This window comes from Grus americana, chromosome 4 (assembly GCF_028858705.1).
Source record: "Grus americana isolate bGruAme1 chromosome 4, bGruAme1.mat, whole genome shotgun sequence".
Lineage (NCBI taxonomy): Eukaryota > Metazoa > Chordata > Aves > Gruiformes > Gruidae > Grus > Grus americana.
In genome coordinates this window covers 41,498,950-41,732,642 of record NC_072855.1, presented here as the reverse complement: position 1 = coordinate 41,732,642, position 233,693 = coordinate 41,498,950, and the positions used below count along the sequence as shown (strand labels likewise).

Here is a 233,693-nt window from a genome sequence, read left to right as displayed (position 1 = left end):
GAAAACCAGTTATACTTTTATAAACACTTAGGGGACGGCAGGAACTTTTTACCCCGGCCCACCTCATGGCTTTGGTACCACAGCTAAGTGCTTCCAAAGAATTCTTCTGAACATCGTTTACAAAATACCCCAAGGCCTAAACTGCAAGGATGCAAAACAGGCATATACAATGGCCTTTAAAATAAAATGCTACTGACATCAGATGTCTATGTTGTTTATGATAATATGATTATCATAAGAGGCTCAAATGTGATTTTCTTATTTCTGACATCAGACAGCAAAAGGTGATTTGCCAGTACAGAAACTATTTCCATTGGTGTATTTCCTACCCGCTCTTTTACCTACTTTATAAAACCCTCCTGTCTAAAAGGGAAATTTCATGTTTCCCTGCTTAGGATAGGTTTTGAGGAGACTATGGAGACTCTTTTGAAAACTCATTAATTAGGGGAGCAGCTCCAGACTTCTGAAATATAGCCTTTTTATCCCTTACCTTTGGCTTTAGGGAATTAGCTGAATTCATACAAGTGACATGACTGGAGAGAACCTCATGTAATGAAGGGCTCTTTAATCCGATAGATTATTCTGGTGGGTTTTCCATCATTTTAAGCCTTAAACCCAAGATAGGATTTCGTTCTCAGAGATAATGAAAATGCGTGGCCTTCATTGTAAAGCTGATGATGATCTCCTCTGGCTTTGAAACTCATGAGTCACTGGGATTCTTGTTCACAGCAAACACCACTTGCAAACGTGACTGATATCCACAGCGTTCAATCCCTGAATCATCTGTGCATGTTGCTTTCTAAAAGTCCTCTCTGTGGTGATCTATTTTGTGGGAACTAATTTAACATCTAAGGGTTATCGCAAAATTGCTAGGGAGAGAATTAAACGTGGCCATAGAAGATTGCCATTGTAATCAGCTTCATAAAAATACTATCGCTGAGTAACCTAATTCATCTTGAGAGTAAAAATAAAAAGTTCATAAAGGTATCCAAGAGAAAAGTTTAAACAGAGCAACACAAAGTAGTTAGTTTCCTGATAAATATGTCTAGTTCCTAATTTATATGACTGGTAATAAATAACAGTAACGAGATAGCAAGGAATAAGAAAGATAAAAAATAGGAAACATTTTATTATGCCAATTAGGAATAATACTCTTACTTATTTGGTATAACTGCTGTTACTTGAAGATATAGGCAATATTGTATTCCTGATAGTTACCCATCTCCCAGAGATACATCTCCCAGAGTCAGTGCTGGTCCCCTATAGTGATACTGGCTGCTTTAAATGAAAAAATGTTTGGGTCAGACTTGCCACCAGCCAGACATTAATTACAGATGAGATTAAGTATGATGTGACCTACAAGAAATGCAGAGAATAATGTAAAAGCAAACTCGGTCATCAAATTAATAAAAGATAAACAAAATGGTGGCAATTGTAAGAAAATAAATAGGCCAGAATCACTGGCTTTGATTATTGAAAAAAATACGTTACCTGGGGGGCCTGTGGAGAGTATGATTAGAGAGATCCCTAAAAAGAGACGGAAGGCCAGATGAAAAAAAAATACACTGAGATGCAAAAGTGTGGGTTAAGCACTTGGGGTGGAAAAGGTATGAAAAAAATTGGATACTGTAAGAATCATGGGTATTCTCTTTTGGTTTAGATTTGTGATAAAGTATTTCTTTTCTTATGTATTTCTAAAGGGCCTTTTGCTATTTTTCCTTCATGTTTGTGGGATACCTAAAATATTTACAGTTTCACTGGCTATGCCCTTACAAAGACAGTAACTCAGTCTTTCTCAGAGATGCAGGAAGCAGCTTATTTGCTTATTAAATAATGTCTTCCAAGTTCTTGGAACTGTGCTGAAAATGGTATTTTACATAATCTACCAGGAGGGTTTTCAGGCTGGCGTCACAAGCAGGATCTGGTTAGAAATTCCAGCGTGCAACATGCGGAAGAAAAAATCCCGAGCCAGGCCAATGGTATTCTACCTCTGTTAATGCCTGATTTTTTTTTAAGGAAAATGCAGGAAAATCTTTTTAATCTTTTGAACCTTTTAGACTCAAAGTTCATTATTAGCCAAATGAAGAGAAAGATACAGTTCAAAGTTCTATGCAAATCAAGAAACCAAAATACCTTCATGTTAATTTTTTCCAGGTCACATAATGGCAAATTCACTTGCTATATCAATCCAGATCTAATTTCATGTAAGTTGAAAATAAAAATAAAATAAAATTTTGAAGGTGTTCTCCAAATTCTGTACAGCTAGTGAGGAATCTTCTAGCAGCAGATTGGTTAACACATTTCTGGGATATTCATTCCTGAAAAGAATCAGCAAGGCCCTTCTCCCATAGGGATATCCCAGCTTTGCAGGACTACACAATAGCTTCCACAGCCATTATGAGAAAAGTGAGGTACCAGTATTCCTGGGAGCAATGCTGGAAGAATGAAAATGTATGTTTCTTTGTATTCGCAGAGTGCTTTTCATTCAGAATGATTACAGTTCAAACACTGCAATCATTCTGTTCCCATCTAAGACACACCCTACAGTGGGCTGCTCAAAAACTTTTATTAAATAATAAAGAAAACAAAACAGATTAGGGCATGCACCAGCACAGCTCAGTGGAGTTCTTTTAAGTATTTACCCCAGTGTATCACAATCCAGATTGTAAAGGCGGAACTGAAAGTACCGCAGATCTGTAGGATGCAAGGTTTTAACACACAAGATTGCACACAGAGCAAACGATTTTTAAATGATGAAGTTTAAAATGAAACTTGCCTTCAGAATTTAGGGGACTACCCCCAAAAGTAAACCAAGTATTTTTCACAAAAATGCTATAAATTCTTGGACATCACCACTGATGCTCAGGGACTGACATTCAATTAGATGAAATAATTTTCTGCATGCTCACAGTTTAACATAAGAACTGTCATATTGTATATACACATACATTCTCTCTTCTAATGAATTCCCCATAGAAATCTTTTTTCCTCAATAATTCATTAATCACAGCTGTGCAGAAAGGCTCTCGTTTGGAAGTAAAGGGGGATATTTTCCTTCAGATCAATGACCTGTGTGGACCTAAAATTTGTAAATGTATTTTATGCAGAAGTTCAGGAATTATGTTGGAGTTGTTATAGTTAATATTTCCAGTCTTCCAGGGAAGAACTGCTCCCCCTTGCTACATCTGTACAACTCTCAAAGCAAAAGTGGGATGCATTGTATGATGAGTCTTAATGCGTGCAACAACAGGTGCACACATGAAGTGTGTAGGATGGGTTGTGATTTATGTCTCTTGTACAGCAGAATTGTTCGTGTCATGTACAGTGGCTATTTGCCCAGAATTTCTAGGTGTTTTTTGTTAGCCAAAAGCTTGAAAACCCGGTGGAACCGAAGTGTAGGTACAACAGAAAGGGCAATTAATTGCCGCTCAGAAATAAGTCTGGAGACCCAGCCTGCCCGGAGCTGCCCACATCAGGCAGCTCCCTACAGCACTGCTGTAAGCTCTTCTACAGCTGCCCCTGCCTAGGGCCAGAGGATGTGCTACCACACCGAGCCCTTTCCTTCCCTGTGTCCTCTCCTCCCCAACGGTAGATTGCCTCACTTGCATCAGATGGCTTAAACCCAGCTATGAGTGAGAAAGGTTATTTGCTTTTGGATGGATCAAACAGAAAGGGAAAACCAAAACTTTCGTTTGGCACATAATTTCTATGTGAACCTGTTGTGTGGCCTTTTCCTTTTGTCTCTAAGTGGCTTCCTCCAGGAACATTTAATCACAGTGAATGCTCTCTCCCAGGAGACCAGTGTGCTTTCAGAGGTTCAGGGAAACAGTGTGTGCATATAAGATTTCACTCCCGTTGTTCAATTTGCATTGTTCAGGATATTAATTTAATTTTAGATGCCTCACCAGAGTCAGGGAAAAAAACCAAACTCTCTATAAATTAAATTAGCTGATAGCAAAAGCATCTAATGTGCAGCAAATGGAATTGCATTTTGCTTACATTCAACTAAATTAACATTCAGACCTCTGAAAGTTAAGAGGTGTATTATTCAACACATCACCAATATAAAGCTTGCTTAATAATGATATTTTGATTATGTTTTTCTAATTCAGGTCTGGCTGAATGACAATATGACAATAGTATTTGACAATGACAATAGTATTTCCCGAGAGCTAAAATCCGTCTTCAATCACATTTACATTTATTCTTCTGTATAAATATATTATTCTAATTAAACAGACACACCAGTTCATTCTGTTGTATAAAATTATTTTCTAAATTGAACTCAAGATAAAAATTGCTTTACTGATGATAGCAAAGTCAGAGCTTTCAAAATTTCTACATGTGGTTAGGAAACTGAGTTGAAACGTGAAAACTTGGTGTCAAGCAGCATTGCACGGAGGACACTGCTAGTTTAGACCCCCCCGTTAGCACCATCAGTGTCAAAAATGACAGGTTTGTCTTCAAAGACACTGTTGGTGCCCTGAGAGCCACTTGGGGACTGTGGGCTCTCCCCATGCTATGTCACCTCATGGGTCCTGGCTGCCCAAGGCCAGCCCAACTCCATGGCAGGGCTGACCCCATCCACTGCATCAGCTTGCCTGCTTGCCCACTGGCAGCGGCCCCGCTCCTGCTGCTGACAAGGAGGATTGGAGGGGGAACCTGAAGATGTGGGTTGGGCTGCAGATGACGTGTGGTGGGACAACAGACCCAGCCTGCTGTTTGCAGAAGGCAGGCTGGAGTGACAGACAAGTTGGGACCATACCAAGTACCTGGAATGGGTGTGAGAGGAAAGGTGTCATGTACTGATATCAAATTGGAGAAAATTAGTCTGAAAATCATGTGGGTTTGACTACAAGTCACAGTAATCTGGGAAGAGGGGAAAGGATTGAGCTTGGATATGCTGCTCAAGAAGCTGCAAAGTGCAGAGATGGCTTGGATGCGTGACTAAATTAAAAGGCTTGAGAAAAAAGGTGATCCTGGACTGAAGGCACTGGAATGATCCTGATGATAGGAGAGATGCCGGGAAAGGCACACATCTGTGCTAGTTCGTTACGACACATGGTATTTATAACTAGGGGGAAAAGAGGAAATGGAAATTACTAAAACAATGACTCTTGTGAAACTTCCAGTTAAGCAAAGTTGTGCCTGACCCATATTTGCTTGGGTTACCTGAGCTGCTAAAGGACCGGCTGGATCCTGGAATGTGTATTTTTACTTTGAAATTCTGAACACTTGCACATGATGAAACACCCATGTGCTATTGGTGGAAAACTACAGCACTTTCAACCAAGCAGTAAATAAAAGTTCAGTCACTAAGCAAAACAGGAAGCCTTGGAGATCTGTACAGTTAAAACTTTCTGAAGGTTTTGTACATGTTGCCACGTATCAGATGTTTGGGATGATAATAACCAAGGGACTAGAGATCAAAACATTTCTTTATTTTTTCATTTTGCTTGCTTTGTACATCTGGCAGTGTCAGGGTATTAATAGTCCATTCCGCTACATCCCCTGATCAGTTACTTAATGCTCACTGTTCAAAACCACGTCTGATTAACAGAGAGCAGAGAGCAGTTCTGTTAGCACATCCACATGCCTTTGCAAACCAGACATTTTCTAACACAGCTACAGAATAATTATCCACAGACTTAAGTGAAAGCCAGCAACCAGAAAACCTTTTACAAATTAGAGAATGAGCCGCAAAACCCACACAAATTGCAAGGGACCTTTGGCCAAATAGTTTTATTTGTAATCATAGCCTAATTTTGCTGGATCAGTTTCCATTTTTTTAACGTCCTTACATCAGTTTTATCTGTCAAAACTTTAGTAAAACTAAATACTGATCTTCAAATCTTCAAAACCAGATGCCATACAGCAGAACAAGAAGGAGGGTGACACACAAAACCAATTCCAACATAAGGTGTTGGAGGAATGTATCAGTTTGGATTAAGTAATAATGCTTAAGACCACCTCAGGTGCAACTTCCTAAGTAACTGATTTCTCTGTTTCCCAACACAAATGGAAAACAAAAACAAGGAAAAAAAAGAATTAAAATCTAACAAAAGCATGGATTTGATGGGAAATAGAACATTCTTGTTTTGAGTATTTTAAATGTTTCTGAATTCGAATGAATTCAGTAATGCAATGTCCTGTCAAAAAAAATAAGTAAATTGTTTTTCAATCTGTCATTTTTGCTTTTTTAGCTGAAATGATCTAAGGAAACATCCACTGTATTGTGCTTGCTTTTAAAGTGTTCTGATGAAATCCAAATATTAGTAAATATTTTCTGGAGATGATTTTGATTGCTGCAAGAGGTCTATTTAGCTTTTTCACAAAGCTTCTTTTATAAGGTCAGCCAGTCTCTTGAAGGCCTGCAATGACACAAATACGGTTCACGTTTATATTCCAGCATTGCTTAAATAGGCAACACATGAAACCTGTAAAGCTACTAAAAACCTACCCTAACCATATACAAACTCAGTATTTTATACTGCGAAATTCTGCTGATATTCTGTTTTCCTTTTACAACAACGTGTATGGGCTCTGACTGGACAAAGCTTTCACTTCTCTGACAGAAAATAAAAGGCAGACAGACAAATACATATATTGATGTTCAAAGGTTATTCAGAGTTCAGATGCAACTAAGCAGTTGTACTGTTAATACAAGTAGTGATCCCTTTTAACTTAATATAAGGGCCTACAGGCTCCAAAGGTGAAAGAAAAGGAAGAACAGTTGAGTGGGGAAGCATATAAAAGATACCATTTGATTGTCAATAGTGTGGTTATGAATTACTTTTACAAAGAAGAAGGAAGAAATGGAAGAAATACAGAAGAAGAAATAGAAAGGCAACAGAAGCGCTTATCTGTTATGATCCTTTGTGGCTGAATGAAAGTACAGCTACAAATACTGAGCTGTTTCAAGCACCTGAATCAAACAAATATTAAATCTGCACAAATAAATGTGTCCTATCTTTCTTCCCACTGATTATACAGATACAGCCTAATAACATCCAAAATGTTCCTAAAATACATAGAAGATTAGTATCTGAGAAATGAAATGCAACATATATGTAAATTGTATAAAAGAAAAACAATAATCTTTCTTATAAAGAAGTGGCAACACACACACAAAAGAAAGCAGGTAATTCAATCTCAGGAATGTAAAGTCTGGACAGTAAAAGATACGTGATGCCTGCTAATGCTAAAACAAATAGCAAAACTTAACTTGACTTCAGTAAAGCCTTTATGAATAATATCTGGGAGGATTAGGTGTGAGATGCTATAAGATACACAGAAAAATTTCAAGTGGTCCTAAAAATCTGGTACCTTTCAGGTAATTTGGATATGAGTACCTTGCCTAAGAAACAGCTAATGCTGTTTCAAAAGTACTGCTTAATCACCAAGTACTAAAAAAACTACACTAGCATTCAAGAAAACACATAAGGAGAAGTAAAAATAAGGGAGCATTATTACGTGAGAAACTGACTTGATAAGAACGTAAAAAAAATCTCACTTACCAGATCCATCTGGGCTGGAGAAGACAGAGAGAAGGAGGCTCTGACATAAGAACTAGGCTCTGAACTATTGATATTGAACGCTCCTCCAGGAACGAGTAACACCTAAGAAAAATTGATTAGCCACCCAGTTATCACCACTTCTACAGTTTTGAAACACTATGTTAAATTAAATTTGAGAAGGCTCATTGCTGAAACACTGGTATCAGAACATGGCTTAATATATTTCTTCTCTTCAAAATGAGAAGCCAAAAATACGCAACCTGGAATCAGACTTTTCATAACAAAATCAAAGGGCTCTTTGGTTTTGGTTACCTAGGCTAGTGGGTTACCAGGGCTGGCTTATCATCACAATGTTTAGAAGCACCAGCGAGGTGGGATGTAGTTTACTTGGTACACAGTGCTGGCTCTTATAAACTGCAGAAAGAAAATCTCACTTAATTTCTTTTATCAAAAAGATTTAGTGGACAGACATCATTCATATATGAACATATATTAATATGTTTATAGTATACATGACATTGTACTATGTATTGTAATGGTTTAAATTTAAGTAAGCTCATTAAATACCTACATCTGAATACAGACATGAAAATATTTTATTAGTGAGTCACTATGTGACAATGCCTGACTTGCAGACTCAATGATGGTGCACAGCAAGTTCCCTGCTTTTTTATGTGCGTGCCTATGTGTGGATAGATGTGGTAAATATATTTTATTTTTCCCTTATTTCATTTTAGTATCATAAGCCATTAAACCATAGGTCATACTTCTTTCTGCAAAGCTTTTTCCATGATCAGCTGCTGTGTATCAGAAACACCCTTAATTTTGATCCATAAGAACATGCCAGCAGCAGGAGGGTACCATTCTGCCAAGTCTGGAGAGAGAGAGAGAGAGAGAGAAAAGAAGGGAATCAAGAAAGAAACTTCTGCCCCACCTTTAACTGATACATCATAGATTCAGTGATGTTATGCATTTGTTGCTCCAATGAACAAAAAGGGAATGCAGGCCACAGAGCCAGGATGCCACTTGCCAAATTTAAAGTACTCCTAATCAAATCTGTGTGGGCTTACTGCACTTGTGTTGGTATCCTCAACACTTTTTGTGAAAGTGATTGCTCTGAATTACAGAAGTCCCAAACATTAACAAACTATAGTTGTTGACTACTTTCAGATCAAGTAAACAATCTAAAATAATTTTTCTGATGCAGTTTCTCCGAATATCACATTGGCTATCGATACAATTTAAAGTGTAGCAAAGCACAAAACTGTTTTCCTTTAAGTTACAGTGATTACAGATTTTTCCTCAAAGAAAAGGAGAGCCTAGGAGTTATGAGGAGGATGGGAATGCTTAGAGAAGATTTATGTCTTAAATTATATATGCAAACTTACTGTATACCTTTTGTTTACCTAGAATTATTTATCTCATTTTGGACATATTTTTGAAGAAGCTATTTATTTGACATCTTCTCCAGCTCTTCCTTGACGTATTTAACCATTACGTATCTACAAAATAAAGGTCTTTCATAATACTATAGTACTATAGACCCTATAGTCTTTTACGTGAGTATATTCTCACAATACACTTTAAGGTAGTCCAGTGCTATTATGCCATTTTGATACTTGGGGAATTGAGACAAAGAGGGCCTACCGAGGTCAACAACCCGTAGCTGTTCAGAGCCATGTACAAAAAGAAGAAATACTTCATATATAAAAAAATGGAATTAGCAAGAGTAAGTACATTAATGATTGTGTGGTGTCCAAGTACCCATGTCCCATGGACGTATCATCTAAAGTAGGCAGGCAGTTCTTAAGCTGCTATTGCTGATTCCACTTAGACTGACTAAAAGGAATCACCAACTGTAATCGCATTATTGTTGGTCAAATTCTTTCTATGCTCTGTGATTAACCACAAAAGACGACATTTGAAATTGATTTCTGACAAAAAAATGATTATCACTACTGCTATATCGATTGTTTACATCTTTTTTTAAATTAAGACCACTAAATCTGGTTATTTCATTTCAGACAGAGATTTTAAACACAGAAAGTGTAAGAACATAGTGGAGTGAAATATATGCTCTTTGTAAAACTGCTTTATACAGTAATGTGGTGAGCTTTTTTCTCATCACCATCTCCTTGTCCCACCAGAAAAGCATGAACACAGCAGCACTAGGTAATTTGTCCTAAGCTTAATATTTAATGTCATTGATTTGCTTATAATGCTTATCTGTCACTTCAGTCAAGAGATGAACTTTAGTGATTTTTCTTGAACACAAAGATGATAAATAGCTAGAAAAAAACCTAAGTAATTAGCTGTGTTGCACTCACTGACCTTTTAACCACCTGTCAGCAGCAATGAGCATTGCATCCCGCTGGGTCCTGTAGAACTCCACCACTCTGAAAGTAAATTACCAGTTCAAAGTCATGATCCCATAGCACTTCAGAGTCCATTTGTTTCCAAAGGCAGAAACAAAGCTTTTCTGCTTGAACAATCTAAGTGCATGTCTAATGGAAATACGAGCGTATCCTAGATGAGCACGATAGAGCATACTGTGTGTATAAAACTTTGTATATGTATCAGGGAAGTCTCAAATGCTTCACCATGTCTCCAGCAAAGCACTGATCAACCAGACAGAGGAAATGTCTGTGTGGCTGCCGCTGAAGCTTTATGTACGTCATGGAAACCCTTTATCTATTATAACCATTCTATTATATTAGGGGGTACAAGCCCTGTTAGCAATATTTACCACACAGACATACCATACAAACATACTGAAGAAAATGCAGGACTTCTGCATATGCAAAAGCATAGACTGGATATTTATGCATTTGGGTTGAATTTGTGTAATAGGAAATAATGGAAATATTTCACAAGGTAAAAAGCAAATCATATGATAAACCTGTCATGACTATTTGACAGCTTCCCCATTTCTAAAGTTTTGAACCTATCTATCTCCTTTCACACTCTGAGTAAAACTTGGAAATAATTCAACCTCTTACTGGGGAAAATGACCCTAACCCAAGTTTCAACATGGACAAGTCTTGTGCAGTGGCTTTTGTTGGTATAAAATGAGATAGCTGTGATTCAGCAATGGGAGACATGAGATAAATGGCTGATACAGAGCTCATAAATCAGATGCAAATGTGTTCCCTTCTCTGTAGAGAAACTATACTTAGTAATTTGCATAATTTTACATTTTGATTTTTTTAATACTCTCTGAACCAATAGCTTTGATTTCTGGATCTATTTTATTACTGATACCAAAGCTGATACCAAAGGCTTATATAGTTTTGGGACTCAGCCTATACCAACTGCTACATTTTGCATGAAATGGTAAATCTCACTTATGTAGTTTCTACCACATCACAAATTCTGTTCCAAGTTTTTTGCCTGTTATCATTTTACTTTCATGTTGGAATGAAATTGTGTTAGTGAGAAAAGACTTCCACAAAAACGTAGCTGTTCCAAACAACATGCTAGCTCCTACTCAAAAGCATGATCTAACAAACCTTGATGAACCTTGTCCAAATGAAATCACCTGGAAAAGATTGCAGTCAGCTGTTGGACCTCATCAATAAGTCACCTGACAACAGAGTCTAGGAGTTTATAAAGGGTTGCAGCCACCCTCATTTAACACTATTCTCATTAGAAAAGAGGAAGAACAGTCTTCTGGCTTGAACAAGGATACTTTTTTTTTTGGTCTACAAGAAGGTAAGTGAAGAGATGTATTTAGTGTATATTTTTTGAACTGCTGAAAGTTGAACTAAAGTGTGTTTCAAGTTTCCTTTTTGCTCCTATTTCTTAAAACAAGGCAAAGCCAGGATTGGTGTGTCTCCTTTTTTCTTTTCTTTTTTTTAAATTCTTGTGTTTACAGTGTGGACAACAGGCCGTTGCTCAGGGGACAAAATTGGCTGTTACAGTGAGACGTAAGAACTTTTTCCATGCTTTGCTCATGTTCCTGTTACAGGCCTCTGCAGAGTGTAGCACACTATCCACTGAAGTAGGAAGCTTAGGGTTCTAATGGCATCCAAGCATGGCTTGGATGGGGTTGGAACTAGATGATGTTTGAGGTCCCTTCGAACCCAAACCATTCTGTGATTCTATGATTGGAAATGAAGCACAGATACTCAAGAGAAACTATACTCCCCCAGCATAATAACTGAAAACTAAATGTGCGTCAGTCAGTATGTAAGAACTGCCTTGCTAAGTTAGACCTTAGCCCAGCGCTCTGTCTCCAGGAGTGGTGATAGAGGCAATGTTCAGCAAGTGTATGTGAACCTCACTGCTCTCTGTAGCTTTTTCCATCAGCATCCACAATCATTAGATTAAGGATGTTAGAGGGTGAATCCTTGCTGAGTTAGTGAGGCAAGAACTTCCTTTATAGAAGCTGTGCTGACTTTTTCTCAATAGATGATGTGCTCAGTGATCTTAGCCTTTCCTACAGACTCTGCCACCTGAGCAGGGATGAAAACTTTATTCGTGGACTTGGAGCTCCCAGGATCCTCTTGAGTTCTGTTCAGATGGGAGCTGCATAATGACTGTTCCAGTGGACTGGCAGATTGTCTGTCTGTAGTGGGAGTTTACATGCCCTGACCTCCGTGTCTATGACTTCACACAGAACTCCTTCAGGACTCTTGCACGAATACTGTCAGTCTTGGTGACCTGGCTTATCCAGTTGGCCTAATATTGATGCATCTCCTCTGACTTCTTTACTGCAAAGAATGTTTTGTGTAGGTAACAAGAAGCAGAATAACAGATGATAGGATTCAGCATATGATATGACCCTACCTGTCTATATGCTCCAAGAAACCCTTTTCTCCCCATTGCTGAAGCAGCTGTGATATCATAATCTAAAGAAATAAAACACATAATCAATACCATGTTTTAAACAGGACTGTTCTGCAATCATCAAAAGATATATATCCGGATGATTTATTCAAAATTCCACCCAGGCAAGAAATTGCATGTGGGGTCTCTTGGAGCCCTTTATAAACAGAGGTGGCAACAGCAACAAGCCATTGTAGCCGTGTTACTGCTGTCTCCAAGGATCATGGCAGTGTTTGGAAGCTGGGGCAGGGGGAGGGAAGAATGGATGGAGAGCTAAACATGGTAATTGGGGAGAAAAAGGAAGGTAATGTTATATTGCTTTACCTTCCTGCCCATACCAGCCTCTCTGCTTTAATGCTGCCTCTATGGCGAACTAATGGAGTTGGAAGATGGAAGCCATATTTAGATGTGCTCAATGTCTCCTTTCCTTATTACTAACTGTAACGGGACTGTAGTTGGCAGCCTGCTTTGTAATGTCTGTCGGCTGCCAGTATTGTTCTAATTACAAAGTTGAATGAAAATATAAAAAAAACTTAAGTGCTTCCAATGCACATTTTACACTGAGGTTTTTCAAGTGAACCTACTAGAAAGAGATCCAAAGTATTTTAAATCTTGATTCTTGAAATTAAAAAAAAAAAAAAATCAAGAATTATCAAATTCTTGAAATCTTGAAAAAAGCTGTGCTTTCTGTGCACTGAGACACCCTCTAACTCTGGTTGTAATTTCTATGGTGGTCTCCCTTCTTTTGCCAGAGTTCACAATGTACGTGCTTGTTATAAGCAAAACTGCAAAAGCGCAGAGCTGCTTGATTTTGGTTTCTTAAGACTTCAAGTATGTTATCTTCTCTAAATACAATTCAGTTGGCAGTTTGGTACTTGCCTGTGTGAAAGTGCTGGTGTGCATTGTTGAAACCTGAATGTGTAGAATAACTCTGTCGATAAGAGGCTTGGGACCTGTCAGAAAACCTATTCTTAACCTAGAGGAAAAAAAAAGAAAAAAGTTACTACAGAAATGCAATGTGCTAATACTTTGTGAGTTATGGTTTGACTTATAACTGGGCAAACCTGTAACCATTTCATTGACGTTGTAAGGATCTTTTATGTATTTATCTATATCTTAACACTGCCCTAAGCCTCAGATTTATGCAACTTATGAGCCGAGCACCAAAGTCATGAAATAAAAACATTTAAGGGTTTTTAATGCTTATAGTTGCTCTTAGTTCTGAGACTTCAGGACATATCTCAGTTGTAAGCTTTCCTCTGCAACCATAAAGATTACATGAATCAAAGGGAAGGAAAGATAGGTTTTCACATAATGAAAAGTGATGAATACTCAGGCTTTATGAAAAACAGATGGGAAGTGGCAAACAGCTTTACTCTTTCACTCCCTTTCAGTACTGCAGAATAAATGGAATTTAGACTGATAAACCAGATTCTTATTCGTGCTTCAATGCTTATGACCCATCTTTGCAGACTGGCTGAAGCTCTTCGAAGAAAAATAGAATCAGTAAGCTCATATGTGTCTTTGACAAAGATAAAATTGTATCATGCCTTTTTGCAGTGTCACTTCTGAAAGTGCAATCACGCTTAGTATCATGTTGTCCCCTCCCTTTCTCGGGGATGGGATTATAATACACTAGCTGCCAGTGCAGAATTCATATTACTTTCTTATATCTATTAGAATAATAAACAAAGGCAAGTTAAAAATCAAATACATTGATTTGTGTGAAATGCAAACCAGCCAGCTTAGTTTTACCAGCAGGTGGAAACAGCCTGAAAGAACTGTAAGGCTAGAAAATGAGAGATCAGTATAGCCCTATGAGTAGTTTGTGGAGAATGATGCCATTATTTCTCTTCTGTATTACAAATTCAGGGAGTCTGCAGGAATGGTAAGAGATAGAAGGAGAAATAGGAAAAGAAGATAGAAAAGCTCCTAGAAGTTCCAGGAACAGGGCTATAATCCAGCATCTGTCCTTCTGCCTATATGGTGTCTGCAAGAACAGGCTGCCTGGGGAGAGTGGCTGCACTGTCAGTATCAGAAGAGAAACAAAATTTGGAGTTAAATGACTGCCAAGAGATGACATGAAAAGTGAGCAGACTGAGAAAAGCTGTGGATCCAAAAGTACATTCCAGAAATGGATAGGCATTAGATGAAAAAACACTATGACATGTCTGATCATTTTGTATGAAGTATGTCTTGTGCCTTAACTGAACAGGCAATGCTGAGCAGTCTGAAGCTGGCCTTACCCAGATGAGAGAATTTTAGAGAAAGAGTCAGTCCTGATAACTCGGCCATCCACATCCATTGAGAGGAAAGTTGGTGCCCATGGCTTGGAAGAAAAATAAAAAATAAAATTCAAGGTGCTAGTAAGGATTAGATTGAATTATTTTCTTTACTATGAAGACATAATTAATTTCTTAAAAGATTTTGTTGATAAATATTTTACAGATGCATATTCCAAGGGAAAAAAATGCAGTAACTTGCTGACAAGTGATTGTTTAGGCTAGCTGTCTGAGGTATGAGTACAATATTCTATGAAAGTCATCAAGGAATCAGCCTTGTTATCTTCTGATGCTTAGCCTACTGTTCAGCATAAAGTGTTCAGTTGAAGGTTTGGTATAATGCCATAAATGAGAGAGAAATAATGATTTCACTGCCAAGATTTTTTTTTAATGGAATAAACAGAAAGATGCTGATACTTAACTTCTAAGATGGGGCCCTGTAGTTTTTAGCTTTATCTTAAAGGAAATCAGAAGATATGACTAAATTTGATCTGAGTTCATGCTTTTTCCTTACCAGGAATTCTACTTTTACACCTTTTCTGCTTACACACTCTAACAAAGCTACACAATTCAATGAGTAAGTAAAGCAGTTTTATTGCCTCTTCCCATAAAACCATATTTCAAAATAAAAAATATTGAACTTTAGCTTCTACAATCTCTTACTGCTTTATAAGATCAGCTCTTATTCCTGAAGTTAGGTACTTTTGCAGTCTGCAACTGTAGATCTATATGTGAAGACAGGTCAACACTCAATTGTTACCCATTTGGGGAAAATTTACATGAAGGAGGGAAGCTGCCTGTCAAATAGTATACCATCCTGTGGCATCTGGGAGAACTCTGGTTCTCCAAAAGATGAAGGGGTAAAAAAGGGATACAGTAGACTGGGAGTAGGCAGGCTTCCACTGAACAAAAGAGACTGGGCTGAAAGGAACATTGAGGCTGCTGTTTTCAAGTACTGCTTCAGTGGCATACTTGTTTTGCTCTGGAGGCAAAGTCTGTGCCATTTTCCAACTACTGAAGTAAATTCTGTCCTGTATAAGGCTTGAGGAATTTGAACCAGTGATTAACAGGACTGATGCAATAAAATGCCACAAAGGGGACAACTTAAAGCTGTAAGGCCTAGCAGTCTATGCTACTACCTTGGTAGGACATAAAGGGGCATGCAGGAAGATTCATGGCTCAAACCTTAGTTCTCTCTTGGACCAGAAAAGAAGGTGTTACTAAGGAGTATGGAAGACAAATTACCTTTTCAAACTGAAGAAAGTAGTAAGGGTCATCTTCTATTATGAGGAAATCATATTTTCTTGCAAGCTAAAGAAATGAATAAAAAGTAAAAATTTGTTCAAACATAAAGACACTGGTAAATTCAGTTCTTCCTATACCGTGGGCCTATTACCAGGACCATATTATGATCCTATGGATTGCTCATTCACGATATACAAGGCCCTACCAAGAGAAGCTTTCAAATGCCCAATTTGGACACCAAGCAATTGTAAGAGTAAACATGGTACCTGCAGTACAAGGACACATGTATATAACTGAATGTCTATTCCACGTAGTGTTCAAACTGTGCAGAAAACTTGCAATATTTCTGGTTTGAAGCCCATGGCAAAGATACCAGCCAGCATGGGCTACTACTGCAAAAAAAATTTATCTAATGCATAGTCTGCCTCTGAAGAATTGCCATGAAATAGGTCCTGCCAGAAACAAGTTCTAGGAGGAATGTCTTCTGGACCAATAATGGGCCTAAATGCCACACATGGGGTATCCTCAGCTGAAATGAGACTGACATTTATCCATTTCCACCTACAAGGTTCACAAGGCCCCAGCTACATACCTGGTAAATCTCCTTCTTGCGCTCTGTGGTTAGAGAGTTTCCAGTTGGGTTGCAGCCATTTGGAATAGTGTACAGAAATTTTGGGAGGTGGTGGCTACGATTTTTTACATCTTCTGGGCTCCAAGTAGACAGAATTTCTTTTAGAGCTTTTGGAATAATGCCATGTTGGTCACTAGGAACGTTAATTATGTTACAACCCAAAGGTCTCAGCTGTTGATAGGAAGGACAAAACTGTCATAATCCCATAATTCAAAGGTTTTCCTTTTGACATTGGCACTGTAAAATTTCAGCAATAGAAAGTCCTTCTGACTTCGTAGCTATCACCTCAAACTCTATTTGCTTGTAATTCAAAAGAAAGTTTGCCTGAATTTGCCGTGAAGCTTGTCAAACTTACTGCATTACTCTTATTTGCCCTGTTGAGCCAATAGAGAACAAATGGGTAGCTCCCATGTTTAACTGCTGCTCTTCCGTAGGAAATCACACATGGCTTTCCAAGCAGAAAGGGATTTTGTGGATTTGAACTATTTTCTCTCAGGACTCGTCATGCTCTCACCACAGATAGTAAGTTCAGAACACCTTCACTTCCTACTGACAATTTACACTCTGCTTTACTGGAACTGCCAGAACTATAAGCTACTCCTCACTGACAAAGGGCAAAGAATCTGTTCTCAATAGATATATTCAGCAATACAAGGGAGAATGAAATGATGCTACTGCAATGACATGTTGACAGCAGTATGAAAAAACATAGGTAAAATACTAACAAAAAAGCATGCTGTTTCCCCTCTGTGGAATTTCAATTTGTACCATGTAGTTAGTGCCCTGCATTTTTTAAGTAAAAAAGCAAGTTGCTGCATTGTCAAAATATGTTTGATTAGACAAGATATACTCAACACAGCAAACAAAACCAAAATTTTTTGATGCAAGGAAAACTAGATTGAAATTTTGGTGTATTATCTATCCTAACCCTTCTTACAGTTCTTATGCATTTTGAGCTGACATGTAATTATATACTGATTAAATTGCTTTTCAGAAGTAAACTTAGTTATTTTTCTGTAGTTCTTACTAATTCACATCTTCATACTCATATATGGATGTTTCAGACCTATTCCAATTTTATGCTATTTATAGCTATGGTATAATCAGACCAGGAAATACTTCAGGTGAATGTGCTGACACATTGAAATACCCACTTGTTATAAATTTGTTTCAACCTGACTAGGTTGCGATGGCTTGGCTTTCTGATCCCAAATGTCACCTTAGCCCTTGAATGAACTAGGATTTGGAAAAGGAACTTCTGTCCTGGGAGTAGCTTTTATAGAACTTTTAGTAGAAAAGCTTCTATGAATTAATATTTATCAACTTATCTGGACTAACACTAAAAACTTGATTCTTTGATATGTTTTTACAGTAAATATGGACAGTTTATATACACCTACAGATCAAGTACTAAATTGCTGTTTACTTCAAATCTGATATTCACAGTGTTTTGCAGCTAAAAAAAAATACTTACAGCTGCTAGTGTCCCAGAGTATGTAGGTGCATCCAAAAGGATGTTGTCCCCAGGATTAATGAGCATTTCAAACACCTGTGAGAGAAAAGTCTGTTTTAGAAAGACTGTGCCATGCTTGTACATATACTTCATACCTCTGACTTATTAGTGTGATTAAAAATCTTGATTAGGTATTAGTAATTCCCTAGCCATTTAATTATGCTGTCTGGGAGAAAAGCAATGAACAGATGAAAAATCTGCTTTAGAGCCAAATGAAGCTAGGTAATCAGCTAGAGAATATCATTTTGAAACAGAAAGACAGCGCTCTGTTATATAATAGAAAAAGTGCTTTGGTTACAGAAAGGATCAACTAAGCAGCTGTGAGACTGGACTAGAAAGGGTAATTATTTAAGGAATTCTAACATAATTAGAATTGAGTTATGGTAAAGCAAATAATGCACCTCTGTACTTATTACTGCAGTACTTGAGTAACATTTCATGTTACCTTACAGCATATTTTCTGACAGGCTCTTTGGTTTACCCAAATATTCATGCAGTTCTGACAGATTAGACTGCTGTGCCAGTTTTATTTCAGTTCTGTTATCTTGTATTGATAATACTGAGACATATGTTTAACAAACTACCCTGTATATAGTTATATGGTGGCGTTCAATGCTGAGTATAACTGAACTGATGGAAGAATAAACATCTCTCTGAAACAAATGCTTTTAACATATGGTGCTTTTGGTCTTACTTTACACAAGCCTTCCTGGCTGCCAGTTGTGACACACACTTCCATTCGTCCTTGCTCAGGACTGTAGTTGGCTGTGGGGGGGTTATGTAGATTCCGTTGGAAATCCTTTAGCCAAGACAACAGCTCTGGAATCCTGAAACATGGATAAAATAAGGTGTATCTAACATCTTACATAGGCTGAAGCTAGGCTGTTCCTCTAAATCACTGCCAAATCTAGCACACAGTCCTGAGTCTGATTTCAACTGTCATACAGATACACTTAGATGCTGATTTTGACTGTTTTATCAAATGATGAAAATGAGATAAATGTTTCTTATGGCAAAGCAGAGGAGATAGGCATCTATGGTCCATACACCAAATTATCATACTGAAATCTGGTGTTACTGATTTGCCAAGGATGGAGTAGGGGTGGAGACTGAACAATACCTACTTCTAAGAGTGATCTTGCCACAATCAAATGTGGCAATGACAAAGCTTGCAATACTGCTAGTAATAGGCTGCAGATAATAAGGACTTCTGAAACAGATTTTTAAAAATATTCTTAAGATCTCGTTGTATGTTCACAAATGGCTGGGTTCATTTAAAAATTAAGAACAGTCTTAACTTCATTGTGTGCCTTTGTAGGTACCTAAATATTTTTGCAAACTTGCCACAAGCCTGACTCAGTGCTGGGGAGTTCATGACTACTGAAGTAATTTAATGATATGCAATCTTTGTACTAAAAATGACAATACTACAAATACCTCCAACTACCACAAGTAGTACATAATGCACATAATAGACTTTAATATACGGTACCAAATGAGAGCAAAACAAATACTCCAGAATGTGGAAGCTATTGCAGTGCAGTATCTTTTAATGTGTTGCAAAACACAAAATGATTCCTCCTAGTGATTTGAGATTATCAAAGAGCCAGGAAATGCTCCAGCTTGAGAATTACTACTATTAGGGCTTTTTAAATTACTCATCTGCTCAAAACTTTCCACTTAAACTGAAATGTTAATAGTGAGGCAAACTAAAAGAAGTTAAACCTGGTTTTGTCAAACAGGTTTTACAAACTAGTTTCAAAAACACAGTGGATTAATGCAAAAATAAATGATTTCATGATCCTTGAAATGCAAGCAGCTGTGGCAGATACCCTGCTGAGGCTGAGTACTGGAGAGCTCTCTTCATCAAGTCTTCCTCAATCTCAACAGCAGTTCCATGTCCAATGGCAACAGTAGCCCTCTTAAATGGGAAAACATTAGGGTTTGGTGCCCCTCCAGCCAGAGAGATGAGAGATGGAGGAGATTTCTGCATCAATTCAGCTAGAGTAAAAGGAAAATACTTTGGTTACAATTTGATTATTGCAACACTGATCCTATCCTTTAGTCAGTATATAATAATGGTCCAGAGAAGTTTCATTTTTCACTTTATTTTTTTTAACTGTCATGAATTTAAAAGGGTGACAATTCTTTTTAAACTGACCTTTCCACTTGGATTAAACAGGTGTTGGGGAGGGAGGCAGGACAGACAAAGCAACCCCCTTTATTTTAAAATAAATTATAAATAGCTTTTTCATCTGGACTGCTCTACTATTACAAAAACATTTTCTGTTGCTGTCTTTTAAGTTTAAAGAATTTAAAATGTTAATGATCTTCTGTTTAGACCAACTTGGAATCATTTGCTTTGTTTCTTACTCAGTTTCACTTCAGCTGATATGGCAGTAGTGCAGCTACACTGATAGTTACATCTATGATTAGCTTTTTCATAAGAGAGTGGGAGTGTTTCTGGCAGCCCAATTTTAGTGGCAGAGGCACTGTGCAAATAAGCCGGTATGAAGAAAATTTTAATAGCTCTTGCTTTAAAGTCAGTTTCACAATCATTCAGGCCCAATCTGTGCAGCACAGACTGGACCTTAATCCAGAAAGGGCACTTGATTGCATTAAATCTATAAAGCTCACAATATGGCATTCATGCTGGCTTGACAGTTTTACATCAGATATGAGAGGACATGTGACACCAGACCTGGCTTAAAGCCTCCTGTTAATAAGTTTATTCTCCACTACTTATTAGCAAACTTGAGCATGGGGAGTTAATTCTTATCAGTTCAGCAATATGGGTCATGTCTGTGACTTTTGGTCTGGTAAAGAGAGATTTACTTTGTTATCAAAACTGCAGCCTCAATGTGTGTTGCTGCACAAGGTGTGCTACTTAATATTTGTGTTATGATGCATATCAATGTATCACTTGAAAAAGCATAGAGACTGACTAGAGCAAATTAGTTGACTTAGCTGTACCTGTATGAAGCATTTTAAGTGGAACAGCAAATGCCAACCCCTTACCAAGAGAGGAAATTGACCCCTGAAGGCTTAACTACTGATGTATGTCTCATGGTCTGATTGTGTCAGGTCCCTGTAGGTTTCAACTGAGTAAACAAGTAGGCAGTTAACCTTTTCTATCTGTCACACAGAAGACTATGTAACACAGTAGCCTAAAGATAGTGTTACTACACTTTCCTTTTCTATATTACACTGAGGGTGTGGGCGTACTGAGGAATTTGTGGACAATAACAGGATATAGGAAAGCTAGGTGGAAAGAAACATTATACTGGGACTGAATTTCAAGTCATTAGCAGTTGCTTGTTCCTGGACAATCAGCGTAACAAATTTCAGTAGCAAACTGTGCCAAAAGCCCTGCTTCAGAGGCAGTAGCAGGGATTTTTCAGACACGTGTTGAAGTGACAATACTATGTCTTCTGTATGGATGGGTTTCTGAAATGGTTCAAGGCTTTATTCTTTATACCTGCCTGGCATCTCAACTTGACAAAAGTCAAATGAGTTAACTGGCCTTGCTTGTCAACTTGCAGCATGGTTTTCTTTCAAGCTTTTTCAAGTCTTTAACCATGATACCCCAGCAAAGTCCAGAATGTAGAATGATATCCCTCCAAGAGAACCTTTAAAGAACAGATGTATACTCACTCAGAAGTCTTATTGGAGATGCTTTTCTTGCTGCACTCACGGTGGTGATGAACCGGGAGTAATTCATATCTATGGGGAAAAAGCAATTAGTTGGACATGAAGCTGGAAAAGTGAATAGGAACCCCTGTGCTTTTGTCATGTGCATCTCTTACAAGTAATGCTTCCAATTGGTCATCTCCATAGCTGTGCTCTATTATAAATTAAATGTCAAATTACTTATGTTAAAATCAGTGCTGGAATTTATTTTCCTTTTTGAATTCAGGGAAAAGGCTTCTACTTCATACTCATGGGTTCTGTCACAGCCTCCCAACGACCCTGGCACAGTGAGATTAGGCCAGATGCTGCTGTTCTGATAAAACACAAATAGCAATACAGCTTGGGTCTGGGGAATTTGTTGGTCTGCAGTGAACAGGAAAAAGCCTTTCTCCCCTCCCTTTACTGCCAGCTGTGGAGTTTTAAAAGCAGATTGGACAGATCTTAAACACCCATCAGCTCTCTTTTTAATGAGAATCCAGCTTTATTTAGCTGTATTAAGTACTGCATTTAAAGTGCAAGCCATTTGATGACTGCAAGCCATCATTACATGTTACAATGCTTGTCAAGTTAGAGGGTTTTTTTTAGAAAGGATAATTAAGAATGTCTTTCAAAACGCTTCAGTTGAGCATTCTCCCCCTTCTCCCCGGTGCCCATAGAGATTCAGTGGATAGTGAACCGCAGTCCTCCAGGAAGCCCCAAGGTCTGTTCTCACAGGAAAGCTATCTGCTTCTCCGTAAGGAAAGCACAGGAATCAAATGACGGGAAAGACACCCTGCCATTTTGGCCACTGCTTCCAAGTGTGCTTCTGCTGAATTCATAGAAAATAATCGTACAGCAACACGCATGTGCTGGCAGTTATTAAAAATGATCTGTCGAGCAAGACTGTTTAAAAAACGCCCTCAAGCTTTCTAAAAATAACGTTCTTAACTTTCTTCACCTTCAGGCGCGTTTCCCCCAGCAGAAGCACACCAAGGCCCTGCCGTGGCGGTGCTGGCTACATACAGAGGCTCGCTGCAGCATTTCGGGCATGGCTTCTGCTGTTCCTCCTACCGCCGCCTCCGGCCGGGGACCGCCAGGCTGGCTCCGGCTGTGTTTAACGGCATATCTGAGGCAGCGCCTCGGCCCCCTCCCCGAGGCGATTCCCGAGACACCCCACTGCCGTCCCCCCTTCCCGGAGGGGACACTCTGCGGGGACGGCGCCCTAGGGCCACCCCGAGGGACGCGACCCAACCCGACCGCCTTCCTCCGCTCGCTGCGGTACCCGCTCCGCCGTGGGCCGCGCGGAGGGGACGGTGGCGGCCGTTGGCCGGGCCGCGTGCGCACCTACCGGCAGGACAGCGCGGAGCCGGCGGCGGCGGCCGGAGAGGGCAGCGGCGGCTGCTGGGCATGGGCGGGCCCGCCCGCTCTGTACCCGCGCAGACGGGCCCCGGGGCGGCCTCTGGGCGCCGGGCGGGGCGCTGAGCGGCCCCCGGTGCGGCTTCCTCAGCGCCGCGGGGTGGCCGCGGCGGCAGGCGCCCTAGGCTGCGGGCCGCGGCCGGGCCTGGCCGGTGCAGCTGGCTGCGAGGGGAGCGGGGCCGGCAGCTGGTCTGGTGGCTGCAGGCAGCGCGGCCGTGAAGGCAGCTCGGCTGCGTTTCGCTGAGCGGGTTCGGACGCTGATCCTGTGTAGATTCGTGCAAAGCTCGTAAAACGCACGGCTCCCCCATCGGTTCCTTCTGTGTAATGCCCTAAAATCAAGGGCTGAAGCTCGATAGGTGCGGGGAGAGGGGAGTTAGCCGGGCAGAGGGCACCGAGCTGGGGTACAGCGTGGGCCTGCTGCTAGCGATGGGGCATGCAAAGGGTGGTGGTGGGGAAACCAGAGGAGAATGTGATACCTCTTGTCGTTTTGTTAGGACTAGCGGACCTGGCGTGTTTGGTCAATACATAATTTTTTAAATAAAATTATTAGTTTATAAATTGCAAAAAAAAGGCAGCACTGTGGAGCAGGAGAACTGAACCTGGTGGTGTCTTGCAGATCTCACTAGGGCGGTGATAATGGAGCAATCGGGGGTATAATTTTCTTTATGCTCTAAGCTTTATAAAGCAGCAGCGTAGTCTGTGCTCCCACCACTTGCTGGGGCTTGCTCTTCTGCAACCAAATGGGATGAAGGAACTGGCTTTGGTTAAAGCACAGCAAAAACATTCTATTTTTTCAACTGAACTATGCTTTAATCTACTTTGTCATGCTTTCACTGAAGTTTCTGCTGATAAAAGGGAACAGGATTTAGATTAAAATTTGAAGTGGGATATCTGAAAGTAAATTCCACCCCACCCCCCCCAAGCGGATCAGTGCAAGGAAAAGCAGGATCAATTGTGTTGTGACATGTCCCCTCCTCTCTGAGTGTCACATGCTGTTTGTTAGCTGCTCCTACTTAGAAAGGTCCACAGACAGTATAATTTTCTAGTCATGGCTTTGGACTTCAGGGCTGCCATGGTCCTTGCTTCTGAGTGCAAAATGGAGAGAGTCTAGGTATAAAGTAGTCTGAAAAAACAATGCAAGGGCATGAGGCGTGCTTTGCAACATGTAGGTCTTCCTAGCTAGCTTGGCGGCAGGAGAGTAAAAATGCTGGAAGGGACGAGGACTGGAGCATTTCTAGGCTTTAAATCTGCAAATCACCAGGCTTTAAGGTTCCCAATGCCACATTTTAACTGGCATCTTCCAAAACCTGCTCAAGGCAAAGCTGAGATATAAGAGTGAAATGTCTCCAGAATAAAAGAGGAGGCCCATAGCAAGATACCTTTTTTCTTATTTGGATGACTTTGTGCAATGTTCAGATCTGCTGAAAGGCTCCATAATTAGATGGAGTGTATCCTTCCTAGTTTTCGATGTAGGTGAGGAAGGATTGTTTGCTTTGTTGGTATGTGAATGTTGCTACACTGAAAATGAAATTTGTTACAAACTTTCATAGCCTGAAGAATTTCAAATTTAGTCAATTACCTTATAATAACACGATGTACAGACAAAAATAAAAGTTGGATATATAAATATGAAATAACCTAGAGAATGACAACCTGTAAGAAAACCACCAGGTATATTGACTATGTCCCCAGGCAGCCACAAATGGAGACACACCAAACTTCTGTGGGGAGCTGACTGTTAAAACACCAATTGAATCTGAGCTGGTTTTAGTGTAATCTTGTTTTTTCATTTCCAGGCTCAGCGTTGCAGGTCGTGGCACAGACTGAAGCCTAGAGAAGTCAAAAGAAAGATTTGCATTGACTTCTGTGGGCTTTGGTCTCTTAGCCAATTACAGTGTCATCTTATTGAAACAAATTAAAAAAAAATTAGAAAGTACACAAATGTTTGGATGCTTATCCTCACTGGATTCATATGGCAGATCCGTTTATATTCCTTAGCAACCACAAGTTGAGTACTCTGTTTTCCTACTGTGTAAGAATAGTTATTTCCTTGCTGTCTTTGTGTATTATGTCCACACATAGAACAATAGCTATTTGTTGCAAGTCATAGATAATTCATGAAGCATTGTAAAGCCCACATATGGTTGTTTCTAATGAGAAATATCTTCTGTCATCTTAAAATGTACTCTGCGTCTCCCCAAAATCTCTACACGCTGACATAAGCTAGGTCCAGTTATGTGTTAAAGAAACAACCAACAAACAGAGCAAAAAACCCTAAAGCAATTTGACTTGAGAACAAGGAGATTAGGCAAATAATATTCCTGCACTATTTCCTTCTCCCCTAAAGACTTAAGAAATACCAAAAGAGTATCCTTTTTAAGAGGACCAGGAAGAGAGCAAAGAATTGAGACAGTAAACACCAAAATTCAATCGAGATGCTATTTTTGCAACTGTATCGATTTTAGTGTAAAGTGTAAATAACCTTAAGAAGCTGCAATGTAACCTGGGGTACTATAATTTTTATAGTTTTAAAGCATGTTTATTCTGTAAGATTTGTTGAGTGCCCTATTTGAAGTGATAATTTTGCATCGGTTAAATGTGAGTCTATGAAAAAATATGACGTTGTCTACAGAGGACCCTACCAGAAGGGTTAAAACCTCAGTGGTGGTGGTCTGAGCAATGCCAAGGTTGCCTCTGAGCAGCCCGGTGTGTGGGCTCGCACCGGCCCCCGTTGCCCATAAGATGGCGCATCCGCACTTCGTTTCCAGGTAATGAACGCGAACCCAATAAAAATTTCAGATAAAATCATATTGGCATATTTTATTTGACTGTAATTGCTTCACTGCAGGCAGTTTCTGAAACTCGAAATTAAGAGTCCCATCTGAACAGCCTGGCTATCTGCGTTTCAATTAACGGGTTAAATTTCGGGCAATAATGCTTGTTACTAGTTGGAGACAACAGAATTAAAAAGTGGCACTGTCAAAATAGCCTTCGATGTGAAGGTGGAAATGTTAACATGACGAATTGGAATGGCTGCCCATGAGAAAATCACGTAAGACCAGAAAATGAATAAGTGTGAGATCAGCCATTTTAAACATCAGAAGCAAATTGTCACTGCCAAGGGCTGCCTTCCACAAGAAAAATGCTGACTTTGGCAGTACCTTTGTGTTTGCAGAACACCCTGCATGCAGCAAACAGTCACAGGTGTGCAGTAGCCAGGAAGATCTCAGCAGTGCAGAATAGTTTCAATCTAGGATGTGAACATCCACTGACACAGTTACTGTAAAGATCAGAGGTACCTCTTTTTCCTGTGGGAAGCTAAAACTGCTAGGAGAGTGCTGGCTCTGTGTTTAGAGAGAACTAGTGGAAGAGATGTGAGGTTAGTTGTCCTTTGGCTTGCAGATTACTTGAGTAATTTCCTGACTCTTTGTCTTCAGTGTAAGCTCTTGGGAAACTAACTATTCTTCCTTTGTGTAGTGCCTTTTTCAGTGAGACCCTGATCTTACTGGCCCCTAATCAGAGCTACTGCAAAACAAGCAGAATGCTGTCATTTGCTCCTCTCTCTCTTTTGAAGCAGCTACATAGTAAAACCTGTTTATAGTGTCTTTATCCAGGGTTTTGGAACTTGATGCATCCCAAAAAATGGTTGAGGATTTAGGGAACAGTGAAGAAAGATTCTCAGTTACAAATCCTGCTGCCTATCCAAATAAAATTAAACAGCAGCCTAGGCTTGCACATATACTGTTCATGCTTGTTGACCATGGCAGTGTTCGGAGGATGCTGTTATGTCAGTCTGTTTTCTGCTGGTGCTTGTTTTGTTACTTTTTTTTAAAGGCTGGGTCCTTATTATGCTTCAGAGACTGTCAGATGAAAATAACAGGACATCCATGGTATTCATAATATTCATAGCAGCTGTCAAATGATACTGTCTTAGAGTGAAAGACTTACGGTTCTGCGGAGCGACAGCTGTGGTTTGTATATGCTTGAAGCTTGAAAGGTGGTTTCACCCAGGTATGTAGCAGTCTTATTCTCTGACAACCTTTTTCCTTTTTTTAGTGTACAGGGGCTGTCGTCACTGCTTCCATCTTTACCTTTTTCCAGTCAAGTAGAGAGGAAAGTACGATATCTAGAAAAACAGTTATCTAGATATTTTAGTAAAACTCTAGAAAAGTGACTTTCACAGTAATGTATTCCTCAAAAGCAGTTGCTTGTTCCAGAATGTGTTCCTTTGATAGGATGTCTAAGACAATGAAATGCTTTCCTTAGCCATGCTTCAGACACTCCTGTGCTTAAAAAAAAAAAAAAAAAAAAAGCCAGGAGTGATATTTTTCAGATCACTTTGTCCATGCTATAGAAACTGAAATTGGATGGAGCAAAGATCAATAATGTATCCAGTTAATACACTAACGTATAAATGAAATGAATCATAAGAAATGAAATGACTTCTCCTGACAATCTTGAGATAAATGCTGTTCCATAATACCTCAGTCTTTGTCAATTTGAATTTATATTATAGGCAAACAGTTGCTGGCATGTGAACTTTATTGTGTAAATCCCCCAGGAGGTGGGTACTCACTACTACTTGCAACAGAAGTTACTCCCTGGGCTTAGCCTTTATTACCCATTTTCATTTAGTGCAAGCAAAAGAATTTTTCTCCCCGGCTTTGTATGTTGTTCCGTTCCTAGCAAGGTCACATGTTTTAGTCTGACACAAGAGTGGCATGGAATAAGGAATGATCCTAAAGGCAGAATGAGATCATGGAAAAGTGAAAGTGTTGCTTCATTCTTGTCATTGCCTGGAGAAAAGCTGTTTCTCAGGTGTGGTGACAACTGATACTAGAAACGTGTTGTGTTTCTTTGTGTATTTTGAAGTTTGTCTATTCTATTCAACATGGAATAATTTGCTAGTTTTGCATGTAGTCTTCTTCAAACTGCTGAAGATACCTTCTTGTTGTTAATTCTCGATTAGAATTTGGCCTCTTGTCATGAAAGTAAGTTTATCTTGACTTGGGCATTTATCTACTAAATTTTAATTTCTGGGCCTTGTTTCTATAAACATATAAAATAATTCAGACTATTCCTCTGTATCCTACTGCAAGCCAAACTTTACATTCAGCAGTTGCGATAGAATTATGCTTCTGTTCCATCAGGTTTTGTTCTTCTTAAGAGCTAAGTTTCTTCAGTTCATGTTCAAGTTACATCTGTAGTAAAAGACAATTATGTCACTTCTGAGAACAGACGTCTACATGTTTTATCAGAGCGGGGTATGCATAAGCAAGATCTTCGTATCAATCAGTCATACGGTGGTTATCTGCCTGCAGTCATTGCATGGTTCCAGAGATGATACAGAATTCCTAAAGCAGCCTGAAGCTGCTTCTGTCACTCTGAATATACAGGGAATCTGGGGAGATTGCCTGATGTAGCTTCATCACCTTTGAAGTGTGCAAATTCTCTCCTGTGTTATGTACCCCATAATATCCAGTCTTAGCTTGATATGCTTCACAATTATTGCATGTAACTAGGACTCTTAAAAACCTTGGAAAACTTTTGGAAAAGTGTATTTTGTATTTGTAGAGACATTAAATGGACCAACTCCATCTCCTGCTTAACTTCACTAGTGGCTATTGTTCTAGTATGTTTGTTTTGACATATTGTAGTACTGTGTTTGGCACATCATGCTTACCTTGCTGTTGGCCAATGCCTTTAAGATTCAAACCTAAAACAGATGAGAAGCTTCAGAAGTTGGAGTCTGTCCTTTGATATAAAAAGTTTCTGTAATGTTGACAAGAAGTTAATCTCTAATGAAGGCTGAATGTTCTTCAACATACTTGAAGAAAGAAAGAAAAAAAAAAAGACTAGGCAGGAATGGGGAGAACTGAGAAGGTGAGTGCCATCCATTTATAGGGGTGCTTCAGGGATACTCTTGTGTATTTTTTTTTTTCCTCAGACCATGTGTCATTTTGTCCTCCTTTACTCTCATATTTGAGAACATGCTCAAAGCACTGGGTTTTTCCTCTGCGGACAATTGCTACATGTGGCTGCTCCTTTCCTAATGCAATTTCTAAATGCACCATTCTGATAATGCTAATCTGTTAATTCAGGTTGAAGCGAGGTCTGTTTTAATTATGGCATCTTTTTTTGCTCTGTAATCCTTATTCAGAGAAATGCTGAGCCCTGCAATTCCAAGAGTGAAAAATGTGTTGTTACTCAGATTCTTGGGTTTCTATCCTTGCAGGTGGTCAAGGTGATCCTTTTGCATGAAGTATATTCATGTCTGCCTGAATTCTGCGGTGCTGCAGGATCTTTGGGCATCATCTCAATTTTTTTCTTGTTTTTCCTTTCAGACTCTTCATTCCTCAGTCCCTTGTTTCTCTGTCCTGCTTTCCTGTTGTACCTATAGCTCTGTCATTGGTTCCTTGAACTTCTCATTCTGCTTTTTTTTTTTGTACCGTGTTCTTTTATACTACATGGAACAGCTCCCTAGTTAAAGCAAACCCAGTATCTTCTCTCATTTCAGAGAAGATCCTTAACCAACCTGTTTGGGTTATAACCAGGGTACATTTTGTTGTCTAGATGCTACTTGGTACCACGTGGTGCTTTTTTGGTTTTGTTTTTTTGTTTTGTGTTTTTTAAACTGCACTCTTCCTTAGGCAGTGACAAACTGTTTTGCTGCTGCTATGTCTAATGCTGTAATACACAATGTAACTTTCACAGGACAATCATTATCTGTTGGAATAACAGAACAGATGGAAGCAAAATCGTGACCTCTTCAGGTTTGGTAGATCTGGGAAATGCTCCTTTAGTGGTGACGGATACAGATTGAATAAGGTTATATTAATTCATGATCAAATAATAAAAAGAAAGTTCTAGGAGGGATAGTTTTATCTTGGTTTTAAATAGTACAGTTAGTTTCTTCTGATGTTGAACTCCTCACTCTCACTTTGCAAAACAGCTTTATTCTTGTGTCAAGTGAGTCTTGATTGTGCTATCATTGTTTAATATATTTTGTACTTCAGTGTTTGTGTCCCAGACAAGTTTTTCATCCTTTTTCCTTCTGGCTTATCTGGGGCATGATTCAAAATCCTCAGAGAGACAGCCTCAGCCAAGTTCATTTTTATGATCTTGATTTGTAAAGCACACTAGCTTTCTGTATGTTTTTTTCATACACCACTAAGTTTAAAAAATGATAAACAGTTCTGCAAGCACCAGCAACCCGTGGACTTGTACCTCTCTGTCAGCATATTCAGAGGAAGCAATTGCATTCACAGAAAGAATGATAAAATTGACTGTATCATATAGACTATGAACAGCATTTTAATGGCATTTTAGCATTCATCAAAAGCTCTTAGCTCTGCAGTTGCTTTTGTTTTGCTCCCTGTTTGCATTCATGCTATAAATCACTGCTTTTAAAATGGATTTAGAAAGTGCTTTTCTAACACAGTCAGCAATTAAATTACGAAAGTTAATTCCTGAGGAATTAAGTTATATAAATTAGTTCCATTAATTAGTAAAACTAAGGCAGAGGTTGGTACAAGTAAGATGAACTGTAGAATGATGGAAGTAAACAGAATGCAAGAATATTCACAAGGCAAATTCAATAGATGGCATAATAAAACAGTTTATCGTCATGTATAGAATATGTCTGAATTTCCTTCATTTCTCTGAAGCACTGAGTATAAGTAACTGTTTATACCACCAGGCCATGTCTCTAGGGTAATTCTGGCTAACACCATGTCTGTTGTATCATGGAGCTGGGGGCGAAGACGGAGGGAATAGTCTGTTGCTGATGCTTATAGGTAGATGATCTTGTGCCGCAATATTGCCTATAAATGATTAGCTGTGTTTGTGAGAGTGTCCTTGGGATCCCAGGAATTATGAATCAAAATTCTAAGCCACGTGGGAGTTTAGAGAAGTTCCTTGTTTCTGTGGCATGCAGGAATACTTAGGAGGGATTATCACATGGATGTGAGACTGGTAGTTGGTTGGAAAGACAGATGCATTTTCTGGGATTCCCTGAGGTAGCTGGGGTCAGGATCTGAATGAATATGTTTTTGCTTTTAGGATGGCTGCGTATTGCCCATGCAGGTACTTCAGGCTGTGATTTGCAGTAAATTTTTAGAAAACTGTACTTGTGTTGGCATGCTTACCATGTGCCTAACTTAAACAGATGCCAGTTTTGCTCTGACTTCACCTACCATAGGCAGATGTAGGGATGATAAATACTTAAAAATACTATTTAGAAAACTAGCACCTTACTGAGTGTTTTTGGAATTTGCCCGTGCGTTCTTGGCATCTATCACATTCTACAGTATAGTATATTACCCATGAGTCTTAGGTATTTATGATTTTTTTCAAGTCAGAAGAAAACTGAACTGTCAGACTGAAGGAGCTTTGAAGTTTTCTCCACTTCATGCTGCAAGAAAACCATGATTCCAAAAGGAAAGTATGTGTCTGATTCCTGGCTATCTGTTTATGAGACTGTTTAGATGCTGTGCTGGATATTTGCTGTTGGACCTTAGACTTGTCAAGCTTGGTAAAATATGAAGACTTTTATTCTTTTTGCTATCTTGATTGACAGCGTTGCAGCTTCTAAAGCTACCAGGGTGGAGGTGTGTTAGACATTTTGAGAATTTCTTATCAGATGGCATGCTTGAGCCTTCTCCAGCTGTCAGTCATCTTGATGGTTCTGACTTCTATGACATGAGTCTTGACACTAAAGCATGTAGAGGTGGTGAAATACTCTTGAGAAGGTTCTGTAGCTTAGCTTCATTTTTGGGGAAAGGAAGAATACTATATATACAACGCTGTGAGCCTGTAAGAGTGGAAGGAGTGAGGCTCAAATGGCAGAGGGAGAGTGTCATAGATGAGGAGCCGTAAACATCTTTTAGACATCTGGGTAGTGGCTGACAGTGAGTGGAAATAAATGTGAGTGCTGGAGGTGAGAGGAATATAATGTATGAGATGTTTTTACATTTGTTTCTTCAGTGAGTTCCACTGTCCATGCTTTCAAATATTTTTCTCTCTCAAAATTAAAATTAACAACAGTTTCAAAATAGGAATATTACCATACATTGATCTGTTTGAGAAGACATGGTATAACCTGTCTTCAAACTTGTTTATTTAGATGTTGCTGGAGTTTTCTAAAGGTTTTTTTAATTGCCTACTTGAAACATTGTTTTTACTAAACTTCCTCTGTTAATCCAGCAGTATGATGTCAAGTAAAGTCTTTAATTTGGATAAAGCTGCATCAGAATTTTGGATTTTGTTTTGTACCATATGAAACTAGAAATTTTAACACCCCCCACCCCTTAAATCCCACTTCTTGGTTTGATGGCTCTCCATTCTTTAGTATTAAATTACTACAGAATTTGATATATTTGGAGTTTGCTTGCTCTTAGTAGATATGTGACAAAATCTTTCCCTTTTATCTAATATTTCAGCATGATTCTAGACATTTACAGGTGCTTGGATTTCACAGAGACAACCTGAAAGGCTGACCAGTTCTCGTAATTATTCTTTGTCTCTTGCAGGAGTGATGAGTGTACTCTGTAATTCTGGGACTGCATATAAAGTAAATCTTGCAGAAAGGCCTTGAAATCCATGGGGTATTAAAGTCTGTATGGGCTTAACGAGAGAGTTTAAAGCCTGAAACTGTGCTGCAGAATGCTGGATGGTTCAGAGGGAAGCTGTCCAGCTGAGCGTGCCTGCTTACTTAGCAAAAGTTATTGTATTGAAGCAGAAGTGGGAAAAGTCTTAACTTTACTGGCATATTCCTCAGATCCCCCATGCATCTTTGGTTATTTCCCAATTTACAGAATACCTGGAAGAATGCAGTATTCCATCATAACCTGTATTTTAAAAAACTTTTTGCGTAACTGGTCACTTCAAAAGTTTTTCTTCAGCTTCAAAGGATACCTCTTGAAGCTGTGGAAGGCATAAGCCAATAGGATTTCTACCCCTGCTCTAAGAAACTGATAAGACTAGCCTTGGTGGAAGCAGTTCTTTTAGTGTTCTAATTGCCCTTCCTTAAGGGAGTTTCAGGCAGAAGTTTCTTTCCTCAACCTGCAAATAACAGTTTCAAGGCAGAGAACATTATGGTGCTGAATATTCAGAGAGCTGAGGTCCAATCTGCCCATTTTCTCCCTGTAATTTGTATCTACAGCGTTTCATCCCACTAGAAGAAATTGCAGAAAATGCAAATTCAAGCCTCTTGACTATCTGTATTTCCCACTGTGTAGATGGAAAAGGGTGCTGAGATTTGCATTGGGAGCTAAATTTCAAGCTAAAAATCAGCTGTCACTGGAAGAAGCTGCTTTGAGAATTTGATCTGATAAGTCATGAAGATTTTTGGTTGCTAAATAGTATGCATACAGACTGTGGGAATAATATATTTTTCTAGGTTTGAGAATCGCTTGTAAACTGATTACAGATCTATGAAGGCACTTGCATCAGGGTGAATCAATTTAGAAATGTATTTTGAGCATTTAAGACAAGACTCGCACAACAGTACAGAAAGTGATTTTCCACTATTGCCCTGTGAGTTGTTTATTTCTCTGTTTTTCAGTGTCCCTAGAAGACAGGTCAACTATAATCCTATATATTTTATAAGTCATGTTAGTGTCTCTGCTTTCCACAGAGAAATTCTTATTTGCCTGATTGTCAACTGACTTTTTGCTATCCAGATAGAATCTTGGTTTTACAAGTTCCTGCAAAACTGGCAATAAGCTTTCAATAAATAAAATTGTTAAAATGATGGATTGTTTAATGCCTGTTGCTATGTGGAGAGTCCAATATTATATGAAAGATTTTGAGATTTGAGTAAAGTATAAGAGTATTTTGAAAATTTCCACAAGAGAGGATAAAATCCCTCATCCTGATTGAAATATTGTTTATAACTCATCTTGAAAACTCCTTCCTATCTGCTCTGAAGATATTTTCAACTTTTCCCCTCAAAAATACACCATTGACAAAACTGATGTTCATTTTGTGAAACTTTAACTTTGATATAACTGTCTCTTCTGACAAAGACCCTCTCAAAGTTTTGCCATTTATCTATATTGCATTTGTCTGCCTTATGGGCTGACTTTCCTAGCAATGTCTTGGCTTAGGAAAAGTCACCTAAGAAGCTGTTGTTCTGATGAGGTTTTGGAATTGTCTGAACAGTTTTCCCTTGTCCTTTTATGCTGATACTAACTTTATCTGGTAGTTTAACACAGCTTGAGTAGCATTTCTTTTCATCCCTCTGGACTGGTTTACATTGCTTTCATTCACCAGGTAATTGTTGGATGTACTATGGTCATAGGCATGATATTTGTCAACTCTGACTAGACTGCACTGGAAGTGCTGAGTTTCCAGGTTTGAAGTTCTCTTGCTATTTTATAAATTGTACTGTAGTTCATGCAAGAATAAATTTAAAAGGTCCTGTAAGCTGCTTCATCTTCAGAACTTGTCAGAGTTCTGCAGTGAGGGCCTTATGTCACTCCTCTGCTTAGGAGAGAATGGTGTCTGCAGTAGCTAGAACAACAGAGTACTCCGAGTACAAAATATTAGTTGGAATGCATATGCTAACTTCTTGTTTTGCATTTGTTGTGGTATCTGAAGTACCAACCACTGATGACTATTGATGACAGCGTGCCAGAGGCTGGATGTCAGTTCTTGTGTTCAGGGCATGCTTTGTAATTCATTTTCTATCTAAATGCTTGAGGCCCCCTCCTGTGTTTGAGGTCTTTTGTATAAGACATGAGTAATAATCCTACAAGAATAATCAGAACGTGCCTAAGCTGCAAAAGCTGAACTTCATAGCTGTTTGGACTCCAGTGTTTGCTTCCAATTATAAAGCATAAAATGAGAAGGCTTAGTTTTTAGACTCATGAAATCGGAGTTATTTAACATTGAGTTCTCTCATCCCTGACTTCAGTGAATCAGTGTCGTTCAGTGAATAGAAACCAAATAATTTTAAGGTAATTGTTGAAACAGATTAACATAGGCTTTAGATGCATATAAAAGCTTCCTCCCTACCACCTTATTTTCTTTTCTAGGTTTTTTGTGAACAGTTAAATTTCTGAGGTAGAACTTGCACAAAAATAGTAAATGGAGGAGAAAACATTCTTTTATTATACTTTACATCCAGATCACACTTCTCTTCATGTCATCTGAAGATGCAGCTGTTCTTTCAGAGAGTTGATTCATGTCACCCACAATTAAAATGTCCTTGCTATTTAAAAAATGCTTCTCAGCATGTCTAAAAAGGTTGTTGAAACAATGGCTTGTTCACAGTGAGAGAAAGGCTCTTAATGCTTTATAGAAGACTGATGCAATGACTTGATTAGGAAAATCTGTTTTTATCTGATTTCAGATGAAGTCATATATTTTCTTGTATCTTGACAGTTTAAAACCAGATTTTCCTGATTTGAAGCCAGAGATGGTAAGTTGCACTGTATTTCTGATTGCTGGGTTATACAACATATTTACAAGTACATTCACGCTGATCTCGTTCAACATGGCCATTTCCATAAAACACTACATTTCTTGCACCAAATACATTACTTCACTTGTTATAGGTATTCAGGATTATACAGTCCAAACTTTCTAAACTCCAGATCATTGATTATTGATAGAGAAAGTTGTGTTCTTTCTGATATTACTAAGTCCTTTGAGGAAAGCAACATCATGAGGCTTGTTCTTGCTTACTTAGTAATGGTTGGGCATTTCTGAAATATTGGAAAAAAACCCCAACACTTCTGTTCATTCAAGTTGATGGAAAGACTGAGGTGTCACAACTCTTAACATTGCAATAAAGTATTAGCAACATAATTTTAAACCTCATGCTGCCTTCTGGAATTCGCTATCCCAAATTGGACACGTAGGTATCCTGTACAATGTGTGGGGAGGGTTCTCCTGCTTGTGAGTATGGGATCCTGGTGTACAAACTTCTGGCTAAATGCTTGATGGCTATATTTTTGTCCTTGGTACTTGGTAGGATCCTTATGTTGTAGGACTGCCTAGCTCCAGATTGTGGCAGTGCTTTTTGGCTGTAGTTCAAACCCCACACTTCTCTCCAGGAAGCTGCCTGGCAAGCGGTGGTTGCACCACTTGTGGAATACTGGAGAACAGAATCCCATTCCCTTTCTCAGTGCAAGTTCCTGACTGCAAAGTTACAGATGTTTTGTGACGTGAGGTTTTTCCAGTATGAAGCTGTTCCTCTTGATAGTATAATTGTGTTCACAAGCTGGATGTCTGTTATTGTTTGTGGATGGAGGCTTACGGAGATCCTTGTTTAGTGAAACAAAAGCATGCAGTGAAGCAGAAACTGGAACTCAGCTTGCTGCCCCCTAATCAGTAAGACAGTGGCGCGTGTACTTCTAGGTTTAGGCTCGCAGAAGCTATTATTCCCTTCTGAACTGCAACAGCTTCAGCTGGAGAGTTTTGCATTTTGTAGCAATTGGTAGGTAAGAAAGATGCCTGCAAGCTGGACTGTTGTAGCAGTTGAGTAGCTAGACTACTTGCCAGCCAAACTTCATATGAAGACTTGCATGGTTTTTTGTTTGAACTGTTTTAAAGCATAATTTGCAATTAAAGGTTGTGAATTTCAAGTAGGGGAGGCCATATTTTTTGCAATACAAAAGCAAGATATCCAAATTGCACTGCTAGGTGGGTTTAGGATAAAGGCATCTATTTTGCTTTTTCTATGGTCTGGTGGTGTGAGGAGATTTGTTAATCCTTCCTATATATTTGTAATTACCGCCAGTGTTGTTAAAGGAGAAATAGAAAAAGCCCTCAGGGCTTGTGTGATTTGTTGCAGTTTCAAGATGCTTAAAAATAAAGTTGCACAGTTCTAAGCATTGCTGTGTCTAGGTCCTTTGAAAAGACCAAAGTACGTAAATTCAATTAACACTTGACCCAGAGCACCTATGCCACTTAAGCCTGAAGATTTTTCTCTACTTCGAAAGGGCTAAGCCATTCATCCCTTTCCCATTATCTGTTCTGTGCACAGATGTGCTCAGTGTGATTGTCATCGTATTCCTTAGAGATGTCTGCAAGTGTGTGTGGCAAAGGGTTTATGACATTGATGTGAGTTGTACATGAGGATTTCTAACAGTCGAGTGCTCTTGCTACTCCTTGAATCCCAATGACTCTACCATTTTTATGTTGCCCACGGAAGGAAGTTTATTCCTACAGACACTACTAGTCACCATTTATCTTTTTCCTTCCCTTCTCCATCTTCTGTTTGTTGATAAATACATCATGTGCATGTAGCTTGACCATTTTTTGAGGCAGGCATTGTGATGATAAAATCCCCACCCCAATGAAACTGCCAAGAATTGGGCTAGGATTTCACACTTAACCCAGCATAGATTTTTAATAATATCTGTTACCTTTAGAAGAATATGCATCTCATCTAGGAAGACCTGTTTACATGTCAATCTTTATGCACATTTTCCACAGCTATTTTCTCACCTCATTCAAAACCAAGATGCTCATAGCCTCATTATTTTAAATGTCTGAATAGATCACTACCTTGTCTAACTTGTAATGTGCAATAGCAACAAAAAAAATCCCCATTCATGCAAGCAGTACTCTGAGGCACAATACAGGTTGCTGCAGGCAAAAGGGATTTGCACTGTAGAGGAGTAAATGTGGTATGGCCATAAAAACATGGAGATGTTTCTCCTCCTTCAGAGTGTACTTTCTATAAAATATAAACCAGCCTGAATTTAGTCAGGCTTGTCTCACCATATCCTGCAGTGGCAGTTTCCTGGTCTCCTGTGCTTCATGCCTGTCAAAGATTAAGGAAGGAATGAAGAATCACAGGAGAGACATAAAATCAACATCTAGCAGGACAATTAGCAATCTATTCAGAGCTCATCACTGTACAAATTAAGATCCATTACATTTTTGCTACTATCTTTAATTTAATGAGGGTAGCAGCTGCTCTGCTACTTATAGGAGTCACAATATTACAAGCTACGCAGAGGGGCTTTGTTTATTTTTATCAGCACAAAGAAGGCAGTATATTCAGCAAGTAGTATTTCAGGGGAAAAAACTGCCTGTATTAAGAGAGTCTTCAATTATTCCCCTAGCTCCATATGACTTCCTCCCTTATGTCTTCACTAGTCTTCATTTTTCAAAAACTCATTTTACCATTAAATTATAAGAAAATATTTTTCACAGATAATGGAATTAAAGAGAAGTCAGGGACAAGTCAATAAACCATTATGAGAATCACAAACATAACAATTTCACAAAAATCATGCGTGGCCTGCTCAGAGCTACAGTTGTGTTGCTGTGATTTGAGAAGACTGATGTTTTAGCAGTTATTTTTGGTTTTAGAGGACAGTAACTTAACACTTCCAGTTGATTAAGTCCTGCAAAAGAGGGATTCAGGCTGGTCAGATTGAGTCTAAGGTGACTAGACTTTGTTAATTCTCAGTTGCCTGCAAATAGATGAGTTCCGGTAAAGATTTAAAGTGCTTAAATGCAAGTTTTGTTCTGAATTGACTCATAGAGAAGGAGACACTGTCTCTCCATAAACAAAGCCATGTGAGCATTTGTAAATGCTCCACAAGTGAGTTTTGAAACTTTAAGTTTCAGAGCCTCATGTAGCTTAGTGCTGAGATTCCTAACTTTTGGCATTAAGTGTATCAGTGTTATCAGTGGAATAACACTAATACAGTGTCACTGGGGGAATAGATGGGTTTTAGGGTTTTGATAATATTGGAATTTGACTGGGGATATTTGGATCAAATGGAAACTTTCCTCCAAAGTTTGAGCAGGTCAGAATGAAAAACAAATTACTATGTGAAGTTTACTTCAGTGTTTAATTAATGTGCGGTTAAAGGATTTTTTTGATGCCAGATATTTCTCAATGTGTATTTTATATATATTAAAATATTACATATATGTGTACTTTAAAGGTTAGGGAAGTATGGCACTTTCAAAATGCTGGAACGTTCTTATAAAGGTTTTTATAGTATGAAAATTTCAATGTAACTGACAAGTTTGCAAAACATTTTTTTATATTCTAGTGTCTGTTTTGCTTAAAAGCTTGGGTAATTTATTATTTTACATTGTCTAATGTTTTATTAGGTCTGTGTGTCTCAATCTGTCTTTAGTGTGTATATATAGTGACAGCATAGTGTAGGTATATTTCTATACTGTGAAAGAAAGACATATTCATCTAATATCAACTTATTTCGTTTGTATACATGATTGGTTATAAAACATATCAAATGAGCCACTTCTATCTAACATGAAGGTTGTATAGGACATGACTGAGGAGTGACTTCTTCAAGAAGAGCTGGATCCACAAGCTTAGAATAATAAAAAGAAAGTCCATTTGGCTGGCTGCCGAGAGATGCACTCTGAAATGGGCAGAAATTGTAAAGATAGGAGTTAGAATATTGCATTTGTGTGCCTTAAGACTTTAAGCCTGACACCCCCCGCCCTGTTGCAGGTATTGTTTCTGCTTGGAAAGGTTATAATGAATTATTTGAATTCACTCGTATGAGTAGTTTCTTACCATACAAGAAGGTAACTGCAGGGATTGGCTGAAGCGGAGGGGCTGAGGTCTAGGCTATGGTTTGCATGGTCCACAGAAGCCCAGATGCAGGCTGTCTTGGGCAGATGGTTTGAGGCCAAGAGTTTTGTTGCTTTCCCCTGTTTTGTATACTTCTGTTGAAGTAAACACCCACAAAAGGAGGTGAATTATCAATTCAACATGGGGTTATTAGACAGATTCCTCTGTGGCCTAAAATCCATTTCTTTACTTTACAGACCATAGGCAAAGTCCAGCCTGGAGGGGCAGGTTTGTTGGCCACCATGCTTTTCAGTCCTCATTCCCCTAGTCTCTCACTCTGGGGATGTGGCTGGTTAATACTGGGGTTTTTTATCTGCATGCTTGTGTTTCTTTCCTGTGAAAGGGTGAGGGCAGGAGCAGTGAGGTAGGATCGGAGTGCAGAGAAATACTCCCAGGTCCTACCCTAGGACTGTAGTCAGAAGGAAATGAGTGGTGGGTCTGAAGATCCCAGTATGTGTGAAAACTTGTTATTCAATGTGTAGGAACTCTGTAATTGCAGATGGGACTGTTTAGCATGAAATTAAGATAGCTAATTGAACATACAGAGGTAAAATACTCTGATGCCTATCATAGAGGGAAGAAATTGCTTCAATATTAAATGATAAAATGCATACCTAACTTGAATATAATAGGAATTAAATGTTTTTAACTTGATCAAAACTCAAGTGCTGGGTGCATTTCCACTTGCTTCTCTGCTGCTAAGCAAGTAGGTGTTTTGATAATTTGCTTAACTGTAGCTTTTTAAGTCTAAAATGGGCAATAACACAGACCATCTGACCCCTGGAGTAGCTTCTATCTCCTCTTGAAAATAAGTCTCTTCTGTTCTATACCATTGTCTTGACCATAATAGCACTCGTATTCAGATCATAGTCCTTGTAGCTAATCACGCTATCAAGTGAGTCTTTTCTGTCCCTGAAATTAAAATGCCAGCATAACCCAAGCCCTCTTCTACTTGAATTACAAATAGTTGTTTGATTATCAAGTCTGTCCTTTCTCTTTGGAAATCTTTGGGTTTTTAAATGTGGCTTTATGTTGTGAGACTGCACCTCCTGAAAATCAGACTTGAGGCCTATCCTGAAATTTCTCAAGGCAATTAGTTTACAAAATGTAGAGTAGAGCAACCTTGCAGGAAAAAAGTATATAATAACTTTTGAATTAGTGGCATTCTATTTGCCTGTATAATACATACGGTTCTGTTTATGTATTTTATATTATGATGACACTTGCTTGACCAGGAAAGGACTTCATGCATGGATTTTGCAAGTCTGAGTTCCTCTTGAATTTTTTGAACTCTCCAGAGATAAGAATATCATGTACAAAAAGAAGAATATTGCATATAAAATTTATTTGATGTGACTTAAATATTTTACCTTAAACATGGTTTTCCCTTAAATATTTTTGAAATGCAGGGATTTGCATGTTATCCCTTGTTAATTTTGGTTTTAAGAGAATTGAATCATTAAAAACAGGGAGCTTTGCACTGCACTGTTAATGGGAGGTTTGTAGTTTATAGCAATGGGCTTGCAGGATCAGTAGTCACCCAAGTACTTTTAAATAAGGTCCTAATTACAAATAGAAACATATTGACTATGTGTAGAAACCTTCATCTCTGCTGGAGTAGAACATCAGTGCCTATTCATTTTGCTAGATAACTATCCTCCCACCCTGTCTTTTTATATCAGTGTAATAATAGCAGTGCAGAGAAGGCTCGCATTTCTGGCCAGTGAAATTTGCTAGGGAGTTCCTATCTTTTTAAAGTAGTGAAATTAAGGACAAATTTTACTGAAGAAGCAGCTGTAAAAACACTTTTTCTTGGGTGGTGAGAGAGAGGGCACTAGCTTCAGGCATTTTTGTGCCATTCTCTGAAGGCTGCTTATCTGTACAATGCTGTGTTTACTTTCCTGGAGCTGTGAAGAAAATATCTCTTTCAAAGCGTTTGCAATCTAATGCCCTAACCCTGCTTTGGAATTCAAGGAGCAGAAGGCTGCTGACTTGTTTCTTATCACTTTGGTATGTGTCTGTGTAGATGCCTGTATAGGTTAGGCTTTCCACGCTGATCACAGCGTAAGGTGGGAAGTGGGAAACAGAAGAAATATTACTGCTTTGAAATGTGATGGGGGTTTTTAGCACCGCAAGTAGCATTGTGACTTTTTGCTTCACAGTTCCTCCCAGTAGACAGAGGGTTCAGTTCCCCCTGAAGGTAGGATGGTTCAAAATTAGGTAAATGGATACAAAATTTGTGACAAATTTCACATCATTGTGTGAAGATATCAGTCTTGAGCCTATACTTAATGGTATGTAGTTATCCAGTGACTATAATTGTTGAAATATTGATGCTCCAAGGAGGACCTGCCTGTGACCACATGAAGATTCCATGGTTTTGATCAGCTTTACCAAGCAGCTGACATTATTTAGTCCTCAGAGTGACTACTTAGGAAAAGCTGCACTGTGTGCTTTAAACCAGAAATCCATTTTGTGACTTCTTGTCAAAGACTTGCAGCAAAAATGGCTAGTCTTTTCATTTTATTTCTTGGCATTAAGTAGTTCCAGAAGCTAAGTGTTAGTGAAATCTGCAGTTTATTTCCAATTACAAGAAATAAAAGCTGTGGTCACAGTGGAAAGTAGTAGTTAAACAGGTTAAGCAAAGTTCTCAAAAGAAGAATTGAAATTGGCTGACATACCAGTGGGAGATGTATTTGGTTCTTCACCTTGGACTTACTAGCATTTTCCTGACTTGTAGGTGTATGAGAAGAACATAATAATAATAATAAATTTACATTATATGCCACTGGTATATTTGACTTAGCTGGTTGGAAAGAATTTTTAACCAAAAAAGCAGAAGTCAGTGAAAGATCTTTCTGACATAATATAATTCTGCTACTGTTCTGTAACATTACTTACTCATGCAAGTAAGTCCTACTCAGCTGAAGTATCTTGTCGTGAATTTGGGTAACAGAATTGTGCTTTTAAAAAAAAGTTAATTTGGTGACATTTAAAATGCTATTCCTGTTACGACTAAGGATTTCAGTGATGACACTGTGACACTAGTGATTTCCTTGGTATTTTTGAGTAATGCTATTAACAAAATGTTGACTGAGTCTTTGAATATGATGTGAAAGGTACTGTAACATGCATGGTGAGACTGTGTATATCCCTTATTTGATTTATAGCTTATGTCCCACATATTAGTAACTTTGGCCCTGGAAGGAAAAGTCTGTTTGGCAAGGAGTGGGAAAGATGCTAATTTTTTCCTGTATAACCTTGGAAACCTGCATTTAGGCTGTTGTGACACAGTGTAACTATTTATGCTTAATGTAAAATTATATGTGAATGTTACTTAGTTTTCAGATACCTGACATTCCAGGTAGATTTTAAAGCTTGTCTGTTTTGTTTCAATAAACCTTCTGACCTGCTGCTCTATTAGATTTACCCAAGGGCATATTTGCTGCTGCTTTTCTTCTGTTTCTCCTACATGAACAAACTGGCACAATGTATGAATAACCCCAGCCATGCAGAAATAAAGATAGAGACCTGCTTTGCTCTTTACTCTCTCTCCCCCTGGGCAAATCAGATACTGAGATGCTCACCATAATTTTTATATACCTGTAGGGAAAATGCATGAAGAAATCCTGCTAGAAGGATAACAATTCAAGCATGATAAACCACAGAGAGCCAGACAATTCTTATCCAGTGCCACTTGCTTTGTCCTCCCCATTTTCATTTCTGAAGAAGGGATGAAAGGACTATTCTCCTTCGCATATCACATTAACATTGGGGAAGACGGTGTTGGTGTTGTTTTGCCTTTCAATGTTCTTTGTAAAACAACTGTAAAGTGTAAGCCTATTGGAAAAGAAAGTAACACACCTTCTCTGATGGACTGTGCTTAACAATTGCTTATTACAGGAGCTTTACAGGGAATTGTCTTTACTGATGATAATTCATTTAGTTGTGTGGTACTTATAATGCAGCTCATAAGGAAAAGGGCATGGATTTCATAAGAAGTTTTTGATCTGAGACTTAGAACATCTGACTTAATAGTTCTTGTAACTTCTGTCAGCTATGAGTAGACAGTGCTATTCTTGGGCTAAGTATGTTATCATTGCACAAGTTTTACAGAGGGTCTCTGTAGACATTTAATCATTCATATACATTTTTCTTGATTTTTGCTAAATTATTTACTTCACTGAACTGCCGCAGCAGTAAGTCCCATAAATTTATTTTACAGGACATAAAAATACATCACTCTTTGTATCTTTAATTTTGTCTCACTAATTGAGCTTGTACAATACCCTAGCTGGCCACCATTTACATAGTGAGGGTCAATAGGTTTTCTAGTATTTTCTATTTGTCTGTTGCAGGTGTAGAGTCATTGTTTGGCATCGCTATGGAGCTTAATGAATTTGAAGTAGACATATCTTTTCAGAACAAAGTTTGGTGTAGTTTCCCTTTTGGTAGGCTGAAATTTTACATTGTTATGCTTTGATTTTCTTTCTGGTTACAGTTAGTTTCTAAAATAGCTATATTCCATATATCTTCATAGGTAATCAGTGCATGTTACTGAAATATATTCCAAGATAATATGCATTAATCGTACAGTAAAAATTCTGTCCTAACACAATTTTGGTGTCTATTTTGCAAGCTTACAGAGCTGGAAGCACCATGATATCTGCTTGATATGTGCATGATGAGTGATAAGATTAAACTAGAAAACCCTGTAGCAGATTTAGGGAACTGTCTTGGTTTGAGGCTTAAATCTCAGCATGTGCAATGTGTGTGAATTTCTGTATTTCTATAGATTTATCAAGGTCTATGTATCAGTGTACATGAAGGAAGATATGTGCCAAAACATACACTTGCTTTAAAATGTTGTTTTTGAGGAAATGATCATCAGCCAGAGCTGAGTTGAACAGCAGTATCATATCTCTAATTGTTTTGCCTTTTAAGTTGCTCAGTTTTTACTTATCTGACCACTTATTTAGGATAACATTTGTTGCAAATGGACACCCCCCCCCCAACATTTTATATGCAGATTAGGGAAGATAGAGGCCCAACTGATTAAATTATATTCCAGTTAAGTGATGCTTAAGGGGGCCACACTGGATAAGTCATTTTATAAGCTTTAACTCTTGAATAAGGTGGTTATTCTGGGCAAAAAAACCCCAGGCATACTTCAATATTGATTACAGATTATCCCTTATTTATCTATCCATTAACATCAGTCACTTTGATAGGGGGCACAAATTGAAAGACAGTTCTCTTAAGAGTCTCTATGCAACCAGGCTGTTTTTGGAAGCTTTGCTATATATCATCATCCTGACCTCGTACATATCAGAAGCATAGTATCTGCTAATTACCTATGTTTGGCTTGTGACACACCCAGTACTACCAACGATGTCTGTCATTAGGGATACAAATATCAAGTGATGCATGTTCTGCTCTACATTTGGAGTCCAACTCAGATGGAAATACACATGGAAGCATCAAAAGCATGGCAGAGGTGCATTAACTTGGCACCACTTGTCAGTCAGTTCTGTTGATGGCTCCCTTGTAGTCAGCGCTTCTGGCTTCCAGGCAGTAGTGTTTTTTCTGCTCATTCCCCATTTACAAACCTCTGTCACTGCTACTAAGTGATTCTATGCCTGGGCATCAATTTGTTCTGCAGGGGACATGTGCTGTTGTTCCGCATATTTGTACCAATTCATGCTCGTGTCTGTTGTTTATAGATGTATGTACAGGGGTAGAAGCAGCAGCTGTGTATGTGTTTGTAAAGGGAGTAGGCAAGAAAAGCAACTGAGGTAGACGGATACATATGTGGGGAGTGAGTGATTAGGAAAGAAAAGGTGAGACGACAGTGGAATAAGTCATGGCACACTTGTCCTTGACCTATCAGCTCTTGTCTCTTCAAACTTAAGCAGAGTGATCCAGGGGCCTAGGAGAAATGGCCGTATTACCCAGTCAGTATCCCTGCCAAAGTGCACATGCTTGCTGCAAACATACTTTTAAAACTTTTATCGGTGATAGCCTGAAACATGAAGTAGTTTCACAGTACAATTATTTCACTGATGGAACATCTCATTAAGGAAGTTATTATCAAAATTTCTCTTTTCTGGTCTTCATTTTACTTCTAATCCTTGTGTGCCACACTAGATAGATCTCTTCCTCCTTAGAAGTTACATCTATCAAATATTCATGGATACTCATGCTCGCTCTTCACTGTTAGTTAGCAAAGATCCATGTGTTTAACTCTTAATCTTTCCCCATAAATCAGTTTCTCAGTCTTATTATTCATGCTACTCTTCACAGCCTGGTAGTGAATATTACCAGAGCTGCACACAGCATTTTTCAAGTGGAATCACAGCTAATAGAAGTAATGATTATTGCTTTTCTGCAGTGTGGTTTCATCTCCTGTGATCATCAAGAAGGCTTTATAAACCACTAGTAGCACATCCTTTATTTCAGGTGTTGCTTCCCTCTTTGTCTAGTTGGATTCTTTGGTTTTGTTTCTGTTTAATGTTTGTTTTAACCTCTTAAATCGTAGCAGGAAAAAATTTTTGGCTTTGAGCTGCATCTGTGTAGAAGTGATTTCACTAATAGTGATCCCCAGCCTTCAGCTCTGAGGTGGCATGTTGACTGCAAGATCCTAAGGTGTCCCATACAGCCACAAAGAACTAGCACTTTCACTGTTCCAAATGACATTAAATACTCCCAAATCAACACATTCCTTACCTAGTTTCAAGAGAGAATGCTATTGTTATCAGCTGGGAAAGTTTTCCTGTAGATATTGCAGCTTATGAATGAAAAATGCTATGTTATTGTTTGTTGCTTTTATTATAGTAATGAATTCATGTGTTTTAGAAGAAACACAGGCTTTCAGTGCACTACCTCTAACTCTGTGTTTCTTTTCTTTGTTTTAAATGGGTCATTTTCCTCCTTAAAAGCTTACTATTAAAATGTCTGTAAAATTTGGTTCCATAATAGCCCTATCTTTATCAATACACGTCTGAAAATATGAAGAAATAAGCAATCTGGTTTTTTGCTATTTCTCAGGTAGTTGTATGCCAAAGATGACAGCCACTTCACTAGCAATTTTAATGTGCTCCAGGTGTTCAGAACTGTTGTGACTGTGATAATTTTACATGGCATTATGCTGATACAACTGTCCTTGTATCATTCCACTTTTGGATTGGTACAAATGCTGGTATTTGCAGATACATATTTTAAAAGCAGTCATTCCTGCTTGAGTAACGTTCCAGGGCAAGTAACGAATGACTCCATTTGAAATGCATTGTCAATTTGCTTAGTATGTATTTTGCAGCTGATTGTGCTTTTAACCTTGACATTGTAATGGATAGAAGAACTCCAGGCCATATTCACAGTAGTTCTGTCAGTTAAGATACATCCTCCTCTTTGCACGCTGCTTTTCACTTCTAATGCTCGACAAATATCCTATCATTTTAAATATTTAACAGTTTTCTTTGATAACACTTCACAGTGCACAAAAACTGGTGTTAATGTGTTTTATCTTTCTGTAGGTGTTTTGGTACGTTTGTTGCTAATCGCCAGTTTTTAACAAGGGCAAGGAATAAAATAGTAAAACATTAGGGGCAGAGTGAATCTTTGAGAACTTGTTTCTGGCTTGAACAGGTCAAAATCTCTATAGAAAAGTAGGCAGAAGAGAATGCTTATTTGGTCAAGGAAGAGGTGCATAATCTGAATTGCTGTTGGAATAAAATGCATGTCTTTCTGCAGACCTTGCTGTCAGGAAGGAAAGCTGTTCCTTTTCAGAAATCTCAAATTCTGCGCGTATTAGCAAAGCTAGTGTACCACTAAGAAAAGAGAAAATACTCAAAGAAAAGCCGTAGTGCTGTAGAATGCAGAGTGCTGCTAACTCATAGTGCTCTAGAAATTGTTGAAGTATCACAGAATGATTATTTAATGTTGGGAAGAACTCTGTGGCATGTGTTAGGAGAATTATGAATGGAACAAGGAGGGTGTATTTTTACTTGCTACTCAAGCCTTACATGTACCATATAGTGACAAATTTAACAAGAAAGTACTTTCTGGAGTAAACCACTTCATAACTACAAGAATGGTGTATAGAAATACGCCAGTTTCAGTATCTAGACCATATCAAATAGACACGGTGCCTTTGGGAACTTTTTTCTCATCCAGTATGCAGTCGTCTTCCGAGCTCCACACTTCTGACTCTGAAAGATGTAGTTTGCAGTTCTGTCTTCAGCAGTTTAAACAGAAGGGCTTGGGCCTGACCTTTGAGAGTGATTGCCTTTCTCTTGTCATCTTATGAGTGGGATTGTTGAAGATAGATTCCTTTCAATAAAAAAGGGAAGAGATGACAGGCAGGGGATTCTCAATGTTACAGAATTCTGTGCCTGCCTCTTGCTGTAAAACTTTGACCTTTCAGATCTGCTGCTAAAGCACGGGGTGTGTTTTGTTATTGTTTATCAGATAGCCAACCCACAGCTCACACACTTATTCCACAGCAGGAATATGCACGACGGTGTTTCTATAAGTGCTGGTTCAGTCAGTTCCTTTGAATGTGATGTTAAAGTTCTCAGTTCTGGTTCTTGGCTTCCCTGCAGCTCACAGCTCCAATTGTAAAGAAATTCCTGATCAGCTGTATGCCGAACTAGATTGGTGCAAGTGGCATCTATCAAAGTTTTGGCACTGAATCGCTGGAAAATCTTTATCTTCAAAGTGCACAACTGATGGAGACAAAAGCTGTGTATTTGTCTTGGTGGTCTGTTGCTGTGTTATAGCAAGCCTTGGCTGCAGATCATGTGCGTGCTTGAGATTGAGTATTGATGTGTCAATTTTTTGACATGGGGAAGGCATCTTAGCTTCAGAAGTGATTGCATTGTTTTGATTGAAATAAAAGAAGTAAATAAATCTTTTACCCATTCATACAAGATTGCAAACCTCAACCTGAGCAGTTAAAGTAAGTACAAAGTTATAAGCAACTAAAAAATATCTTATGATTAAAGGAAAAGAAGATCTTAAACACCGTCTTTGTAAGTCTGTTCTGTGTGAAAACAAACTTCAAGCAATAGTCAAGGACACTATTACCTTGGAAGCTGGCAGAGCTTTACCAGAAGCTCATGGCTTGGCAACATGAATGTGTATTGCTGGCGCCTTTCTCTTATGAGATGCTCACACAAATGCTGATAAGCAGTGCTGATTAGGAGACAGGATGGAAGAAGTCTTGTGTAGTGGTGTATAGGTACGGCTGGGATCTAAACTTTCTATCTACTTAATTAAAAAAATAAATCTGTGAAGGGAATAGCTTACTCTGTGTAAATATTCAAGGAGCTGGGATAATCCACTTGCTGACAGTGAATTTGGAAGTTACCACCTGTTAAGAGTACAACAATGCCTAAATACTGCATCCCTTTTTTTCTTGTAAGACATTGAGTCTTTGTAGGAAAACCTTGATTCTTCAGTAGTGTGTGGTGAAGATGAGTAGGAGTTCATCTGGCTGTCTAAATGTGGAAAAACATGGTGGCCTGCTCATTCTTCCTGATCTAGCCTTAGCGTTAAAAGAAATTTGCTTTGCATTGTGAAGCTTGCTGATGTAGAAGAAAAAAAAAGAAATTTAGGCCCAGATGGCATGATGCTAAATAGAGCTGAGTATGAAGTGTGCATGTAAAGAGGCCAATCAGTTTTTGCTGATCCTTTGTAAGTGTAAGGAGGAAGAAAAATATTGGCTTTTCAATTCATCTTCCTTAGAGACCCAGACTGTATGTATGTTATAGCTGAGCAGAAACCTGCATGACCAAAGCCTCTCGCTGCTTTTAGCAAGACAGTTCTGTTGTTAGTTCTCAGATTTCCCATCTCTCTCATGTTTTGAAACTGGCTTGGAAGCTTAAGTTCACAGGTAAACAAAGACCAACCCTCTAAAGATGAGGGAATAAAGATTAGTTGATCTGAAATATAGTAATTGCTCTTGATTTGTTAAAATCTACAGCAAAATTTTTTTCTGTACATTTGAGTAGGTTGGCTACGAATTCAGCTAGAAAGGGACAAATATGTCCAAATTTGTAGTGACACATTTCTAGTCAGAAGATTTGTTTTTGAATAAGAAGTGTTGATGCCCATAAAATAAGGTTTTTATTCCTTGAATCTTTTACAAATTTTAATGTTATTTATTTCTTGCCTTTAAAGTGGGAACACTAGGTGCTTTTCCTGTTTTTATCAGTAATAGTTTCCTTCAAACAAATTGGAAACAAAAACACAAGCAAGCTAAAATATCTCATATGGAGCTAAGTTTGATTTCTTTTATACAGTTTACATTTCAAGATAACTCTAGGTTAGATTCTGGCTTCTGTACATATTAAGGATACAAAACAAAAATCAAGCCTACATTCTTCTTCAGTTACAGGCTGGTCATGTAGCTGTTATTTTGCAGGCTTCTACATGCAGTAGTGCTGTGCATTGGTGCCCTCCACTCTTTGGCGTGAGTTTATAATCTTACATGTCCAAAGCAAGAGCTACAGTTGTTTGTTTTTTTTAATTTGGATAAGAAAGGTGAAAATTCAGACATATGCTTTGATTCTTCTGCAGTAAAATTCTGTCCTTGACTAAGAGGCTTTTTTCTGTATAAACTTTGCTGTATAAACTATATCCTGCTGATTAAAATTGCCCCGAAATATTTTGTATATAAGGTCAATGCTTGTAAAGGTCATTGCTTCTTAATAAGAGGTGTTTTATCTTGACCAGACATGAAAACCCCCACCTTTGCACTGCTTTATCAGAATCTTCTTAGTGTGCCTCTTTTTTTGCTCTCTTTATCGCTCTGGCATGATATGGATCTTTCTGGTGATACATGTGTACATATCCTTGTGCTAGGTATGTGCTATTTTTTCATAGAGTACCTGGCGTCAGGGTGGTTGTGGTCTTGGACTTTGCCTGCCCCCACTCCAAAGAAGGTACCGAATCTCAGTTGATGTCAAACATTTCTTTTAAAGGATGAGAGGAAGAAGCTTCTACACAAATGAAGATGACAAAAAATCTTTCATACATCCTATATATCATATTTTTTTGCTTTATTTAGGGTTTTTAATGTATTTGAAACTAGGAGAAGTAAACAGAAGCAAAAAGGTGAACTTCACAGGATGTCTGTAAACAGGAAGGATTCAAAGAGCTTCTCCATCCATTTCCTTGTCTTAGATCTAGCTGCACCCCTTATATTCACTAAGCTGCATTGTTACAGCATTCTGTAGGTGGCAACCTTTTCAAAAGCACTAGGGAAAAAAAAAAACGTGGGAAAAGGATTTATCCCATGTCTCCCTCTTCAGTAGCCACAAATAGTATCATTGCTTTCTAAGCTTCCTCCAGGCAATAAAGGCCTATGCTAATTCTCACTCAGTAGAAAACCTTTAAAATACCACTGTAATTCTTTTCTTGACTTTGTTACTCAGAATTAATCCCAAAGAAACAACAACAGAACAAAAGGAATAGGCTGAACCTCACACTCCAGTACTCTTTTGAATAAGAAGATAAGCAAAAAGCCAAAAAAGTCTGGTTTTGACTGGTGTAGCATTTGCATCTGGAAAATTCCTTTAGGCCTGGAAACAGGCAATAACCCCTTCTATCACCATTGATTACTTTTTATTAAGAGCAGTCCAAGCAGGCATATATAAGAATTGTTTCCTCCAGCTTTTGAAGTCATGACAGCTGACTTTCACAGGTGTTAATTCAGTTTGCTGTATCATTTAGCATCCTTAACTGTTCTGGTACTTTTCCAGTAACATTTTTTGAGTTAAGTTTTGCTTCCACCCTCCCTCTTCCCCCCCCTTCCCCCCACCAAAAAAAAAAAAAGTGATAGTATTTATGAAATGGCATGTACAATATGTTACCTAGGTTCATTTTGAAACCCACTCAGTCTGCTGTAGGATGGAATATGACTCTAAGGAAATATTCTGTATAATACAGTGGAGAAAAATAGATTTTGTTGTGACCTTTAAGTTGAGCCTTTCTGTTCTGAACCACATTATTTTGCTAAATACAAGGGAACTGGAGCCAGCCTGTGACCTTTTGTTATCATGCAGCTTTGAGAAATGGCAAAAGTCATTCTGATGCTCAGAAGTTCCATTACAGAGATACTGTTTGGGTTTTTAAAAGAAAAAAAAAAAAAACAAACCACCAAACCTTGAAAAGATTCAGAATTTTAGTCCTATACCAGAACAACGTAACCATTTTCAATATTGCCATAAATTAAAGCTGCTTCTACAGAGACAGCAATTTCTGAAGTTAATTGCAATCCGTGTTGTCCTCAGTCCTTTTTGATCCTAGAGGTGCTCAATACCTCTGAGGAATGGATTTTCACCTCATCAGTCCTTTCAAGTAAGGAAGCTGTAGCAGAGAAATGATTAAATGATTTATCCTTAATTTTCTATGGCTTTGTGAATTTGCATTTGTGGCCCCATATCTCTGCTGTCATAAGATAGTTCACTTTCAACTGATGTCTCATTCATAGCTTGCTAATTGAGAGATAAGAATGTCCAGAGGAAGCAGAGGTGTGCTTTATTTTAAATATTGATGTTGCAATTTAATCTTCTTCCTTAATCTTTTTTCCCATTCTGCTGATCAGTGCTAAAGGAGACTGATTTGTTCCTGTCACTGAAAGATGTCTTTGATCTTTACAGCCGGGTTACCACTGAGTGGTGGTGACCTTCCCTGGAGTGCCAGCTCCTGCAAATGTGGCACCCGTTCAAGGTCTCCCCTTCCTCAGGGCTGGAGTGTTGGGGGCTTGCATGCCACTCTATAGTGTTTTGCAAAGCTTTTCTCAGTCACTATGTGTTGGGATAGATTCAGAGCAATAAAAAATATTTTGTCTAGAAGCTACCTGTGACTCAGGATTAACTCTGAAGTGTTCCTTTTGTTTCAGCTAGCAGGCTGCCAAATCAAGCTGCTCCCAGGCTGTGTCTCATGGTTCTCCAGAGCTAAGATACCATCTCCTGGATGATCTTGGCCCTTAGGTGTGTCTTTCTAAAATTAATACTGAAGATTCTTCATGCACATATTGCCCTCACCTCCTTTACCAGAGAGGATTTCACCCTTTGTGCTTCTGACACTTTTGGGTTCTGATCATTGACCTGATTATGAGCATCTCTCTTCTGGCCTGTTTCTTTGGCAGGTGAAGTTGCATTGTAGTAGACAGACACATGCACCTCAAGGAGATGGACCTCAGTTTAGACCTATATCTCTCTATTCACCCTGTGCCAGAGCCTCCTTTTCTGGCAAGAATGGCTTTCTGGATATCATTGAGTTTAAATATATTCTTCCAGGTCATGTATGGATTTAGAATTAGTTGTGCAAACCTGTTAATGAGAACAGGGAATCCAGTCATTACTAGCTCTTTAAAACTACATATAGTGAAAAACAAATGTTTTTGATGATAGTGTTAGAAGCGGAGCTATATTAGCGATTGATGTTCTAAGCAGTATGTTTCAAGTTGCATTCAGACCATGAGAGATGGATTGCTTTATTTTGATGTGGGTGTGCTTTGTAGAAGGAAAGGACTTCAGAAACACTCCTTATCTTTTTAAAGCACAGTCTAAAGACTGAAGTTGTCTGGATAGACATAAGGGTACTGGGAAGTTTGGATCTGGATCCAGTTTGCTACTTGGGCCCACTGCATTGCTTCCAGCAGATGGGCTCTGAGAGTTGGTAGATGAAGATAAATAATGTGCATCCACTGTGTCACTGACAACTGATGCTGTTCTGGTTTTAAGCCTCAGTTCCCTCCATTTACCACTCTAGTTCTTTCATCTCTCTATGCCTTCCTCTTCTGCCCTGGGCTCTTGGGAGGAGTGAAGCACTGCAAATCAGTAGCCAAATACTGGAGGCCCAGCTGAGCTGCTAATCTAGGATCAGGTAGATTGGGGGATTGAAGAAAAACACAACCAAAACACCAAACCAGTTCTAGGCTATTGAGTCTCCTGATACAGTGCTGACTGGGCAAATTCTGAAACATCTTGACCAGCCAGACAGTTCTCCCAGCTAGGGTAAACACAACACTCAAATAAAGCTTGCTTTATAAAGCTTTGTCCTGAAAGTCTCAGAGATGATGGGGCAAGACAGCCTCATAACAGTTGCAAAAGGAGTGTGTTTTCAGTTAACAAAGTGGCTTTACAGTGCTTTTCACTTTCGGGGAAGTGAAGTGGACGGGAAAGGAGCAGTATTAGGAAAGTTGGGAGGTCCTTTACTGTATGGGACAGTGTACTATTAAAGAGGAGGGAAGTAATCTCGAGTCATTAACACTGCATCTGTATTAAGGCAATGGAAATAAGGATAGTGTAAGGGAGAGTAATAGTGAAGTGACAAAGGTGCATGGTGGCTAGGCAATAAAGTAAAATATAAGGGCAGGGTTGCAAATGTAAGTCCTAGTTGGAGCTTTCTGGTTTGCTGGATTAAGGGAGCAATACCTTATTAGAGAATGCATCTGAAACTTGTAGATGTGGGAATACTTTGAGAAGCCTTTCTGGCAAGGCTCACCATCTGTATGATGAAGGAAGAAGGATATTTGGTGTGCTGTGGAGCCAGCTCCCTATTTGTATTGATTTAGACAGAGTTGGCTGGTAGCAATAGGGATGTGTTGCACTTCTACAAAACCTACCAGGCCTCAAACTGTCTGAGTTTTTAGTTCATCAGTTATCAGAGCTGCTTCCGTCTGTGCTCATTTACCAGTTCATTCAATTGAAACATTTTGTGAGGTACCTGTCTACTGATCTGCTTGAATCCATCTGATGTGGAGAGGAGACCTAATTTCTGTTAGTTGCCACTGTTAACTCTAAATGTGGCATTAAAGTTACATGAAATGTCTGTAGTCCTGAAACACATGTGAAAGGCTGGAAAGCTTATTTTCCACTTGTGCCTTTTTTTGTCGTCTTGCTTTCTTGACTACCTTCTTTCCTGTGATGAGGGGAAAAAAACCCTGTTTACATTGTCACAACATTTTGCTTTGGGATTTTGTAAGGTATATTGTTGGAAGGGGGTTAAGGGAGACCCTGAATAGACACCCTGAATAATGAAGGCCTCTCTGCCTAACTGGATTCTTGTCCATAATTTGGAATTTTCATGCTTTTTCATGAGACCATTGGAGGTACAATGTGATCCTATTTCAACACAGGAGGAGATGTATAAATTCCTATCTAGTGGCAGAAGAATACTTACTATAATAATACTACAGAAATTTGGTTTTATAGCTAAAGTATAAATCCAAGAGCTGCAGCTCATATTTCACATAATTAATAATGCCTCACTCTGTTTTCCTTTTGTTTGTTTTAATTTAACACCCAACAGCAAATTGAACTCTGAATTGTTTGTTTAATTTGTGTGAAACAAGTGAGGCAAGGATAAGTCCTGTGTTGACTGAAGGTTAGTTAAAATGCTGGAAAAACACAGACAATACAGGTTCCGCTGCATGTAAGAGCAAAATTTATCTCTGGAACATTTTTAGAAAGGATGTATCATGGCTTAGGTCTAAGACTTCCAGCCCTGTTTGAAAAACTTGGAGAAAATTTCTTTTTCACTTACTATGATTAGGTGAAAGTGCATCTAATCTGACCACTAAAAATGGATATTGGATAAACAGTGATGTTGCTTTTTAGCTTCCTGCCAAAGTTCTCTGTAAATCTAAATTGTTGTCTGCCTTCTGCACATACAGACTTGTTCTGTGCCAGAGCTTCTGTTTTTCTTTAAACCCTAAATATCAACTCATGTTCATTGGTATTTTTGCTTTTATTCATTGTTTCATCCCTGTTGACCCTCTTTGGTTCTTTCAAGACTGTTCCCCTTGTTTGTGATCTGGCAGGAGGATTGTTATGTTCACCCCAGTATCTACTGATGATAGTTACAGCTACATCATGAAAAGATAAAAGGAAACAAATTCCTTTTCCAGCTTACTTCCCTGAATTTAGATATTCTAAGGAGAAATTTACCTATTTGCTGCTGTTAGCTTGATCCAGCTGGCAGCATTGAAATCATGTTGAAATCTCTTATGTACTTTTTTCCTTGAATGATTGTGCCGCAGCTTCCCCATTTATCTAGCATTGTACTTTGCAGACATACCTATTCTCCTAGACTGCTGTAATGAAGATATGGCAGACTCTGTTCAAGACTACTCAGTTTTGGATTTTGTTTCTAAAGTAAACAACTGCCTGGCACTGAAAGGGTTTCCCTGTTTTATCAGAGCAGGCCGTTAATCACCCAGGGACTACCAGGGCTGCTTTTGCTGTTTGTTTGCTCCTGTGCCACTTCCCGTTGTTTGGGTTGTTTCAGCATATTGCATCATCCTGTCCAGAGCTCATGCAGAAATGTTAGCAATTCATCTTAGCATTTTTCCTATGTCAGCTGAGGTTGCAAACCAAACTAACATCATTTTTCAAAATGCCATTTAGGTGGCAAAGAACTGAATCCTGTAGTCCTTACTCAGCCAGGAAAAAAAAAAAGACAAACCTCATGTTTGCTGATTTAACAGTACAGAATCACTTGACTGTCTATAGAGCTATTGTATTCCAAAGTTTGCCACTGATTTTAGTTATTGTTTTCTGCTGATATTAAGAGCAAAGTGTGCTACACTGTAGATTGTTCTTTATATGCTTGTAATATCTAAATGGTAATTTGACATGTAAAATTTTATACGCTTAGGTATAGTTTCCAATTCCACAATTGTCTTGAAAATGTTACAAGCTGCAACACTTTTGATTTATATTAGTGGCAATAAATCCAGTCTTGAGTACTTTTTCCTGTTTGGGGATTGTATGGGATTTCTTTGACCTGCAGTCCTAAGGTAACCGGAATTTTGACTGAATTCTTTGACAGGGTGAGGAGCTAGCAGATAATGATTGCCTTAAAATTTCATGAAAGTAGCTAAGCAGAGAAAACATCCTTTTATGTTCCAGGGAACTGAGAGTTTGCAGTGTCAACTCAGCCATATTGGTTACCACAGAATTCTCAAAGGGAAATTATTAATAATGACCTCAGATCTTTAGATAATGTGCTCTATTAGAAGTCAGAGGAGGTAATTCCCAGTAAAGCATGCTTTTCTTATTGGATTCTCTACCGTCTAATAAGGGGTGAGCTTATACTTTTTAGCATTGTGGAGATCTGAAAAAAGCTTGTGTGCTCAAAACTCTGCTGCTCTTTCAGTGGTGTTAGTTGATCTAATGAGGTATCAGTGATCTAATAAGGTATCAGCACTCTAATAAACCTTGTTTTGCCTCATTATAATGCAGTTAAAAATAACAATTGGGCATGAGACATAAATTTATAGAAGAAACAAGTGTCATTAGTTTCTGCTCAGACTTGTTTGTTTTATGGTCAAGATGTTATTTTTCTCCCTAAAGAAGCTCTTTTTAAAAAAAGCAAGTTATGTTTTTAGAAGAGCTATAACTGTTAGAGTTGCTATTAAAATTGTAACTGATATGACTGAAGCAGTCATACTTACTGAGAAATACTGCAACTTCATAGTTTTCTTAATCAAAAGAAAAGCTGTGAGCATGCAGGAAATGCTCCTGTGTCTATAGGTAAAAGAAATGTCTTTTTAGAGTTGTATCCCACTTCCATAATGTCATGAGCATTAGTTAATCTTTCTCATAGTTTGGAAGAATGACTACCCCCATTTTATAGATTGGTAAAAAAGGAAAGTGCAGAGAATTTAGGAGTGAATTCTGGTGGGCTGTATCTACAATATCATTTTTGTTGAAGACAAAATGGTTTTGAAGTGAATCCTAACTCTTTCCCCACTCGCTATTGTGGGTTTAGTTTGGAGGGGTGCACAAACTAGGTAGCTTCCAGTATAGTCTTTTGAGTATCTCACTGAAATCATAGATTAATATATGATTGAATATCTCACTGAAATGGGTTGGAACAGTCAGATCCCTAGATATATTTGGTCAGAGTCCATCATTTTAGGTGCTATTGCTCAGCTGCCATCTTACCCCGTAGGTTCTTGTGTTTCTGCTGTCAGTCGTGTCTGCAGGGCTGATTCAACTCCTCAGGCCTCGTGCTACTTAAATCTATAGCTGAGGTTCCCTGAAGTAGGATTCCTGAACTTTGAATATATTTTGGCCATAATCCCCTACTACAGGGTAGTTTAAAGACTGTAATGTTCACATGTGATATGTGACCCTGTGGTCTGAGGGTCAAAACCAGCTATGTGAAGCAGAAACCTGCACTGGGTTTTCTACATTCCAGATGAGCACATTAAACACCAATGCAAGACATGTTATAGGACATTTTCTCATTATCTACTGTTAGCTTGCTTTTATTTTAACAAATATTTAGGGCAGGGTCTTGAGCCTGTTTTCATGCCTTAGGCAGTTGCTGGCTATGAAACTAATGTGACTGAGTCCCCTTGGCCACTGTATATAGATCAGAGGCTGTACGTTATTACTTCCAGTTTTGTAAAATACCTTTCTTCTGGTCTCTGTTTAGTTGTGGGGCAATTAAAGACTTACAATATCCAAAAGATATTATAATTGTTTCCCCTAACTCAGTAGTTGCAACAGACAAAAAGCCTTTCCTGATTTTTGATTGTTTTCCAAGCAAAGATGAATGAGCTAGCTAGGTTTTTTTTTAAAAAAAAAAAGTGCAAAATCAAAGGGAAGATCTGCATTTGCATTGAAAGCAGAATGTTAGATGAAACCAGTCCTCTTTGACAGGAAAGCACTTCAGAAGTTGTAACCCTTTACTTAGACGGGCCTGCTATTTTAAAGGAGTCAAAGCAACCTGCTTTTCCACAGACACCAAATGAGTATGCAGTATTCTGAAGGTGCATAAAACACTTAAGCCTGGTTTTCATTTACTTAATACTTTATCCAAGTTGTATTAATTTATCATTAAAAAAAATGAACACAAAGGAAGAGAAGACAGGAAACTGAAAATGTTATGTCCAGAGTCTAGAGAGTGGAATCTTAGAATATGGTCCCAATCAGTTGGCAAGTAACAAGCAATGGGAAAACACCTTATGAATGAAATTATCCATATATGATATCCAGTCTGCTGTATTTAATATTATTTAGAGCACCAAATTGATGAAGTCAATAACAGTAACGTTAAGAAATCTATACCCAAGGTGCAAAAAAAGAGTATGTTTTCCTACAAAACCTTTGTGATATATCTAAGTGCTGTATCTAGGGGAAGCTGGAAAGTGCACCAGTTCTCATTTTTCTACTACCTGTATAGAAATTGAAGCAGAGAAATTCTTTCCATTTCATAAGGAAAACCAAAAGTCCTAATGCTTCAGAGTAGTCTAATCAATAAATTAGCATGAAGCAGTATCAGTCTTCTACCCAAGGTTGTGTGCCTGATAACTGTCATTGCTTGGACTATGAGAACATGTAACATCAGGGTAGACTTAAGGAAGTGTATTTGGTCCAACAGGTGTCTTACTGAAAAACTCAAGAGCAGGACTGATTCAAAATATCTGAAGTTACATTCCTCGAAGAGAGTGTGTTTTTTCTCAAAGTTTACAATAGTAACCTAGTAAACTAATACCATGGAAATATTTTAAGTGGTGTCTAAGTATGTGAAGGTTAGCGTGGGTAACAGTAGATTTTGATTTTTTTCTGAGGTGTGGAATAGTTATAACTTTTCTGCTACACTAAGATAAACGCTCAGAGGGCTCAGGGGTCTAAAAGTCCCTGTACTCAATAGATGTTCTTTTCCTTTTCAGGAGCAATGGGTTGTTAGCTGCCCTTTCTTAAGCTTTACTGTCATGTATGCTGTAATTCTTTCTGTAGTAGATCTAAGGGGAAGCGCTCATTTGAGGATCGTGACTGACTCCAGTTTTGTATTGGTGGCATTATGCAATTGTGACATCCAGAATAATTTGATATCTATTGCTGACCTTTTCCAAAGATATTTAACATATATGATTTCAGCTATTGGAGTAATTTCTTGATTAATACCGTGCAGATATTTAAATTGTTTGGTGAATCATGGCCTCAGGAGATGTTTAGAAACTGATCGGGAGGTGTGCGTCAGCCTCAAGTAGTTCAGTTTAGATCATTATTTGTTGTCACAAAAATGGAGGATTAGCTAGAAGCAAGACATGTCTCCACTTGTGGAGTGCTGTTCTGGTTCACTTGTGCTGGCTTCCATCTGTTATCGCCGTTCTTGTTCTTCAGTGCTTCTGTCTCGCATCCTGCCACTTCTCCAAAGCAGAGGCTTTGCTCCAGTAACCTAAACAGTATTTAATAAAACTTGATGTTCTTTGTCAATTAAATAGTAAAAAGAATATAAAAAAGGACCCAGAATGGTTCATTTTCATTGTTAGATGCAGGACTGTATTACTGTTTTTGCTTGTGTTTTGTTGTTTCCTTAGGCTAGGGTTACATGTATGGGGTGAATTAAAGGATAAGGATTATTTATATCTGGTGATAATAATTAAAGTTGCAGACAAAGCTGTTACTTTCTGCCTTCAGAATAGAGGAATTTTCTGATTTCCTGCTCAGCCCCTGCACAGGATGGACAGATTATCTGTGCTGGCTTTATATGAATCCAAGCAATGTGGCTTCCAGCTACTACAATAGAAGTTGGTCTTGGCTTTCTGCCAGTTCCAGGTCTCTTGGGATTTAATTTTGTAGTGAAGAGAAGAATAGAAGAAAGGGTAATGATAATCTGTCATGCTTTAGGATGGCTGCTGCTTCCAGGTATGCTCAGAAAAGTTTCTGCTGTTTGAACTGCAGTAGCTGTTTCCTTTGGTACCATATAATGATGTGAGCTCTTCGCATGAAGATATTCTAGGTATCCCTCTGACATGAGGTCGTATTCAAGGTTCGGATTCTTCTCTTCAAAGCATCTAGCAGCAATGTGTCCAAGGAGGCACTCCTTTGGTATCCAGCTGACATAAAATTCTGCAATAGGTCATGACAAAAACATCAAATGTCTTAAGAGGACAGTTGATGTGTTTTAATGCTGACATGGTTTTGGACAGCTGCAGATTTACTACCTTCAGGATCCTAGTATAAAACTTCTCTTTACAATTATTTTTTTCAGTGTGTAGTAAACAGAAATTCTAAATGTGTGCTCCTGTCTTACCCCTAAGAAAAAAAGAATAGCAACACGTTAACAGTACTAGTAATGTGTGGAGGTACCCTAATGATGAACCTGGCGTCATACCTGAATAGACAAACTAAAACGCACAGAAATCATCCAGGATATAAAGCAAGCCAAGACCTATTTCACATCTTCCAAAAGAAGGTGCAGAAAAATAATTCTGTATCTTCTGCAAGTGTTGCAAGAGTACTCCAAAACTGCTATAAATAATGCAAACTCAAGAATTTGCTAAACTTTGAGACTAAACCCATCATCTTCTACCAGACAATCTACTGCAGTTGGCTGGTTCCATGCTCTGTGCAGCCAAAATGCTGTGTGTTGCAACTTGTGGTTCTGTTCTTCCAGTTCTTTTCTGGTGGCTTTCGGGCACACAACTTTGCGCTCTCTCTGAGTGCAAACATATATGCTGGGAAACACTGTGCAGCTTTGTGCTTCTCCTGAATAGCATTGGGATTAGGAGAGCGCTCATGGAGATCAAGCGCTGATGTTCAAATGTAAGCTCAGTCAAAACGGAGCAGTTAAATATTCTCCCAGTGCAGAAAAAAAAAAAATCTAAATAGAATTTACCCTGAAAATTAGAACTATCCTTCCAGCATATTCATCAGTGATGAAGTCAAATTGACAAGCAAATTTTTTTCTCTAAAAATTTTTTTAGATATGTAGTATTCTTTACAGAGGAGTAAAAATGTGTAATGTAGGGTCATATAAGGTTAAAAATAGCTATGGAACAGGTTCTGCCTCGAAGCAGGTGAGGGTAAATTAAGCATTTTGAGAAGGTTGAGGTCATTCTGTGGTGAATGTGAATTTCCTCTGCCTAGAGCATAGTATCTGAAAGCTTAGAAATCTTTACATTGGTCCTTGACTTCTTTTCTTTCTGGGCTTTTTCTAGTGCATTATGGATAATTTTTCGTAGGTATCATCTGCATTCCTTTCTCTTTAATTTTTTCTTTCTGCATATCTGGCACCAAATGACTATAGCAGTTTTTGTTCCACAGCCTCCTTAATTTTAATTTAGTTGTAAAAGACGCAGCATGTGGCAAAAGGACAAATACGTGAAATAGATGGGCAACAAAAAAGGACAGCTTAGAAAAATTAAAAAATGAAGGAATGTTATCAGCAAACAAATAGCAAGTCCCAACATATCTCTACTGACTTTTAGAAAACTTCTGTATTTTTTACTTTGCTCAATATTTATCAGTTTCATCAGTTTTGAAATGGGAACTACAATTGCTTTGAAAAATGGATTCAGGTTATTTAGTTTCATTCTACTCTCTAAGCAGCAATGTGTCTTCTGCTGAAATACTATTTTGTAACTTCAAGGAGGCAGCTTAGTAAATTATGACCTATACCCTCTCCCTTCCATGACAACAGTGGGAAGGGGATGGTTTTCTAGCAGACCAATACTCTCCAGAATGTAATAGTGTCAAGCCTTTCTTTCATTAGAGGGATGTAGACTTGAAGTTGTAACTGCTTTGGTCTTGCAGCACACAGGCTAGACCTCGTTTGGTAGAAATTAAAATTTGGATCAAAACTATCAGGTGTAAATAACCTATTTTCCCTCTAGAAAGGATCAAGAGCAAAAGCGTGGGTGTCTATATACAGTATGAGCGGTAGGTTTCCATCAGAGTCAAGATGAGTTACGTTTCAACGTCTCTGGAGCACGCGATATTATCCACAGTTACCTGATCGACTGAGGCATGTTGACACTGCAGGAAAAATATTAGCAATTAAAGTTAATGAGAAACAAGCTCATGTGTTCATAGTGAGCTACTTATCTTATGTTCTTCCTATGCGTGTGAGAGGATTTGTTGAAGGGTTTATGGCACGGGCATGGCATATGAGTGTCCCATGTTCTGAGCAGTATGGATGAGCACACACACACAAAAACCTCACAACCCCCCACCCCAACAAACACAAACAAAAAACCTGGTATGAGAACTGACACAGACTGTCACATATCTAGTGGAATACTCATCAGGAATGCTCTACAACAGCCATGTAGCCATACCTACTAAGAATTTATCAGTTATTCACCATACCTTGAGCTTGTCTCATCTATCAGTTCAGAACCTGTGATGTTAAGGCTGAATGAGCTGGCATTGAATGTGTGTTAAAGGAATACTAGACACCCCAATGTTTCAGTCTCTTAAAATTATTAATTTCCAGTTAAACATCATTAACAAACTTGGCTTGATGGACAGGCTTTGTGCAAAAAAACTTCAATGTGTTTGAGAGATAACTTGGAGCCATGCCGCACAGTTCCAAGCCCACCCAGACATCCTCCTGTGTTCACTCTATGTTAGTAAACCTCAACCTTTTCCCTTACTTGCTTTGCATATCCGGTGCCATGCTGGTTTCTTTAGAGCTGATGCAGAGCCTATCCATGTTTTATATGAAGTACTCTCTGTATGGCTATTTTTTTCCCCATTTGCTCTCTTGCTTTTTTTTTTAGATCTTCCATTGCTGTGAGTTTCATTTTTTGTCATAGTTGTGTGACTGTTGTAATTATGCCCGTGTAACTGTTGTAATTATGCCCATGTGCGTGATTACACTGTCCTCAGTGCAGCCCCGCAAATGCAATTAAGTGCATTAAGGTCAGGACTCTACTGTTTAATCTTTCAGTTCTTCTAGGAAACAAGGGTTTGCATTATACAGAGGCACACCATCGTATGAACAACACTAATAAAAAATATTTACTGCTAATAAAGAGAAAACTATTCTTAAATAGGAACTCAGGCCTTGATCCAGTTTTTGACAGTCACCAGCAATGCTTTTGCAAATTTGCCATGTGCAGGATTGTGTCTGAATTTAGCTGACATGGGATAAATTTTTAAGTCTGCATTCTTGTTGGGGTCCCAACTTTTATAAAAAGTAAATGATTTGGAAAGTTAAAAAATAAAGAAAGTTAACTGCAATGGAGTTAGAATACAACATTGAATATATTCTGTATGTATGTGACACTGTCTGTAACCATGACCAATGCCATTTATCATGCAAATCAAACATGTCTAAACCTGCAGGTTTCAAGTTTGTTTTGGTTTTTTTTGACAGGAAACTGCACAGATTTGTTTTAATTTCTTCCATCTTACTATTCTTTTATTTTTCTACATAGTTCTGTACTGACAGCATAAAACCTACTGTTCTGATAAAGCACCTGTAGCCTAAATATTTACAGTTGTTTGTCTTTTTGGTCCGGGAGTCTAACTACCCTTTCAATCCATTTTTATATTACAAAATATTGAAGTTTTGCATGATATTTATCATCTTCCAGCTGAAGGGAGAAAATTCATTACTGACAATAAATGGATACAGCCACACTGCTATCACTGAAATAACATCTGGTTGTGTGTGGGGGAAACTTTGGTCCAATATTTTATTTTTTTTCTACATCAGTAGGATTAAATTGGGAACCATATTTTTTTTTTTCTACATAATAATGTTAAATATTCTCAGCAATTGGAAAAAGCGCTAACATTTTATAAATGAGCATATCCTATGAATTCAAATATGTATTCCTTCGGACCTTTAAATCCTGCTTTCAGCACAAAGACAGATTGTTGGTGTAGTAAATTAAAGCTGCCTTACTGCAGCTATTTTGTCCAATGTTCTATCAGAGACTCATATTAATATTTTATCCCCTTTAATATTATTACATGATGCAGGCTTTCTTTAAATGGATTTGACGGGCCTCTTGGTTGGCTTGACAACCAGAGGGAAAAATTAATGTTCTGCATTTAATCTCAGCTCAAGGCGCTAAATTATTTTGGAGGTCGAAGCTGTCATGCATATCATGCTAAATTATTGAGTGTAATAACTATTAGCCTGATGTCTATTTATAGACTTTTTTAAAAATTGTTGTTTACTTCATGCATCTTCAGCTAATTTTGAAGGGAACATCTCTTAAGTTTTCCTCAGCCAGTACAGTACTACTGTATCTTTTACAGATATGCCACTGGAGGTTATTTAACCAGCAATAGAGAAAAAGATGATGGAGTCAGCAATCCTTAAAGCTGTGAAAATAAAATGGCTTTCATGCTGATGAATTGCATGGTGTACACAGCCTGTGTGACATATACAGCTTTAACTATATTTGAAGTAGTTAATTTTCAAAGTTCATAAAGGAAATTTTTTCCTTGTTTTTACTGTTACTGAGGAGATGTAGATCCCAAGAATGAACTGAACCACTAAGCATGTGACTTAGAAACCTGGATTTAAAGCTTAAGGACAGTGACTTCTTACCTTAAGAGTACCATATGCTTTAGGAAAAATGTAATGCAGGGTAGACTGCACAATAAAATGTTATTAGCAGTTGTTTAAAGAATGCTACAATAGAAAGTGTCACATTAAAGCTTGAGATAATATAATTATTCTCACTGATGTTGGTACACGCTTTCATAGCTTTGCATCTCCTCTGCTGTCTTAATCTGCCACGCTAAGTGATGTCGGGAGGTGTGATGATGTATGTACTCTAGAACACCGTTAGGCTTACAGGCCTGTTTGTATAGCGAGGGCTCTGAGGAAAAACGGTCTCTAGAAGTGGGCGTGTGTGACATATCACTGTCTTCTGAATTGCCTCTTCTCTCTCCTGGTGCAGGAATCAGTTTCTCACCTCTGTGTTTATATTCTCGTCTTTGGACTATGAAAATAACATGTACTTTATCTGTATAATTTAATAGCAATCCCTATATGATGCTTTGTGAAGTCAGGCTTCTGTAACTGTTTCCCTTGAAGCAGCATCAATTGTAACCAATGGATTATAAGGAAGCGCTAACGTCTGGAAGACTGTTTGTCATCTTTGCAGTGAGTAGTGATGGACCAAAAATATTTCTGTGTTATCAAACAGTGCATGCTTATCACAAAGTTGGAGACCACGGTACTGGTTGTATATGAGTTGGCACATTTTTTTGTTTAGATGTATACCATAGGATGACATCTCTGTTATGTCTTTGTAGGATCTGTTGATTCGATGTTAGAACAGTTAATGTAATAAACTGACTCCTTTTAGGCATTGGCATAACCAAAGTAACTGCAGTGTTGCCTTGTCATTCTGACAAAAGAAAATTAAATGCATCCTTGTACAAAAGCCCACATAAAAACATCGGTTTTACATTTGTGTTACTTTGAACCAAGGCAGGATAAACAAATAACTTTTACATAACTGTAACTTAAATAGTTCTGCTCTTCAATGTTTTGACTGCAGTAGAATGTTTTCTTAGTGAGAGTTGAATTTTCCTTTTTAATGTACCCTCTAAACCCCAGCCCACATCATCGCTCACTAACTCTTCAACTGCTGCAAGTTCATTGTTGTAACACAGGACTTGAAACTTCCCTGTAGCAGACTCTGTTGAATAGCTTGAATTATAAGTAGAAATGGATAGATGAAATAATTGCCTTGGCATCAGTACACAAATGTCTGTAGCAAAGCTGGGGATAAAGCCTGAGGCAGCTCAGCTCTGTGCCTTGACCACGGTCCTCCTTGACTCTAAGGAAAAGAATTGTGTCCCTTCACTTCAAGAGCCAGAATGTCTCTTCTAAAAGACTTTCAGTGCTTATCCTTTCCTTACAATGTCTTAGTTACTGAAGCATGCTGTTTTCCAGAGCTTTTGCTTACTGTTTTGTGTACTTAGTGGACTAGAGAAATTTGAAGATATGTCTGTTTCTCTTTGTAAAAAAGGTATTCTGAACAAGTACAGCTGGTAGAGGACACATGCAGATCCAGACAAACAGTAGGAGCCTGTGTATGCTTAGTTTGCTTCTTCACCACTTATTTTTATCTGGTCTGAATAACCGAAAACATGTATTCCCTAGAAGTTTTTTCTTACATGTTTCTCCTCCAAGTCAAGTAGCCTTTCCTGCTAAAATTGCTGGGTATTTAACTGTAAATAGAAGAACACTGAGTCTTAGTTACCTGCTGAGGTATATTACTACTACTAATTTTACTAAATTACTTCTTGTTTGTATCTTATTATATTACTTTTTGTCATATTGCTACTCTTTAAATTCCTGATCCAAAATGGAGATATGAAGGCAGTCCACTAACTCTGAGTGAAGTAAGATTTGTAGTTTTAAAAGTGCAGGAAACTCAGCCTTGAGCCAAATTTATAAATAGTCCATAGACTCTGTTATTCATCACAGCTTGCGTTTTGCTGTGCACTGTGAAATGCTGATAAAAACAAAAAAGTATGGCTGTATAGCAGACTAGAATAGTTTTCTGGATAGAGTATATAAGTCATAGCTTTCTGTGCTGTGTTTCTGTCACTTTCTCTTCCAGTGAATTAACGTGACATGCCACTGTTAAACACCTGAGGGATGTCTTCATGAGCAAATAGGAGTCTGTCCTTCAATTGTGTGAGCTCAGCTGAATGAACTTAATATGATTAAATAGTCTCCTCTCTTTAGTTTGGTCAGCTAACATGACTTTAGATTTTCTAGCCTGCTCCTAAACAGTGCTTTTCAATCGTATCACACCCGTTCAGTTGAGTAAACATGACTAAAAAACCACATTAAATTTTTTGCTCATTGAGACCTAATTTCTCTAAGGCTAGCTGGGAAAGGACCTGAGGGTGCCAAGTTCAGCCTTATTTACTTTAAAACCCGTGGCAGCTTTGCTATTAACTTCCGCAGGATCACAAACATAGTATAAGAACATGATTTCTCAAGCTATTTCACCAATTAAGAATTGATTTTTGGCTTTGTGTGGATTAAAGCTGCTAGATACAAAGTTGTAGGTGGTTTTATGTTTCCACACTGTAAGCCTTGTTGCCATGCAGCTTGTACAAGAACTGAGCTGGAAATAGTAGTAAATCTAATTCTGGTTTAAAAACAACAAAAAATACTGCCAACAACTGTGTACAACACCTATATACACAAATGTCTGTGTACAGAATTTCACTGACTTTAGTATAAAGCAGTTAATAAAACTGCCAGAATCAATGTTAGCTATGTTTTTTTCCGAGGCAAAATCCAAGTTCTGACTGTATATCAATTTATTTTTTTGCTGTAATTCTATAGCTTAAGTTCTTTTTGGACTGCCAGTTTTCACTGTCCATGATGATTTAAATTAGTTATTCCTGAAGGGAAGAAATAAACACTTTATGGATTTAATTGTTCCTCCTCACATGGAAAAAACCTCCAGTTGACAACAGTCTGCTTTCCCGATATGCTGATGCAGGATGTCTCTCCTTGCATCTGTCCAGCAGTGTTTGGAGTCTGAGTAGATTCATTCTGATTCTGAGCTGCTCCAATAAAAATTTAAGAATTTTTTTTCATGACCTATTTGCAGTTTGAACAATGTGTTGAAATTCATAACTGAACTCAGAGGAAGGTCTATCTGGACCATAAACTTATATTACCATTTTACTATTGAACAACTCTAGTTATTTCTTTTGTAGATTTTCAGGAATGAATTATCTTCATAATACTTTTTTCTTTTTCTTTTTTTTTTTAATTCTAGATCTTGTTTTGGCCAGGCAAGTGCAGGCTGGCAAGTATACAAGAAGCCTACAAATCTGCAGTAGGAGTGAAGCATGTTGAGTGTATGTCTTGCATGCAGTGACTATAGACCCTAAGACTGCTTAAGTTACATTAAATGAAGTTTTTCTACTGAGTTAAGTGGGAAATTCTCAGCTAAGCACTCACACTTAGAGCTTCATCCAACGTATCGACCATTTAACATCCCACTCCATTTTTTTCCTCATTGTGACCTACACTGCAGTGAGGAGAACTTAAGTTAAACAACAGGATGAGCTTTCTGGTTGTAAGCTGTGAAGCAAAGCGGTAGACTGTCTGGGGAAGCTCTGCATGCTTAGGGGATGTAAGAGGTTAGACAGGCATCTCAGAATGGCTCAGGTATTCTTGATCTTGGTTTAGGTCAAGGATGTGGACTAGATGCCCCCTTTAAAGCCCTGCCAATGCTATTCTCTGATGGGTCTGGCTTAGCAGTGTTATAGTGAGCACATCAGTATGGGTGAGAGCAATATAACAAGGAAGAGAACTTGAACTTAATAGAGTGTACTTAAACCAGTACAATATATTTCTTTGTGGTGTTCAGAGGCAGGAAAACCACGTGTTTTTAACTTTCTACTATTGTAGATATGAGAGCTTTACTTGCTCAGATCATAGCATTCAACTACAAAAACAAAACAGTTTGGGGAAAGAGGTACTGTTGTCTCCTTATAACACAGAGATCTGATGGATAGTGATATTTGGAGTTAATCAGTGAGCCTGAAGTCCAGGATATGAACCAGTATCACTAAGTCATTGACCATAAGCAGTATTTGCTTAGCTGTGTGTCCCCAGTGTAGCAGTAAAACGTGGGGGTGTCCAGAAACATATCTCAGTCATTTTGTTGTGGACATATAGCACATGCTGTCCCTTTAAGTATCTAGCTTTTAACACTACATAGTAACTGGGTTTCTTAGCTTAAATAATTAAGTGGAAGTAGAATATGCAGGTTAACTTCTATCACTTGTTTGTAGGTGAAAGCTGATGAGAATCCTTCTCATTTTGCAATTATTCCTAGGGAAAGGGACAATATTTCTCATATTTCCTAGAGCAGACAGTATCCTTTCTATGCTGCTGTTCAATAGGATGAACTAAGCTCACTGAGATCAGCAGAAAGGGTGTTTGAATGACAGTAGACTATTAAAAAGGTAGCTAGCTACACATTTTAATAGAATAGATATTTTAATGGTCAAACATTTCTGTATAATCAATTCTATTGCTGAAAGTCCACAACCTTTTAATGCTCCTTTTAGTATTTTCTATAATTTCACATCATATTTAGTAACCTGGAATTCAGAAATCCCAATGAGTAATATCTAGTCTACTTTCGTTTCTTAGCAGTGATCCTCCTATGCAGTTTTACCTTTTGTTGACCTACATTTGAAGTGCAGCTCTGTGCTGAAAAGCTGCAACTGTCTGTTGAATAGCATTGTATAAAATAGACTTACTGCTTAACATCCTCTATTAGAGTGAAAAGTCAGCAAAAAAACCCCCAAACATTCCTGCTTTTTCCTGTGACCATCTTGGAGGGAGTAGTCTTAAAAAGAAATACAGGAAATCGGCATCACATATCATTCAAGAATTGGTTGTTGAGCTTCAGTGAGAAAAATTGATTTTTATAATTGCAGAAGGTGTGATGGTGGCAGTTGCATGGGCCCCAGCAAAGTGGGGTGAGGGAGTTTGTACCAGCAGAAAGCCTCTCCTCAGCTGGTTAAGATCTGCTCGGGGTAAATCAGACTTATTCATTCCTTCATGCTGCATAAGCAGTGCTGGTGAGTAGCATTGGAATGGGGCCCGAAAGATGTACCAGATTTTTTAGCTCTCCTGGCTGGCTGACTTTTCTTTGAAGGAAGCTTATTTGAAAGTGGTATTTATGTATGTGTTGACTGGCAAGGAACACTCTGGATTGAAACACTAGCAGCTGTGGGGCTAGACATTAATTTCTCCTCTGATTTTCTTTCTGAAAAGCTTCCCTGTAGGTAAAGGCTTCTCTTTGGTATCAGTTCTGACGCTGAGATTTCTTTAACCATTATCAGGATTCAAGCAGAAATAGAGTGGTAGGTGGGAAAGACAGCGGAGTAACAAACTTGGGACTATCGTAACCAAGAACCATTTTAGACAATTGGAGAGGGATGAGAGATAAAAGTGAACTTATGGAAATTGATTTATTTAATAGTAGAGTGACATGCAATGCTGTTATCAGACTGTTGTAAAGAAAGGGGAATGATGCTGTGCTTTGTGGAAATAATTTTGAGAGGGATTTCAAAGAGAAAGAAGTTGGATAAACTTTGCTAATGTTTTGAAAGATTTGAGACTTACTCAAGTATATAGTTTTTGAGGCTGGTGGAACCCCTAATTGTAACTATGTTATAGTGGAGCACCATGGTGAGAAAAGACTGCCAGAATATCCTGGCAGAATGTGGAAAAAGTAATGAGAATTTACTTGCTGCAGAGTGAGATCAGGCTGTAAACTTGGAAGAAAAATAAGACTATGCTTATCCTTGAACCTAAGAAGGAGCTTATAATTTAATCAAAAGAAGCTTGTAAGAAATAATGCAGAAGATTTCACAAATCATGAAAGAAAACCCTGTCTTAATCTGTGTCCAGTTTTTGGACAGATAATTATAAGAAGTGAGAGAGAAGTGAGAGGTGTGCTGAAGTCTGAAAGTAAGAATGGAAAATATCAGAGGAGAAACAAAATATATTTTGTGCAGCAGAAGAAAGTAATTGCAAGAAGTTTTCCATAGACCTTTCTATCTAGTGACTAAATTATCACCTTGAACACAAATGAAGCTTATATGCTTATAAATTTGCCCAGTCATGCAGAAACCGATATCCCGTAACTAAAGTTACAGTAAAGGATGTATGACCCAGTCACATTGAACATAGACGTGTTTGTGTCTTAGCTTGCACAGTGGGGGAACATGCCTACTAAATATGTTTGTGAGCTAGATGGGATTGCATTAGGAAAGGAAATTATGTATTCTAGGGCTGAAAATATGCCCAAAAAAATAATTTGGAGAGACATGCTAGCATAGAATAACAGGAACTGCTGTAGATAAAGTGCAGAGAAAAAAGCCAAACTAAGCGAAAGTATGGAAATAGTCTAGGACAGGCCAGATTGTCAGAAAGGAGGTCAGTGATGCCAAGGGTAAAGCTAATATTTAGCACGGTTCAGCGTCTGACAAAGAATATCATTACATGTTAACATACGTAAGGAAAGGTAAAGGCCTTGGTCTAAAACTGAAGTGCTTGTACATCCTGTAATTGCTCTATGGGCCTTCAAATGGTTGCTATTTCCGCAGTCCAGTAGCACTCCTACACATGTCATTTGATCCATAAATTCTGTGCTGAATACTAAATGTGGTAAGTGCCCGTAACAGATCCATTTGATCCTTATGACTTGCCCTACCAAAATATAGGGCATCCAGGGACTGTTCCTGCGTGTGGTGCTGTCAGCTGAAATGCTGCTGCTTAGAAAACATGCTATCAGGTATATGGTCACTCTTCTTACAACAGAAGAAACCCCAACCAGATCATGTGCTATGGGGAGGGTTGAGATTACCTATTTAGCTGAACCTGAGGCCACTAGATAGATTAGGACATGTCAGTGACTTTTCACAACTGGAGATGTTACAGAAGAGTATCTGGGATGTCAGCAACCCAAGAGAGTGTTATCCATGGGGGAAGTAAGTAACAGCAGTATGGAGGGCTGAGCAAAACAACACAGACTGAAACTGCCAAGGTTCATCTTTTCATATGGATGGTGCTATCACTGACTCTCTGATAACTTTGATTTACATGTTATTTTATCCAGACTTTTTCTTTCTTTCAAAGAAGGGAATGATTAGAGCTAGAGCCTGGCAGATGGAGACCCTACTCTGCTTCTCATGTGTTGCCTTTTTAAAAGTAATTTTGGTTTATGTACCCAATTAAAAAAAAAAAGATCATAGCTACAAGATCATACTGAGTGTTTTCCTTGATTGCTTTCACCTAAAATACTGTGTGATGTGATTTGTAAGGCTGGTATCTAATATGACAGTGCTAATTGGATATGCTCTTTTCTCATCTGTATTTCCTCTTACATATCAATGAAGTGCTTTTAAAATGTAAGATATCAAATATCACAACTTCTCTTCCATACTTTGTTTTTCTGTTTTAAAAAACCCCTATTTGCATCTGCTAGTTTTGAATCACCTAACAGCTTTGGTTCCTATAAAGAAGGTAGTTATAAGCAAATTCAAGAGACAGATGTGAAATCTTTCTTCCTTGTGGCTAGTCCTCTCTTCGTTACTGTTAATTATCATGGCAGTTCCATGGACAGGACCAGAAGGCTGTTTTGGCCTCAGATTAATTTGGCCTGTGAGTTGCTCCACTTAAGGACAAATATCAAGCTAACGTCTCTTCTAGAAGTTTGAAGCTGTATAGTTTGGGATACTTCAAACATTTTAAATTCTCCGCTTTAGAATCAAATTTGTCCTGGCACATGAGGAAAAGCCAAGGGTCTTGAATTTTACTCCGTTTCCTTGATCCTCTGGCATGATAATGTAATAATGTAGTTCTGAATCTGGCTCACCAAATACTTTTTGTGGTAGTATACATAAATGCAGAATCCCACAATTGCAGGTTCATGTAACTCAGCAGAAGTTTAACCTTCTGTTATGTTTTTTGTGCCAAACTTGCAGATTCTGATGAAGAGCATCTCATGATCAACTTTTTATTTGAAATCATCTACATTGAGACACATTACAAATCTACATAGATATTTATCATCTAAAACATTTTGTATCTTTACCATTATAATTTCTGGACTTTTCTTAAAAACAGAATCCTCACTTGTCAAAAGGAAACCTGGCACTTTCCATCGCATTGTGATGGCACAGCAGGAAAAACAGATTTTCCCACAAATTCTGAACTATGATAAATAGATTTTTATAGAGGAAGCATCTTTAGGCTGCTAAATTGCTTAGTATGTTTTTACATGTTGAAATCTGTTCTTTAAGCACACATTACTGCAGTTTGAGCTGTTTGAAAAAATTCTAGACAAGTTTTGTTCTGAAAAAGCAGGGGTTTATTCAGTGAGAAATCCTATGAAGTAATGTCAACGGCATGTTCCACTGTTCAGTGGAGGAAAATTATTAGAAGATGAATTTAAAGAGTAGAAATCTCAAGGACTCTGTTTAAATGTGTTGGAGCCTCTGGATGCATGATCTGGTAACAGAATGCCTCTCTCCAGGGAAAAGGAATGTAAGATGATCGTTCACTCACTTTGGGACAATAGAAATGACAGATAATGGAGAATGTCCTTACCTGCTGATTCACATCAACCGATAACTTATTTTCATTAGCAATGGTCCAGTCAGATCCTTTCATCATGCTTCTAATTCAGTGACCTGTAAAATCAGAAATGTCCAAGTCATTGCCATAAAAATATGTATCTTATAAGTGCACATTACAGTTGATAGTATTCAGTTCAAGCTGAAAATAAAAGGTGAATTTCATCTTGTAAGAAGTGTTTGAAAGGATGTTTTCAGAAAAACGATATGCAGATATGATTGAGGTTGGTAATTAGCTATAAATGCTTGTCTTCTGGGAAACTGAACTAGAGTAGCAACCAGAATGCCAAAGACTGTCCCCCTCTGACCTCCCCTAAAAGGTTATGAAACATCAGTATTCTGTGATCCCAAGTGCTGGTATTTTTGGCTTTCATGGAGATTAGTTGATTTAATTATATTTAATTTATTGATTGAAATCAATTTAGTTGATTTAATTATATTTAATTATAGTACTCAGTTTCTTCTTCAGAGTACTTTTGATTTATTAACAATTGTTGAAAATATTTGTCACGCTCAAGATGAAATTCTGTCCACAGAGATGAGTGGCAGTATTGCCATGGACCTTAAACAAATTTATCTACTATCCCGTAAGCAGTAATTATACTGCATTAAAACAAGACGTCAATGAGCCAAGTTTTCAGTGAAATGGTGAAATACTTGAGTCAGATCTTTGCTCATTAATATGTTAACAGTATGGCTGGCTTTAAAATAATGTTAAGTTTGCTCAGTTAAGGATTCAGAAGACAGGAAATGGCAAATCTTGGTCTTGTGGATGTGTAACATCACTGTTCCTAATTAGATCAATGCATACTGTTTCTCAGATCCTGCCATATGATGTTTAACTGGCTAACTTACTCATTAGATTTTTTCAAGCCTTTGTTCTGTGTATAATTTGAAATCCATGGTTACATACAAAAATAATGTATATAACGTATAGAATTCAAATAATATAAGATGATAAATCTTTCTTACAGGGAAAAATGCAGCTTATCTCTAGAGATCTTCTATAAACTCCCTGCAAATGAATCTTTTGATTTCCCAAATACTTTATAATGATGCTGCATATGTGCTATGCTTTCTGGTCTTTTACATCTTGTTTAGAAGATGACCCTGTGAATATAGAAAATGATTGAGATTAAATTATGAAAATTGACATTCGATGTATGTAAAGTTGATTTGTTTTGATAGTTTTCTCCTTATTCCTGCAGTCCTGCACTAGTGTGTTTTTGTGATCTCCAGTATCTTAAAGGGGGGAGAGACTAAAGGTGGGAATAATTACTTTGCTAACAAAGTGTGATTTTTTTTTTTTGTGGTACCAGACTTCCATCAAGTGATATCTAATAGCCTTGAAGTGTGTGTCCCCTCTGCCCACAACCCTCTTCAAAGCAGTTTAGTGGAGATAGGCATTAATGGCTGTATTACAGTAAATTGTATCGGACTGCGGAAAAGAAGAATGGCGAGAAGTGAAAAAGACATTGATTCTATTACATTTTATCCATATTCTGCAGTAATTCTGACCCCTCAGTGATAACAGCAAAGGGTAAATATACTCAGTATATAATGGATGACTGCTTTTCCCAGTTCTGTTACTGCATTGGTGCTGGTTCTTTGATGCTGGCAAATCTAGTTTATTTGGGGTTTTTGAGGGGGTCTAAACCAGAGCCAGAACTCAAATTTTCTTACTCAGTAGTTTAGAAAATTTAAAAATATATCTGATTTGAAGCCACAGGCACTTTATTTGGAAGAAGAATCGCGCTGCTGCTTTAGGTATGTTCATGCCTGTGATTAAAAGCTTTTTGCATATGCATCCATCTCCTTTAGCTGTTCTGCTGCCTCTGTTTGAGAATAACAGTGCTATCAAAGTGACAAAAGGCTAGGTTGTACTCCTAAGGGAAGTAATTATAGCAGCACAGAGCAGAGGGTAAAATTATCATTTGTTTGCTATTTTATAATGCAGTACCAAATATTTATCATAGTATTAGTAAAAAAGCCATAAACTTTATGTAGATTTTAGAATATAACAATAAATGAACTTGTATTGCAATGAAAAGCTAGGTTTTCAGGAGACCCAAAAGAAATCTGTTCTAACAATGGTTTAGTCACAGTACAAAATATTCAGGATGCAGTATTCTGCTTTACACAAAAGAAATTGGTAGTTTTATCCATGGGTGTTCTTAAAAGTTTGGATAGACTGTTCTGAGGCTAAGCTCTAGCTGTCAGGGCTTACTGTATCAGAAGGGAGATGTCATACACATGTCAAAGGTAGGCAACGTTTTTTGTGTTTTGGAAAAAGGTATCTGAAGGATGGCCTCAAACTCTGTATATTTACCTGAGGCATCAATGCAAAAGAATATTTTGCTAATGTGCAGTTATTTGGGATAGTCTGGACTGTGGCAGTAGCAAGTTCGATCTTTCATGCAAGTGAGAAAAGTGCAGCGTATGTGCTTCACAAGACAGCTATGGGTTTGTACCTCTTGTTCCTTGTTTTCTGTGTTGCCCTTCATGTGGTACACAGCCCCGCAGCAATTAATCCAGTCCTTGAATGTGCCCACTGCGGGTAGTTAAATACTTGTTCAGCTCATAAATGAATGACTTTAAACAATGTACTGGTGAGTTCTTACTGCCTTGCAACTTAATGCATACAGTGATTATACTTCTCGGTCAAATCATGTATGCTGTTCGTACATGTGAAACTAAATGTTTGCTCATCCCAGGGCAGGCAGTGGGACAGGTTGGTGAGAGTGTGAGCTGACATATTTGCATCCCTCGGGCAACGTGCAGGCTTTGTGCCCAAGTGGCGCGGGAGAGCGGCCAAGGCTTGCCTGTCCACGCGATGGGACAGTGTAGCTATGATCAAATCTCTGATGGCCGCCCTCTGTCCCGTGGTGCATTTAGTAGCACTTTGGTGGGGGGAAGAGTTTGTATCTCCAGATTTAGTAAGAGGAAGATTAATGTAAAAGATAATGCTTCACATGGCCAGGTTTCCTCTAGCAGTGAAGGGTTCTTCTGATGAATGCAGGTTAATCACAAGAAACTTCTTTTTCTGTGGGAAAGTCAGGGAGATGTATTTTCTGCAATGCAGTCATGTCTGGGCGCTGAAGAGCTTGAGTTAATATGACTTGGTGAAGGCTGTATTCCATTTGTTCTCCTGTTCTACATTCCTCTGAAATCTTATCTGCTGGCTGGTAAAATTTTGAGGTGTGATGTAACAGACCTTCAATGTGATTTCAGTACGGAGACTATTTAAAAACTCCAACCTGGGATTCTTCTACCATGTTCTACAGATACTCATTGTGGCTCTGCTGATAACATACCTGGCCCTTAGGGTGAGGCATGGGTAGGAAAAAAGGCATAAATAGGAGTAAGAATATAGGTTCATGTATTGAAGTATGTTATTAATTGATAATTCATGTTCGATGAAATCTTTAGTAAACATTCATGCCAGCTATTCATCAGTCATTCTCATACACTGAAGCTAAAAAAAAAATTTCATTTTGTCTGCATAGGAGAATAATGCTCAACTCTGTAGATCATTAATGACGTGATTGATGCATCAGGTTAAATTTGGTGTATTATGCTAATACAGATCACAAAAAATCAAGATATATGGTATTGATTATACATTGAAATTCTGTAATTTTGTCAAATGTAATTACTTTCTGTACTCTTTTACCTGCTTCTGATATTATCTTATAGAAGAATTCTGTTGAAAGAATCTGCTTTCAATAAGATTTGGAATTAAAAAAAATTAGCATCGCATATCAGTTACACACTCCAAAGCACATTTACCTTACACTTAATCAGCATATGTGTATCCAGTAAGCAAAATCTTGATTTGCAGATCACTGGGGTTATGCATGTCTCTATAAATTTTGAAAGAAAATCTTTTTTGAGCCATGAAGCTTTTTTTAAAGTGTGTTATAGTGGAAGATATATTTTCAGTAACTTTATCAATACAATGAATATATTTCAGGTAGGATAGAGTAAGTGCTGTAAGGAGTAGTAGATTCCAGGTTGTACTCCCAGATGGGGGCAGCATTGCTTTAAAAAGAAAAACAAGAATCAGGCAGTCCTGGACTGGTAATTAAACTGTTCACTCTGAGGAAGTAGGCTCCCAAATCAGACTAATAAATCTGTGGGTTAATAACACGTTAGTCAGATCAGCATGCCCCATAATCACTGCTGTTGATCTATTTGTCTGTCTTTTTACACAGTAAATTGATCTTAACCAAGGAGTCATGGAAGAGAAAACTTTCATAAGGAAAAAAGTTCAGAAAAACTAAGGAAACCAACCATGCTTGCTGCTTCTTTAGCCCTAGTGGATAATTTCTCTTTAAAACTATGCTGCTGGTCTTAATGCTGTTGGGAAATTAATTATTGGCATTGCAACTTAAAATATTTTTCAAATGTCACCCTGTGTTTCCCAGTATTTCTTATTACCAGCAATTGATTATGTAAAGAATTGCAAGAATCAAGGCTGGTGCTGTAGAGATCGAAGGTGACTGAGTTTACTGTCAAGAGCCTGCAAAAGCATCGGCTTCTGGGCTTTGACTCTGGTGGTGCATTTTTTTGGGTTTTCCATAGCAAGAGAGGAATTCCTTCTCCTTCAGTCAGACAGGTGTTTATGCACACTCATTTACTTCCCCTGTCTCAGAGGACCACTGCAGCAGATGGAAAATCATCTTTATTAATCCTGGAAAATGGGGAATACATTGAGCAAATGGCAGTTTGCTCAATAAAGGAAAAAAATAAATGGGCAATTAAATTATATTTAGAATGTGTTACAGGTACAGCTTAGACCAATTTCAAATCCTGGCACTTACTTCCTTTGGAACCAGATCATCATTGTTTTTCTTCAGTTCATAAAGTTTAGTTGCATTGTCAGTGTTTCCATAGTGTAAAGATAAAAACCGCACAAAAAGTTAATGAATTTGTTAGAGCAATTGAAGGTAATTCTTTTGCTGCTTGTTTTTCTGTGGCTAGAGCAAAGGGCAGAATGAGAGGAGATGTCCCGTTGCTGCTCCTGCAAAACTGCTAGATTAATTAGTCTTGAAACCTGCTGCCAATTGCTTGCTTGTTTAACTAGCATAATCCATTCCACATTCAGCCTGAAAAAGGAGGTGTGGCAATCAAAGATTTGCATCTTTTTTTTTATTACCAAGAATGGTGATCAAAGCCTTGTAAGAATAAATTGGTGACACCTGCTACAGAAAATTTCTTCTCTCAAGCAGGTCAATTGTCAGCTATAAAATCTTCTTCTGGGATGAAAGTAAGCTGGAGAGGTATACCTGTAAAACTTTGCACTTGTATGCCTGAAGTTTTTGTGGAAGTGTACATAACCTGGGGTATATTGACATAGATACATTTAATAATGAAAAATAAGTCTCATTTGGGTGTAAAAAAGCCTGCAGAAGTGTGTTATAACATGGATGGAGTTGTGATCATGACTAGTAGCAAAGTTACACGCTTCTCAGAAATGCCTACATTCACAATTTGTGTTACCACGTTTGCATGTGAAGAATCCCGCCAAAGTGCTCATGGCAATGGCTTTCAGGTTTGTTATGAGCAGAGACAAGGGCAACAGAGCAAACACCCTTCTTCTTCTCCCCAAATTATAAAGGTGTGTCCTCATGTCAAACGCTACCTGAGAAAACTCATCTGCTGCGTGTTATTTGCCCCACATACTCACGGGCTGACTCTGAATCTGGTACAGGTTCAGAAATGCCACCGTGAGCTCTGGGCCAGCTCACATAACAAAAGCACGTGCACCTCTGATGGTGACGGGGACTGAGGGCTAGGTAAGACTGAACAAGGCTGAAATCTTTCTGGATGATTGAACAAATTACCTGTTGGATACACAGGATTGCCTGCAGCAGGTGTAAAATTACATTATATTCAACCTTTGTGTGAGAATTGCAAGAAGAGTAGTTTTGAGTTGCAATTAGGAGGAGAATAAATCAAAATACTTCCTAGGGAGAGAAAAGCTAGAGGCAAGTTTTGTAGGGAGCATGTTCATTTTGCTTATTTCATATCTGTGTCTGCGTTGCAGTGAGAGGTGTAATTACAGCAGGCAAAGGCATACCTGAGTGGTCTTTATCCAGCTCAGCTGAACACTGCTGCCTTAAGGCCATGGTAATATCAACTTTGGATAGGGAGGAAGCATCCAAAGAGATAAGTGACTGCCTTTTTAGTGAAAGTAAGACTGAAAGTGCAAGAATAGGGTATTAAAAATGCAAACTAATATTCTTTAAAATCATACAACTGACATTAAATGTGACTTATCTCCCTAGGTGGGTACATCATGTGCACGTGTTATCCCTAATATGGCTTAATTGCACTGTTGATGTGGTCATTGATAGAAATGTCCTCAAATTCTCAGAAATTACTGAAATAGTAAAAGATGAGTTGGAAATGATAGCATTTCTTCTTTTACCTGATTGTGGTAGATAGGCTAAGGCTGTAGGATTGGTTTATAAACCTAGTACAGTTTTTTTGATGTGCTGTCCTTAAAAAACACACAAACAAACAAACAAAAACCCCACACAACAAACTGCTTTATTTTGCCTTGACTTCAGGAATATGCTTATGAAACACACTGCTGCGGATATTCCAAGACATTGTGTGGCTATGCAGATCTGTAAAAAATGGAGGACCTAGCAGAGCACTAGATATTACTGTACACAAGAACAATATTTTCTTGCTTTTTTCCCTTTTCATGGTAGATTCTTTTAATCGGAAAAAGCTATTAAACAGACATGGTTGTTTTGATTACTCAAAATATTCCCAATGTTTTATGCATGCAGGTTGATTGCAAATGTATCATGACTAATTTATTTCTCAATTAATGTTAGTCCATTAACTAAAATATTTGTCTGCTTGGACATATTTTTTAGATAGTAAACTAACTCTGGTTCTGTGTAGCCGCATTTTAATTTCTGCATTGAAATACTGTTTGCAGAATAAAGATGCCTTATCAGATTTATCCTTGTGAAACTCCATTGATATTGGCCCTATCTGACTGTTAGTCAACCAGGTCTTCCTGCCTGTGGTTGACTCTACAGTGATCAGTGGTGAAAACTAATGTTACGTTCATGCTTTTCAGGATATGAATAATATTTGCCGGTGTGTATGGCAGATAGATGGAAAACCAGATCTTATTTTCAAGAAGGAAATTTGTGCAGAATGTAGTTTTTAAGCCGTATTTGCTGTATTTCAAACTTAAGGAAGCTTCTCTCTTATTATTTTCAGACAATCTGTAATACCAAAGCATAACAAATTGTTCAATTAAGCCCAAGACAGGTTATGAGGAAATCTATATGCAAGGAAGATATGTTACCTTCATATCTCTAATTTATGATGTGTTTAGTGGTAGTAACATATATATAACTCCTGATCGGGGAATAGCAGAAGAGGGTTAGCTTCTGTCATAAAGCCTTTTGTACTCAGATACTTCGGGGCAGAAGTATTGGGGACGGGGTGTGTGTGTAGTATGTTGTATTTTGGCCTTTTATTTCATCTTTAAGAAAGCAGTAGAGTTTAAGTCTTTATTGTATCTTTTTAAGCTACCAACTGATTTCCTCTTCTGTACAATATACAGAGTACTGGTCCTTTCAAATGATGTCATATTTTTGATAACATAAAACATACCCCGAGAGTACTGAGGGAGCTGGTGGAGGAGCTTGTCAAGCCACTCTCCATCATTTGTCAACAGTCCTGGTTAACAGGGGAGGTCCTGGACGGCTGGAGTCTTGCCAGTGTGAAGCCCATCTACAAGAAGGGCCGGAAGGAGGATCCAGGGAACCTACAGGCCTGTCAGCCTGACCTCGGTACCGGGGAAGATTATGGAACAGTTCCTCTTGAGTGCGCTCACCAGGCGGGTGCAGAACAACCAGGGGATCAGGCCCAGCCAGCATGGGTTCGTGAAAGGCAGGTCCTGCTTGACAAACCTGATCTCCTTCTATGACTAGGTGACCTGCCTAGTGAATGAGGGAAAGGCTGTGGATGTTATCTACCTGGACTCTAGTAAAGCCTTTGATACTGTCTCCCACAGCATTCTCCTAGGGAAGCTGGCAGCTTGTGACTTAGACAGGTGCAACCTTTAGGTAAAAAACTGGCTGGAAGGCTGAGCCCAGAGAGTTGTGATGAAGGGATTTAAATCCAGGTGGTGGCCAGTCAGAAGTGGTGTTCTCCAGGGCTCAGTACTGGGGCCAGTTCTATTTAATATCTTTATTAATGATCTGGACGAGGGGATTGAGTGTGCCCTCAGTAAGTTTGCAGATGACACCAAGTTGGGGTGGGACCGTTGATCTGCTTGAGGGTAGGAAGGCTCTACAGAGGGATCTGGACTGGCTGCATCCATGGGCTGAGGCCAACTGTGTGAGGTTCAACAAGGCTCAGTGATGGGTCCTGCACTTGGGTCACAACAACCCCAGGCAACACTACAGGCTTGGGGCAGAGTGGCTGGAAAGCTGCCTGGAGGAAAAGGACCTGGGGGTGCTGGTCAACAGCCAGCTGAATATAAGCCAGCAGTGTGCCCAGGTGGCCAAGAAGGCCAACAGCATCCTGGTTTGCATCAGAAATAGTGTGGCCAGCAGGAGTAGGGATGTCATTGTCCCCCTGTACTCAGCTCTGGTGAGGCCGCACCTCAAGTATGGTGTTCAGTTTTTGGGCCCCTCACTACAAGAAGGACATTGAGGTGCTGGAGTGTGTCCAGAGAAGGGCAACGAAGCTGGTCAAGGGACTGGAGCACAAGTCTTATGAGGAGCAGCTGAGGGAACTGGGTTTGTTTAGCCTGGAGAAGAGGACGCTGAGGGGGGACCTTATTGCTCTCTACAGCTACCTCAGAGGAGTTTGTAGTGAGGTGGGTGTTGGTCTCTTCTCCCAAGTAACTAACAAGAGGAAAGTCTCAAGTTGCGTCAGAGGAGGTTTAGACTGGAGATTAGAAAAATTTCTTCACTGAAAGAGTGGTCAGGCTTTGGAACAAGCTGCCCAGCGAGGTGGTAGAGTTTTAATAGAGACTTAATAGCATTGGTATTAATCAGGGGTGTTGGTGACCCTGATCTGTATTCTTGCTCCCAGTGAGGGAGCAAAAGACTTTAAGACAGGGGAAATCTGGGTTCAGGTGAGCGACCCAATGCCGATTGCTGTTCATGGCTAGGCCTCTCCTCAACTTTATGTGAAACTCTTTGAAAAATGTCTGTTTTGCCCTCATATAGAACCAAAAATACTTCTCAGCCTTGAAACCTTTTCATTGAAATGGTATTTTTATTTTCTGATCTGCCCAGTCATTTGATCGTTATGATTACTTTCAAGCTCTCTCCAGGACAGCATCTCCTCTCCTAAGGACACTGAAGCTACACAGTATCTTATGTTTTTCTTCTTTGGCAGCACAGACCTTTGTCCTAGATTATTTCTGCAGCTCTTTGCAGCCTTTTCCCCACTCATTTACTGGTATGGAGAGCTGCTCAGTAAACCAGACTTGAGTCAGTTTATGTCTGGGGAGGGGAGAGGAAGTAGAAATGCCTACCCCTCCTTTACTGTTACTCCCAATCACAGTCTGTATAAACTGCTTAGTCTGACAAACTCTTCATGTCCCCTAGGTGGCAGGCAGTAAAAGCCAAAAATGAGACCTTTTGCTATCAGAATTTTAGGCAACTAAACAAATTGGGGGAAAAAGAAAAATATTTCATAATAGTGGGTTTTATCACACTAATGCAAGTATCCTGGGTCACTGTGGGTGAATTGTAATGTCTTAACTGTAAAAGCCCTGTGACAATGTTAACCTGAACAAAGCTCAGTTCAACCAAGGTTTTCTTCTCAAGACAAAACTCAGCTGAGTGTTTTCGGGAGGATTTGCTCAGGTTCAAAGCTCTTTCGCTCTGCCTGGATAGCATACGTGGCAATGTTGATGCTACCTACCTGTGCTCTATTTTTCACTGGTTAGTATCCGTTAAGTCTATTAACTGGAAAGAAGAGTAATACCAGTTAACTTCTCACTGTGGGTTAATCTCAAAATTAGGTTCTGCGAGACTTTGTTGGCTTCGGAAGCTGTGAATTTGAACCAAACTTATTAATCCTTCCTAAAGATTTTGTTCTGCTTAAGCTCTAAAGTGTTTTGAACTGTTTCTTAGTTTGTAAGTAAAGATATGGCTTTGGTCAAGTACAGAAAAGTAAATCTCAATTTCTAGCATGATACATTTTATTACCAAAATTTTCCTATTCTGTTCTTAACTTTCCACTTTCCTCAAATTACAGCACATGCTTTGCAAGACTGGAGCAGAATGGAATGAAGGTTATATTTGGAGTATCTCTCTCTTCCTGTTTGCTTTTTCCTTTTTCCCTTTGAAACCTTTAACAGCATTACTATTCTGTGGCCTGACTTGATTTAAGAGTGCGGTAGAGAGCAAACTTCTTAAGCAGCTTCTTTTCAAAGCATCTGATCTCAGTCCAGAACTATGCATAATAGAGACTGCTACACTAAACTACCTAGCTTTTTCCCCAAAAGTGAATGTTTCCATGCCACAAAAAAGAGAACTTGAAAAAGTCTGGAACATTACTACTAACATTTCTTATAGGAGTACATACCAGATGTGAAATAGGGAATTTCTTTTACCTTTGGTCCTTGCTACATACATGCAGACGTTTAGCGCGGTGGCAATCTGTGTAACACATCATTAAATAGTTCTGGGGTCTCACTGGGTTTTTATAGTTTTATAATGTATCTAATTAAGTCTCTTTTTTTTTTAAAAAAAAAAGTGAATCTGAACCTCTCTAAAAGAAAAAAGTGGAAGACAAAATGTAAAGTTCAGAAATTACATGATTTGCTAGCAAAAAACCCCCAGCTATATAGAACTGCAGGATGATAGTTTCAGAAATGAATGTCACGGTAGGAACATCATTATCTAAAGGCCTTCAAAATTTTATTTTCTTATTTCATTTTTATTAGTGAATATAAAAATGAGATGAATCTGTTCTACACAAAGAATTGTACTGCTCTGAGTTCATCTCTATATAAGAAGATTTAACTAAAACTTGTGCCTTCAATTTTTTTAAGGAGGCACAGTGGTAAATTACGGCTTCTTATTGGCTTATGATGGAGCATTTACTACTGATCAAATCACATGAAGAAAGAAGTTTATATGATGCCTTGAAGGGGGGTGTGTGTGTGGGGAAAGTAATATTAAAAGTTGCTTTAATGTTCATCAGGGTAAATTTGTACAAGGATGGTGACTCTGAAATTTGACCCGCTGGAGTTCCTCAAAGTCTGAACAAATGTACAGCTGCATTTCATGTAGTGTTGAATACAACCAGACTTAGCCCAACCAGGAAAAGCAAAGGATTAAACAAATGCTCTTTCCATCCTTTCTCTTCCACTCTGATCCTTAGGATGGTTGTTAAAGGTATGAGGGCAGCTTTTCGGTGAGCCTGATATGGGCAGTGCTCACTTTGTGCCTCAGATGTTGCATTCTCATCTTAGTGGTTATCTTCCTCATGATGAAAGCATCTATTTCTCCACAAACTACAAATGTGATATGTCCTAAGGAGCACTTAAAAGCTTTATGCTGTGTTCTGCTTATTTCCCTTACTGGTGACTTTTCATGTGTCCTTTCTTTTACCCTCTTAAGTGCAAGAATGATCCCCAGTGACTCTTGCAGGTTGAGGATGTTGTCAGCGCGTATCAGAGTTGTCCTGGTAATGGTGTGTGTGACTGAGCAGAGGTTACTCACATGGTTAGTGTGAGTATAAGTGTCAAAGACTTTGTACGTGTTACTTTTCAGAGTCTATTTGCTTGTGTGTCATGTTCTTTGGTTGTCTTTTCTGACCCTCTGCCTGAATCTTATTTGATGTCTTTTGTAATCATTAATGAAAAGTCACAAACCACTTTTCTAAATCATTCATCCAATAAGTAAAAAAAGCCCATATTTCCATGCTTATGGTGTTTAAAATCACTGTGACTTAACTTTGTCACATAAGAGGAAGGGACAAGCAGAAAGAGCAACTTAAAAAAAAAAAAAGCCCAAAGTCCAAACCAAACGTTTTAAGAATTTATGAACTCTTGTGTGTCAGGTTTTACGCACTCAAACTCTTTGGTGTTTGTACACCGAACGCGTACAGGTGCACTGGAAAAGTGAAGGCGACTCAGGTTCCTAACTAGGTGTCTTTTTCCATTCTGAATCATATTTAGAACAAACAAGATTTTTGTTTTTTTCCTATCATTGTAGGAATGTTCTTACAGCTGTCCCAGGTGAAAGTGTGAAGCTGTGGGCTCCAGCGAGCCCATGTAACACAGCATGCCTACTCTGCTGCAGCAAGACACCCTAAACAAAATAAATAAGGCATTCCACAGTAGTTTTCCCCATAAACCCAAAATAATTTATTGTGACCTGCCTGATAGTTCTCAAGGGCTCCGAAGCCCTATTACAATCTGTTGGTTAAAAAGAAATATGCTTTATAGAATTCTAGTAAGAAAGGACCGCTGTTGCAAAAATGTGATCATGTGGCGTTCTATATATTATACAGTACTGGAAATTTTGTATGTAATTGATCATATGCAATTGATGTAATACTGTGCTGCTACTCCATGCAGCTAGGGGCAGCTAGCGTTCCTTCGATAAGCTTTGCGTGAGTAAAGTAGATGATTTTAATGGAATCTGCTGGATGAGTCATTGTTAAGAGATTAGGGGCCCAAAAAAATTGAAGGAAGAAGCCTCTAGGAAAACAATTGCCTCTTGTTACATACAAGAATTATAGTAACAATGTTATCCCTAAACTTGGTGTCTGCTTAATTATTCCTAATGTTATACCCAAAGAGGAAAATGGAAAGGGAGGTAAAGCAGGCTATTGCAGTAAATGTTGGGAGTTAATGGAGGAATTGCTCTGTTTGCATCTTTGTTGTAGACTTTTGATGTATTGAAGTCTTGCTGCTGCTCCACAGAGCCATAGGGTCCAGCTCTATAAATGAGACTGCTAGTTTTTTACCTGTGAATGAATGTACAAGGCCTTCATGAATGTTCATTAAAAAAATAAAATCAGATGTTAAAGTAGGAGAGTCGTATCTGTTTATTGCTTTACGCCACCACAAAATAAATGGATTAATAATGTAAACAATAAAAGACTGGATAGGAAGTCTTGTTCTGGAGAAATGTTAGAAATAATGAGAAAATCCAATCTTTCTTTGACAATCAGCTCTGAAAGCAGCCTGTTGTGCCTGAGTTTTACAAGGTGCTGAGAACCTGACATAATGTTGTAGGTTGGAGGTGCTGCGATATCCACAGCCTTAGGGCTGAGCTGAAGAATGAATGTCAATTGTGATTAGTTTTCTTGCTTTTGACAATTTGTACCAGATTTGACCTCTCCTGAATTGTACTTCTGCATTGGCTTTTAAAGTTGATATATGCAAAATGGACATAGTGTATGTTTACAGTTGACTTTTATGACTGTTAGTTATATCTTCCATACTATTGCAATCACAGCCCAATCTGTTTTTGTTAGAAAACATAGATAAATGATACTCTGTGAGCAGGGAAATCACACTTATATCTTAATAAGCTGCCATCCCATTGAAGTGTCAAATATAACTTATTTGTGCAAAAACTTGAACTATGATCAAATTCTAGGATTCAAATTGATTAAACTTTTTTACCTATTAAACTTCCTATATATTTCTCTTTGCTAAGAGGCAGTTACTAAAGATAGTGTAAAAATGCTAATGTGAATCTGACATCAGACTTTTTTTAAACTTCTCGCCATTCTGCTCATGTGTTTTACAGTCAATATTACTGCAGCTGCCTCTTCTCATTGAGTGCAGATGTCTTAAAGGAAAACACAGAGCTGAGGGAATTCACCCTCAGGACACAGTCTACTAAATCAGAGCCTGGAGAAATTAGAAATGGAGAGTGAAAATGCAAAAAAACCCCTAGGATAGGTGAAGACTGGATAATTGCAGTCTACATGGGGAAGCAAGTACTTGCAAACTTGATTACTGACCATGTCCCAAAAAGACAAAATGTGACTTAATTGGCCCAGTTTCCAGAAATAGGAGCTCTTTACTGAGTACACATGGTTGCATATGCTAAACTATACAGGCAGATGTTTGCCTGCACGTAGCCATTGAGATACCTTCCCTAATACCTAAAAGGCATTTGTCATCATGGCAGAGGTCTAGAGTCTGATTTCCGGGAAATTAAGTGGAAAAATAATCTGATCAGAACACATTAAATTCAGAAAATTTTTAAAAATTTGCCTTGAAGCAGCATATTATGACAATAGTACTTTTGTCTTTCTTGCTTAATTCTAGAAATAAGAAGTATCTACATGTATGCAATTGTATTCCATATGTTTTAAGTTATTTTCTTGCTTCTCTGTCCCCTTCTGTGTACAGGCTGTATACGAGGAAAATTGTATGGCAATGAATGCGTCTATTGTAATAAAGACTGTCTTGAGTGGGGCTGAGAACAAATGTGGTAAACGTTTGTCTTTCCATCTGAATGAACTTCTCTTGCAGTTTTTAAAATCGTAATTTTGTGTAATCTTTTTTATCTTCTGGGAGCTATTGATGTAAATGGAAGATAAAGCTGTTAAAACTAGTGTAGTATATGACTCCAGAAATCAGGGGAGTAACTAGCTTTAACACCGTAAAATGATTACAGCTAATTCTACATGCCAGTTACTTTCCTTTCAAACTTTGTGCTTGCTTTGGGGTGTGGATAAGAGCAACACAAGTCTGAGTTAGTCCGCTTACTGATGCTAGAAAGTGGTAAATGAACATTATGCTACTGTGAATATTTGCGTTAAACTATGCACTTGCATTTAGAGTTCCTGCAGGCAGAGCTGACTGAGCATGTTTTAAGCAAGTTTCTCTCTCTCCACTCCAGCTTTACCTTCACCTTGAAATAAAGCTGGCTATTGTAATGCCCTGGTGATGGTTTTCACAAGCTGGTTTGGGGACAGGGGATGTCAGGCAGTCGGAAGCCAGTATGGTGGAAGAGATGGTTCTCAGCAGGGAGCAATGGGTAGCAGTTGACATCAGTAGCTTACTCAAAGCAGGTCGATGTGCTCACTGGTGGGGCCCTGGGAGCATTAGACTTTCTATCACACCTAATCCTAACCATTGCTGAGCCGTGCACAAGTAACCCAACAGACATTGCCCAGGTGGAAAATCTTCCCACAGTGGAGTTATCTTGAGAAATTTTTAATTTTGGCAATGTTTGGGGCTTCTGTAATGCTCAGCCTGAGGTGAGGCAATCAAAGCAAAGTGCAGGCTGCAGCAAGAGCTTGGCTGTATTTGGGCAGTGGCCGCAAGGTTTATTGTGTAAGGCTCAGCCAGTGCTTGTGGTGGCGAGAAAGTTTTGAGTCTAGTAGTAGTAAGGCTGAACAAAGGCTGCCAAATAATTAATGTAATGTCATTCTTTTCAACCTAAACAGTTCTTGAGAGAAAATAGTAAAGAGAAATGGAGTTGAACACAGTTTCTGTTCTAGAGAAATAGGGTTGGTTTCATCTCCTGTTCTGTCATAACATGTTGAATTTTGCTGGTTTTGTCTTAAGTCAAGTTTGTAAAACATTCATTGTAGATACTGTATGGAAAATGGGGGGAGAAATGGCCTTTGGTAGAGAAGAGTATATGTTCAGAAGCCTGTTTCTGATATGTAGTTTCTTTCCCATTCTTGGTTTTTGGGTACTTGTGATTTTTGTAAGGTTCTGAATATAATGTTCTTGGTTCAGATGGGATTTCTTTTTTTTTTTCCCCTCTTATGTTGTGGCCGTGTGATCTCAGCTGGAGCCTGAGATATGGATGTGACTGACAGCATTAAGCAAGGGACAGTGAGTGAGAACTGGTGACCTTCACATTACTGTCTGATAATTAAAGCTGTGATCTAATTAACCCTCACTGCCATCACATGATTCTTCTGAGAAAACCATTTCTTAGTGGAGTTCCCTTGCTTAATCAAAATTGCAAAGTGGAAATTCTGGACTAGAATGCTTTTAAAACTCCTTCTCTGTAGTACTGCTATATGGCATCATCTTCATTACCTCTAGTGTTACTATTCTTACGTATTTGTCATCTAAATTTACACTGGAATTACATATTCACTTTGGAAATACAAAGCCGTTTAAGTCCTCTGAAATTTGCTTTGCTTAGGAAGAGAGGTTTTTAATGCCTAAAGTAAGATGGAGGCAGGGAGAATTTAGGACACACACTGTTCAAGAAATTGGCTTTGAACAACTGATCTCACTGATGTGATTGTAGTGAATCTTCTCTTGCTTTACTTCTCTTACAGCTGACAGGATTCAAAATTATGCTTTTCTTACTGTGTCCACTCTTGTCTTCCTCCCCTACTTTCAGTGTTTTTTCAAGGATTTAAAGAGGCAGAGAAGGGATTCATCTTTAAAGACACCCTTTATTCAGAAGGCAGAACTCTGTTTTCTAACTGAGGATGCCTTGCCAGAATCCGCCTTAGCTAAATTCTGAAGTGCCAGCTTTAGATTTAGTGTCAGTAGTCAGGAAAATGACTCAAAGTAAATCAGCACCAGTGATACTCAGCTTGGAAGAATTCGACACTATGGATTCCAAAGCAGAAGGAAGAGTTTCAGGGTATGTGGTGTTTAGGGGGGAGTGAAAGAAGGAAGAGGAAAGGCAGTAAAATGATGTGAAAATGACAATTGCACATTTTGAAGTGACAGAGCATGTTTTTATTGTAGGAAGACATCACACTTTTCACGCTGTCCTATGACTAAGCTGTTCCTGAGAGTATACTGTTGTACAGGAAAGAATAGTCTCAGGCAGGCAAAGGCTGTGCCTTATTTTCATTTTATACCTCACTACATTCAATTAACAAATTAGCAAAAAATCCAGAAACCTCCCCCAAAAGTGCTGATGTTGTTACTTTTAGTACTTTAGAGTCTAAAGAGAAGTTCATTGAATTTTGTCCTGTATATAGTATTGAAATAGAGAAGTATATGTAATGATTATCAACGCTTAATGGTGATACGCACTTTCTACCTCTCTGCTAAAGAGGAGCAGAAGAGTTTAGGTATCTGTGTATGAACTGTATAAAGTAAAATCAGCTCTATAAAATGCAGTTTAGTGATACGTTTGAATTCTGAAGGAGGTTGATCCTACAGCCTTTTTCCAGTTCAGTAATACTAGATGGGACCTAAAAGATACTAATCATTATGACCTGCATTGAGCAAAGCCTTTAAACACATGCTTTGTTTTAATCCTGAGATTTTATTTCCGTAGCGCTTTAGGGATTGCTGTTAGTACAGAAAATAAAACTCCAAGCACAAAGTACAGCCTGAACCTGTCCTCTGCGGAGCTGAAGGAGCTCAGCTGACTTTGTTATGCTGCCAGACTAGATGGGCTGCTTCCAGGTAAGAGTGGCAACCCAGGCTAAACAGGCTGCACTATTCATCTTGAGGTCTCTCTTGTACATTGGTGTGAATACACTGATGTAACGGGTTTAGTGTTAACGTTTTGGCTAATGGGCTCTGCGCAGCTGGATCTTCTTTTGGACTAAACCTTGTAGGACTGAGTTTCTGATGATGAAGGTGCAAAAGCATAGGAAAAAAAAAAATAGTTGCAGGCAAAAATGTACCTTAAAAGAGCTATGCCATGCCAACCACTTAAATACAGTTCCGGATATTTCAGGGATTGCATCCTGACTTGCAAGAATAAAGTTCTACTCTATTTATTCTATTAAGGAAAAAAAAAGTAAACTTCCCTATGAGATAGACAGACTGATTCAATCAGTCTATCTGATGTATTCTATTTGACTATTCCCAAGTTTTTGATAAGATGAAGCAATTTTAAACTTGTGTGACATTCTCAAATATTCAGATGCTTGTGATGTATCCCTAGTGACTTGCGGTATACAACTATTTAAAATTTAAACTAGAGCTTAAAAGGAAGCATTTAATAATTGTTTACATGTCTTTAGGACTAGATGAAGTGTTGGGTATCTGCCACAATGGGAAATTTTAAAATGTTAGTTATTGGATGTATTTATGCCTTTGAAATTTTTCTCTAAATAATCTTTAGTTCTTGTGGCTGCAGAATGTGACTAATCTTTCTTTATTTCTTGCCTCAGGGAGTTTTTCTGTAATCAAAAAACTTTAAAAAAGAAAAAAATAAAAACCCTCTTAAAGGATTTTAAAAATCTGAGCATATGGAAGGAGCATGCTGTTTTCCTCTAACTTTTATGGTTAACAAAGGTCTAACTTGTTGAGAAAACTTTTAGCTTTAGATGCTTAATTTTACATCTGTGTTCTAGAAAACCAGTATGATTGTCTTGTCTTCCATCTCTCTTTAGCAGTACTAAGAAACTTCTAATGGACCATGTTAGCCTGTTGAGTCCATTCAAAACCTGTTGGTTTGCTATAGAGATCAAAGTAATACTAAAAGTATTCTTTTAGGACTGGGAGTATAACGCCTCTTAAAACTGCTAGTATAATAGCAACTTGCACAAGGAGAACAGGACCAATCTGAATAGTGTCAGGAATGGTGTTTAAATCTTTCTGCCATGGCCTTTTTCTTATGAAATGGTGAGACTTGGGCAGCAGAAAATAATTGATAATTCATCAGCATTCATTGCTAGAGGCAATAACATGCTCTTGCTTTCCTGATCTAAGCATTTTGATTTTCATTGCAACCTTAGTGCATGTCTCTAGAAAGAAAGAATGATTTGCATGGGTGTAGTGTTGCACGTGAGCTGACCTCCCTACGTCATCTGCTGCAAATGGGATTCCTCTTTTAGCAGTCATATTTTCTTATGAGGCTGACAATAAAAAGTCAAATTACTCCTTATCATGCCAGAAGTTTTAATAAATAAGAAGTTATTTATAGTTTCACACTGAGTCAGCTTTCTTAGTGATATAAATCAGCATGCTGTTTATTAGCTGAGCATGTGTGTCCTTATGTGACAAAATCTGACTCAAATCCACCCTTAAAAGAATTGTGCTCCCATGGCAGCCAAGCAGGGCAGAAGGCGTGTGTGTTGATATGGGCTTTGACATTAGGTTTGAAATGTTGCTCTACTCTGTACAGCTATCAAAAAGAAACTTCTCTGACATTTAGTGGTTGTAGGAATCGTTTTTAAAGCAAGCCAAGCCATTGTCAGCAAATCTGTGAGGATGGTGAGGGAAAGGGAAGAAATATTTCAAGGCTGAGCATCTAAAATTAGGTGTCTGATTTATGAAAAGTGAAAATATGTAGTGTAATTGACTTAATTTCTGGAGTTACTGAATACCCATCTGAGTGTACTCAGCAGCAAGCCCATTTGGGTGCTTGAATTGACTCTCTACCTAGCTTTAGAAATACAGATGTCTTTACCTTTCATTTGGTTGGAGGAATAATCCCATGTTTGCCAAGAACGCTTCAGCTAACAGACAAGAACTGTTCATTTCATGCCAAACCTGGCTCCAGTAAGATAGAAAAAATGTACTACTTTGGATCTACTAGTAGCAATCCATAATGAGATGATGGGATGTTGTTAGTGATGCTGATATGTTATTGAGACTTGAGATCTGAGGGAGCCCAAGGAGTGCTGAAGATACCGCTTTTCAAAGCACTACTACTCTGGTATAGTAGGAGAGGCAAGTGAGAAGGAGGAAATTTCTTCCTGTTATCTTATGTGTTAATGTATAAGCAGAAACACCATCCAGTGACAGGAAGGAAAGGTCTGGACTGTTTCAGACAGCCAATTGCTTCAGTATCCTTGACCCAGCTGTCATCAATCTCTTGCACTCGTGGGGAAAAAGGTTATCCTCACAACAGTCCTTTCATGGAAGTTATTTACTGCGCAGGAGAGAGGTCAGAAAATAACCTCATTCTTCTACAGGGACTCCACAAAGTATTTATTATAATTATTGTCTTAACAACCTAGAAGGTCATGACCGTTTTGGGTAAAATGAACAACCTGTTATCCAATGGGACCCAACAGTATTAGCAGAGACTAGAATAGAGATTCCTTGCCCAAGCAGGCCAAAGGCTGCCCCAGGAAAGCTGGATCTAAGCATAACTCTTAGTGAGGGGGGTAAAAAAACCAAAAAAGGAAAGAATTCTGCTTTTAAAATGGTAAAGCCATCATCTGAGGTAAGTTGTTTCAGTGTTTATTCACTTTAACTGTTCACTTGGAAAGTTTCCACTTTTTGCAGTCTAATGCAGTTTAACTCCAGCTTGCAATCACTAGTTTTTTGTGTCCTTGTCAGCAAATGCTAAATACATCATCTACCCCCAGTAACAGATCTTTCTCTCCACATAATTCTACATGAAGTGATAACCACCTTACAGCCTTCTCTTGGACAGTGGAAAATGGACCTGAGTTAAAAAGTCTTTTCTTGGGAAGCTTTCTGCCGTGTGCTGAAAACTATGACTTTACGAGCCCCTATTTATTTTATCGTGGACAAACATTTATCAAACATTTATTTACCCAACATTTAGCTATCCAACTTTGCAAATGCTGATATGAAGCCGGTCCTCTTATTTGTGCATTTGGTATAATTTCTAGAAAGGATTTTCCCCTTACTTGAGCATGATATGATTTAGGGTATTTTACATTTGTAAAGAGTAAACAAAATTCTTCACATCATTATCTGTATTAATGGGAATCATCTGCTATGCTTTTAAAATACTTAATCTCTAAAAAAAAAAATCTTGAAAGCAATTCAAGACTTTAACTCAGTGTCCTAATTACTTTGCTATTTTTCATGATCTTGTCGGTGTGGTAGTTGTACTCTGCGTATATGGATGTGAGAAAAATTTGAGAGGTTTGATTAAGAGGCACTGGAAAACATTTCAGTTGTGATTTAATGAAACCACACAGAAGAAATTTTAACAATCTAGCAATTTACTCTGTAGTGTGAACTCCTAGTTGGGAGTAACTGGTAACAGGAGAATGTGTATTATTGCGATTGCAACTTGCAGTCTTTATTTGGAAATTACAGTTAATGTTCTAAAAGCATGATACTGAAATACTGTTCTCCCGCTTCTCTTAACAGCCTGAAATTTGTACTTTCAGATATAATGATTGAGACGAACTCAACACTAGAAGCATGCAGTCAACCTAAAATGTACTCAACTTAAAAACAAAGTCAACCCGTGTCAGAGATGATATCTGCTCCTGTTTCGACTATGTACTACAGCACTGTTTCCTTCCTCTATTCTTGTGAGAAAGAGACAGTGACTAATATCCAGCTTCTGTAGGGAACAAGATATCTGGTTAAATCTAAGCAGATGAATAGTCTTACTGAAATCAGTGGGACTACTTGATAGCTGAAAATAAATTAAGTTTAGTTCTAAGTGATTTACTTTTTTTTCCTATTATATTGTCTAGTCCTAGTGAGATTTTGGAACATCATTTGCTTGAGCTTTGAAGTTATTAAAGCTGCAATTGCTTTACTGGTCTAGATTTATATGCCTAATACATCAAGATGCTTTTGGTAATGTGTCTTAACTGTTGGAAGGAACTTCAGATGGTGAGTTGTATGCATAGCATTATACTATTTCTAGGATCTTTCCCTGAAAGGAAAAGTATAAGACAATAAGAGGTGTTTTGGTCTCCCTACCAGGCCATATATTCAAGAGAGAATCTTAAATAAGGAGGTATATTTACAGAAGTAATTGGCAATAATGTGTGCTAATAACTCCTAAGACTTGATTCTTGCTGCTGTGAATGTGCCACCTGTGTTCCTGTCAAAATAGTTCAGTGCTTTTCCATTAGTAAAGAAATTATTCTTCACTTTTTTTTCTGTCTAACATCTTATTCTGAATATCAGTGCAGGAGTCAACTTTAGTAATATTCTTAGATTTATTTCTTTACCTTAGCAGGAGATTATTTAGCACTTTGCTGAGTGTAATAGTGCTACAGAGTCTAGCACTGATGTGCTCATCATCATGATGTGCCTCCAAATGGCCATTAGTTTACAACAGTTTCTGTGTTATCTGTTGGAGTCATTGAAAAAAGTTGTGGATTCAGCCACAAAACTGCTACTTACAAAAGTAAACTCAGAGATTTTCTTAGAATGGCTGAATTATATGAGGTCGTATTTACTTTCATAATTTTTGTTTCTGACTTGTGATTGAGATCTGCTTGTGTAACTAGACATTTATTCTCGACTGCCTTCCTTTCTGTTGAGGAAGTGGAGTGAAGCTAGGATGCCTAACAAAGAAACAAAGCAGCCACAAGGGCCTTAATGAAATAGAGATACGCTAGCCAAAAGAAAAAGTCCTTTTGCCTGTCTAGGTCACTAAATTCAGGGAAACAGTGCATAAATAATCATCTGCAACTATTGGCTGCCCTTTGATAGGTTAGCTAAAGTGAATATGAAGTTATCAGCAAGCCCTTTTAAGCGAGGAGGGAGCCTAAGGCACACTCGATGATGAGGTGGTGTTCCTGGATGCATAAATGGCAGCTGCTGGGCAGTTTCGTAGACCTGGCTTTTAGGTATCTCTGCGCTGTTGGAGATACACTGGGAGACAATTCTCTTTGGTCTTCTGTTCGCTTTTGCTTAGACTTCCAAGGATAATGCGAAATGTAGTAATTTGTATTACATGGAGTACAAGGATAGATAAAGGAGTAATTTGCCATTTGTAGCAGATTAAATCAGGCTTTTAGTTCAATCGAACCAGCTTGCAGCTGAATGTTATAATCAGATGACCTGACATGGGGAGAAAAATTGAAGCTTGCCAAAAGGCCTCTGCAGGTTGTCTTCATGAAAGAGAAATTTCAGTTTCTCCCAGTTGCTGAATGATTTCAAGTTTACAAAAAAAAGCCCCTACCCCCCACCCTTCCCATGGCTACCTCAAAGTTGTATATTGAAACTTAATGAAACCATTAGTATAATGCACTAGAATGATGGTGCTGCTGTTCCATTAAAATCAGCAAGGCATTTGGTCAACATGCAGTTAAAGAGAGGGGAAGGAAACTTTGGACAATTATATCTTGAAAACTTGATAAAATATTCTTGTAAAGTTATTTAGCTGAAAGTGTCTGGCAGCACAGTCATATATTTAAAAATGCTGTATTTTGATTTTTTACTTTTTTGCAAAAATTAGAACTTCTGTCTGCTCATACTTGCAGATTTCTTATTTTACAGTTTTGACCTTGGCTATTGAATGTATGCCTGCTTGCTTTCTCTTGGTTTTATGACATTGTGGTGGCTTAATTAAGCTGAGTTCTATTTCTTCTGTTGCCACACTTCCATGGTCCATTCATGCCAACCGGCTAGCAAAGTTATCAAAACTCTTATTGGATGTCTTTCATAGCAGCAATCACGCTTGTCTGTTTCCTGTGTGACTATGTAATTTTATAAAAATATATTAATTCTGAACTCTTGCTCCTTGCACAGCAAGCTGACAGTTTGCAAGTGACAGATCTGCTGAATGGCTTTGCAAATAGAAAAAGAATTTCAAGTAACTGAATAATTGCTTCAGAGCACCTTTCGTGTCAATAGGAGTCTTTTCATAGAGTGTGGTAATCTCTGGATCCAGCCTATATAGCCCATTAAATGCATTTAAAACACTGTAAGGGCATAATTAAGTCTTGCAGTATTCCTGTATTTCTTGACAATATCTCCCTTTAAAGTTGTAACATCCTATTATGTGAAGTAGGTTCAAGTACTACATGATTTTGATGTGCTATTCAGAATGGGTTTTGTCCTATGGGAACAGTGGGCCAATCATGTCAAAACCTTTTATCGTTAGCAGTTACAAGTGCTTTCTAAAACTACCTCAGATTCAGTGATCTAAAAGATGAATCTGTCACCTTAAAAAGTCTGCCTGTTTCTCGACCTTTTTTCTCTCTCCCAACCAAGAATTCCTGGGATTATAGGAGAAGGAATGAGTATTCAGAAGGAAACTACTACAATTTTTTCTCTTTACTTTGATGTCAAATATGATGTAGTCAATGTTACTTATTGTGCAATGGCTGTACTGCCGTTCCAGAGGTGACAAAACCAGAGGGATACTGGTGTGAAACCAGCTAGGATTGAGTTTGGCTATACTGAGCAGGACAGGGTAGGATAGGGTGGTGTGGTGGTTCACTTTTGTGATTGCGTTGCTTTGGCTGAAAATTGGAGCTCTTCTTTTGAGAGTTTCTGCTGCAACAGGGGAAGAAAACCTCTTAGGATTAGAAAATGCAAATATTTGTGCAAAGACTGAAAGTTCTTTGAGCCTAATGTGGTTCGATCATCTTTTAAATAAGATTAAAGTCTGGTGGGTGTTTTTCTTATACAGCTGAGTAGGTTCCTTTACAGTATACCAAGCAACAGTTTGGAGGTTGCCCTGTATTTATGGAAACTTTTCTCTAGTCCTGCAAAATATTTTTTTTTAGGGCAGCAAGGGAATCTTTCTTACTGAGGTAATCCAAGCAATTTCTGCTAGGCTCTGGAGGTCCTTTGAATTTTTCCAGAATGCAGAGGAAAACAGAACGTGAGTTATTCAAAATTAGTTACAGTCAAAACAAAACTGCAAAGCTGGTATCACTGGCCTGGTTTTTAAAGGTAGCACCAGTGTGAGTGGCTGTTTTCAGAATTATAAAAAGGATGTTATAAAAGGGTTAAAATAAACATGGTATTTTAAAATAAGCACACATATATATATATATATCTCAAGTTCTTGATGCAGCTAATGATTTGAAGAGGTTTGAAGGTATGTGATGTTTGAAACAAATAGAAACAGCAATTATTTACAAAAATGGAAAAAGGTACAGTTGTGAATCAGCAGTCACAGGTCTCACCAGGCATCAGCTCTGAGGAGCTGCTAATGAATTGTTAAACTGAACTCTGGCCCTGAAAACAGATTTTTTAAAAAAAAAAAAAAAAGAGTAGGGAAAATGATATCTCTTGAATGATCTGAAATAAATGTGACAGTCACCGACTTTGAAAATATTGTGAAGATATTAGGAAGATACCATCCAATTCATACATTTCTATGTATGAAGAATGAATGAATCAATTACATGGTTTAAAGTAAATGTAGAGAGGTTCCTAATTAGTTCTTCGTGCAGCTGTCAAGCTACTTTTATCTTTATTTAGTATTATGCTTTTGGTCTGTGATAGAACACTAGTGATTACAGATAGAGACTTAGTGAAGGAAACTTGAAATGCCCTGAATGATTTGAAAACAGTGAGGTCTGTGCTAAATGGCATTTCTCTTGGGACCAGAACTGGGCAAAGGACTCATGGTGAAAACACTTTTTAAAATGTAATGGTTTGTTTTGTGGTTTGTTTCCATAAAACACTTGGAAAACTTTTATTAATCTGGAGAATTAGGTTGAATATCACTTCTTTTAGGAAACTCAGTAAGACACTTTGGGCATGCATATATCTGAAAACCAAAACACATACACACACGCTGTCACTCACGCTGTGTGTGCTATCATCTCTTTTGCCTATACGAAGAGTTGCACTGATAAGATACCAGCGTCTGAAATAATATTTCCGTACACAAATGTGTCACTTTCTGTATAGGTTTAATCTGAATTTTTTTTTCTGTAACCTTGAAATAATAAGATAAAACATACCCCAGTGCAAGTTTTGAGTATGAAAAAGTGACAAAGTTTCTCAAGGAGACCACGGTTGTACCATCAATGGGAACAAAATTACCGGCATGGTTCCATAAAGAAAAGAATGTCTTATTCCCCCAAGGGGATAGCTGAAGATCAAAGAGGATCCTTATCTTCACATAAAAGTCTGAGTGAGCGCAGGCAGGCAGGCATGCAAGTGAAGACCACCTGAGGGAGAGAGAATAATTACACGGGTATCAAGTTATGCTGCTGCTTCTTTAAAATGACAGAAGTTACTTTAGTTTATGGGGACAGAGAGTGAGAAAACTCTGCAAGCATTCCTGATAACTTTCCTTAATGGGTGAATAAAAACACTGTGGTTTTGGAGAGACTTGAGCTACTGTGTCACTTGCATTGTAATTCTTACCTGAATGTGCACCTATGATGTGTTAACGCTGGTCGGAATTGCCTTGAATGTGGAATTTAATAAAAGAGATAATTGTAATGCCATGACTCCTCTGCTGGGAGAAGCACTATATAGTTCTTAAAAAATTAAAGCACAGAATCGCAGGCTTGTCACAGATGGAAGTGCAAATATACAGCTTTATCTGTAACTACGATCCCCTTTAAACTTGGGTAACGTGCTGCTCATGATGACTTTGTTTATTCTGAATCCTTTAGAGAAGCCACAGACAATATCAGTAAACCAGAATTTAGGTCTAAAATGAACAGAACAAATTAATTTTTGGCTAATATTTAACTAGCCTGGGTTTGATCATCTTTCACAAAGCATCTTAGTGATGAATGTTTCAGCTGAGGTGATAACATTTCAATCTCTTCAGTTTTCCAATTTTATGACTAGAAGAATTGCTTCATCCTTTTGGGGAAAAAAATGTCCACTGTCAGTTAAGCCTACCTCCTTCTTGTACGAGGGATAAAAGCCTGCACTGAGAGAGCAAGAAAGGCTAGGCCCAGTCCTGTCCATTCTTTCTAGGGTTTACTTTTCCATTCACTCTCAGTAAATCTAAAATTTTTTTAGATGAAGAACAGTTGTATTTGATAGGAAAATAATGAAATTTTAAATACCATAGAAAGTATTTCATTTTAAGTTTGTAACCAAAATTGTCAGACCAACTGGTGAGCTTACAATGCCTTTGACTTCATTAAGCTTTCTCAATAGCATAGCTCATAACAGCATATTATGCACAAAGCTGCTTGTGTTGCAAATTAATCTGTGGGATGCAGACTTCCAACTGTGTGGAAGTCTATAGGACTGAGGACTAAGGATGCTGTGTTTTCTATATACTAGTTCTGCATTCCCAGATATTCAGGTTTCAGATGTATCTAGTACTTAAAATAGTGTGTAGTACTCATAACACTTGCTTTTTTTATACCCTTATTACTCTATAAATCTATATTACAACACTTCAGTTTTCTATAAATAGCTATGCCCTTTAGTTAAAACAGCAGATACAATGTCCGAACTGGGATTTTTGTTCTGCTTAAAAAGTGAAAGCATAACTGATTTCAGGTTCCATCTAGTTTCTTATATTTGCTCTGTAAGTAATAAAATAATCTTTCCTCAACTGTGATCTTTGCAGCCAAGTGATACATTTTATTTATATTTTTTCCATGCTGTACAAGCTTTAATTTCCTGAAAAAGACATTTCTGTATTACATTTTGCTGTGTTCTTCAGTGAGTTCTCCAGATGATCCATGAGATAGAACAAGGAAAAGGGTGAGGGTCATGTTTCTTATTTAAAAAAGTAAATTAGTGATGGAAAAAATACAGACATATGTACCAGAGTATATGAAAGATGTGCCATGTGAGAAATGTTCATAATTCATCAGGAAACGTTATAACAGAAAGGATCTACAGATACTGCTTTTAGTTTTACCGATAGCTCCACAGGTAAACTCCGATTAACACTTTCCTTGTACTGGGCTAAAGCAGCCAGGATTTGTAGACTTCTCCTTGCCTGGAATGTGCAGCAGTACTGGAACTTAAAAAGAGGATAAAACCTCTGCAAAGTGGTTGCCTGCTAGTCCCTGTTGTTTTGCATTTCACATTGTATAATCAATCTCAAGTGTGTTTTCTGAATGTTTGCAGTTCAGTTGTAGTCACACCTGGGGTAGCTTAGAGGATTCCCCTGCAGACTTCCTCCTTGCTTGTCTTTCACTATGTCTGCTCAGATTAGGAAGATATTGCACTCACTTTAATCTCTTTTCAGTGGCAGGTGGTTGGGGTTTTTTTGAGGAAAACAAGCAGCAAAGCAAACCGTAGGCCTTACAGACTTTTTGTGGTGGTAGCAAAATCTCAAATTTGAGTGTTTTAAAATACAGCTTGGTTTCTAAGTAGTATTTGGGCTCGTTGCAGGGCAGGCTTGGTCTGTCTTCTGCAAACTTCAGCTGAGAGGTCAGACTCTCAGCTGGTACAAAGTGTTTCACTGAATTCCACAGGAATTAGTTAGTGAATTTCCTCACTAACTCCAATGTTGTCTACCTCTTGTCTCAGGAACTGCAATCAATGTATTAAAATAAATTCAACTGGTGGTTTTTTTTCTTCCCCCTTCCAGTTCCTATACTTGCTGCAATAGAAATAAGTCTAAAGTCTTTTTTTTAAGCAGAGTCATCTGAGTTCCTCAATACAAAGTAATAAAATCCTTTCCAGGCTTATTCCAATATAACTAGTGCAAAACTTCTTCCTAAATAATCTAGCTGCATTCTACTTCTACACAGATGGGAATATAGGTTGGTAACTGTAGAGATTCGAAAGAAGAATTTTACTTGAGTAGATGAAGTTCACTAAAACAGTGCAAAAATGTTCCATTGTTTCAATTACCTTTGTGTTTTGGTGGTAGATATTGCCAGAAGTCCAGCAGAAACTCTGCAGTAGGCAATTTTCTTCATGTCATAAAATATATAGGAAAATTCACCCTTCTGGTTTCTAAATTATTTTTAACTGATCTCTTTGAGTTGTCTTAGAGGTATGAAAACATGAGTGAGTTATTCAAGTTTTCAGCTAGGTAGGTCTACACTGCACTGATTATATACGTTTGCTTTTGTTGTGGTAATCCTGCTAGTCATTGCATGCAGAACTTTCCCTGTCCTAATTTCCTCTCTTCCTGACAGTATGGATTAACAAGTAAGAAAGCATGGATTAACAAGTAAGAATGAGCAAGCGCATCTCTCGTTCAGGCAGATGATCAGTCCTACTGTGAACTGCAGTGTACATCTCAGTACTGAGAGAATGAAAGTTGGTATTCTTACATCTGCTATTGGCAATATATTCCAGTGCAGCTTCTTTTGCCCTTTTCTATTGAAGTTATTTTTCTTTCACTGCACTAGGAAGAACATAGATATGAAATTTCAGCTGAGATGCCTGAAAGCTGAATTCTACATATCTAAATACACAGCTAAGTTACACAGCGGATGGATGGAAATTTTCATTAGAAATTAAATTTTCTATAGGTCCTTCTGACAGGAGTATATTTTGAAGCTAAATACTGTGATCTGGAGTGCCACTATGGCATTCAGAATTGTATTTTGGGTGATAGTTTTTGAGAGAAAATTATGCTGAATACTCTAAGTTCAATCCTTTTGGTCTATGCAGTGGAAATGTTCCTCTCAGTGCTGCCCTGGTTCTCAAGGCTATTAAAAAGCAGAAGGAACTAGGTAATGTCTTAATGACTGCTCAGAGGTTACTGTATGTTGTGTACATATACACACCTACGTACACTTTTCTCAACAAATACTTGCATGAATTTTCAATACTATGGAACCAGAGTACATGTTATCAGTCATGTAGCATGCCCTTACCTCAATGTCTCCTCTACCTTTGATGCTTCTCATATTGCAATATGCAGTAAGGAGTGGTAGACCAGCGAGACCAAATGTCTTCTGTGCTCTGCTTTAGCTTTCCTTTGCTTCTAGTTGCAATTCAGTGTATAGCATCTTTTCTTACATCAGCTGTCATACAGAAATATTCAAGACTCCTTTTTTTTTTGGTGGTGTGTGAGTTATCAACTGTAACTGCAGTACAAAGGGACTACCAACTAAGGGAAGTTCTTAAGGGAGTTAATGGATTGTAATTACTGAAAATAAAATGAGTTGTGTGTTTGTCATTTTTCACCTTGGGTTTTGATGTACTTGGGATCCATTTATCCTGGATAGGTTATAGAAAAGGATGAGTAGTCTAACTTCATAACAGGATACATAGAAGTTACATTCCCCTGGTGTGTCCTAGGTAATATTACTTACAAAAATGTCCAATATTAACTTGAGAATTGCCAATGACAGAAATCCAACGGTGTGTTTAGGAAACCATCTTAAAAGCCTTTGCTCTTAAATGTCTGGATTGCCAGGTCTAGTGATAATTTTTTTCTGTTGTGTTGTAGAGTTCACTGTCAGTTTCCTTACGCTTTTTATTCAGTTTTTCCTTAATTAGCTCTTGGGTTGTTCTCCTGCCATCTTCTGTAATGTCTTTTTTCTGGTACTGGAATTGTTCATTTTGGATCATCTATGAACCCTTTCTAATTTATTAACTTTAACATCCTAAGATACATTATTCCAGCACTGATCACATTGTGAAAGTGCAGTAATCTTATGGTGCAAAGACTGGTCAGTTTTTTCCCCATTGTCTGATGGAAGATATTGGTGTTTCCTTCACAGTTGGTCTGCTTGGGCTATATTTTTAAGGAGTTAAGTATTTAGCTATAACCACGTGATTACAAAAGTTAGCACAATCATTCATGTGCTTAAACGTCTGCAGGATCTGGGCATTAGCTCTGTTCTCCTCTCCTCTGAAGAATATGGCTTTGTAGTCTTTGAAATATCATACTTTTTTTTTCCTTTAAGTGCTGTGTTTGTTTCTAGCTTTATTCTCTTCCACTTTTAGTCATAAATCCCTTCTACCAGATTCTCCTTGACCCTCAGCATTTTTCATTTATGGGCTTTCTAGTTTCTCCTTGACTAATCATCTTGTATTTTTTTAATGGCCTGAAGAACTTTAGCCAAAATGCCATTTTTAATCTCATTTTCTGTTTCTAGCATGCATTTTAGTAATCCTCTTTTCTTGTACTACTTGCAATTAATGTATCCCATTAGTGTCCCAGGCTATCAATGTTTCATTTGCTCAAAGGATTAATGTTGAAAAATGTATTAGCACTAATACATAGTAAATGAGAGGGATTCCACTTATGCCTTTGACTTCAGCACGCTCACTGGAAACAAGGATGCTGCGTTTACCTGGAGTCCTAACTAGAACGAGTATAAAACATAAACTAGGGGTGTTTCTTAACAGATGGATTCTCTCAAACGTTGATTAAAACTCATTTCCAGCAGTAGGCAATATTCTTCTGCAATCTGTTGAGAATCCTCTTGTGGCTGTGCACTGCATGCTTTATGGTGATAGCCTTTGTCAAATCAGCCTGCAGAAGTAAAAATTAACTAATTGTTGAAATATTGTGTTGAATTAGCTTTATAGCTATAATTTTGAGAAGAAAGACGAGTACAAAAATATCTTTCTGTTGTCTTTGGGCCTCTTCAGTTCTGGCCGGTCCCTGGTAGGAGTAAAATGAGCCTTCAGAAGGATTATGCTGTATTGCCTAGGAAGGACTCTCTGCTGTGGAGAGGTCAGGTACCCAAAGTTCGTCCTAGTCCAAGCAGGTTTGAGTCAGTTCTGTACCTTCTTTGGAACTATATGACAAGATGTCAGAATAATTTCTGTTTCCTGGCCTATATTGAATATATATACACTAGTTGCTACATGTCTTCCATTGATCTAACATATTTTGGATGCCAGTAGAAAACAATAAATGGCTTAATCTGTTCTTGGGAGTGTCTTACCTGTGGCCAGTTTTCCCAACTCACAAGGCCAACATGCTATTTGGGACATTGCTATTTATTTGTTGGGCTAACCGAAGACTGATGTGTAAGGATTTTCGCTACTTGCTGTTTAATGTTTATGTTGCAGGAAGATCTTGAAATTGATGCATTCTTTGCTATGCTTTGGTGCTGACAGAATCAGTGTCTCTTACAATAGAAGCACGCCCTACTCTTGATATTGGCTGGAACTTTGCCAGAGTTTAAGGGGCATTTCACTGCTCTTTCTTGAAACCTGTTGATCAATATGCCAGTGCAATTCCAGTTGCATAAACTGCGGAGTTCAAAGTTGATTATGAATGAAATTGAACTGACTGAATTTTGCTAACAATTTGCTCAGTTTTGTACTTGTACATTTCTGAAAGATAAGCTTCCTAATTAAAATATAGACTTTACAAATAAAGTATTTGTTTAATTCCTGCATACTATATATGCATGGGAAAGGAGGAGGATCTAGGAAACCACAGGCTGCTCACCCTTAATCCCTGGAAAGAGGATGGCTCAGGGGGGAATATTATGAGTGTGTATTAATACCTAATGGGAGTGAGTAAAGAAAGTGCAACCAGGCTGTTCTCAGTTTTGCCCCGTGACAGAACAAGAGATGATGGGCACAAACTGAAATACAGGAAATTCACATTGATGATCAAACACTGGAGCAAGTTGCCCAGCTGGTGTAGTCTCCACCCTTGGAGATATTCAAAACACAGCTGTATGTGGTCCTGAGCAGCCTGTTGTGGCTGACTCTCGTTTGAGCAGCTGGTGTTAGAGTAGATGAAATCTCCATCTGATCCTTCCAAGCTCAGTGATTCTGTAATTGTTCCTAGGATGTGGATGGGACATTTGAGTTGGATTTTATAACTGGTGAATCCTTACCCTCTGGCATGTGGAGGATGAAAGATGTATTGTTCCAATCACTAAGAATTTTAAATAGTACTTACACTGAGGAAGGAAGAATTCAGAGGAGGATTGAAAGGTACTTATTCTCCCAAAGTTTATATACGTCTTATGTTTACATGCTTTCAGAGATGTTCATTGGCTTCAAGGATAAACTTGCAGTGCATTAAAGCACGGGCATAAGTGTTTCATTCTGAGATTGAAAACTGAGGTGGTGCCTCTGTTCAACCATTAGCTAAACTGATAAGGTATGTAAGGGGACTATTCATTCTTTTCTGTCAGTTACTGACACTTGATGCTTTGCTTTGTTTACAAATAATTATTGCAAAATTGTTTTTTGAGTAAACTTGAGATGGGCAAGAGCTTTACTCTTAAGTGAATCACCGAATGGTAGGGATTGGAAGGGACCTCTGGAGATCTAGTCCAATAGTCCAACCCCCCCCGCTAGAGCAGGATCACCTAGAGCAGGTTGCACAGGATTGCATCCAGGCGGTTTTTTAATATCTCCAGAGAAGGAGACTCCACAACCTCTCTGGGCAGCCTGTGCCAGTGCTCAGTCACCCTCAAAGTAAACAAGTTTTTTCTCATGTTCAAATGGAACTATTGTGTTCTAGTTTGTGCCCATTGCCCCTTGTCCTGTCGCTGGGCACCCCTGAAAAGAGTCTGGCTCCTTCCTCTTGATGCCTGCCCTGTAGATATTTACAACCATTAATAAGATCCCCTCTCAGTCTTCTCCAAGCTAAACAGACCCAGCTCTCTCAGCCTTTCCTCATAAGAGAGATGCTCCAGTCCCCTAATCATCCTCGTAGCCCTCCGCTGGACTCTCTCCAGTAGGTCCCTGTCTGTCTTGAACTGGGGAGCCCAGAACTGGACACACAACTCCAGATGTGGCCTCACCGGGGCAGAGTAGAGGGGGAGGATAACCTCCCTCGACCTGCTGGCCACGCTCTTCTTAATGCACCCCAGGATACCATTGGCCTTCTTGGCCACGAGGGCACATTGCTGGCTCATGGAGAGCTGCTTGTCCACCAGGACTTTGAGGTCGTTCCCCACAGAGCTGCTTTCCAGCAGGTCAATCCCTAACCTGTACTGGTGCTTGTGGTTATACCTCCCTAGGTGCAGGATCCTATATAATTTTGGGGAGCAAAGTTTTAGTTATTGTGTCTGACTGGATTTCATGGACAAGAACCACTTTCGATATGTGGGGAATTTAGACTTTTCCTAGTATTCTACACACTATTTGAATGCTTTCCAAGCCCTTCCATTCACAAATCTCAAAGTTGGCTTGGGTGGCATCTCTTGAGAACCAGGACATCACATGTTGCAGAAATACAGAATATTCTAGATAATATTCTTGAATATTTTTGTAGATGAGTCCTTTGTTCTGTCAGTCTTTCAGCTAGTTATATTAACTAAAAATGTTTAAGTGAGCTCATCTCTTATCTTGCAAAATGACTTGCTGTCTGAATTTATCCACATTTCTTAATAAGAAATAATTTTAAGCCAACCTTAATGTGCAGCTTGTTACAGATCTTACAGTTGCCCCTAATTATCTGATACAAAGATAGTGCTAAATTTATGGTTGTTGATGCAAGCTGTTAACTGGGTATTAAGGCAATGTCATTTCATATAGTTCAATTAGTGGTTTGTTGACATTAGGAAATAATTGAAACAATTTGGAGGTCACTTTTAATGGTCAGTTATTGTCTTGTGTCTTAACTCATTCCTTGAATATAATTTGACATAATTTTCTGAAACAATACAATATCCTTAAATCACCGTGATTGTTCTTGTTATCACTACTGTCCAATTAGCATTTGATTTTTTCCCTTAGATGTGTTAAATGCCCCAGGTTTCATTTAAGATTTGTTGCTTTTCTCATTTATGCTTTAATTTTTCTCTCCCTCTGTTCAATCTTCTTTTGTAAAATCCGTTTTGAATGTAGCCCTTTATGAATTGCATATGGCCTAAATTCAGCACAATTCCCTTGGCATTCAAAAGATCCTATTTCTGATTTTTGGCCTGTTGCATTCTTCCCACAAAGCCTTGAGACTGTTATGTGTACATCACTGCTATATATTTGCTTACAGGACCTTGCTATCACTTTCTGACTTCTTCCAAACACCAATTTCAGATCTTTTTCTTAGAGAATCCTGCAGAAGCAGCTGGGAGTTGGGGCTCCCAGTTTTTCCATTTGTTCTGTGGAAATTGAAAGACAGCATGTCTTACCACATTCACTAAATTGCAAAGCTATTTCAAAGACCTTGCAGGACTTAAAAGTACCTGTGATCGTTATACTTTAGTGGCAAATTAGAATCCTTACTGACATCTTTTCAAACGTCTCTGGCGGTACAGCTCTGGGGAGACTTTGGTTGGTGTCTTCCCTTTGAACAAGATTCCCTCATGACTGATTTGAAGACATCAGGGAAAAGAGAAAGAATGGGAATAGTCTAATTCGTGAGTGCCAGGTAGAAAAAAAGAGGAATTATTTAGGAAGAAATGGTGAAATGTAGGTACCTAACCCCAAAAGTGTAATCCTGAAACCCCTAAACTCAGTTACTGACTAACCCTGGAAGCACGAAATCTGAATAGGAGCTTCAGTGATAACTTAATTTCTTTTTTATTTGTGAGAACATTCTAGCATACATCTTTCCTTTCTTTGAATATCTCAAAAAGCCTGGAAAATTTGAGTGCAAATAAAAGCTTATATTACTTAGTCCTCATCAAGTGGTGTCTGCTTGTTCTTGATCCCTTGTAACTATTACTTGCTCATCTTGTGATTGCTTTTAGGCCTATTAAATCCATGAAAAGGCATAAGTTGTGACAATATAGACGCAAAATTAAGGAAAAAGAAAAATAAGTTAATGAAAGATGAATTAACACCTTGTCATTCAATAACTCATTTTACATTTTGGCAGACAAAAGCAATCTCACTCCCATATGTTGCATCTATATAAAGCTTCTGCAAGGTTTTTCACCTCAAAGATGTAGTGAGGCTTCATGATTCCACAATAGCTCCCAACCTAGCAGGTAGTGCGCTCTGCTGGGGAAGGGTTGTATGGGTTTTGATCAAAACAAAGTTTTGATCTCAGTACAGAAATGGAAGGAGCTGCCCTGATTTCAGAAATGACATGTGATACCCTTTTGCTTAATCCCTGAATGACCGAGCGTAGGAGATGGACTTCAGGAAACAAGTGCTAGGTTGGGGACTAAGTGGAGGAGGGAACTGTCTGGCAGGCAAGAAGTAATGCACCAAACCAGGAGAAATAAGGGATTTTAGTTCATGCTTGTTGTACTGGTTGTTGGGATCCTATTTTAGGGTGGTGTTTCCGTATATTGCATAGGGAGCCTGAATGCCTGACATGGAGTTTGAGTGCTTAACGTTTAGAAGTGCTGCAAGAATTCATCTTCATGGTGCCTAAATTGTTTTCTGGACCTTGCTGCAAAGGGGGGTATAGTAAAAACACTTATTTCCCTGACATGCTTTCTTTTCTTAGTTGAGCTCAGGAAATCAAGTCCTTCCAGGAAGTGGGATGATGCAAACCTAAATTAAATATACCATTTGTTTCTAGCATTATGTTAAAAGCTTGTATTGACCTTCTCTACAAAGACTGATATTTAAAGGGAAAACTAAACAGTTAATGGCATTACTAAATTATCTAGTATGGAAAGATAATGGTTTGTATTATCTGCAATCTTGATTACAGGAAAAGAGGAGTAGTTCTAACCTTTTGTATCTATTTACGATAAGAAGCAAACTCTGGTTTTTTTTCCCCTCCACTTTTTTTTCCGCTAAAGGAGAGGTGACTTTTTTGTTCTGAAACTTGTTTGTAGTCCTTTACCCGTCAACATTGATCAGAATTATTTTATGTTAACCCTTGTATTGGCAGTTTCAATGAGGTCAGTATCTTTCAGTTTCTTCCTTATACATACAGTGGCAAGAAAATATCTGATAGAAAAATCTAGATTTCCAGGCAAAGTGATAACAGTACATAGAATTTTATTTGTAGCTATTAATCTAAACCAGAGAATTTTTTCAGTGTTGGCCTAGTAAGTTTGTGTCTGAATCAGTATTGCACTCAGATCACCTCAGTTTGAATGTATTACTTTTGCTGCAATATTTTTTCCTCTTTTACTTAAAATACATGTGTGTGTGCATGCGTACACACACACATGCACAGACATGCCTGCATTTGAAAAACAATACAATTCCCAAGACATTTGATCACAAAAGCAAAAAAATTATTCCTACTGGTGTATAGTTTTTGGACAAGCGACTGACGTGGAGTAAACAGATGTAACAGAACCTGACTGCTCAGTCTTATTCTCTCTAGTGTGTAGCTATTTCATGACTCCGGTGAAAAATTGCATGCCTACTGAACTTGATAGTTGTTCTAGCTATAGAAAACACAGCCACTGGTTTGTGTAGCACAGAACCTTTTCTGAAATGTGGAATTGGAAGACACAGCAACCTTTCAGTTCACAGTTCAAATGGTACAACTATTGAGACTGCCTTGATTTTATCTTAAATTTCTGTGCAAAAATTATGTTTTTTAGTTGATTTGTAAGAATTTATTTTCCAGGTGCTCATAACTTACGCAGAAAGTCTATTTTCCCACCTTAGTTAAGGGTTCCGCTATAAATAGTTGATATTTTGTTAGGTAGGTATAAATAAACAAATGTGTTAATGAAGTCTTTCTATACCAAAATCATCTATTTAAAAAAAAAAAGCTACATTTATTACCTGTGTGCTTTTAAGTTATTGCTTATGTCAGAACAGTTTCATGTCAGAGAAATCAACTAAGATCACATTAAAATGTCAGAGAAATCAACTAAGATCACATTAAAATGTTTATAGGATTACATATAGTGCTTATAGAATGCAATAATGTGCTATTTACATTCCTGTAAAAGTTGAACTTATAAGCTTGTTTATAATCTTTTTGATACCCAGGCTGTTGGTAGATATAAATTCTTCCAGATCTTGGCAAATGTGGCTTGATCTTTGTGGTGTAAATAATTGTCAAGAGGGAGGTCAAGAAGTTCCCACGTCCTGGTGTATCATCACCATAGACAGAACCTTCTCTAGTGTCAGTTATTGAACATTATGGGAAACTCTCCTCTATGTTTTTAATACCTTTCCAAAGCCACACTTAACAAATCAGATTCTTCTTTCCTCCAGCCCGTTTATTAATGATCTAATCAAGCTGCAGGATTGTGTCTTCTCCATGAATATTTTCAATTGTATTTGTCCACTGGTCAGATTGAAAGTTGACTGTGTGCGTTAACGGTTTGCCCTGAAGGGTTTAGAGACCTGAATGAGCAATAGTAGCCATTCTGCTAGATGTAGGAAAAAGTGAACCAAATGTAAACCTTCCCTCTTTCTTTTCCATTTTAGGTTGGTGGAAGAGGGTATGATATGTAGCTTCTGTTCTGAAACCTATGTGGACTTTGTGCTTGTAACTCTGGCAACCACAACCATAGTCTAAAGCGGCTTGATGTGAGCTGGATGCAGGGAAAGAGGAAGAGATGCTCGGAAGCTGCAAGCACTCTCCTCTTTACAGGAGAGTGACACCCAAACTCTCCTAGTATTCCAAAATAACTGTGGTCTCAACTTTCAATAGTTTCCAAAGTCCTTAGAAGTTTGAATTTTGGACATTGTCCTACATTATTACAGATGTAATCAGACATTGGTGTTAACGCTTCAGATGTCTGTGAACAGTAATTTGGGCAAAATAAAACAAATATCCTTGATTATATGATCTGAATAAATTGGAATAAAGATAGTCTAACCTTGAAGTCTAGTTATAGCGCAAAAATCTTAATATCTGTACAGCACTAAAAATGCTATTTTTCAAATATCAAAGAAAAGCTTGAGGCTAAAAGACTTCTCGCTTATTTCCAATTTACATCCATATGCCTTCCTGACTCTTACAATAAGAAACACTATATTCCTCCATCCCTGTGGCTCTCTTGTAATTTATTTACCTGGGGAAGATCTGCTTTTAGATGCAGCATCTGGTTTTCAATGATTTCCTGCTCTTAGCCAGCTGAATTGAACCAGAAGGAGGTCAAGTCTGTTGCCTGAGGTCACACATTGAATGAATGCCTGAGCTTGGATTTAAAGTTAGATCTGGAGTATTCCCTCTTGGTTCTTTGCTGCTTGCAATAAATACCTATTTAAAATGTCAGGTGTGTTTGGGAATAATCAGTCTATTATATGCAAGCAGGAAATTATAATGCTCAACCTGGTATCTACCAAGCACATAGTTCTTGCAAATGTTATCTGTCAAAGCAGCTAGAAAGCAGGAAAAAGGGGTAGAGTATTTTACAGTTACAAAAGGTAAGCATACCTAAAGCAATAAAAAAATACTGTAAAGTGGTAAATGAGGAGATACTTTTTTAAAATGGATAATTATTTATGTTAATGGCAAGTTTAGCACAATGCTATTTCCTTTAATGGTAATCAGGTGAGAAGAAAATATTTTCTTTATCCCTGCTGTCAATAATAAATTACAGTGTGTGCATCTTTATAGGAATCTGAATTACAGGACCTTGGACCTCTGTGTAGTATTTTCCTGATATTGTGCTTGCATAATTATTTTTTAAAATTTATCTTTACGTAAGAAGTTCTATATTAGGAGTTGGAGAAATTCAGTTGTTACATGATTGTATTGCAAAATGCTAGTCGTGATTAAGGGCATGGAAAAATGAATTTATCTCTATAGTTCACAGATATTAAAATGTTTGTCATAGATGAAATATAATTAGTAAAAATGTTTTTTCCTGTTTCTTCTGTGAGCAAAAAAGTATCTACAGAGATGCTTTATTCAATTCAGAAAAAAGCCATTAATATTGTCAACAGGACTCTGTCTCGACTCCAGCAAATTCTGAAATACTGTTTCAAACTCAAACCTGAAATTTTTCTGACAGTTGTGAACTGCCATAGTTTTGTGCAATTATAACTGCAGTTTCTATATGGAAACAGTTCGTCTGAAAAAGGACTCCCTTTTCTGGCTTTTGTGAAGTTGGATGGTCATAAAGCACCTAGGAGAGTAGTTGAAATGACAATCCAGTCTAAACGGAGTAGGAATAATTATGCTCCCAAGTCGTCTTGAAACGAACCTCACAGTCAGTCAGCAATAGCAGTTATCCATAATAGTAGTTTAAACAGCTCCTGGGAATGTTAACAAGTCCTTTCCCGTCACGCAGAGGCTGAAAAAGGAAAGAAGCTGGGTCAGTCAGGAAAGGAGACACAATTCAATGAAAATAGCAGAAAGCCTCGACAGGAATGATTTTGACCCATGACACTTTTTATTTCCTTTTACTTTCTGACCTTATTTCTGGAGATAATGAAAGGGACCCTTAGAAGACATGTACGAGAAGTTTTATCTTTTCTTGGCTGTGGAAACAGTGGCATGTTAGGAGTCCTGTAAACACAGAAACAGAGGCTGGAATGATCTGGGGAAGACTGTGTATTTGTGAAATCAGGAGGTTTGGGTTTTTTTTTTTCCTTTTTAAGAACCCACTGTCTTGTTTCATTGAAGTCTGGAAAGAAAACAGAATTGTTCCTGCTTTGGGGTCCCTGTTTTCTGCACAGAATGTCCCCGGGAAGGATAAGAGTGCTCTCCTTTACTGTAGTGTCCCAGGAGCATGTGAAGAGAGAGCAAGGAATGAGATCCCGACGGGAGGATGAGATACGGTGGAGAAGGGACAGGAAAAGCAAAGGCGGGGGTCTGGAATTGATGACAAGGGATCTGTCCAGCCTGTGAGGCAGAAACCAGCTGCTTCTCTGAGCTGGCACTTGGAATAAATAGGTGTTAAATTTGGAGACTGTGCAGGCCATCTTTCGTAAGAAGTACGTGGAGGAAAGCAGTAAGTTTTTCCTGCTGCGCTTAATCTGACCGTGGGCTCTCTGGCAATGTACGCTTTTACCATGGCTTTGCTGAAGCACGAAACAAGCCGTTGCAGTTGGTAGTTAATTTCCTTGCATAGATTTAAAATGCAAAAAAGAATGAGTTTGAAAAAAATTACAGCCAAGTTATTGATGGAATAGTTAGAGTAGTTAAGAAAAAACTTTTTAAAATCTGTATTTAACAAAGGGAAAAGCTTTTTTCTTGGCCTCAGTATTGTTTAGAAGGTACATTTTTTTGACATATCATCAATTTATAGAATCTTTCAAATTAATTTCAGATAGACTTCCTTATCACTTTACTGAAAAAGCTTGGATTTATAGGAGGGCATTTAGTAAATGAGAGAGCTAGTGCTTAAGGTAGAAAGTAGTCAGCTTGGCAAAGTTAAAGAACTATTAGGTTGTTCAGAAGTACAGGTTTTCCCTGTATCTTCATTTGGGGACAACTTGGAAATATTTGCATCCTCTTTACGTTATCATGTATCAACTCTGCTCTCCAGCAAAGACAAGAGATACTTAGTTTTATTTCTTGTATGGATAAAGCTGGAAGTGAGAGAGGCATAATAAAAAAGCAAGGAGCAGAATAAATAAATGGTTGTTGTTAAAAATGACAGTCAAGTTACAAACAAACTCATTATTCAGATACTTCAAACATGTTTTGAAAAATATTTTAAGCGTATAAGAATGTTGCATTGTTTTGAAGTTACAATTAATAGTCTATTGCAAAACATTCACTGCCTATATACTGCTACAACTAACGTATAACCTATAAAATGGTACTGATTTCAAGTATGAGTGGACTTTGGACCCTTTTAAAAATTAAACTTTCAGGAAAATCTGTATATAAATTCAAAAACTGTATTTCTCCTTATACAAAATAGTCTTTATTGGCATTTTTTGCAAGGCTCCTTTTGAGGGTGTATTTTGCAATTGCTGCTTTTTTAAGGTTGCTGCAAGTTTCTGACTAGATACACCAAGCTTTCTATACAAAGTTTACTTAAAAAGAAGTCTCTCCCTTTGCACAAAAATCATATGCTGTGTTTATGCTTTGGAGGAATGCCAGGAGTTGTTGGATATGCCTGCCTCTAGAGAACACATGCTCTGAGTGAAGCTTACACAGGAGTACCAAGCTCTTGTTCAGCAGTGATGTACTGCTTAAATGAAGTACAGGTGAGACCAGGGCAGACTGCAAAATCTACTTGGAAAATGGAAAAAGATTTAGTTAGCTTTCTGTTATCATGGCTACAATGACAGCAGATATCAATTAGCTTTTAGTTATGTCGGCAAAAACTGGTCCTGTAACTTAGAGCATAATCAAGCCCTAATGAACTGTCCCAGACCTGCTCTTTTCTCAGAGGTATGATCTGTCTTGAAGTAGTCAAGGATCAGCTGAAAACCTTTTGTGAGGTTTGCTATAAAGAGTAAGTGGTTCTAGAAGAGTCTAATGCTGCTGCTAGGCTGAATGAGTCGGAAAGCCTCTGGATCTTTTCCTGCAGTGTGATGTTGTGTTGGTAGACTTCCATCTGTTAATCAGCAGATTGTACCAACTGAAACACGCCCGTCGTTGTAAAATGCACAGCTGTGAGTGAAAGCTCTGGGCTGGAGGAGTGTAAATGTTCCACTGTCCTGCATAATATTAGTAAATAGAAGGATCGTGTCTTTCCTTTCCATTGTCTGCTTTTTGAAACGTTATTCTTATCCCTCTATCTTCTCATTTTGGTGTGTAAATTAAACTTCTGAGGCCTTGTGAAATAGTGCATACTAGTACTTTCCTCCTTTAAAATTCTTCACTCTCGACACAGTAAAAGGGTGTGCTTTCGAGAGCTATTTTTGTTGGCATTTTTTGCAGTACACTCAATATTGTAACACTGTGCTTCGAATAGTCAAAAGTTATTGTTTCTTCAGGCTGTTACAAGGCTAAACTTGTACTCCAAGCTTTCTATGCATACCTGGCTTGAAGTAAGTTACTTTATGGAATAATTTATTTCTCCATCAATTATTAATTATTTATGTGGGTCCAGCGGGTGGATTTAGGGACTTATTGTTTGGTATACCTAGAAAGAACTAAAGCTTCATAGAGCTACACAGTTAGGATCCCAATGACATCTGTCTGCAAGATGTGCATTCTTAGCCTGGCTTCTAATTCTGATAAACTTTTGCATTTGTTTTCTGTTTTATAAAGCATTGTTTTGGAAACAAGTCCCTTTTATACACAGGCTAGCAGTATCAGAGAGATACTGCATTGTGATATTTTTTCTAGTTCCTTGAAACCACTCACTTCATTTAAACTTCTATCAATTCAAATTTTCCTCTTTCCCTTGAGCACACTTTTTCCATATTTTTTTCACTCAAAGTGCTATTAATACTTTCTGATTATTCAGCAGAAAACTAAAAATGTCTCTTGAGCCACTCAACCTGCTTTAATTGGTTTCAGTGTATGGCAAACTAAATTCAGATCTCCATTTATCAAACCCCAAGTCTCTCCTCCCCTCTAAAACTGAGAGGTGTTCAGGTGAAAAAAATAATGAGGAAAAAAATCTGTTTAGGACAGTGCATAAAAGATTTTGTAACATTCACAAGGTCACTGCAGTGCACGCAGTAAAGGAAGGTTGGTTCCTTGCATTCCCCCTGCCTCCCTGACTTCAGTACTTCTTTGAGCCCCTAGACTGTTATTCTTGACAGCTTTCCAGGTTTCTCTGAATTGGTTTGAAGTCATATTTTTACTTTGTTCTTTGTTTCTCCATTTTTTTACTTCAGCACAAAAAGAGGGGTGCATAAGAATATAAAATAGTCTTTTCTTGTGTATCAAAGACAAGCAGTGTATTCAGAAGGTCAAAGTTCCTTTTTTTTTTTGCTGAAGAATTTCAATTCCTAGGCCCCTTGAGGTATGTGCAGTTGACTATCACCTTAAAAACTTTGTTTTCTATTGAAATTTTACATGCTTTCCCATAGTTACACTCCAAGACCTCTAAATTCTACCTGCTAAGGTTTGCTTACTCTAGACTTGTCAAACTTTAGGACAGAGCATAAAACAAAGCATGAAAATAAATGACAAGACACTTGAAAGAAATTAATTCAATTTCAAGTTAATTACATGCTTAAATAAAAGATCTGACATGCATGTTTGTCCTGATCTTGGCTAAATGCCAATTGCATAAGTGTTCACAGTTTCAGGATGTGACTTTTTAATTTCAATTCCATGCTATTAGCACCCCACGTACTGCTGGGTCTCCTGGTTTATTCTTCTAAAAGCGGATACAAGAGGAAAACGGCCCTCAGCTCAATTCCTATATCTTCATTTTTTCCTAACTTGGCAGCTAATGCAAGCACCCTGTGGCAGAATTAGGAATAGCACAGACTAATTTTCCTTCACTGCGTGCAAAAAAAGGGATGTGAAGTGCGAAGAGACAGGAATGCAGACCTGGGATGTTTCTTCCTTCTCGTCTTACTGAAAATCTTGAATTCTCCTCTGTACAGTTGTCTAAGAGTAGGGAGAAGAGTTAACCACTATGTACAGTTATGGCCTGGTAGGCCACTCTGGAACCAAGACAGCAAAACGCTCCTACATATAGGGCAGGGAGGTTGGCCTATGCACGTATAGATAATCTTTTCCTATAGGTCTCTGTATACATACACTTTGCTTGCAGAGCGAAGACCTATCTGGCTTGTTCTTATGTAAAGCTTCAGAGTCCATCGAATTTACTGGTAGTTTGTCCTCCAGAAGCTCAATGCCACAATGGTGCACTAGAAGCTACGGAGGATGGGTGTAAAAGCTCCTGGGGTGATGTGGTTTTGCTGAGGCGTGAGAGAGGTTGGCCTCACCTCCCTACAAGGCTACCACAGTAGAGCACTGGAAATGTCCGCATAATCTAACATTTAATTATGAACACTGCCAAACTGTTTTCTGATAACATCTGAGCAAATATTCAAGCCACAAGGGCTGATAATGTAACTCCTCTGCTGTCTACTCAGTTGTGTTACTGTGTAGGTCACCATTAAAATTAGTCAGCAGTATAGGAGAAAGGTAAAGTTTTTGGGTAGTCATATGCAGTGATATAAAGTCTAGAATCATCTGTTAAGGATGCTGATTGCCACTATGCCTTCACCGAAATTAAACATTTTCATTTTTTAATAAAATAATTTTTTGGGGGGGAGTGACTAAGTCAATATTTGGAAAGTATGCAATTTATTTTGAGGTGTGGGGGTGTTATTTGTAAGATGTTGGCTAAAGTGTTTCATTGAAAGTTTGAGGTCAAAAATGCTGACATGAATAATGGAGAAGTCAAACCAACTGATAACAGGCTGAGTCCAGAAGGAAGAAATAAATGGAAAATGATCTTTCCAGCAAAAACTCATGAGCAGAACCCCTGGAGGAGGGCTGGGGGAGTATTTCCATTTTCCACTTACAATATACAGTTTGTTTATAGATGGGACTGTGGTGTATGTTTCTATCTGAAAATTTCAGGCCTGGCTGCTCTATATGCTGTGGAAAGTTTGAGGGAAGGAAGGGAGACACATGAGCAGCACTCCCGCACATTCAAGCAATCTAACTTTTAAACAATGTTTTTTTGTGGCAAAGACACAGCAGAATTTAAAAAAACCCGTTGCAGTTGCCTGTATGTACAATAAGTGGAAGATAGAAAACCTTTGTATGGTGGTTGCTAGAAGGACATGAGAAGCATCTTGAAGTCAGTCAAAAGGCTGGTGATAAATCAAGAGAGTTAGTGGCTCAGCTAAGCGGCTTTAAGACTACTGAGTAAACCTGGACTGAAATGATCCCTGGTATAATTAGAGAGGCTGCACTGAAATTGAGCAAAAGGTGAATCAGACCCTGAGCCTGAAAATCAGCCTGCTATTCAGATTTCTGGGAGAACATGGAAAATAACGGAAACAATTATGGGGGTAATATGTGGATCTGTAAAGGTAAATTTTAAGAGCTTCAGCTGGGTAAGCCCATATGTAGGAAGACTATGGTATGGGAGCACTATCTTAATTTAAGTAACACAAAACAGAGATTTGTCCCAATAACTGGTGTTTTGGCTAAGTTAGTGGATTTGGAGATAAGTGGGTGAGCTGAACTGACTGGAACATACTTCCACTCACTTGCTGTGCTTGGTTTATGTCCCAGAGTTGGATCTGCTTTAAAGATGCTGTCATAGTTTAACCCCAGCCGGAAACTAAGCACCACACAGCTGCTTGTTCACTCCCCCCATGGCAGGAAGAGAATTGTAACAGTGAAAGAGAAAACTCATGGGTTGAGATAAAGACAGTCTAATAGGTAAAGCAAAAGCTGCACACGCAAGCAAAGCAAAACAAGAAATTCATTCACCGCTTCCCATTGTTCAGCCATCTCCAGGAAAGCAGGGCTCTATCACATGTAATGGTTACTTGGGAAGACAAGCACCATCATTCTGAATCTGTCTGCCCTTCCTCTTCCTTCCCCAACTTTATATGCTGAGCATGATGCCATATGGTGTGGAATATCCCTTTGGTCAGTTGGGGTCAGGTGTCCCGGCTGTGTTCCCTACCAACTCCTTGTGCACCCCCAGCCTCCTCGCTGGTGGGGTGGGGTGAGAAGCAGCAAAGGCCTTGGCTCTGTGTCAGCACTGCTCAGCAGTAATGAAAACAGCTCTGTGTTGGCAAGACTGTTTTCAGCACAAATCCAAAACATAGCCCCATACTAACTACTGTAAAGAATAACTCTATCCCAGTCCAAACCAGCACAGGTGCCATACGGGAAGCCATAGTGTCAGGCTCTTGTGAGTAGGACAGGCGCATCCCCATGTGGTAAAATGCCGCTGAGGTGCTCAGGGACCAACAGGCTGCTGGGGACAAAGAGAGGAGGTGGTTTGACTGAAGGTTATAATTTCTGGTTACGATATAGTATTTAGGGCATATTTAGTGGTACAAGCAGGTTTTAGGGTAACTTGCGGATGCTGATAGAGAGAAATAGCTGTACCAGAGTATGTTTGGTCAGCGGCTTTGAAAATGCCCGCAACACCAAAAGGGTGCCTACTTGCCTTTTTTTTTAGGCACCTAAGCATAGCATAGAAAACCATCAAATCACAGTTGTGTGCTCCGTAAAGGTGGTTCTGAGTATTCTTGTACGGGTCAGAGGCTTTCTTTAACACTGTGTGTTGTAGAGAAAGCCCTTATATGTTATTTGAAGATCTATCAATTTGAGGATCCATGGCAATATTGTGTGTGAGGGAGGTTCAGTAAAATGTGGCTTTAAGTCATCAAGTTATTAGAGTTCGTAATTCCTAAGACAGTAAAAGAACAAAAAGGAGAACAACATTTAGGTCAATGAATAGACTTCCTCTGATTCACATTAGAGTAGCAGGCTCAATTAACTGGGTGTTTTATGTCATTTGCAAACACCATCATGTAGACTCTGCTCAATTGTGCTTCTGTGTTGTCAGTGCCAAGGGAATACCCAGGGTTCGCCTGCTCTCCATCTCTGGAGTGCTCCTATGCAGTAATCTTCCATGTTACTTTTAATTAATAAAGACAATCATTACAGATTTCTTTCATCATAAATACTTTGATTTGCAGACTAAGACATTCTGATATCTCTACCCTCTGCCTGTCTGCTCCCTTTCAGGGTGACGGGGAGGAGAGACACTTGGCGGTGCCTGGGGCAGTGCGGAGGGGAGAGGCTGGATTTGCAGGGTCTGTTCTCAGCTCCGCTGCCGACTCCCCTTTGGGGATCTTCAAAGGAGTCCTAGTCTACAGCCCCATTTCTCTCCATAAACAATATCATAAAACCCCCTGATATGCTGTTAAGAAAGTACATTTATGTAGGGAGAGCCAGTCTTTGCTTGGGGCTGTATTTAAAGTCAGTACCTAGCACGCAGGCAGCAAAGTGGAACAGTGTGCTCATAAGCAGCTTCAGGAAGCACTGACCCCAAAACACGCCTCCACAATGCAATGCTTCCCCTGTTTACATTCTACTCTGGAGTCTGGTACCTCAATATTGGCATATATTGGCAATATATTACTACGTTCTATTGCTTTGGTTTCAGCTACTCTGCACCTTTGAGTGAAGGTGACAAACTGCCCCATGCCCCTTGCTTCTTACTTTACAAAACAAAGAAGTACATGCAATATTGTGTTGGTCCTGGGCTACTTGGTTACTGTTTTTATGCAAAAGCTGTGCACATCTGCAGTGCTGGAGCTAGGAGTTTAGAGTAAAATTCTTCATAGAATGAGCAAAGACAATAAGAGCAGAAAGAGCTGTGTTTGTTTAAAGTAGCTCAAGGAAGCGTGCCCTCTCACTAGCAATGCTGCCTTTGCTTGCTTGCACTGGTACTGAATTATCAGTATTAATTTTCTTACCACAGACAAGGTCATAGTGATCAAGTGACTTAAATGGCTTTATAATCCTAGATACGTTGACTCCTCATGCTTAATTTTTATTCTAGGCAATTTCTTCATGACATCAAATACTCATGAAAAATCAATAGTCAGTCTTCTGTAGATTATTTGAGATTTTTAGGAATATAGATAAATCTGGTGTATTTTAAAAAAATTTTCCAAAAAAGTTACTGGAACATCACTTGTCTTCCCAGTTCATCAGTCCTCACATCAACTGTTGATATAAGTGTGGTGGAGGCACGCAGTTTTAGGGCCTAATAAAAAGTTTTAGAGAGTGAAAGGATCACTACAAAATGTGGGAGATACTCACAATTGCATGGCCATATTAAAATTTTCTCTGACAGCATGAAATAAAGATATCTCTTCATTAATGTGGAAACTCACTCCACTTGAATGAGCCTGCCATACCACAGTTTGCTTACTTGTTTGGCCCATCAGTTGTTGAGAATGCCTACTAAAAGCATCTGCAGCGCAAATGGCTTGCACGTATGGCTCCTTTCATAAAATTTTTCCTTAGAGGAAGACTGATTAGAATAAGGTCTCGACTGATTAAATAAGACTTAAATATTTAAATTCTTCTTCTCTTGCAAAAAATCCAAACAATCCAGGTATTTCATTTGATATGTGTGTTTTCACCTGTAATTTAATTACGAGCAGAAATTTATGTTCTGAAAAGTTAGAAGAGGGTGCAATCCTTCGTGAAATGTCCAATTCATTTCCATTTACTATTTTACAGAAGTTATTATTGAAGGCATGGGCACATGTGCAATCTATCACAGGCCAAACTGAGAGTGGTGTAAATTTGTTTCTGGTACTATATGCACATGGGTGGTTCTGGTTTATCAGTGCTGTATGGTAAAATTATATCCTAATTAAACTTCTTGTAGCTGATTTGTCTGCTCATACCTGGAGTATTTTATAGGGCTAAAAGTCTTTTACTTTTCTAAGTATCTGAGAAGTTTAAGATAGTTGTAGTACAAGCTTATCTAAATAAGCAATGAGCATGTTGTTGCAAGACAAGGAAAGAAATGCATAAAAATCAATGTGAGTGACTAGCAGAGGAGAACGTTCCAGTCCATTCAATTGAATTGATTGTCACCGCATTCCTTCCTCACTCTCTATTCATCAGCTACAAAAAAAAAGGCGAAAGGTGCAGGAAAGAGTTAAAACGCTGCTTTTGCTGTGCTGTAATTGATTTTGCTGTATCATCTTATATGGCTAACTTATTAGCACCATGGTGAAAACACGAAGGTGAATTGCAAAGAAGAAACTTGTTTATGCACGGAAATGGCGTAAAAGTTGTGGGCCAACTGAAACGGAGATCATTAAATATTTTGGCATAGTGGGCAGTGCAATAGGAGAGAGCAAATATGCAGAATTAGGAAGAGCCTTGAAAACAAAACAAGTTTTGCACTTTATATACCTGGAAGAGGGGAGCAATGGCGTGAATGCAAATATACTGGCACTTAAACCAGCGGGGACTGGGGAAAACAGCACCGTGGAAACTGCAGTTAGTTTGAACTATGTAGAGGTAAGTTAAGAGAGTCAGACTTGTATGCAGCAAGTTTTGACAGTAAAAATGTGAGTTTTAAATACATACCAAATACTTGGATGTTCATGTTCTAGATGTTGGAGGAGAGTGGGTCAGGGATGTCAAAGATGCGTGTGCTTGGGTGGCAGGAAGGTCAATGATGTTATCAGCAATGAGGGGATATATATATATAGTATGGGGAGCGTCAGAGGAAAGATAAGCCGTCAAATAAGGCCAGACTGGTTATATCTATAGTGAGACCCTAACAAGATTGTGTTTGAGAGACAGCTGAAATGTGGAATAGTAGGATTAGAAAAGTAATTCTTCAAGTGATCATCTATAAGGAATGCAGGGAGAGAAGTGTGAGCACCTTAGAGTAATACTGCACGGTACTGTTTGAAATCTCACCTTCAGTCTTTGGGTCTTTCACCTTTGTCTGAAAGTCAAAATCTCACAATTTGTGTTCACTTTGATGTCGTCATAGTCAAAGCTAGTCACTGGACTAAATATGCATGAAGATCAAAGACTGCAGGTAGTGTACACTCAGTAGCATATAAACCATAATACTAACAATAAAAGATATATATTGGGACTGTTTTCCCCATTTATATTGCAAGCCCCAAAGAACTTGGACAGTTCCTGAAAGTCACAGGGCACAGCATTGCTGTTGTGTTCAAAGGAGGAGGTGCTTTGAAGAAATGACATTATTCATCCAGATTTTGTCTTGATTCTTGCTGAAATTAGTTTAATTCAAATTGATAATTCGTTGCTGTGATATGGAGTGTGTTTTGTTTTTTTTTTTTTTTTAATTTTTGTTTTCCTATGAGATTGGTGGTGTTTATTTCCTGGTAGTATATATTTTGCTTGCAATCTTTAAACTTCATTAGTTTATCATAGATTTTGCCATTACACTGCAATAGCATCTACCTTTGCTCATAAAATGCATTTTTGGTAGACTCATTTGCTTATTTTCCTAAATGGTAGTAAAATTAAATGAGTTAACATATTCAATTTTAGTTAGATCGCTGGACTTCAAAAAGAGCTTCAACTAGCCTCAGTCAATTGATTGGGTTAGACAAGCATGCAGGTGTTAAATTGGTCAAGAAATAACTAGCTAAATGCACAGAGATTTTTTTTTTTCCACAGATTTTTTTTTTAGTGCTAGTATTACAGTATCTGAGATACTAGGAATTCATCCAGCTTTAGGGAGATAGCATAAAGACTCTCCTACTAAAAAACCTGATAGTCTGTTACGCCTGAAACTGTAAGTCTGCTGGTGGCCACTGCAGGTTGTTTCATGAAGTGTAACCCAATCCTGTACAGTAATGCGTCCATCCTAATTGAAACTTGGTGATCCTGAGGGGAAAAAATTGAATGCAGTGTATTCTTTAGAACTTATTTCTAACCTTTTGGGCTCCTTGCAGATGATCAGAATTGAAGTACGGTTGCAATGTTTTTCAGTACAGCTTCTGTAAATGAATCTCATGTTCAAAACTAAAGCACTTGTCTTGGCTAGCTACAGTTCTTAAAATAGCATCTTGTGGCTTTTTTGATGATTTTGCCTGGAGTGGAAGCAGAGATGACAAGTACCATATATCTTGAAAACAAATTCTTTGTGGAATGTCTGGCAGAACGAATACAAGAACCTAGCTGAAAAGAACATTTTAAAGAAAAACATTTCTTGCAAAATAAAATTTAACAATACTTCCAAGCATGAGGAAACAACCAACCAGTTAACATCTGCAACATAATCTTATCTTCCCGCTAAATTCTGCCCATCTTCCCAAAGTGCAGTGCAAAATGTTGCTAGATTAAAAATTGACCTGTTTCCAAAACAGAAAGTTTAGTGGGATGGAAGAATACAATAATAAAAGGAAGAAAGCAATGCCCTGGGTATTATGAAGAACAACATCAAACTCCTGACAGTAAGGCTAAGAACTGGAAAAATTGTTTGAAGCAGACGAAGAACAAGAGAAGAGATATGAAAAAGGTGGGGAATGTAGGTAGAAAGTATTAGTGTGCCACTGAAATGGATACTTTATTTGGATGCTTATTTTTTGGTTTTTCTTGGGCAAAAATAAAGTGGTGCAAGTCAGGGGCTTGGCTCTTTGCGTGTTTAAAGTCAGAAAAAATATATCAAATGTTATTTAGGATCTTTGCTTGTCTTAAACCCTGTTTTCATAGTTATCTTCTTCCACAAAGATTTCTTCTTCCAGAAGATTTCTATTGACTTTACTGTATTTTAAACATCTTCACAGTATGTTGAACGGTGCTTCAATTTAAAAATTTGGGATGAAGGAATGAATTAATGTAGTGCAATACATTTAGTTTTGTAAGTTAAGCTTAGAGGGCTGCTGCTCTGTTTTATACCTGCCAGTTCCTATACAAGTACTAACCTTTAAAATAATTGTCAAGTTATTTTAATTATCTCTGAGTTATTGTAGTGACAAAATAATTTCACCATTATGGAGGAAAAAAATCTCACCAGCGGTATTTAATATTTCTATATTTATATGACGTCTCTTCAGAGTTTATCAGAGAGACGGGTGCATGAGAAAATGAAGAGTTCTCTTTGTTCTAAAAGCACCTGGTTGTCATCATCTGTGATACTGGCTGATCAAGTTTGGTCTCTGAAAATTGGGGAAAAGCTGAAGACACCATATAAATAAGTTTTGGGTTGTAGTCTGTGGGTTTGGATGTTTTGGTGTAAATGTTTCCTATGATTTATAAGTTTTCTGGAAGAAGTTATGGCGGTCCATAGCTAATGTTTGCTTTGAAGCTGACACGGAGTATTTTCTAAAGCCAAACTTTTTAAGAATGAAAGAAAAGATGAGGCAATTATATTCTGAAGACCACATACTAAACCCAAACTTTGTCTCAGACAAGGCCAAGATCTGTGTGTTGTAAAATGTTATTTTACTTACTGTTTTTAATTGTTTCTGTAGCATGTGAATCCAGAGTGTAATTAGATACCAGTTGCATCTTTTTTTCATTGTTAGTAAAAGGATATGTGTGAATGTGTTTGATAATTCTGCAGTGTTTAATATCCAGTTTTCTTACTGTCATGGGAAGCGTCATGCTTTTGCTTCATAACCCGACAGTGTATGTTTTCAATGAAATCTTATTTAGGAAAGTACAACACATTCATCCTTGATATTTAAGCAAATTCACATTGCAGAATGATTAATTGCATTCAGCCTTTTCATCCACTTCTAATTTTTCAGGGGACATAATTGGATGCAAATTGGCCAGTGTTAATCATTAGATACCACTAATTAAAAACAGAAGCTGTAGGTAATGGTATGATTATTGGTAGAAATAAATGAAGCAGATCAGGTAACACTTTTCTTCAGGGACTCATGACTTGTGCCTCAGCCTCATTAAATTCCAACATGTGAAGGTGCCCTGCTGGTAGAGGCTGCAGGAGAGATGTATTTATAAATAACTTAAAAGTAACATAGGAGGGCAGTGTCTGAAAAAGGAGGTGGGGAACATTCCTGTGGCTCAAGGACTCAGCAGTTTAATAAATTAGGAACTTTAAAAAAGCAATTTAATTAGGTGGAAACTGGTTTTGCATAGCAAAAAGCCTGTTGAAAGAGAAACTAAGGACATTTCTTTTCTGACTGTTTCTGAAGCATACCAAAATGCTATGTTCTCAAAAATTCAGTGAGTATTTTTTGAACCCAAACAATTCATTTCATACTTTGTCATTTAACACTGACTGTGATGTTAGATGACCTGTATACTGAGTAAGGTGAAGGCTCACTGGAAAAAACTGTGATCATGCAATCAAATCGATCACAGTGTTTTGTGCTTACATTCAGAGGAGATAATTTTGTCATGCAGAATCTTCTGACTTAGCTTTTAAATTACTTTTAAAATACACTGACAACTGATGAAACCTTTCAGTCCAGTGATATTTTTTTTTTTGTATCACAATCACCAAAGTTTTTCAGGATTAAATGTTAGTAATAACTACCTTTAAGGGATTCCTAGAGTGATGGAAAACACCATTTAAATGCTTCAAAATACTGGTACCAAATAAAAGATATTAATAGCAGGTAATGTGTGCTGTTCAAGCTTTTGGACAGAATCAGTGAACTGGTTTGTTTTTTGGTGGGGGTGAAGAGAGCCGTGAATGAGAGCCTCTTAATTTTCACTAGCCTCCTATTTCCCGCCGATGTGATATTCACCAGTGATATAGGCAGCAACCGGGAACTGGGATCCCTGGTTTCTCTGGATCACGTGCCACTTCTGCCCAGCAGCTTGGCTCTGGCACTGCCGCTCGGGAGGAGGGAAGGGACAAGCGTGACCCGACCGTGGTCTTGCCTGTCCGACAGCTGGAGTGAAGGACCTGTGCAGAGGGCAGTGCCCCAGCTCTTCTTCGGAGGCAGAGGCTGAGGAAGGAGCTGTAGCCACCAGAACTGGGACCTAAGCTTACTGCTGTGCATACTGCAATTTTACACACATGTACCACATTTGATCTTTTTTGATAATGGCTGCTATTATATGTGTTTAGAATTGCAGCTACTACTGTGGTATCAATATATTACCACCATTCATCTGTAAACATAAATGATAGCTTCAGCATAAAAAGTTATACTGAAAATGGATATTTAAATTTGATTGTTACAGTTTTAATGGCATAAAGTTTATCGTATCTAGTCAGTTTATTATCTACACAAATAGCTTTCTTTTTCAATGCCACATTCTTATGTCTGAAAGAAGTATTTTTATATTGCAGGATTCTCATCAGATCTGAACAAATACTGAGTTAGTACTAGCGGTACCAGAAAATACACACAAAAGAATAAAATGTAAGAACAATGTCTAGGACTAGTACCAAATCACAAAAGGATATTTTTATACTACAAGGCTGCTGGATTCACAAAATAGAGGCCTTCAGAAAGATAACTCTCTGCACACTACTACATCTCGTCTTGAAGTAGTGGGACAGTTTCATAAGGAAAGTCCAAGCCGATAAACCTTGTTTGAAAAATCTTGCTTCTACCACGTGAAGTTCACTAAAGTGAATTAAATTTTACTGAACTGTATGGTTATATGGCTTTTTATATATGAATGTGAAGCCTAGCGAATATATCATCAAGGTGTTTTTAAGAGACAATACTGTCCACTGAAATAGTAGAGCAGACAGACTGAAAATTCTATACTTGAATTGCCAATTGTAAATCCAAAGTCTAAATGTTCTAAAATGAGACATGTCTGAAAGGAAAAGAATGCGCTCAGCTGGGGCACTAACAGGAAAATTGGAAAGTACATATGTATAGGTGTATTAGATGAGTGAGGGAGAAGATACTTGACTGCTGCAATATTACAAACTAAGTACTCATTTCACATTACACCTTCCATCTGAATCTATTTCATGGAAAACAAGAAATACAGGATCATTCATTGGCAGCTATCCTGAGAATGGTCTAGGAGTTATGATTCACAACTGAGCATGAACCAACAGTATCATGTGAACATTTTGGAGGGCTGTGTGTAGGTAAGGTTTTAGCTACATGGGGATGGTATCCTGTTTTGGCCTCAGCTCTGTGAAAGATGGACTGGATAGGGACAGCTGAGAGGAGGAGAGCAGTAAAAATGATCAGAGGTTGGGAAGAAATCACTGGCCTGGAAAGACTAAATGTGCTGGGGTAGGGTGTGCTCTAGTGAAAAGTAGAGGGAACAGGTGGAGGTCTTTCCATCTTCAAGTGCTTACAGGGTTGTGACAAAGAAATAGCAGATGATGTACGCACCATGAATTAGATGAACAGATTAAGTAGTCGATTTGCACTTAACAAGGATGATTAGATGATAGCAAAACCATTTTTCAAATGAAGATTTAAAATAGACTGTTCTCCTGCACTGGAGATCTTCAGGAGCAGGTTGTGTCTTTAAGGGATGACATAGATATAACTGAATCTGTCTTTAGGCAAGAGACTAAATTAGGTCAGACTGTGACAGCTTGGCTATTGATAGTCTCTATGACATCAGGAAATAGTTCAGAAAAATGACTGTACAACATAGAATCTATATAGAGGAACATCTTAAAAACAGGTGCACAGCTATGGCTGTATGAAATAGGAAATTAAAACATGGGGGAAGCCAGAAGTCGTCAACATTCAGAATTTAATCCAGTGTTAATTCAGTGTCATGAGAAGCAACAGTGGCCACCTGCACAAAAAAATTAATCCCTCCCATGGATTAGATAACTGTTATTTCTAATTTAATTATTGGAAGTCTACTTAACACTTTAAAATAACTTCTCTGTAAGCATATATTTTTTAACAAGCATATAGAGTATATAATTTTAAAAAGCATGCTAAAATTCCAAGCTCTGCACAGGGGACCAAAGAGTGCCATAGTAGAAAATATGGCCCTGCTTTACTTGTCTGTTGTGTAGTATTTTACCCATTTATTAATATTTCCTGCTCATTCTGTCTATATAAATGCAAATAAGTGTACTGGTACTATGAAATCATTGATAATACCAGATGATACTTAATCTTCTGAATGTATGAGCTACAAGGAGATGTTAATTGATTCATCCTACTGTGATATTTATCGAATGCCTCTTTATACTCTTTATACATTACAAATTCAGAGCCTTGTGCTGTGGAGGTAGCTTGGGAGGGGTCCATGCTATGGCTGTAGGCTGGGGGCAACGTGGGGTGTGTGAAGGGGGTGGTTGCAGCAGGGGTTTGTGTGAGATGGTGCTTTGCCACCCTAGTAAAAGCTGATTGTGACGCCTGGGCTTGCTCTTTCCAAGGGTGTGTGGGAGAGAAGAGTGGCATCATGGTGGTGTGCACTCTGCCTCGGGGGGAAGCTGGGCAGACTGCACGAAAGGATGTCTACCAGAGTCACTCTTTTAGAAACATGTACGCAGTGTGCTTTGTACCTTTGTGCCAAACTGTGGGGGGCACCTTGCTGGCAGATACCTCTTTCTTATCCAGAAGTACTCTCGGCAGCTTCTGCTTTGTATACTACAGTTGCCATTAGATACTGTGAGTCAAAGAGCTGACACATACTCTTTCTACCCAGACGGTGTATGCTGCGTTGTATCAAAAAAAATCTGACCCAGGCACAACCATGATTTCTTTTTCCTGATTGCGCAAGTAGAAAGAAAATTGACTTCTGCTTTTGCTCTGAGTCCCAGCAATCAGGAGTGTGGGGGTAGCCCCGAGGATGGGTCCTCTGGCTGTCTTAGCTTCTTCCAGCGGCATTGTGGCAGACCCCATGAGGAGAAGGGTGCTGGGCCCTCATTCCAGGGTTGGCCACTCTAAGGGACGGTTGCTCATATTCAATCATTCAGTGCAGCTCAACATTAAGGACAAGTATGCCCAGTGGCACTGGTGTGGCAGTGTCTGTTCTGGGCAATAATTGACACACCTTTCAATGTTTTTCACCTTCTCTCAGTACAGAGCGAGTGCTGGTGTGGGTGCTGTGCAAACAGTGACTGTGATTTGATGTTCTTTGCAGTAGGTTCTAATCAAGGGTCCTTCACCCATACTGCTCTGGGTTCTACTTTGCTATGCAAATGAGCAAATTAGAGGTCTATTAGCCTGCCCTAGTGAATGGACATGTTATAGCAACGTGAAAGATGTGTATAGCACGTTCTGACCATGAGGCCTGCTAGAAGATTGTGCCGCAGAGAGAGTGCCAAAGTAGCTAGGAACCATAACACACAAAAAAGCAGAAAACTCGATTCTCTTTGTTCGTCCCAGCTAGCCTATCAGTTAAGCCCTGTCCATAGGCAGCTTTCTCTGCCTATGAAGAAAATAAATTTTCACTTTAATTTTCATTCCAATTTCAAGACAATAAGTAAACATGCACTGTTGAAGTGATACTGATCAGTTGTTCAACATGCAAACATAATGCTGTCAATGCAATATAACACTTCAGGTTTAAACAAAACTGTTAGAGTGTTTTACACGGTCAGTGTAACAGCTGTCACTTTGCAGGTGACTGTCTAAAGCTAAACAGGCTAATGAGTCAATCCATCATCATTAGAAATCAATGGAAAAGGTTCCATTGGGTTAGTGAATAGCCTCATCAATTGTCATTGTAGCAGACTTTCTTGACCTGTCCATTCAGCGAAGCAAAATAATGAGTACTGATAGCGCTCCTTCAGACGCATCTGGACTGAGTGGAATAGGTTCCATTGTACTAAAGACTTACCAAATGAAGAATGAGGATTCTGGATGCTGCCTTTGAAATTCTTCCACTCCCCATGTACCAAGCTGGGAAATGCTTTTTCTTACTTTTTCCCCCCCCCAGTGATATGTACTTCCTTAGACAACTTGCAGTTCTTTTAAGTACAGTGCTAAGTGTTCAGTTTTTACAGAAATCTTTTAAAAAAAAAAAAAAAAAGGCAAGTAGTAGGTCCTTATGTTGAGAGGTAATCTGAAAGGTGGATAGTCATGTGTTTGATTTTCCAAGCAGGAACATGGGTAAATTCCATGCTGACTGTATGAGGAATTCATAAACCTATTTTACCTATATTTGCTCTGGGTCATAGCGCTGATGAACACCAGCACTACTGAGTCCTTGTGACTGTCACCCAATCTTTGTTTCAGATGTCTGTTACTTATATGACATATGAGTCTCTAATAAAAAATTAATATGAATTAATACTTATTTTTGTGCTAGTAATTTTACATTGTTTTTCTGTAACTGTAAAAATCCCACTATTCTGGGTTTTATGGGTGATGACTAATATTCACTACAGTTTATTTGCAAGTGGTTTTCTAGAATGGACTGCAGATTTCATGTCAGCTGTGCCTTTACATGGAGTACGGCAGTATTTTCTTTCTTGAAAGTCAGCAGCTTGTATCCTCTTGCATGCTCAACATCTTTGAGTTTTCCTGTAGAAAACTGTAGTGGCAATGTGGTTGCATGAAACACTTAACCCCGCCTGGATGTGATGTGTGCATTCATGCACCTTGTCATTGCTGCTTAATGTGCATAAAGGTGTGTTATGTGTGGCAGTATCGTAAAGGGCCTACCTTGTCTTATTATGACCTAACAGTTGGCGCGTGTTGTTCAGTAGCCGGTCTGACCGAATTCTTCATGCACTTGGCAGAGGCTTTATTTTTGTTTTGTGAATTGCTAGAAGAATCCAGTTTCTTGAACTCATATGTTACTGTTTCAATCACAGAATTTTGGACTTGTTCAGCCACAAGAGGGGAGAGAAAGATGGTGTCAGTGTCTTATACCAAACCTAATTTTTTTCCTTCTCCTTCCTCTTTCCACTTCCATCAATACTCATCTTTATCACAAACTGCACTGAAAGACTTTTTTGGGCATTGCAACGGCTGAGGTCAAGAGAAACCGCAGGAGCAAAAGAACTGTGGAAAAGCACTAAAGCCCTGAAGTGACCAGAAGCTGGGATCATGGTGTGTGAATCCTGCAGGTCCTGCTTTCGGCTGGTACTCTGCATTATTCTTCTCTCTGCCTAAACGAAAAGAGGGAGAAAGAAGGGAGTAAGGTTCTTTTCTCCAATATATGGTGAGGGACTGTTTATCAGGGAGTGTAGTGACAGGACAAGGGGTAATGGGTTTAAGCTGAAGGAGGGTCGATTTAGATCAGATGTTAGGAAGAAATTCTTTACTGTTAGAGTGGTGAGGCACTGGCACAGGTTGCCCAGAGAGGTTGTGGAGGCCCCCTCCCTGGAAGTGTTCAAGGCCAGGTTGGATGGGGCTTTGGGCAACGTGGTCTAGTGGAAGGTGTCCCTGCCCATGGCGGGGGGGTTGGAACTAGATGATCTTTGAGGTCTCTTCCAACCCAAACCATTCTATGATTCTTGTTTTTAACATATTTGTAGTCATATATCATGACTGGTACGAATGGAAGTGTTGATGAAGTTAAACCTGAAAGCATATATTAAAAGAGGAAAAAATGTGGCTGAATAGAATGGAAGTGTCAACATATGTCTTCAAGAAAATGTGCCTAGCGTTTCACCACATAACTTGAACTGACTCAAAATGAGAGATTACTGATGATTAAGCTAAAATCATATTAAGTTTAAAGGCTTGGATCTTTTGATATATTTTTTCTCCAAATGATAATCTCAATATTACACAATCTATAGCCTTTCCAATTTTGTGAAAATGTCATGCTTTTGAAGTGCAAATAGTGGTGATTGCTTTGCTTTATCCACAGTAATTAAAAGAGGACTTCTTTGCCCTGCTGTATGTAGATCCTCTATTTTATCTTTGCAGCAAATCTTTTTTACTGGAATAGCCTTGTAATTGGGAATCTGTGCTTATCCTACCCCATGCCCTTCTTTCTTCCTTTTTGAAGATTGAAATATTTAATGTTTGAGGTTGTTTCAGTGCATTGAAGTTTGTATCTATGGATAAACATGAGTCTAAATTTTCCAGATTTAAAAAATCAGCTTTTTGAACTACACTAAACACTCATAACATTAAATTTACATTGTTATTAAATACTGAAGATATGCAGTCTTAATCAGCCAAAAGTGGGCACCCCAGGTGTCCTGTTCTGATTTCTAGTAAATTCCTGTTTAAGCTCCTGCAGATTTCATACTTCAGATAGATATGATACCAAGTGAAATATTTTATGAGATTTAAGTGAATTTATTTATTTATTTTTATTTATTTTTTTAAATAAAGCTCCCTTTCTTTTAGATGTCAGCAAAATTAAGTTAGCTGCATCTAATTTCAGACATAAACCAGCATGGCCTATTTTCCATACAAATTTAATCCAGTGTAGTGTGCATTATCCGTGACTCAGAATAGCATAACAAAAAAGCCATCAAAAGTTTCCATTATGAATAAAATAACTGCTAGATAAGATAAATATCCAAGACAGATGATAGCGGAAATTAAAATTTTATAATTGGCCTTCTACAATTAAATTCTAAATTGAAAAAGAGTTTCTTCCAGTTCCATCTATTCTTCATAAACACCATTTGTTACGTCTTTGTGTAACTTGAAGAGGGGAAAATGCATTAAATGGATTGGTTTTTTAAAAGGATTATTATGATGCAAATTGCAGCTTGTAATGTGCGGTGCACAATACTGCTAAGAAAGAAGTTCATTAGAGGAAGAGTGGACAGCTCAGTGGACTGCAGATGGGAGAAAAAGCCTTTTACTTGTGTTTCATTTTTGGGATGGGATCTGGTAATAGTGGAAGGCCAGTTGTAAACTGGTTATGTGTTGATGATCTGATTTATTTTCAAGCGAGGACAAAAATCACTATCACTGCTGTAGTGGTATAGTGATCCTCCCTCCACCTGACTGAACACAGTGACTCAAGGGATAGGGGGCAATGGCGACCAGTTCCTGCCTAGCGCAGCAGACATGTCTGCCCTGTGACTACCTGACCTTCTCAGGTGCCCTTGCACAACAGGTATGAGGCTCTGTAAGTGGAACCAAGCAATAAGGAGGACAACGGTTCATCTAGCTTAGAGGTGTTGCTGAAGTTGTCGACTTGCACCCTGCATCAAAACTGCTTCCATAAAGAAAAAAATATGGGTAGCTGTCACAGGAGACTCCCTTCTGAAGGGAACAGAAGGCCCACTGTGCAGACCAGACCCACTTCTTAGGCAAGTCTGCTGTCTCCCTGGGGGTTGGGTTAAAGATGTGAAGATAAAGCTTCCTACCCTGGTATGGTCCTCAAATTATTATCTATTAGTGGTTTTTCAGGTAGGCAGCGATGAAGTTGCAACAAGTCCAAGGGCAATCAAGAACGACTTTAAGGCCTTGAGTCAACTGGTTAAGGGACCAGGAGCACAAGCACTCTATCCCTCCAGTTGCAGGGAATGATGAGGAGAGAAATAGGAAGAGACAGCATATCAACGCCCGGCTCCGAGGCTGGTGTCACCTGCAGGATTTTGGGTTTTTTGATCATGGGTTGGTTTACATGACATGTCTGTGCCTACTGGCGACAGACGGGGTACACCTGTCTCAAAGGGGGAAAAGGATTTTTGCACAGGAGTTAGCAGGGGTCATTGAAAGAGCTTTAAACTAGATGTTTCTGTAAATACGTTAGTAACCAAAGGAGGGCTAAGGAGAACCTCCATCCTTTATTGGATGGGGGGGGGAAACATAGTGACAAAGTATGAGGAGAAGGCTGAAGTACTTAAACTGAAGCAAAGGAGGCATTAGTAGTAAAACCAGTTGTTCTCTGGGCACCCAGCCCCCTGATCTGCTTGAGGGTAGGAAGGCTCTACAGAGGCATCTGGACAGGCTGGATCCATGGACCAAGGCCAACTGTATGAGGTTCAACAAGGCTCAGTGCGCAGTCCTGCACTTGGGTCACAACAACCCCGTGCAATGCTACAGGCTTGGGGCGGAATGGCTGGAAAGCTGCCTGGCGGAAAAGGACCTGGGGGTGTTGGTCAACAGCTGGCTGAATATGAACCAGCAGTGTGCCCAGGTGGCCAAGAAGGCCAAGAGCATATTATATTAGAAATAGTGTGGCACTTGGCACTGGTGAGGCCGCACCTTGAGTACTGTGTTGAGTTTTGGGCCCCTCAGTACAAGAAGGGCATTGAGGTGCTGGAGTGTGTCCAAAGAAGACTAACAAAGCTGGTGAAGGGTCTAGAAAAGCAGTCCTAAGAGGAGCAGCTGAGGGAACTGGGGTTTAGTCTGGAGAAAAGGAGGCTGAGTGGAGACCTTATTGCTGTCTACAACTACCTGAAAGGAGGTTGTAGCAAGGTGGGTGTTGGTCTCTTCTCCCAAGTAACGAGTGACAGGACAAGAGGCCTCAAGTTGTGCCAGGGAAGGTTTAGATTGGGTATTAGGAAAAAAATTCTTCACCAAAAGTGTTGTCAAACATTGGAACAGGCTGCCTAGGGAAGTGATTGAGTCACCATTCCTGGTGGTATTTAAAAGACGCACAGATGTGCTTAGGGACATGGTTTAGTGGTGGACTTGGCAGTACTAGGTTAATGGTTGGGGACTTGATCATCTTAAAGGTCATCTCCATCTGTGATTCTATGATTCTATCTTTTCCTCACTGATAAAAATGATTAACACTGAGGATCTGGAGTGCTCTCTCCTGTCAATTCATTGCAACTTGTTAGTGACAGCAAACTCTTCTAGTGAATCCTTTCTTGTAGGGATCATAGATTAATTAGTAATGCCAAATAAACATTACATGACATGTCCTGCGTAGTCAGAAAGTCCCTTTGCTCTTTGAATGTTTAAAAAGGAAACAAATAGGGAAACAAGCTTCTCAGCTCAGGCTCAAAGAGATATACCAGTTGTTATATAAATCCTAAAGTGATGATGCTAAGGTTTGTTTAGCTGGATGTTTGCTATTGCATTTTTTATGGCTCAGTCTCTTTCCTTCTTCTTAGTCCTGTGTGCGCACAGAGGACAAATAATGGTTTCTAATGACCTTCTGTAGTTTTGCACTTTGCAATGGCAATTTTAGGGTTGTGCAAATCATCGGCATGAAACTATTCCTTGGGGGAAATGTGAGTGGAAAAATAACTGGTACTGAAAGCAATTTATGGAGGGGCACTTCTCACGTTTGGAATGGAGGCAGTCTTTAGAGAAAGGGGGACGTGATGAACAGGAGGGATGCACGCTGGAAAGGAATACAAGGAACTGAGGCTAGGGGAACATATCAGCAGAAGAATGAAGTTTCCCCATTCTGATCTAGTAGAAAGTGATACTAGATTACTAGGTAACTCTGTACTGTGGACAAGAAATGCAAAAGTACCTGATCCAGCGCCAGAGCCATGAAACCTTCTTGCTTTACAATTTTCTAGAATGCCTTAAATTTTCAGTTTTGCATAAAAGCTTTTCTATTTCCCCCTCATCCATTACCCTCGTCTCTCTTAGATGGGGACAAGCTGGAAGTATGGAATATGTATCAGAAAGCACCAATCATAGAAAAAAATTACAACTGTTGTCTGATGGAGTGAAATAAGATAGTAAATACTGAATAAATCAAAAAGCATGGTCGTAGCTGGCTGTGAGACACTAAAGGAGCTGTCTGAATTGTAATGCTGTCTTTGCATACTCTTTTGGTTATGTTTGCCTGAGAATGCAGGTGCTTTAATGCAAAGGTAAATGAAAACAGAGATTCTTCTAACAGGCAAGGGGAGCTTGTAATGTAACTTATGCTGATTGCAGTCATGATATGTTTTTTCTCAGCAGCAACTCTTGCATAATTTATTGTTCCTAATTTAACGTATTTAATTGGCGATAGGGAACACTAAAATAATGGCAGTAGTTTCCCTGTTGCTGATTTTTCTTTTTCAGAAAGAAGCCGCACTTTTTAGTGATAAGAGAAAAAAAAAAAGGAAAAATTTGTATACTCTTATCATATCAGATGTATTTGCTTACTGAAGAATCCATACATCAATACTAATTAGTCATCTTTACTCACGGGCTAAATGACAAGACACTAAATTTCATTTTCATCATGACAGCGTTCCTGTTGTTGTAAAGGAAAGGTCTCTTAATGAAATGTGATTACCTCAGAGTGCTGGTCTAGAGTGTGTCTGAGCAATGGCCAGATCTTCACCATGTGATGATCCCCAGAGTAAGGAAGGCAGCGAGGAATTCACTCTGCAGCTGGGGATGCTGTCATCCCTGCTGTCACCAGGCTGGCTCTTGTGGGCCTGCCACTGCTGCTGCAGTTAACATTTCTGACAGCAATCAAGATGTTGTTTTACCATATATGGGTCTCCACTATACGTATTACATGGTCGTCTTACATATGTGGTTCACTAGAAGGCCTTTTGCAAGGACACTAACTAGCACAAAGTAGAATTTTTCTGGGTTGGTTTTAAAGCCCTTGTGCCTGGTCTGGATTTTAATTTACATTAGATATAGCTTCCTTGGGATCATTTTTACGCTAGTGTAAATACAAGATTAGCTGAGAAGCAGAGATCTTTTCTCCTTACTAAGGAGTGAAAATGCAAGTGTGGTTTTTTTAATGTAGCAAAGTGTACTGTCCCAGTTAAATAATCCTTAGGAAAAGTCCTGTTTTGAAAGTACATACAAAATTCATCTATTTATAGGTATTTGAAGTATACAGATTTAAGTATCCATTTCAGTCAATTTATCAGTCAGCTCTCTTAAAGACAGCTGAAGGGTTTTACTGACACTTAGGGAAAGAAATCCTCAGTACTAGAACCATCATGGAAACTGCTTGCTGATGACTGTTCTGGAAAGCTGTAGGGGTATTGAAAAGAAGTTTATCTTGGAAACCATTTTGTATTAGCAACTATAGAAGCATAATTTTGAGTATGCAGAGGTATCTATGATGAACAATTTATGTTGTTTTTAATATGTATCCTGCTGTCTTTTTGATGCTGCTGCAATCTCACTGGTAGTGACCTGAAATAAGCTAAAGGTCTCAAGTAAAACAGGTACTTTAGACATTGCCATACTCTGAAAAAATAGAGGAAGTGGTTATACTGGGACAAGGACAAAGTTAGTTATTTGTTAAAAGGTTCTTTTTTTCTCTTCTCATTGCAAAGTTGACTTGAAAGAGTAGTAAAATATAAGAGCTTACCCGTGTATTTTGAGTACAACATCTAGGCGTATTGTCAAAAAATGAGAATTACTAGCCAGGGTGTTGTGGTTTTACCCCAGCTGGCAGCTGAGCGCCACACGGCCACTTGCTCACTGCCCCCCTGTCAGGATGAGGGAGAGAATTGGAAGAGTGAAGGTGAGAAAACTTGTGGGTTGAGCCAAAGACAGTTTAATAGGTAAAGCAAAAGCTGTGTGCGCAAGCAAAGCAAAGCAAGGAATTCATTCACCACTTCCCATGGGCAGGCAGGTGTTCAGCCATCCCCAGGAAAGCAAGGCTCCGTCACGCATAATGGTGACTTGGGAAGACAAACGCCATCACTCTGAACACTGCTGCCCCCCCTTCCTCTTTCCGTAGGCCCCATATAAACTGAGCATGACGCCATATGGTGTGGAATATCCCTTTGGTCAGTTGGGGTCAGCTGTCCCAGCTGTGTCCCCTCCTAACTCCTTGTGCACCCCTGCCTGCTTGCTGGTGGGGTGGGGTGAGAAGCAGAAAAGGCCTTGGCTCTGTGTCAGCACTGCTCAGCAGTAACGAAAACACCTCTATATAACAAAAACGTCTCTATATTATCAACACTGTTTCCAGCACAAATCCAAAACTATCCCCATACTAGCTACCGTGAAGAAAATTTACTCTCTCTCAGCTGAAACCAGGACACAGGGGATGCCTTGGCTGGAATAATCTGCAAATCCATGCTTGAGTGAACCCAGAAGCCCAAGGAATTAAAATAGTGAACCAAGCGCATTAACAATGACAGGCCATTAAAGACCTACACATTATTATGTGTCAGTTTTGGGCTATCAAAATACAATGCTGAAAGTTAAGACTGCACTGAGGTTTAGGCTCATGCTGTGAATGCATAAGTAGGACTCTCCTGGTGGCGATCGTCTGGTATGTCACTAAAGCGAACTGCCGCCTGTGGGGAGCGAAGCAGGGAGCTTGCAGAGCTATGTGACGTCTTGCCTTTTCAGCTGTGCAGCACTACATTCGTAGCTCACCGTGTGGTGGTGAATAGTCTGTGGATGCCGTAGCTCGCTGGGTTGATGCTGTTTGTCCACTGGAAAGGAGAGGCATGGAACTTATAAATTGTTCAGGGATTTATATATTATTTCACCTAATCTATTACAAAATGTGGCCTAAGTTAGGATGATAGGAAGTGATGCTAATGGACAGTGTCTAAAACACATGGCTACAATCATTACTTGTCGTTACTTGTGTCAAGTGATGACAGTGGATTACTCATCCCTGCTCATTTCTAAAATTAATAAGTAAAAATTACTCTGCATTCTTCCTCTCTGAATGATGACCAAGTTTGAGCCAACATTTTGAGGCTTCTAAGCCAGTAAAAGAGGAACTTCTAAATGGGTCCGAGTGACTCAGTAGTATGTGTGCAACTTACAAATGACCTTCAAAATGCGAGAATAACCGTATGATATGGCTTTTTTAGCTAATGACTCTTTTCTTCCATAATATAACCTTTCACAATTACATCAGTCCCCGGTTAGAATACTGACAAAACACTTTTCATATGCTTAAAGCTTAGAACAACTAATATGTATAACAGCATTCATTTAATCATTTAACTAAATAATTATATCCCCAAGAAACAGTCTGATGGGATGACATGTCAAAGAAGCCAGAAAGAACTTTTAAAATCTGCAGTGATTTAATTAAACAAACACATTTAATATTTGCATATAGAGATTATATTATTTATAATTAACTTCCCAAATAATTTATTTTGCAGCCTTTTAATTTCCTCCGTATCATTCTGCGTCATTGATAAATCCAGTCACATTTGACAGCCCCAATCTGGCATTTAAATATGACCAAAGTAGACAGATCAATCATTCTTTAAACAACTTACCCTGAGTGACATATTAAAAAAAAAAAATCTTAAAATCAGTGCCAAGAGCCATTTCAAGGCCAAACACACTTTTTTGTTATGCAGATAGAGCTTACTGTATTCTGATTAATTTTACCCACAGTGTAAGTAGTACTAAACTCTCTAGGTGCCTTCTCATGGGAAGTAGCAGCCAGGAAACACTACAGATAACAGGAAGTTTATTCATCTTTTTAATGGTACCAAAGGCAATCAGTGAAGAGTAAAATTCTTTTAAAATTACATTTATAGCAAAGAACATATGTACTCTTCTTTAATCATCAATCCATCTCACTACCCAAATTCTCTGCCTCCAACTCAGCTGCTGATCTTTTCTTCTGGCTTTCCCAAGAAATACAAAGGATCTTTACCCTGTGAATCTTCTATTTTTAGCATATCAGTTCACTCAACCTCTCCTCAAGCATGGAAAGTGATATATGCTTCTTCCTTGTGACTAGATTTCAGTCCAACCCTTGTAAAAGTTACTAGAAAGATTATGTTACAGTGAGAATTGAATCGTTCCTTATCAAATTGCCTTTTTCCTGCTTCATCCAGGTGTCCCTCATAATTATTCCTACTGTTTGACTTTGTGATGTGACCTAGGTCTGTGCTGTCAATCCATTTCCAATAATCAAGGATGGGGGAAAGAGAAATGCATGTGAAAAAAGGAAGGGGAGGAGCATACGGCAAAGTGGAAGGTGCTCTGGGATCAGCTAGTTTCTCTCTTTCTCTCTCATTACTCCCAACCTTACTAACTAAATTACTTAAATAAGCAACTACTATTTTTTTTTTCATTAGACTAATGTTTCTTTTCACCTGAGTGGCCTTATGGCCATGTAAGTTCAATGTTTCATATTCCTAAAATGTTGACGTTAAATGTTGAGAATTGCCTTCGTCCAGAAATAAATGTAGAATGCAGAGGAGAACTAGTTAAACATTGTCTTTATTATCTGAACTCAATGGACATGCTCTACTCAAAAAGTAACGATTTCAACCAGACATAGATTTCCATGACTATGACTAAATCAAAGAATGACCAGGTATATGTCTAGTATTGATGCCTGGATATTTAGCTTTCACCAGTAATTGTTCTCTGAAGAACCCTTACTGCTTTTCACTGTGATTGTTTCTCTGCAGATAAGGAACATATAGGGCCCTGGTGGGCTTCTGTGAGTGGTGCCTCCCCTGTTACCTGGTTTCTCTGTTTTTGCTTAGTTGTGGTTCTACGTGCAACACCGCTGTTATCTTGGTGACATTTTTACGTGTGGGATTGAACCACAGAGTGGTTAGTATACATCATTATAGTAAAGATAGTACTTGCACAGTTCCATTTAATTGGAAACCTAACACTTTTTTTCTGAACTGAAAAAACTTTTAGCTTGATATTGTATTATTTTTCTATTCTGCATCTCTGTCCATACATATATTCATTTTCTCTAGGTAAAGAAGTGTCTGATAGCAATACTAACCAAACATTGTTGGGTGTGATGTGATGCTGTCTTAAATGTGGGTCCACTGAGTCTACTGACATTAAAAAGAAGATGTTATACTGTTTGCACTGACTAATGAAAAAAACATTGGCATAATGGCTGCAGAAGAGCCTTCTGTTAACAAACAAATAAATAAATAGCCTAACTGAAGCAGGAAAAATACTTAGTCATGATTTAAAAGTTCTTTAGCTTCACCAATGTACCATAAGTCTTTTGGAAGCGATGGAGCAATCTCATGAGACTTAAATCTAATCTCTGATGGCCTCTATTCAGATATTTAGTATGCGAAACACTCATCTTGGCAGAATCTTGATGGATTCTATCATTTTTATGTAGAATGTTGCTGTAAGGAGCTGTATTTTTTGACTGTCGGGTGAAAGCGTGGTATATATGCAAACTGACTTTTTAAAGCAACATCTGCTGTTTGCTTTTTAGGGCCTTATTCCTGTAAAAGTCTCTGCAAAGTTATAAAAGGAAGTTAATTTAGGATAAAGCTTATCCCTTTTAATACAGCCTAAAGGCCATAATTGAGCTTAAATGGGAAGAATTCTTTCAGAAAAGTTATGGTAAATGTAACATCCTGATGTGGATGAACATGTTGAATGTGGCAAACTAGACTTGGTCATGTTAAGCTTGCACTGATACAAATTTTTGCATCAAATCTCAATCCAAGCTTGCTTTTTTTTTTTAAAAATGAATTCACTTTTTTCTCTGTGTGTTGAAATTGCTTCTATTTCTAAGCAAACACACTGGAGATGGAAGTGCCTAGTGAACAACGTTTGGAGCTTTCGTGTTTGTCAAGAGTCGTCTTGTGAACTTGTGCAAGTTACTTGCTATTTCCGTATTCAGTTGATGCGCACAGATACACTGAACAAGTAGTTCAGTTTTCAATTACTGTAATTTCCGTTTTTCTGTATTGAAATGTATGCAAAGAATGAAGAGTATGATCCAGACCCCAGTGAAGTCAATGGCATTTTTTTTATTCAGGGAGACAATCTTCAATTAACTCAGGCCACGCATGAAAAACAGATGTAAAAATTAAATGGGAATTATTACTTTCAGGTATTGATATCTTGCTCTCACTGCATCCAGTGTCAAGGAACTCTTCAGCACAGTTCTCAAGTACTTGCACAATTACCTATTTTACCCTTGTTTATCTCTCTGATGTTACTATTCCACACGTTTTCCTTGTGACAATGAGATCATGAAAAATAATTCCTCGTGTGGGCTGTATGTGAATAACTGTAACATACAGTCATACTAAAACAGTCCTGTGAAACCAAAATTACAGTAACATTATCATACATCAGCTATTATGCCTTTGTAGCAAGTGGAAAACCAGCTCGATTATTGCATATCCTCTACTTTCTGTTGATGATAGTAGTAAAATGCATTCAGAACCATAGGAACTTCTGGCTTCAAGGCGGCAGGCCTGTGATCAGTATACCGACCTGCTGCTTTCTAAAAATTAAGAGTATGGTAAATCCCTGAAGTGTTTCACCTCCACCATTTCCTTTGACAGTCTCTCACAGAGCTTCCACTGATTAATTGTTGGGCTGAGTGTGCTTGAACTAAGTCATTAATTTTGTCTGAAAAGGCATAATTCCAGAGCACTTTCTCTAGCAAGATGATATTGCCTGCATTATTAAATACTTTCTCTAGTGCCTGTCATCCATAAACCTCTGCTCCCCAAGCACAGATCCTTTCTATTTACCTGCAGTTCACGGATAGGTACAATAAACTAAGATGAGATTTTGTACTTCAGGTGTCCTTTGACAAAACGGTTTGTTTTTCTGAATCTAAAATAGCAGTAAATGATGAACTTTGAGTATTTTGAAGCTTTTTGTTGTGTTAGAAGCAAAATTGCTCATACTTAACTGTTTGTATACAAATTTTTGCATAATATTACCAAAGTTCCCCCTTTCCCCGAAGGAACTCAGTCCTGTTAACTATGGCCTGACAATGATGAAGTGAGTCAGAAGAATGGAGAGATAGTGAAGAGAAAGGTAGTTAAAATGTAATTCTTTTTTGCTCTAAAAAGTCATAGCATATTAGACACTTTTGGCAAATAGTTTATTTTTGTTTAAATTTAAAGTCAAACATAAATAAAGGTTTCGTTCTACTGGCATACACAACTACCTCAATTTATCTGGTGTGATTTTACACTAATGTAATAAATTGCTGCAGCTTTTTTTATGGACATTTAAGTCAAACGAATATAAATTCTTAGCATCAATAAAAGAAATAAGGAACCTGAGCCTTACTCATTTAGGGAGTGTTTCCAGCACACTTGTTTGCTTGAAAGGATCCATATTATTTATTGGACAATGTAAACCAGTACGGGACAGAGTCTTGGTGTATTTAACGCTTTATAAGTGCAGTGTGTATGATTTTAACCCCCTAGATATGAACATAAGTACGGTGATTTTAACCCCCTAGATATGAACATAAGTACGGTCACACAAAGCTTTTATAAGTTTATAATGAAAATGAGCACGAGTTTACACACAGTTTCTTCTGATCACAGTCATTGGAATTCATTGGGACCTATGCACTCAGCCACTGCATCTTCGAAGAAAACCTTCCAAAACTGATGCAGTAATTTAAGAATTTGCTCAGTTTTGACCATGATAGTATTTATACTCTTATCCTCCTGTCCAGAGAAGCAGTTGTATCTATGCTTGCAATCCATTCAAGGAAAGAAAAGAATGGAGCAGATGATGTAATTTTATACAAATCAAGCATGTTGTTTTCTCAATTTGTATTCCATAAGCGCTAGTAAATTTGCAGAATAATTAAAAATTGTTCTGATAATTCATGCTGTGTGATGGTGCTAATAGCTTGCGTCTAAGTGAGGGAATGGAGGTCAGGGTGGCAAGTGCGTGAAGCAAGGTGACAGGAATGAGGGAGCCCTCAGGAAAGATAAGAGGCTGGAACAAGGTTCACCTTAAGTGCTTGTAGATGGAATGTATGCAGGAATTTCCTGCCTGGGAAACAAGCAGGAGGAGATAGAGCTCACTGTGCAGACACTGTAGTATGGTATCGTTGGAATAACTGAGATACAGTGGGAAGGCTTGGATGACTGGCCTTCTGTGATGCATGGAGACAGGCTCTTTAGGAAAGACAGGCTGGGAAGAGGAGGAGAGGGGCATCCTTTTACATGAAGCAGCAGCTTGAATGTATGGAGCTTTTCTATGGAATGGCAAATAAGGTCTTGTGGAGCAGGACCTGGAGAGAGGCAATTAAGGGTGATGTGTTCATGGGTGTGTTTTACGAACATGAGGAAGGGAGTGTAGCAACCTTGGATCTCTTGGATCTGCTATTTGCTAACAAAGAAAAATTGGTCAAGAAGGTGATTATTAATGGCAGCCTTGTCTGTAGTAGTGTTCAATACCCTGAGGGAAGTGAGGAAGCCAAGTTAGAGAACTGCAGTTTCAGAAAACAAATGGGGCTTTAGTTTGCAAGATGATATACTTTTCAGAGATAAATGTCTCTCTAATAACAAAACAAAAGTTTGTGGAACACACATATCTGAATTAAGACCTCTCCTTCAGTTTTCTGAAGGGGATACTTCCTTTCAGTCACAAGGACTTCTATGGAAATCAAGCAGAAATGAATTGAATGTCTGTTAGGTAACCCTACTCCATTAGAGTTTCAAAGTATTTTGTAAAATTTTTACATTGCTGTCAGTAAGATTTGAAAAACATTACTTATTTGGCATTCTTTAAAGCAGGCATGAATTGCCCAGATTTGACTGAAAATGCAAATTGGCCAGCAAAACTAGGCAGTGTGATGGCTGAGAAGGCAGGAATCCAGCTTGGCTTTTAAATTCTAGATTGCTTGTGGTGTTGGGTTTTGGAAACATCCTCTCCTCTGCTTTGTTTTGTGTGTATAAATGGCCCACATTGAAAACTGGTGCTACTGGCAGAGAAAGGAATGAAGCCTCATGACAACAACTGTGAGCTGTGGACTTTGTTCAGAGCAGAAGCAAACCTTAAAAACATTTTAAACTGGTGCCATGAATGTAATGATCATTTATGTTGATGAATAATTAAAAAATAACCAGTAATATATTCATCAAGACTACCTGGGAAATAATGAGGAACATCTTATAAGAACCTCCATTTTTATGAAAAGTAAGGGACATCACATGAAGACAGCAGAAGGTGGGCGCAAAATAACAGGAGCGGGCTGAGGAGGGGATTAGTTTACAGCCAAGCAGTAGAGCTCTTTGCTACAAGATATGGAGAGGTGAAGACACACGTGGAGTTAAAATGACCCCAGTTATCCTTTGAGATTGCTAAATACGAGTCAACCATATCTTAGTAAGCCCATGAACTAAAATGATCAGATGCTGTGAGGTTGCTTTGCAAATATACTTACCTTGTTCTGCTACTTCTCAAGCATTCGCTTTTGGCCACTGTTGAATACAAAGTAGGGCTAAGAGGATTTCCAGTGTGAGTCTGTGGCTTGCATGTGCTTAACTGGTTCACAGATAATTCAGTGAGGTGAAAAAGCAGCTAAATTTTATGAGTTAGTCGTAGTGAAAAATGTAACAAGATCAATCAATTTTTAATTATATCTCACATAGAAAGATTTTTTTTATTAGAAAAAGGCTAGCAAGACAGAACACTAGAGTTTAACAAGCTGTTTGCTGTAACATGTGCATGTTATATGACCATATAACTACAAAGAATATTTCTCAACCCATAGCCTTAGTATTTTACAGACTACAGTTGGAAAACTTCAGTTGAATTTGAGATAGTTGTGACACTATTGCCAGGTGTTAAAACACATGAAGCATACATTCAGCTTTCAATACATGTATTTGCCAGTATTTAATGTTGTTTTATAAAAGAAATAAAGATCAGACCAGAATCGAAGGGGTACCATTGCAGGAAGTTCATGACATGGGCAATTAGAAAACACAGCTGGCAGTGGCAGAGCATTCTTTAAAACCTTGCCAGTTTTCCTCTTGTGGCACATGTTGATTTACAAGCATAGGCACAAAAAGTGGGATGATTAAGGAATTTATTCTCATTCATTGAACCCTGCAGGCAAATGTCTTCAATATTTAACCAAGAGATCAATGAAAGCAAATTGTTCACTGACAAACCAGCTAGTTACTTCCCTTCAGGTGAATTACTGCTCTAAGTACTCTATCGTTATGAGGACAGTTTTCTCTCTTTATTTTCATTTATTTCCTGCATTCATTTTCCTCCCTATTTTTACTACCTCTCTTCCAAGAGCCTCCTTGCAAGATAAAACTGGAATTACTTAGAAATGCAAAACAGCTAGTTGCTACTCTGTCATATATCAGTCAAGCTCCAGTAAGGAGCTGGATGTTTCAGTGTCGTGTATGTTGATAACTGTAATTTCAAAATGAAGTATAGAGCCCAGAGCATAGGAAGGTATTTCAGTAGGGTCTGCGCGCAGTCTCCCCAGCTGGGCAGCGCCATTTCACTTGTGACACCATTTTGTCCTTCGTTGGGCTAAGAATTTACCAAGTATCGCTACTAGCCAGTACTGGATGGGGCAAAGCCCCTGTAAAAATGATGTCAGCATTTCCAAGGAGGTAATAGTTCTTTTTTCAGTGCCATAAGGTCAAGTCTGACATTATGTATTTTTTTTTCATAGGATGTGTGTAGCAGTAAGAGAAACGCCTCTCTTGTCATATCCTCTCCTTGTTATGGGAAGTGTGACAGTAGTTGTGAAATTCTTTAGCTACCAAGCTGGGACGCAGTACAGTTCAAAAGTCGCTGTATAGCTTAGAAACTAACCGTCTTTCCATCTGTCGTGCCCTTGTGGTTAGTAAAGTGGCAATGCATCATCAGCTTACAGAATTCTTTGTGAGAATTATTTGGGCAGTTATTTTTTTCTGTAGGGTTATAGATAAGGAGCTTTTGATCATTCTTAGCCAAATGTATTAAATCCTAACTTGTACACCTGTAAACCCAAAGAAGCTGATCCATGCAGCAGACGACCTGCTTACAACATCATGCTAGCGTTTAGAACAGCTGCAATCCCTTATCTCTCTAGCAGCCCACATATTGCTTCTGTCAATTCTGTCAAGAGATGGCCTCGTTTGCACAGCTCTAGTAAGTCACTTGCTGTTGTTCGATCTTGACAAATCATTCTTTTCAAGGAGTTAATGGGTATTTTCCACACCCATCTTCAGCAGTTATTCCTCTAGGTGCAAACAAGGAAACAACAGAGAAACAGTTGCAAATTAAGAAGAAATTGTAAAGACATTTTAAAAAGATCTAATGAAAAAATATATACTTAAATATAAACTGCATCATACTGCTCTTTATATACATTCTGTCATGTCCTAAAAGCTTTTATCTGTTGTCTAGGATCTACAAACTCTACAAACACAAACCAAAAAGATGTTTCTTGTAACATGCTCTCTAATATCCTATGCCATTGTATGCTCCTTGCTTACTTAAGAGACCTATAAACATTCTCTTGAAAATTGATTTCTCAAAATTTCCATAGAGAATGTTTTTGGGAAGTTCTTTATTTCCAGACAATTTTCTTGCTTTTAAGAAATATGATTTCAAAGATACTTTTGTTACCAGAACTGGTAGCATTCATGCAGAAGCAAGAAGTATTAGTGGAAAAAAGATAAAACTGCGTAGCTAAAAGAAGTTACTAAATGGACTCTGAAGATATGCTTATAAATATCAGGAGACACTAGAAAAGTAGAGGGTTTTTTAATTAGAAATTTATTTTCAGACTTCATTATGCATTGCAAACATTTTTCCCCCTAAAATTAAAGGTTACACTTCCACTGATTTTTAATAGGTTGTTACTCCACCCTGTTGATTATTTATTAAATGCTGTCATAATATCATAATAGCACAATAGACTTGGTCAAACAGATCTGTAGGGCAAGATACAAATCAATGTAGCAATTTGGACAGCAAGATAATTACAGCAGTTTAGATACACTGAGGATTTGTGCTTATGTCCTAGACATGTTGGTTAATTCTCAATATGTCTTTGATGGACGTTTGTAATCAGCGATGCTACCTGGAATGACTATACCTACTAATAAGAACCCAAGAATGGTAGTCTTGGGTCAGATGAGATGTTCACTTAGCCTGACATCCTGTGTTTGTAGCAAATGGCTAAGGAAACAAAGCAACAACAGCGATAATTCCCTTTCTGTTTTTAGTAGCTCAAGTACATCCTGAGCTAATGTCTATTTTACAAGTCTCTGTACTGTTAGTTTATATTCTTTCTTCTCTCAGTTGGATATTTACTTCAATTTTATAATTTCTCACACAGAGCAGCAACATTATATAAAATAGAAAGACTAAAGTCTGTATGGAGATGGCAACACTTTGCACATCATATCAGTGGGTGTATAGATCACGTGCTTCTGTGCATAAAACCCTACTTTTGTATGATTTCTCATAGAATCCTCTTTTTTAATCATTCTGATTGGGAGTCCAAGAGAAAACAAGTGTACAGTTTGCACAATTTTAATTATTTCCAAAATCATCTCTGTGCATGCAACCTTTTATGGATCTCTGTAACTTCAAAACTGGAGAGAAAAGGCAAACAAGGAAATTATTTAAATACTAAATCCAGCAGAAGCTGCCAAGCAATAGACTGAAAAAAGTATTTACAAGTATAAAGCAAAAAGAAGTTGCAGTTATCTCCTGGACCAAAGAACATTGTGTCCCATCTCTATTTGCTATAGAAGAGTAGGATAAGCATAAATCACCTTCCAGATTCTCTGATCTTGATTCAAATATACTTTATCACAGAAGATGAAAAAATTGTTGAGTTCATCTGTGCATACCTTTCACTTTAGTTTTTCCCATTTGTGCTCATTTTCTTACTCCTATAGGTGTTGTATTGACATAATTCCAGTCAGTTATGTGCAGGCTATTAGTTTCAACACTAGACAGACAATATATATTTGACAGCAACCAACTGGGTCGACAATCCATAATTTGTTGATAGCAATAGACATAGGGCATTAGGGGATTGTAAATGAAGTGCTGGTGTAGCAGTAATTACAGCCAAACTCAGCAGCGTTGCCAGAGTTAAGGACTGAAGTTTGCTTTAAAGTCTGTTTTCAATGGTTTATATAATTCAGCTAGGGTAATTTGCAGTTGAATGAAACGTGACATGGAAATTGTCAGCTCAAATGCAGATTTCCTTCTGAAAAGGGTTCAAACAAGAATCTAGAACGCAGCAATCATTAGAGAGGAAGTTCGTTTTGCCAGATATGGTTAAGTAATAAATCAAGCATAAGCATTTGCAGCTTCCAAGAGTTTATTTTTGAATGATTTGCAGCTTTGTTTTTAAAATACGTTATCAATGAAAACGTACTTTTACTCCTTTATGAAGCTAGCAGTCGACCAGTAGTTACTCCACATAAATCAGTGAAATGACAGTGGTACAGACCAGGGTAAGTGAGACCACAACCAGAAGAACAGTTTAACATTGAAATTAGTTCTTGGTCCTCATATGAGTAGCTCTAAGTGGCTACTGTTAATAACATTATTCCCTCTTTTAGGTGATACTGGAGCTTGGTTGCCCAAAGGGTCACAATAGGTTAAAGCAAAAGAGGGAAATTAGCAGGGCCTGTACAAATTCAAATGGATATTAAATGATGTTTTCAGCAGTGATGTGGCTGTATTTCTTAGAATGTCCGATCACTTTGTGGGCCTTCACTCACTTCATTTGGAGCTTTGTCTGTATTGCAAATAAAGAAGTTGAAGAAGAGGTCGCTAGCCAATCAACACAGCAAATTGATTGTAATTACTCCGGTCCCCAAAGGTAATAACATTTTGCTTCAAGTGACAGGTCTGCATAGCCTTGTGGTAACCAAGGTCATCTGAACAACTTCAATCCTATGTAAATATTGCACCATGGGAAAGGAAACTCCGTTCTACGAAGACCTTTTTCTTGATTAAAACCTCTGGAGTTCAACATTAAGTCCTTGCTCAGTTCAGATTCCACTTTGGTCTATTTATCGTCTAATACTGTATGCCTGTGCTTACTATTATGCATTTATTTTCTCAGAAAAGCAGTAAAAGAACAGATTAGGTTTTTGGTATTGAAGGTTAATGTTGCTTTTATGAGAGGTAATGCAGTATCATCTTCTGGATTATGCCTTTTCTCTTCAAGATCCCTTGGCTACTATTTGTGCCATTAATTTTACAAATGTGCTATTGAATTTGTAGGTACAGATATAATGTTCTGCTTTAATAGTGAACCATGCTTAAGCCAAACAGAACAAACTTGCAGTCATTTCTCTTAGGGCTCAGACATCTTTAGTTGTGATCTCAAGGTTCCTGTATTGCTGGCATTCACCATGATGGGATTTTCTACTCAGAGGTTGTAACATGAAATAGAAAGTGTTATAGGCAGTATTACTATTATCATTTGTTGACCGCAGCAGCACAACATTCAGGCTTGTTTCAATTATAAGGAGAAATTGGATGTATTTCATTGATGTCACTTTATTTATAGACTCTGTTTTCCTGAATATGGGATGAATTAAATAGGAGCATTCTGTGTTCATAACCTCAAGACTTTTTGCACTAGCTCCTGACACAGAAACCTCTTACTGTTGGTTCTGAGGTTGCATTGATCATATTAAGCACTTTATGGGAATTTAGGTTGCATTGGTGTTGGAATACTCAGCCTCAGTTTATTGCTGCATGAAAGGATTTTTAATTACATGGACAAACTTGAATTTTGTGAATGAAACAACTGCCTTTGTGGCACATTTTATTAATAACTTTTCTTGGCTAGCTATACCAAACTAACCAGTTGTGAACCTTCGTTCTCTCTATGCACTGATATTGTCACAGCCCAAGTAAGCTCTCATGCTGAAAGTCTACAGAAATATAGCATGTTTGACACTCCTTTCCCTGACTTATTTGCCACTCCCTCCCTCTCTCCTAATCTGTGTTGCTGTGTGCTTTTCTTTTAGATGTGTGTTCGTTCTTAAATGGAAAATGCTGTATAGTGTTGAGGATAGTTTGGATTCTTGACGGAAATTGAATACACTTTTTGTGTGTTTTCAACCTGAAGAAAATGAGAGGGGGTGCTGGTGAGATGTGATTTGTACTCTGCTTTTTTCTTGAAATTAAGCAGAGAATAGGTGGAGAGGTATTACTGCTGCCAGTTTTAAGTGGACTATTCAAACTACAATCACCATCTCTGTTAGAATGGATAGAGGAAAAAAGAGGGGTGGGAATTTGCAAACACTCTCAACAATGCTTTTTTTTTTTTATTTTTTTTCCCAGACTCGGTTTCAGAAACTGAAACTTTGTGAGATCTGTGTTGTTGAGAGCTGAGCTCAGGTGGCTTTGGTTCTCTTCTGGACCAGAATTCTAGACTTCGAGGCCCTGGAAAAATCACTGCCTTTCAGAAACAAGGGTTGCTTGGTGTCAGTGAATTCCACTGCAGTTTCATGTTTAACACATAGTGCCAGAATTTTGTATTCTGAGCACCTTTCAACACTTAGGTCCATGCTCCACTATGACTGCCCTTGCAAAGACTGTGTAAACCTCTTTCGAAGTATATTCTTGGTTCAGTTAAGGGAACTTGCCAGTTTTCCTTCCCAGAGCATGTAAATAAACTACAGTGTGACCGTAGAGAGATGTTAACTCTGATGAGATAAGTCATGTATCTTCTTAATTTATCTTATTGATAAATGTTATGAGACACTTTAGTTGTCTTCTTGCTTGGATAAAAAAGAATGAATGAGCAGAGTTTCTTGAGTGAAATGCAAATCCTTGAATTTGGTCTTGGTTTTTCTGAAATTCCCACTTAGCTTTTAAAGATCTTCATTGATACTGCTGTTTACTTTGCTTCAATCAGTTGCATATGTTCCAAGAAGCTTAACAGATTTCTCTTGGCTATGTTGCTGTGAGAATTCATTCTTATTACTCTGTCCTTATGTGTTGCATGAAGTACTTTGTAAATTACAATTTATGTTCTTCCCACCATGTGGACAGCTTCTAGGCTCTGCCTCCTGACTCAGAGTTGTGCTCAAATGATAAAGTTGAAGAAAATGTGGAATTATCAAAAAGCCTTTGTTAACGCACTGTCTTTGCTTGGGATTATGACTCCTTAAGCTACATAAACTAGACTTAGATAGCAAAGGAACCTACACTTAAAAGCTGCTAGCCTATTACTGTGTGTTCCTGGTTTTATCTGAGTGAGGAGGAGGAAGAAACAACCTACCGACTCCTCCAAAGCTTGAAAAATGCTAAAATCTCTCAATTCTTTGTCCATACTACGTTACTCTTTGTTAGGAATATAAGTTTTTCAGATTCCTGCACTCAGTTTCATGGCTGTTTAATCCAAATCAGGATTTAAGCATACCCTGTGGAATAACAGGACCAGCCTACAAAGGGGAATTGCTGCAAATAATCTGCATATTCATCTATGAATTTGTTCTACGTGCTCTCTTTATACTATCTCCTTGCATCGACAATTTTAGAGCATGTGTCCAAAATACATAGTGCACAAGTGCCCATGTTAGCTTCAGAAATTGAAGCAGTATGGTTATGTCACAGCTGCATTGCAATGAATTTGATGTAGCTATACTCCTTTTAGATTGATCTGTTTAATAGCTCTTCATAATGTCATGTGGATGTACCAGCTTTGTTGGAGGTAGCTGCTACATGGTATAGATATGGTCTTTCCATGTTTTTCAATAAAAGAGTATGTAATCTTGCTTAGATTAAACTGGGATTGTTTGCAGTGGGGAATTCTCACAAAGTATCTAGTGCACTGTGTATTTCACACAGGTTAGCGTGCAATATAGCTTCTCTGTGTAGGCAAACTAGCAGTCTTCAGGATAGAGATGGTGTCCTCCTCATTGCCTCACCAGATTACCTGAAGGCACTTCTGTGACCAAGGGCCAGAAAATTGTTAGATTTCAAATTCCTAGGATTTCCCACTAAAGCGCACTGCAGCTGTTGAAACGAACAGTTAGGAAACATTTGTATAGTGGCAGCAGAGTATTTTATTTCTCTATTTATTTAGGATCTGTGCAAAGAATCATTTCTTGTGTTCCTTATACATTAATGACACTGCACAAACTATACTTCATGATGCACTTGGGTACAATAATTTAGCTGGATGGTTGTATGCACTTTAAACGTACGAAGAGAATGGACTAATGGAGTATCCTCAAGGACCAGCTAATACCTTTATTTATAATTATGTCATACTGTCTAAATTTGTGAAGCTTCGTGTTTGTCACAAACATTGTGTTGTTGAAATGTAGCATTTTAGATTTAAATATAAAAGGACCTCAGTATTTTCTCTGTGGAAATACGTTACTCTGATCTGTGGTTTTGTGGGGTCTTTTGGGTTGTTTTTTCTTCTTCTTTTTTTTTTTTTTTTTTTAATTTGTTAGGCACCACCAATTCAAACACCTCCTGAGAGTGGGCTCTGAGAGCACTTTTATTAGGTACTGCTTCCCTACTTAGAAGAACCCTACTTACAAAATAAAAATAAAAACTTAAGCACATTTAGAGAGGAAAGGAGCAATGGGAGAAAAAATAGCAATATTTTATATCCAAGGGGAAAAAAGTGCTTAGCCTGGGAACTTGGAGTAGTCAGTGAATTTGATTTGAGCTCAAGGTGTTACTGTCTAGCAAAACCTGCTCCACATCATCTTTCCGGCTCGTCATCTGCTGAACTCCACTTGTCAGAAGTTCAGAGTGCTGTGACATGCTCTGTTGGCTGGTCTTGTGAAGAAGTGGAGGTAGCCCTCTTCTGGGGCTCCATCCCTTTACTCAGCTAGAGTAAAGGTTCAGGCAATTCCTTCTAGCCTGCTGCTACCTGTAGTACTGCACCTTTTCAACAGCAGCTAACTTCTGCCACTTCTCGTTGTGAAATTCTCACTACAGGACCTCAGTTTGAGTTCTGAGCCTCGCCTATTCATGCAAAGCTTAATCTGAGGAACACTGTTCTCGGTGGAAGAAAACAAGTATTGCGTAGGAGTGTTAAGTAAAGTGTTCGCCTCTGTATGATGGATGCTCTTTTCTGACCAGTCTAAGGGGCCAGTTTTATGTTTCAGTGATTTTGGGGACTCATAAATAGTCATCCAAATAACTTGCAGATGAATATCTTTCTAACTTCTGTAAGGTGTTTACCTAGAATAACAGCTGGACAGAAGCACCAGGGACTGGGGAAAGCTCCTTATTTTCTAGAGATTAAATGCTATGTTGTAGGCAAAGCTTGTCCATCTATTTCTGAAAAAATGTGTGGCCTAGAACATGTAGAACATCCCCTTTCTGTCAAATACTAACATGAACAATTACATGGGTTGTGGCCCAAGGGATATCTGCTGCTCCCAAGGAATTTTAGTTCCTTCCAAATTTTTTTTAAATATAGTTTGTTTTGAACTCTCCCTAGGTACTTTCACAGACACTCCTATTCATGTGCAATGGAAGATATTTATTTTTCTGATACTCTCAATCACTTAAATCAATATGATTTTCAGCTGCTAGTTAAAAAATGGACTTGGACATAATTACATTTTTTTTTCATCTACAATCTGCTGGGCTTGTTTCTAATTCATTTTACTGCTCTCCCGTCTGCTTTTATTCATTACAGGCAATTTAAATACCCTATTTATCCTGAGTATAATGTTAATTTCCTTTGTATTTGTAAAAGCAGTCATCTCAAAGAAGTCATTAGGTTTAATGTTAACCTTTAATGTGATCTGTGAATATAACGAACTATTGTATGAATTGCCTGAAGTTTGTATATGACATTTCTATGCTGCCAAACCTGCCATTGATTAGCAATGTAGTGGTGCATTTGCAGTTTCAGGGCAATATCTCAATTTTCTGAGGTTTTGTGGATGTTGTTGTGAAGTGTTTTTGGTCTTGCAGTGCTGATTTTCTTGCTCTAGATTCTTTTTCAACTAATACCAAACACGACATGACTCCGGCTTGGATTTTTAGTCCCACTGTTTACTAATACTGCTAAGCTCAAGTTTCAAGCCCTCTAATTTTTTTTTTCCTTGAAGAGCTGGAAGCATTATACATTTATCACGTACTTTGCAGTACCTTATCCTTCCAGAACTCACTGGGCACTCTGGAAAATGAGTCAGCATAATGAACTGCAGCAAGAGCATCTGTGACTCAATAGACAACCTGCTTAATAAATGATTATTGATTTAAATTACAGATTATACACATGCATGAGACACTGAAATAAAATTAAATCAGAGCTGGTTATGCATCTGTCTATACTTGAATATATCTAAAATAATTATGGAAATATTTGAAGCAAGGCAAAAGGGTTAACAGGTTAAGGAAGCAGCTGAGGGGTTGCTGGGTTTCCTTCTGAAGGGGCTAATCAGCTGCAGCACCCCTAGAAGGAGGTTTCTGAATATACCCCCTAAGACTGAAGACAGCTTTTCTACTTTTTTTCTTACTTTCTGTGTGTTTTCAAGGATCTTTACCTTGTGGGAAAGTACTACAGGCCACAGCTGGTGGAAGTAGAAGTGAAGGCACTTACTGTATGTGACCCAGCAGCAAGTTTGGCTTTATACCCCTCTGCTTTGTGACACGTTTCTGTGGCCAGATTGTTTCAGGAATTAATTTTTCTTTTCCTCAATAAGCTGTTGACTTTAATCAACTATTAGAAGTACAGTGCATGTAGCTATCATAACAATTTTCTTATATGTTTTGTGCACAGTTACAATTTTCCTTATTGTTGTTCCTGACCTTTATCCCTTCTCTCTCCCCAAGCCTCTGGTTTAGAGGTCTGACACGTATAGAGGACATTATTACGTTCATAACAAAAATACATCTGAAAGCTCCGCTTTGTACATTACTGCCTTTCAGCTATGATTTCTGGACACTATTGCAAATAACTGCACTTCTATGTGACTGCTTTAACCATTTGAAATAATACAGAAATAACTCAGACACAATTTACCTGTGTGATTTACAGCCTCAGATCATCTATTTCAGAAGTTCTGTTCCTAAGCTAAACTGTATTTATTGCAGAGCGGTGTGCAAAGATAGCAGTATTCTTTTGTATTAGTTTTACAAAGTATCCAAAATGATCTAGTTTTGCTGATCATCATATGCTGCAGTGTAACACAGCAGATCATGCTTATGCCTGTGCTAACAAATGGAAACAAGTTTGTAGTTCCAGCTCTGTGGTATTTTTCAACACTAGCTTGGCCCCAGAGTTCACTTAAGTCAATCTTTAGGATCCAGCTTTTAGGTGATGGTTAGGTGTTTCAGGATGTAGACTTCTGCTTTTTCAACTTCAAGGGCCTTGTCCAGATCTTGCACAGTTAAATTCATAAGCAACTGTTTCTGCCTGAAAAAGTTCTATCAGTTTTTCTCCCGCATGGGAATTCATCCTATGATTCTTTAGCCTCAAGGTAGCTAAGGAAAAAAAGGGATTTTAGGATGCCCAGTGAAGACCGAAGTGATGTACGTTATAGGAGGTTTTCTTACTTTCTCACTGTTACTACCTGTGTTTAGATGAGTTCTGCTTGATTCTTTTTGAGGGGTTCAGAGATTTGATCCCCACATAAAGAAACCAAATCGCATAGCAAGGTGAGATGTAAGATGGACACCAGTCATCGTTTCCTCTTAGTTGGCCTCACAGTTAATGTAGGCAGGTCAGTCAGAGCAGTGTAACTGTACCCAGTCATGCACTTGCATAGCTTATATGTCCCGCTCAGGGCTGGGGGTGTTGCTACCAGCCACCTCAAAGTGGCATGGGTACACTCCAAGGTGTTTGCTCAAGGACGAAGATGCGGCCAGTTGAGAGCGCTTTGTGCTGCTAGAGCTGCCCAAATGGGCTTGATTGTAGTTCTAACTTGTCTCAGTGAATGTGACCAAAAGCCAGCAGGCATTAGGGGGTGGGAGGCCATGGTGAGACACTTCACGTGGTTATGTCTAATCAGGTTTCTCATTTCTGCACCCGCGTCGTCCAAGTGAGAGCACTGGTAAGCTTGGACAGTGAACTGGGCAAAAGAGCTGGTCTGACTGAAAAGCAACCATGCCAACTCCCATCCCCACTCCTTTATGTTTGGAGCATATGAAGTTTTATGTTTTACTAGAAAATAAACCTGGATCAGCTCCACTGTTTGATTTACCAGGCGTTAGCACAGGCTAATGATGGGGAAGCTGGAGGGAGTGGGCAAATGGTGTGACGGTGGGGAAAGGAGAAAGGGAAATGACTGGCTTAAGCTACTTGTTGTGCTGTATTCTCAGTGTCTTTATGGAGCTGCTTAGTTGTCCTGATGCTTCATCTGATTTGTCTTTTTACATATGTGAGAATCTCATTAACTCCTCATAATTATTTTACATTTAGATTTAAATTTGTTTTGTCATATAGTCTTGAACTGACTGCAGCCTAAAGAGGTTTCTCCTGAATCTTCATAAATACTTTGTTCACTTGGTATTTTGGATCTAAATCTCTTGCTTGTAGCTATATTGACTCAACTTACTGAATGGTTTTATTCCATTTAGTATATCAAGATGAATATTATGTTAGCAGAAATGGAAGTTTAATGCTCCCTATTTAGAGAACTACGATATCTTTTACTAATTATGCTGGCTGACTGCTAAGTTTTGGAAATGTCAGCTGCCTTCTGTGAGTCTCTGGTACCATTCACAGAAGTAAATACTAATAGCACGTACCTCAGAAGGGTGTTGCATGGCTAAATTAATGTTTGTAAATTATTCTGAAACTAAGATGCCAAATAGTCTGGTGCAACAATTAATGTTGCTAGTGTTAAGTATCATCCAATTTCTGTATTACATATTCATGCCCTTTAACAAGGGAAAGCAAGCAGAATGTAATGCTCATTGATGGTTTTAAGTCCTTTATTAGAGCTAATGTCTTATTAATAGCCTGGAAAAGCTTCTTTGCAAATATGAGGTTTAGTTCTTTTTCTGCTACTTTTGAAGTCCGAAGACTGTGTAGAGGAGCTATTACTGCTTCATAAGCAGTTTCTGGGATGAATTTGCAGACTTACTCATGTCTGATCTCAGGGCAGTCCTAGAGATACTATTTCATGAATAAGTAGGATATGTTTGCTATCATTTTTTATCCTGTAGATTCATGCCAGATTCCTAGTTTATTCAGAAAGTGGCCTGCTGTGGAATACTCTCTGTATAACTTATGCTTGTTTCTTTGGCAACTCAGACTTTGTTATTGATATGAAATGGATCTGCAGTGCAGTATTACTATGCTTTGAAAGCATTAAATGGCATTTGTAGTTCCTCTATTCTTCTTTATAATGTATACTGGATTTTTTTTTTAATATGAAATTTCCTGACACCAGGTTTATCTCTACCATTCATGATTTTGCTTGCCACACCACAGAGAATTTTCTGTTGTCAGCTCCCTCCCTCTTCCTGTATAAATACCTATGCTAAGTCCTTTTTACTCAGAGATATTTAGAACTATGTACAGTTTTGACAATTTACCATCTTCCTTACACTGTTGCTTCTCTTCAGTTCTCATGGTCACATTATACTGATCTATATTTTAGTTTCTTTCTCACTATCATTTTCTCACTGAAGAGTCTCTAACGCAGTTGGAAATGAAATTATCAGGAAAAGGCATTTTTAGTTTGAAATTAGGTGTAGTTTAGGAAAAGGATGAGACAATCTTGTTGTTGAGATAAAGCAGGATTTAGAAGAACCTATGTATTACTGTAGGAAATTTGGTAGTAGTCTGAGTGGTAGAGATGTCCACATGAAATAGGAAATACTTTAAGTAAGTTTAACTGAGTTTAGTGGGCAGGTGTATCATTAATAAACTTGGAAGGGAAAATGAACAGAAATTTGCACAGAGTTCAAACCATTCATGCAACTGAAATGAGAATGTAAACCATGTACAGTGGTTATTGAGGAAATTACCAGTGGTCATGAAAATAAAATTGATCTCTAGAATTTATTCAATAAACTGCTGTAGAGAAGACCAAATATGCTACAAAATGATACAAAAAAATATGAGGACATTATGCAAACTGCATTTTAAATAAGTGTAGAAAGCATTATGTAGTTTTAACATGAGGAAAACATAGTGATAGAAGAATCTGGAGTTCTGCTACAATGGTTATTTGCCTCCATGCTTATTTGGCACACTTATTACTAGATAGATTCCTAAAAATGAATTCCATGAAAAGTGCTGAAAATAAGAGTACTGAAATATTGAGAAAGTGCAAAAAAGCAATTGTAACTTGAGTATATGGGAAAATTAAAGAAAGATGATATTGTTTACAAAGGCATCAGGAAGAGAGCAATACTTAAAGAATTTTATGGATTGAATACAAAAGTCTTCTAACATCATTAAAATACAACATAGCACGATTTCCAATACGAAAGACTGAAGGCTAAAAGTTGTTATATGTTTTTGTAACAGAAATTGCTTCATAAACAAGACAACCTGCGATACCAATCTTCTGGAAGTAAGAGCGGAATGAAAATTTGTACAGGCGCTATACTTTAATAAGCAAATAAAGAATAGCATAGAAGTGGAAAAAGAAATGTTTTCTTGTTGGATGTAGACAGTAAAAAAACCCCAACACAACAATATTGATTTTGATTGCAGAATTCGGATGTCTGATTTGATGCTGCATGCATTAATAAAACTCAAGTTGTGGGCAACTAGCCTCTGTTTCCCTTCCATGTAAGTGTAATTCTACCAGGTGATTTCCTGTGATTTTACTGTTGGCATTTGTGGGTGTGATTATGGTGGGATGTTTGAAAGTAGATGCTTCTTGCCAGCCATGAATCTTTTGCTATTCCTTCTCAGTGTAAAGGAAAGGTTGAGCTCATAACCTCACACGGTGTAGCGGGCTTCTATATTGCAAACTGAATCACTCCTGAATGGCCCCGTGGTTTCTGTAACCTGCTTGCCTGCCTTCTCAGCAGTCCACTGGGATAAGAACAGAAGACTAGAAATTTCTGTTGAATCTAGTCCTCTGCTGTCACAGGTAAATGCATAACTTAATTCCTTTTGTTGATGTTTTTTAACCTTTTATATTGCTGTTGCACTGTTTCACCCCTGTTATAACGTTGTTCCTTCAAGAATGAGACTGTCTAAACTGTCCGTTCGCTTGGATGCCATGGCAGGAGGTGATGTTCGGGATGCAGCACGTGTGCACTGGGTGCTGTTCCGAACTTGGAGGGGAAGCTTGGCTCATGCACTTCTGTACCAGAACCTCAAGTGCAAGACAAAGTCAGGAGGTCTAAGCTATTGTAAATAACGTAGATGCTTAATGTAGCTACACTAGTACTTGTTTCCGTTCCAAAGATTCACTCCTTCATTTTGAGGAACGTTTTTCATTTCACCAGTAAGGCCTCTCTTCTGTATTCCATTTCTCATTTTCCCCTGTATTAGTTATTCATAACCTTTATATTTCTATGATTAGCACAGGCTACAACATTGTCTTTCTTTTTATCTTGCTCATTTTTACTCCAGCAGTGAAATCTAGACTGATTAGACTGAAGCAAATTCTTCATCCTGTAGTAGCTTAATAGCCCTTAATGTAGACATCACCTTTTTACAAGTGCATACAGTCTTTTCCTGTACAGTGCATACAGATGCAGATCATTTAGGCTCCGTGCAACCACTTGATTTATACACATCTTCTGAAACCAGAAATACTTTTCAAATAATTCAAATTCTTTATAATAAGTTTAGGGTTGGTTTTTTTCCTTTTCTGTTAGAGTAACTTATCTTAATTTCTTTTCTGGTTTTATTATCCTCTCAGTTTTACCTTTACTTCAGTATTTCATTTTCACTTTTCCCCATTCATTAGCTGTTAGTAGAACTCATGAGTTTGTCTGTTTAAACAAAATGATTTTTACCACTTTCTTCTCCTCTTTCACATTCATCACCACTCATATTTTGTAGAGTAAAACTGGCTTCAAGACTCAAGCATAAGTATATGTTGTATCAAAAGCAAAACCACTGATTGGCATTAAAATTCCAAGGTAGCTTCTGTGAAATGATAGGGTAAAATATAAAACCTGCATATAAGAAGTACTATATACAGGCATGTCATGTAAAAATTCTGGGGAGCCTCATAATATCAAATGAGAAGAAAGTGGAGAGAATCGTTAGAGCGAAGATAAAGATTATTAGGACTAGTAAAAAAGATTTAGTTTAACACAAATATGCTTGCTGCTGTGCCTGCCAAGAGGAGCAACTGGTTCAGCCTTTTCCTGGAGCAGACATTGCTTATCTCCAGGTCTGACAGCCTCTGATGAGAATATCTGGCTCTACAGGAAGTTCGTGTTGTGAGCATAGCTAAATTCTCGTCCGCAATAAAGTGTGTGAACGTGTGTACCTGTGCAGCTTTCTCCCAAGTTCACAGGTGTTTTACAACAATTCTCCTCCCATCCCCACACAATCAGGAAACAAAAATCTAGATTTGTCATTTCCTCAAAGATAGACCTGCGCTATTTGTAGGAACTTTTCATATTATTGTTCTTGGAACTTGATATCAAGGCAGTATGTCAAAAAGTCTGAATTGATACTGACATCCTGGATAGTAATGTGGGGCAGGCAGAATGCCTGAATTATTTTATTAAAAGCTTGGAAAAAGCTTGAATTTTTTTTTAGGACAAGCTATTTTTTGAGGATGATTAATAATATGCTTGAAATGCATCATAATTATTTACCTTTTCTTTCAGTGTAAAATGACCAAGACCATTTATTAGGTCAAATGCCTCTTCCTGCATAGTATTAGACTTCTGAATGCCAGATGAGAGTGTTAATGTTTTCCTCTAAAGAGAAAAATATTCTCGTTTCTGTGAGGAATCCTTCTCTCACATTTTACTAACCTGTGTGTCTGCCTTGTACTGTTTTATGGAAAACAGTGTTAAGAAATGCACACATATGGCTCAGATGCTTCCATTCTGCTTTTCATAGAACACCCCCTGATGTCAATAATTTGCTGAAAAATTATTTTTAAAGAAGGGAGATGCTGTATCTACAGAATTATATTATAGAGAAACTGGAGCTTGGTGAAGTGTGCTGATGAGTGTTTTCCAGGTATGCGAATAATTTTTCACTGTAGAAAAAGGTTTTTTATAATTTTTCCTTTAAATGAAAATAGAAACTTAGTGCAAATTTGAAGTAGTTACTTTTTCAAATATCAGTATACTCTGCTTCCCTGAACAGCAGTTTACCATAATATTACTGTTTTCCAACTAAATTGAAAACATTTCCTGAAATTAAAAAGACAACTATTTCAAGAAGCTAATGCTTATAGTTAACTTATAAAATAAATTTGGTGAGATATTTTTGTGATCTACTGCTCTAACTTTCTTTAGGAAAGTACTGAACTCAATAAAAACAAGTTTAACATATCCGTATATACTGATACTGAATTTACCCAAAATAGAAATATTTTCTTCATCCAGTCAGCCAAGCCACATTATCTTTGCTGAAAGAAAAATCTTATAATGATTTTATATAAAAATGTTCTAGAAATAAATCACCTAGATTCTCATTCATCATCAGATTTTTATGGTCCAAAGAGAATGATGATGAGAGTGATGCTGTAGCCTGGTAGAGAGCATATTCATCTGAGAGATGGCTTCAGATAAAGTGTTTTGCACAAAATGGAGCAGCTTTGACAGCGCAGACTGAGAAAGACTCTAAAGCTTTCAACAGTTTTTCATATGTTCTTCTCTTCCTAAAGTATATGCTCACCCATGGATTGCAAAGGAAAAAAAAATCTTTTTAGTATTCTTGGTATTGCCATATCAGCTGGCACTGCTAGTAAGGAGCCAGGTATCTACTGTGTTAAGCTCTGAATGAAAAGGTAACTCCCGCCTTAGAAAGCTAACATAGACTTTTGTTTGCTATGGTAGGTTTTAAAAAGAAATCAGTTTTACAAAACTAAAAAATATGGTATTTTAGAGAGTATCACTCAATATTGGGAACAGCTATAGAGACTTAAAGAAGATGAGAGAATAGACAATACATATATAACAGATTGACTTCGGCTTGAAGTACTCCTTCATGTGCTTATTGATTGCTGCAATTAGTCTTGAACATGTAAAACTTCTCTCAGTTTGACTTTTCTAAGAAAGGTTTGATAAATTAATTCAATCAGCCTTATCTTATTGGCTTTGTTCTCAGCACTTTCTCCTTGTTCCAATCTTGGTGTTACTTCCCTTTGCTCTCATCATAATGCTGTATAAAGGTACTGCAACCTTTCAAAAGTCACAACTGTTACATTCTTTTTTGTTTTCTTCATGTCTGATTAAACCTCAAAATCATTGCCAGGAATATTTCATTAAGATATTTCTTCATTTTTTTCTATAAAAAATGTCATACACTTACATTTGAATCAAATATAAGTTCCCAAACATCTATTTTTGTCCTTGGCTTTCTTCCATTGAATATATAGAGTTGTTCTGGAACTTGCCCTAAAAGTTAAATGACATTTTAGTAGCTAGACTTTGACCTTTTCTTCTGGGCAAGGAGAATTTTCAGTGAGTGGTCTTCTGAATATGAGTAGATGAAAAGATAAATGTAGTGCAATTTTCCTGCATCATGCATAGTCTTCAGAGGATAATATGTGGTATGGATGGCTAGACTAATTCAGTAATACGAGAATTTTTTTTTCCTGGCAAACTATGTGAGGGTGATGCCTACCTAATTTAGAGATACAGATTCTCTACTAAAATGTAGGATGCTCCAATTTGAAGGATTTTCCTGTAGAATTAGTGAGAAAAATCTTGCGTTCTCCTTTTGCTGTTCTTCAGTACTCAATTATGGACATCATGTCTATATTTTTTGACCAGATGCTTTTCAGGCATCAGTTCCTTGTTGCTGATGCACTGTGAATTTTTTCTGCTAACAGAAGTAGTCTCTAAGATGACTTTCAATTATACGTCAAGGTACCATCCACATAAACAGGCAACCTAAATTTGGCTTCACATGCATATAATATTCCTGTCATTCTGTGCCATTTAATTTTTGAAATGTAAACAACATGCACATATATGACTAGGTCCACACAGAACTTTACAAGATATGTCAAGTTATGAAAATAATTTCATTCATTAAAAATGAATTTTAAATGCCAAGCAAAGCTCCCATTATGAGTCAGTCATTCTAAATAAACTGTATTAGTCTGAGGTAATTTAAAACCAAACAAGCTGAAAATGTGCCTGGGTTTTGCATAATAATTTGCAGCATATTGTTAACATTTGAATTCTTTTCATTCTTCTATACTGATGAGTTTTTGACCATTTAACTTGGGAAAAGGAATTTAATCATGTAGCTGCACACTATATAACAACTGTTAATAATTGCCTGGTTTGTAGAGCTGCTGCAGGTGGGGATCTTGCTGCAGTTCTTGGGAAGTATCTGCCAGGAATTTTACCTGAAGGAGTGCTTCATTGTCAGGCCATAGCAAATGAAAGTCTGAGGCACTATCTCCCTCCTTATTTCTAGTGCCCAGAAACAAAATAAATGAGAAATATGTACCACAGGAGTGCTACCACTAGAACATGAACAGGCATCAACACATTACAAGCAGACCCAAAGAGATTTTACAGTTTGATATGCCGGTTCTAAAAGGTATCGTAAACTGGTGCTTGAGATGCATGCTTTATATTACAGAAAACCTGTGTGATGTATTTATATTGGTCTTGTGATCAAAATCATGTGGTTAGTAGATACTTGCAGTTCACAAAAATCTTTACCTTAGTGTGTAACTTTTTATCTACCTGCAAAGTCTGTTAATTCTTGCTTAGTTGCGGTAGCAAGACGTTGTTTTGCAATGCCAATTAAAAAATCTTCGTTACTGGTATATTCACAGATGAAAAAACAATTTATATTTTTTTGTGATTTGGCATTTTCACATCCACCTGAGGCACGATAATACTCTTTCACAACAATAGTGCAATAAAATTTCACTTTTTTTTGGTCACGTACAAACTTTACTCTTCTCCCTAAACACGCTCATCATTTTGACTGGTGCATGGAAAGTAGCGAATAAAAGTAATTCAGAAGGTTATAAGACCTGTTAAAGCACTAGGTATGAAATGGCTGTCACACTTTCACAACTTCAGACATAATTATTGCTGCTTAATGGTTGACAGGCTAGAGTCAATTTTTACAGTCTAAATGTTAAGAGTGGATGATGGCAGCAATAAATACCTGTCAGCAACAGCTTTCAAATCCTAAAAAAAAATCCACTTGTATCTAGTCAGAGTGATAAAAGCACATGAAAGTTCACAAATTAACCGACTTTAAAAGAATTTGTCAGGTCAGAACTGCTGGATTTCATGATTTATTTATCTTTTGAATAATATTTGTAGCTACAGATTAGCAACTATTGTTACAGAAAATCAAGTCAGATGAGGAGAAGGGCAAGTATGAGGTTTTTATCTGCATTTTATCAGGCTGCCTCTATTTTTGAATAGTGTATGCAGGACTTGGTAGTAAAGTACCTCATCTTGTACTGATGAGACAAGAAAAAGTGTTCAGCTTTGGACGATAAGCCGATCTCTCATGTCATCAGCAAATATGTTTAGGATACTAACATTTTAATGTATTTAAACTTAAATACTGTTGCTTTAGGTTATATTTCTTTTGACTTCTACCATCTTTCAGCTTTACTACTAGAGATACAAAAGAGGTAGTATCTGACTTCTCACTTAACACTTAGGTAATGCACAATAAAGCCCTCCAAGCCCCTAAACAGACTGTAAGTCTGACAGCTGCTTTGTTTATTTTGCCATTTGTCTTTAGTTCATTGCAGAAAGAGGGGAGGGATGGGATGCTGTTACCAGAGCTGAGTGGAAACCAGTGTGCTGGCAGTATATTTAAGGCATTGGATCTTCTCGGGGTTTAGATCTAGGCTTTTGATGCAACTCAATGCCTCCAAAGTAAAGGCCTCTGACTGTTCCTTCCATCACACTTTTCTGCTCTGTCCTTCCTGCTCTTGTCGTCCGCTCTGGTGCGAGTCCTCCTGGCAGTGCCAGAGCTAGCCCTGCCACAGAGCGTGGCCACCCTGCCCCTATCATTCCTCTTCCTCAGCTGCCCTTGGGCCCAGCTGCCCATGCTTAAATAGCTTAAATAAGTAGCTTAAATAGCATAAATAGCTTTCCACAGTGGTGCTGCCAACTCTGGCTGGTTCTCAGGTGCCATGGGCTCCCCCCATTGGCTCGGCTGTGTCCTGTGCTGTGTCCTGCGCTGTGTCCGTTGGGGCACCATCGGGAACCGGCTGTTGCCAGTTAGCGCGCAGCTCCCATCTTCTCCCATAGGGCCTCCCCCTGCACACACCCCCTCTCCCCCCTGCAACGGAAATGTCACCATTTACACCCAATACAAGGGGAGGGTACCCTCAGCAACCCACAGGCCCTGGAGAGCTGCAGTGACACAGAAAGAGCTGTGAGGAGCTGGCCCTGCCACCATGGAGCTGTCGGCTCCTGGTCTGCCAGGCTTCTGCTGGGCTGCTGTCAGGCCTCTGATCTCTGCCTAGATCCATGGAGCCAGAGCTCAGCCCTACTCGAACATCCCTGCCACCATGAGGAGCCTCATTTCCAGTTTCCTGTGCCACTTTTTCCAGTATTTAATTTATCAGCATGGCTTTGAAGTTAACCTTCTGTATGAGTGGAAGGGCCCCATAAGCTCTGCTGTGGTTTCCCACCTGCCCCCCTCCCCCCCAATTTTTGCTATTTTGGACTACTGTTGTCTCCTACTCCTCCACAGAAACAACTCCTGTAATAGATATATCACTCCCAAGGGAAAAATACAAGTAGTAGAAAGTTTCGCAAGGCCTCTACCAGAGCTTTTGTACAGGTTACCAGCTCAGCATTTGGCTCACATAAAGCACAAATTACACCTTCTCACCAGAAGGGAATAAAAACATTTTACCTCCCTGCTTGCACCAATTCTCTTATATTAAAATCCCCTTCAATTTTAGACAGCAGGTTTAATTTGTATCAGGCCACCCAAGGTATCTATGCCAGACCATTGTTCCCAGCTCAGTGCTAACACCCTCTTTAGTTACTGTTTTGGATCCTCAAAGGATGCAACCTTATTTGTTTCTCTGAACCAAAACCACCTTGGGCCTGGGAGCAAAGAGCTGCTGAGAGACCAGTCGCTCAGAAATGAGACATAGTATTTCATTAGCTCAGCATGGTGAACTGTGCATCTCCCCCACCCAGAGGCCTGGGAGTTTTGAATCTGCTCTGTGTCTCAAACACATGCTGAGCTGATTCAAACCTTTCTTTTAAAAATCAAACAGCTTTTCTTTCTGCTAGAATTTTTTCCTGACAAACATCTCCAAACTTGTTTCCATAGCACTGTCTTCCCTTAAAAAGGAACTGCTTGTCACTCTTCTTATCAAAGTAACTGTACATTTCATGAGAAGGGCACACTGGTTGTGCCACTGTAGCTTGGATCTGAGCTTTTCTCCAAAGAATTCAGTAAAGATCCCGTTCCATGCTTTGCACATTACAAGAATCCAGACTGGGCATCTTTGGAAAACTGCTCTCAAAAGCCATGTTCCTCATAATACAAATCAAGTTCTTGCAGACAAATGGGCAGGGAGGGAAAACCTTGTGTTGCAAATGTTCAGCTGCCCAGTGCACATCAACTGTTCATTCAGAGGCACACACCCGCACAAAGACATTTACTGGTGGCAACCAGGTCCGAGTGGAAATGCTCTGGGCTATTACAGATTCCATGTGTGTCGCCTTCCAGTCTTTCATCAGATTCACAAATAACTGTTCATTTGCTTTCTTCTTCTATTACTGTGCTTTGTACTGTTTATGTGTATGATTTATATCATTTATATTGCTTTTATATTGTTTATACTATACTTTATACTGGTTGTTACAGAGCTCTTAGTCTGTGTGCGCTGCCTCACAGCTTAGCAGACTTTGTGGTTACAGCAATAAAAAGACTGCAAAGGTATTTTAGATTCACACTAGAGTTGAAAGGCTGACTCCTGCATGAGCTGCATTTGAGTTAAACACAAAGAGATTGTCACATCCCCTGTAATCAGAATGACATTGGGAACCTTCCCAAGACATGAATTTATCTAAAATAACCCCCCAACATTGTCCCCTCCAAACTGTACTGTCTTGAATTGATCTTGAAAAAGCCTCAAATCTTAAGGGATCCACTCCTGACTGAGAGTGGTTTTTGACACCTTGATCTATTTTCAAACCGCTTCCCTTTCAGACAAGGCTTAGGAGTGGAAAGCAGTGAAGGTTAAGCAGTAGTCCCCCAGCACTGTCCCAGTTTTGCAGTTTCACACACATTTCAGGTTCCCCTAGGGATCAGGGTCTGCTCCCCAACCCTCTCCCTGATTCCCTGCAAAAAGCTGCTCCTTCTCTACAGGCTGCCATCCCCAATGGCTTGAGGACAGGCCAAGCCCTGTCTTTGAATACCGAGCTGGACTGATTCTGTTATCAAGAGATACTCAAAAGCAGTGCCCAGAGAAAACCACCTACATAGTGAGCTCCCCCAAAAGCCCCCTTTTTTTTTTTTTTTTTGGGTGGTGGTGTTAATCAAGGAAGCCATTTTGTTTAAACAAAAGAAATGTAACTTTGGAATGACAACTCCATGTTTCTGGACTTAACATGTCAAATAGGGAAAATGTAAAGTAATCAGTCAGAGAAACAAAATGGAACTGAAAAGGCTCATACCCACATGAATAATCAGTTTGAGCGATGATAGCATTGTCACAGGGAGCAGACAGGGAAGCAGGACAATGAAGGGGATGTAAAAGCACTGGTCCCTTCTGTATGATGAATCTAAAATGCAGAAAACAAGTGTGTTCCTGTGCCAAAAAAGTATTGAAGTTTGCAAGTTACCCACAAGTGCTGTTGTTTTCCACTAGAATAAATGAGTCTTCTGTGTCTTGAAGTTTGTGCACTGATGCACGGGTCAAGAGAAGATCTGTGTCCACAGGTCACCTGCTCTCTCGTTGGGTGGGACACCTCAGGGCTTCTGCACAGCATAACTGAAGTGAAAAGTTTGCACTTAGACCCTTAAAGGCAGAGGAAGAAATTGAAAAGCAGGCACTGCTTACCTAGGTGTTTCAGTGAATTAAGATGGTGGTTAAGGTATCCTGAAGGGAAGAAGTAAGATTGAAATCTCACCTATCTTGGTTAGTGCTCTAACAACTACAATATTATCTAAAAGTAGAGTGTGCATTTCCCTTGTTAAATTTTGGTACTGTTTACTTCAGTGTTCCTTTACTTATATCTTCTAAATTTTCCAGGGGTTTTCCAATTACTCATAAACTGGATTTGATACTCCTCAATTTTGTCTCGTGTGCTTCCTTCCTGCAGTTAGACTATGTTGAAAAGTGAGTAGCTACTGTGATGCTTATTCTGCTTTTATCACTCGATCTCCAGCTTTGTCACTGTTTTGTTCCATGCATATTTGGAGTATTTCAGTTAAGACTTGTTTTCTCTTGATGGATAACTTGGATTAAAGTTACAAAAGGATTTGAATAATTATGCTAGAATAACTATGTATGTGAGCTACAAAATTGCCACAATGGTTTATCTCAAACTGTTTTCAAAATGGATCATGTTAAACCAGATGTGTCACTTTTATCCTGGAACAAGAGTATTCACAGATAAATTATTCAGGGACTGCAGTTCTGAAAAAAACTATTCTTGAGTAAGTATTTCTGAGAAGCTCGTGTGTAGAAAGGCTTTTCTGCTGATGTTCTCCACAATTCACTCACCCCTCACAACATTTAGTGTAACAGCAGTCTGGAAGCAGAGGTGAAAAGAACCACAAATCTCACTTGATGTGCCATGTGGGTTGTTTTTCCTGCAAGCGGCTTAGATGTTCCTTTATAGCCATTAAAAGTTTATTAAAATGCATGAGACATATCCATTATAAACAGGGAAAAAAAAGTCCATTAATATTACATATCAAATGAGAGTTATATCCACATATTCCCTGCCCCCAACCTCCAAGCACCAAAAAAAGCACGTTTAAATGTAGATGTTTAGAAAGATCAGGGTAATATTTTTATACTGTGCTAATTGATTAAACTATTAAAAAGTGGATCAATAATGAGATCTTCTGCCTAGAAATCCAGCCAGTTCCAAACAATGCTGGCATAGCTCCATGACATCGTGGTGCAGCTGACATTTCCTGACCTTGCATACTTTGAAGGCAAATTGTATGGCCTTCACACAATAGTTCTGAGAAGAATGAATATAACTCATAAATATTTGAAGGGTAGTGACAATAAGGAAGAAGATTCCTTTAGAATAAACACAGTAGTGCAACTAGAGTTAATAGGATGAAATTAAGGAAAAGGTAAAATGTAGGTGGACTGTCACGAGAAAATTCCTGTTCGTAAGTTACTAAGCAATGTTTGGACACAAAATAATTTCCCAAGAGAAGTGAGGATAACATTCTTACTGGGATCTTTTCATGCTGGTCTATGTGCAGCTATATTTGCATGTGACACCAATAAATTGACAGAGAGTAGATTATTTGTTCAGTACTTGAATGTTTGTCTAGTTTACTCATGGGGTCTTGTTTCAGTTGCATACAGGGAAACTGATATAGTTTGAGTTCCACAGATGTATAGAATATGAAGAAGTGAACAAGCATAAACTGATGTCCTGAACCAACATTCATTCCTTACTGCAGCTTTAAAGATGTTACTGTTTTCTTTGTAGTCAGCTCTAGCTGTGTTTTAGCTTTTCAGCCCCCTAGGAGACTTTTTACTGCAGGATCCTCTCAAAATTAGGTCTTTCTTTTCCAAGGTATGTGCAATGTTAGTACATCTGTGTGATTCTGGCAGTGCAGCTCAGCAGGCTTTTGCCAAGTAGTAGCTTTCAAGATAACTCCCTATTGGTCTGCTCTGGAAGCAATTGATTAGTAGCTTGACTTTAAACAAAATATTTTTCCAAAATATTTTCTCCTTAAATAAGCTTTCTGTAGCTCGTAACCATTTTCATTCTCCTGTAGATTATAGGACATATATTTTTGGAGGAAAATAACTCCCTTTCCAGTACTAGGAAGTTAATGTGTGCTGATCTCAGCCAGCAGAGCCAAAGGTGTCTATGAAACGTGCCACGTGGATAAGCTGCTTTGCTATTAAAGATGAATTGTCACTTGTCTGCATTTATTTGACTTATCTATTAAAATTGTAACCCTGAAAGATTAAGAAGAAATACATTAGATTTTAAAAAATATTCTCGTTTGTTATGACAACTTCTGAACTTGTACTGTGGAACTTAATCCTTCCTTGCAGAAGGAGCTCAATTTTCTCAGTACCCTTAGTATTGCAGCACATTATTTTAGGTGGTCTTCTCTAGGTGGAAGCTGTGAATGAAATTCTCAGTAGAGACATTAAGCTGCTTCTGCAGAGTTTACCTGCAAGGTCAGGAAACGTTAACAACTTTGTCAATTGAAACAGTGCAAACTTTTTACAGAGCAATGAGAACCATAATATTAGTCACCAAAAGTCTCCTCTATCTTTGAAAATGCTGATTTCTTCTACATATGATATTAGACAAGTGGACACTGCAAACAAGAGCAGAATAACGTGATATTACATTTACAGCAAATTGGAGATGTTTGGGATACATCACATCAACTCTGCTTACAAATTATGTCCCAATCACTTTTTTCCTAATTTTTTTAAAGATATATTTCAGTATATATCAGCCAGGAAGAAAAGAAGAAATAGCTGATAAACAAAATTCCTGATGTTTTTTTCTTGCTGCTGTTACTTATGTAAGTGGTGGCATATTGCAGTAACCAATTTATTGAACAGTGTCATTTGGTTTTGAATCAAGAAGAAAAAAGTCACATTGTTCATAAAGAATTGTATAGTTTCTATATTCAAGTTTAAGAAATGTACTGAATATGCTGTAGCAGATTTATGATGTCCAGCTAATTCTGTGGCATATTATTATTGCAGAGAGGGGAACGAACCAAATACAATAGTCTTCTGCAAGAACTGTTGAACTTTTAGATTGCAAACTATTTTGTTATGATTGTAATGTCTGTATTAATTAAACTAAGGGTTAGACATCTTTTTGATAAAGATTAAAGTCCTTCAGCTGCAACTTTAAAATGCTCAGTTTCAACTTGTCATATCTTAGTTGGAAAGGGAACACAGAGTTTGGGGCACAAAAATTGTCTGCTCTGGAAATCTAGTACAGGTATATTACACATCTGTCCTCATTCTTTCACAATCGAGACTTCACGAGCAAGTCACAAAAGCCTGAAAATGGACTTCACAAAGTGTTTCAATGCACGTAGACTGGAGCCACTTGTGTGTATAAATCTGCTTAGTATTAATGTGTGTCTGAACTGTTAAATTACACAAGCAGAAAGCTTGCTTTTTACTCAGATTTAAATCACTGAAACTAGCTCTGTCTAGAATAATACATAAAATTTAGTGTTATCACAGTTTTCCATGGGCTTTAGTAAAGATTAGTGGCAACTGGTCACCTGCTCCAAATTTATATGCATTTAATCAGAGCGGCTCTGTACTGATAACTACAAAGAAATTCTTTGTTAACTCTGCCCTTAGTACGTTTCTGTAGATATTGCCAAAATATGTCTACTGAAAATATGTGCTTATCTGCTGAGAGTTTTAGAAATTTCCATAACATTTTTTTTGTAGAGTTAGGCTTGTTTGCCTATTTTTGAATTTCACATTTTCCTGCCCTCTGGCTTGTAAATTATCTGTAAAAACATGTATTAATAAATCCTTGTATTTTCCCTCTAGATAAACAGAACTGATTTGAACTTGCTTACTCTAAAAGTTCAGAGTATTTCTAATTAAATTGTAAATCCTGTATTTCATACATTGCTATATTTACATCACAGTTTTGAATTCAATCTAAGGCACCATTTATCCTGACAGGAAAAAAAAATTAAAAAAAAATATTTTTAAAATGGGACTATGAATGTTAAAGAGCATTAAACATTGGGTTGATTATAGCCAAAGGTTAAATTTCTGTGACTATGAATGTGAACAGAGTTAGTTTGGCAATGAGTAGTTTTGAAAATCTATGCTATGTACCTAATTTCCAATGATTTTCAATAGGAGTTGGTTTCTTATGCTCTGCAGATGCCATAAAATCAGTTAAAGAATGTATCTAAATCTGTACTGGAGTATCAGTGATTCACAAGGATGTTGCAGTGAACTTTAGAAATTGGCAAAGCACTCATTGAAAGTCTGTGGCATGGATACATTTAGATAGTATAGGCATCTAAGTTTTTAGACTTTGGCATTACTAGATGGAATAAATCACTAAAATATAGAAAAATTCGGGGTAACCTGGAGGCTGATAACTGGTAACATTTCCCTCTTTTGACTGTTTTTGTATCATGGTCTTACTAGCCCTGTAGTTTGGAGGGACAAAACAAAATACTTTAGCATCCTTCCAAAATCTGCATTCAAACTTTTCTACAGAATTCTGTTTTGATGATAACAAATATTTTCCTAGTGTCATTAATTGCATTGATTCTTCTGCCAATCCAGAATGCAAAATAACACTGTTAATCAAAAAAGACTGCCTGAGAATTATCATCATGGAACCATGAGAAGGGAAAGTAAGTAGGATGTAAAACCTGTATGTAGATTGAAGCAACGCTGTAAAATGGTATATCAAAAAGCATACAGAATATATTAGAAATGTGATGATTCAAAGAAAATAGTGGTTAATCATTGTGTTAATAGCGTTAATGAATATTAGTTTTCTGCGAATTAATACTTTTCAAAAATTGGTGTGTAAAGGCACTGTTTTGTCAAAAAGACAAATAGTTTTTTAATCAAAAGTGCTGTAAAAAAGTCAGTTTCCAAAATAGGAAATATCTGTGTAGCTCATGTATTGGTGAAAGGGAGCAATGAAATACTCAGGAATGCCTCTGGAATATGAACACTCCAGGAAGAGCCTGAATGGCCTCCAGGGATTGCTGCAGCAAATGCAACGTAGCAGAACTGTCAATTATGTTTTGGAGGGACCCGTTCCTGAGTTTATTTGGGAATGAGGAAGTAAAAATTAAGTCTTCTGCAGCCCTTTTCTGACACACTCATCTGATGCTGAGTTGATGCTTGGCCAAATATTTTCCCTAGAATATCTTCAGGGAGGAAGAACTGGAAGTGACAGTCAGATATTTTAGAGAAAAGAGGGCTGATTTTATTTTAGCCTGTGAAAAATCTGTTTTATCATCAGAAGCTGTCCTCTATCAGCTGAATAAAGGCAATTTCTCAGTTTGGATAATTCTTACCATGCAGATGAGATAGTTGTAATAGTATAGGTAACTTAAATCTTGTGCTCTCTTGTATTTTTCATTCGTAGTATGGCCTTCCTAACTCCGTACATAATGTGATACTCTGAAACTATTTTCCAGTGAAACCATTAGTTTTGAGGCTTTCTTTTAGCCTATTCTGGTTTTGTTTGTCCTGACTCATTAGTAGTCAGCTTCTTATAATGAGATTTTCATCAGAATAGTACAGGTTTATTCTTTAGTACCCCTCCAGGAGCGGAACAAAGCTGCTTAGATTAGCTTTTTGGTGCCAAAAGAGGTCAATACTTGGTCTGATAAAAAGAAGCATCTAGACCAAATATCTTGTTATTGCTCCCTCATCTGGATGTTCTTTTTAAATATTTGCTCTGTTCCATTTTAGGAGTTACAATTATATCTTGGTCTACCTGCACAGAACAATATGATTTGATGAAGTATCCACTGCAATCTAAATCTTATCCTAAACCTTGCAGAGTTACAAGAACAAAAGTTGTGAGTACCTCAGCATTCCTCAGCAGTTGCCATCAGAAGACTATTTTACCCTGGAAGCTGTGTGAAATACCATACCATATTTATAAAAATAGGTTCTAACCCAAAGGAAGAAAGTTAGGGAGAAAACTCGCTGTATGAATTATTTGACATATCTGTTTCAGGGTCCACCAGGCCTGTGCTATCATACAAAGAAAACAAAACAATTCCCAAACAAAATTCTATGCCACAGTATTTATGAATTGTTGAAGTTTGTTCTCTGTAAATAAACAATTCAATGCCAACAATTTTTTTTTTCCAGTTTGTCAGGCAGCTGTCTTCAAACTTTTGATACCTGCAGTGTTATTTATTGTTCAAAATATTCTCTAAAAATGAGTGCAAACAACAACAAGTGCTATTATTCTGTTTGACTATTTCTTATTGGTTTTTCTTACATTACCAGAATGACTGTGTTTAAAGTTGATTTTGCTGGTTGTTGACTGAGACTATGTAACAAACAACAGTAAAAGAAATCTCAGCTTCTAGTTGCCAGTCTTGCATTGCTTTCAGAGGTCCAGCAACTGACAGTTTCCATTAAAATTTCAACTTTCATGAAATAATGTAAATTTCTAGCTTTTCAGGTGAAAATATAACCTGATTGCAAGGATGGAAAACTGATACCAAACTGTTTATCCCCATGCTAATTTTATATGTTACATTTTTCTAAAGCAGAAGGGATTAAGAGAGTTAGAAAGTTCTGATTCACAGTCTTGAACACATAGTTGGCAGTGTTTAATAACAGAACACGATAAATGAATAGTCTTCCATGTTTCTGTATGTATTTTGCAAACAAGCTTTTGCAATGGTGCTTGGCCAAAACCAAATTTTTGAGTGGGATTGTGTTTACTTGGGCTAAGTGGTAGTTTGCCTGATTTCCTTACTTGATTTGAGTGTATCAGCAAATCATCAATATTAGGTAGTTTCCTATTTTACAAACAGGCTCTAGTCAGGTTCATGACTACGCTTTACTCTTCATCTTGGACATATATAGCATCAGGACAGAGACTGTCCCTGGCCACACCAATGTTATAAAAAAGATAGTGTTCCATTTATACTTTGTGCATGTGGAGTAACACTTTTATGCTTTTGAGAATATGAAACAATTTTAAGCTGTATCTGTGATGTATAAGGCAGTCACTTCGTTATTTCACCCTCAGTCAGTGACAAAACATATATTAAAGAGGAGATAAGCAATGTATATCCCAGTTAAAGTGAAGCTTTATGTCTCATATATTTCAATGGGAATTGACCAGATACATGAATTAATCATGGACTGGATCCACTAGGAAGCATATGGAAAAACATAGGTTTCTGGCCACTTGGTGGCCTAAACAGCACTGAAATAGTCTCACTAAATGAACACCAAACCTAGGGGACCCCTCTGCACCTCTAACAGTATGCAGTGCTCCATGTATGAAACTCCAACTACGCAATAGTGATCTTAAGAGTCCTAACTGAAGTATTTCACTGAAAATAGGGCAAGAAGTCCAGAAAAGGAACATTAGACTGGAAAGGGAAACAAAGAAGGGGAACCATGGTACAGAATAATTCTTTGTGGATGTGTCTCAATCTGTGCTTAACATGTTTTTGCAAATTGTATTTGAGGAGGATATAGAATATGTGTCACTGAGTTCCAGTTCTAACAAACTGGATAACAAAATTGCATAATTTTTTAAAAACTAAGTTTCTGTTTGGAAATTTTAAGCTGGGAAAATTCTGTCCTAGGTTATTAAAAAAAATGCTCTCCGGAGTTCTGATATTAGTTTTACACTTAATTAGATATGTTCATGGACTGTGGTGATCAGTGAACTCTCTGAAATACATTCCAAACGCCAGAAAGAAAAATTGCATTGTAGTCTGCCTTCAGATGCTGACAATGAGATACTATTGTCTGTCCCCTGCTGAGTGTGTGTGTGTGTAGATAGGAAGAGGGAGAGGAGAAAGTTTGGCCAGATTGATATTTTCCTTGGTTTTGTTACGCTTTGCTTTCTCTCCTTTTATAGCAAGCTTATTAATATCCGTGCTCCCAACAGTGCTTTCAGCACCCCCACAGGCAGCTGCCTGCTACTACCTATTTCCGTAGTAGTCTCCTATGTCTTGGTTGCTGTCAGTTTGTGAATCTGCACACCTCCAGTGCAATGGTATATCTACTGTTAATTGAAACCTCATGATTAAGTGTTTTGTTGCATCAGCAGAGAGTTAGGAGTCTAACCTCGGCTATTAATGACAGCTCACTTATCAATAGTGTTACTTGAAACATATGCGATAAAAACATTAAAGAAATGCTCAATTGAAATAATTTTTGTAGTTTATTCACTCTCTTATCAAATAAAGTTTTTACTTGTTTTTAAAACTTATATTGTATAAATGGTTTGATGTCTTAAGCATTGAAATACATTCAAATACATTCTATATATACCCAATATATAACAATAAGCATATATACTTGATGTAAAACTGTATGTGTTTAAAGTTAGTAAAATACAAATACATGAAACAATTTTATATTTATTGATAATTCATTTCAATTATAGTATAGGCCCAATGCCATTACTATACTAACAGATATTTGACATAGGAATCATTTGCTTACCCAGTAGTTGTGGTTTATTCTTTGAAAGTGTTCTTGCATTTCACTTCCATCTTTCAAGCTGAAAATAGATTTCCTCACAATGTATAATTGTCATTTTTTCCTATCTTTGCTCCATAACTGTTGTGTAAACCATAAGCAACAAATAAGCAGGAGCTTTTCCAATGGTCTCTGCAGAGGATTGGTCTTGCCAGTGCTGAGTGCTCAGAATTATGATGAATTTTCACACTTCCAGTGGCTGGTTGGTGAGTTTTATGTTGATGTTTATGTCATACTGTGCTTTACCTACGCTGTAGGAATGTTCTGAGCCTATATGCTAGAAGCCGTGATGAAATTCTGTTATATCTGCTTCACAGAAGTCTATGTGTTTTGATGAGAAAGTTTTTGTGAACAAAGAAGCAGAGATAGCGAGCCATTACAGAATAATTAGTAAACTTGGGAATAAAGGTACCTACCTGGGAAAGGGATGAGAGAGTCAAGTCCTTATTCTGCCTAAATGAAAGCAAAGACGTAAACCTGAATCTCTCCTTGAGACCTTCTTGTCTCAGCGAATGCTGAGGGCATCGGAGGTAAGCTAATTCAGCTCTTCTTTCAGCTTACTGCACAAAACAGGCTGACTTTATAACCTTCTAGTACTTGTCCAGTAAATCCCTGTTCTAAACAGAGTGGAAGAGCTTGAGCAAAGGGCCTTGCATCAGACTCAGCTGGTACCTGTGTACTTCCCTCAGACTGGAAGAGTAGGGTGAGCATGACACCACACTGATGACCCTACGCAACTTTCAGGTGAGGCACAGCTTGCATGCTGCCAGCATGGGCATCTCTACATCCTGATTCCCTGGGCAGTACGGACATATTCTGTTTCTGGCCTTGAATTGGCAGGAGCAGGTCAGGTGTTTGGACTTGGATTTCCCGCTGTATTACTGCAGCCTTTTCTGGATAATGGACTGTTTTGGTAGGGATCAAAGGAGAGAAGGAGAGTTCTTGATCAAGATATAGCATGTGTGCTTTAATGACTTTATTCTTCTTGCTGTTAAAATACTGCAGGATGTTTTAAGCCAATAAGATTGTATGACCGAGCATTGGAAAAGTTCTGAATAGAAGACTTGTAAAGCTAATAAATAATTCAGTTAAATAAACGAAACACTTTTTTCTCTGGGTAATATTCTCCAAAGTCATACTGAGAGAATGTAGCAGCCAAACATCCTCTCAGTTCAAGGATGTTCAGGACTAGGATTTGGTTTCTCATGAAATCCACATAGATAAGAATTTGCTGTCAAATAAATCACTAAAGTGTCTGCTTTGTCAGTTTTGTCTGTGAAGTTGCTGGAGCAGTAAAGCAAAGCGCTTTGATGATGTACAGAATGTGAATAAAGAATAAAAAAATCTTTAGGGAAGGAGGGAAGGCTGAAGCAGGAAGAAAAAAGCCTGATTATTTAGCATGTATAAATTTTACCACTGTTTCACTAGAATGAGACAAAACCAGATCTCACGAATGAATTTAAAGTGTAATTTTACAGTAAGAGGAATTAAATGAATGTACAAAGAAACTAAATGTTCACCATGTTATGCTGGATTGTCTATATGGATTAAAGTTGAATTTCGTGAAGCACTTTTTTTGACAAATGTGTTTCCTACTCTTGGAAAGTTATGGTAACTATTTTCTTTACTGTTTAATTAATGCTATTAACCAAGCACTCCTGTTTCTCGTTGTGATTTTATTGTCCTTAAGCCAAGATCTCGAGTCCTTACAATTATATTTTAAGAGGATCTTGGGACATACATGTTGACTCTGTAAGCTGTCCTGGTTCTGGCAAGGACAGAGTTAATTTCCCAAGGAGCCAGGACAGGTGAGCCAGGCTGGCCGGGGGCTATTGCATACCGTGTGACATCATGCTCACCATAACAGGGGGCCAGTCGGGCAGAGGGGGGGCGGCGCGGTTTTTTTTTTTTTTCGGCGCGGTTCCGGGACGGGCTGAGTGTGCGGTCGGTCGGTCGTTGGCTCGGTAAATTGTTATCTGTTGTTACCCATTGTGAATATCTGTTATCAGTACTGTTGTTGATTGTTTCCCTCTCCCTTGCTGTCCCAGTAAACTGCCCTTATCCCAACCCTCGAGGCTTTGCCGTTGTTTTCCCGTTCTCCCCGTCCCGCTGGGGGAGGGGTGGGTGAGCGGCCGCGTGGCACCCAGCTGCCGGCTGGGGCTAAACCACGCCATAAGCTTTAATTGATGTAATTGAAACAGTAACTCTGCCAGAATTCCTCTTGTTTTCAGTAGGAAGGATGCAGTCATTAAAATCAAAGTAAAGGATTCAATAAAAAATACCTAAGCAAGCCCAGAATGATTTATGTTCACAGTGATGATGAATTATATGTCAAATTAAATTATTTGATTAACATCAGGTATTTTATTTACAGTACAGTTCTCATAGATAAATACTTTTCCTTCAGAAAGCAGAGTGGATTTTCCAGCAGTTTGCATGGAGTTAAACCTGCAGCTATTAAAACCGTTGAAAATCTGCTATTAACTTTAGTAACAAGTAAGTCAAGGTGAAGAGGGTTTGGAAATCCTTCTAATTTCAGGATGAAAATCAGTTATACAGAAGCCTATGAATTGTGGCAGATGTAGATGGAATAGTTTAAGATACTAAACTCCATTTCTCTGTTCTCTTGTTCTTGCCTGATTCATGAACACTGAGTTTCTAATAAGACTGTCAGAGCACTAAATCTTTTTCAGACAGACTTTAAAAAAGACCCAAACAAATAACTGACGGCAAACTGGAGATAGACTTAAGCAGTTTTTTGACCTACTTGGTATTGTCTTTTTGCAGAGATTTAGCTAGTAGCAAAAAGATTAGAATTTATCTTTTCAAGCATCACAAACAATGAAAATCTGAATATCAAGTCTCTTTTTCAACACTTTTCTTTCCATCTGGACCTACCTTGTGGCTCCCTGTTTTCTTGAATCAATGTTTTTCAGAGTAGTGGCTCCTGTCAGTCACTCCAATGCTTCTGTGTCTGGACATGCTGATACGTAACAGTGGGCAGCTGACATGGAAATGCCCAAAGCAGGAAGGGGGTCTGAGCTGCATTTTAAAAAGTAACTAAAAAGAAAAAAAATCATTAGTTAAGATTCTCTTGAAAGCAAGGCTTGGTTTTGGCTAGCCCTTTGCTGTACTTGCCCCTGAGTCCTATAAATAGTAAGCATTAGAAAAATGTGGTAAGAAAACTTTATGACTATGAAAATAAGATGCATTCAGATGAAGAATGTTTAGAGGAGTAGATGGTATTGCTTTATGTATTTAAATTGATAACATAGTCTTGTCAAATTACCATGAAGAGTTTGTTTACATTTGGCGTATTTCCTAGGCAGTATTGCTGCCTTTCTAGTACAGAAAAAGCTTATTGAAAACTTTGTCATGGTCTTTTCATGTTGCAGAAATGCACAGTTGAAAACAATATTAATTATATTTTCAGCAACTGATTGTTCATTTCATGTTAGGGGAAAAAAAGAGACAGCAGCAAAACAAAATTCAACATGATATAAATCCCATTAAAAGTTCAAGGAAAGAAGTTCATATTTATTTCTTTATATAAGCGAGTATTGCAGGAAGAGATTTAAGTTGTGCTCACTACTTTTCAGGGCAGTGTGAGGAAAAAATTAATAAACCCACTAAAATTACCTAAATTTTCTGTACTGGCTTGATCATGACTTATTTTGGAAAAGCAGCTTAACTCATTTAATTATCTATGTATTCCCAGTGATCTTAACTTGTTGGCTATTTTCTTGCACGATGAAGCTTATGTGGTGTCAGGATTTTTATTAGAGACTCTCCTATAAATGACAGCATCAGGTAGCAGTGTAAAGGCATACAGCCGCTAAAACTGAGAATGTGTATTTTACAGGCCGTATATGATCTGCTCTCTTGCCTTTTTCATGGTGAGTATGGGAAAGGTGGGAGGTGTTGCAAAAAACCCCTTGACCTCCTTGGGAGAATCAGGAAAAAACCTGAGAATGAATTTATAAAACCGGATCAGCAGCACAGATTGGTCAGGATAGGTTTTGTTAAGTAAATTAGGCAGTGGTGAAAATCGAGACTTCAATTTCAGTCTTCTGCATGAGAATAACTGGCTGAAGCACAGGAAACCAGTTTAGTCGGATAGTTGGTCTTTCTCTGCTAGGTTATTTTTGCAATGTAGTCTTTATCACTTTTTACAGTCCATAGTCTGGAAAATTCTTACAGCTCATAGTTGGGGAACTTGCAAGAGCAGGTAGCTTTTGGGCAGAAATTTTGCTAACTTGAAAAGAGAAGAAGGAAAAGCTTGGAGCAAAGCAAGAATATAAAGTTTTTACAAATCTTCCACTGTAATTCACAGCAAATTGAAATAAAATTTAACCATATTTACTGTTACGCAAACCTTATGTTTAACAAATATCAGTGAGATTCTAGATCATGGTAGGTATTTATGCTATGAATGATGACTAGGTAGTAAACCACATACAAAATAAATCATACACTTAAATACTTTTTATCAATCCATTTGATCAATAGAAAACGATTTGTATAAATATATGAATATGTGTGAATTGGCCATGCTGTTTTCACTTCTAATTTAAAAAAAAAAAAATCCTAATAAGAGGACAAGTAATTTCCTGTAAACAAGGAGATTCTTATTTGCTACACTATCAAATGAACCTGTGGCCTGTGGAACACTAGGCAGTAACTAGTGCTGATTTCTTCTTTGCCGTTGTGATGCCATTTCCTCCTTGAGGTAGTAGTTTTGAGACACCAGCAATTTCCTTTCAAAGGTTTAAATGGGAGTCAGCTGGTTTACACTATTTATAGGAAGAAATGGATCTTATAATAACTGATATATGTCTGGAATGATTTTAAAATGTTAGGAAAATGTATTAATAACTGGAAGCAAATTACATATTAAAAATTGTGTCACATTATTAGTGTTCATGTTTCTCTTCTGCTCAATGAGAGAGAGAGGTGAAAGTAATTGGAATAAATACTGCAATGAGGTCTTTGTAGGAGCACCTTGAATATCTTTTCCAAGAAAGAATGGCATTCTTGAAGCAAGGACAATTTTTTTTAGAAGGGTATGCATGGTGGGTTGACCCTGACCAGCACCCACACAGTTGACTGCTTACTTACCCCACCTCTATTTTCGACATCTGAAAACGCATACCATAGAGACAAGCAAGCTACAGAGTGCGTCAGTTCAGTTATTTTCTTCTCTGGGGTCCCACATATCTCTATTCTCACAGCAAAGCGAAGAAGAAAGCTTGGGCAGAGCTGATTTCATTTCCCATCCATGTGGAGATGGAGCTCCTCCTTCCCACTGAAAGGGGTGTGTGTTCGATCTTGTTTTGTATTCCTCTCACTCCTCTTGCATGACATGGCAAAGTAAGTGTCACTCCATAGTTTTCAAAGAACAAGAAAAGGTTTTTTTTATGTAACAACATCTCTTCTTCTCCAGTAATGTGCTCTTTTTATATACAGTAAAACATTATCTACCTAAGGCTTTGAGTCAGGGGAGATGGACTGTCAAAAGCCTTTGACTCTTTTTACATTTAGAGCCATCGCATGTGCAAATGTGCCCGGAATTAATGTGTTCCATTTCTGGAGTCCCAGCTGGTTTTTTAAAGACTTACCAAATACTGTCACAGTCAAAATGCCTTCAGGCTTGCAAATGAAGAGGGGTTGCATATCCAATTGGAGAGCAGGCTGATGGCAGATGGGAGGGACCCATCTGTGGAGGGTCTTTGGAACTCCTTCAGTTTCACCTTGAAAAGTTTGGCTTGATCAAAAGATTCAGGGTTGTCTCATGGGCTGGAAAGCAGGGTCTGATAAATAAAGTGCATTCAGTCTGCTTACTGTTCTGCTAAAACAAGATCCTGACTTCTGTTTTACACATTTAAAAAACCTGATTGACTGGAAACTAGTAAAATAGATTTTACTAGTAATTAAAAGGTAAGAAGTGCATCATTTTGAAATAAACTCTGGAAACTTGACAGCAACTGAACAAAGATGGAAAGCTTTGGAAATTACTCTGTTCATTTTTATTGGATGTACCAAGAGCCTTATTCTAGGATGATGTAAATTGATAGAGCTTCACTAAATTTAGGTATGCCTCTCTTGCACTAGCTACAGCTTTGATTTGGGGTTATCTTTCTTATAGTTTAGATACTCTATTCCCCTTCTTAACAGTCCCATTATCTGTCTCTAACTTGCAGAGGTCAGAAATCAGCTCACTGGAGGAGATCCACCTGCTTGGAGATGGCTCTCGGCATGTCTGCCGCACAGGAAACACTGAATGTCTCTCCCTGAGGTGAGGGCTGGGGCCAGGCTTTGGGATGCTCCTGGCTGGGACCAGGCTTCCCCACAGCTGTTTTCCTCGTGGAGGAAGTATGTGGAAGGGAAAGTTTCTGCTTCTGTGAGGAACAGTGCTGCCCAGCTCCCCCACACTGGACCATCCAGCAATGGCAGCAAAAGGCAGGCATTTGCATTTCCAGAACTCTGTCATTTGAGGCATCTGCCTTTCCCTGCCTACACCTTGAAACAGGACAGCCCGTCACGTATAGTGGTACTGCATGGTAACAGATGCCAGTTTTCAGAAGGCACATAATGTCTAGTATTTATGAGTTTCTTCCGCCAGTCACTTGGTTGTAGCACTTCGTAGCTAAAGACTAAATCAGAGTCGATCAGAATATCTAGAACCTTAACATATTTCAGGGAGAAAAATGATTTCCAGTTCTACCTATGTTAAAGAGTGACTTCTGTTTTACTAGTTTGAAAGTTCAGGAACATCTAGTGAGTTTTTCACATGTTTTTGGGCATTCAGTGGCAGTTATTATTCTGTCCCCCCAAATGAACTTAAAGGTTTTCTGTCTTCCTTTCTTTTATTTATATAATCTGAACATCTGTATCAGTTCATCTGTACTCAGGAAAACACTTAGGTACATGCTAGAAATTGCTCTCCAGAAAAGCACTGTCATCTACAGAAACATGAATTCATAATGCAAAATGTTTGAAAACACCTTTGTGATATTGATGTGGACATAACTGGAGGAGATATGGGGTTTCTTTAAATTAGAATCTTAAAGTCACTGAGATCGTGTCAAACACCAAAAAGTGATTAATATTTTTAATTTAATCTTCTTGCCATTTCTAATGACAGAGAGTGCTTTGATGTTTAGGGTATCTTTGGAAAACTTATCTTCTTTGACTACCAGCACTATTTAAATTGTTTTGTAACAGTCTGATAGTTGATTGCAAGCAGGAGTCAACGATGATAATGACTCCATGTTTAGAGGTAAAATGATACAAATTCTTTTTTCTTTTTTAAAGGTGAGAGAGATACAAAAGTAATTGCTCTTTTTGATATAGTATTCCTGTGTTTGGCTCTAATTCTGATTGTATTTCATTAACTAACATAGATTAGACATGCATTGTGGATGTATAGTGTATTTCACATCTTTGCAAACCAAGAGTTACCCAATATATCAAAATATTTGTGAAACTTAGTTTTAGTTTTGATAAGAAGTAAAAGTTTGCAGAAGATATTAATTTTAAAAGATCTGCTGCTTCTTATAGATACATTAGTGCCAACTGATTTCTATAATTATATATTATGGTTCATAATTAATGCTACCAAAGATGATGATATAATTTAAAATATATTAATTACGAATGGCTTCTGTTCTTTAGAGAACTTACTTTATCCCCTATACATATTGAGATAGGTTTTACCTGTGAGTAAGTGTGGTCCACATTTCCTCAGCACTTTTTGTGTATATTGGACTCTTTTCAGAAAATCTGCAGCAATTTAAGCAACTGCCCAGAAAGCATTTTGCAGTGCTTTAATTCTGAATTTGTTTGCATATGTATGAGATGCTGGGACTGTAAACATTTGCAGTGGTGCTGAGAATGGGCCAATGTGAATTTCAAGCCCAGATGTTCTTTTCTCTCACTGTATTAACCCAGATATTTTAGCACATGAAAACTGCTCGGAAGTGCCAGCTCTGCCAGAGACAGCATTGGAATGCCGGTAGTTTGTAAATACTAGCTATTTATGTGTGGCCAGTTTTACATCCATTGCTCACAATGTATATTACTTAGGCATGCAAACAATTATCTCAGTTGGATGAAACATTTGCTTTTAGCTCTCTGAATAAAGGGATGTATACATTTGTGCTGTCCTATCAGGAGAGAAAAAACGTGTGGTTTCTGAATCCGTATGTTATACATAACTTAGCGAGACTGTGCAAAAGCTTGTATGAGACTTATTCTCCTTCATATTCAGCAAATTCATTCCAGAACATTATCTGTTGGAAAAGTTGTGTGCCCGTTGTGGGCTTATTCAAGTGACAGAGATTAGATAAAGGTCTAAGCACCAAAAAGGCAGACAAATTGTTTAGTACTTCCTATGAATTATAACTGGAATAAATTGGATGACAAAAAGAGCTTCAAACTGGTGTGGATGGGAGAAGACAATCTCAAACTTCTGCTCTATGCCTATGGACCACAAAATATGCTGAAGCAGGACCACCCAGGCATCTCAGATTGTACTTCCTCATCCATCAGCTGAACAATAGGGAAGGACTAGACCCCTCAGCTGTGATGGGCGAGCTTGTTAGAGTCCCTGGGCAATTAGAGCAAAATGTGACATTCTTCTGTCAAGATTCTGGTGTTCAGGTGCTGGTGTGAAATTCACCCCAGTGCAATTAGCCAGCTAAGCATGCACATCACTGCCCCCATGCAGAATCTCAGGACCTGCTTGAAAAATCCGTGAAGGCTGGAGGCCAGCAATGGCTGGAGTAGACACTTTATCTGTGGTGTAAACTGTCAACTGTCAGGTCAAAACCAGGGAGGCCAGAAAGCTTGGAGATGTTGGCCTGAGTGCACTGATACTGAAAGTTTAAAGAGATGCCTTCAGCAGGCAGTGGATTAGAAGGTGAACACCACCTTTCGGCAGCCAGCTGGGGAGTGATCAGCATCATCTTTGAGATAAATGTATAGGGATGGAAGATGTGCTGGATGATGATGCCTATTTCTGTGACATGGTGATGCATTTTGCTAGTCTGAGTGAAATAGCCACAATCCAGGGAGTGGAGGCTGCCCTCTTGGGAGCTAGAATAGGATTTTAAACATTATGTGCCAGTGTTGCAGATTTCACAGGTGACACTGCACAGAAGGCAGGAAGGTAATTCTCCCTTTTTTCTTGTCTCCCATAAAATGTGCTAAAGGATAGACATCCCCTTAGCTGGAATGCATGCAGTGCCTTCCTATGCCAGGAAGCTACGAGAGACTTTTGTTGTACTTGGCCTCAGCACAGAGAAAGAAATAGGCTTGAGGTTTTCTCTGATGAAGGGCTTCTGATCGCTTACTGTCAGACCAGCAGCCGGTAGAAAGCTCACGAAACAAATTTAGCCCAGACACTATAATGATGAGATGGAGCCCTCTCTTACAGGATGTGTTTGGAGAGTCTTGTGGTGGGGACGGGGCACTGGAGTTAGTCAAGGAGTGCACTTTATACTGCGCTGTTGTGCGTGGCACATTAGAGGGACAGTCTTGTACAGTGTGCTCTAGTGTCTCGAGCCTAGGAGCAAAAGCAGCTTACGGGATGGATATTGCTGATGCAGATCGCTTGTCTTGATAAATTTAAGCCTGAATTTAGACATGTCAAGTGCAATTTAGACATTACTGCTGAAGTTGATTGCAAAACTTCCACACAGTATTGTGCAGGTCACCCTTTGAGTATGATTGCAACTCTGTTTTGGTTTTGTTTTTTTTTCTAATATGAAAAGCCTCTTTCTTCTTATCCATTCATATGTCAAGCTTATGTTCACATAATTTTTGCAGGCAAAACTTTCTATGTGTGGTTTCTATATGGAATGCATAGTAGCACAATGACTCCAGGAGACTGCATATTTCATAATAATCACTTCAGTGTGGATATAAGGGCTCCTGGCAGTATGTTGTGTATGAAAATGCCTTCAGAACATAGTAGGCTTATGGTACTGCAACCATAATTCACTTTTTTCCGTAACTCTAAAGAGCTGCCTTTTTTTAATTTTTTTAAATTTTTATTTAGAGAATTGCATTTGTAACCCTCTTTGTCTGATTCACTTTAGCAACTTTTACTGCTTTTGCCCTTTTTACTGTGCACATGAAGCACAGAATTTACACAGCTGAAGAGTACAGAGCAATTATTTGTTGGTGAGCACACTGTGGATAGCTAGGACTACTGAGCTAGTAGGTAAGGGTTAATATTACCGGACTGAGCATTATATGCTTACCAATCTGATGAGACATCTGACAAGTGCTTGCTGCTCAGGCAGTTTTAAGTTAGGTGAGGAGGGGTCAACCATCTTTGCTCCTTAGATTGAGCTGATCCTTGATGTTGCTGAGTTGCCATCTTCTGGTTCCCCGTTTTTTCAGCATTTTAAACCTTTTAATGTCAGTATTTTTCCTCTTGAGTCCTCATGCTGCTAACTATCCCCATATCCACACTTACACTTTTTTCTGTGTTTTTACGCTTCTTACCTCATGTGGCTTTTAGTTCACTTCCTTTTGGTCATCTCAGCAGTTTTCTCAGCAGACAGACCAAAGGTCACACAGCTATACTGTCCCAAACTGGGCTTTGGATCATAGACAGTGGTAGTCCTTGTCTGAAGGTTGCATGTGGCTGGTGTCCCCAGGTACTTTCATTTTCTGAAATGTTTTTTTATCTGAAGTTTTTGAGAAAATATTAGTATTTGCACTCATGGATTTAGCTGCATCCCACTAAGCTCAGATAGTATATTGTCGTGGTTTTACCCCAGCCGGCAGCTAAGCACCACGCAGCCGCTCACTCGCTCCCCCCGCATCGGGATGGGGGAGAGAATTGGAAAAGCTAAAGTGAGAAAACTCGTGGGTTGAGATAAAGACATTTTAATAGGTAAAGCAAAAGCCGCGCGCGCAAGCAAAGCAAAGCAAGAAATTCATTCACCTCTTCCCACGGGCAGGCAGGTGTTCAGCCATCTCCAGGAAAGCAGGGCTCCATCACGTGTAACGGTTACTTGGGAAGACAAACGCCATCGCTCCGAACGCTGCCGCCCCCCCCTTCCCTTCCCCCAAGCTCCTTATAAACTGAGCATGACGTCATATGGTATGGAATATCCCTTTGGTCAGTTTGGGTCGCCTGTCCTGTCTGCGTCTCCTCCCAACTTCTTGTGCACCCCCAGCCATCCCGCTGGCAGGGCAGTGCAAGAAGCAGCAAAGGCCTTGGCCCCGTGTAAACACTGCTCAACAATAAGTCCATAGAACAAAAACATCTCTATATTATCAACACTGTCTCCAGCACAAATCCAAAACATATCCCCACACTAGCTACTATGAAGAAAATCAATCCTCTCAGCTAAAACCAGGACATATATAGAAACAGCGAAGACCAAATTTAGTGTCTTGGCAGTGTGCAAATCTTTACAGAATTTAGAACAATAAAATAAAATGTCATTATAAAAGACTACGAATAATACTTAGGATTTCTGTTGTGTTTTGCAGTTCAACGATGTATACAAACATTAAATAACTAATCTCTGAATAAAGTACATTTAAAATAAAATGTAAAACGTATTCTAGCGTTCAGAAGCCAAAGAGCATTGCGCTACTGAATAACACTTATATGGAGAACATTACTTGAGAGAGATCTCCGCAGTAAATCAGACATTATTACTTTCATTATTTGCCATTTCCTGGCATATAGAAGATCCTATCATGAACTAGAATTCCACCCTTCTACACACTATACAGGCAAACCCAAATACTCATCTCCCATCAAAGAATTTACAGTCTAAGCATAAAATGAGGGATGATAGGCAGCAAAATTAAGATTTGGTGAGATGCATTAGACTACAGTGTAGGTAGTGTCCTGCTACATGAACTGCCTAACTTCAATTTGGTTTTTTTAGACATTAAACAAAAGATGTTATAAAGAAGGAATATATATGAATTTAATGGGAGAGTCCTGAAGCTGTCTTTTTTATAAGATTTATGAATCCTAAGCAGAGATCCCATGGAAAGCCCGGATTCTGTTTAACAATAAAACCCAAGTGGCTGAGACTGCTTCCTTTACTGCAAGACTGGCATTCTTTTCATGCTGAAAGAAATGTCAAGTTAATTATCAGCAAAATAAATTCAATTTTTGCTGATATTTAGTTGCATTTTTGTAATTTAAAGCTGTGGTTTTGCAGACATTTAAACAGGTGTGTACTTTGGCTCATGTGAGCAGTTATCATCTGACATGATGAAGTGAGTCACAACCACTTTGGCCGCTTTCCACTCTGAAAATACACTGGCTTTAGCAGACTCTGAATCTACCACTATTAGGTCTTCAGGAGCATTTTGAAATAGTGTTCCAAGGTGTCTTGTCTGGTTCCCACTGTTCTCTTTCTCTTTAAGAGTGAAACTTTAGAAGAAACACAAACCCCCCCCCCTTAGATGATTGCTATTGAAATTTCTCAGAATTCCTCTGGAAGACTCCTTGGTTGTTTCGTGACAGCCTTTTTGTGCTTCACCTATTAAAGTACCAGAGACAGCTGGTGGAGTATCTTCTGCTCTCTTAAGCACCTCACCTGTTACAATAAACACACAGCGATGTGTTACAGGTTGGTTATCTAAGATTTACAGAGATACAGACAACAGGTTTAAGGACTGGACTTTTATTTGGTTTTGGTGAATCCAAAGAATCAGCAAAATTTTTCTTTTTGTTATTGAGAGCTTGAATAGCTTCACATCTGTCTTTGAACTTTCATCTTTTTTTATGCTCCTATGTACGGGTTGCAATCTATCTATGTACGACGCAGCACATAGGCACTTTACCGGAGAGTAGAGTGGAACCATATGGACAGATAATATCCCTGTCTTCTCTTCTGAAGTATGAAGAGGTGTGTGATTAATGATTTCTGGCCTGCAAACCTAAGGCATGTTATGTGTCATGATGTGTAGGATGTTTTCCACCTAGAAGCCTTGATTATGGAGATAAGTGTATAATTGATGAGAAAGAGGAAAAAACACAGAGCATTACTTAAAGAAATCACATGTCTAAGTTGGTTTGAGTGTCTTTGATTCCATCCTGAGATGCAGAAATGGACTGGGTAATCTCTCAGGATTTCTTTCATCTCTATTTTTTATTATTCTGTGTCTCTAGGTGAAGAAATGTAGGATGCCAGGATTACTACCTGTCTGCATGCAATGCTGTTTCTAAATAACACACAACACCAAAACAACTTCTTGTCCACAGCCAGTAGCTTCCTCCATGCAGCTCTTTATCCAAATTCGTAAGCGGGGATTTGCAAGGGGAAAGAGAAAGAGACCAAACAAGGACACGGGCAGAATTAAGACAGAGGCTGAAAAGGGTACTAACGTCCAGCTGGCTCCGCAGTGAAGGAAAACCAAATAGTCTGAGGGCAACACAGACATATAAAAAAGCATTTGATGATATCACAAACATTTAGCATGCTTACAAATAATGTAATGCATTCTCAAATCTAAGCTGTCTTGTAGTTCTTGACTTAGTAGGGGTTGTACGTTCCTGAAGGCATCAACAGCCCTGACTGTCCCTGCCCACTCCCTGGGACTTCCTCACCCCTGCCCAGGACCCCATTTCAGCCCCCTGTCCCAGGGACACCGCAATGGTCCGGGTCTCCAGCTCCCCACGGTCCTGCAGGCTGACGTCCTGGCCCAACCGCGGCCCATCCCCAGGGAGGTGCCCGATGCCTGGAGATGGGGCTGCCCCCCAGCTGCCCTGCTTCTGGCTGGGGTGGTGGGATGGGCTGTGGCTGCCAGGCCCTGCCCCGTTGCCCCTGGGGAGCCCCTGCAGCACCCTGACAAGGGTATAGAAATCAAAGTCTGGAGTTAATTACAGCGTTTGTTACGTGGTGCCAGCCCAAGCCTACCCCGTGTCTCATATAACAAAGTTTTGTGACGATTATATATGTTCTGCATGACCATATTTAATAACAGAAAAACAAGGCTGGAAGGGATCTCAGGAAGTTGTGGAGTCAGTCTTGCTCCTGTACAAGTCCTTTTTCCAGCCCTGTCCAGCACATGTTTTCAAGTCTGTAAATACTACAGCTATATGTATGTCATTTGTCAGTGCATACCTCACCTTCTTAACCATGGAGGTTTGAAATGTTTGGATGAGTTTCATCCACTGCTTTAAAAATGATGGGAAATAAAGAAGTAGAGATAACCTTGACAGGAGAACTCCCTTGTGTTTTTAGAAGGAGCTAATTCAGGTTTAAGTTAGTAATACAGTTTTCAATGCAATTCTGATTTTGCATGAATGTTTCAATTCTGTACTTCTTCCTATTTTCAACAATTCTTTTTAAAAAAAATCTTTCTTTTTTCAAGCTCCATTTTTTCTTGGAACATTATGTAAATCCAAAGGCCATGTGTGCCATCATTTCCCTCCTAGGTTTCTAAACATGTCCAGGATGAGTCAAAGAGCTTGGCTTATTCCATCAAGTTTGACCCAGGCATTTATGGATCAGATTAAAGAAGAAGCTGCTGGTGTCTGAACTGAGAATTCTGTTTCTTTGGGACATGGAGAGGGCATTTGGAGAGACTAGAGCAGAGATACTTATCAGAAATTAAGGTGGTTCTGCCTTCAAACAATAAAAGTTAAGGTACAGTGATATATGACACTTCAGTATTGCGCAACTCACCTCACTCTAGCTTTTGCTTCCAAAATGTTTTCTCATTTTAATCAGTCTTCCTTGAATTGTCTGACATGTCTACTCTATTTCTTTTCCTTTCACTCACTTCCCAACACACTGCTTGAATTCTGTCCTAACGTAATTTCTTTAGCTGAGTATCTGCAGAATAGGTTAAGTATATGAAGAGAAATTTTGCAGAGACTTGAAGATACTGAAATTTGTTTTGGTTTGGTTTTTTCCCCCAATGAACAAGTCACAAAATTTTAAAATTTGTTGCTAGGAAAATCTAGATTTTTTTAAGATAGGTTAATAAAAATGTATCTTCTTTACAAAATCAAATGTTGTGTGTTCAAATTTAGACTTATTACACTATTACACAAATTGCAGAGTTTGAACAAAGAATGATTTGAAACTGAAAAGATGGAAATTTTTTTTCTGCTTGCATCTTGTCAGAGCTTTATTTTCTAGTTTTATTTTGAAATTAAATTACAACATAATCCAGTTTTATTAAATGCTCTGATTTCAGCTAAGCAGCCTATTTTTCTGAATTTCTCCACCAGTTCTACTTCCAGTAGCTCATGTTGAATAGGCACAAAGAGAACAAATTCTTCAGCAGCAGAAGAAATAATGTTGTTAAGCAAAGACTTGCGCTGAATGGCCACCACTGAATGTACAAAATTACTTTCAGTATGTAGTTTTTGATATTCACAAGAACTGTGTTGCAGTTCCTGCAAGAATAATTGTACTGTAACTCCTAAGAATGAATTTCAAATAAAATAGAAAACTTGGAGAAGATAAGAGGCATGCAGGACAAGCGCTGCCAAACCACTAAACCACAACATGAATTTGTCCTATCAACTCTGCTCTCTAGATAGTAAAAAATTCACACTTTGTCCAAAAAAGACAAAGATACATTGTAATAGTAAGACACCCATAGAGGATTTTGAAGAAAATGGGTTTTGCAGTCCTGGCACTGGCTGGTATGTTAGGTTCTACGTTGAAAGATCTTTGGATTTTGGTGCCACTTAAGTTAGTTGCTGATGTGGAAAACATACTAGATGAGGTATTTGACATTATGTTACATATAGTGTGATATAAAATGTTCTGTGGTAGTTTGGGTGGTTTTTAATTTTACCTACTGCCACTGTTAGTGCTTTGGGACATGGTGAGAGGTTTATAGATGTTTGAGTTTCACATGAGTTAAGGTGATAAATAACCTTTAGCAGTCTCTAGAAGACTAAATACTTTAATCCCTTCCTAAAATCCCTTTTATACCTTTTGCTTTCAGAGGTAAAATGAAGGGTACAGACTAAGAAACTCACTCAACCCATGCAGCTGAATTAAAAAGTAAAATATTGATGACAATGCCCAACTCTACAGCTGAAAATAATAGAGGTTAGAAACATGAAACAACACGTAGTCTATTATAGTAGCTGTTAGAAATAAGAAAGGTGAATTGGGGTAGGTTGTAGATAGACATGAACTGGATCCAGTACTCTGAAGTGTGTTGCAAATTAAGAGAAACATTTACCTTTAATATAAACAATTGGTAAGGCCCTGTGTAGAATTATTAATAGGGCAGAAAATCTTACAATTGTAATGTACTTAGTGTGTGAATGCACTCAGATTGAAGCCCATATAACAGCTTTGAGTAACAGAGTAATTTGAAGTGAGAATATGTTGCTGATTGCATTCAGTATCGTTGCAATTTATACAAAGAAGCCCGTCCTCTTTTGTTTATTAAAATAAAGCACAGTCCCAGAGTATACATTTACTCATAAGCCTTGTTGCTTTCAAAATATTTTTTGACAAATGATTAAGTGCTTGGAAATATACCTTTTTGCAAGAAAAATAATAAATTTGCTAATTTTATGCTGTTGGAAGTAGTAAGATTTTGCGTGGAACTAGATGGACAAAAACTTAAATAGCACTATGACTGGCATTTTTGTGTCATTCTGAGATTAGCTTGTGCTTAAAGAGCTCCCATGATACCTCATGGTGTCACGGAGAATGCCCTATCCTTTCCTAATGGTAACATTTCTCGCAGGATTGCTTCCACATTTCACTATGCTCTTTTGATACCTGTGGAATACTCAGGATAACCAGCACATTGCGGGTTTGTCCTGCAGAAGAGACTCATGTGATGAACAGCATTACACAGACCCTATACAATTCCAAGGAAATGTAGGAATGTGTCATATAAACATTGAATCAAGGCAAAGCGAAAACTTTCTACTGCTCTGATGTTTCAGTACCTCTCCTGGCTTTCAAGAGCTGTAAAAATTCATGAATAGATTACTTCATAACAGTTATTCTGAGTTTCACCAATTCTAGTGCTTATGTAAAATATTTCTGCATGGTTGCACAGTGACTAGCACAGTGAGAACCTCATTGATGATTGCAGTCTCTGTATCTCACCAAAATATAGATGATAATGGTGATAAGCTGTAGTTGTATGGCACATATCTGAGAGGGAGAGAAAAAAGAGAGAGGATGCTTGATCTGCCTATTGCAAAGTAAATGTGAAAGTGTACGGACTACTAAAAGGGAGGCAATCGCTCAGAATAAAACTCTGTCACGGAAATCTGATTTCTATGTCAACTAAATGAAAACTGTAAGCACGCTGCAAGTAGCCTTAAAAAGATCAAAATATACTGTTTCTATTTCTTAATATTTAAAATTATCAGAAATATTCATTATTGAGAAGGAGTTCCTTAGCATGCTCAGCTCCTTGTAGTATTTTGAACCATTTAAAGCAGCACAGAAGCACAGAGCCAGGAACCTGGGCAGACATCCAAAGGCACTTTGGAGTTTCAGTCATGGGACTTTTGATCTAAATATTCTTTGATCATTTTAAAGTCAGGACAGGTAAAATTGTGGAAATTGCTGGATAAATATTTTTTATTTTCACTAATATTCTATAAAAGGGAATATAGGTATTTTTCTTTGTTGTTGTTTTGAGAAAGAGACCTTTTTGAGATCAGCGCACTGATACATCATGGAACTGCTCTGTTGTGATGCCCAATGATCCTAATGATCCCTTTCATCTTTATTGCAGCAGTTTGTAGACTGCAAAACAAATCATAAAGCAATCCAATGTAAGTGCATCAAAAATTGATGTAAAATTTTTTATAAAGTGCTTTCAGAATCAGAGCGATTTGCCAGTAGAAATGATCTCTGTATAGAGCTTGGTAGCTTAAAAGAGGATTTTAGCGTTAGTAGTAGCTACAAATAGCGAAGCTTTTCTTTTAATTATTAATAAGACAGAAGTCATTAAAAAGTCAATATTAGTAGAACCAGTGCATTCAATAGAATAAGACCTATTATGTTTTCCTAGATTGATATTGAGGATGAACTTATATGGGATAGTTGGCAGAAAGTTTCAGTGTGTTCTCTGTAAAAGAATGACTTCTCCATGTAGACAATATTGCTTATGCTGTTCATTTCCAACTTATAAATCAAGGCTGGACAATATAAGACTTCAGAAAATCAAAGGTCTTCATACTTGCCTTTTGGTTTTTGAAGTTCTTGGCTAAGTCTGGTTGATTCTTTCTGACTTTTTTCCTGTGGAAAAGTTACATGTATTTTTACTTCAAGGATTTTAGTACGCTATACCAAGCTTGCTGCTGCAAAACCCAGACTGCTTCATGTAAATTACAAAACATAAAACAGCGTTAAAATGCTTGGTTCACTAATACTGAAAGCAAAAATTACCAAGATGAATGAACACATGTATCTCTGAAACTCTCTGGAGGTTATTGTGATTGAAGGGTTTTTTCCTGATCCTCCATATGGAGGCCTCCTCAGGTGGGCAAATTATTGGCCCATGATGACCAGAATTCAGAAAGACGGGAGTAGGGAGGGGACCAAAAGAAGACTAGAATTAACAAGTAATTAATGTGGTAGGACTGGAGTTACTTAATAAACAGGATCTCAAAATGGTTGTACAGAAAGGTTCCACTTTGTCAATAGGATCCCCAGTACTTATGCCTGCCCTCGAGGTGTTTTAAAATGCAATTGAATATATTTTCCTCATAGATGCCTTAGAAGGGGAAAAAAATTGGTGGCTGGGAGAACATAATTGGGGATTAAAATGTTAATGAATCTCTCATTTTGCATTGTTGATGCATTTATTGAAAGATAGTTATTGATTTAATTATACTAACAAAACAAATTACATTAAAAATGCAGTCTAACTCGGTTTTGAACCTTGGAAATGGAAATAGGTTTTTCACCTTCAGAAAAGAAGAAAATCCTATTTCAAAGACAGGAAATCAGTTGGATTATGTCTAGAAATTTATTATGGATGCTTTTGAAATGCTATTGGCATTGAAATTGCAGAGTGCTATTATTCTCCAATGTAATTATAATGGGCTTGATTGCATAATCTTACACATCCCAGTAATAACATTTGCAGTAGTAGATATGGTCTAACTGAAATCCAGGCAGACTTAAATTTTCTGATAACACTGTAAAAGCCCTACAGTAAACTGTAAAGAAAGTACATTCGCAGTGCTGCTGCATAATAGTTTGATACGTCCATGGAATGTGAAGATTCAAGGTACGTAACTTAAGGAATGATAAGCCTGCATATCATGTGTTATGTAGAGACAGCAGACATTCCAGTTATGAATGACCTTTTTTTTTTTGGTGATTTTTCTTCCCAGAGTTTGGGAGACAGACAGCCTCCTAATAGTGATTTCTGTTCATACGAAAGAGCTAAACCACGGCCGTCCATCTTGCATATATTTTGAGTACTTAGGCTCACGAGTGGCAGTTGAGGAAGCACAATTTCACTCCTGAACTAGGGGCCAGTCCAGGACCTTGTTGCCCAGCTATTTGGTTTCTGTGGCTGGCAGGCAGTAAATGAGTGGGCCTTCACTACTTTATGTGAGTGTGCTGACAGGCAAACTGGCTGCTGCCCTTTGACTGCCACTCACCAGAGTACACTTCGCAGCAGGCAAGGTCCTATAGCTTCACGTGGCCACGGAGCCGTATCTTGTGCAGACCTGTTGTAGGAACCTGTTCCTAGGTGCTGTTTTTCAAATATGGCTGAAATTTGCTGGTAGATCCAAAACATACTGTGCAGGAGGGGTAAATCGACAAACTCACAGCATGACAGTAAAAGCTGGTCTCTTAGGAAGCTAAGTTAGAAATGGTTTAGGAAAACGTTAAAAATTAGAATTTTTAAAAAACCAATTATATGCAGATGAAAAATGCTTTAGAAACATGTATCTTTTTATTGCAGTTAATTCTTTCTTCTTCCTCCTTGATTTTCTTTTCACTTTCGCTATTTTTGCAGACTGATGTTATTTTCATTTGAGGAAGCAGAATAAGTTATAAAGGTGTGCAAATGGACAAAAAAATACAGTGCAGAAAGAAAGAGGAAATGAAACTGAAACAAGTATCACTACACAGTGCTCCTTCTGTTGTGCTTAATGGCAAATGAAGAAAAAAATAAGGAATTCTGAAAATTAGTATGTCAAATATTTCAAAACATCAGAATTTTAAAATGTCTTGTTTTGGCCTCAAATTGAAAAATGTGAATATTTTTTTTGAAAAACGGAAGTTTAAAGGAAAGATGCTAATGAATATAAAATACATTTTTAGCAGTAAAATGTCAAACTTGTAGCATTGCTTGGTCACAGGACGGCTATAAACAATCACAGAATCACAGATTCACAGATTGGTAGGGGTTGGAAGGGACCTCAGGAGATCATCTAGTCCATCCCTCCTGCTAGAGCAGGATCACCTAGAGCAGGTTGCACAGGATTGCATCCAGGCGGTTTTTTAATGTCTCCAGAGAAGGAGACTCCACAACCTCTCTGGGCAGCCTGTGCCAGTGCTCGGTTACCCTCGGAGTAAAGAAGCTTTTTCTCATGTTCAGATGGAACTTCCTGTGTTCCAGTTTGTGCCCATTGCCCCTTGTCCTGTCACTGGGCACAGAAGAAGGGGCCAGAAGTGCCTGGCCCTTTCCTCTAGACATGCGCCCTTTAGATATTTATAAGCATTGATGAGATCCCCTCTCAGTCTTCTCCAGACTAAACAGACCTAGCTCTCTCAGCCTTTCCTCATAAGAGAGATGCTCCAGTCCCCTAATCATCCTCGTAGCCCTCCGCTGGACTCTCTCCAGTAGGTCCCTGTCTGTCTTGAACTGGGGAGCCCAGAACTGGACACACAGCTCCAGATGTGGCCTCACCGGGGCAGAGCAGAGGGGGAGGATAACCTCCCTCGACCTGCTGGCCACGCGCTTCTTAATGCACCCCAGGATACCATTGGCCTTCTTGGCCACGAGGGCACATTGCTGGCTCATGGAGAGCTGCTTGTCCACCAGGACTTTGAAGTCATTCCCCACAGAGCTGCTTTCCAGCAGGTCAACACCTAACTTGTACTGGTGCAGTAGCCTTCTTATTTCAGCAACACTACGTAAGTGTAATAGCAGGGACTTCTGCATGCTGAGCAGAAAGTACATTCAAAAACTCTAGAAAGTCTCTGACAGAAGACAGTTTTGAACCATGTTTTTCTGCTGACATTGGCTATTTTTTTCCTCCATATTGGTCACAAAAACACCAGTGTTAACTACACTTCAATAAATACTCTCTTTGAACAGTTTGTTAATACCATTCTTGTTTTGGTGGTAACTGTCATTCTTTCTCTTAGTTTTGCATTATGTTGTCTTGTCCAACGTAATCTTTGATAATATGTCTATATTTTCCATGTTCCCAGTCAACCATCTTTGCTTTCTCTTGGATTTCTGCTTACTAGACAATGATTTGCTTCACCTTTCCCATTGATGTGTCTTTATGCTTTCTGTTAGTACATTGCACAGAATCATAATTTAGGTGGGAAGGAACCTCTGTAGGTCTACTAGTCCAACACAGATCTCATCAGACCACACTTCTCAGGGTTCTGTTGTCTAGTTCTGAGTATCTCCAAAGATGGAGATTCCATAACCTTTCTGGGAAACCGAATATTTCTTTCAACCTGTGACCATTGCCCCTTGTCCTACCACCATGCACTTTCAAGAAGAATCTGGCTGCATCTCCTCTGTAGCCTCACAAGTGCTGAACAGAGGGGAAGAATCACTTACCTTGACCGATGAGCAAGGTAATACAGCTACCTAGGTAATAATGCCTGCTAATATAGCCTGGTAGCTTAACACTGATAGCATCTCATGCTTTCAGGCCACTGATGCTCCTAGAACTTATATGTCTTTTTGAGAACTTGTGCTATTACTAGAGGCACGTAAAGGTTTAATTAAAGCTTTAGTCAGTTTTTCTTTTGCCTATTCTGGTTTGCCTCATTTGTGGCTTCTTATAGAGAAAACAGCAGCTGCTATTGCTAGTACCACACTGACACCTGCAGTTACTGTGACAGAAGAAGCAGGTGTCCAAGCATTACTCAACTTCAGTTTTGTCCCCTTGAAGAAAGAACTATTGAAAGAAAACCCCTTGTGCAGCTCATCATGATATGCAAACCTGAGGCATGTTATGTTGTTGCATTTTGCAGAACAGCTCAGTACAGGGAAAAAAACCCAAACCTACAGTAATCCATGAAGTCCATTTCAGACTCTAATCTTTTTTTTTTTGGAGCAAAAATACTTCCAAAATCATCTTAACTGTAGCTCTGGCTGCATGAGATAAGAAATAGTGCTGAGACAATCCTATTTCTTCCTTTCAACCTACACATCTATACCTGTGAGCGAGGGCTTTGCTTGGCAAGATGAAACTTAATATATCTTGCTTATATTGCATATTTCCTTGAACAGTTTAATGGAATTGGGAAAGAAGGAAAGGACTTAAGGGTAGTATATAGACGTTTACTACTATATGTAATATACTCTGTAAAATGAAAATATGTGTTTTAAGGAAACAAATTCAGCCATTTAATTCCCAAAGTTGAAGTTTTTTTCAAAGAGTTTAATGGAAGTGAAACTTGCCATTTCAAAAGTGTTGGAGACAGACGACCTTTGACCACAAAACATTCAAATACTGAAAATGGCAATGCAAACTTCAACATTAGTGGACTTCATCCCTTTTTGCTGTGCAAGAGCTACTTCTCTTGGATTCTATTATCACATTCTTGAGCTTTCCAGTGCCCGGTACTGAGGACAGCCCAGGTGATGCAGAGATACGCTTCAGTTGGGCTGCTGATAAACTGTGTCACTCATTTGCCCATTGTTTTCATAAATGTTATCCACATTGGTAGCATAGCTCTGCAGAAGGCCTTTCCCTGCTTTAAAGGAAGGGAGGATTATTTAAATATTTCAGTAATCTAGGTGCATATCAGTTTGCCTATATACTCTAACGTTATTCTTTTCACTGTTTTCATAGATCATCAGCAGGAGATCCTATAGCCACCAGTTAGCACTGCAACATTCGAGGCAAAACATTTTATCTGTAGCTTGCATGGACCTTACCAGCGTATATTCTTTGGTGCTTTTATTTTGTTTAGCAATGTAAAGCATATAAAATTAATGGAATTTGCAGAAGTTGATATAGCAGCCTGTTTAAATTTGCTGTCTGTATAAGATGTAACGTATATTCTTGACTAAGCCTTTGCTTTTCTCGCTTGTTCCACCCCAGGGTGTTTGTGTTCTTCATAAGCATTCAGAAATTATATTTAATTATATGGTTTTTTTAGTAAAGCATACTGAACTGTGACTTTTTCTTTCACATACTTTCTCTGTTGCTTTGTTTTAGGCAGAGTTATAATTAGAATTACAGGATCATTTCTTATATCTGTAACCTGCTCTTGCAGAGAAATAAACTGTTTCCCAAATAATATTCCAGTCAAAGCATCCAGTTGACTTTCAAGAATATTCTGTTCCAAATTTGCTAAGTGTCCCACAAAGGCACTTTGACTAAATGGGTAGTGAGGAAATCTAGTGTGAAAGGAGAGTTGAATCTATTTTTCTCAGTCTGTATATTCCTTAGCTTCTGCAAAAAGAAGTGGATGAATCCTCCCAAGTGCAGGGCAGTATAAAGGCCATTAACAGAACACTTTTACCTTCCAAATCAAGACATAAGATAGAGTATTGACAGACAGGATAGGGGATTATGTCTGCAACAATTTAGCAATTACAACATACATAGTTCTGGTTTAAACGTACTCATCAAGCCTCATAACTATGCCTTGAGCATAAGCTGCTAAGGAAATACTTCTGAAGTCTCCCTGAGAATGGCCTCTCCCTTGAGAGACAAGCTGAGTGAAGTAAGGATGATATTTTTGTGATATATATCTCACTGAGAAGTGCTGCTCAATTCAAATAAACCATTGACCATTTCTGCAGTGGTCTTATTTACAGCATAATAAACCGAGACAGCTATAAATCTAGAGCTGTGATACTGACTTCCCAATCTAGTACACTCCTTTATGTTATTAAAAATAAAAAGCAGCTCTAAAAAGCCTAATGCCCTCAAGCTAGCAAAATGTTTGTTTCCAGACTTCACTAACTGTGTAACAACTCTCCCTCAAGCCAACACCCTCCTCTCTCAGGGATGGGGCTTCTAATTAAGCATTTAAGTGTAAACACATGACCTTGCCTCCTGGTATAAAACAACACTGTGTGATACTCAAACATAGTGGTAGAACAGAGCTGTGGATAGGTTGTGGTTTTTTATTGTCTCTCCCTTCTTCCCTTCTTCCCTTCTTCCCTTCTTCCCTTCTTCCCTTCTTCCCTTCTTCCCTTCTTCCCTTCTTCCCTTCTTCCCTTCTTCCCTTCTTCCCTTCTTCCCTTCTTCCCTTCTTCCCTTCTTCAAAATGTTGTTAGGAATAAGAGCAGGTGGAAATTGTTTTCTGATGTTGAGAAAACAAGCTGAGAGCTCTTGAAAGTTACATTTTCAGGTATGATAGTGTGATGTGCAATTAGTTTTATCATAGATGCTCAAAGTTTTAAGACTTCTGTTTTGCAGGATTAGTATTCTAGCTGAAGATAGTTTATTGATTAACCCTAGATGGGAGAGGCCTGAGAAAGTGGAAAATGGACTAGCTGAGCTGGGAGATATTTCTTTGTCTGTGTTCCTTGGAATTCTTTTAGTGGCACATGCAAACTTTTGTCTTGTTTTGATTTGTATATAAGAGTAAAAACAATTGAGAGGTTAACCAGAATTTATCATTCAGGCCAACTGAATACTGCTCACTGAGAAAATTTAGGCACCAGGAGGGATTTAACTAGAAGGGACTTGATCAGACTGTATAATTAGAAAATAGAAGGTGTTGAGTTTATAATGAAAATACTGTTGCTGATTCCAGAGAAAATAATTTCATTAACTCTTCATCCTGGTAGGTGAAACTATCATTAAGATATGGTATATAAATCAGAGCTTGTATCTGAGCCTGATATACTGTATAACTCAAATTAATTTTGGATAGTAGTCATGTTTTGCATGGTGGGGTTTTTTGGGTTTGGTTTTTTTTTTTTAGTATGTGAGGGCTGCATGTAATGAATTTGTGATTGTTTATAATATCCAGTAAGCTACTTACTCCCTTGAAACTGAAATGCTTGAGGCTTTGGTTTCTCCTTTGCCCCTTTCCTGCCTGCCCCCCCGCCCCCGGGTTCTTAGCTGAGGGCACTATTTTAGAGTAATTCTGTGTAGAAAAGCATCTGATGTGGTATTATTTTTAGGGTGCTTTATTTAAGTGAGTAATATAGGTCAATACTCTAAGTGCTTCCTGTCGTTTCTCAGCTTTTCAAGGGGAAAATAAATTATCCAACCTGTAGACAGAATTTGTTGGTTCTGGGTCCTGTATGTATTAGCAAGCAAAACTGAAAGGAATTTAAAATACACTGAGTAACAGGAAGTATTATATTCTTTTTCCATTAGAATTTCTAAACCACCAAACTCGTTAACTATCCAGGTCTTTTTATCTGGACAGTAGCTTGATTAGAATAAAAAATACAATGTCTGGCATATTCTGTGTTCTGTATCAGCTTCTGATTCAACAATGCTTAAAAATTAACTTTGCTTTAAGGTCTATTTGAGGGAGGTTGATGTCAAAAGCACTTTCTCTGCTAAAGTTTAGGGCTGCAAACTGAATTCCTACAGTGTTATCAGTCAGATGCTAATTGGCTAAAAACATGAGTCTTTGGTTTTTTTTAATGATAATTCTCATTAACAACAATGTAGAGGTATAAAATATGTGACTAAAATCCCACCATTTTTAGTATGTAGGCTACTTTTTTAATATTAAGCATTTTTATTTATACTTTCATGTGTCAAAGTAGGGAAGGAAATTTGTACTGAACTTCTTGACCTCTCTTAATATGGCCAAACTTGCATGAAAAAAAGATACTTTGTGGAAGACAAACAGAATTGCTTCAAGGGAGGAAACACTTTAAAATAATATGCAAGGACATGTAACGCTTCCAGACTGCAGATCAAAGAAGTACAGTAACATGCTGGGGAAAAGAGCGTCTCTCTTATCTGAACAACTGTGAATATATTGGATGCCAGCTTTTCCTTCATGTGATGGGTGAGTTTTTGTAGCCTTTGGAAAGGTGAGTAGCCAGGTCAACAGGCTGCCCAGTGTATAGAAGTGTCCGTAAACAAACTTCAGTGGTCGTGTGAAGTGGTGGCATGTGAATGAAGTAAGGTTATTGCGGTTTCAAGGTGCTATACAGGATAGGAAGGGCCTGCGTCTTCCTCCTGAAAAGGAAGCAGGGATATAAACTATTGAATATTGCATGTCAGAGCTATGAATATTAATATGCTATTTAAGGTAATTTTTCAGAAGGAAGTTGGAGGAAAAATCTGCTTCACAAGTCTGCCTAGCATCTTCCCAGAAAGGGGGAAGGGAGGAAGAAAAAAGGTGCAAACTCATTCAAACAAATATTTCTTTTGGCTGTTGGAACTTGGTCATATTTCTCTTTGAGGCTTTCCTTTTTACTAGTATGCATTATAATCCCTGACAGATATAAGCTTTAGGGCACAAGGAAGCAACTTCCCCTATCAAATACGAGTGGCAAAACCCAAACCCTGTAGCATAAATCAAATTTGGTATATGGATTGATTGTTGTAAACATATTTGAATGTATTTATTCTATATTGCATTTAATAAAAATTGTGTACAAAATTAGTTGTGCTTAAAATAGAATGGTTTGGGTTGGAAGGGACCTTAAAGACCATCTAGTTCCAACCCCCCTGCTGTGGGCAGGGACACCCTCCACTAGACCAGGTTGCCCAAAGCCCCATCCAACCTGGCCTTGAACACTTCCATGGAGGGGGCCTCCACAGCTTCTCTGGGCAACCTGTTCCAGTACCTCACCACCCTCACTGCGAAGAATTTCTTTCTAACATCTAATCTAAATCGACCCTCCTTCAGCTTAAAGCCATTACCCCTTGTCCTATAATCTAACATGTATCCAAATGACATAATAGTACACATAGAGAAAAACTAAATAGGATAATGTTTTCAGTATATTTTTCTTTCAAGTACAACTTTTTAAGCATCTTGCCTAAACATATGAGATTACAATCATGCTTTTTATCAGACAGCATATTTTCCTTTTTTGGAATATTTTCCCCTACAAGTATTCTTACTCCAAATGACATTTCAAAGTAAAAGTAATTTTCTTATTTTTATTGTAACTTTATTTTATTGCTAAATTGAATATTCACTTTCCTTGTGTGTAAATATATTGTGTTAGAGACAAGATTTCCATTTAAGTCTTGAGTTTCATAAAGGAAACAAATGGTAATGTGATGTTTTTATGCCAATACTAATCAAATACAACATATTACTGTCATCTTTCTTGCTTGTATCATTTCTGGCATGTACACAAAACCTCCATAACATTAATTTATGCATGCTAGATATGTATATTTCGGTGCCTGAGAGGATTTCCTACTACTACCCTTGCATACAAATACACACACATGTAGAAACACAGAAATGCCCTTTGATGTTATTTGGGTTTTTTAAGGGTTTAACTTTGGGGATAAATGTCACCAGCATTTTTTAGTGCTGGATTGTAGCACCATTAAAGCAATCACTTTTTTACTCTTCCTGATAAAACACTACCGTTTACCAATCCTTTTTGTGAATGCAGAGCTCATTAATGGGATCAGGCTAAAAGTGTTGTTTATAATGGCTTTAATGGAGATCTTGAATTTACATAGTGCCTGAATAAGCAAGTGAAAATGTCTTACAAAGAAAACCAGAGGACTGCTAATTCGTCTATTTGGTTTAGAGAGGCAACATATTCTTAAGTGAATTCAGCAGTCCGTGTAAAGGACTGTGTTACTGCATGGTAACTGAGAGTCCTGGAAAACTCCTGGTTTATGTACTTAACCGCAGCTCTAAGCCACTCTTTCCTGAAGCAGCTGTGCTCAGTTACTAGTCAGTGAAGTGGCTGAGCTGTGCTCCAACGCAGCTAAGGAACGGGTTGTCACTTCTGCCCAGCATCCTTGATGTGCATGGTCAGTCATTTCTGCCAGAGTTGGGGTGACGGGAGAGTTCTGTAACTGTAGTTTGGGGCTTTTTTGGCTCGTCCTATGACAGGCAAGCATCAGGGAGCAATTTAGTGAATTGGAATGTGGTCACTTACAGGTAAGAAAATGACAGTTTATGTAGCTCATACCCTTTATGGTGCTTAAATTGATCTGTGGGGTGTGTATATATATATGTCTGTGTATTGCCACCCGTGATTAGAGGACATTCACTTCAGAGCTTGGTCTAGCCACCTTTTACTTGTTAAAACCATCCCAGCATCCAGTATCGCTCTGCCATGTGGCAGTGAGCACGGTTCCCAGTAAGCATTGCTCACAGCCTGCGCACGGAGGTGAAACTAAAAAAAATGAAACTACAAAGCAATACATTACTAATTAACCACATATTTTCATGAAATATTAACACATTAATCCTCCTGCATACTGCTTGATCTTGCGAAATGAGTTGCTGCTACTGAATGAGTGAGTTAAAGTTGATATAATCTATGCAGTGCAGCAAAATGCTGTTAGAAAGCGTAAGTACAAATTAAAGCAAAGGGTAATTTGTATCATCTTGTGGTCTCCTCTTGGCATGTACCCTGACCAATCAATATGTAATTTACCATACAGACTGATTGCATTCATGGATGGAAAATGGAAACGTCGGGGTGCAAGCTTAGGTAACTTTGGATTAGTCATATGCTATGGCAAATAACATCAAGGGAATAACAAATGTGTTGCATGCATGAACTTTCTAACATGATCGAGACTTCCTCACATCCCTAAATGATCTTTTGCATCTGTTGATGTGTATGAAACAAATGACTTGATTAAAAAGACTTTGTTTCACTTTTTAAATGGTAGAGGGGCAATAATCAGCACCCAAAAGAAGGTATTTATTGCTAACATGTTTTTCTTTTTAGAAGATGTGCAGATTGTTTTGATTTTTCTTGCTTAAATCAGTTGTCAAAAAACATATTTTAATATGGCAGTTACCTTCTCAGCCAGAATCCTTAACTATATGGCAATTTCTCCATTTCTCACAGATTTTTGTTTGATTCATTAGCAGTTATACTGCAGCATTCACCCTGTATCTGGAATGTGGGCCAGTTTCTCCTGTGCTATCACTTCTTCAGCCAGGCACTAGGAAGCATTCAGAAATCAATCTGCATTTTATCCTCTGCTTTCTGAGATTGTAAATCAATGCTCCTCTGTGACCTTATTGATATGAGCGCGGCTCCTCCAAAATTTAGATCCTTGTTTCGTTCACAGAATGTGCTACTCAGTCATAGGGGAGGTTCTTACATGAGAAGTTAAATCGCGTGCTCTTTGTGCTGCTCATGTAAGGATTAGGTCCATAAATAGCAGAAGTGCTCTTCTTTCTCTTCATTTCAGTATCTATGCTACAGAGAATGTGACATCTTATTAAAAAGAAAAATAAATGGTGATGCAATGAAACCATCATTAGAATCAGAGAACAGAAAGGATATTGGACTTTTAATACATGCACTTTTGATTTTAAATACTTCATAATTTATGGAGAGTTGTTACAACCTTTACTATATGCAGTATTATCGGAAATTCATAGAGAGCATAAGGAAAGCTGTACCAAATTAGAATACATAGAATAATGTTTCTCCAACCCTTTATCTACCTTTCTGTAGATTTAAAGTTAGATAATTAGCTTTTTGATGTAAAATTAGAGTTATGAATTTTACTCTTAAGTGATTCTACTATTTTAGAGCACAGACTTATCAACATGGTTTTCCATTGTGTTAAATACTGATTAACTTTATGAAAGCTGCTACTTGGTCGGTCATACAGCAATGCTGAAAACTTTGCTGCTCAGAGGGAGTGTGTGGATCAGCTTTGCATGCTGTGGTGCATCATTTAGGAGATTCTTCATGGATTTTCATTGCCTTTGGAAATACAATACATTTTTAGACTAATAAAACACATTGCAAGTTTTATAAAATGAATAGGGAGAACTCCAGTTGTTGCTAGGGCTAAAGCTAATACAGGGCTTATTTGGGACTAAGTTCTGGGCTGAACGTAGGGTGGCAAAAATGTCCCTAAGGATATATAAATCATATTTTAATGCTTTTGTAGAGGAAAATGGTCAGTCAATAGCTTGGGAGTAGGGAGAACGAGGATAAAGGTCTCCGGGGTTAGTAATGCTAGCTGATGCTACCAACTGATGGTAAGGGTGCTGAAGTTCACAGGTGGTACAAGTCAAACCTCTGAAACCTGATTTGTTACTGTCTATATTCATACATTAAATCCTCAAAGATGTGAAGTCTTTGCCTCTCCTTGCAGGGAAAAAACCCAGTATGTGGCAGAGGAGGAAGAAAGGCTTTTAAGGGTTTTTTTGTTTGTTTTGGTTTGGTTTTGTTTGGGTTTTTTACTGGAATGTGAGACAGGATGGGAGTGGCTGGAAATACTTCAGTCAGGCTGGTGAGATGCCTGGTGGTGCTTACATGGATCAATACCTTCACAAATGATTAAAACTCTTTGCAGGTATTCAGCTTCAACTTAAATAGACTAGTGGGAAGAGGTGCTATCATCAGGCTTGAAGTACTTACTGGGGACAGAGAGATGATGGCCAGATGTAATTGCATTATAACTCTGAAGGGAAAACATGGGTTGGTCTTCTCCCTACAGCAGTTCAAGATTTTGGGACTTGCATTATCTGGAATAATAGGGAGATAGCCCCAAACTGAAGTAACAAATTCAATGTAAAAGCTGGGAGCCAGCTATGGAAAGGGATATTAGAGGTTATTCAGAAAAATGTGTAGTGAAAAAAACTCGGGTCGTATTCTTAACACTGTGAGAGCACGCATTAACGCAGCTTTATGAACTTAGCTGCCAACTGAATACAGCACCAAGCCTCTATTCCTGAAGATTAGAAATAAATATAGAGTAAGAGGTATCCGAAATGCTCTCTCCTCATATGTTTCTTCTATTAGGTGAAAATTAGAATGTGTTAACCTATGCATATATATGAATCCTTTATGATAGTTTTTCTTCCAATCATATGGCATCAGCTGAGGAGACAAACTGAACCCAGATCTGAGGCTTTTCTGGGGAAACAAGTACCTCCCTTTCATTTCTCTCCTTTACTATTCTAATACCCATCTACTATTCATTGTTTCTCCACTTGAGTTTGACTCTCTTATTAACAGCTATTATTTTAGCATGCATCTGAAATTTCCACCAGTTCCACATATCAGAGAAGGAGCACAATAGCTTGAAAAATTCAGCTGTGACTGAAAGAAGGTCATGACAAAGAAAAGACCTGAAATAATTTATTTTCAGAACAGTGTGGCCTATTGAGTATAGCCTTGAGTGTGACCCATGTCCTCAAGCTAGAAATTCCTTTTGTGTGTTAGTTACTCATCTGAATGATACTTATGCTAGTATTTCATAAAATGCTTTGAGTTGTGCTAGTAAGAAGTGCTATTTCAAAGCAAAGATTCATTATTATTCTCTTTTATGCTGCATAAGTTTCAAAGAGTTGCTGCAAACAAAGGAGTTATTAGGGCTTCTTGAGAAATGATGTAAGTATCTATTATTATTTTAGCCCCCCATAGCAGGCTAGACTTCCACTACATTAAGAAAGGGAATTCTAACCATGGTTACTTCATTTTAAAATGAGACTTGCTTCATTCTGGGAATCTTATTTCCTTAACTCGGACATTTTCAAGTTAGTATTGTGATTTAAAAGATTCTAGACAGCAAACAAGCTCCATTTATTATTGTCTGATTTATTACTGGAGAGGAAACATGGGAGGGATATTTTTAAAGCTTTTTGGAAGGCTTATCAAACAACAGAGGTTTTCAAACCAAGTGGTTTTGTTACAAAACTGGCAAGATGGGACCTCTAACATTTTCTTTTCTGAAATGGTCAGCATTAGGAGTGGAAAACCATCAATTTTGTTGAAGAGATTTCCTGAAGTGCACAGTTCACTGAACCCATGACACTGAAGATCACCCTCAGTGATCAGTGGCCTTTCTTGAGGAAGGTTTCAGGGGTTATGAGAGCTGGCTATTTCCATTTACACTTGGAAGGTCATCTTGTGCTAAAATGTAGTCTTACAGCCTGGGAAGCAAAAAAAGCAGACTGACTCGAAAGGGGAAGCATATTTATCTCTTTGGCCTGCTGTGCAGGGCTGGTGGAAAAAACCTGTGGCATGTTTGCACAGGCAACAGCTTCAACAGAAGAACTGAGAACTATGTGAGTCCAGATTGTCCTTTAATCCAAAGTTTAGCGTTATTTTCTGAAAAAAATAATTTTTGGTTTAAATCCAGAAAAGTAGAAGACGACTTTGAATCTTGGCATCCCACATACTTCATGAAAAGTTCTGTACGTGGGTATACAGAATAAGAGTATTAGGAGGATAGGATATGTCCCAATTCCTCCACCTTTTTACAAAAGTAATGTTATTTACTTGATATAGACATGTAACAATGTTCCTGAGTGTGAGTCCTCAGAAGAAATGTTATCTGGAGAGGAAAGAATTATCCCTGCAAATGTATGTGTGGGGTTTGTTTGTTTGGTTGGTTAGTTTTTTTGAGGGCTATGAATCTCATCTGTACTGGTGGTCACTTAAGCAGTAAGCCATTCATCATGCTGTTTTGTGACTCTTAGTAATTAAACTTTTCTGTGTAGTGAGAAGATCACATTCTTTACTTAAGTTTCTGAATTTCAATGAACAGTGGAGAATCTAAAAGTTAGGTGTTGTATGGTCATGAGCCAATAACTGAGTTGGCCTTTTAAGTGCCTTTGGTCATGGAACTGGTGATTGGCTTATTCAGCGAAGCAGAACATGAAGATATAAGAAAGCGTACGAAAGACATGGATGTGCTCAAGTGGGTCCAGAAGAGGGCCACAAAGATGATCAGGGATTGGAGCACCTCCCATATGAGGACAGACTAAGAGAGTTGGGGTTGTTCAGCCTTGGGAAGAGAAGGCTCTGGGGACACCTTAGAGCAGCCTTCCAATACCTGCAGGGGGCCAACAAGAAAGCCAGAGAGGGACTGTTTACAGGGAGTGTAGTGATAGGATGAGAGGTAATGGTTTTAAATGGAAAGAAGATAGATTTAGATTAGATATTAGGAAGAAATTCCTTACCGTGAGGGTGGTGAGGCACTGGCACAGGTTGCCCAGAGAGGTTGTGGATGCCCCCTCCCTGGAAGTGTTCAAGGCCAGGTTGGATGGGACTTCGGGCAACCTGGTCTAGTGGAGGGTGTCCCTGCCTATGGCAGGTTGATCTTTAAGGTCCCTTCCAACCCAAACCATTCTATGACTTTATGATAATGAACTAGAAAGTAAAATGGTTAAGTGGAAGATCCTGAACTGCACCTTTATTTGCATTAGTAAAGTCAAAGACAGTGCAATTGAGGTTGCAGTGAAGGCAAAGTAACCCGTGGACAGCTCCAAATGACATTTGATAGAAGAGAAGAGTGTCAAATCTTGAGAGTGAGATCAGGCTCAATGCAATAGAGTTGTAATAAAACAATTGTTTGCTTGCTTTTTGTTTTGTTTTGCCTCTTCCCCATAAAAGAAATTTAAACTTACAGCTAAGTAAGACATCAAGTAAGATGAAAGACATCAAGAATTATCTGTTTTGAGAACAAAAGCTTTTACTGACCTCTCCCCTGGCCTTTTTAAAAACTTTAAATATCTTTTGGACTATACCATGCTGTATTACAAGTAAGCATGCACTGCTTGTTAAGTGCATGGGTCTTGAACAATTTGTTCTCACCAAACTTTGTCGTTTTTGCACTTGGCTTTAACATATCTAGCTCTCTGAATTTGTATTAATTTTGTTTAATTGCACTTGGGGGGCTAGTAAAGTCAAACAATAATTAATAAAATTTATTCATTAGAGGAAGGTTCAGAACTACAAAAAAAATGAAAGGAAGAAAAACATAAGTGGAAGACATCTCATTTCACAGTCAGTGATCTATTAAACTTTGCAGTGCAAGCAGAAGTGTTCCCAAAATAATAACTCTGCTCATGTCACTGCACAGTATGTCTTCTACTCACACCAGCTTTGATATTTTCCCAACAAGTCTTCCAGTTTCTCTTCAATGATATCTGAATTATTTAAAGATTCTTTTTTTTTTTCTTTTAGAGAGTGTGAACTTAGAAATGTGTTGGCAATGTGACCTTGACCAGTAACTTATAAATAATGTGAGCTGCTCTATACTTTAAGGGAGATGATTGGCTCTGTAAAAATATTTGCACAAATACGTTCACTATTTAATCCTCATCCACACAAAAACTAATCATGCTAGAAACAGCCTATGAAAGATAAACTAATAAATCTTTGCAAGAACTATGGACACCTACAATATTTGTTTTGAAAAAGTAGCGAATAAAGGATACGTATTAGTGAGCAAAATATTGATTGATAAACCTGTCATTTCTAAGGGCTGAAAAATTATGGCGCTCAGACTTATTGATGCAGAGATGATAGTCATTTTTATTTTAGTAACAAATCATAGTATGACAGATACAAAGGTATTAGGCAATAAATCATGAGACAGGAGGATTCAGGTAGTAACTCTGAAAAAATAGTCCATTTATAGAATAACATTTACATTTATGTTTTAAATGGAAGTATATCTGAAGCTGGACACTTATGTCTGAAAGCTATTCCCATTCTAAATTAGTAGGGGAAAGAATTTCAGGGTCTTAAGCTACCGCCTATTTCAGTGACCTAATTGTGAGGAAAGAGTAGGACACTTATGTGACATTTCTACTTTGGGAAAATTGATTTTATGTTCTGGTTCCTTATATTAATTATTCAAAATGCTGAAACAACTAAAATTGGTTTATTTGCTCATTGAATAGAAGTGGCATGACCTAGATCGTGTAAAGCCAAGCCATTTGGGTTCCGTTTGCAGATCTCCAGTAATATGGCTTGTGAGCTTGTCTTGCCTTGGCTTCTTTCCTTCTTTCTGCCTTATTTAGGGGTTACTCTCCAGTGCAGATGCTATCCTCTGTTCTCATCCATCGTTTTTGTCTCCACTGTTCTTCAAAGGCAGCTAAATCCACCATCCAGGTAAAACACTCCTCTTCTGTGTGAAACAATCCTCTAAAAGCCATTTCAGGTTTGGTTGGAAGATGCGTTCTCACGTATCCTTTGGGCTAGTACATTGTGAGATCTTCCAGGGTAGGCACATTGGCAGTCTCTGGCTTGTATGTGAGAAACAGACTTGTGTGGGCTCACACAGAAGGTAAGGAACTTCAGAATTAAATTAGCAAAAAAATTAAGGGTTTGATCACTTTGGAAGTCACTATTATAAAATGATGCATACCTAACTGTACTGCTTACTACAGTAGGATCTTGTGGTACTAATGTATTATGAATAGCGAATAACATATTGAGGGAGTGTTAGCTTGTAGGTATTATCTCAAGCGATGCTTGCTTTTAAACTGGTTGTAGTTCTATTGATTCCTCTGTCAAAAGATTAAAAAAAAAAAGTTGCATAGAAGTAAGAGTTGGGAGCAAGGTGTCACTAGTTCCTGGCTGGTAGTAAAGCTTGGTAGCTCTTTATTGCAGATTTTTTGAGAAACTGTATATGAAACTTTCATTCTTCAAAATACAAAATATCGGGATTGGAAAAAAAAAAATCAGTCTGAGAAATTTCTGTGACATCTGATTAGATCCAATTTCTTGAAGGAACCAAGATTTTGCTCTTAAGGTTCAATACAGTTCTAAAAGTCTTTTCTGCTCAATAACAGCAGATCATATTTGTCTCCAAACAGTCCAGAAGCTGAGTAGTGAATATGTAATATTATTAAACTTTTAAATTGCTTTGTTCTGGGTGTAATTCCTAGCATATCAGAGAACTAATGCAATACTTCACTGTTGTATAACAACCTGTGAATTACATTCAGTATTTGGAGAGCTCAAAACGTGTTGGTATAGCGGACATAAGAATAGCACCTGACGGTAATAGCTTGAGGTAATCTGTCTTTAGAGGATGCTGGAATAAATAAAATGTTCACCTGCTGTGGGAAATGTGCATTAAGCTGCAGCTAATAGTACAGCTTAAAACTGAGACCTTGCTTTGACTGTAAACTCTGTGAATCATGTGCTAAACGCATCTATGAGTTCTTCTGTATGTATCTATCCATTTCTCCGTGATGTTTGTCAGCTTTGGGGCTATATCCACTGTGTAGTGTGAAGAAAGTTGAGCAGTCCTGATCACCTAGTCACATGTACATGATAAAGGGTGAAAAGTATCTTTGGAGGGGAGGGGGCTTTGCTATGTACCCTGAATGTATGCATTTACCTTGTCTGTAGTCCTGCTGGCCTTGGATGATGACTGAAAAATGAATTTTCATCATTGAGATTTACAGTTCACCTTTGAACATTCATACACAACTGATACTCTTGGGATGCTCAACTGTAATTCCTGCTGAGACATGGTCCTTCTTCCCTGCAGCGAGGAGAGAGAACTCAAATTTAAAGCACTGAACATATTTGTGTCTGTGTTAAACAGATATAATATGAGGTTCACTGTGTACTCTCATCGAGCTTGTATTCTCTCAATTGGAACTAAAATTTAATGAAAGATCAATGCTCTTTGTATCTCACAGTCTTAGTATGCAGTCTTAAGCTGCTTCACTCTGAGTGTGTTTCACAAACCACCAATGGAGACAACTGACCTCTTGTCACAGAAAATGAGGAGTAGCCCCATGTTTGTTTTTTTTCAGAAAACAAGCATGTAAATAACTGACACTTTCACATGGAGCCTGGTTCAAGGTGATACTTGAACTATTGGAGAAGCTGGAACTAATGAACAGCCCTTTGTGAGGCCTCTCTGAAACTGTGGTGCTTGTCTGAATTGATGACTGCATAAGGCAAAGAGGAGCAAGACTTCCTCTGGGCACTCATGCTTATTTCTTCCTAAGACCGCTGGTACAGCATCTGGTAGCTTGCTCAGATAGTTTGTGGCTGGTGTGCTTGCTGACAAAAGAGAAGGGTGAGGAGACCACCCTATGCTCCTCAGTCTCTGCTGTGAGATTCACCTTTCCTCAGTGTATGCTTTCATATCAGTAGAGACCCTCTCTGTCAGTTAATAAAAGGTCATGACAGCACCGTAGGTCAGTCTCACGTTTATTGTATGAATATCAAATAGAAATTGAAGCGGAAATGATGTGAATCATTATACCCACTTATTCTCTGAGACTTGATCTTGGTCTGAGGAACTGAGAACCCCCTCAAACGTGCTGTATGCATTATGCAGGCAGCATTTATGTCCGATGTATTAATGGAGCAGGAATGTGTCATGCTTCTTGCATTTGTTCTCTTGCCAGCACAGAGGTGTCTAGTGCCATCTGAGATGCTCTAGGACATCCGGATGTAGCTGGCAGATAAATTATATCTGCTCTCCTGTCAAAGAGCTGTTGACTTCAGGAGCTGACGGGGAGGTTGGGTATGGTATCTTGGAGCATCTCAAGGACACTTAGTGCCTATGTATGGCAAAGGACTTCGGGCTTGATAGTTTTGTGTATCACAGGGTTTCTGAGGTTTATGAAGTGTAAGGCAAGGCCTGTGGCAGCCAGATGTAATATCAAATAAGTGTCTAAACCCATTGTGATCCTGCAAAGAGTGTATGTTGTGCTCATAGGAATGCTTTAATTAAATTAGTATTCTCTACACAGAAGAGGATTTGAGTACATTTACTTAATTAGTCATGTACCTTTCCTTTGTCTGTACTAATTGTGAAATAAAGATAACAGGTATCAAGAATCTGAATCTGTGATGTTGGCCCCTAACCTGGGTTTCTGTTATTCAGATAAAATAAGGCTTATATTGAATTTTACATTTATCTTGTGTCCACAGTCACAGATTTCTTTAATAGAAAACATTGCTGTTAATTATAGCAATATTTGTCTCAATCTCCATAACTTTCTTTCCAAGCCAATCGATATTTTAATTTTGATTTACGTATCAGATACTTCTAAGTGTTCTAGATGAATTTGTTAAGATAATAAACTGAACATGTTTTCACTTTGTAGTTTTCTGTGTTTGGAATTTGCAAACAGGCATAGCTTCCCAATCAGAATAAGTTAGCCTTTGATTCTAAATGGTTTTCTCTCTCTCTTTTTTTTTAATGTAGAATTCTTATTTTCTCTAATTCTCATTATAATCCCATCAACTGACATTTATTAAAAGTACTGTGGCAAATCTCCAAAACACTGAAGATTTCCAATTGGCAATAAAGAATGAGAATTCAAAAAGGAGTGACCTGATTTGCTTGCAGGACAAAAAACAATTTCATGGTGATACTGGCTTTTAATCAGAGGAATATACTAGAGTAATTTGGTTTGGGGTTTGTATTAAAAACACTAGTAAAAACTCGAGCAATCACTAAGTAGTGTTTAATATTCTTCTCAGAAGTTTTAGTTAACTTACAAACTCACTTAGTGTCTCTAAAAAGAACGGCAGAATGTTTTAATTTATATATACAGAAGTAACATTCCTTTTTATTTTATTACTATAGGTACAGTGACCACTGTAATGGCTAGCAAAGTCTGGTTCTTTTTCACTTCAATTGATAATGATGTAAAAAAAGTTACAATTATTTCAGACCTGTTTTCATGTTTCTTAAATATGAACTGACACAACCAAGTTTAATGTGTTTTTTTTTAGGTGAAAAAAAAAGACCAGCATTCATTTATATTTGACAACTAATTGGGCAAAATTATTAAAGACTGCATTTTTTCTTATTGTTTCACTCATTGTCGTTACTTTCTTGGGATGACATAGGAAAAAAGACTGACATTGGCAGATATATTTGTGAGATTATAAATATTTTATGTGGTTCACAAATTTAGAATTTATTTCAGTTTCCAAAAAACTATCCATTCCCAAAACTGCAGAGATTTTGTTTTGCTTTTGTGTCACAATATTGGGAATATAACTAGACAAGTTATGTAGAAGAAACAAATTCTTATAAATAAGACTGAGTGAATATAGTGTTTCATTTATTTGAATAAATTCATTACCTTTTCTGAGATGTATATTTAACCAGCATTTCATACATGGAAGCTGGAGTTTTCACAAGAGAATGAATACATTTTCAGAAGATATTTTTGTTAGGATTGCAGGATACTGAGTTGTAGTTGAATAGCGCTAATTTACTATTCAAAATATCAGAAAATTATTTGTATTATCATAATAGCAAATGATATATGTGTTGCCTTCCAAATTTCAGCAAAGATTGACATTTAGATGAATTTCAAATATGTGCAACAAGGGCCCGTGGAACTAAGATGCTAAAACCAACCACAACATGAAAACTACTTTAAGACACGTTTTAGCTTTGTTAATGCTGTGAAAAGGTTATTATGAAAGGGTATGATGAAGTCTTAAAAAGAGTAGTAGCAGATGATTCTTAAATGCAGGGTTAGCATTGCTATCTTTATTATTAGCTTTCAAAAGTTTCTTCTTAAATGGGAATATTACACCTCCTTCAAAAAGCCTCAGTAAGAACTGTTGCTCTTCCCAATTCTCTGGTAACCCGCTGCTCACACGGGCGCGAGGGCGGTAGGACAGCACTGGCAAAACCTGTCAGTTCTTCCCTTAGTTCCTCGTAGGGGAATACTGATTGTGCTCAGGAAAAATGTTGGTCTTCTCAGCTGTCAGTAGTCAGAGGAGGAAGGAGAAAAGGGCAGGGCGCAAATTCTGTTGTACTAAGAGCACGCTGAGCCTGTACGAGCGATGGGTACGTCTTCGTGGCATCCGTACGTATAGGCTTATTGTGCTCTGAGCAGTATTTTGAGGAAAGGGAGATTGAAGTCACTTAAGAACTATGTGATTCTCCTGGAGTTTAGTAACTGACAACATTACTCTCTTGCCTCTACTTAGTGAGAAATTTCTGAAGTGTTAGGTATGATCTTTAAAAAGTTATTTGCCTCCCCCCGTCCTATATTGCAAATGATGTACAAACCCAAATACACTCAGTCATCGCTTCTCTGCTAGTTTTTGTGTAGGCAGAAGCTACTATTTTTGTATCTAGTAAGCTTGTTAAAAAGGCTGTTTTAAGATTTCTTACACTTATAAATTAACAACTAGATTATTTTTGGTCAGTTCATAAAAAGTCATTCTGTACTGTAATTTTGAAGAGGAATACGAGTGCATTTTTTAGGCATGAAGAAACTTAATGTTTGCTCTAAGTGCAGAATAAACCAAGAAATCTAAAATAAGGGGCCCGTATAAGGGTTTCTGCAATGAAAACAGCACGGATGCTTTTTTTCCACAGTGGAAGCAGTGCTGTGCTTCCTGTGGTAAGGCTTCATGATGCCCGTGTGATCCTAGAATAATCAGAAATACATTTAATAACTTAAATTTGGGATCAAATATCACTTTATATTTGGAGTATAGGCAGGCAAGATTCCACTGGAGATCAAGATACTCCAAGTATGTGTTTTGAAATAGATTTGCAAAGTAGGCATAATGTCTTAGTTATTCTTTGGCTTTGCTTATGTAGGTTTTTTATTTTAGTTCCACTTAAGGTAATTAAAGTTAAAGCTTAAACAAAAGACAATGAGAAAGTGATACAGCCAATAATTTCTTCTTATCAAACACAAAAAAGCCTTTGAGAAGTTAGAATAAAATCCAGAAGTCCCTGCAAAGTTTTAAAATTTCCTTTATTAAATCAGCCATCCTTTGAATTCCAAGTCGTTTTTGCAATGATCTATGTAAAGTGCGACTGACTGTTTTAAGTCCATCGTGAGGCAGATTCTTTACCAGCCTCAAAAGCCATGTTGATTTTACTGTCGGTATAGAAGGTTTATAACATAGCTGATCAGCACGGTGTCTAGCTGGATTTTATTTTTAAACATATGTGGTTATTTTCTTCATTGGACTGGGGACAAGCTGATCCTCTATGGTAATCTCAGTTATCTGGCCAGCTAAAGTTTTAAATCCAGAGTGGGGAAAGCACAAGAGTGGATTTCTACAGCCTGTAGCTGCGGATGCTTTTGTCCGGCGCAGAGGTGGGCAGCTGGTGCTGGCGAAACAGCCCCTGCCGCAGCAAGCAGAGCCCGCGAGGGGCTCTGCGACCGACACCAGAGCCATGCAGCTGTCCCGCAGCATTTGGATTTTCCCCCAGAAGAAGGCAATCAAGTGTCCCGTGGGCTGGACGGGTTTATAGGCTGCTACCAAAGATCACCCTGCGCGCATCAGTGCGAAGGAGCCGTTGTGACAGGAGGGAGGTGCTGGGCTGCAGCGGCACTTCAGTTACAGCCATCCGTCCCTGACTATAACTTTGCTCCTGTATAAAATGAATGCTCTGTTAATTTCTTAGAATAGATCAAGGAGTATTCTGAGACATCAGCAGCCCAGTATTAAATGTCCTTGGAAGGCCAACAATTGGATCTAAGCATTTTTTCCTTTTTCTACAGGTATTTTCCTTTCAATAGACAGGTTGTCTCTATGTATGAAGGTCTGCGTTCTTTCATATCATGTTTGTGGTATATCGGGTTCATAGATGGCTTCAGTTAATGGTTCTGAAGATTATTTTAGGAGCAGTGCCTTGAAGAAATGAATGGGCAGATGTTTGAGAAATACCACTGAAGTTATTCCAAGTCACTGCTCTTTCCAGTACTATTTCTTGTCTGAGGAGTAGATTTCAGTATCACATCTGACGTGTTAGCATGCAGAGTGCTGTCTCTAACCATGTGTTTTAGGTGTCTACATTAGCAATAGATGTGTGTGAATAGTAAATGAATCTAGTCATTTATTATTCCTGATGACTAGTAAATTATTTTAATGACGTTGACTATCCTATTCATGCATTACTTGAAAGTGATTGGAAGCGAATTGCTGTCAAAAAAGCTTTGCAGCTGCAAAAAATTACACTTCTTTTATTGTATTCCCTTTACCCCCAAATAGAATATACTATTTCTATCTTCCCACTTGATTCAGCCAGCTGTCACTCACAGATCCTCAGACAATTACAATGCACTCACATCATATCCCAGCTGCCTGTGATAGACTATTGTTTTGTAGTGCAGTGCGTACAGGATAATCTCTGAATATCCGTGTCCCACTGGAAACTATATTTTCATTGGGCACGCTTTCAGCTGAAAGATCAAAGATGTTCTGGTCAGGTTCCCAGCACATCTTAGATTAAGATGAGTTTTGCATGATCTCTGTAAAACAGGGCTCTCTAAAACAAAAATATCACTAATATTTCCAACGATTTTGTTTCAAAAGTGAATTAGAAATAGTTTGATTTAGTTTGTAGAGCTTCTCATATCTCAGATCAATAACTTCACATAATATGCTCATTAAATACTTGTATAATTACAGATGGAAAACAAAGTTGTTGCTTTTTATATCAAGTGGTCTGTGATGAGTATCATAAAGAATGCTTTCTAAAAGGCACTTATTCTCTAGGAATACATTATTTTCATTTAGGGCCACTTGAACTGTGGTGATATTTCCTGGTCTATTTTAATAACTGTGTCCATGTGTTTAGGGGTTTTTTGAGTATGAAGAAAAAGTCCTTAAAGGAATATGCAGAAATAGGAAAAAGCTGTGGTCTGGGGACAGCAAAAGTTGACTACTTTCATCTGTGTAACCCAGACTGAGTTGAATGATACAAAATTTTATGTTTATTCTGATGTCTCCCCTTTCTTCTACTGATCAGATAGGAAATAGAGCAATTATAAATGTATTAGTCATGTGCTCTGTTTACTTTATAAAGCAACAAAAAAGATGACGCTTGGGGGAGGCATGAGTGGAAAAAAAAAAGATTATATTTCTCTTACAGAAATTTGGTAGCCATATTACATATTACAGATTAAGTCTAAGTGAATGTGAAAGAAAACAGTGATTGAACTATTCCTTTTTAATAACATCATCGAAAGTCTTCAGCTGAGCGTTAATGATGCTCAGGAGATGAGCAACTTGAAGTACCTGCTTTGCCATGTCTGTGCAAGCAAATTCTGAGGAACTACCGCTTTTATTCCTTGCCAAGGGCACACAGAGAGTGGATCTTATCAACTGCAGTGCCAATCTATGGAGAAGTTAGTGTAGCTTCAAACCATAAGTCATTTTTGTGGGGTGATTTTTTGACAGTTAGCTTTGTTCTGGAGAGAGATTCTGGGTTTTAAGACAATTTCAGGAAAATCTGAGTCTTGCCTCTTTTAACAGCATGACAGATATCTCCCTCTGTCTTATTATTTCTCCTTCATGTTTTTAACTTGCTTTAAACAATCTTTTTCACACCTAATGGTGCTTTTCAGGGTTCTTTTTTTAAACCTCATACTGCACTACCATGTCCACTTCTCAAAATAATTCTAAACTGATTGTTGTATACTTTATTGGTAATATTTCCTATTATCCATGACTCTGAAGTAATCTACAATTATTAAATGAACTTTAATTTTTTTCTTCTGTGTGTATATGTATATGTATCTTCTTTTAAGCACTAATGATTATGGTATATGGTAGAGCAGTTTTTCAACCACTCCCTTGCTTTCAGTAGAGTTTTCAAAATATAAGTGTTATTTCCCTTATGACTGATTGGGTTAAACTGTGATGCTTTAGGTAGGCATGAGTTGGCACGTACTTCACTGATGCAAAATGGGGTGTTCACTTTGTCAAAAAGAACATTATCTTCCAGTGTGGTGTTTTGGTTTTTTTTTTGGTAACAGCAAGACTTACCAAAATAATGTAGGATCCTTATTTGTGTTGTCACTGAAATACGGCTTTAAAAATACTAAAGGTATTAATGTATGTTTTAGACTTTAAATTTTTTTCCAGTTTTTAATTTAGAAAGATTGTGTTTGTTTCATCGTTATCCTTTCTAAGGGGTAGTCCTTAACCCCCTTGTTTCAGCCTCAGACTATGAACTTCAGTGAAGTCAGTAGATAATGTCTTCAGAATCAGTTGCTCTTAAATCATATGGTCTTTATTGTCAGCAAGCACAAGTGAATTAGAAAGGGTTACATCCAATTTACAAAGCTTTTTGCAGGTTTAATGAGCAAGGATAAATTTAAATCCTTTCTTTAGCACTTTTAAAGTAGGTGAAGTTACAAGTAGAATGAATTAAAGAGATTGTTGTTCCATTTATTCATAATAAATTATTTGTAATTTATTTATACTGGGATAGGAGGCATCTTCTTTGAAAAGAAATCCACAAGTTATTTGAATAAATGTCTGTTACAATAAAATCCAATAAAACATCAATTCCTAGAGTGTGTGCAGTTACATAGTAAGATGAGCTATGCTGTTTCATTACTTGGTTTTTGGTTTTAACCACTCAATTAGTGTCCCCTATACAACTAAAATGTGTGGCTTTTCTTGATTTCCATTGACGTTACCTTATTAATAGCTCTGAGGGGAAAAATTGTTGCTAGTTTTGTAGCAGCAATTTTATAGACTCTGCAAAACATTTAATTATGGTTTTAATTAGCAAGTAGGGCCTCTGCATAACAAATATTTTCTTCTCTTATTAAAGCTAAGTAAGAAACTCTGGTTTATGTTTTAGTGTTGTGGTTGGTGGTTTTTTAATCTAAACAATTTTATAGTTATTAAAATTAACTGTAGTTATGGAACATAGTGCATTTGATTTTTTTTGTTTTGCTTTGTTCCAGTTTGTGTAAACAAGTTATTTGTGACTGGGGTTTGATAAGATGTTTTTTGTTCTCCCTGAACTTTTCCAGTCAACAGCAGCAGAACTACTTCGTATTGGTCTCGAAGTCATCTTCCTAGTCAGAGCATCTCTGCTCATGTTCCTTGTGTGTTCCTTGCGGTACTTCTGTAAAGCAAATAATTTAGACTCTCTTGTCACATTGAGGTCCACCAAAGGTAGGAGCAAGTTGGCTCATCTCACTATGGTAAATAAGAGGGGGGAAAAAAAACCAAACAAAACTTACAGGACATAGTCAATGTTTATATAGCTCAAGTGAATTCTGTAAGCTAATTATTCTTTTCCTTAGTATGATTTTATTAGCTCTAGATGTTGTGTTCGTGACTTGCACTGAAATAAGTAATATCAGAGTTCAAGTCCTCAGAGTTTCTAAGAATACATCTGGGATGCTGTGCTGAAGAATTTTTCACTTGTTGAGCATCCTCCATCAAATGAAAGGTAAACTGATTCACAGATTTAAAAAAAGTGTAAACCTTCACTCACGCCTACATCACATTCTCTTTTGAAATGGGAAGGAGGATTAATTTAAATGGTAGTTCTTCCTTTTGAAGAATTTGTACCACTTGATACAGAAATTAAAACCTAAAATTGAAGTTAGTCTAAGTTTTGAAATAAGAGCTGGAGACCCAAATAAAAATCATAACAATGAGTTTTTCTGAATGTAATTCATCTAATTGTATGTGCTAGCAAATGAACAATTTATAAACTAGTTTAAATGTATCTTGCTGTGGGTATTTGAGAGCACTTCAGCATAGTTGAGATGCTAAGGTATAGAGGCATTGTCATAATGAAATACATAATAAGTAGTTATCAAAAGACTGAAGATCGGATAGAAAGCTCATTTTCTTAGATATGCATACATTTTCAGATAATGAAATAAAAATAGACTTTTTTTTTTTTTTAAAAAAGTGCTCATGCTTCTTACTAATTTCAGTTCAAATGGGAATACACAGTAACCCGAAATAGACCATTGTTTTACTTTAGGAGTATAAGCTTGCATAATTTAATCAAAATTATGAAGATTCTGCTCACTAATTATTAGATTTAATTGAACATATCTCTTTTTCTTCATATGAACAACTGCCCTAGTTGTTCCCTATGCTTTCTCCTCTTCCTGCTGAAAAGTACCTCTAACCTTAAACTCCCCAAACTCCCCATAATTCTCATCTCTTCAACTCGGTGTCCCTTCAAGGTCTCTTGCTTGGCTTGTTGCTGACTCTGCCTTTTGCACACTGGGATATCTTTCCCAATGGAGATGCCAAGGTAGATTGCCTGAAATAGTGCTTCAATTCACTTTGTCTTCTTTTGAAACAAAATTAATATATAATATGCCTATATTGATTACATATCTGGGTTTGATCATCCTTATTTTATTATAAAGAACTAATACACTCCATAATTTCTCATGTATCTTAAGGGAACGTTGTGAAACACAGCTGGTTAAAGCTTGACAAATGCTGAGGGTTTGTGGGAAGGGTGGAGGTATGGAGAATATAATGAAGATTCAGATAGTGGACGTGTCTGTACGTGAATACGAATAGCTTTAACCAAATACACTCAAAAAATAACTGTGGTTTAGCTTGGAGAATAAGAATGAAAAGGAATGGTGGCTTCAGTCATTATAAAAGCCCTTAGGAAGAACCCCTCGTCAAGGATGGGTTTTCCACCTCTGGGAAAAGCTTGTGAGAACTTAATGGAAGACTGAAGGTCTGCAGGTTGAACATAAGTTCATAAATGATGGCCTTTTGTTTCCAGGGGAACGCTTAGAAAGCAGTCATGAGAGTATGCGCTGGAAAAAAAACGTTGTTATTCCACTCTGTATTACTATGCGGTCATTATACTCTCACCAGTGTTTTCCCACTCTAGTCTATACTGCTGATGTTTCTAGAGAGGCACACATCCGTCATCTATGCAGAGAAGGATCATTTCCTTCTAGAAAAAATATGGGGCTTCTTTTAGATGGCTGTTTGCAGATGGAATTCTTCTTGAAACTAATAGGTCCACAAATTGCCATAAATTTACATATTCAATGTTTTTAAATCTGAAGCTTTTGTGTGAAATTGTTTAATGCCATTTGAGGGACCACCTACAAACCATTTGTAATGGCCTCAGTGGTTTTTATACTTCAAGGATGAGGGTTTGAGATCTACTGTTTTCCTCATTATTTTAGTGGGAATTAGATATTTAAGCATTCATTGCACACATTAGCAATTCTCTTATTTATTCTCTTAGTTATCTCATGTAGACAGCTGAAGTAGAGACAAAAGAAAATAGGCAAGAATGGATTAATTCCATTTTTTTCACAATCGTATCTGAGAAAATTAATTTAATATCTTTTTTCCTGAACTAAGTTTAGTCTTCCTATGATATGTTTCAACAAATAACTGATGGTCTTTGCTATTAAGCATTGTGAAGCTAGACTTGAAGAAGGAGATGTTATTCAGTTTCCTTGTATTTTTGATTCATTGACACCTTGCTTAACTATGGAAAGTGCTTGAACTTCTTTAAACAAAGCTTTTTTTATGGTTATAGTCTTAAAAAAACAAAAACAAAAACAAACCCAAACCAAACCCTGTATCAAAGGCTTTTGTTTTCATCTATGCTAAACCAACAAAATAGTCATAATATTTCTTCTTCAAAACAGTTTGGATTTCTTTTGTTCTCTTCTACTTTTAAATATATTCCTCAAAAATATTGCATTTACTTTTTTTTTTCCTGGGAGTTTTGGCATGCTGTTACTGTCTTCCTGTACTAATGCATACTTGACAATTTACACAAATACCTTCATTTTTATAGCTCTATGCTTTTGCCAAAAATGTTTCTCCTATGCTATGATTTAGCTTAATTTCCTTAGGAAAAACCATAATGCTTCACATCCCCTTAAGGGAAATGACCACTGCTTTTTATTATTATGCCTAATCCTAAATTTTTAACTAAAAGACATATTGTATCATGGATTGCAAAGCTAAAGGCTTCATTGAAATGACTGTCACAGAGTAGCTGAAAACCTGATCTACGGATCAACTGGAGAATTAAGACTTTGAATTGAGAATAGAAAAGGATTGAGAATCTGTGGAAGGACTGGCACTCGGGAGAATACGCTCATGGTTGCTTGGCTCAGCGAGGCGGCGGGTGGCTGGATGAGATGCATACGGAGGATTCTGCCCATTATTTTCACAGTCTGTCCCTAAATATAGTGAGCTATGGTAATGCTGTCTGAATGTGATGATTGTGTGGCTCATTGTGGTTATTTTAGTAGGACAGAATACATGAAAGACATTGGGGAGCTGCTGCGACAGATTTATTTTGTCAATACTTGAAAGGATCAGGCTGCTTTGGCTTAGCAATTAGTTTGAGCAGAACCTCGTGCCTTCAGACATGTGAAGAACAAAGAGAGGGAGAGTGGGTAAGGATGATGCTCAGTTATCAGGTTTCTTTTTCCTTCTCATTGCAAACTATCACCTTGTTTTTTCCACCTGCTTTGGTCAGAGCTGAGTGTATTTCATCTAGCAATAGAGTGTTTTCCAAGTTGATATACTTGCTTGGGAAAGTGGGACCTAGTAGTACATAACTCAGAGATCCAGCCACAGATAGCTGCAACTTGACCGCATTTGGGCATTTTCCTATTTCTTAACTCTTCCTTTCTTTCTTAACTTACAGTGAATAGACTGAGAAAAGGAAGTATTTCTGGGCATGTTTTATACTATGCTCTATTTAAAGATTCAGCTGTAAACCTAAGTAAAAGTGAAAACTGAATTCCTTAAAATAGTTGGTGCTGAAAATTTTAAACTACAATGCTGCTTTTATGTGAGCATTGTGACAATGCTGGCAGAAATATGACAGAATTCAGTTTCACAACAGTGATATTTAATAGGACAGTGTCTTCAACTGATGTTGCCAGAGGAATTATAAATTGATCAAAAACTGCAAGCGTCCTCCTTTTCTTTTCTGCCAGTAGTAATTTCATAACCACATGGGATAGCCCAGTCTCCCCACTTGTCCGTCCTTAAATGGCAGAGGCTGGGCAGTCCTCTGTTCCCTGCCCAAGCACAATTTTCATCATAGAAAGTGAGGCGCTCAAGCTTCATGAAAGGTAGTGCTTCAGACTGTATTCCTTTTATCTGACAAGCTTTAGGAGGTTACTAGGTCTTCTGTTTTATGAGGGCCTATTAGATAGATAATAAACCTTGGCCTGCAACTAACCAGCACAATTATAGACCTGTAATACTCTAAAAACTCCAGTCTGGCAAGTTTCAGACATTTATTAACTGAAAATTAAAGACTAACAGCAACCCAGGAGTCCAAATTAGTGGATGGGTTGGTAATAGTTGTTGATAGCTGAGTACAAGCTACCAATGCTACATCTGACAAACTTTTTACTTCTAATATTGTTTTATCTTCTCTCTCCATTTCTTCACGTTTTTCATACCAGATATAAGCTACCCGAATGGCTCATCTTCTTAAGACCCTCCTTTGAGAAGAGTATGCATAGCCAAACATTTTAAAAAATCAAAACAAACCCATGCAAATCCTTCCTTCCTGGTTCCATTTAGCCCTTGTTAGCTGAACCACATCATCATAAGGATTCCTTCCCTATGGTATTTCTTATGCTAGCACCGTCAGAGGTAGTAAATCTGTAAGTTTGGAACTTGTGTACACAGCTGTTACTCTCAAAAAATCGTGCATTTAAAAGGAAGCCGAGTGTAAGCCATTTCTGTGCAAGTAGGAGAATATATATATGTAGATTTATCAAGGGGTCATCTGAAATATTTTTAAAAAAGGCTAATGACTGAATATAAATGTGACAGCTGTTAAATTAATTTTGTACCACACATACATTGTAATCTTGGTTTAAAAAATAAACAACTAAAAATTCAAGTGTAACCCCCCAAAAAACTCACCAAACCTTTCCTAAAACCTTGCACAGCTTGAGGAGGACTTTTTTTCCGTATGTAATTTTCCAAGGTTATTGTGTATACTTCAGAAGTATTATGACTTGTACATAATGAGGGCATATTTTTAGAGATGAAATATGAATACTCAACTTCCCAGGCTATTTCCTTTTTCGGTGAGTGAAAAATTAAGCTAGAAGGTACAAACTTTTTATATAAAAGTCTGACTTAAATACATGTATAAAAGGCATGGATATTCTAGGAATGGCTGGTATATATTGTGTATCCTTGGTACTTCTATTAAATATGACAGCTTAAACTCCTGACAAAATTACAAAATTGGGCTCTGGTTTCATATGATGTAAATTATAAGCACCAGATTGTTTGAATTTAACCTTTCTTGTTGACTTTCATCTTATTTTGAACACTGGGAAATTTAACTAAAGCTAAATGCCTGGAGAACATAATATTTTTAGATCCCCGTCATCTTGCCAAGTAAAAGAGTTTTGAATGACCTTCTGAAGAACATATGAGAAAATTGCCTACTGTAGATAACACAGTAGCAGTGACCAAGGACAGAAAGGACATATAATTCTTTATAGTGAACTTTTTACTGGCTAGTGGCAATCTATTACTGACAGTTTGAGGCTGAAATGAGTATCAGACAGTTTCAGCAAAAACTCCATCTTTCACATCTAAGGAAAGCCATACACCTTCTGATTAGTACTGCATCAGGCTGTTCACCAGAGACTCAAACGCTTGCAAACAAGCCTCTTTAGATGAGCGAACTGGTCTTTTTGACTGTTCAGTTCAGCGTGCAGTTCAACTAATCCATTTGATTTTGGGGGGAGAACCAGTTTCCTGGAGTCTTCTAATGGCAGCGAGAATCCCATCTATAACCTTTTCATTTACCTTTTTATATTCTTTCATCTCAGCTAGCTCAATCTATTTGGACTAAGCAGCCTATTTATATGAGTGTGAAGGCACTGCTGTGTTTACTGGGCAAATTGTTCCTATGTTTCTACTGACATTTATTAAAATATGTAGCATAAAAAAGAGAATACAGGTGTCATGACCTACGAGAACCCAAATAAACAGCTCCACATCAACATGGCTGATCATACACTGTTTTTAACTTCTTTGCAGACTGGCCCTTTAAGCAAGCAGCTTAGTGAAAGGAATTTACATTTCAGCTCTGCTGGTTCTTTCAGCTGGCATTTCTGCCAGTAACTCTAAGACTTGGTGGGAAACAAAGTATTTTGGAAGGAATTCTCAGAAATGCGCTAAACAATAGCTCCCGTCCCCTTGACAAACCTTATATCAGAGATAAGGTTTGAGAAGCCTGTCCAACCTGAAGTATTCTAAAGAACAGATTGTGAAATATTTCATTACTATATGCAAACAGATAAGATTTTGTGCAGCATAATCTGGGATATAGAAATACAGTTATTAAGAAGCATTATAATCAAGTCACATATTAAAAATGATCAATATTTATGTGATAGATAAAATTTGAATGAGAAAAGTTAGACAATCTATTTCAGCAAGGTCCAGAGTATTATTATACCTATTCATCTCAGTTCACATGTTTGAAAACAAAGTTATGATTCCTTGAATATACCCTTTTTGTATGAATAAGGTTGGTTTATGGAGTTTTCTGTAATTGGTAGAATTTCATCATCTTTTGTCTACTATGCCTACTGCTGGGGGGCAGTCAGGAGAGAAATATAAATCTCTCTCTAATATTAGTCTTTTTCTCTGGAATACATTATCTGAGCATGATCAACTATAGAATGGCATCTTAGCAATGTTAAATCTAGTTTCATTTTCACTGCACGTCAGTTTTACTAATGGAAACAGGAAAATGTGTATTTCAATCTAAAGACAGCACTGACTAAGAAGTTGTTTAGGGTCTCTGTCTTCCACATTCTGTCAGCAAACCTCTTAAAAGTGGTAAGTTTTTACAAGTAAGTACCATAGGAAAGGGCTTAAGGAAACATAAGTTCTTACATTTGTCAACGGTCTTTCTGTGAAAATATGATTTTTTCCAGAGAATATCTTGTAGTTGCTTATAGGTTACAGCAACCTATGGACAGAGTGGTGTGCCAGTAGTCTTTGAGTCTTAGTCTTGCCATAGTATTGCACACTGTTGGCAAAAGTGGTTTCAAAACCTCTTGTAATGTAGGTCCATCTTAGTAAAAAGATAGCCTCAGGCATGAGCTGAGATCACTCCTTATGCAATTATAATTGAGTATTAAAATAAATAAACCAACGTGTAACTTTTTAATAGCAAATGGAGATGAGGGGAAAAGTCACCAGTACAAAATGATCAGTTTGCCACAAAAGTTACTCTGTGGACAACAGAACTGTGAGGAATATTCTACTCTGTTTTGTTCTTGTTATAATGTGCTTGGTTTAATGTACAGTCGTCCTTCCAGTAGTGCATAAAGCCCAGCCACACGAGTGTGTATGTCTTTTTACAGTCTGTGGTGTAAGTCGTTCCAGTCTGTTCTTTAAGGTCCACTTATATTTGATAAAGTATTTTTTAGAGGGTATCTGTGTCTTGGGTGATCAGCCGGGGAGATCCGGTAGTAGTTTTCAGACCATCAGCTTTGGAAAATGGTGCCATCCTATTTTCATTCTTTTGACAAATACTAAAATTAACTTAACACACTGCTGTTGTCATGGATGGATAAGTAACTCATTTCTTCTGTCTGATTTTTTTTTTCCTATCCAATGTGCAACAAAAGGAGGGACTTCACGTTTGGAAAGTCTAACTTTCCTGCTGAACTTCAAAGAGTACAAAACTAACACTACCAGTTTATCGGTCATGGTACTTTGTTTTTCGGTTAGAATCTTTTATTTTTTGCAGTATTTGTTTATGATAAAGTTTGTAGCTATTTAAGAAATTATATCTCAAGTTTTTATTCCTTTGCAGTACTTCAAATTAATGAAACTAGCTAGTTTTCTACTATCAAAACAGATATAAGATAAGCAACAGCAGGCTGAAAGAAAAAGAAATTTGTTTAATTATTAGCAAAAAGTGTCATTTATTAGATAGTATGGTAAGATGCAAATATAAGATGAACAGAGCTTTAGCATGAATTAAATACTAATTAAAGAGGATGTGGCTTATAGGTGTGACTGGCAGTATTAAGGTGACTGTCCATGCCTCATGGCATGGAGTTACTATGATTCTCTGCTTATTGCAATGTCACGTTGGTGGCCTGAGATAGAAGCTTTGCCTGTGTGTCTGGATAGTGAATCTCAGCTACTTTAAACTAATGCATCAGTGTTGACTTATGGCTGAGGCTAGTAATGAGCAAGAATGATATGATAACTTCTGAACTGGAAAGTGGGCAAAACATAAGCATTCATTGCAAATTGGAAATTGATAAGGGGTGGAAGACTGAACAATAGGCATCTTTATTCTGACTGATCTAAATAAAAAGAAAAATATTTTGAAGAAGGTCAGCTCAAAGTTTTAGGGCTCAATGGGATTTTATAAACAGAAAAATAGGCAGAAAAATTCACACTTTCGCATTTTAGAATCTGGCTCCTAAAACATATTTGTCTTATTAAATATCTTCAAAATGCCTTGGACGTTGATAGTGATGCCAGTATTAATCAAATTAAAACATCTAATTGTAGGCTTTGTTTGGTGACTATAGCCTTTATTCATTGTTTCTCATCCTATGCATTCCATCTAATCTATCCTTACAGATTCCTCCAAACAAGAAAAAATGTCCATGAAAGAGAGTATGCAGTACAAAATGTGACAATCTAACACACGTATCAAATATGTTATTCATTGAAAGGACTGAAAGCTCGAATTCAAGTTCTGAGTCAAGAGCGGATTATGCCTACTGAGAACTGCATTTTGCCCCCCACATCCGTCTATTTCTCGGTGTCCTTACCAGCTTCACTAATCCTTTGATTCATAAAGACAGAAGTTTCCTCTAGGGTTAAAGTGACAGATGATTGACTAGTATATTCTGCGTTCTGCCCAGCAGGGTATCATGCAGAACAAGATAGTCCAGTAGACTATAATTGCTGTTTCACAAGAGAAGCAGCTTTCCTCTTCCTTTAAAAAAGCAATAGTATAATTGGGGAGAAAAATCATGTTGGAGTTGTGACATTTAATATGTTGAGCTCTCACAACTTTCAAAATCGTATTTTTAATGTTCTCAAGATAGTTCTTTTTGCAATTTTTATAGTGATATCACTGTATAAAAATTTAATTTAATAAAAATCAGGAAAGGCATCTGCACAGACTACAGTTCCTTTTGTTAGAATTCAAGCTCTGTGGCTGCTATATCTGTGATGCCATATATTCAAACTTCATACTTTGTTTTTATTTTTCATTGTATTCGTGATTATGCATAATTTTCTTCGGTCCACTCTGTATTTTTCACCCCAACTACCTTCAGTCTCTCTCTTCTCTGGAGTTATTTTTTTTATTAATTTCCTTAAGAAGATTGAATTAAATCAAATATATTGTTCATCACCTCAGAATGTGAGGTTTTATCTCCAGGACCTTGAGGTATATAAATGAGTTTCCTACTGAAAATGTCACATAGGTCATTTTTCAGTACCCTCACTTCCAGCAAACTCTGGGTGTGCAAATATATAACTCCAGCTACAGGAAAAGAAGTAATTAATCTGCAAATCAAAAGACACTGCCACATAGAATAATTAAAGGCATTTTACTGTAACATATTTCAAAGGTACCAGTTTAATTCCATAGGTGAGATTCTTCTCTTGTTTTCAGCTAATTTTTTTACAACCCTTTTGGCCTTTCTTTCAGGTTTCTGTGAAGTGTCCTTAAATTCCTCCCTTGCACTGAAACAGATGGGGCTACAGCATCGTCAGTGGGAGTAACCGCGTGCTTTAGATCCAGGTCCGTCAGGAAAGGGACAAGCCGGAGAGCCCTGGCTGGGAACAAGCGAGATTAGGGCAACGGACCGAGAGACCACCCAGGGGTACGTTCGCTGAATCTTCCCAAAGCACTGGCAGTGCCGTCTTGTTCTCGGAAACTGTTTGCTTAGTCTGAATATTTAGTGAAAGTACCTTGCTTCCGTTAGATGTTACGACAGATATGGCAGCGATGTGAATGGTACTGACCTGAGGACATTGTTTGCTTTTTTAGAAATCATAGACAGCCTGTCAGGTAAAGGAAAATAAATACCCCGTGATTTTGGGGCCCCTGGTTCATAAATCAAGGGAGAACTTAAAATATTGAATGCCCATTGAAACATTCAAAATGATTGATCCATAAGCTGAAAAGAAGTAGCTATTACTATAAATTATTTGTTACAAAATTGTTTATTACAAACTTATTGGTTAATTTTTCTTATTTTTTTGTAAGGAATCGTATGAGTTCATGGTTATGCATTAATTTAAGCAGCTGGATACTGGTGCTTATGGTCTCACATAAAACTTAAATTTTGCTCCGCCTTTTTTCTCGAACAATTTTTTCATTTTTTTTTCTGTGATGACTGGCTAATAAACATATAGATCTACTGTCAGTACTGTGGTGACAGAAACATGTGAATGATTAAGTTAAAAATGTTATATGAAATTGTTTTATCTATTTTCAGTACTGTAACTTGTTTGACAACAGTTTTATCTTCCTTTTGCAGGGGTTCTTTGCTTGGCTTGTTTTTTCTCTTCAGTTTCATTGTTTACTTCTGCTAGCAGCTCGGCAGTGTCTGTCCTTCCTAGGCAGTGTTTGCTGTTTAGGTATGTTCTGCTACTTACTGCTGCTTTGTATTTAAATAATACAAATATATGTTGAGCACACAAATAAAACGTTAATTTCTTGCGCAAAGGGAAAAACAGCAGTCATTGTCAAGGAAAGTATTGGAGCATTATAAGTGATGCCTGAAACTGTGCTATAAAGTACTATTATGTGGTATTTCAGATGAAATAGGAATAATGCAAAGGACTATTAGAAGCTCATCTTGTGCAAGAATTTGCTTCTGGAAGCATTTAATAAGCAG

At 38.1% G+C, this 233,693-nt stretch overlaps 1 protein-coding gene and 1 long non-coding RNA gene across 2 annotated transcripts; one reads left to right on the top strand and one right to left on the bottom strand.

Moving 5' to 3' along the window:
* Positions 1 to 5,428: 5,428 nt before the first annotated feature.
* Positions 5,429 to 23,408, bottom strand: AADAT (aminoadipate aminotransferase). The gene is given in 16 exon segments (XM_054825085.1): positions 5,429 to 6,371; positions 7,518 to 7,619; positions 8,285 to 8,391; positions 9,849 to 9,913; positions 12,306 to 12,367; positions 13,224 to 13,320; positions 14,591 to 14,673; positions 15,872 to 15,937; positions 16,464 to 16,673; positions 17,977 to 18,051; positions 18,710 to 18,842; positions 19,848 to 20,016; positions 21,670 to 21,738; positions 23,033 to 23,273; positions 23,276 to 23,380; positions 23,382 to 23,408. Coding segments are annotated over 16 exon segments (1,653 nt in total). The 3' UTR covers positions 5,429 to 6,329.
* On the top strand, positions 9,954 to 232,669 carry LOC129206221 (uncharacterized). The gene is made up of 3 exons (XR_008577058.1): positions 9,954 to 11,228; positions 184,218 to 184,312; positions 232,499 to 232,669. It is a non-coding gene; the product is annotated as an uncharacterized LOC129206221 (long non-coding RNA).
* The last annotated feature ends 1,024 nt before the right edge of the window (positions 232,670 to 233,693 follow it).